This window comes from Schistocerca gregaria, chromosome 8 (assembly GCF_023897955.1).
Source record: "Schistocerca gregaria isolate iqSchGreg1 chromosome 8, iqSchGreg1.2, whole genome shotgun sequence".
In the NCBI taxonomy this organism is placed as follows: Eukaryota; Metazoa; Arthropoda; class Insecta; order Orthoptera; family Acrididae; genus Schistocerca; species Schistocerca gregaria.
The window spans coordinates 386,507,243-386,795,600 of NC_064927.1; the positions used below are offsets into that span (position 1 = coordinate 386,507,243).

The 288,358-nt window shown below is 42.4% G+C and overlaps 1 protein-coding gene across 1 annotated transcript; it reads left to right on the forward strand.

Annotated features, from left to right (window-relative positions):
* Window positions 1-104,511: 104,511 nt before the first annotated feature.
* On the forward strand, window positions 104,512-229,652 carry LOC126284184 (UDP-glycosyltransferase UGT5-like). The gene is made up of 6 exons (XM_049982927.1): window positions 104,512-104,757; window positions 151,092-151,332; window positions 167,496-168,073; window positions 196,204-196,426; window positions 221,929-222,148; window positions 228,206-229,652. The coding sequence occupies exons 2-6, from the start codon at window positions 151,092-151,094 to the stop codon at window positions 228,504-228,506; spliced, it is 1,563 nt and encodes a 520-aa protein (XP_049838884.1). The 5' UTR covers window positions 104,512-104,757; the 3' UTR covers window positions 228,507-229,652.
* The last annotated feature ends 58,706 nt before the right edge of the window (window positions 229,653-288,358 follow it).

Sequence of the window (288,358 nt, forward strand, 5' to 3'; positions counted from 1 at the left end):
GCAAAGCTAAATTGTTGTATCCAATCCAAAGGGTGAATCTGTGTTCTGTCATTATTAAATACCTTAAATTTCCTAACGGACAGAAAGTGCTTGTAATCAAAATGTTCGTCTCTGAATGTCTGAACAGGTTCAGGACTGTATGATAATCTGTTTGTCTGTGACTGTACGGAATCTAAGTCTCGTACTCTCTGTAAATTACCTAAATTGTACTGGCTGTGTGAGTGTGAGAAATGTTCGGAAAGTGCCGTATGCTGTGATGTGTTAAAGGCTGAAATATTTTTCAACTCCGTCAATTCGTGCTGTAAAGATGACAATTTTCTACGTAATGTATTATTGGACGAACCTATCTCACTAATCGTCTGCTGTAAATTTTGGAATTCGGGTGTTTGATTAAACGAAACTGGTGACGTATCGTCTGATTTGGTGTCATTGTTATTTTCGATAACGTCAATACGACTGGCCGATTCATCAAATTATTCAGTCAATGCTTTAACCTGATTATCATTTTTAGTGTCACAAGCATTAATTTGTTTTTGGATTTTACGGGTAGTTTTGTTCAATTTCTTAACGTCTGCTTTAATGGCATCGGGATCCTGTATTAATTCTAATTGTTCAAGTCTGTTGGTCACTGTCTGAAAGTCTACTGTGTGTGAGTCTGTTTTTGTTTTAAGATCGGAGATTTCATCATGCAATTCCGTGTTCAACTGTTTAATAGTATTGATTTCGTCTGATACTGTAGCAATGTTATTGTCTACGTATGTTTTCGCTTTCGTAAATAATTTACGCTTATCTTCCTGTCTCTGTGCAGTAATTGTTTCCATGACTTGTTTCTTTACTTTGTTCTGTTCCTGTATGAATGTACGGTAACGCGTTTCACTGTTTTGTAGACGATGATTAAAACGTTCGTCAATTAGGCTGTTTTGTTGTTCAAATTTCTTGTCAACTTTCGCGTCCAGCGTGTGTGAAAGTTCTGCTGACATTAATTTAAACTCGTCGCGTAACTGTGCTGCGTTTTCAGAACATTGTTTAGCGACTGCACTAATATCATCTCTAAGTAATTTAGTTGTGGCTGCATGTGTATTACTTAATTATTGTGCAACGGATCTAATTTCTTCACTACTATTCCTAGCACAAGCCTTAATTTCCTCACGTAATTGTTCTTTAGTATCATGACATTGCACGGCCAACGGCTGTAATCTGTTCACTAAGTTGTTTGTAATTGCTGTCTTGTTTTTCATTCGACTGTTTGAAACTTTCATTAAGTTGTTTGTTCGATTCATTATTTTGTTGTTTGAGATTTTCATTAAGTTGTAGCAATAATGCCATAACTCGATCCATGCCAAAATTAGCTGCTGTATTCTCTGTGCTGTGTGATAGTGTATCTACATGTGTCACGTTTTGTATAACCATTTGGTCATTGTCTGATTCACAAAAAGGTTTGCTAATCGGCTGTGCTGTGTTGGTCACTACAGCGGAATCAAATAAATCTGACGTGCTTTGTGTATATTGGTCACCTTCGTTAGAAACAATTATCTGTTCACTACGTAAATATTGTAAATCAGGTGTTTCAAACTGGACAGCGTTCATTGTAACGCAACGTGCCGCGTCATCAATTGTCGTTAAATTAACAGAGGACACAATTGAATTTGTTTGCTCATCATTAGCATCAAAATCATTACTAGTGATCGGCACACACTGATTATCTGTAATTAGAGGATTATCACTATTACACTGAGTGTCGCTAGTATTATCAGTCAAATTATTAAAGTCGGCTTTTTCACTCATTACGACTCGCGATGTACTGTTAGCAGTTTTTCGCGGCGTTTTCACAACTCAAAGTTAAGCACAAAATCAAACAAAGACAAAGCAAAAATGGAACAAATACAGTTACAACAAAGAGCAATAAATTGCCGATGATCTGTGAAAGAAAAAGTGACAAATTAGTAAATGCGTTGCGCCAGATGCAAACTACTTTTAATATTAAGTAACTAAAAGCAGATATATTGCTGACCACTTCTCAGAAATTCACAAAAATACGATCCTGGCCGGTTGTCGCCAAATGTAACCTCCCCACAAAATAAAATAATATGAATAATACTCTCATTTAGCGTAACTACCCAACAGTGAAAATATAATACAATGTGACAAACCTATAACCTTTCAATAATTGACAGTCGATTTAACCTGGTAAATTTTCGACGTCAGCAATGCTGCGTCATGGCCCTGATACATCATTTTGAATAAACTGAAAAATCTTACCTTAATTAGGTCGCCGGATAACGCGTATATATCTGCTCCTATAAGAAATTTTCCTGGCGCAGCTAAGTGCAATGCTGGCCGATAGATTTGTCTTATAAAAAAGGAAGGAACTGACTTTTCTTTTTCAATAATCGGGATTGCCAAGGATTGCAGAAATTAGTGAATCCTTTAAATTGAGATAAATGTCAAAAGTTACTTTTTATGAGAAAGATTATTATTAACAGATTTTTTTTAATACATTTACATGGGACTTGATCTAATATTACCACATATGCGCGAGGCTGCTTTTACCTTATCCTACAACGCTCAGGCTCTGCCATCGCTGCACACGACCGGGCCAGCCAACACGATACACCAGACACGACTGCTCGCTAGTAACAACTTACTCCTACTGCCACTCAGTTCCTACTGCAGTCAATACTGCTCTTTGGTCTCAGATTCTCTTCTAGCTTACATATCGCAGGCTGCGTGTGAGCAATACATCGAAATTACATCAGCTCGAGTGCGCTAGCAACAAATTCTTTAATTATGGACCTCTTACAATGTGTAAGTATTTAAGTGAGACTGCAGAATGCGAAACAGGTGACTACCGACGTTTCAGATGGTAAAATAGCGACCTTCGTTGTTCCAGAGTAAGAGAAAAATATTTAGGGCGAAAACAGCAGCCTATGATGTTCCAGAGCAACAGAGAACTATTCGACGGGTAAATTGCAACTCCCGACGTGCAAACAGAATAGAAATTAACGTCCGAGGCGATAATCGTGGACCCCGAAAAGTTTTCTGGAAAGCACAGAACGACCATCTACATCTACATCCATCATCAGCAAGCCACCTGACGGTGTGTGGCGGAGGGTACCTTGAGTACCTCTATCGGTTCTCCTTTCTATCCCAGTCTCGTATTGTTCGTGGAAAGAAGGATTATCGGTATGCTTCTGTGTGGGCTCTAATCTCTCTGATTTTATCCTCATGGTCTCTTCGCGAGATATACGTAGGAGGGAGCAATATACTGCTTGACTCTTCGGTGAAGGTATGTTTTCGAAACTTGAACAAAAGCCTGTACCGAGCTACTGAGCGTCTCTCCTGCAGAGTGTTCCACTGGAGTTTATCTATCATCTTCGTAACGATTTCGCGATTACTAAATGATCCTGTAACGAAGCGCGCTGCTCTCCGTTGGATCTTCTATATCTCTTCTATCTACATCTACATGACTACTCCGCAATTCACATTTAAGTGCTTGGCAGAGGGTTCATCGCACCACAATCATACTATCTCTCTACTATTCCACTCCCTAACAGCACGCGGGAAAAACGAACACCTAAACCTTTCTGTTCGAGCTCTGATTTCTCTTATTTTATTTTGATGTTCGTTCCTACCTATGTAGGTTGGGCTCAACAAAATATTTTCGCATTCGGAAGAGAAAGTTGGTGACTGAAATTTCGTAAAAAGATCTCGCCGCGACGAAAAACGTCGCAGCAATATTCTAACAGAGGACGAACGAGTGTAGTGTAAGCTGTCTCTTTAGTGGACTTGTTGCATCTTCTAAGTGTCCTGCCAATGAAACGCAACCTTTGGCTCGCCTTCCCCACAATATTATCTATGTGGATTTTCCAACTGAAGTTGTTCGTAATTTTAACACCCAGGTACTTAGTTGAATTGACAGCCTTGAGAATTGTACTATTTATCGAGTAATAGAATACCAACGGATTTCTTTTGGAACTCATGTGGATCACCTCACACTTTTCGTTATTTTGCGTCAACTGCCACCTGCCACACCATACAGCAATCTTTTCTAAATCGCTTTGCAACTGATACTGGTCTTCGGATGACATTACTAGACGGTAAATTACAGCATCATCTGCGAAAAACCTAAGAGAATTGCTCAGATTGTCACCCAGGTCATTTATATAGATCAGGAACAGCAGAGGCCCCAGGACACTTCCCTGGGGAACACCTGATATCACTTCAGTTTTACTCGATGATTTGCCGTCTATTACTACGAACTGCGACCTTCCTGACAGGAAATCACGAATCCAGTCGCACAACTGAGACAATACCCCATAGGCCCGCATCTTGATTAGAAGTCGCTTGTGAGAAACGGTGTCAAAAGCTTTCCGGAAATCTAGTAATTCGGAATCAACTTGAGATCCCCTGTCGATAGCGGCCATTACTTCGTGCGAATAAAGAGCTAGCTGCGTTGCACAAGAGCGATGTTTTCTGAAGCCATGCTGATTACGTATCAATAGATCGTTCCCTTCGAGGTGATTCATAACGTTTGAATACAGTATATGCTCCAAAACCCTACTGGAAACAGACGTCAATGATATAGGTCTGTAGGTAGATGGATTACTCCTACTACCCTTCTTAAACACTGGTGCGACCTGCGCAATTTTCAAATCTATCGTTACAGATCTATCGGTGAGCGAGCCGTTGTATATGAGTGCTAAGTAGGGAGCTATTGTATCAGCGTAATCTGAAAGATACCTAATCGGTATAAAATCTGGAGCTGAAGACTTGCCCATATCAAGCGATTTGAGTTGCTTCGCAGCCCCTAAGGTATCTACTTGTAAGAAACTCATGCTAGCAGATGTTCGTGTTTCAAATTCTGCAATATTCCATTCGTCTGCGTTCAATAACTCCGCTTTAGAGGCACAGTCGTCTGTAACAGTATCATCGCCACTGTGCAGCCAAGGTATTGACTGCGTCTTGCCGCTTGTGTACTTTACATACGATCAGAATTTCTTCGGATTTTCTAACAAATTTCGAGACAATGTTTCGTTGTGGAACCTATTAAAGGCATCTCGCATCGCAGTCCGTGCCAAATTTCGCGCGTCTGTAAATTTTAGCCAATCTTCGGGATTTCGCGTTCTTCATGCTTTTCCTGTTGCCTCTGCAACAGCGTTCGGACCTGTTTTGTGTACCACGGGGGATCCGTTCCATCTCTTACCAATTTATGAGGTATGAATCTCTCAATTGCTGTTGTTACGATATCTTTGAATTTGAGCCACATCTCGTCTACATTTGCATAGTCAGTTCGAAAGGAATGGAGATTGTCTTTTAGGAAGGCTTCTAGTGACACTTTATCCGCTTTTTTAAATAAAATTATTTTGCGTTTGTTTCTGATGGATTTGGAAGAAACGGTATTGAACCTAGCTACAACGACCTTGTGATCACTAATCCCTCTATCAGTCATAATGCTCTCTAGCAGCTCTGGATTGTTTGTGGCTAAGAGGTCAAGTGTGTTTTCGCAACCATTTACAATTCGCGTGGGTTCGTGGAATAACTGCTCGAAATAATTTTAGGAGAAAGCATTTAGGACAATCTCGGAAGATGTTTTCTGCCTACCACCGGTTTTGAACAAGTATTTTTGCCAACATATCGAGGGAAGGTTGAAGTCCCCACCAACTATAGCCGTATGAGTGGGGTATTTATTTGCTACGAGACTCAAACTTTCTCTGAACTGTTCCGCAACTGTATCATCGGAGTCTGGGGGTCGGTAGAAGGAGCCAATTATTAACTTAGTTCGGCTGTTCAGTATAACCTCCACCTACACCAATTCGCACGGAGTATCTACTTCGACTTCACTACAAGATAAACCACTATTGACAGACACAAACACTCCACCACCAATTCTGCCTAATCTATCTTTCCTGAACACCGTCTGAGACTTCGTAAAAATTTCTGCAGAACTTATTTCAGGCTTTAGCCAGCGTTCTGTACCTATAACGATATCAGCTTCTGTGCTTTCTATTAGCGCTTGAAGCTCAAGGACTTTTCCAGCACAACTACAACAATTTGCAACTATAATTCCGGCTGTTCCTTGATCCAAGCACGTCCTGTATTTGCCATGCACCCTTTGACATTGCAGCCCACCCAGTACTTTCCCAAGGCCTTCTACCCTAAAAAATCGCCCAGTCCACGCCACACAGCCTCCGCTACCCATGTAGCCGCCAGCTGAGTGTAGTGAACTTCTGACCTATTCAGCGGAACCCGAAACCCCACCACATTATGACGCAAGTAAAGAAATCTGCAGCCAACACGGTCGCAAAACCGCCTGAGCCTCTGATTCAGTCAAAGGTCCGCAGTCGGTTTTGTCGACGATGCTGCAGATGGTGAGCTCTGCCTTCATCTCGTAAGCAAGACCGGCAGCCTTCACCAAATCAGATAGCCGCTGGAATCCAGAGAGAATTTCCTCAGATCCAAAGCGACACACGTCATTAGTGCCGACATGTGCCACCACCTGCAGCTGGCTGCACACTGTGCTCTTCATGACATCCGGAAGGACCCTTTCCACATCAGGAATGACTCCTCCCGGAATGCACACAGAGTGCACACTGGATTTCTTCCCCTCCTTAGCCGCCATATCCCTAAGGGGCCCCATTACGCGCCTAACATTGGAGCTCCAAACTACCAATAAGCCAACCCTCTGCGATTGCCCGGACCTTGAAGGCTGAAAATGATCCTCTGAAACAAGGCAGCCAGCTGCATCTGGCTCAGCCAGAGACAGTGCCTGAAACCTGTTTGTCAGACGCACCGGGGAGCCTTTCTAATCAGCCTCCGGGGACGTCTTTCGCTGCCAGCCACGCTTTGGAACGACCTCCCAATCAACCACAGGCGAGGGCTCAGCCCCACTGCGGGCAGCAACCAGGGCAACCACAGCGGCAGACCGATCTGGGGACAGACGGGACGAGGTTGACATCCCCGTGATACCCAAGTCCGGCTCCCCACAGTGGTGCCCATTGGCAACAGCCTCAAGCTGCGCGACCGAAGTCAGCGCCGCTTGCAGCTGTGAGCGAAGGGATGCCAAGTCAGCCCTCATCCGAACACAGCAATCGCAGTCCCTGTCCATTCTAATCGATGTTGAACAACAGTTACTGAAACACGAGTCCGTGCCTAGATAACGCAAAGAATACATCAACGAACCTGTACAAATGCCTAACAACTGCGCAACAATCTGCCTGAATTTACGATTACAGTAACTAAAATCGAAATTACACCTCCTATACGAAACTCACACGCAAGTTAAGTAAGAATCTACCAAGTAAACACTAAAGCGCGATGCTACAACTCTCGAATACTATAATACGCCCGAAATATATGAATTAAACAATGCAAGTACCCAAAAACACGCAAAGAAATTAATAATTAAACTATGTAACAAATAAGTAAACTAGGGGTATACGACTTGCTGCTGCAGCTGCTTATCCAACGGCGGTAGGGAACACACCTATCTGGTACGGATCCCACACTGCTGAGCAGTATTCAAGCAGTGGGCGAACAAGCGTACTGTAACCTACTTCCTTTGTTTTTCGGATTGCATTTCCTTAGGATTCTTCCAATGACTCTCAGTCTGGCATCTGCTTTACCGACGATCAATTTTATATGACCATTCCATTTTAAATCACTCCTAATGCGTACTCCCAGATAATTTATGGAATTAACTGTCCATCTTCACCCACGACTAGGCGGTTAAAATGAAGTCAACAGCACGCATTAGATGTTTATGCAGGATGTTTCAAAAATGACCGGTATATTTGAAATGGCAATACAAACTAAACGAGCAGCGATAGAAATACACCGTTTGTTGCAATATGCTTGGGACAACAGTACATTTTCAGGCAGACAAACTTTCGAAATTACAGTAGTTACAATTGTCAACAAAAGATTTCTGACGCTGCTCTGATATTTTTCTCATAAGTATATGCTCTTATTGTTTACCAGATGAGCTTCGCCACTTTTTTTTATATCTTGCAACTCCAATGCGTTCCAACAATCCTGTCAGAGCATCTAGAAACTGTAGATTTCCGGTATTATTTATTCTAGTAAGAAGTTATTCGGAAGTTGACAGGGTGTCGATTGCACAGCGTCCTGGAACGTGAGAGATTCCCCTCCCGGTACCAACAGTGTGGTTACAACCAACAACGTAATTTATAGACGAACAGTTAGCAACTTATGCATTCGAATCGCAACCGTCCACCGCTGAAAGCACTACACATATTCATATAGAGGATATGCATGCATACTACCAGTCTTCAACTCTCGATTTCAACATCTTGTACGTTATTTTCGACAGTGCGAGAGCCCTGAAAATACCGGAAACTCTTCGCAAAACCATTCAGTAGGGGACGTAAGCACATTTAAATTCATCCTGGTAAAGAGTATAACATCTTCGGTGCAAGTTATATTACCTAAATTTTGTACTAATATTGTCTAGATTCTCCAGTAATAACAACAAACCAAGGCATCCTTCTGCGCTTATCAGACCTCCTTTTATACTCTCACAATGACGGCACATGATCATACCAATTCCCCTATGTTGTGGGGTAGATGTCTACTGGAAGGAGGGAGATAGTCTTTTATGGGTATTAATCTTATGTACAAGAAGGAACAACACATTGTTTGGAAGGTATAGTGTAACACTCTATTCGATTGCAACCAGTCACCCACAACCAAATTTTGTACAGATGCAGTGCACTTGTCCTGTTTTCTGTATGTCTTTGTACACTGGCGTCCAAAATAAAAGCAACAAAAGGAAATTTTGCAAGATTGCGTTAATTTAGGCACAAAACCGTATAAACAGGTTATAGGAAAGTAGAAACAAGGCAATGAATACAGAACGCAAACAACTGCAACATGCATAACGGTAGAAAAAAAATGATCTTTTTTTTTCAACTTAACGAGTCTGTACACACATTCCGACAACTGGTTCACTAGCCCAGTGTGGGATGTGACCACCTCTGGCACAATATAGGTCTGACAACAAAGGGACACGCTGTGAATGATGTCATCAGTCTCATGTTGAGGTAACAATGCCCTTTCTTCTTGCAGAGCTGCTCGCAGTCTTGGAGAGTGGTTGGTGGATGCTGACGTGATGCAAGCCGTCTCGCTAGTGCATCCCAAACATGCTCTAAGGGATTCAAATCGGGAGAGCAGGCAGGCCACGCCATGGATGCAATACATTCCGTTTCCAAGAAAACTTCAACCACCGGTGCTCTATGAGGTCGAGCATTATCGTCCATCAATACGACATCTGGGCCACAGTACCTCACAACAACCGCAAATGGGGTCTCAAGGTCTCGTCACGATACCTGCCAGCACCTAAACTTTGCAGATTCACCAATACAATCTCATGAAGAGTGGTTCGAGTGGTAAATATACTCCCAGGCCACACCATTAGGGGTCCTCCTCTATTTCGGTCTCTTTTGACAATGGTGTGGTCCCGAAATCGTGTTCCACGTTCCCTCCAGATACGAATCTATCGAGAATTACTCTGCAAAAACAACATTGGCCCACTGTTCGATCGCCCAGGTTGCATGTTAGTGACTCCACTGTAGACGACCCCTTCTGTGAAGATGCGTCAAAGGTAGACATACAGCATATCTCCGACAACAAACGCCATGCTGAAGCATTCTGCACATCTTTTACCTCGATACAACACACGTCCAATAGATGCTGCGATCTCACATGCAAGTTTCCGTGCAGTACTAAGGCAGTAACGCTGCAGTACTAAGACGGTTATGTCGTACCTTTACAGCCAAATAACGGTCCTCTCTTTTGAAGTCACAAGTGGTCGGCCCTGTCCTGGTCTTCAGGATACAGTTTCCGTGTCTGTAAACTGACGCCGCATCCGAGAAACAACAAAACGATTCACGTTAAGCCACTGGGCCAAATCAGTTTAGGACTGTCCTGCTTCCTTTTTCTCTATGACCCTCCACTGCAGAGAGTCTGGAAGGCATCTTCTTTGTGCCATACTGCACCGTCTGGGACTGTGTACACAGCGATTATTGGTGTCTGGCAACCCAGCAAATGCTACCTCGTTTCATCTGTGCCCTGACGTCATCATTGACATGGTTATCCGTTGACTGGAATGTCATCTCTCGTGCAGAAAATAGCGGTTTGTCGCTTTAATTTTGGACACTAGTGTGTGTGTGCGGATCTTGGATGGCTCTAGTCCTCTCGCTGAAGGATCCACCTGCGAACCCTGTCCAAGACGTAGCGCATTGTGGACCCACATCTAGACACCAGACACTATTCTGGATATAAATGGGGTCAATCCACATTCTAACACTAATTCAGGCCTACCATAGGTAATAGTATTATCCATAACGATCTCTGTATGTATGTGTGTATAGAAGTCAGCAGTGGACGGTTGCGGTTCGAATGCATAACTTGCTAACTGTTCGTCTATAAACTACGCTGCCGGGGATGTGCACTCTGTAGGTACGGAACTCTCACGTTCCAGGATGAGAAGTTCTGTAAACACACTGTCAACTAACGAGTAACTTATTTATAGAACAAAAAAAAAAAAAAGGAAATCTACAGTTTGCAGATGTCCTGACATGGTTGTGGGAACGCAACAGAGTTGGAAGATATAAACAAATGTAGCGAAGCTCGCCTGGTAAACTGTAAGAGCATATGCTTATGGGAAAAGTATCAGAGCAGCATCAGAAATCAATTATGTACACATGTCAACCCCCTCTTGCAGATCCCTACAAGACAGAGTGGAAGTCAAATGAACATGTAGAACTGTTTCCAGACTTTGAGTTAACATCAAGTGCATCACTACATGAGTCTGCAGACAAGCTGTCTGGTGTGTCGTAGCAGTACACGGAATTGTTTCCAGACTTCGAGTTTCCAATCTGCACCATTCGTTGAGTCTCATGTATGTATGAGGCGATGTTACCATACATTTCATGATCTTCCTGTCCAAAATACATGCAAGTAGATCATCAATAAGAGGTGAATTCTTAGGATTTTTAGTACGCTTGTTATAGGACATGTATAAAATCAAACAACGCATGGGTATGCCAGCAATGTGATTATATACAAACGGAGAACTATCAAAAAAGTACGAAAAAGACATAAAATCGCTAAAATTGAGGAAAACCTGGTAGAATTACGACAAATTTATGGGAAATACGTACAATAGAGGGAAATACGAAAACCATGAAAAACCTTGCGAAATCAGGTACACTGACTGAGAATACATAAAATTAGAGAAAAAGTACCATGAAATGCGGGGAATTGAGGTACGTTTGGGATATCTGGACATTCAAGACCGATAAAAGCTTAAAAATTATGCTCTGGCTGCATTCACTTTTAACCCTCTTCTCTCTCTATAAACAACTTGAGTTTTCGTAACACATACTTCTACAAAGGCGATGTAAGTATTACACAGAGGCGCTGTATTAAAGCATGCGAAACATATATGGTTGATTCTCACAAGCAATGTTATTCCATAAGTATTAAGGAGAAGAATCAATTTGTTTGACGGACTTAAGCTACTTCCTCGCATTTTCTGTAGGAGAGTAGATTGATGCCACTTAGATCTGCCTTAATGGTATGAGGAGGTTGTAGTCTAGAGACATGGTGTTAGAACGGAATTGCTAAACTACTTTACGTATGATCAAAATTACCTAACTTCAGACCAGAACTTCTGGGTGCAGGGGGAATAATAGCAGAGCTGTGGTGGTGCTACTGTAAACAGCAATAAGACCGTTACATCTCCTTTGGTTACTGATCGTGGTGTTTACTTCCTCGTAAGAAGTTCCTGCTTCTTTGTGTGCATTTTCGTGCAGCAGTGCGTGGGTGGCAACTCCATGTACCAACTATCGAAAATATTCAAGTCGTCCTTTTCGTCGCTCTATTTCCTAGTGAGGCTTAGTAACATCCGTAAAAACCGCTACTACTAATAATAATAATGAGCACGATTGACGTGGGAAATGTACCTGACGGTGCAGACGTTGATGACTTAAAAATCCATTAACTTCCTAAGAGACATAACGGCAGTCTCCCGACTTCATTCTAGTTGGTTTATAAGCAGCTCGAGCTGCAGATGTACATCGACGATGCCTTAGTAGTGAGGCACATCTCTGTCACTTCCTAGAACACCAGAATAGTGCAGAAGGAAGCTTGTGTCCGTAGTGATTGGGGTAGGAAACTTGCAGAGTGGTTGCATGTCTGATGTTGGACAAATATATCCTGCAATGCAGTATTAAGAGCGTTGCATTCTGCGTAACTAATACTTCAGAAACTATATGGCTTTAACAATATAGCATTTGTAAGTGCAGAACCGTGAGACCATAATGTGTGTGTCTATGCACTACGATCAGCTCTCTCATGCCGGTACCTTCTTGGTCCTGACTCCAGACACAGGAACAATACTTCACATTTGACAGTACAGTCGATTTACGTGAAATGTTTCAAATTTCATCTATCTGGAGCTACAACAGTACATACCACATGTTTCTTCTTAACCAGCTGTTGTATCACTGCAACACTCTCATTCTACTATACACCTATAAGAGTTGCTACCCTCCTCGACATGCACCCATCTGGATAAATCTTGTGCATTTGGATAGGTGCCACAGGTCGTTTTGATGCAGAACAGCCTTTGCTGAACAGCAGTTATGGACACAGTTCGCCCTGTTCCTTCATGAGACGTGGAATGTGGTGCACGTAGAACCCTCATACTTCTGGAAAGTTGCAGACCAAATTGATGGCTATGTTGCAGGGAGGATTGGTCAAAGACAATGAGGGGGATCAGTCAATCTCTGACTTTATCCTACAAATGCGAGAATACTCTGTGGCACCCATCTGCACAGGAAAAGATGTCCAGTCGAATCGTAAATTGTGCACTATGATCGATGTGCTAGGAAAATATAGGCAACCTGCCTGCAGCCGTATAGGTCGCTGCCTGCTATATTTTGCTGTATATGAGTAAATGGATGAACTGCACAGCCATCAATTTGCATTCCCAATCTATTATATGGTACTTACGAAGTAGTTGAGGGATGGTTTAGCTATGATACAGAATTTGGGAAGCATTCTGCTATGTCATTGGTTGACGTTAAAATTATTGAACCACTGGTAAAATAGCTAAAATTTACCATGCTATCAACTGCAGTACTTATTACAGTACATCAACCCATATTGACAGTGACTTTCCCATTCCATGATTACCACATAATGATTGACTGATACACTTGTTTGAGATGGAGGGAGCCTTGGCGGAACAGCGGAGCTCTGCTACTTGTCACTGTGGAGCATGGGATTAGGTGTGGAGCCGGCCGGGGTGACCGAGCAGTTCTAGGCGGTACAGTCTGGAACCGCGGGACCGCTACTGTGGCAGGATCGAATCCTGCCTCGCGAATGGATGTGTGTGATGTCCTTAGGTTAGTTGTTTAAGTAGTTCTAAGTTCTAGGGGACTGATGACCTCAGAAGTTAAGTCTCATAGTGCTCAGAGCCGTTTGATTAAGTGTAGAGGTCTTCACCTTCAGACAGTTATCTGGAAGCGTTCCTCAATGCGACAGACTCGTCCTATTTCCATACGCTGAGATGCCATATATATATATATATCATCAATAAGATAACAGTACTTCTTATAATTCCTACTACCCAAAACATGTTGTGAACGGTACCTTCTGGCAGTGGTCAACACTGGAACAGTAACCATGTAATTTATTTGAAAAATGAGGAGACAATGCTCTTCGAAATGAAACACTGAGACATCTGCTACCACGTCACTTTTGAAGATGAGATTAATTGTATAGGTCATCACCTTAAGGTAGCTGCTTGGAAACACTCTACAATCTCGCGAACTCCTCCATTATCTATATGTTGTGATGTCTTCCACATTTCTGTCAATGAGAATCAATTGATTAATTTAATTAATTTTTCTGTCTATTTGATATCAAAGCTGCGCCAGGAGCCCCATCCATCTCCCTACTACTTACACATCTCCACAGCCGTCATCCAGCCCTATCATCTGCGGCAGACAGTGCACCACAGTTGGATGGGCAGCGGTTCTAGGTAACGCCCTCTTGTCCCGCACGGCATACTTTAACCATGGCAGCATGCAAACAGTTTACAAACGTAGGCGTTTCGGTTATTCTTCCACTGTTGGCCAGAAAACAAATGACCATGGCTGTTTGGTCGTCAGATAAATTACTCCAGTTTCGCTTCACGACAATGACTGCACTGTTTCCGCATACCCCCGACACACTTTACATAGCCTCCTCTGCTAACGCTGCCACTTGACATCTGTGAGTGAATGTTGCCTATTGACATAGAACATAGGTTGAGGCGTAGCGCCGTATAACGATCCTGCCTTGGAGGTGGTCAAGTGGGAGATTTGTCTCAGAGCTGAATAGTGACATGGTGACGCGAGACTGGACACGCACTTAGTTTATGTATCAGCCGATAGAGGACAATATTGGATAAGGGGACTATGCTCTTAGTTGCGATTGTGACCACTAGAGTGCACTAAAGTAATAGAATGTTTTTCATGAACAGTTCTAGTATTTTCGTAAAGTGTTATTATGTCTTTTCGTGTATGTAAAAGGTTATAAATGTGTCTTAGCAGTATGAATGATGCATGAGTGTAATTTAAGGTTAACATGAAGATAATTGTTTAACGAGTTATGTAGTAGGATTTAGTGTGGAAGCATGTCGAAGTAGTATGGATATGGACGTAAGGGATTTTTGTAGCATTGATTTGTAAAGTAAGTTTACGGTAAAGGGAAAGTTAATTTAGGTATAAATAACAATAGTAAATAAATTTATGCATAAGCAAAACTTAAACATATTATAAAATAACGTCGGTAAAAAGTGCAGTCGTTAGCTTTATTATTTTGCGACTGGTTGTTAATGAAAAGCGCGGACTGACGCGGGAGAATGTTGTTTCGCTATTGGCTGTTGAGTAAACTGACCAATGGTAAAGCAACATTCTTCGCGCGCCTATCTCTGCTGGAAAATAAGACTTAGAGTGTCCTAGAAAGAGTCGGAGCCTAGCCATGAAACAGTTGGGACGTGTGTAGAAGTAGTTCCGATGGAAATAAGTTGACGGATCTAGCAGTGTTTCATATATCAAAAGTGTTGTAAAGTGACGGCATAATAATTCCGATGGGCGGGTAGAAATTTCGGAATTTTTAAGTGAATTTTGTGACTACAAAAGACACATATTCCGCGTGGCGTATTGAGCAGGTCGGTTGCTAAAAACTGTGACTGCATTTGGTACCGACAGACTTAATATTTGGCAAGCATTATCAATCAAAAACAAGCCGTATTTTGTAGCTATTACGTTGTCGGAAAACACAACACCATAAACTTGCTAACATGAGTGAAAGAAATTGTGAGTGACTGTGTTAAGACTAGCACGGGCTTGGCAGTGATACTTGTTCACCTAAGTTTCGCCGGCCGCGGTGGTCTAGCGGTTCTAGGCGCTCAGTCCGGAACCGCGCGACTGCTACGGTTGCAGGTACGAATCCTGCCTCGGGCATGGGTGTGTGTGATGTCCTTAGGTTAGTTAGGTTTAAGTAGTTCTAAGTTCTAGGGGACTGATGACCACAGATGTTGAGTCCCATAGTGCTCAGAGCCATTTTTGAACCTAAGTTTCAGAATATATTAATTGAGGACAAAATTTCCAACCTCTCATTTCGTGTTTCTCCCGAAACGTAGATTAGTGACTTTAATTGCTGCCTGGTTCACGTCGAAGTACAGTGGCTGTCACTCGGCTTTCCTACTGATGATCTGCTGAGACAATGTTCACAGGTAGGTGCAGGTCCGTCGTTAAGGGACGGAAAGTACCACGCCGCCGCAAGGTGGTGGTCAGATTAATGCCGGTGGACTGTGTATAAATTGTAAACTGAATAATAAAACTAACAAGAGCTGTTCATACGCTCTTTAGGGAAGAAGCTCAATTTACATTTAAAATCAGAGGGTACAGAAAGGAGAACCTCAAGCATTAACTTTCCGCAACTGCTTCTGGTAATTATGATCTTCGCGCCCTGTTATAGCGGGTGTTAACTAAAAAAACCAAGTAAACAGTGGTTACTCTCTATACAAAAATCCAACTGGCAATTTAGTAGCATCCTTAAAACTGTTCTGCCGAATCTCTGGTTTCTCTAAGGCGACCAAAATTTGCTATACCGGAATACATTCCACATCTCTTCCTCTGTCTTCCCCCCCCCCCCCCCCCCCCTAGTATTCAAGAGCTGATAATAAAGTATTTGCCTGAGCAATACCTACACTATTTTCAAACTGAGCGACACCAATTAACTATTCTTCATCCTCATAAAAAATTATAATTGCTACCATCCCTACGGTTTCTTTATTTAAAACATCAAGGAGCTATTTCGCATCATATAGCGCAGTGACTCTCTGTAAATACGAATTTTGTAACTGATAAGAGAAGTTTTTGTGGTTCTGTACTTCAATCGGCAAGAACGGAACGAGTACAGAATCACTATGTTGTCCTTTTGTCTGTGTGTGTGTATCTGTCTGTCTAATAGTTCAAACCCTTTTTCTCAGGAGAAGGCAGACGTATCGAGTTCAAATGTACATCGCGTCCTGAGGACTATGATTCTTTGCTGATGTAAGAATTTTAAGCTTCTAAGTCAGCGCAATCAAAAGATACGACCATTAAGTCACATATTTTGACACCCGCAAACACACTCCTTCAAATCTAAAGGTACTTCTCCTTGACGTAGAATCATGAAATTTGGCACGAAGAAACGTTTGAGGTTACAAGTAAAGGAAAAATCAGAAACCTGTTAATTTGCAATTATATCACGCGAGAACAATAGGTGAAGGTAAAATGAGAGGGATCTGTAAGGGCCGGCAGGAGTGGCCGAGTGGATCTAGGCACTTCAGTCTGGAACCGCGCGACCGCTACGGTAGCAGGTTCGAATCCTGCCTCGGGCATGGATGTGCGTGATGTCGTTAGGTTAGTTATGTTTAAGCCGTTCTGAGTTCTAGGGGACTGATAACCTCAGATGTTGAGTCCCATAGTGCTCAGAGCCATTTTTACCATTTGATCTGTAAGGACAAGACAGCATTTCATGCAAAACACTGCACCGCACACGATTAGGTGGAAGAATGGATGTAGATGTATACGTCGACAGCTGATGTGCGAATCAGTGACGTGAGATGCACTAGAAATCTAAAAGTTACATACGATTTTAGCCAAACCGCTAAGTACGAATTATCCTCAAAATCAGATATCCCAAAAAAATGTAGACTCCTCTTGAACGAAGCTGACATGTGCCACTTCTAATGAAAAAAACAATAACGAATTATTCAGGTACTCGCTCGGCAGTAAATCATATTGACGTGTCAAAGGGCACCTACTAAAGCTGATAAAATTTACTACCTACTGCTTTGATCTTCTGGTACCGATGTTTCTTTTCAGTGATTCAGCTGGGAGCTCCTACTGCATTTACTTTGAAACTTCGTGGCAGATTAAAACTGTGTGCCGGACCGAGACTCGAACTCAGGACTTTTGCCTTCGTGGGCAAGTGCTCTACCAACCAAGTTACCCAAGGTAGAGCGTTTTCCCGCGAAAGACAAAGGTCCCAAGTTCGAGTCTCGGTCCGGCACACAGTTTTAATCTGCCAGCAAGTTTCATATCAGCCCACACTCCGCTGCAGAGTGAAAATCTCATTCTGCATTTACTTTATTCTCATAGTGAGTTCTGAACCTACATCCGCCGCTTCAGTACCTCCCCCCGATATTACATAAATCCTGATTCCTGAATATGAGTGTACTCTCCAGTATTCCAGTTACCATATATAGTCATTGTTTTTTGGTAATTGCCAGCACGTACAGTGTGCTATTCCAGTACCGCAGGAGGCGACCGGCTGTTGAACGTTGCACACATATCTGACAAATTCTCATTTGTTGTGTCGAACTTACATTTTCAGTCGTCACCCCTACTTTGAACCCTTGGTGTGAGCGTAAATCTGCATGCAAACGTTTATTACTAGACGCATTTAGACTTACGTTATGTAAAATAATATCACCTTAACAGATGAGGTTTTCCATCTTAGCGGTCTGCCGAGTGGTGGTTGTGATAGTGGGAACTCAGTGTATAGGAACTGTGGTACGCGATTAATCGATAAATCTGTAGGCTCCGTATCTCTTCTGGGAAAAACGTAAGTATCTGATAATAACAACGTCGTTCTTTTACGCAATGCAGATACGTTGATGCACATGGGGACCCATTCTAGTAGTAAAACTTTTTTGTAAATAATTCTGGTAATTCAGAGCAAACGGCCTGAGAGAGTCGCCCCCTATTATTAAGTAATATTGCTAATTCAAATACTCACTTTCAATATTCTTTCGCTTTGGGGAGGCGGAGCGTGGTCCCCACTGATAGCGCTCCATGGCGTTCTTCTCAATACACAGCACAGAGCTCAAATCGTCCCTAAGGACGAGAGTAAAACTGGGGAAGGATTACATTGACTCCGATTGATGGACCACTGTATACATCCCTCGAATGGCCGACGTTCGCTCTTCCGCCTTCCTGCCCCTCCCATTCCCCGTCCACGGGGGTTACCTTGAAAAGTGTCATCAGTGATCTTGAGTATGACATTTACGTCAGCTGTAATATGACACCCAATGTCATTTGAAGGATATTTCATATACCCACTCACACCCTCTTTAAGTTACATACATTACCTTCGGTTATCTTTCAGTTGACTAATGGTTTCTGCAATAAATGCAGCACCTAGTTCGTATACTAATGCTAAATTGGATTAGCATGCAAACTACTTGTGGTAACAGACGATTATATTTCAGTAATTTACAAACAAAAAGTTCTTTGTATAATGTGGAATCATTGCAGAGCGAAGTTAGTGAAGTGAATAACGACACAAGAATATAAAAGTGAATGGGACAAATTCAGATGGCCCGAAGCCATCTGAGGTCATCAGTCCCCTAGACTTAGAACTACTTAAACCTAACTAACCTAAGGACATCACACACATCCATGCCCGAGGCAGGAGTCGAACCTGCGACCATAGCAGCCACGTGGTTCCAGACTGAAGTATGAATGGAACATAAAATATGGTAGATGTGAACGAATGGTTGTGAGAGTGACGTAAAAGTTCAGAGAATAGAGGTACTGAGCTGTTATCGAGAATATCAAACTCAGACAGGCTACGTTACAATTATATTCTAAGACAGAGAAAGACGCACCGCTAAGGAATTAACAGAATGAGAGAGAAATCGGCACATGTTATCGTATATGTACTGACTTGGCTTCCGTTGAGTCCCTTGTTGACCGGTCGTGTATGGCAGTTGAAGACACCAAAACTAAAGTTGAAGTTTTAAATTTCACGTTCAAGGAATCGTTTACCCATGAGAATCGTACAAACATACCGTCATTTGACCATAGGACAGAATCCCGTTGTGGACGCCATGCTAATAAGCATACCTGGCGTAAAGAAACAACTGAGAGATTTGAAAACAAATAAATTGGCAGGTCCGGATGGAATCCCAGTTAGGTTTTACAAGGAGTACTCTTTCGCACTTTTCCTAACTTGCATTCATCGTGAATCTCTCGCATCGCATAAAGTCCCAAGCGACTGGAAAAAAGCACAGGTGACTCAAATATACACTCCTGGAATTGAAATAAGAACATCGTGATTTCATTGTTCCAGGAAGGGGAAACTTTATTGACACATTCCTGGGGTCAGATACATAACATGATCACACTGACAGAACCACAGGCACATAGACACAGGCAACAGAGCATGCACAATGTCGGCACTAGTACAGTGTATATCCACCTTTCGCAGCAATGCAGGCTGCTATTCTCCCATGGAGACGATCGTACAGATGCTGGATGTAGTCCTGTGGAACGGCTTGCCATGCCATTTCCACCTGGCGCCTCAGATGGACCAACGTTCGTGCTGAACGTGCAGACCGGGTGAGACGACACTTCATCCAGTCCCAAACATGCTCAATGGGGGACAGATCCGGAGAGCTTGCTGGCCAGGGTAGTTGACTTACACCTTCTAGAGCACGTTGGGTGGCACGGGACACGTGCGGACGTGCATTGTCCTGTTGGAACAGCAAGTTCCCTTGCCGGTCTAGGAATGGTAGAACGATGGGTTCGATGACGGTTTGGATGTACCGTGCACTATTCAGTGTCCCCTCGACGATCACCAGAGGTGTACGGCCAGTGTAGGAGATCGCTCCCCACACCATGATGCCGGGTGTTGGCCCTGTGTGCCTCGGTCGTATGCAGTCCTGATTGTGGCACTCACCTGCACGGCGCCAAACACGCATACGCATTCGCACCAAGGCAGAAGCGACTCTCATCGCTGAAGACGACACATCTCCATTCGTCCCTCCATTCACGCCTGTCGGGACACCACTGGAGGCGGGCTGCACGATGTTGGGGCGTGAGCGGAAGACGGCCTAACGGTGTGCGGGACCGTAGCCCAGCTTCATGGAGACGGTTGCGAATGGTCCTCGCCGATACCCCAGGAGCAACAGTGTCCCTAATTTGCTGGGAAGTGGCGGTGCGGTCCCCTACGGCACTGTGTAGGATCCTACGGTCTTGGCGTGCATCCGTGCGTCGCTGCGGTCCGGTCCCAGGTCGATGGGCACGTGCACCTTCCGCCGACCACTGGCGACAACATCGATGCACTGTGGAGACCTCACGCCCCACGTGTTGAGCAATTCGGTGGTACGTCCACCCGGCCTCCCGCATGCCCACTATACGCCCTCGCTCAAAGTCCGTCAACTGCACATACGGTTAACGTCCACGCTGTGTTAAAGACTACGATGGAGCTCCGTATGCCACGGCAAACTGGCTGACACTGACGCCGGCGGTGCACAAATGCTGCGCAGCTAGCGCCATTCGACGGCCAACACCGCGGTTCCTGGTGTGTCCGCTGTGCCGTGCGTGTGATCATTGCTTGTACAGCCCTCTCGCAGTGTCCGCAGCAAGTATGGTGGGTCTGACACACCGGTGTCAATGTGTTCTTTTTTCCATTTCCAGGAGTGTATATTGCAATTTATAAACGATGTTTTGTGAGTAGAATAAAATTTCCAATGGTAAACTTAACTGCTTTTTCGACGTTATTTTACCAGCTAACTAAAAATAGGAAAGCCTTGAACCCTTTCCATTATATTTAGTTAGTATTAAGATTCTTTTACAGTGAGTGCAGTGGAGCTGACGCTGAGATCATTTAGTATTTGGTTATATCATCGCTAGTCTCACTGAACTCTTCTGAATTCTACATGTCATGTGTGGTCTGGCGTCTCCTTACCAGCAACAGGTCCCAGGTTCAAACTAGTCAATTCCCTAAAAAATACGCTCAGAGCGTCGTTGCGCGAAAGTGGTAGGGAGACACGATACAGAACAATCAGACACCACCATGAATGTTTAGAGGATGAGTAGGAAGAAAAAAACTGCAATTTTCGGATACAGTATTACTGGTGTCCTGCTCGACACAGTCACACCATTTAAATATCCATGTGTAACGCTGTAAAATGATATGAGGTGGAACGAGCGTGTGAGAACTGTGGTAGGAAAGGCAAATGCCGACTTCCATTTGTTGGGAGAATTTCAGGAAAGGAGACCGCATATAGGAAGCAAGTGCGACCAATTCTTGAGTACTGCTGGAGCGTTTGGGATCCGTACAAGGTCAAATTAAAGGAAGACATCGAGGCAATTCAGAGGCCGGCGCCTAGATTTGTTACCGGTAGGTTCGAACAACATGCAAGTGATAATGGTGATGCTATGGGAACTCAAATGGGAATCACTAGAAGGAAGGTGACCTACTTTTCGAGAAACGTTATTGAGAAAATTTAGAGAACCGGCTTTTGAAACGATTCTACAGCCGCCAACATACGAGGGTAATCCCAAAAGTAAGGTCTCCTATTTTTATAAGTACGTAGACCTGTTTATTTTACAATGGTTTACATCAGTTTACAGCTTGAACATTTAGCTATTTTTGTAATCACCATTTCTGTCGATGCATTTTTGTAGATGCTGTGGCAGTTTTTGTATGCCCATGTCATACCAGCCTGCCGCCATGTTGCTCAGAAAGTTATGAACCTCTTCTTACACCTCGTCGTCAGAGCTGAATCGCATTCCGGCCAAATGTCCTTTTAACTTAGTAAACAGATGAAAGTCAATGGGCGCCAGATCAGGACAATAGGGTGGGTGCGTGATTATGTTCCAATGAAACCGTTGCAGGAGAGCAACGGTTTGCTGAGAGATGTGTGGGCGAGCGTTGTCATGCAGAATGTGTACGCCCTTGATCAACATTCCTCTTCTCCGGTTCTGAATAGCCCGTTTGTGAGTTTTTTCAGAGTCTCACAGTACCTGTCAGTGTTAATTGTGTTCCCAGTGGGCATAAAGTCAACCAACAATACCCCTCACCGATCCCAAAAAACGGTTGTCATGACTTTACCGGCAGACTGTGTTTGTATGAGTTTCCGCGGCTTTGGCGAAGAAGGATGTCGCCACTGGCGTCATTGTTGCTTCGGCTCAGATGTAAAGTGGTATGCCCAAGTTTCGTCACACGTGACAATTGAGTCCAGAAACTTGTCTTGTTCGGCTGCAAAGCGGTGAAGAAATGTGCGGGAAGCATCATCTCGTTGCCGCATGTGGTCCTCAGTGAGCATGCGTGGCACCCATGTTTCGCACACCTTCTGGTAGTTTAATGTTTCCGTGAGCGGTGCTTCGGGAAACCTCAGGAAGCAACGCGGAGAGATCATCCAGGGTGATCCGCCGATCTTCGCACACGCTTTGCTCAATCTTCAACACTGTCTCCTCAGAAATTGACGGTCTCCCGCTCCTTTGTCCGTCGTGAATATCGGTCCGACCAGCTGCAAACTCTCTGCAACACTTACGAACATTTTTGACATCCATGCACGACTCACCATACACATCCGTCAATTCGCGATAGATTTCAATCGGCGCAGAGCCCTTTGCGTCCAAAAACCGAATAACTGCGCGCAATTCTCACCTGGCGGTAACACCCAACAGGAGCTCCTTTCTCGGCGGCTGCCAAACCAAGACTCAGCTCCTCAGCGCGACATGCCCATGTTTACACATAGCGCGTGAAGCAATCTTCATAACAGTGTGACCAACTGCCACACAAACAGAGTTCTGTACTTACAAAAAAATACGAGACGTTACTTTTGGGATTACCCTCGTATGTTGCGCCTAAGGATCACAGAGGTAAGATAAGAGAAATCAGGGCTCATAAGGAGGCGTACAGACGGTCGTTTCTCCGTAGCTCTATTTGCGAGTGGAACGGGAATGGAACTGACAAATGTTGACACAGGTTACACTCCACCACGCTCCGTGCGGTGGCTTGCGTTGTATCGGTATAGATGTAGATGTAAATGTAGAGTACATTTCCAAAAAAAATTTGGACGATTTATTCAAGAAAAACAGCTTCATGAATTGAACAAGTGAATACCCCGTTGATCCACGTCTGATCATTATGCAAGCAGTTATTCGGCTTGGCATTGATTGCTAGAGTTGTCGGCTGTCCTTCTGAGGAATATCAGGCCAAATCTGTCCAACTGGCGCGATAGATCGTAAAATCCCGAGCTGCTTGAAGGGCACTGCCCATAATGCTCCAATCGTAATCAACTGGGGAAGTATCTAGCGATCCTTGGCATGCATGAACACAAGCATCAAAAATTCTTTTCGTGTGCGGGCGGGCATTATCTTACTGAAATGTTAGCCCAGGATGGCGTGCCATGATGGGTAACAAAACGGGGAGCAGAATATCGTAGACGTATCGCTGTGCAATAGGGATGCCACGGATGACAATCAAAGGCGTCGTGCTGTGAAATGAAGTGGCAGCCCTGACCTTCACACATTATCGTCGCGCCGTTGATCGTTGACCGTCAGGTTGGTATCACTACTATCCGGGGTGTCTCAAGAAACGGCTTCGCTGTTCTTCGAGACTCAGTTCGAAGCGGGACCATCACTGAAGGCAGTTCTACTCCAGTCCATGACATTCCAGATTTTTCTGAAAATGTAATCATTTCTTTGTCTGTACATGTACGTCACATCTACTGATTTCCATCTCCTTCGGATTTTTATTTTTGGAGTCTGTTTACTACAAAGGGCGTTCAAAATGTTTTGCACAGTCGTCTCTAATTTTTTTATTTTTTTGCACGAGGAGAATGAATTTTTGTGCGAACGTACTTGGAGCATTTAGTTATAAGTTGGTATATAAAAGTATTTTCTTTTATTTACAGGTGAGCCATAAAGGAACGTGAAGTAGATGTCAGTTTGCGACTTTTATTAGAAAAAGCGTCAATGGCAACATGATCAAATTTATCCCTTCAAGATGGTGCTTCACCATTAATGAAGCAACTATCATTCTTCCACGATCATACTATGGTCTTATTATTATTAATTACAGTAATTGTAGGTTATGTCCTAAGTTGCATACTATTTATTACCTATACAAACCGAAACATACTTCATGGACATTTAATTGAAACCATCTGAACAGCATTACCTTCAATTACCCTAAGTTTAATTGCTCTCCCTTCACTGCGACAACTTTATTTACTTGATGATTCAGTAGATGATGGAGTTCAAGACCGGCGATGACTCTGCCACGTCGATTCACTGGAAGTTTATGGGGAGCACATAGTGGATCACATCAGTATCCAGCGGTGGATGCAGAGGTTTAAAGACGGTGATTTCTCTCTACTGGACAATCCACGATGCGACAGACCATCGACGGCATGAATAAGGAGACCATTGATCAAATCATCCAAAAAGACAGCCGTGTGACGACACGACAGCCTTCTGAAAGGACTCGTTTGTCAATGTTTAGTGTGCTGTCAATGGTACAGTCACTAGGGTACAGAAAAATCTGTGCACCTTGGGTGCCTAGATTATTGGCAAGAGAAATGAAAACGACAAGGAAGAATGTGTGCGAGGGTCTCATGAAGACCTTTACTAAAGAGTGGCGTCATTACCCAGGATGAAACATGGTTGCTTTTGTCCGAACCTGAGAGCAAAACCCAGTCCATGGAGTGGCGTCGTCCCAGTTCCCCTCGGAAGAAGAAACCAAGACGTTCATGAACAGCAGACCGAAAGGTGATGGCCTCCTTCTTCTGGGATCAGTGTGGTGTCATTTTCATTGACTTTTTGGAACTCGGCTCCACAATTAACCAGAACGGTTACTGTTTATCGCTGGATAAGCTGCGACGTGCCATGAAGACCGACAGACCACAGCTTCAGGGTCAGCTCATCAAACTACACCATGACAATGCCAAACCCCATACAGCCCTTATGACGCAGGAGAAAATCAGGAAAATGGGTTGGAAAATTGTTCCTCGTCCTCCCTACAGTCCGGACTTGGATCCGTTTGAGTTTTACCTCTTTGGTCATCTGAAGGCCCACCTGCGCGGTAAAACAGTTGGTAGTGAGAACGACCATATTTTCTGCGTCGAGCGATGGTGTAAAAGTCAATCCCCGGGATTTTACCACACTGCATTTACATCATGGAAAGAACGTTGGGTGGGTTGCGTCACAGCTGATGGAGGCTACATTGAGTAGGCTCAGTGCATAGCTAAACGTTCAAAGTATGTTCACAAAAAAAATTCATTCTCCTCCTGCAAAAAATAAAAAATTGGAGACTACTATCCAAAACTTTTTGAATACCTTTTGTAGTTGCGGAGCATTGCAACAGGCACGGTTTCACTCACTGTTACACATGAAGAAATGGCAATACGGGTTTTATATGTAACCTTTAGTCCACATGTGTTCAGAAATTGTAGCGTTACATATTTATCATCTTCTCTAGCTACCCTCAAACTGAACCAGTGTAGCATAGATCGTGTCCAAGCTAACAAAGGCTGTTTCACGAGAGATATACTACGAGATGCGAGTTGAGGGACAGGGTATATTCTTACTACCTTGAATTATGAACACCATTTCCGTTGGAAAATCTTCTCATATATTAAGTATTTGCGGCTGAGCTGAAGATTTCTTAAGAGATAAAGCATAGCGCGATAAATTTTTACGGATAGTCTCCGCAAATAAGAATGTGACCTCGACTGCGAGTCGTGATGAAACTCCTGTTGTTTGTACGTACTTGTGAAGAATGAGATAAAGCACTAAATTAACATCAGACTCATTGGGTGTGACATGATAATTACGATAAAGTGACATCACTGTTGAGAAGGCGTTTTCTTTCTTTCTGCGTTGAACTGCAGATTGTTGGTGTGCGCTAAATATAGAATTGAGTTGTAAGTATTGTCTTTCGGAATAGAATCGAGTGATTCAAACCAGGTACATTGAAAAAGAATATGCTATCAACCACCACCACAGATGCGTCTAATAGGCATGAAAAACATAACTTTTTTTGCGTGAGCAGCAATTACTAACAAAGAAGCTGGAACAAAAAACAGTAAATTTTGGTACGATATCCGTTTTTTTGTGCTGCTCTTTACTTTATTCTAGTAAAGATGAATGATGCAATTTATTTTGATGTTCACTTCATATACAGCTGATGTCAAGAGTACAAAGACTCCTCAACTAGAAATGTACCGCAGTATTCGAGCGTCAAAAGTAGCACGAGCATTCGTGCAGAATAGGCCGACGTCATAAGGATATCAGCTGAGGGTGTCGATTTTTGGGGGCACGTTTGGTACGATATGGTGACACTAAATAGTCTTGAGATCGATGGTACTTCAAGTGGAAATCAATACAAATTTGTTGATACAGATGTACGGTGAAATTTAAATTGGTGCTATGGTAAAAAAACATGTGAAGGATACTACTGTGTCCAGTCTCTACGAATCGTGAACCTTGCGTATATGGGGTAGCTTTCGCACCTCTACGATACATACCGAGTTACCGTAGGGGTAACCACATCAAAGTGGCATCTCCGGGGAGGACATGCGAGCATGTTGTTCCTGAAGAGGGCCAGCGGCCTTCTCAATAGTAGGCAGGCTGCTTGGGTGATCTCGCTTTGTGCTGGTACTGTGAACGGCTGAAAGCACGCGAGCACCGCAGGCCTTATACATTATCCAGTCACATTAATGTGACCACCTTCAAACACCTGAATAATCAACAAACTGCTGAGATCACCACCCCTACACCTCCACACAATCTAAACTAACTCATGAAACTTCCTATCAGATTAAAACTGTATGCAGGACCGAGACTCAAACTCGGGTCCTTTGCCTTTCGCGGGCAAGTGCTCCACCAACTGAACTACGCAAGCACGACCCACGTCCCGTCCTCAGCTTCAATTCTGCCACTACCTCGTCTCCTACCTTCCAAACTTCACAGAAGCTCTTCTGCGAAGCCGACCGCTGTGGAAGAGCGGTTCTAGGCGCTTCAGCCCGGAATCGCGCTGCTCTTATGGTCGCAGGTTCGAATCCTGCCTCGGGCATGGATGTGTATGATGTCCTTAGGTTATTTAGGTTTAAGTTGTTCTAAGTTCTAGGGGACTGATGACCTCAATGTTAAGTCCCATATTGCTCAGAGCCATTTGAACCATTTGGCATCTTCTGTGAACCTGCGCAGAAGAGCTTTTGGAAGGTAGGAGGCGAGGTACAGGAAGAATTGAAGCTGTGAGGAAATACTGTACCGGTACTGCTCCATCGTTTGTACTGTACGTCTCTGAGCAGCACTGAGTAATGAATGGGTCTGTCGTTGATTTACAGCACTTTCTGTCGTGGGACAATGTAAATACGATCCAACAGAGCCACCGCCGGCCGCTGTGACCGAGCCATTCTAGGCGCTTCAGTCCGGAACCGTGCGTCTGAAGTTAGTCGGCCGCGGTGGTCATGCGGTTCTAGGCGCTGCAGTTCGGAACCGCGGGACTGCTACGGTCGCAGGTTCGAATCCTGACTCGGGCATCGATGTGTGTGATGTCCTTAGGTTAGTTAGGTTTAAATAGTTCTAAATTCTAGGGGACTGATGACCTCCGATGTTAAGTCCCATAGTGCTCAGAACCATTTGAACCATTTCGAACAGAGCCACCTTATGGGCAAGTAAAGTAAACAAAACCTGATACATGACTTCCTGGTAATCAAGCTCATCTTCCTTGTTTCTTTGCAGGAAATGAAGAATGTACAAGTAAATAAACCGTATAGAACGTGCAACTTGTACGTATGTTAGCTGAAAAACTGTAATGCTAGACAAAGCGGTAGACAAGTTTACTTCCATATATCCTTAAGCTGGCTTCTCCAGCTCCAGGTTCCCTACCTCAAATTGTTCAGAGTAGCATTCTCTATGTCCTGTTACATTTCTGCACGCTCTTACGGAAACGCCCTGCGTACAGGGTGGTCAGAAATAGTGTGAAAAGTTTGTAATGGTATTGCATGGTAGGTTGTGTTGAATGATAATGGTTAAGAAAAAATTCGGTAAGTTACGCCATTTCTGGGTTAATAACATTGAAGTTAGCTAGTCAGGCCGTTGCACACGGAATTTCAGGTGCACCGCCGGACACAGTGTAAGTTGCTCTCACAGCGTATGTGATGGCGCACGAGACTATTCAGCCTTTGGGTCGGATTCGATCGTTATTACCGTCCTATGTCCGATTTTTGTATCGCCCTCTTGTTCGGTTTGAAGAAACCAAACTAAGAACAGGTTTGGCGACATCGTTTCTGTCAGGCCGCTTGAAGTTTCGATGCGCAACGGCCTGGTTGGCTAACTTCAGTAGTAATAGCTTGTAAACGGCACACATAACGATTTTTTTTAAACAATTATTTCTCAGTCCATCTACCCTGCAACACATTTGCAAGTTTTCCATACTGTTTCTGACCACCCTACGTAACCTCCATTGTTAGTACTGCCATCTTTCGTTTGTAATTGGCCACATTAATGTGAGTGAACCATCTATTTGCCTAGGACATGTAGTTCCACTGCATTAGTGTTTAGAACTGCATCATATCAGTCTTCACATGAAGACTACAACACCAAAATTACTGGGTACCTGCTGGAGATTTTCCTACCTACTACGTAATTTTCAAGTATTGAAGTTTAAATACGATAGGCGGACCCAAGATGAAATGAGCTCCATGACGTGTTCAGAAGATACACCGGTAGAAGTCCGGCGTGTTGAGCCACTGCTCTGAGTATCTGAGCAACAACCAGCAAACTACTCGTTCTGGGGCAGGTGTGAGCTGTACAAGCAATATCCCAGCATATATAGTAGGATTAAGGAGAATATTAGATATGTTATGGAGTGTTTTCTCTTGCTCGATTTGTTTTTGGTCACTGAATGATGTTCTGTATCGTAATCAGTGCAACTCTTTCCGCGAATCGTGTCAAGCCTGCTTGAAGATGTCCGATGATCATCTACATCTACATCTCATCTACACGACTATTGTGCAATTTACACTCTGGTGCCTGGCAGAAGATTCATGCAACCACTTTCACACTATTTTTCTGCCTTTCCAACAGCATGCGCTGGAAACGAACACTTAAATTCTTCTGTGCGACCTCAGATTTATCTTCATTTACTACAGTGATCATTTCTGTAAACAAAATATTTTCACATTCCAAGGAGAATGTTGGAGATTCCACGACGAGAAATGCCTTTGTTTTCATGATTACTGTTCCAACTCGTTTATCACATCCGTGACACTCTCTCCTCTATTTTCCGATGGTAAAAACGAGGTATCCTTCCTTGAACTTTTTCATGTTTTCCGTCAGTCTTACCTGGTAAGGATCCTAAACTGCACAGCAGTAATCTAGCAGAGGAAGGGCAAGTGTATTCTAGGCGCTCTCTTCAGTAGATCTGTTGCATTTTCTAAGCGTTTTGTCAGTAAAACAGTCTTTGGTGTGCCTTCCCACAACATTATCTATATGATTGATCAAGCTTAAGTTGTCCGTAATCGTAATTTATAGATATTTAGTTGAATTCACAGCCTTTAGATTTGACTAATTTATCATGTGACAGAAATTTAACGGATTCCTTTCAGCAATATTGTGGATGACTTCACACTTTACATTATTCAGGGTCAATTACCATTTTTCGCACCATTCATATATTTTCTTAAATCATTTTGCAATTCATTTAGATAGTCTGATGACTTTAATAGATAGTAAACGACACTATCACCTGCAAACAATCTAAGATGGCTGCTCAGATTGTCTCCTAAACATTCTAAGTCGTATATATAAATTAGGCATATCAGGGGGTCTTTAACATTTCCTTGAGGAGTGCCAGATATCATTTATGTTTTTCTTGATGAGTTTCTGTCAGTCACTTTGGACTGTGATCCTGCCGACAAGATACCACGAATCCAGTCGCACATCTGAGACAATACTCCATAGCCTAGCAATATGATTCGAAGTCTCTTGTGAGGAACGGTGTCAAAAGCCTTCTGGAAATCTAGAGATATGGAATCAATTTGGGGACACTTGTCGATAGCACTCATTACTTCGTAAGAATTACGAGCTGGTTGTGTTTCATAAGAACTATATTTTCTGAATCGGTACGGCCTGCGACTCAAGAGATCGTTTGTCTGGAGTTAATTCATAATGTTCGAGAACAGTATGTGTTCCAATATCCTACTGCAAATCGACGCCAGTGTTAAGGGGGTATAATTAATCCCCATCTATAATTAATCCCATTCCCTTTCTTATGTAATGGTGTAACCTGGCACAGACAGCAACATCACCAAATACGAACACTGTCTGGCTTTACTTTTTCTGGTGGGGGAATTTAAATGCTTTGACTAAATGTCGTCTATCTTACACCATCAATACCCTGCAGTATCTTCTTGCAATAGCTTGTACTTGGGTTTAAACAGCGTTTTTGAAAATTCACATATATAGTCAAAGCGGACTCCATTCGATTGTGTTAGTAGTGACATTAGAACATTTGCCTTTCTGCAGTACGATGGACCTACAATTATCACTCTTATGTTATTGGGGAGGAGTATTCCCGGCCATGACACCGACTACGTCAGGTTTTGGTGTGCAGCGGGCTTTTATAGAAAATACAAACACTTGTAATAATAATAATAATAATAATAATAATAATAATAATAATAATAATAATAATAATGATATATGTAGCCACTACAGGGTAATCATCTTTACGAGTGAGCTACAGCGGCTACACCTTACATTATATAATGATGGGGTAGTTAAATTAAAAAAAACATAGATTTGTGATTATGTCTATTTTATTTACGTTCCAGCAATAACATATAGGCTGCATTACGTCAATAACAACAAAACCAAGTGACTCATTTTTCACGGTATTACCCGAATAACTGTTTCTTGATTGAAGTAAATTCAGCATGTACTTCTCTCAAACTGATGGTAGCTCATTTATCTTGTTCGTTTGACGCCATATTGATGCACTGTTCCGTATCATCTGCGTGCACACTATATGTACAGAGATACTTCACGATGTCTTTATACATTGTTTGAAACACATGACAGCCCATGGTTCAGTCTTTCCAGCACAAGAGATAGCACTGTCCATAGACCAAACAAGTTTGTAAGGGTGGGGTGTTACAGATAAATGGATCGACCTCCAGATTTCTCCATGAGTGTCACGCCATTCTACAATGGTGTTACAGAAAGCGTCAGTAAATGTCTGAAGATGGAGAATATTCGGAGGTCAGCTGTTGGTTGGTGTAATGTTCTGCATGACACAGTCCATCCCATACTACCTCCGTAAACCACACATTAACACTTCTCATTGCATTTTCAATCTCTAACACAACACGCCAGTCATTGTCATCTGAAGCTTCTAAAAGAATATTTTAGCGCTTTGAACCACTAGCTGTTAAATTGTAAATGAAAGTGAAAAGCAGGAAAGCACTGGGAGGAATCGGCAGCTTCTTATCCCCCACATTAACCCTGTGCCCTGCTTACCCCCCACATTAACCCTGTGCCCTGCTTACCCCCCACATTAACCCTGGTCCTTGCTGTAACACCGGAATTTTCTGGGATGGTGTGTACAACCCAGTACTGACTAACTTCATGGGTGTAGGACCCACAGCACAGTACATCTGAGAGTCAGAGACTTGCTGGGTGTCTACATCAATGAGCAGGATGGAAAACAGCAGCCGGTTGTCCTGATCCAGCGTGCTGGCCACATGTGCTACAGGATCCCACGGTGCTGCAGCCACTGCTGATCTTGACAGCCCAGAGTTCTCTGCAAGTCCCGATGAGTGAATGGTGGCTGTTGCTGCTCTAGAACCACAGAGTCCACTGAACAAAGAAGAAGAAACAATAAGAATCCACAGACAATCACACAGAATTGAACAAAGAAAGGGAATCTGATAAAGAAGAAGAGGAGGAGGAAGAGCTGCTATATGCAATAATAGCAGCAGTGAACGTAATGAGTAAATACATTTATGCTTCCTTTGCGGTAGAGAGGCGGACAAGGATCTCAACTGTTGGCAAGGCTTCATGGTTATCTTTCTTCCAGAGACTGACTGCGACTGGGAGCAGTGAGCTATTGCACCCCTCTCCCCTTCTCCTCTACATTATTATCATATGACCAGAAATTAATTACTCAATCAGTTTATTGACTACAGCAGGATCTCTGGATCAATTCTCAGTCAGACATTTGCCTTGGAAGGAGTTTTCACATGCGTCCATATTCCATAGGGGGGAGGCTCGGGGGTTTACCAGGTAAACGCGACTTTGTTTTGAAACGTCCCCTTTGAAAAATTATTACAAGACTGTGCTTAAACTGACACAGTCTTGTAATAATTTTTCAAAGGGGACGTTTCAGTTTGTGGCTTGGTCCGACTGCGAGTGACGGCGCTCGTGGGTGTGGCAGGGGCACACTACAGTATGATACCACTTGAGAGAAGGAAAGAGAGAGAGAAAGAGTGTACATGTTTCGACAGGAATTTCTTGGGTATCATATATTAAAAAGTTGCAGGATCGATTTGTGGGACCCATATCTTGCAAGTGTGCTTTTTTCTCCTAAAGGTAAGAGGTCAAATGTATGTTTCCTTATGAGCCTAAATGCACGACGAGAGCCAATCCATCTTAATGCAACTGGCAGTGCTCAAGGCACGCCTCTGGTACTATAATGTATAAAGCACAAACTTTCTCTTGTTTGCAAGGCTGAAAGCTATATCCTGCAGAAAGTCTGTAAGAGTGGTCTGAATGAATTTCTTGTAGACAGCAACTGCATGTGAGTTGGGGCATGCGCTTTCTTCAACCTGTTTTATTTTCAGCTAAGACCTTTTTGAACAGACTGAAGAAGTCGCCAATGGTAGTCCCGTTCTCTCCTGTTGGATTTTATGAACGGCTTCGTGGAGAGAGAGTTGGAATCCGTGACCCTTGAGCCAGCTGTATTTTGGAAGTGTGTGGACGATACTTCCATAGTGTGACCTCACAGAAAAGATAAATTAATACAGTTTTTACATGACCTCGTCACCATTCTACTGGCCATGCCATGGATTATAAAGATGATAAGATTTTAACTACTGCTTCATCTTTCTGGGACTTAGTTGTTAAGGAAGCTGTAGAAATACAACTAGCCGACAACCTGCTAAACCGTGACGAAGGATTTCATCTTGACAATGCTTGGAAACCGCTTATTTCACTCTTCAGTTCGGAAAGAATTTCTGCATCTTCACTTCCGACAGATGTCACCACTTTTAAAGATAAATTATTTATTTACTGGCACTGTGGATTCGCAGCAGCACTATTTTGTTTGCACTCTGCGCTTGTATGTTTATCTTTGCTATATACATCTTATCTATGACTAGCGCACTAGTGGCGACTTTGATACACTCCTGGAAATGGAAAAAAGAACACATTGACACCGGTGTGTCAGACCCACCATACTTGCTCCGGACACTGCGAAAGGGCTGTACAAGCAATGATCACACGCACGGCACAGCGGACACACCAGGAACCGCTGTGTTGGCCGTCGAATGGCGCTAGCTGCGCAGCATTTGTGCACCGCCGCCGTCAGTGTCAGCCAGTTTGCCGTGGCATACGGAGCTCCATCGCAGTCTTTAACACTGGTAGCATGCCGCGACAGCGTCGACGTGAACCGTATGTGCAGTTGTCGGACTTTGAGCGAGGGCGTATAGTGGGCATGCGGGAGGCCGGGTGGACGTACCGCCGAATTGCTCAACACGTGGGGCGTGAGGTCTCCACAGTACATCGATGTTGTCACAAGTGGTCGGCGGAAGGTGCACGTGCCCGTCGACCTGGGACCGGACCGCAGCGACGCACGGATGCACGCCAAGACCGTAGGATCCTACGCAGTGCCGTAGGGGACCGCACCGCCACTTCCCAGCAAATTAATGACACTGTTGCTCCTGGGGTATCGGCGAGGACCATTCGCAACCGTCTCCATGAAGCTGGGCTACGGTCCCACACACCGTTAGGCCATCTTCCGCTCACGCCCCAACATCGTGCAGCCCGCCTCCAGTGGTGTCGCGACAGGCGTGAATGGAGGGACGAATGGAGACGTGTCGTCTTCAGCGATGAGAGTCGCTTCTGCCTTGGTGCCAATGATGGTCGTATGCGTGTTTGGTGCCGTGCAAGTGAGCACCACAATCAGGACTGCATACGACCGAGGCACACAGGGCCAACACCCCGCATCATGGTGTGGGGAGCGATCTCCTACACTGGCCGTACACCTCTGGTGATCGTCGAGGGGACACTGAATAGTGCACGGTACATCCAAACCGTCATCGAACCCATCGTTCTATCATTCCTAGACCGGCGAGGGAACTTGCTGTTCCAACAGGACAATGCACGTCCGCATGTATCCCGTGCCACCCAACGTGCTCTAGAAGGTGCAGTCAACTACCCTGGCCAGCAAGATCTCCGGATCTGTCCCCCATTGAGCATGTTTGGGACTGGATGAAGTGTCGTCTCACGCGTTCTGCACGTCCAGCACGAACGCTGGTCCAACTGAGGCGCCAGGTGGAAATGGCATGGCAAGCCGTTCCACAGGAATACATCCAGCATCTCTACGATCGTCTCCATGGGAGAATAGCAGCCTGCATTGCTGCGAAAGGTCGATATACATTGTACTAGTGCCGACATTGTGCATGCTCTGTTGCCTGTGTCTATGTGCCTGTGGTTCTGTGAGTGTGATCATGTGATGTATCTGACCCCAGGAATGTGTCAATAAAGTTTCCCCTTCCTGGGACAATGAATTCACGGTGTTCTTATTTCAATTTCCAGGAGTGTATCTTTGACGCATGCGCTTTCAATCCTCAGCAGCTTTGTATCACGTGACTCTGCGTATAAATAGGCACGCGCAAACGCTATGAACTCAGTCTTCGAGTCGCCTTGAAGATGTCTGGGAGGTTTCTAGCCGAAATATCGCAAGAAGAATTGTCGCTGTCCCGAGTGCACGCCCGAAAGATGATGGAACAGGAAGATGGTTGTTTGCCTTTCCGGACGTTTTGGTTACACGGAAAATTGATGGCTTACTCATTTATATTTGTACTTACAATCGTCAAGCTGTCATCAGTAGTAGCAAATTGTGAGTCTGATTAGAACACATGCACACAGAGTTCACACATTCTCCAATCCACATCGTTTGTCTAAGAGGTCACCCACATAAAGACCAAGCTGAGATAAAATGAATATTCTATCCAGTATATTGATATTGCACTATTAGTTAAAGCAAGAAACCAAAAAGTAGATATAGAACACACCACCAAAATCTCTAGTAGCTTTTCTTCTATTTGTTGGCAATATTTCGTTCAACGTAGCCAGTATCCTCCGGAAATTTCAGATGAAAGTGGTTTTCCGCCCACCGTCTAATAATGCAAACTCTTTGGGATCAGTGACAAACAATTTGTTATTTGTGAAAGGCTGGAATTTAAGAAACATCTTTCCAAAGTGATACTACTAGCGTAGGCCAGAATTCTCGCACCTTGCAAGAAAGCTGCACCGAATATCAACCCTGCACTCGCCAACCCAGTCTGTTGTTGCTGAACATTCTATCTCCATCGAGCATTCAACGGATTATGATACAACAATTTTGAACTACTGAAACATCTTTCTAGAGTTCCATTATTAAATATTGCGGGGAGATAAGCATGGAGGAAAATATTATAGCTGACCGGCCTCTGTGGTCGAGCGGTTCTAGGCGCTTCAGTCCCAAACCGCGCTGCTGCTGCGGTGGCAGGGCTTGGATGTGTGTGATGTCCTTAGGTTAGTTAGGTTTAACTAGTTTTAAGTCTAGGGGACTGATGACGTAATATGTTAAGTCTCATAGTGCTTAGAGCCATTTTTTTTTTCTGATAGCTGTTACCAGATGGTTAATGCTTGCAACTCCATCATTTCCACGATTACCTGCGAATAAAGATGTCACATTACAACTATGGCTAATTGATCCTTGAGGAAAATGTAATGTGGTACAATATGATTTAAATCCAACTGGTCAACATCTATTGCGTCGTGATGCGTTGTAAAACACAATAATTGCATGTGTGACACGTCAAATGACGGAGAAGGTGCGTCGCTGATCACGTGAAAGAACAAAGAAACATGTTTTCTCGTCTCCCACGGACTATTCCGTAAAAGTAAGCGTTGCCTTTCCTGGCCTTTAACTGGATGAAAATTGAAAACAGAAACTACAGTGTAACTGGACACCAGGTTTTTGGCCTCACATCAGTTTTGGGAGTTCATTTTGACAGTTCAGTCTTGGCAGTTAAGTTTGTAAGTTCACTATTGGAAGTTAATTGGGAGTTCACGTTAGAAAGGAGATTTATGATAATGAGGTCACTCTGGTATGTACAGTACGACAGTTCGTTTTCTAATTCGTTTGTAATCTTAGCTTTATGATCATGACGAAGTATAGTGGCTCACATTGCAACATGGCAAAAAATTAGTCTGACATTACAAAGTCATTCAGCAGATTTAGAAAAACCTTGATCCTCATTACAGTCACGAAGGACATAATCAACGGGCCTACGACAGTGCAAGGTCTTATAGGAGAGAAATACAACTACTGCAAGATACGAGGTGAGTGGACAGAACTTCTGCGACGTGTGCTTGAAGTGCACAAGTCCAAGCACAACTCCTACGTGAACTGTTAGTCTGTAGCAAACAGTCCATATGGGCGCGTTTTCAAAAGCAATTTCGAGTGGCCACGGTGAGCAGGAAGACAACTGACAGTTCCACTATTCCACCAGTGGTGGCGCTGTCCAACGGCCAGTGTGGTCAGCCATGACCGCAATCTTAACAAAAAAAAAAAAAATTGATTCAAATGGCTCCAAGCACTATGGGACTTAACATCTGAGGTCATCAGTCCCCTAACTACTAAAACCTAACTAACCTAAGGACTTCACACACATCCATGCCAGAGACAGGATTCGAACCTGCGACCCTAACAGTAGCGCGCTTCCGGATTGAAGCGTCTAGAACCTCTCGGCCACAGCGGCCAGAGTAGTCTTAATGCGTGCGGAATACGCACAGCGCGATTGTCAACTGAAAGACAAGGGGAGTCTTCGTCAGTCTTAGGTGGCTCAGCTGAGGATAACTATCAGGTACCCTGTCGAAGCTTAGTACATGACGACTGGTTGCAAATGCGAAATTTCTTTGAAAAATATTAGACTAATGTTGATATTTAGATTGAATTGCAGCATGAGCATCTGACGCACCCCTAGCTTATCAGTCGTCAGCGTGCGTATGCCAGATTGGTGCCACTCCCCGCCCCCCCCCCCCCCCCCCCCCTCCCTCTTTGCCCAATGTTGAAGTTAAATTCAGCGGTGCGCAAAAAATATGGAAACACCAAAAACGCAACACGTTATCATGCCTAGTATGTAGCAGGAAAACCGTTGACATTCATAACAGCTTCCAGTCATCTCGGAATGTTTAATTACAGGTCCTGTATGGTTTCCAAGGGAATCTTACGCTACTGCACCTGCAAAATAGTGGCAACGTCACGTGAAGATGATGGAGGTGGATAGCGATTACGCACATTTCCCTCCAAATTAGACTAAAAAGGCTTAATAATATTGACGTCTGCTGACTCTGGCGGTCAAGAAAGACGCGAAAACTCACCCTCGTGCTCAGAAAACGTGCCCTGGACCGTGCGAACTGCGTGAGTAAAGGCCCTGTCGTCTTAGGACACAGACTCCCAATTGTATCATGAGATGGACGTGATCAGTCAAAATGGTCATACAGTCCTTGGAAGTAATGTGATCTTGCATAGTAACCATGCGGCACTTGCAATACCAAGCCCGCAGGTAATGTGAATTTGATAATGACAGCAAATCAGTCGCTTGTCCCATGATCATACTGAGTGCAAAAAAGCAGAACATTTGTTTCCAGAATATTTGCGGAGAGAGACAGAGAGAGAGAACGCGAAAGGAACAGGGAGACGGGCAAACTAACGCCGCCTCCTGCTGCTGTAGTTCTTGCTATAAAAGAAACATATCTCTGACTCTCGGGTCGGTGAACCAGAACAGAAAAGAAACAGCTGCTGAACACCTCAGAGCACTTTTTCCTCACCTCCCCCCCCCCCCTCCCCACCCGCTGTTATCCATGACGTGTGTCTTCCAATTCCACATATGCCGCTCTGTACATGTGTGGTGCTTAAAGGCACATTGGCAACGATCCCTGTGTGGTGCTATTATTATTGACATCTGCTGGCTTCCTGCATATACACCACGAGCTTACACACAGTTTAGCTTCTGTAAAAGGTCGAGAGGAAGAAGGATATTGTTTTCTGCATTGTACAGCGGCTCTTCATAAAACATTTTCTTCTTATTTCCTCTTTTGAGGCTAGATGTTAGCACTTTTGCTGCAGCTGGAAGGCTGTGATACAATGAGGAAAAGAAAATGATACTCACTCACATAGAACTCATAAACGAGATGCTTGTCAGAGGATTGCTCTCAGTCTACATTATTCCACCGAGCAGCTTTTCGTTATTGCCATCGGTGCGTAATCAATCTTATTGTGGTACACCGGGTAACAGAAGTTTCTTATCACATACACATACACTATGTGATCAAAAGTATCCGGACACCCCCAAAAACAAACGTTTCTCATATTAGGTGCATTGTGCTGCTACCTACTGCCAGGTACTCCATATCATCGACCTCAGTGGTCATTAGACCTCTTGAGAGAGCAGAAAGGGACGCTCCGCGTAATTCACGGACTACAAATGTGGTTACGTGATTGGATGTCACTTCTATCATCAGTCTGCAAGCGAGATTTCCACACTCCTAAACATCCCTAGGTACACTGTTTCCGATGTGATACTGAAGTGAAAACGTGAAGGGACACGTACAGCACAAAAGCGTACAGGCCGACCTCGTCCGTTGAGTGACAGATACCGCCGACAGGTGAAGAGGGTCGCAATGTGTAATAGGCAGACATCTATTCAGACCATCACATAGGACTTCCGAATTGCATCAGGATCCACTGCAAGTACTATGGGAGTTATGCGGGAAGTGAGAAAACTTGGATTTCATGGTCGAGCGGTTGCTCATATGCCACACATCACGCCGGTAAATGCCAAACGACGTCTTGCTTGTTGCAAGGAGTGTAAACATGGGCAACTGATCAGTGGAAAAACGTTTTGTGGACTGACGAATACGGTACACAACTTGGCGATCCGATGGAAGGGTATGCGAATGGCGAATACCCGGTGAACAGGATCTGGTAGTGCGTGTAGAGCCAACAGTAAAATTCGGAGGCGGTGGTGTTACGGTGTGGTCATGGAGAGGGCTTTCACCTCTTGTTGTTTTGTGTGGCACTACCACGGCACAGGCCTACATTGATGTTTTAAGCACCTACTTGCTTCCCACTGTTGAAGTGCTGAGTGGTACTTAAGATAGGTAAATAAATTAGTGAAATCAATGTGAAGTGAAGTAGAAATTAGAAAATAAATGAAAAACTTAGCTTAGTTTAGAAGAATTACACACTGTCAAACAGCGGGCAGAGCAGTAGTGACAGAAGAGCCAATGACCGTGAAGTCAGCAATTTCAGAAGAAGCCATCGCCCTCTCCACACAAGCGGACGCTGTCCATTCAGACGTCAGGGCATCGCCCGAACGGCTCACGTGTTTCTCAATTGTCACATGTGATCAAAGGCCCTCACCTGCATTTCAAGAACCAATCACCGACGTTAAGAAGATTCTTCGAGAAGCTTTTCAAGAAGAGGCAATGACCGTGAAGTCGTTCACCTCCAGTGAACTGAAGTGAATAAATACGCGACACGAAAAATGGCTCTGAGCACTATGCGACTTAACTTCTGAGGTCATAAGTCGCCTAGAACTTAGAACTTATTAAACCTAACGAATCTAAGGACATCACACACATCCATGCCCACGGCAGGATTCGAACCTGCGACCGTAGCGGTCGGTCGGTTCCAGACTGTAGCGCCTAGAACCGCACGGCCACTACGGCCGGCTACGCGACACGCAGTGGGCCCGACAAGAGTACTTTTCAGTTTAGTTTTGGTGCTGAAGACCGTCATGCATGAAGAGACTACATCGTACACAGAAGCACCAAGTCCGCCGCTGTAATTGAATAGCGAGCAGCAGCCTCGGCGCCAGAAGACAGAAGTTATAAGGTATTTGAAGACTGATTTTTACGTAGCCGGGTGACTCGTGAGGACGGTAAGGTGACGCCCTCACATCAGCAGTCACCTGTGAGCTGGGGATGAAGATCTGACAGCCGAAGACTGGCAAGCTGGAATCCGTTGTTCGAGTCCGGGACGCTGGCCTCCTCCGCTGCGCCGCTCCGCTGGCTGAATCACAACACTGTCACACGCGGCCTCATAGAGAAGAGAAACTCTGGGACGCCACATCCAAGGTATCACCATCCGATTCACGACTTCGTTCTCAATAATTAAACGGGCCAACTCACGATGCGCATCTCCAGTCAACTGGAAGAAACGGCGACAGGAGATACACACCGTCAGGCGTAATCAGACGCCGCCGCTCAAGCAGTATGAAGGCTTCGCAAACGACACAGCTGCCGCTCTCCCAGCCAGGACAATCCAGTAAGAAAACCACTGTACAAAACTTTCAATGAAAGTTATCTTATGCTCAAAAATGGTTCAAATGGCTCTGAGCACTATGGGACTTAACATCTAAGGTCATCAGTCCCCTAGAACTTAGAACTACTTAAACCTAACTAACCTGAGGACATCACACATATCCATGCCCGAGGCAATATTCGAACCTGCGAGCATAGCTTATCTTATGTAAAACTGCTGTTTCATTCTACCTCATACCCGAGCCGAGGAAGAACCCACCCTCCCACATATTGTTAAGAGAGAAAAAGTAATTTATTTAGTGGTTTTCACCCTGACATAATGCTTTAGAATCAAATGCCCTTTGCAGTAATGCTTATCCAGATAACTGACTAGCGTCGAAAGAGAAAACCCAGTTACAGAAGAGCAATTCGGGTATTTCGATTGCATCTTTCAACACGATCGAGCAAGTGTGCATAATGCACGGCCTGTGGCGGAGTGGTTACACGACTATAACATCCGTGAAATGGACTGGCCTGCACCGAGTCCTGACCTGAACCCTATAGAATACCTTTGGGATGTTTTGGAACGCCGACTTCATGCACCGAACGACATCGATACCTCTCCTCAGTGCAGCACTTCATGAAGAATGGGCTGCCATATCCCAAGAAACTTTATAGCAGTTAATTGAACTTGTGCCTGCGAGAGTGGAAGCTGTCACCAAGGCTAAGAGTGGGTCAACACCATACTGAATTGCAGCATGGAGGGTGCCATGAAGTTGTAAGTCATTTTTAGTCAGGTATCCGGGTACTTTTGATCACATAGTGTACAGTATCAAGTGTCTTAATTAGAACTTTACAATGATACCAGCCACAGCAGCAGTAAAAAAAAGGAAGATTTGTTGATGTCACCGCTGACTTTTCTTTCTTTCATTCTTTCCTAGAATGAATATATCATTCGTAGATCCTCAAGGATTCGAAGATGATGCAAAAAATATTGTGCTTAAACAAGCAGCTGTTATACTCCTAGATGGAAGGCTTATTAAGAGGAATATGTCATTATCGCTCAAGTTGTAGCCTTTAGCAGTCTACCAGAAGAAACTAAGCAGATAAACTGATGGCTAACACGTGATCACCATGAGCAGTGAGGAACGGATGGTGTGTCGTACTTACTGCGAGGCATACTTTGAGGAAGTTGTGCAAATGGTGTGATTATATTATAGTAATGGGTCAAGAAAAAGTAGAATGGACTTCTGCTTTACCGGGTGTGGATCGTGGTAGAATAGTAAACATGCGATCTTTCGACTGACCCTCATTGAAAACTTCTGTCAGTATTCCTGAAGATCGACGTTTGGCAAAGACTAACGTAAGACATATTATGAGGTGGAACTTTGAGAACAATAACAATTCCTCTTAGAATATATGTATGTTCTTTCTTTTTCTTCTCCTCCTCTATTTTCCTCTAGCCCTCCAGTACATATAAACAAACGTTTTATCAAAACTCTGTCATTTCAGAGGTATATCGCCTTCCATAATGAACGGGATAAGAAGAGAGCGTGATGAAAGCAGCCATTGCTCATGAGCTTCATCGTCTTACCCGCCGGACATATCCTAGGAGGGCAATTATCACAAAAAGCCTTTAACGCAAACTGGTCCACGGAAACTTTCAAAATACGTGAAGTGCAAGAAACTATTCCTAGAAAATATCTCCTCGAAGATTACAATTCTCAGCCCATAGCTGGAGCTTTCTATGTTGAAGAGCTACAAAAAACAAAATATCCGTCAACATATTCCAGGTGTACCGGTATGAAATGAGCGGTTTTTTGTAAAAATGAAACACTAATTTTGAATTGAAAAGTAAAAACATTTTATTCAAAGTACTGACCATTGCTGTCTATACATTTTGACCACCTTTCTGGCAATTTGTGGACACCACGCCAATATAAATGTTCGTCTTTTGAAGCAAACCAATCAAACACCCAAATCCGTGCGACTGCTACGGTCGCAGGTTCGAATCCTGCCTCGGGCATGGATGTGTGTGATGTCCTTAGGTTAGTTAGGTTTAAGTAGTTCTAAGTTCTAGGGGACTGATGACCACAGCAGTTGAGTCCCATAGTGCTCAGAGCCATTTTTGAAACACCCAAATTTCGACTTCTTCGTGAGAATCGAAGTGTTCCTCAGTCAATGCGTGTCCCTTTGACGAAAACAAATGATAGTCGGAAGGGGCTAAATCTGGTGAATACGGCGGGTGGGGTAGCAGCTTCCAGCCAAGTTTTTTGATTGTATCCTGAACCAGTTTTGCTTTGTGTGCAGGTGCATTGTCGTGTAAAAAAATTACTTTGCCATGTCTTTGGCCCAATATGGTCTTTTTTGATCAATGCATAGTACAAATTGATCATTTGTTGTCTGTAGCGATTAGTATTCACAGTTTCACCGGGTTTTAGAAGCTCATGATACACCACACCTTTCTGATCCCACCGAACACAGAGCATTGTCTTCTTGCCGAATCGATCTGGTTTTGCAGTCGATGTCGATAGTTGTCCCGGATTAACCTAATGATTTTTCCCGTTTAGGATTCTTAAAATAAAACCATTTTTCATCGCCAGTAACAGTTCGATTCAAAATTGATTTTCTTTCATGTCTTTGAAGCAAAATTTGACAAATGGTTTTTCGGTTTTCCATATGTTTTTCATTTAATTGATGTGGCACCCACTTTCCACACTTTTGGATCTTTCCCATAGCTTTCAAACGCTCAGAAACTGTTTGTCGTGAAACATGTAGCATTGCTGCCATTTTCTTCTGACTCAAAGTTATCATCTTCATCCAATATTGCTTGCAATTCCTCGTCTTCGAACTTTTTGGTGGTCTTCCACGTTCTTAATTTCTTACATCAAAATCATTATTTCTGAACCGCTGAAACCGTCTTTTGCATGTTGCTTCTGATAGAGCATGATCACCATAATGCCTCGACAAGCATTCGATTCGACTCTGCAGCACTTTATTTCAAATGAAAACAAAAAATTAATGCTTTCCGCAAATCATCACTTTCTGGTACAAAATTCGACATTGTTAACATGATGAAAACATATGATGATGTTTGTTCCATGAATTGCTGTATACTAAATATCTTTGACAGATATCATACCAATCAAACAAACAAAAATTAAGGCTCGTTCACAACAAATGTTCCCTATCGACACATTTGTATCTTAACGCTCATTTCATACCGGTTCATCTGGTGTTATTGAGAAAATTATACGTAAGAAAGGAAGTAAAGCTCTGGTGAAGTGGCTTGGATTCAGCAATACATACAGCAGCTGGATTAATTTGCAAAAATATGCGTAATTAATGTTGAGTTACATCTTACATACGCTGATTTAGGTGTGTGTGTATGTGTGTGTGTGTGTGTGTGTGTGTGTGTGTGTGTGTTCGCGCGCATCACACGTACGTATCCGTGGTAGACTGCTATCAAGCTTCCGGAAGCTCTGCCAGACTGGACTGTGACGTCATAGGTACGTATATTCGGGACAGTGCTAGCCTCAGGTGCGTATATACGGCTCGAAAAGTGTGCCAGAACTCCCATTACTATACTACCAATGGGGACTACTTACTCGATGTCACCTGACTGACAAATCCTTCAGGGACATCTCTGCACTTCTAAAGATGTCCGAGACCACTGTTGGTGATGTGCTTATGAAGTGAAATGCGAAGGAACAACAGCTAGACTAAGACCAAGTAGACCTCATTCTCTGAAGCACAGAAACCAACGACCATTGAGGAGTATTGTTGTAAAGTATCACATAAAGTCAGCGGAAGATGTGACTAGTGAGTTTCAAGGTGCTATCAGGAGACAGTGTACGTCAGGTTATCTTCCATTCGGAAAGTGGATGCACTCAGTTACTGTATGTGAGTTGTAAATTGTAGAGTGCAGCAATCAGTCGTCCTTTTTACATTTTTTTTACGAAAATCCAGATTTCGACTAGTAGCTATCCATTCTCAATGCGCTGTTTTTTTTAATTCTCAATCCATATTAGTACCTGTTGTCCGGGCAGCTGTCACAATTCATTGAATACTATTCAATTCAAGGAACTGTGACTGACGCCCGAACAACAGGGACTTACATGCATTGAGAATAAAAAAAAACAGCGCATTGAGAATGGATAACCAATAGCCGAAATCTGGATTTGCGTAGTAAAATAAAAAAGAAAAAAACAACTGATTGCTGCACTCTATAATTTATAAGACAGTGTACGTGTTATCTCACCACCACGTCTGCAGATGATTGTTTACCAATTAAACCGATAAGCACAATTGTATCTTTCGATAATGATAAATGGAATTTATACTTCGTTAACGTACTTGTGCTAATATATGAGAAATGTGGCTCCATAGACCAGCTGCATTTTTAAGTATCTGATAAATACTTCCAAACACGACATACACAAACTCAACATTCCTGTCTTTTCATTTTGAATTCAACCATAAATTCACAAAATTACCTTCAGTCGTATTCGAGAGAAATGCGAGCTTCCCGTGCTTCACTGGTTTCAAGAATTCACTGAAAAAATCTCCTATTAGCATTCATTAGCAAGCGGAAGATTATATACTGTACTAAGTGAACTCTGTATGTTGGCATTGCCTGTTATAACTGTGTCATTCGTTACAGTCTCCTTACAACGCACACTTCCCCCTTTCAAACGCGTAAAAGCACTTAAAAGCCCTCTCGAAAGTCAACTTCATGCTTCAAGATGTTAGATTCTGTCCACATGAAAAGTTGTCCTTTTTCGATTAAACAGTGGCGCGACATAATGAAAATACCTCCAGTAAATTCGCTCAGAAAGCAGAACTGATTATCACACAAACTATGAAATGAGAGACTCATTACAATGTGAAATAAAATTCGTCAGACATATACGTTGTGAATAAACAACTTACTAAGTGCTGCGCATTGTTTTACTTTTTAGGCGAATTTTTCGACGTTAATTGTCTCAGAAGTCACCTGTTATGAGGTTTAAATAATGTTCTAGTTATTGAAACACATTTTACAACAATTTAAATGCGGTTATACCTCCCCTATTAGTCTTTTTAATCACAACGAACAGCATACTCGTTATAAATGGTAACTGTCAGACCTGGATATAGTGGGGGGGGGGGGGGGGGGGGAACCGGTGTATCTGCCCCTGGCGGCACTGTCAGGGGGGGGCGCCAAATTTATATTCTTAAAGAAAAAAAAAGTCTTGTTTCACAAAGCGCCTATCATTCAGCATTCTTTGGTCTAGCGATTATTCAAATATTTTGAAGCGCATCACAGTTGGTTTTTCAACATTTTTAACACATTCTAAGTTGATTTCTGAATGAATCGTAAGTTGATTTTTGAATGCGTGCATAGTGTACGTGATGTCTCTGCCAGAGGTATTCCCCGTCGCATCTAGAAATAAAAATTTTCGCAGCAGGCAAAGGAGGATGGGGGTATACGAGCTGAGCTGAATGAACCTGAACGGATCAATGACAATCGCTGCTTGTTTATGTGGGTGACTGGGTGTACGAATGATCACCGTTGATATAATTAGTAAGCAAATCCATAGATTCAGACTACCAAAGTGGAAATAAACGACTAACAGGAATAACAAGTTAGAAAGATTACATAATATATTCCCGATGTATCCAAGAAAATGAAAGTTTGACAGAAAATTATTGCCGGATCCCTTCACTACTAAGACCCAGTTATACACTCCCCAGTTACTACCCATGTAGGTTGTATTCTTAGAATAGCGTGGAAAACGCGATGTACGAACGCGTAATAACGTATAACTGGAGAATAAACGAGAAATAGCTGAACTGGTGAATCTGACACGTTAGTGAAGTTATCCAGAGAATAAGTTTTGACAACGGCACGAATACACTCCTGGAAATTGAAATAAGAACACCGTGAATTCATTGTCCCAGGAAGGGGAAACTTTATTGACACATTCCTGGGGTCAGATACGTCACATGATCACACTGACAGAACCACAGGCACATAGACACAGGCAACAGAGCATGCACAATGTCGGCACTGGTACAGTGTATATCCACCTTTCGCAGCAATGCAGGCTGCTATTCTCCCATGGAGACGATCGTAGAGATGCTGGATGTAGCCCTGTGGAATGGCTTGCCATGCCATTTCCACCTGGCGCCTCAGTTGGACCAGCGTTCCTGCTGGACGTGCAGACCGCGTGAGACGACGCTTCATCCAGTCCCAAACATGCTCAATGGAGGACAGATCCGGAGATCTTGCTGGCCAGGGTAGTTGACTTACACGTTCTAGAGCACGTTGGGTGGCACGGGATACATGCGGACGTGCATTGTCCTGTTGGAACAGCAAGTTCCCTTGTCGGTCTAGGAATGGTAGAACGATGGGTTCGATGACGGTTTGGATGTACCGTGCACTATTCAGTGTCCCCTCGACGATCACCATAGGTGTACGGCCAGTGTAGGAGATCGCTCCCCACAACATGATGCCGGGTGTTGGCCCTGTGTGCCTCGGTCGTATGCAGTCCTGATTGTGGCGCTCACCTGCACGGCGCTAAACACGCATACGACCATCATTGGCACCAAGGCAGAAGCGACTCTCATCGCTGAAGACGACACGTCTCCATTCGTCCCTCCATTCACGCCTGTCGCGACACCACTGGAGGCGGGCTGCACGATGTTGGGGCGTGAGAGGAAGATGGCCTAACGGTGTGCGGGATCGTAGCCCAGCTTCATGGAGACGGTTGCGAATGGTCCTCGCCGATACCCCAGGAGCAACAGTGTCCCTAATTTGCTGGGAAGTGGCGGTGGCGGTGGCACTGCATAGGATCCTACGGTCTTGGCGTGCATCCGTGCATCGCTGCGGTCCGGTCCCAGGTCGACGGGCACGTGCACCTTCCGCCGACCACTGGCGACATCATAGATGTACTGTGGAGACCTCACGCCCCACGTGTTGAGCAATTCGGCGATACGTCCACCTGGCCTCCCGCATGCCCACTATACGCCCTCGCTCAAAGTCCGTCAACTGCACATACGGTTTACGTCCACGCTGTCGCGGCATGCTACCAGTGTTAAAGACTGCGATGGAGCTCCGTATGCCACGGCAAACTGGCTGACACTGACGGCGGCGGTGCACAAATGCTGCGCAGCTAGCGCCATTCGACGGCCAACACCGCGGTTCCTGGTGTGTCCGCTGTGCCGTGCGTGTGATCATTGCTTGTACAGCCCTCTCGCAGTGTCCGGATCAAGTATGGTGGGTCTGACACACCGGTGTCAATGTGTTCTTTTTTCCATTTCCAGGAGTGTAGTTACAGAATTAGTAATGACAAGTTTGTCTGTTAGAACGAGATGAGGCCAGAAACTGAGACATCACACAAATTATATGTAACAATACGACGATTTCAAACTTATATAAAAATTTCGTAGCACTGTTTTCGAACTCATGCTTGAGAAACTGGAGCACATAAATGAAATGTGGAACTATTCACTAACATAAGAATTTCTGCTCTTTGTAGGCCTAATAGGCATATGATATTGGTGTGTGTATTGTGTATTAAACCGGGGACCTAGAAACGACGGAGAGGCTTTGTCGTCCTGTAGCCATCAGTGGTTCACAACAGCCCACAGTAGACCACCCACCCCACCGCCGCCCCACACCGGTTGCGGTTCTGCCCCCACCTCACTCATATCAGACGAGCGTAAACCCAAATGTTAGCGGATAGAGTAATTGTGGTGTACGCGTACGTGGAGACAGTGTTTCCGCATCAGTCGCCGACATAGTGCGACCGAGGCAGAATAAGGGGAACCAGCCCGCATTCGCCGAGGCAGATGGTAAACCGCCTTAAAAACCATCCACATCCACAGGCTGCCCGGCACACCGGACTTCGACACCCGCCAGGCGGATTCGTGTCGGGGACCGGCACGCCTTCCCGCTTGGGAATGAGCGCGTTAGACCAAGCTGCCAGCCGGGCGGGCTATGATATTGGCACTTCGTGAATCATATTCTATCGTGTTATTTATGTAAATCAGATACATGGAAATGACCATTCGTCCGAAAGCAGTCTCGCATATTTGGCATGTGTTAGAACTGCTGCAATATTGGAAAGATCTATTTCATTTTATCTAGCAGACAGCGACGAAACCACACTAGTCTTGGGTACTATTCGTGTTAACAGCTTTATTAGACAACAACATTCTGACTTTTCGTGTAGCAAAACGCTTCACGAACTTTGATGAGGTAATAGATTCTTATACATAAAGGAAATCACTCCTTGTAAAGCTGTAGCAATACTAGAGAGAAAAAAATGCTTCCTAAGGATTGAAGAAATGTGCACTGTCCTGATTGTCTCTTGTCTTGACTGGTTTTATGTTTCCTATATTTAATTTTATGTCACACAAAAGAGAAAGTTGTTAGCTAATCGGCAACAAAAAGTGCAAGTTTTCGGAAGAGTTTTTATTCTCCCAGTCGCAAATAATCGCACCCAGTATTAATTGTGAGGTTTTTTTCTTTTTTTTTTTTTTTTTTTCCTACTCCGAGTGGGAGTAGGAGAGACACCACAGGGAATTTCAATTTCCACTGTCCTGATTGTAGCCTTGATGGCCTCCGTTACAAAATATACTTGCTTGAATTCCACGTAACGTGCGATAGAAGAATGCTTTGTGAAGAGCCGTGGCACTGGGCAACGTTTTATACACTAAACTCTTCAGTAAGATGTGCGCTACAAGATGAACATATTTTTGAAAAATCGGTGGATCAGGGTCTAGTAACTCTACAATATATTTTTCAAAGATTTTTTGGCAAAGTCATTCAAAAGATACCATAAATTACTTAGGATCAGCCGACTACTAATTCTAGTCTGTTGCAGCAACATCGGCCACTGTCACCATTGTTATACTTCACACTTTTTCTCCAGTGAAAGTACAGCTTCAGGGGACCCTCGCATGTATGCAATGTATTCACCCTTTCACATCCGTGGAACATCTCGTATGGAAACCCCCCTGGCAGTCACGTAGGCAACAAGGCGATTGCGTAAACAAAATAAATTCACCACGTACCCCAGGTGTACAGACTAATCTTACCTCTGGCCTAACGTGTTACTGGGCCTTAATCCACATTTACGGTAACCGGTGATAGCTTGAATTCAAGTCTACATAACTGACAACGAGCTAAGCCACAATCTCGAGTCTCACACCTCAAGAGTTGCAGATAAGATTACGTCGCCGTACACGTGTTAAAAGCAGTGTAGGGAATCACTCCTCATCGATATTTTTAAAACCGTGGATCCTGTTTACTGCGAAATCATGTATCTTCCTTTCTCACAGAACAGGAATAGATCTCGCTGCATACTTTTAAAAATAACCTTGATAAAGAAGCACCAATGCTTCCTATCGTACCTAACAAACAGGTTACAAAGGGTGAAACATCAGACTAGGGTAAACTTTTACTGAAACGCTTATCAGAAACAAAATACATTAATGTAGGAATTCCTCGAGGTAGCATGGACCAACAGTGTTCCTTATCTTCATCAGTGACTTTCCCGATAATGCTTGTCATTGAGAAAAAAATTCTACTTGCTGATGTTATTGTCACTGAGAAAACATGAGAACTCCTTGCAGAGAAAACAGAAAATGGGAGAAGGGGAGTTTAGTGTTAAATGTCCCGTCGACATCGAGTTCATTAGAGGTGGAGCACAATCTCAGAGTGTTCCACGGCTGGGTAGGAAGTCGGCAGTGCCCATTGAAAGGAACCGTCTTGGCATTTGCCAGGATCAATTTAGAGAAATCACTGAAAACCTAAATCTGGACGATTTGACGCGGATTTCAACTGTCGTCCTCCCGAATACGACTCCAGTGTGCTGACCACTGAGCCAGCTCGTTCGGTAAGAAGCCGTATGAAAACCTCAAGGAAATTTAGTTTGCCCACTACGCAATAAAGTTACAGGGTGACAATCATTGAACTATATGAAATAAAACCGTCATCACTTGTGAACAGTTTGCTTTAGGACGTTCAACCTGCACGGCTTGGAGCGAGGCGTAATGGGAACTAGTGTGCGCATGTATGGTTTGGTTTAGCGACAAAGCTCACTTTCATTTGGATTGGTTCGCAGTAAGCAAAATTGCCGCATTTATGGGACTGCGAAGCCGCTTTTCGCGGTTGAGAAGTCTCTTCACCCTCAGCGGGTGACTGCGTGGTGTGTAATGTTCAGTCATGGAATAATTAGTGCGATATTCCTTGGTGACACGATGACTACCGAACGGTACGTGAAGCTTTAGGAAGATGATTTCATTCCCATTGTCCAAAATGACCCTGATTTCGACAAGATATGGTTCATGCAAGACGCAGCTTGACCCCATCGAAGTAGGAGAGTGTTTGGTGTCCTGGAAGAGCACTTTTGAGGCCGCGTTCTGGCTCAAGGATACGCAGAGGACACTGGCGTGGGCCTCGATTGGTCGCTATGTTCTCCGGATCTGAACACATTTGACTCCTTTTTTTGGGGTTGTATTAAAGACAAGGGCCGCACAGGATTAGCCGAGGGGTTTAGGGCGCTGAAGTCATTGACTGTGCGGCTGGTCCCGGCGGAGGTTCGAGTCCTCCCTCGGGCATGGGTGTGTGTGTTTGTCCTTAGGATAATTTAGGTTCAGTAGTGTGTAAGCTTAGGGACTGATGACCTTAGCAGTTAAGTCCCATAAGATTTCACACACATTTTTAAAGACAAGGTGTACAACAATAACAAAAAAACGATTGCTGAGCTGAAAACAGACATTCAGGAGGCCATAGACAGCATCAATGTTCCGACACTTCAGCAGAATTTCGCTATTCGTCTGTACAACATCATCGCCAATGATCAGAACACGTAACCTAAATCAGAATATTTGTAGTGACGTTTACATGTTGAATAAAGTATGTGCACGCCGTACTTTGTAACTAATTTACGGGTTTTTTTTTTTTTCATATAGTTCAATGATTGATGTGAGATACCTATATTAAACTGCGAAAAAACACAAAATTTCTACTTATGAATATTGATTCTGAGTTATAGTTGTATGAATGCAAAAAGATACTTGAAATGAGAATGTAATCAGCATTTTATGCCCTTAGAGTGCTGACGTCAGTGTTGTAACATTACAGGACGTATTGGGACATACTGAAGTATTCGATACTGTAGACTTTTAGGGGATGTCGATACAGATATGCAAAATGTAAAGGGAAACTTTTGTGATGTTTAAATATTGTACTCTGTCAATATTAAGACATTTTGCACAGAAAGAACAAAAATAGAATTAATGTAAATATATATTAGTGTTAGTAACCTATTTTCATTCAATTTTGTAATTATATTTCATTTTGTAAAAGAAAGACTCACTGTTTGCTGTAGCTCTGATTAATTGTATAAATTATCAGTTTTGAGCTAAATTATTTCGTATAATATGGACAAGATACTTTTAAAAACTCACCAGCTAAAGAGAAAGTCTGTAAATGAACGTTTAATGCACACTTCTGGAACTTTCTATGGAGAAATTCTATATTATGATCGCAAAAATACGAAAACTTGTGAAAACTGTTTCATAACCTAATTTCGAAAGACGATTTGTATCAAGAAATATTGCTAAAAAGATTTATTTACGTTTTGAAACACGATTTAAATCATTTTACATATAAATAGCTGTTCTAAATCACTCAAGAAATATCCAGAATCAAATGTCAAGATATTTCTGGAAACATCGGTACAAATCTGGTGAAGGTTATCCAGAAGCTGGTAGAAAAATGTTATAAAATCTATTTGGAAATTATGCTTGTAAGAATTTATATGTACTGATCCTTTTACTTACTTTAATCTGTACTAAAATTCTGTAATGTCTAATTTAGTTTCAAGTCGTGAATTGCTATCGTATTGTAAACAAAACATTGTCAAAGACTCTCATTGTTTGGAAAGATAGTAATAGGAGTTGTCAGTTGCCAGTTCGGATATGCAGTGCGGTTAGCTCTGAGAGTCAGTTGTTGAGTCTGTGAAGTCTGTCAGTTCTGTTTGTAAATAAACGTCTGTAATGAAGAATTACTTGTTGTCGTCAATATGAACTCAAGACCTTTTGCACGAAGCAGACACCTCCTAATGCAACGTTTTAATTTGGTGTTGAGGAGCTGATATGTTATAGTGTGTAATAGCCAATGTCTTCCAGTTGCGTATTAGTCATATGTAGATTCCTTTCCTAGCCTTGGAATTATTTTGTGTGGAACAGATGAGAAAAATATGAACACAGTTTAAAAAGTACTGAAAAGAACCATAAGAATAACAAAAAATGGTTCAAATGGCTCTGAGCACTATGGTACTTAACATCTGTGGTCATCAGTCCCCTAGAACTTAGAACTAATTGAACCTAACTACCCTAAGGACATCACACACATCCATGCCCGAGGCAGGATTCGAACCTGCGATCGTAGCAGTCGCGCGGTTCCGGACTGAGCGCCTGAACCGCTAGACCACCGCGGCCGTCTGAGAATAACAACCAGAAATAGTAAGCGAGCTCACTGTAAGATTCTCTTCAGAATCATTGGGATTTTAACTACACCCTGTGAGTACATTAACCACTCAGTTATCTATATCAAAAGTAGTATTCATGATTACAGCACATACAGCTCTCTGTCCACGACCGTGGAACAACGTCTAGACAGAACTTATACTTACCAAGAAAGAAGAATTATAAAGCTGAATACAGCACTTCCTACCAAAGAATAAAATGATACAATAAGCTTCACAACGAGATTAAAGAGATTACCAAAACAAATTTATTTACACAGTCAGTTAAACATTTCTCACTAAGCAACACATTCTATACAGTGAAATATATCATAGCTATCATAGAGTAGGGGTTTAGTAAAAAATATAGCACACGCAAATAACTATACTTCAACATTTCTGTAACTTCACACCAAGTTTTCATTTTACAACGGTTCTTGTTCTTTTCTTTTTTTCTTTTTTAAAAAACCTGTGCTCCAGAGATATTCACTAGACAAAACTAACATCTTCTTCTCTTTGTGACGGGGTGCTGATTCGACTTTTCAGACAAGCAAATGGGAAACTATGGCACTTAAAATGAAAACCGAACATCATTGTCATGGTCCTGAGACGAGATTTTTTTTCTGTCACCACTCCGCTGTTTAACGACTGCTACAAACCCCTCTGGTCTTGGTCACAAAACCTTCCTCCTCTCTGAAGATACCGGCCGCTTTCACTTCCTGGATGCTGCGCTCCGCCACCCTATGGCGTTTTCTGATGCTTCTTGCCCTAGCATCGCTGAGCCAGGGCCACAAGTGTTTGGTAGCGGCATTCTTGCACACTCTGCAACTGAACGCACAAAGCTCCATGCTGCACATGCGAATGTCCAGTCTGTCAGCCCATCTCGACGAGTTCCATGATACATTTCAAGACACATAGATCCACGTAATACTTCTGTTGGACGTCTGACTCAAACCATGTATTCCCATAAGTTCGATAAATCTAGGTGACTACATCTGTCTAAGACATGACAGACATAACGGATGAAGGGGTGGAATATGAGCGTACATACACTCTGATTTATCACAGATATCCAACTGTAATTTAGATCAAATTATTGAACATACGTTCATAAGGATCAAATCCCTTAACAGAAAGTGCCTGTTAAGTGTACCCTACAAAGTTCAGAAAGTGGGCGGGTTTTCCTGCTTTGAGAGTGCTGTTTCAAGTCTCTAATTGACGTATGAACATATAATGATAGCTGTTAAAACTGACATAGATTTTCTGCACAGTTTTCCCAATGTTAAATTTAAGCGAATGCTTTCTTTTTCTTCAAAGGTGTCGCTATTTCAGCTTCTTTCTACCCGTCATACCAAGGGTAGTCTCATAGATACATTACCAACGAAACCCCAAAGAAAGTAATTTGTCCCTCTCAAATATCTGCACGTGGCATGTCTACCCATAGCATAATTTTCATGACGTACTCTCTAGAATGCCGCAGAACGAAACCACAACTGACTATGTACCTAGATTTCAAATTCATTCACGTGTCTTAACTTGCAACTGAGGTGCCAAAAAAGAGTTTGGGGGGCGTCTTCTACTCCCTCCTCGAGCGATAAACATATAACTTCATGGATTTACTAACGAACTTACATATGACAAATCTGTCCCCCTGAAGGCTGGAAAAGTAAAAAGGAAATCTCGTTGTGAAGTTTATTGTATTATTTAATTCCTTGGTAGAAAGTGCTGTATTCAGTTAATGATTTTTCTTTCTAGGTAAGTATAAGTTCTGTCCAACTGAGGAACTACGCTGAAGAGCCAAAGAAAATGGTACACCTGCTTAATTTCGTGTAGGGCCCCCGGGAGCACGCAAAAGTGCAGCAACATGACGTGGCATTGACTCGACTAATGTCTCAAGTAATCTCGGAGTTAACTGACACTATGAATACTGAATGACTGTCCATAAATCCGTAAGAGTACGAGGAGGTAAAGATCTCTTTTGAACAGCACGTTGCGAGGCATCCCAGATATGCTCAATAACGCTCATGTCTGGGGTGTTTGGTGGCCAGTGGAAGTGTTTACACTCAGAAGAGTCTTCCTGCAGCCACTCTGCAGCAAGTCTGGGCGTATGGGAAGTCACATTGTCCTGCTGGAACTGTCCACGTCCGTCGCATTGCACAATGGACATGACTGGATGCAGGTGATCAAATAGGATGATATGTACATGACACCTGTTGTATCTAGAAGTTTCAGGGGTCCCCTATCAATCCAACTGCACACGCCACACACCATTACAGAGCCTCTACCAGCTTGAACAGTCCCCTGCTGACATACAGGAAGTTGTCTCCATGAACGTACACGTCCATCCGGTCTACACAATTTGAAACGAGGCTCGTCCGACCAGGCAATATGTTTCCAGTCATCAACAGTCCAATGTTGGTGTTGACGAGCCCAGACAAGGCGTTAAGCTTTATTTGGTGCAGTCATCAAGGATACACGAGTGGGTCATCGACTCCGAAAGCCCATATCGATGGTGGGTCGTTGAATGGTTCGCACGCTGACACTTGTTGATGGCCATTGACATCTGCAGCAATTTGCGGTAGTGTTGCGCTGCTATCGCGTTGAAAGATTCTCTTCAGTCGCCGTTGGCCCCGTTCTTGCAGGATTTCATTCCCGCCGCAGCGACGTCGAAGACTCGATGTTTTACTGGATTCCTTATATTCACGGTACACTCGTGAAATGGTCGTACGGGAAAATCCCCACTTGATCGCTACCTCGGAGATGCTATGTCCCATCGCTCATGCGCCAACTATAACACCACGTTCAGACTTACTAAAAGTCTTGATAACCTGTCGTTGTAGCAGCAGTAACAGATCTAACAACTGTACCAGACACTTGTCTTATATAGGCGTTACCGACCCCAGTGCCGTATTCTGCCTAATTACATATCTCTGTATTTGAATACGCATGCCTATACCAGTTCATTTGGCGCTTCGATGTAAAACTTCATGAATCTAAGAACGCTGAACATCGGGCATACAAACTGCACTGTATACCTGAAAATCGTATTGCTTACAAGCAGAAGCAGAACACAGTCAGTTCAGCTGTGAGAAATGCTATCTTAGACAAGCCCTTACATTAAATGACAACGGACACAGACCAGCTGCCATGAGAAAAAAATTGCGTGATCTTGGTATAGCTAAAGTAAAAGTTGCTGCTTATACCATTCGCCCACACAAATAACTGAACCGGTACTTCGCATTTTCTGTAGCCACAATTTAACTGCAAACAAAACAGAGACTCGTTCATTAAATCAGGTGGATAAACGACTGTAACCACGAAACACTATCTAAAGCATGTTACTTACAATACCGTCAACAAAACCATCACTCATATCAAATCAACAGCTACCGGACACGGTAGCTCCACAGTCCACATGATGAAGCTTGTTATTGGTTCGACTCTCACCACCATAACAGATACCTTCAACCAATCCTTAACCACAGATGTTTTCAGAGGCCTGGAAACAGGGGCTAGATAAGCCACTGCCTAAAAGGGATGTTGCCATATCATTCTCTGATTACTTAACCTACTTGTGTTCTTCCTGCAATATTCTAAGTTTTAAAATGTACAGGGTGAAGATCGGCACTGGATTCCCCATCCAGATTCAATACAAAAGTATATATAGCAAAATCAGATTGGGTACATTCCGAAAACACCTATATAAAACGAGGAGCTGGCAACACTGTTATGTCGTGCAGCGCATCGTTAAGTACACAGGACCCTGTATCACGCCCCGAAAACTTTACCAGCCGCTGCACACTCATGCTCATAAATTAAGGATAATGCTGATACATGGTGAAACAACGCTCTGGTAGGCGGTTTGCTGGTTTAAATCACCTCTGGGCATGACCATGCGGTTCATTTGAGATGCTGTCGTCGGACGGTGGCGCTGGCAGCAGTCCACATACGCAGAGGTGTGTCGGTGCGTGTCAGAGTACGGTGCAGCGAGTAAGTGTGCAGACGTTTTCAGACATGCTAATGGTGACTGTGTGTTGGAAATGGCTCAAAGAACACATATTGATGACGTTATGACGGGTAGAATACTAGGGCGGCTGGAGGCTGGTCAAACACAGCAGCGCATAACACGGGTCCTCAGTGTGCCACAAAGTGTGATCTCAATATTATGGCAACGATTCCAGCAGAGAGGACACGTGTCCAGACGCTACAGTACGGGACGTCCACAGTGTACAACACCAAAAGAAGGCCGATATCTCAGCAGAGGAATTGTAACAGGTCAGGTGTATCGGGACATCATTTTGCACCAGTATGTCCGACTTTTCAGGGGTGAAGTGGATCCCACCTTCCTCCTGATATATGATAACACACGGCTCCACCGAGCTGCCATTGTGGAGGAGTACCTTGAAACAGAAGATATCAGGCGAATGGAGTGGCCTGCCTGTTCTCCAGACCTAAACCCCATCGAGCACTTCTGGGATCCTCTCGGGACGTATCGCTGCACGTCTTCAAACCCCTACAACACTTCAGGTGCTCAGACAGGCACTGGTGCAAGAATGGGAGGCTATACCCCAGCAGCTGCTCGACCATCTGAACCAGAGTATGCCAACCCGTTGTGCGGCCTGTGTACGTGTGCATGGTGATCATATCCAATATTGATGCCGGGGTACATGCGCAGGAAACAGCGGCGTTTTGTAACACATGTGTTTCGGACGGGTTTCTCAACTTATCACCAATACCGTGGACTTACAGATCTGTGTCGTGTGTGTTCCCTATGTGCCTATGCTATTAGCACCAGTTTTGTGTAGTGCCACTTTCTGTGGCACCACAATTATCCTTAATTTATGAGCACGAGTGTAGTTCAGTATGTAGACTACGGGACCTCGGACTACCTTCCATCATGGAGCTATGGTTCGAATCCATGTCAGCTTCCTATTTTCTAGACGTTCGTCTCCCAGTTCTCGTCGTTTGCTGGTTGCATCCGATAACCATGTTCCTGCCGCTGTTCGTGCTTGTACTGCACGGTATCCACAAAGGAGCCACACCGATAAGAATGTGTTTAGTCGCTTGCAGCAACGCCTTCGGGAGAACGGCAATCTTCATCCACAAGTACTGGGCAAAGACGTCCAGAGACTAGACGCACTCCACAAACAGAGGACGCGATACTTGAAACCGTTCACCAGTCGCCTCGGTAAAGTACCCTACATACTGTAAGCCACTTCCAGATGCCTGGTTGTTGAAGTGCTGCACGATGAACAACAGCATCCATATCGTTACACATTAACCGAACACCAGCGGCCAGAAGACCGCACTTGACGAGTACAGTTTTGTGAATGGCTTCTGCATAAAGTGGAAGAAAACGAACATTTTATAAATAACCTGATGTGGACCGAAAAATCTATCTTTATTCGTGAAGGTTTTTTGAACCTCCAAAACAGCCATTCTTGGCCACAACACAACCTGCATATCATCTATAGACGTGGCTTTCAGAAACAGTTGAGCATAATCCTGTGTTCTGGAATGCTTTTGGGTGATTACCTATTTCAAGTTCCACGAACCTCTTTGTCGAACGTTTCTATTCAATACCATGCCTGACGCATCAGAAAACATTCCACTTGGTGTTCGGTGACAGCTGTAGTTTCAGCATGATGGTGCACCGCCACTTTAGAGTGATTGTGTGTAACTATTTCCAGGGAAATGGACTGGTCGGCTAGATCCACTAATGTGGCCTTCACGTTCCCTGTACGTAATCCACTACAGTTCTTACTTGTGAGGACATTTGAAAGAAGAAGTTTATAGTACTCCACTCATGGATGTACACGACCCAATACCTCGCGTTTATGGCACTTTGGCAATGATAAATGCAGATGTGTTGCGTGGTGTCCAGCAAAAGTATGATCCTGCAAGTGCGAAGTATTTGCAAATGCTATGTGCCCGCTTCAAACATTTTTTTCTAAAGTGTACGTTGTTTGTATGTATACGTGTATGTTCGTATGGCTCTAAGAATAAAAGCCGGCCGCTGTGGCCGAGCGGTTCTAGGCGCTTCCATCTGGAGCCTCGCGGCTGCTACGGTCGCAGGTCCGAATTCTGCCTCCGGCATAGATGTGTGTGGAGTCCTTAGGTTAGTTAGGTTTAAGTAGTTCTAAGTTCTAGAGGACTGATGACCTCAGATGTTAAGTCCCATAGTGCTCAGAGCCATTTGAACCATTTTTTGAGAAGAAAAGCCTGGTGTCAAACATACAGAATGTAATTACTCTACGGAGCATGACGTGCAATCTAATGTAACTTACCTTTTATGCTTTTTGTACTTCATTTGATTCACACGATATTATTGCAACCACTATCTTTTTTATTCGCTTTATTTGTGTCAGGGACGAAACGAGGTTATCGTTTACCACTGTACGAAGTTCAAGTTATGTTTTAATGTTTAGGTAAAGGTAACAGTAACAGAAAAAAGTAGACAAAATACGGCACTGTCGAGATGTAAATTGGATAAAATTTGACCCTTTAACCGAAAAAAAACTTTGACGTGAATTCGACTCGCATAGCCCGTTCCAACGGCACTGCTTCATTTCATAGAACTAATGCGACTGCTATGGCTCAGCACAGAGTTTGTGCTACATGTTCTTGGCCCTGCTGCACGCAGAGCCTCGTTTTTTTATCGCATTTCTACTAAAACTATTGGCGGGACTAGGTTTCTTTCGAGGTACACTTTTGTCCCGAACAGAGATGATGAAACGCATGCCGACCGTCAAGTGCGGCATTTTCTCTTCACCCTGTATAGTTTGCGACCAGATAAACTGCCTAACTACAGGCAACGTAACAGACAAATACCAGTCATGTTTCCGTTAAATATTTGCAGCACAACATCTGCCTAACAGACGATCTGAAGCTTGCCATGGATGCACATGAGGCCACTATAATGTGAGTTTTAGACTTAAGCAACGACTTTGCACTGTCACCTACGAGATTGTACTTGGCAGACAGAGCAGCATACATTTCTCACCATGTACAGTGCGGCGGTTTCGATCATACCTGATGCGTCGCCAGCAAAGGATCATGTCGGGCACTACATAGTGACACAGGATGAAACTACTGAATCTTTAGCTATTTTTTATCATTTAAACACTGACCTACAGAATTTTCCCAGACAAACTTAACCAATTCATTTATTGCTCACAGTATACAAGCCCAACGCAATCTGATTGCTATACCGTGACACTATGACTTTCAACAACTAACATAAAGGAATGGCCCTGAATTGCAAGAAATCCTAACAATAATAAAACATGAAATTAAAGAAATATGAAACTCCAACTCTGTTAACCGACGAAACTCATTTCAGTTCCGAACCCCATTTTTTATTTTATAAGTCACTTACCTCACAGAAAACCATCATAACACGAACTACAGCATTTACAGTAAGCAGCAACTACAGCCAGCTAAATATAAGATTCTAACTACTATAGACTAACTACTATAAAGCATATTGTTAGCCAAAGAAAGATTTTGTGGAGAGCACACAATGTATTTAGAAAACTTTGCCTTATTCATGTGACATCCAGTTCCAAAAACTATATAGTTGCCAATAATTCCACTACCCAAATACTGTCAACAGCATCCTTCCTCACTTTACATTTCCTTGCGTCTCACTTTACAGTGCATTTCCTATCAACAAGAGTCTACACTAAACAAAGCATGTCCATACGCCTCTCTATCCACTCGCTAACTGCGTGTCCGTCCAACCACAGAATCTCTTGCCGAGGGCGTAGAGCGCTGACAGAGATATTAACACTGTCTATAGCTCTGCCAACATACAACATGCTACTTACACAGATCCCCTGCTCCCCTCAAAAAATTTTACAAAGTGTTTTGGACAATGGCCAAGACTAAGTTGTTAAAATTTTTATATTAACTAAATCAAATAGAGCAGATGCACACAAAGTAATACGCTGTTGGTCAATAAAGTAAAAATTCTCCTCACAATCCCTAAAGACAGTCTAATAAATCATCAGGAGAGAAGTCGGTGCCAGTTTTACGCACAAAGGCTGAGCAGTATATGAAAATGCACAAGTAAGTAGTGGACAACCCTGCAGCATTGAAGAAGTATTGTTGTCCTCTCCACGGAAACACAGTGCTAAGTCTTGGCATGAAGATTTCAGTTCGTATCGGAATATTGATAGTGGGCCCCAACAGAGCAGACCCACAATAGTATCACACGAAGTCTTGAATAATATCAGTAGTATTAGTGGGTCACCACAGAGCAGACCCACTACAGTCCTTGTAGAGATGGCCAGCAGCGGGTGCACAATTACAATTGAAGAGTCTTGACGGTAATTGCAGTGGGACGTGAAATTGAAGCGTCACCCATCCACCAGTGTCAGCCCAGTTTGCAGGTGAATGTAAGTTAATTTATTGTTTTGTTTAGGTATTTTGTAATATTTATAATTGTTGTGAATTATCTAAAGTTTTGTATTTATTTTTATGTTTCATGTACGGAGGGCGCAACGAACGGAGACAGCATCTTCGCTGCCGGGACCAGAGAGAAAATTGATGGCCACTATACGTCGTGGGTCGACAGCCAAACCAAGTTGTTGCGTCGTGCTTCTAAAAACTGAAAAAAATTAGAATTTGTAATGTTTCTACAACAATGACATCATAGAAAGTTTAAGCATGTTGTAAATGTTCAGTCCTATCTTGTCAAGGCTCAGGTTCATGTCTATATGTAGTATATAGGAAGATAATAAACTAGTGTATACTACAAAAGTTTAAATACGTGTTCTGAGAATTTATTTATGAAGAATTATTGATTTATTTGACAAGATTATTAATTTTGACAACGTTCATCGCGAGTTTGAGTCTTAAAAGTTTATTCAATGTGGTTTTAATATTTATTAAAGCAGATTCTTGCGTTAATATAATGTCTAAGAAAAAACAAATGACATCTAAACTGATAAAAAATTGCGCAAACCAATTGGACTGATTGACGTAATTCTGCGCATACGACTCAAATGATGATGTTTTAATTACAGTTTCGTTCAAGAACCATTCAGTGACCACTTATAACAAGAGTTTAAATAATTCTGAAGTGTTTTGTAACTGACGTTGGTGACGAAGTCCGCACATGGTCATATGTCAAAAGAAAATCATTTATACAAAACTTACATCGTTACACTACATAATATAGCAAGTCCGTGATCCAGTACTGTGTAGTCACTATTGGTGCATATTGCAAGTCCCTAAACCACCACTTGTGCACTCACTAATTTGTTTTTGCAATATTTTTACAACTTGCAATGCTGTTAACCAGTCGATTGCTGAATTATCAACACATGTGCAAGCACTAACACAGCCATATAGTCTCTAAGATTTGATACATATAGTATGACGAATAGACAGATGTGTGCAGTAAGAAGAATCCCTACTATTTACCTTACTTGAAGAGCTGTTGTCTATACAATTACAATTTTACCACATAAGAATACAATTACAAATGTAATGAAAACATCATTATAGCAAAGAACATGATAATAGAAGTAACATATGTAGTAATACAGGCTTTACAAAAATAGTAGAAATAAGTATGTAGATGAGTATTACAGGAATTATGACGAAACATCAACTTGGAACATAAATATTAAAAGCAAACATAACAGAATAAGTAACGTCTGAACCTCCTCCTAAAGTAAAGAAAACAGTACAAAAACAGAGGTTAGGTTTGAGGATAACAGTATTCCTCATCATAGTGAATGCAGCTTAGTATCACAAGGAAAAAATATACCGAACTTATTCGATTCAGGTAAACACAAGGAGATAGGAAGAACACAGAGACACATGGGTACACATAAACATAGCGGAATAACACAAAAGGAAGGGACAGGATCTGTTTTTCAAGTGCAAATGTTTAACGTATAAGGGTAAATGCAACATTTGATACTGTAGTACTTGTGGTGTGCATTTTATACCTCTGTTTCATTTTTCGTGTTTCAAGAATATCTTTCATGCATATCTCTTTTACCTTCACCCAAAATTATTTCATTTCCAACCAAAACTCCATTTAATTCTCACAGACCTCGCTTACTTCAACATTTGTTTTCACTGAAAATACTATCGAAGGATCCTATCTCTATTTATACTTTCAACCAGCACTTATACTTCAATAGTTTTCTTACCTCATCATTCGTTTCCAAGAAGATCCTACCCAAACATGTTGTCACTATACCTTATTTATACCTGTTCATTTCCTCTTTCAAAATATATTGTTCCTCATTATACAATATTCTTTGACCAAAACTTTTTATTGTAGCTCCTCAATGCATTTCTTCCCAACTCCTCACAACTCGTTATTCATACAGCATACCCTCTGTTAATCTAACTTAAATCTACTGATCTCAGGTACATAAACTAGAGAACGACGCAATGCATCAACACAAAAATTAACACAAACAACAATGACAAAAATGAAAATTGGCAAAACAAACAGCAGCGTATCTGAATTAGCAAGGCAAATGCAACATTACAAATAATATAAAGCAATATACAGCAAACAATGTGTGTTCTTTGAGCCATTTGCAACACACAGTCACCATTAGCATGTCAGTGGTAAAACTGGCTTAGAACAGTAATACAAAGTAAAATTCAGGAGGACATTGCCTGACAAACAGCAGCATCACAAGCAGAAAAAATACTACTGTGAAGACAGAAATGCAGATAAGAGGAATATAAGTGTAAGCTTACAACAGCATGTGTGAATCCGTGATAATCAAAACTATGCAAAGCGCTAACACAACAAATAAATCTGTACTATCTCTCACGTGAAATGCAAGTGATTCTATGTCACATCTTAACACTAATGTGGTGCACCACAACAACTTATTCTACCAAAAAAATTATCAAGTTCTTGAAAAAAAATATCTATGCAGTTCCTGTTAGTAGTCGCTTCTCCTTTTTATTGTTATTTCCTTTCCAAGTATTCTTTCTTAAGAATTTGGATCATAAAATTATTATTTAATGGGTATGTTGAGAGAAAGTGTTCACATTAGCATATGTATTGAATAGGCAATGCTGCAGCGCAGCTAGAAACCAGATATTAAATTAAATAAGCAAATATGTACAAAGCAAAACATAAAAACCATCATTCAGTACAAATTCTCTGAACCCTCATAGAGAGACATTTGTCATAATCAGGCGTGTAAACAAAAGAATATTTCTCATCAATTCATAAGCGTTTCAGTAAGTAGCACAAAGTTGAAACTCAAACAAGTAATAGTGTACGTCGTGTTTATGGTGCGTTCTACAAAGAAATGTCAAAGCCGAGGTCAGTGACCTCTCTTTTCTACAGCTATGCGAGCGCTTGCAGGAGTGTGAAAAGTTTAAAAGTGGCTGAAACAGTACCATTAGAGTTGACAGGCAACGCAACAATGAGTCATTTCAAGGGGGCTAGCAAGCATCCCAGCACAGTAGAGCATTGCGACAAGATCACATATACTCTTTACCAACATATTTATGACAGCAATTGCAGTTACAAACAAAAAAAATTTCACAGGTTGAAAAATTCCAGGAGAAGTGTCGAAACGAAATCTCATCAATAACAGCATCCACAGTTTTCCGTTGGTTTTCTGGTACTCTCATTCACATATACACTCACTTTTCATATTAATCATAACCACATCTCAACATCACAATACACGTTGTCGTCATAATAATACTATCATAACACGTCAATCAAATCTCAGAATCATCGTAGCCCCCTTCACCAATCTCAAAACCTCTAAAAACTGCTCTGTGCTCGTTTCAGTAGTGTCATCTACGTCAAACGTGCATCAAAAATCATGATCACATACAACAGACATAATTCAAAGCTCTTGCAGCATCACAATGGTTCCGAAAATATATGTGAACAGTTCACAAAACGCATACATTTCATAACTGCAAAGTAATCCAACTGTGTAACTACTTAGACATGTGTCAGAGACGTAATAAAAATGCCAATTTCTCTCAGTTAAATAACCAGATAGCTGTGTAATTCTATGTTAGAGAAAAAAGGTACCAATGTGTAAAACTGTATACGCAAATACCATATTAGCTAGGGCCCCTTGAGCTTGCCACATGCATGGCACAGAAAGCAGGTGCAGCCCTATGAGGGATAATGTAATTATACCACAGATTTTACTGATAAAAACAGCAGAATGAAATGTATCACTGAAAACCTTCTCTGTATCAAAAAATGACAATTAATTGAAACCCTCGGCTGCCGACAGGTGTTGCTGATATACCTCGATGGCGACAGCTGAAAATGTGTGCCCCGACCAGGACACGAACCCAGAATCTCCTACTTTCATGGCAGACGCTTTATCCATCCGAGCCACCGAGGACATAGACGAATAGCGCGACTGCAGGGACTTATCCTTGCTGAGTATTTCAATTAATTATCATTTATTCTAGAGAAGCTGCGCGGTCATCAATGGTATCTGTTCTTTGGAGAACAGTTACTATCTTCATATACTTCTCTGTATCATTGTAGTTCAAAAATATTTTAATAATGTTTCAAGTACAAAAAGTAATCACTCAAATGCATATCAAGCATCTGAACTGTACTTCTTGCTGTAAGAACATTTCTGTTATTGTTTAACAGTAAAAATGTGCCAAGCGCCCTAGTTATCGTCGTTCATAAGCAAAGTTTTCCAAAAATCAATGTACTTACCTTGTCATATACAAAAGTAAAGTGCTATGCGTATAAATGTCATAGTTACTACGTTCATTGCCGTGATCTTTAAAGCACTGTACTGTAATATATTGTTGAGTTACGAAAATAACTGTTTCATTGTACCCACGCCACAAAAGTCATTACCAAAACGTGTTTTATATTCCAGAAGAACGTAGAAAAACGGTGCAGACATAAAACAGATACAGCGTAAAAGCAATAATGAAAATTGTGTTACTCATAAGTAGCATCGTAGTATAATCATGTGGCTGTCAAACAAACCAAATACTGTGTCATCTATGATCTCTCAGAAAGAACCTTAAGTGAAAATGTCTTTTCAAGTAAACCAAAATGTTGGAGTAAACCTCATTAGTAATATATCTTCCAAAAACGTGAGCATTATAGTCGTGACGTAATCGTGCAGCTGACAAGCGACAATGTACTCACAATAAGACTGTGTCATCTGCTCCCTATAAAAGCATACTCGTAAAATTACTTTCTTAATACACTCCTGGAAATTGAAATAAGAACACCGTGAATTAATTGTCCCAGGAAGGGGAAACTTTATTGACACATTCCTGGGGTCAGATACATCACATGATCACACTGACAGAACCACAGGCACATAGACACAGGCAACAGAGCATGAACAATGTCGGCACTAGTACAGTGTATATCCACCTTTCGCAGCAATGCAGGCTGCTATTCTCCCATGGAGACGATCGTAGAGATGCTGGATGTAGTCCTGTGGAACGGCTTGCCATGCCATTTCCACCTGGCGCCTCAGCTGCACCAGCGTTCGTGCTGGACGTGCAGACCGCGTGAGACGACGTTTCATCCAGTCCCAAACATGCTCAATGGGGGACAGATCCGGAGATCTTGCTGGCCAGGGTAGTTGACTTACACCTTCTAGAGCACGTTGGGTGGCACGGGATACATGCGGACGTGCATTGTCCTGTTGGAACAGCAAGTTCCCTTGCCGGTCTAGGAATGGTAGAACGATGGGTTCGATGACGGTTTGGATGTACCGTGCACTATTCAGTGTCCCCTCGACGATCACCAGAGGTGTACGGCCAGTGTAGGAGATCGCTCCCCACACCATGATGCCGGGTGTTGGCCCTGTGTGCCTCGGTCGTATGCAATCCTGATTGTGGCGCTCACCTGCATGGCGCCAAACACGCATACGACCGTCATTGGCACCAAGGCAGAAGCGACTCTCATCGCTGAAGACGACACGTCTCCATTCGTCCCTCCATTCACGCCTGTCGCGACACCACTGGAGGCGGGCTGCACGATGTTGGGGCGTGAGCGGAAGACGGCCTAACGGTGTGCGGGTAGCCCAGCTTCATGGAGACGGTTGCGAATGGTCCTCGCCGATACCCCAGGAGCAACAGTGTCCCCAATTTGCTGGGAAGTGGCGGTGCGGTCCCCTACGGCACTGCGTAGGATCCTACGGTCTTGGCGTGCATCCGTGCGTCGCTGCGGTCCGGTCCCAGGTCGACGGGCACGTGCACCTCCCGCCGACCACTGGCGACAACATCGATGTACTGTGGAGACCTCACGCCCCACGTGTTGAGCAATTCGGCGGTACGTCCACCCGGCCTCCCGCATGCCCACTATACGCCCTCGCTCAAAGTCCGTCAACTGCACATACGGTTCATGTCCACGCTGTCGCGGCATGCTACCAGTGTTAAAGACTGCGATGGAGCTCCGTATGCCATGGCAAACTGGCTGACACTGACGGCGGCGGTGCACAAATGCTGGGCAGCTAGCGCCATTCGACGGCCAACACCGCGGTTCCTGGTGTGTCCGCTGTGCCGTGCGTGTGATCATTTCTTGTACAGCCCTCTCGCAGTTTCCGGAGCAAGTATGGTGGGTCTGACACACCGGTGTCAATGTGTTCTTTTTTCCATTTCCTGGAGTGTATGTTCCACAGGTACTTTACTGGATAGTTGACTCAAACATTGCTGCATGCTAACAGTTTCTAAATGTGACAAGGCGTAATACTAATTTGAAGAGAAAAATTTTATATAGCAAAGAGAGAAAGCAAATTATTTTTCAATAAACGATTTTACATGAGAGAAGTAGTGTAATCCTTTACTTTTCTTACTACGCAGAGGTTCATCTTCAAGGCAGTTACCATGCAGTATACGTCGGATCCTGCAAGATTCTGTGCAAGTCAGAAAGAATTTGTGACTCAAATGTTTCTTCTTATGTGACAATGAATGAGCTTTAATGAGAACTTTTTGACCAATGTGTAGTTTCTTTGCATTTGTCTTACCGTGTAGTTTTCGCCTTTTGTCTGCAGCAGAATATACATTTTTAATAGTCAAACCAATTATGTCTTTATGTCGAAGTTTACGTGTTCTCATAAAAGGTAAAAGGTCTCTCATTCTGTTCAGTGGTTCCTCATTCTTCAGTACAAGAAGAAGTGGTGAAGCAGTGGAGTCATGAGGCATTTCATTCAGTAAATTTTGAAATAAGTGTATCTGTCCCAATACTGATGCTTCCAGTGACAATCAAGTCTGCAAAGATTATTAATTTCTTACATCATGCATTCAGACGCGTTACAATGTGGAGAGTACAATGAAATAAAAGCAGGTTTGATTTCACGATTCCGAAGCTTTCGTGACCAAATAGCAGACCTGAATTGTGGTCCGTTATCTGAAATGACCTTGTCAATATGTCCAACTTCACAAAAGAAATTTTTACCAAAGACGTTGGATACAGAACGTCCAGTGGCTTTGCGTAACGTTGTAAAGCAACAAATTTTGAAGTAAGTTCAATTGCGACGAGAACGTAGGAAAATCCATTTAATGTTTTAACAAGGGGTCCCGGAAGATCAACATTAGCTAATTATTTTAATCAAGTAGGAATAATAGTAAATAATGGAGCACGATGTGAGATGGTAGACGGTTTAGCTTTTTGACGAAGTTTGCAATTAGACAAAACTCTCCGAATTCTCTTTTCCATGGTGTTAAAATAACAAGTCGTCTGTAGAATATTATAGCATTTTTGTGGATCAGAATGTGCGTAGCTGAAATGAATGTACCAGATGAGCTTATTAACAAAATCGTCAGGAATACGAAGTACCCATAGCTCATCAACAACGCAACCTTTGAAGAGTACCAAGAACGACGAATCCGAGTGTGTCTTTTCATGCCATTTACTTCTAATATCTTTCCAAATTGGATCTTCGTCTTGCTTATAAGCAATGTCTTTCAAGATGTAGTGATGACGTTTTCTATAGTTACTCTTTGAATTTAAAGAACACTGAATTTTTTTTTTTCAAGGTTAGCTTCTTTGTTTCTTTTCTCAAGGCCAGGAGGTGCACGTGAAAGTGTGTCCACAACAATGTTTTATGTGCCAGGAATGTAAATTATTGCGAAGCGGAATTCTTGCAGAAACAATGCCCAACGTTTCAACCTGTCATGATTTAGTTTTGATGACATAAGAAATTGCAGCCTCGATTATCAATATAAACTTTTACATGTTTGCTGGAAAGAAGGGTACGACTCATTGTCTTATTATCTCTTCGTTGTCACCCGTCGCTAGTGGATTTTGGAGGTTTCTTTTCTACAATTTCAACTTATCGAGGAGGCCCTGCCCAATTTTAATCACGCCAGTTACTATTAAATTCAGGTCTGTTGACATGACTACATCGTCTGTCATCTTGTCGGCCATTTCTGCAATTTCTTTCTCGTCGATTAAGTGGTGGAGAATTTCTCCGGGAATCGTAATTACGAGGTGGACTGGTGCATCGAAGTCTTATTTTCTCCCTCGATAATAATTATTCTGGTTCCCATATTGTCTATTTCTACGGTTGTTTCTGTCAGTCACTACCACTGAAATGTGATCTTTCTCTGTAATTATTGTTATTCTGCCAATGATTGTCATATTGCTATGCAGTCTGATTGCTATACAGTGACAACATGACTTCCAATAATTAACGCTAAAGAATGACCCTGAATTGCAAGAAATCCTCGAAATAATAAAAAATTAAAAAGAAAACGAAAGTAAAGAAATGTGAAACTACCTCCAACTCTGTTAATTGCCTAAACTCATTTCAAAAACGAACCCCATTTGATATTTTATAATCACTTCACAGAAAATTTTCATAACATGAACTACAGGACCTACAGCAAGCAGCAACTACAGCCAGAAAAATAAAAAGATTCTAACTACTACAGACTCTAAGTACTAGGAGGCATATGGTTAGCGAAAGAAAGATTTTGTTGAAGAGAAAACAATATATTTAGAAAATTTTATCTTATTAATGTGACATCCAGCTTTACTATATGGTTAAATGATGATGGCGTCCTCTTGGGTAAAATACTCCGGAGGTAAAATAGTCCCCCAGTCGGATCTCCGGGAGGGGACTACTCAGGAGGGCGTCGTTATCAGGAGAAAGAAAACTGTCGTTCTACGGATCGGAGCGTGGAATGTCAGATCCCTTAATCGGGCAGGTAGGTTCGAAAATTTAAAAAGGAAATGGATAGATTAATGTTGGATATAGTGGGAATTAGTGAAGTTCGGTGGCAGGAGGAACAAGACTTCCGGTCAGATGAATACAGGGTTATAAATACAAAATCAAATAGGGGCAATGCAGGAGTAGGTTTAATAATTAATAAAAAAAATAGGAATGTGGGTAAGCTACTACAAACAGCATAGTGAACGCATTAATGTGGCCAAGATAGACACGAAGCCCACGCCTACCACAGTAGTACAAGTTTATATGCCAACTAGCTCTGCAGATGACGAAGAGATTGATGAAATGTATGATGAAATGAAAGAAAATATTCAGATAGTGAAGGGAGACGAAAATTTAATAGTTATCGGTGACTGGAATTCGATAGTAGGAAAAGGGAGAGAAGGAAACGTAGCAGGTGAATATGGAATGGGGGCAAGGAATGAAAGAGGAAGCTGTCTGGTAGAAATTTGCACATAGGATAACTTAATATAGCTAACACTTGGTTCAAGGATCATAAAAGACGGTTGTATACATGGGAGAAGCCTGGAGATACTGACAGGTTTCAGATAGATTATATAATGGTAAGACAGAGATTTAGGAACCAGGTTTTAAATTATAAGACATTTCCAGGGGCAGATGTGGACTCTGACCACAATATATTGGTTATAAACTGTAGATTAAAACTGAAGAAACTGCAAAAAGGTGGGAATTTAAGAAGATGGAATCTGGATAAACTGACTAAACCTGAGTTTGTACAGAGTCTCAGGTAGAGCATTAGGGAACGACTGACAAGAAGGGGGAAAGAAATACAGTAGAAGAAGAATGGGTAGCTTTGAGAGATGAAATAGTGGAGGATCAAATAGGTAGAAAGACAAGGGCTAATAGAAGTCTTTGGGTAACAGAAGAGATACTGAATTTAATTGATGAAAGGAGAAAATACAAAAATGCGGTAAATGAAGCAGGCAAAAAGGAATACAAACGTCTCAAAAATGAGATCGACAGGAAGCGCAAAATGGCTATGCAGACATGGCTAGAGGACAAATGTAAGGATGTAGAGGCGTATATCACTAGAGGTACGATAGATACTGCCTACAGGAAAACTGAAAAGACCTTTGTAGAAAAAAGAACCACTTGCATTAGTATCAAGAGCTCAGATGGAAACCCAGTTCTAAGCAAAGAACGGATACCAGAAAGGTAGGAGTATATAGAGGGTCTATGCAAGGGCGACGTTCTTGAGGACAATATTATGGAAATGGAAGAGGAGGTAGATGAAGATGAAATGGGAGATATGATACTGCGTGAAGAACTTGACAGAGCACTGAAAGACCTAAGTCGAAACAAGGCCCCAGGAGTAGACAACATTCCATTAGTAGTACTGATAGCCTTAGGAGAACCAGGCCTGACAGAAGTCTACCATCTGGTGAACAAGATATATGAGACAGGTGAAATACCCACAGACTTCAAGACGAATATAATAATTCCAGTCCCAAAGAAAGCAAGTGTTGACGAATGTGAAAATTACCGAACTATGAGGTGAATAATCCACAGCTGCAAAATACTAAGTCGAATTCTTTACACACGAATGGAAAAACTGGTAGATGCCAACCTTGGAGAAGGTTGGACCCCATAGAAATGTTGAAACACCTGAAACAATACTGGCCCTACGACGTATCTTAGAAAATAGATTAAGGAAAGGCAGACCTAGGTTGCTAGCATTTGTAGACTTAGAGAAAGCTTTTTACAATGTTGACTGGAAAACTCTTTTTCAAAATCTGAAGGTGGCAGGGGTGAAATATAGGGAGCGAAAGGCTACTTACAATTTGTACACAAACCAGATGGCAGTTTTAAGAGTCGAGGCCTAAGAAAGAGAAGCTATGGTTTGGGAAGGGAGTGAGACAGGTATGTAACTTATCCTTGGTGTTATTCAATTTGTATAATGAGTAAGCAGTAAAGGAAACAAAAGAAAAATTCGGAGTAGGAAAAAAAAACAAGGAAAAGAAATTAAAATGTTTGAGGTTCCCTGATGACATAATTCTGTCAGAGACAGCAAAGGACCTGCAAGGGCAGTTGAACAGACTGGACAGTGTCTTGAAAGGAGGATATAAGATGAAGATCAACAAAAGCAAAACGAGAATAACGGAACTTAGTCGAATTAAATCGGGTGATGGTGCGGGAATTAGATTAGGAAATGAGACCTAAAGTAGTAAATGAGTTTTGCTATTTGGGGAGCAAAATAACTGATGATGGTCGACGTAGAGAAGATATAAAATGTAGACTGGCAAAGGCAAGGAAAGCATTTCTGAAGAAGAGAAATTTTTTAACATCGTGTATAGATTTAAGGGTGAGGAAGTATTTTCTGAAAAAATTTGTGTGGAGTGTAGTCATGTATGGACGTGAAACTTAGACAATAAATAGTTTAGACAAAAAGAGAATAGAAGTTTTCGAAATGTGGTGCTATAGAAGAATGCTGAAGATTAGATGGATAGATCGTATAACTAATGAGGAGGTGTTGAATAGAATCGGGGAGAAGAGAAATTTGTGGCACAACTTGACTAGAAGAAGAGATCGGTTGGTAGGTCACATTCTGAGGCACAAGGAATCACCAATGTAGTATTGTAGGGCAGCGTGGAGAGTAAAAATCGAAGAGGGAGACCAAGAGATGAATACATAATAGATTCAGAAGGATGTAGGTTGCAGTAGGTACTGGGAGATGAAGAGGCTTGCACAGGATAGAGTAGCATGGAGAGCTGCATCAAACCAGTCGTCAGACTGAAGACCACAACAACAATGTGACATCCAGTTTTAAAAACTATATAGTTTGCAGTAAGTAATAATAAATACCATCAACAATATCCATCCTCATTTTTACAAGTCCTTGCGTCTCACTTTACAATGCATGTCCTACCATCACAGAGTATCCACTAAGAAAAACATGTCCATACGCTTCTCTGTCTACTCGCTAGCTGCTAGTCCATCCAACCACAGAATCTCATAGCGCTGTCAGCGATACTAATTCAGTCTACAGCACTGCCAACATACAAACAGGCTACTTACAAAGAGGCAGACAGTATGAGGCATCCCCTAGGGTTCGATATTAGGTCCTATTCTCTTTTCATGGTTTGTCAATGGTGTGTCACCAGTTTTATCCTCGTGTAAATTTCACTTGTACGCTGATGACACCCACCTGTATCAATTACCTAACGACAGCTATAGAGAATCTCAATACCAGCCTGTGCCCACTATCAAAATGAGCTTAGGATATAACATTCAAGCTCAACTCATTCAAGCAGTACTGGTTGGTCGTTTTAGGCTCATTAGCCTCCAATATCGGGAATCACTGCCAACTTTAACCCTAAATGGGAAAAATATCTTCTCTCACTCAGCAAAGAGTCTAGGAGTAATAACAGATGAAAATCTCAATTGGACTGAGCACATAACTGCAGTGTGCAAAAAGGTTTCAGCATCTCTCCATTCCCTACAAAAATTTAAAATCTATTCCCTCTTGACCTGAAAAAGAAACTCTTAGAAACGTTATATCTCCAGTTATTAATTATGGCGATGTTATCTTGTAAGAACTTTCTCATGAAAACTCACAGCACCTGACACTGATGAAGAATTCCTGAGTTCGTTGTAACTGTGATGTTCGACCCTTTGATCATATATCACCAACATATGCACAGCTATCCCGGCAGCGTGCAGAGATTTCCACCCTGTCTGTCTTCTCTACTGTCTTATCAACGTATACTGTCCCTCACATCTCTCCTCGAACCTAGTGCTATTGTCTGAAAATCACGGTAGTAACACCAGTTCCTTTCAAAGCAAAATCCCTTCTGTTCCACTCCATAATTCAGCCATTTTCACGAAGTTTTTTTCGGGGTCTGAATCCCGATTCTGGGATCTCATCCTGCGTTATGGTAGAGAAGTGAATAACACTCCAACCTGAATGATAGCTAATGACATAGCTACAAATGCAACAATAATGATTACCATTGTCACTGAACGCAGTCGTTACTCCGGTACATGCTTCTTACCAATCAGATATTCCTCATTTCCCAATATCCGTGCTGGTGCAGTCTCCTTAAATTTCCTTTCACAGAATTAGTTATATCAGAAAACATCTATTTTGTACACTTAAAACCTTTATATCTGCCACTATCATTATTCTTATTGTCATTATTATTATTATTATTATTATTATTATTATTATTATTATTATTATTATTATCATCCCTATAGTGAGAGCAGCAGTAGTACTACAACTGCTGCCAGTAGTAACGGTTTTAGTTAAGAGTTATCATTATTAACTCACACAGTCACTATAGAGCATCAAATCATTTTAATACTATCTGTCGTATTCAAATTGTCATTTCTTATTAAAAAGGGTACTGTTTGTGTAAAGTCCTGCTCCGATGTAGAATTATGTAGACTGTGCATTGTGTCGTAACCAGTATAGAGAAATGAATGAATAGTGCAGCATTAGCTTTTCTCAGTAAACAATTCTTTTCAGACAGTACTTTAAACTAAGAATAAATCGATTGAGGTAGCATTGATTTGGACAGAATGGCCTTGTATTCGGGAGGGTGATTGCTCCAGTCTCCATAGAGCCATCCTGATTCATATTTTCCAAGTTTTTCCTAAATTACTTTAGACAAATACTTGGACTGTCCCTACTATAAGTCACTATCCTTGTCAAACTATCGTGTAACTATTTAAATGTCATTTGAATGAATTAAGTTCTTATTTAAACTGTATTACCATGAAATGTCCACTATTCTTACGGAAGTGACACGCTGACGAATGAAACTACTAAGTCCATCACTACATCTGACCGAAATTATACACTCCTGGAAATGGAAAAAAGAACACATTGACACCGGTGTGTCAGACCCACCATACTTGCTCTGGACACTGCGAGAGTGCTGTACAAGCGATGATCACACGCACGGCACAGCGGACACACCAGGAACCGCGGTGTTGGCCGTCGAATGGCGCTAGCTGCCCAGCATTTGTGCACCGCCGCCGTCAGTGTCAGCCAGTTTTCCATGGCATACGGAGCTCCATCGCAGTCTTTAACACTGGTAGCATGCCGCGACAACGTGGACGTGAACCGTATGTGCAGTTGACGGACTTTGAGCGAGGGCGTATAGTGGGCATGCGGGAGGCCGGGTGGACGTACCGCCGAATTGCTCAACACGTGGGGCGTGAGGTCTCCACAGTACATCGATGTTGTCGCCAGTGGTCGGCGGAAGGTGCACGTGCCCGTCGACCTGGGACCGGACCGCAGCGACGCACGGATGCACGGCAAGGCCGTAGGATCCTACGCAGTGCCGTAGGGGACCGCACCGCCACTTCCCAGCAAATTAGGGACACTGTTGCTCCTGGGGTATCGGCGAGGACCATTCGCAACCGTCTCCATGAAGCTGGGCTACGGTCCCGCACACCGTTAGGCCGTCTTCCGCTCACGCCCCAACATCGTACAGCCCGCCTCCAGTGGTGTCGCGACAGGCGAGAATGGAGGGACGAATGGAGACGTGTCGTCTTCAGCGATGAGAGTCGCTTCTGCTTTTGTGCCAATGACGGTCGTATGCGTGTTTGGCGCCATGCAGGTGAGCGCCACAATCAGGATTGCATACGACCGAGGCACACAGGGCCAACACCCGGCATCATGGTGTGGGGAGCGATCTCCTACACTGGCCGTACACCTCTGGTGATCGTCGAGGGGACACTGAATAGTGCACGGTACATCCAAACCGTCATCGAACCCATCGTTCTACCATTCCTAGACCGGCAAGGGAACTTGCTGTTCCAACAGGACAATGCACGTCCGCATGTATCCCGTGCCACCCAACATGCTCTAGAAGGTGTAAGTCAACTACCCTGGCCAGCAAGATCTCCGGATCTGTCCCCCATTGAGCATGTTTGGGACTGGATGAAGCGTCGTCTCACGCGGTCTGCACGTCTAGCACGAACGCTGGTCCAACTGAGGCGCCAGGTGGAAATGGCATGGCAAGCCGTTCCACAGGACTACATCCAGCATCTCTACGATCGTCTCCATGGGAGAATAGCAGCCTGCATTGCTGCGAAAGGTGGATATATACTGTACTAGAGCCGACATTGTGCATGCTCTGTTGCCTGTGTCTATGTGCCTGTGGTTCTGTCAGTGTGATCATGTGATGTATCTGACCCCAGGAATGTGTCAATAAAGTTTCCCCTTCCTGGGACAATGAATTCACGGTGTTCTTATTTCAATTTCCAGGAGTGTATAACATGCAATATGATTCTCATTTGCCTTCATTTTCATCTATATATTTCCATTTCACATTGGTACTGGTTCACGTATATGTGTGCGGAAACAGAGTGGTGCCAACATCTGAAGCAAAGGAAAAATACAATCATCAGCTGTATATTTTGTCCATCAGTTAATTTCCTTCTGAGGGAAACTGACCTCCCTCAAGGTCTACCCTAATCGCCGAGTTCCGAGTTTCACCAATATATGACACTGTTGCCACTTTTCTTTCTCAACATTTGTCAGTCACTCTCCTTTTTGTGTCGATATCTGCTACCGGCGGCCCTCCTTTCTCTTAACAAAGCCATACTTCACTTGTATCCGATGGTGTCTGCTGATTCACTTTACTTTACATGTGGCAAGGTCCTTATCTACCATATGCCTGCTCTATGGGCCTTATCGACCATATGCCTTCTCTATGGGCCTTTCCATTTCTTCTTTCTGTCGAGCGCCTAGTTAATCCATTTGGTGTTGCTGCTCATCCTAGCAGTGCCCTCCCACCAAATGCTAGGTCTGCCTCTAGCTCGCGTTCAATTTACTGTTTTTCAGAATGTAATTCTAGGTAGCCCATTCTCTGTCATTGTTGTTATATCGCCTGCCCAGTTCGACCTCTTCTTCAGAACTTCAACGATGCTATGGTGTTTGTGCAGTTCCTTTAGATCTTCATTTTCTCTTATCCTCCTTCCCATGTTATTTTCATCATATACATATCTTAAAATTTTCATGTACATATACATAACTTAAAATTTTCCTAAGTATTTTCCTTTCGAATATTAACAGTTTACCTACTGTAACGTAACAGCTTAAATTATTAAAATTTTTGAATTAAACTATAACTACAGAAATGGATACTTGAGATATCAATGCATACATGCTGTGCTAAATGTCTTTCACGAACCGTTTGAAAGTAAATGAAGCAATAAATGCTATTCAAAGAAATCAAGAATATAATAACGAATGTTTATTATAGTCATTATGACTAACATTTAGAGATTATTGGAAAATGTATAATACTTTTGATAAAGCTAGTAAGAAAGGCGGGGGTGCTCCCAGGTTTTTCAGCTTGCATTTGTGTGGATGACCTTTCCGCTGAGTGGCACAGAAAGGAAGGAACAAAACGAAAAGGTGGCAGTCGCAGATAGAATAGCATGGTGTGCATACATAACTGTCTCATGGTTGGCGACGTTAATATTGTCCGAGTGCTAGAACTGTACATATTCGAGTGAAAACTGGTGTGGAAGCGGCTCCTGTGTCGTAAAGCCGTCTCAGGAAATCACTGGTTTTGGAAAGAAAGATTATCCAGCAGACAATGGAAACTGGAGCTAATGGAATATCAAGGAAAACGACTACTGCCAGCAACGTGGCAGTAATAAATCACCTCCACCTCAAATGAGACATGAAGAGCATATCCAGTTATCATTCTGAAATTTTCAGCTACAGCACCACAACAACTACAATAAGCAAGCCAAGAAGTTTTATTAAATCAAAGTTTGTAGAACAGTACTGAATAATACAGTCCACACTCTGTACGCAATTAGTGTACAAAACCAGATGTTTAAAAACATTCTCGTAAATTCGTTATCCTGAAGACATAAAAGGAGTCTTGTTTCCTTGTCACTGTTTTTAAATAGTTAATTATAAATCTCAACGGTCAAAGTTTCAACAATCATGACAATAGAAAATTGTCAAGTGCTGCTATAACAAATTTTACTAGAAGAGGCAGTTTCAAATCTATGTTTGTATCAAATTTATTAGCTGGTTTGCTAACTTACTTTCTGGTTTAGATCGTGAGATTAATTTCTCTTATTTTCCAGTTATTTAATTTTCATTAAATCATAACTGCAAAACATGTAGATGGTATCCATTTAGCCATGTAACAGTTCAACATCTTGCACTGTATCCATCTTTATTCCAAGTAAAATACAAAAACAAAAAGCACTAAAGTAAATTCTTTTCACAAACAGTTAAATAGCTTCTGCAAGAATAAAGTTAAATTGCTCCTACTCAGCTGGTGACCGTAAATATCCATATAATTAGTATCTTTATACAGAGACTGTCATGTAGTAAGATTATACCAGCCTACAATCAATTCGCTACAGTGATGATAAAACTTCAAGGCAGGCAGTGAAGCGCTTATTCTTGTGAAATATCACATGTTGAGTGCTGAAATTATTGCACATCAAGCTCTGTCGTCCTCATCATACCTCGGAGAGAGATTCGATGTAAAATTAGCTGCCTAAAAATTAACAACATATTCTATTAGTGTACACATGGACAACAAGTAATTAAATGTCTTTATAGTAATCTGAATAGTAGTAGTTATAAAGTGCAGATCAAATGCCAATAATCTAGTAGGTGAGTAAAGGCGTCTGTTTTCTGGGAGGAGAGAGGGTGTCTTGTTAGACGACTTTTTGTTGACTACATGGAGGAACAGACGCGTTGTACACAACGCTGCCATCTAAAAGAATGAATAACTGCCTGGTCCACGTGGCGCTTTAGTTGTCGAAACACCTGCTTTTCAGTTACTTAAAATAGTATTGTGTATCACAGTAAATAGCTTCAAAAGCAAGTACAGCTGTTTTATTAGTTAATAATTGCTATTTTCGTAGATGAAAAAAAATACTTTCCCTGCTACGAAATGATTAAAAAGCTCGGTTACATGTGATTCATCTAATTTAAAATTGTAGACGAATCAGTCACATGTATTACAAGCAACTTTTTGGTGAAATGGACGTAAGTTCAAGAACAGAATTCCAGAATTTGGTTCTGTACGTGATGACAAGTCGTAAAGCAGTGGATCGAAAGCAGTTCAGGATTATACAACAGTTAGTATTAATTGCATTAGGATACTAGTGAGACAACAAAAATGATTAAGTATTATGACAAGTCCTAACAATAACCAGGGGTGGAAAAATTCACAAGGAGCCAGAGAGCTTTAGAAATAATGACACATTGCAAGTGACATATCAACAGGTGGAGAGAGTTCAAACAATAGCCAACAGGGGACAGCAGTATTGAGTAACGAATTCTGGAGAGGCACGGAGGGGGAGGAGAGGGGGAGGGGGAAATGCCCCCTCAGATATTAAAAAGCCTTATAAAAAATTCATATCTATATAATTAAGAATCAAAATAATGTATTAACTTACAATATTGCCTGAGATGGAGTAATGTAATAACTATTAACCTTGTTTTGAAAAATTTCAGCTGTGTGGCATGCACCTTTTTACAAAGTTTGAAATCAATAATTTGCAAGTCGTGATAGCTCTGCATAGATTGATTGGGCAAAAGAGATTTAAATAAATAGAAAGATTGCTGCCTGTTACACACTATGACAATAGTAATATCTCATTGTTGTAATAAACTTTTACTTCTTGTATGTAGCTATTTTGACAGTTAGTCAATCAACAACTTACCACCATTGAAGAGAGATATGACTGTGCAGTGTGTGTGTGTGTGTGTATGGTCTTCATTAATTCGTCAGTAAAAAGAAATGTTAGTGTCCAAATACAATGTCAAAACCACAGTATTTATTAGCTTTGCATTCTAATAAAAGAAAGAGACATCGATGAATTCTGATAAAAGACGGACAGTGATGAGTATGAGTCTATTGAAAGAAATGCTAGTAAATGTGATCGTGAATTTCCCAATCAATCTTCAATTACTCTTCCTCATTCTTCAAACGAAAAATGTAATATTTCGACCCATCCTTCAGTCGTCATCCTAAACAAAATTTCAAATGGAAGATTAAATACGAGCAAAAATGGGAGTGTAAATACAATTGGTTGTACTTTGGCTGCGATCATGGAGGGGAGTTTTGTAAAATTGTGTGAAACGCATTTAAAAAATGGCATCGAAGCTCTACAAGAAACTGGAAGAGTGTTCCTTTCTGTACATTTCACTAAATTTCGAAAAGCCACTGTAAGCATGAGAAAACTAGAAAAGTGCACCAAGTGAGAAGAACATGAGAAATACGCTGCACTTGAAAATTGTAAATCGTCAGTACGTCAATTGCTGCCGCCAGCTGTAGGAATGAACACCCTGTAATAAAACTGTCCAATTCATAGCCAGATAATTAAAAAAATTAAACTGAAAAAAACGTTAAGCTCCCAAAGTGCGTATTTCCTTAGTTTTTTTGCACCACACAGCAAAACATGAACCTCTAATTCGTAAGCTAATACTAAATGGCGACATTAACATTGAAAAAAATCAGTTAAATTATAAAGTTAACGGTCCACACATGTTAGAAAATACACTGCATCAGGATTATTAAACTTCATTGGTGAGATTTTAGGCAATGAAGATGAAAAAATTCTCCATGAGAAATAATTTTCCTTTGTGGCAGACGAATCCACTAGCGTTTCTTATCAAAGTGAAATATCTTTTCTGGTTTTTGATGTTGCCCTATCTTCACCTTTTGAAGTGAAGGAAAGGATTTTAGTCTGGATGAACTGATTACTACAGCTGAATATATTTTTACAGCAATATTGACAGTGAACTAAAGAAATTAAAATTTTCTTATGGAAAGTTAGTACCATGCTCTTTCAGTGGTGTTCCTAATTTTAGTGGTGCTGTCACTGGGGTCCACACTCAGCTGTTAGGGAAAAGAGGGACACGAGTAGTTATACATTCAATGCAGAGGACATGATTTGCCAGTTGCTGTCACCAACTGTCAGAATGAATATCCTACTCGTATAATAAAATGCACATTGCATATTGTTAAGGGCATTCATAAACTTTTTCATAAACGGATAAACGACTGCGCTTTATAACAACCTCTTTTAAAATTATCTGAAGCCATTGACATCTGCTGATCAGGTAACTTTCGCACGGTTCATGCTGTATTCCTATGGTAGAGGTTCATTATGATAGCATGTACATAAGGATGGTGTGAAGTTAACAAGTTTGGTTGGATGATATTGTTATAAATGATGAGTTACAATATCATTATTTTTTACAGACGAATGGAAAAACTTGTAAAAGCCGACCTCTGGGAAGATCAGCTTGGATTCCGTGGAAATGTTGGATCATGAGAGGCAATACCGACCCTAAGACTTATCTTAGAAGCTAAATTAAGGAAAGGAAAACCTATTTTTCTAGCATCTGTAGACCTGCAGAAAGTTTTTGACAACGTTGACTGGAACACTCTCTTTAAAATTGTGAAGGTGATAAGGGTAAAATACAGATAGCGAAAGGCTATTTACAATTTATACAGTAACCAGGTGGCAGTTATAAGAGTAGAGGGGCATGAAAGGGAAACAGTGATCGAGAAGGGAGCGAGACAGGGTTGTAGCCCATCCAAGACGTTATTCAATCTATATATTGAGCAAGCTGTAAAGGTAACAAATGAAAAATTTGGAGCAGGAATTAAAATCCCCGGAGAAGTAATAAAATCTTTGAGGTTTGCTGATGACATTGTAATTCTGTCAGAGACAGCAAAGGACCTGGAAGAGCAGCTGAACGGAATGGCAGTGTCTTGAAAGGAGGATATAAGATGAACATCAACAAAAGCGAAACGAGGATAATGGAATTTAGTCGAATGAAATCAGATGTTCCTTAGGGGATTAGAATAGGAAATGAGATACTTGAAGTAGTTAAGGAGTTTTCCTATTTGGGGAGCAAAATAACTGATGATGGTCGAAGTAGAGAGGATATAAAATGTAGACTGGCAATGGCTAGGAAAGCGTTTCTGAAGAAGATAAATTTGTTAACATCGAGTATAGATTTAAGTGTCAGGAAGTATTTCCTGAAAGTATTTGTTTGGAATGTAGCCATGTATGGAAGTGAAACATGGACGATAAATAGTTTAGAGAAGAACAGAATAGAAGTTTTCGAAACATGGTGTTACAGAAGAATGCTGAAGATTATCTGGGTAAATCACGTAAGTAATGAGGAGGTACTGAATAGAATTGGGGAGAAGAGGAGATTGTGGCACAACCTGACTAAAAGAAGGGACCACTTGGTAGGACACGTTCTGAGGCATTAAGGAATCACCAATTTAGTATTGGGCGGTAAAAATAATAAAGGCAGACCAAGAGATGAATACACTAAGTAGATTCAGTCATTGTGCCTTTAGTGAATTTGGACAATACATTAAATATTGTGTCAAATTTAAGTGACATTTTACAAAACCATCACTCAAAATTTCAACTACCTTTACTTGTTTCTGAAACTATGGGACATTGAAAATATATCAACTGTCTCTGCGCTCCAATGAAAATAGTGCAGAAAATGAAACTTTAAATAAAATTTAAAGATTGCAACAGAAGTTAAAAGTGGGTATGAGGAACTAGAAACAAACTATGAGAAATGCAAGGAAATTAATGGAAAGTGTGACTAATGAATGTGGGTAATAGCTCAGTGCAAAGCTATAAAAGTGATAGATCTATGTGCATATTTTGAAATCTTTAAGACATTTTAAGAATTTAGTGATGATGTTTCGAAGGACCTGTGCTTGACATTGGGACTTTAGAACGCTGGTGCACTCTTTTGAGTATGTTCTTCATAATAAATTAGATGATTTATCTTTGATGTTGCTTCTTTTATCTTATGAACTGGCATCAGCATGAACCTCTAAGGACACTCACTGAATGGATGCTGTGGATTTTTGTTTCCACTACCAGTGTATCAAGGTCCTGCAGCACAGTGAATAGTTGATGACAAAAGTAAGAAATAGGATGGGGCAGGATACACTTCAAGCTCGTTTGAAGGTGTCAGCAGAAAGGGATGAGGAGCCCACAGAAACTTTCATTGATGATGTCATCAAAAGATATGCTGCGAAAATGCCTCGAAGCATTAGTTGGCTATAAACGTATGTTATTGTACGCAACAACATTTGTTTATTGATGCTCGTAAAGTTTTTTTCTTTAACATGATTAACGTAGGCTACAGATCGTATTGGTCGTTGTTTCTCCGTTGCTAAGTAAAACTGTTCGCTCCATATGACGCGAGATCCACAGATACTCTTTAACAATGTCTTAATTGTCTTCAGTCTTAATATTATGTATGTCCAAACCTTCCTTGTCACAACTAACCGTCCATGAATTTACTTCCAAGTTAAATAGTCACTGTTCATTAACTTTTGATGAGCAGTTACCAAATATTCATTGAATGATGGAGGCGACATGTTGAATTTCCACTTTTGATGAACAATTTTATTGTTCCTTTTCGCTAAATACTTTATAAACATCACGCCACACGCACACACGATTAATTAGCACTGGCAGTCCTGTTAGTTTCAAGTATCGTGATAATTACGATAGCTTTAACCCTCGGCGTAATTATATCTTCTTCTTCATGTATTCGTGTCAATGTCTCCTACTCGAGACTAAACGTGTATTATAGTCTTTTGAAACTTTGTCCATTCCTTTCTATAAGTTCACTTATGTGAATTTTGAGTCCAATATTGCCTACTTCCGTTAATAAAGTCCAACAACTCGGTACACACAGTCAGCACACTATCTCGGTTCAAGTCTCTAGTCTAAATATCAGTTCACAAAATCCGTGCATCTACGTCACGCAACAACGACTCTTGAAAGTAAAACAATCACGTCGCGCTCCGTTCGCTCAACTATGGCAAGAGCTGCTCTCGAATGACGTGATAGCACGATACCTAGCAAGCGACTTACTTTTTCCGTGAATGAGTATTGTTGTTGTTGTTGTGGTGGTCTTCAGTTCTGAGACTGGTTTGATGCAGCTCTCCATACTACTCTATCCTGTGCAAGCCTCTTCATCTCCCAGTACCTACTGCAACCTACATCCTTCTGAATCTGCTTAGTGTATTCATCTCTTGGTCTCCCTCTACGATTTTTACCCTCCACGCTGCCCTCCAATACTAAATTGGTGATTTCTTGAGTATTGCAGACGCATTGAATTTCTTCGTTGCGTTTACAACTCTCTTTAAACGTAAAAGTTATCTCTGGCCGACATTTCTGTTGACTTAACTTTCATGGTATTAATTTGCAATTATTACTTAGATGTTTGGCAAATAACTAAAGATGACCTTTCTTTCTTCTTCTTTACTACCAAAACACACTCTGTAATTCTTAATGTTGATGTTTAGCAAGACTTTCTGGAGTTATATCATCGGTAAAGTTGTCGTACCAGTCAGGATAACTTTTCCCTACTTTACATCATGATGGTCTTTCCTAATTGGGTTTTGAGGTTCATTAGGGTGTTACACCAGCGAAGAGTTAATTCCCAAAAGAAAGAAAATAGAAACTAAAATGATAAACGCTGTTGATGACATCTCAGCGAAGTTCCAGACTCAACTAAAACAAAAAAGGGCGTCAGCCACAATTACATCACAGGTTAGAGACAAAATTTGGGCACTCGAACTAGGTCAAGCAAGGCTTCATGGACAAAATGAAGAGCTCAGGACAGAAAACGCCACACTCAGAAAAGAACAAGCGGTTGAAAACGCACCAGATGCCCAGGAACGCATTCTGCGCATGGAACAAGAAATAGCGGAACTCAGATCAGAAAATCAGGGACTAAAGTCAGAAAATAAACCCCACCCACTTTCATTTGCAGCGGTTGCGGCTGCCGATCCGATTGCAAAACATAAAAGCAAAGTACAGGAACGCATTCAACAAACAAAAGCTAAACAGTCCAAACACTTTTCTTTAAATCAGATACCAACCAAGATGCGAGAACCATTAAAGAAACCAGCACTAAAACAATTAACCCCAAGCAAGACAAATTAAAAATAAAATCAGTCAGGTTAACAGCAAACACCGTTGTAATTGAAACAGAATCACAATTTAACAGCACAGCTTAAGGGCATTAGGTGTGAAGGCCCCAAGAACTTCAGACCCCTGCTGGCAGTCCACCATGTCTCAACATGTTTAACTGATCAGGAATTCTTAAAAGAGCTCTAAAAAATAAACCTGAGTGAACACATTACTGAAGACGAGTTCGATAGCGAAGTTAAAACAAAATTTAAAACAGGGCAAAAGGGTAAAAGGACAGTAAGCAATATTCTAGAAGTGTCGGCAAGAATACATTACTTATGCTTCAAAAAGGAAGAGTTTTTATTCATTTTGTATCTTTGTATATCAACAAGTTTGTTGCTGTACATAAATGTTTTAATTGTTGGGGCTTCGGTCACCCATCGAAACGTTGCGAAAAGGATCCAGTATGCGGGAGATGTGTAAAACCGAGACACAAAAAGTCAGAATGCAGGCAGGAGAATCCCTTAGGGTGTACACCATTCAAACACAGAAACAGAACATACGATAAGACAGGGGGTCAGACTGTCCTACATATAAACAGCTCCACGAAAGGCAAATGCAGCGCACTGAGTACGATTTTCTGGGCAACGACCATTAATAAGGAGTGCTACCGTAACTGTCAGAAACCCACCCCCTTAACACACGCAGGAACAGACGTAACTAATAACACAAACAGGCAAAGATACAAATCGCCGTCGACTAGGATGAGAGGTTGGCGGCGAGCCGTTGCACATGGGGATATTACAAGCCCTAAATCCAGACACTAATACTAATGTAATACCTCAGCTCTGGGAGACAATACAGTTTAGGTACTTCAGCATTACCGACTACATAGACGATATGTGCATGCAAGGTGCAATTGAATACGAAGTTAACAGGTACCTGAAATATCACATTTTTGATTGGGCCATCTTCCAGGCTGGTCTCCTTTTACGTGTTGACGAATTGGAAGACGAAATACTGCGAGACAGTACAGAGAAACATCCTGAGAATGAAGATGCCACTGAGTTCTCAAGAAATCCAGAACCACAGGCAAACACAAAGACAATTGCACACTACCCACGCAACAAGTTGAATATAATACAACCAAATGTAGACCGTATATTACACCAGTTTGTTTTGTCTACGGGGGTAGCTCATACAGTCACTACGAAAAACAAAACAGTAAGGTAGCTGAACAGAAAGATACATCCTGTACCGGCACAACACAAAACACAACCACCCCAGAAACAGCGATACTACAGTCACATTTCACGAACAAGTCTCCGATAGAGATCGAAAACAACAAGTCACTATCAGGGGAAATGCTCAGCGAAAACACATCAAACTCCACACTACCAGAAACCATAAAGCAGGAAAGACATGCTGTGCTACAGAATTGCTCGAAATCGGGGCAACAAACATACAGTCAACAACACCAACAAAACACAGTCAAGGACCCCAAGCTGAATACCGTTAATTACGCAAACTACGAAAACTTAGAAGCTAACCTACGGCTTAGCGGACTACAAAACAAGGATATATTTCAAACAGCTCTTCGCTACGTAACACGAACTAAACATGAAAACGGGGATAAAACCTGCTTTTCAACTACGGAAAAAACAGGATGATCCTAAGAGTTGAAAATCTCCCAACGAACCCCAAAGAAATGTGTAAGCTGTTAGAAGAGGGCCGGCCAATGTCGCCGAGCGGTTGTAGGCGCTTCAATTTGGAACTGCGCGACCGCTACGGCCGCAGGTTCGAATCCTGCCTCGGGCATGGATGTGTGTGATGTCCTGAGGTTAGTTAGGTTGAAGTATTTTTAAGTTCTAGGGGACTGATGACCTCATATGTTAAGTCCCACAGTGCTCAGAGCCATTTGAACCATTTTGTTGGGAGAGGCATGTGTGCGAAAGGGAGAGGGCCTAAACCTAGAGAAAGTATGTAAGGGCTTCGTGGGAGTACATGAACGCGTGTTTCTGGATTTTAAAGAAACCTCACCTAAGTGGTTTTCCTTCACTAGATATCCCTTCTAAAGGTAATACAACTAAATACCCTAGTAAACCCTAGTAAACATGGAACTAGGTAGGCTCTTAAAAGAAACAAAATCAGATATCACCTGCATTCAGGAACCTTTTCTGCGAGGCGGGAAGATTTCAGGGCTCCCCCTTACATTACATCACAATAGAAGGAACTCCAGACGCGAAAGCCTCGCAGTAACACAGGTCACCCAGGTTTGCTCTGAACACATTGCCACAGCAGAAATAACAGACGGACAATGTATGGCTCATGTCGTCTATTTACGCTCAGTACTCGTATGATATAGAACCTTTCTTAGACAAAATAAAAGACATGGCACGACACTCAGAAAGAAAAAGGCTGCTCATTCTAACCGATACCAACGCAGAATCCCCTTGTGGAACTTAGACAGAACTGACGACAGAGGGCAACTAGTGATTGACGTAGTAAAGGAATGCAACCTCTTCATACTGAATAGGGAGAGTCAGCCACCTACCTACCGCGGAGACGCCGTTGGTGTAACATAGACCTTTCTCTAGGGAACGTAAAATCTCTTCCACTAGTCAACACATGGAGGGTATTAAATAGAGTCACACACAGCGACCACAAAGCAGTCGTCATAACCACGGACAGATATGTCAATACGCATAACATGGACCACGAACAGCAGCATTTACTCATAGGAAGAGCCGACTGGCTAAAAGTTCGAGATATTGTTGAGGCGTCGTCGTTACAAAAAATGGTTCAAATGGCACTGAGCACTATGGGACTTAACTTATGAGGTCATCCGTCCCCTAGAACTTAGAACTACTTAAACCTAACTAACCTAAGGGCATCACACATATCCATGCCCGAGGGTGGATTCGAACCTGCGACCGTAGCGGTCGCGCGGTTCCAAACTGTAGCGCCTAGAACCGCTCGGCCACCCCTGCCGGCTTCGTCGTTACACACTGTTCAAGGCAACATAGATTACAAAACGCATGTACCGATAGAGGGCTGACAAAGAGCACAGGAAACAACTATACCACGGGCAAAAACTGGGCGGCGACAGAAACAACCGTGGTCGACAGAACTGGCAAGACTAAGGATGGATTCACGGGGCAAAAGAAAGTACTACCAAGAAACAAAGACAGCTCCTGAAAGACAGATAAGACTTGGTCCGTATCGTGACGCTAAACATAAATACCAAAAACAGCTAAAAACAACAAGGCAAGATTACTAGGCCAATTTTGTCAAAACGCAGCTCCAGAACGACTTCTGGGGACAACCATACAAGATAAAACAGAACGAGTTAAGACACCGACAGTTCCGTCAACACTGAAGCAAGCTGACCAGAGGATGGAGAAGCACAGCAGAATATCTTCTAAACAGGCACCTCCCATATGATGACCCCCATAAGACGAACGACAACACGCTGACCCAGGAGAAAGGATAAGGCAACCATACATCAGTGATAGTGTAACCATGCCATTCGCGCAAGAAGTCGCGACGGCAATCAGCAGGCTTAAAAACCGAAAACTATCCGGCCCAGACGAAATACCTTCAGGAATATTAAAACAAACAGTAACACAGATCACACCTTTGTTACTAATATGTTCAACGAGGCACTACTAATAGGCAGAATTCCAAACCTCTGGAAAACTGCTAATCTAGTAATGATCAGGAAATCACAAACCAAGAGTCAACAGAGCCCAAAAAGTACCGACCTAACTGCCTCTGCCGGCCCGTGTGGCCGAGCGGTTCTAGGCGCTACAGTCTGGAACCGAGCAACCGCTACGGTCGCAGGTTCGAATCCTGCCTCGGGCATGGATGTGTGTGATGTCCTCAGGTTAGTTAGGTTTAATTAGTTCTAAGTTATAGGCGACTGATTACCTCAGAAGTTAAGTCGCATAGTGCTCAGATCCATTTGAACCATCTAACTTCCTCTTAAACTGTAACGTCCCCTTAGAAAAATTATACATGACTGTGCTTAAACTCAATATTCTTCGCTCAACGCAGTCTGACTTCCAATAATCCGTACAAAAAAATGGCCCTGACTAACAATAACCTATACCTTTCATGAATCACTTACCTCACAAAAATCTTCGTTATTCGAACTACTGCAATACAGCGAGCACCACTACTGCCAGCTAAATAAAAGATTCTAACTACTGAAGGGACTAACTACTGATAGGCGTAGTTAGCAAAATGAAAGATTTTGATAAAGAACAAACAATGTCATGACATCCAGTCTTACAAATGTACTGTCTCTGATGGACACACGTCCAGATCATCCGCTCTCGAAACTCAGCCATCTCTCTCCCCACTTCTACCACTGCTGGCGACTCACCTTCAACTGCGCAACGCTATGCGCTGTTAACAGCCAACTGCCCAACACTACAATAGCGACTATTTCAACAATGCCACCCAGCCACGGATTGCACGCAGCACAGCCAGTGATTTTCAAACAGAGCGCTACGTGGCGTTGGCGTTACCAATTTAAGAACCTAAAGAGCCTACTTACTAAACACTCTCGACAAGGTACAGGAAAGGCTCCTGTGTGACCGTTGACAATCGCACAGACGCCTCCTCGGCTTAACGCCCTATCAATTCGGCTCCAGGGAAAGCAGATCAATAGAAGACGCCGACAATCAACTGACAGTTAAGAATAGCATCAGCGACAAATACGTGGCCGCCATAATAATCGACATAGTCGGGGCTTTTGACAACTTGTGATGTCAATCCCTCTTCAACAGGTTAAGGAAAATGAAGCTTTCAACTTCCCTCTGCAATAGCCTCCTCAACTACTGCAGAGGCAGAATGACGGAGTGGAGGGCTGGTACACGAAAGGTTATCAACAGTATAACAAAGGGAAGCAAACAGGGTTCGATCTGAGGACCAATATTCTGGGACATCGCAATCGAGCCCTTGCTGAACACCCTGGACAGTAACGGCAGGGTAAGAGGTATGATGGCTTACGCAGATGACCTACTCGCAGTAGCGTCAGCCAACTCGAGGGCAGTACTGGAGACAAGAGGTACGCAACTGCTTCATAAAATTAACAGTTGGTGCAAAGAAAATAAAAATACCTCCCAACAAAACTGTATATTTACTCCTTAGTGGGACACTACAGAGGAATCAAATTCTGGATTTAGACAATACAAGCATACAGAGGAAGCAAGACACACGTTATCTAGGACTGCATCTTGACGAAAAACAGACGTCCAACCATCATATCAAACTGACAAAGCCTCCAAAACTATGCACAATGTAGCAAGACTCAACACAACTCAGTACAAATTACCTATTAAGACCATAAGGACATACCACACTACGATATTTGAATCCATCGCATGCTTCGCCGCAAGTGCTTGGGCTCACAGACTGGACATACAGACTAACAAGACAGTTGCAAGACGGGGTCAACGTAGTGTACTCCTGAGAATGAGCGGAGCCTTCAACACCACGTCACTAGAGGGACTTGCCGTTGCGATGGGGACCTGCCCTATAGACATAACAAAACGTTACTGAGCTGCACTTTACTGGCTTAAGACGGTCAGGCTCGATGAAGTCTCCGAAATTTCGGGAACCATCATTACGAACAAAACACAAATGAAACAATGGCGGATTCAAACATGGCAGAGAGAGTGGGACGCATCCGACAAGGATCGCCGAATACATTCTTTCTTTCCTGATATACGCGAAAGATTGCAACTGAAACATGTCGACCCAAACCGGGGGATGGTCCATTTCCTGACGGGCCACGGGCCGTATCCGTTACACTTAAACCGCATGGGACTAACTAACGATGAAGTTTGCGTTTGCGGGGAAACTGGGACGCCAGGACATATCACACTGTTATGCAACACCCTAGCACAAGTGAGACCTATACAGAACAATGGCCGACCGAAGTAGCAGAGTGGTTCTAGGCGTTTCAGTTTGGAACCGCGCGACCACTACGGTCGCAGGTTCGAATCCTGCCTCGGAAATTGTGTGTGATGTCCTTAGGTTAGTTAGGTTTAAGTAGTTCTAAGTTCTACGGGACTGATGACCTCAAATGTTAAGTCCCATAGTGCTCAGAACCATTTGAAACAGAACGACAATGACATTGCCAGAAAATATGTAATCTCAATGATTAAAACACAATAAATTGTGTAGCCGATGTTGTACCGAACACTCTGCAGCGCTAAACCCCATATGGAAGGAGGTGTAGACAACCATAAACAAGACAACAAACTACATGGGAGGACACAAGCACGACCACAGTTTCCGAAACCGAGGAAGGAACGCTAAGCGGAAGGATCAGTACGTAAGGGACCAAAACCAACAACGCATGACACTGCAAGCCAGAACACAGACACAAACAACACAACAGGAAGTAACAATAATAAAACAGACAGACACCGACGCCACATTTTAAGACGGCAGCAATAAGGCAACGTCGCTTGGGAGTAGAGGGCTCGAAGTAGTTTTATTCTGAGGCTCTTCCTTCCCAACAACTTACTGCGTAGTGTTTAAAGTATACTGCACACGATCAGTAATGTATTACTCGTCTTACTGTGTTCAGACAGAAGTCTACAATATTGAAAGACACAATCAATGAATTTTATATATCGAATGTATTTTCTGTACAAAGTATGTATAAAAATAAAAATGTTATGCATTAAGTTATTTAAGGAATAATGCATTCAAGTAGCAAGGAACTACATTCTATTTCTACTATACAATTTACAAACATAAGTGTATTTCTCATGTAAAGCTAAAGTTTATGTATTCCAAGTAGAAATGCTCAATCAGTATTTATTCTGTATAATGCCAGGTGTCTGTATCTAAGGTGTCATACAGAATATACCACAACTACCAACAGTAGGCCAAACAGCTGCTGAGTATCATGTCGTGTCCTGATTTGCAGCAGCCCCCATAATGTACCAACCCACACAGACACTGTGAACGTACATAGGCACAAACCATTTCAGATGAGAATAGATCGAGGTTGTACGGAGACCTTATCACCTGCAATAGGCGGAAATAGGCCATTATCAACCAACATGCTACTTAGACTGTATTACACATCAAAAAACAGTATATCACTTCCCTCTACATACTGCAAACTATTTTCACCCCACTCACTGTATTACATTTTAATTTTTTTTCTTTTTCTTTGGCATTTGCATTTTATAAATTATATTCTCATCAACTTGGCAGAAACAAATCATATGGAACCATTTTAACAATTGTTAAGCATTCAATTCGCTGTAACCTTAGATAAATCTTTACATATTATTTTCTTTATATTATATAAAAAAAGAAAAGAGCATTAAGAACTGTTCACCAATAAGACTTAACAATGAGAAGACTTTGCTTTTAGATTTAGAAACATCCGACCTACCTTACATTTCAAGGCGGTGGGTTACTCCATAGTGTTAAATGAAATAAAGAAATAGGAAAGTACGACTACTCGATAACTCCATTCAGTCGAGTCGACTGACGAAAGAAACGAACGAAGAGCTTGCGGGCTCACTGGCCAGTGCGACGCGGGTGGCAATGCGGGAAGTCCCCCCCCCCCCCTCCTCCCCCCCTTCATCATGTATCAAATAGTTCAAATGGCTCTGAGCACTATGGGACTTAACTTCTGAGGTCATCAGTCCCCTGGAAGTAGAACTACTTAAACCTAACTAACCTAAGGGCACCATACACATCCATGCCCGAGGCAGGATTCGAACCTGCGGCCGTAGCGGTGGCGCGGCTCCAGACTGTAGGGCCTAGAACCGCTCGGCCACTCCGGCCGGCCATTATGTATCCGCCACTGGGATCACGGCCGGTGCAATCACAGACCGGTACGTGTGAAATGTCGTTTAATGGAAACTACACCGTAGGCAAAATGTTGTAACCGCAGAAAAGCCAAGTCTAAATGCAGTTGTTCTCAGACGATACACCAGAAATCATACGGGGAGATAGAGTTAACAGGGGACGCCAGGCGTGTCATAGGGGTCACAAAAGATAACGACGCAGCCAGATAGACGAGGCGGCGGTCCAAGCGGCCAGGCAGCTGCGCGTGATAAGCAAGGAAGCAGACTCAGCTATTAAGATAAACAGGGCGCTCTGGGCAGGTCCCTTAATAAGCAATAACTTGCAGTATCAACACTCTTGGCTAGAGGGAGAAGTCTGGGAGCGGAGAGAGAAAGAAAGAGGGCCCTAGGTGGGGACCGCACTACGTCATGAGGAGCCAATGAAGGGCTCAGGACGCAGTGCGTGACCATATAGGGAGAGGCCCCTCTACCCCTCCACCCAGCTTCTGAAGAAAAGTACTGAAGTTAATACTAAAACAATCCCTAATAAGGAAAAGTTGCACTCGACGCTACGTCATGCCAAGCGCTGGCGGGGTCGAAGGGGAAGAGCTAACAAAACTCGGAGGCACGCCGCTCCGGGGATCTCTCTCTCTCTCTCTCTCGGGTTTAGGCAGCGACGGTAGTCAGCGTGAGTAGCAGCCGACTTGGGCTGAGGGCGGGCTGCAGGCAGACAGTTGGAGATAGTCGCCGATGAGCGTTTAGGAAGCGACCGCGGGACTCTGACGTAGGGTGCTAGTGTGGGCAGCAAAGCGCTGGAAAGTTCTATCAGGCAGCCAGAACGGTGGAAGTCAGTCACCGTCTCTGTAATGGGCTTGGCTATTCTGTAGGTACAATCACTACGCAGTTAGGGTGATCTGTATTCTTTATGAATAAATTAGAACTTTTATAACGTCCATACGAGTTTACTTCTACCAACATCCTAGCCTTGTACCTTCACACCAGGGAATTTAACATCTTAGCCAGATCAAAAGTCTCCCTCTCAATTAGGTCAACCGGCTAATTCCCGTTTACGAACCGTGTCGCTCAATCCCTCGCAAAACCCACGCTTGGGACGCGACATAAATAAAAGTTTTGGTGCCAGGTGTGGGGTACCACAAAGGCATATAGGCAAAAAGGAGATAGGAGCCAGTAGATTTTGCTACAGCGACTGTGGCAATTAACAGGAAGTTGTGGCGACTCGCAACTTTCAGCATTAGTAGCCCCACTACGACAGAGTCCAGAGAAGTAGTCCTCGCGGGTGCAGGGCAACGCAGGATAGCGGCAGCACGACGCGGAGCGACGAGGCACAGATGTGCCTAAGCAGCCAGCGTTCGAGACCGGGGATCCGGGCCGAGCAGCGGCAGCAGCCGTAGCAGCGGCAGCCGAGGCGAGCGACGGGGTCGGCACAGCCCAGCAGAGCGGCGGCCGACGCATCGCGGCAGCGCGGAACAGCGCGGGCATAGAGAGCACAGAGACAGCGCGGAGCAGCGCGGCACAACGCGGGACAACGCGGATCAGCGGAACAGACGGCGCACCACAAGAGAAGCGGTACATATAAAATTATATTAAGAATTTTGTATCTTGTATTGTAAAGTGCTAACATAGTTAAGTTGGTAAGATGGCCCAAACTAACGAAGTTCCGTCATCCTCCAGTAGCGGTAAGATATCAGTGAAAGAAGCCTTGTGTATAGTTCCAAAAGTGTTCGAAGGAAATAAGAGAGATCTTAGGGAGTTTATTGAAAATGTAGACGCTGCATTTGAACTTGTGAAACCGGAGGAACACGAAACGTTACTGAAGTTTGTTAAAGCCAAAATAACCGGAGAGGCCAGATCGAGGCTGCAAGTAAGGGAACGCACGGGGACATGGCAGGAAGTAAAACATGTTATAGAGGAAAATTATGCGAGTAAGCGTACCATTGACTACTACGCGTGCAAGATATTTCTATCGAGACAGGGACAAGGAGAGCCAATTGCGACATGGGCAAGCCGAATAGATGAAATGCAAAGGGATTTCAGGGAAGCAGTAAGCAGAGTTACGGCTAGGGAGAACTTAAAGGGCGCAATAGAACTGGTTGATTCACTAGGAAGAGCATGCTTTATACAAGGGTTAAGCAATGATAGAATACAGACGATAGTAAGAAGTAGAGGCGATGAAATCACGCTAGCAGCGGCCGTGGAACTAGCATTGCAAGAAGAAAGTGCAATACTGTCAATGAAAGAGCGGGGACTAGCCCCAAGAGTAACTTTCAACCGGGGAAAGGAAACGGTGAAGAATACCAGAGATATTAGAGATTTGAAATGTTTCAATTGTGGATTGAGAGGGCACATGGCAAGCAAGTGTAGAAAGAATAGGCCAGAGGGAAGAGTACGGATAATGACGGGCAAAGAGTTTACCAATTTTTGTTACGGGTGCGACAAGCCAGGACATACAGACGCGGAATGCCGGGTAAGATTAAGAAAAATTCAGCCGATAGATACAAGAGACTTTAGAGGAAATCGTAGGGAAGCTGATGGAGGGTTACGAGAGTGGAGGTGCCCACAATGTAATCTACCAGGGAACTGTGGAGTTCCGTGTACGAGGGTAAAAGACGTTGCTTGTTTCAAGTGTAAGCGGCCGGGACATTACGCGAAAGATTGTCACGCAGGGCCCTGGCACGCATGGAGAAAAGGCAGGGTGCCAGTATCGAGCAAAACCGGTAAAGTGGTACAGGGAAACTAAGAGGCGGCAAGGCCGCACAGTCGGGCCTTGTTGCGATAGGTAAACCCCCAGTTAGGGTAATCGACTGTGCAACAGAAAATGACGTTTTGGTTTTATACTGCATAGAATTAAAAAGATATTTGAAGTTGCTAATAGACACTGGAGCACAGTTGTGTCTGCTCAAGAGAACGAGTATTCCGATAAATAGTACACTTGCAATTAATGAAGCCGAAAGGCTTCGGCTAAAAGGTGTAACCAGCGAGGCCGTCAGCACAATAGGTACGGTACAGGTACACTTAAGTGTGGACGGTTCTGAGCAAGTAGGGCAAAAATTTCACGTGTACGGGAGAGGATTAGATATTCCGTACGACGGACTGATAGGCAGAAATTTCTTGACAGAGCATAGAGTTAAGTTAGACTATGCAGGTAAAATAGTGAGACTAAAAGGGCGAGATATACCCTTAGTAGTAGAGGAAGAGCCAAAGGGACATGAGAACGAACAAGATTCAGAAGTAGGCGGGGAAATAGGGCTCCGAGAGGAAAAAATAATGTTATTAAAGGTGGAAGGAAATGTAAAAAGGGGAATCGAAAAGGAAATGATTATTCCTAGGCAGGAGATTGCACAAGGGGTACATGTACCTGAAGCGTTAGTAAAAGTGCGAAATGGGAAATGCATAGTAAGTGCATTAAACTTGTCAGAAGACAGAGTGCAGTTAGGAAACGTCAGGTTAATGACGGAAGAATTAGAAAAAGTAGGGAAAATACGCGAAGTAAAATGTTGTACTAATGTCATAGGAAAGACATAAAGTCGTACTAGTGTGTTGCGAAGGCAATTAAGAATGGATCATTTGAACGCTGAAGAGAAAAGCGCTCTAGCAGAGGTTTGCGCGGAATATGGAGATGTATTTCATCTACCAGGGGACAACCTGTCCTATACTTCCGCAGTGAAGCACAGAATACCGATTGCACCGGAACACGCGGGAAAGGTAGTAAACGCTAGACCGTACAGGATCCCGGAAGCGCAAAAGGAAGTGCTAAGGGAGCAAATAGAGCAGATGCTAAGAGATGACATAATTGTCGAGAGTAAGAGCGCTTGGAACGCACCGTTACTGTTAGTTCCAAAGAAGCTAGACGCTAGTGGCAAACAGAAATGGAGAATCGTAGTGGACTACAGACGATTAAATGATATCACTGTAGGCGATGCATTTCCACTACCGAATATCTCCGAGATACTGGATCAGTTAGGGCAAGCTAAGTACTTCTCGACGCTTGACCTCGCAAGCGGGTACCCAAGCGGGTACCATCAAATATTGACGGACGAGAAGGACAGAGAGAAAACGGCATTTAGCTCAAACTATCAGCATTACGAATACAAACGAATGCCGATGGGACTGAAGGGAGCCCCAGGATGTTTTCAGAGACTGATGAATACAGTCTTGGCAGGTTTACAAGGAGTGAAATGCTTTATATATCTAGACGACATAGTATGCTATGGGAAAAACCTGCAGGAGCATAACGAAAAGCTCCGGGAAATATTTGACAGGTTGCGAGAGCACAATTTGAAGCTACAACCAGACAAGTGAGAATTCCTGAGGAAGGAAGTAATCTTCCTAGGTCATTGCATCTCTGACAAAGGAATATCACCAGATATGGCGAAGGTGGAGAAGGTGAAGTTCTTCCCACAGCCAAAGACAACTAAGGAACTAAAAGGGTTTCTCGGATTGATAGGTTACTACCGCCGTTTCATTGCTAACTTCAGCAAGATTGCGAAACCTCTCCATGAGCTCTTAAAAAAGGGAGTGGAGTACCGATGGAGCGAACGTCAGAACAATGCGTTCGAAGAACTAAAAGAGAAATTAATAAACCCTCCGTTACTTCAGTACCCTGACTTTACGAAACCGTTCATCATTACAACGGATGCGAGTAACGCAGCCTTGGGTGCAGTGTTATCGCAAGGTAAGAAAATTGGCGAAGACTTGCCCATCGCATATGCATCTAGAGCATTGAACAAAGCCGAACTAAATTATAGCACAACGGAAAAAGAGTTGTTGGCTATAGTTTACGCAGTAAAACAGTTCAGACCATATGTATATGGCAGAAAGTTCACTGTAGTGACAGACCATAAGCCACTAACGTGGATATTTAGTGTCAAAGATCCGAGTTCGAGACTCCTGAAGTGGAGACTGAAACTCGAGGAGTATGATTATGAAGTAATATACAAGCCAGGAAAGTTAAATAGTAATGCGGATGCGCTGAGTAGAATAAGGCATGAAGGGAAGGAAGAGATAGATGCGAAGCAGAAGGTGGAGACAGAGATCTCGGCAGCAAAAGCAAATGGGGGAGAAAGTTCCGTAAACGTGCGGCAAGCACAAGTGTCGAGTGAAATGGAACAGGAAACGGATAGTGGTTAGGAAATTAGTCCCGAAGAAAAAGAAAATATACTAAAGGAAATGCATGACAATCCCTTGGGAGGTCACCAAGGAATGCACAGGACACTCGAAAGAATTAAAGCATACAAGCAGTGGCGCGGAATGAAGCGTGACATTGAAAATTACATTAGGAAATGCCCATCGTGTCAAAAGAATAAAAACACGCAAATGAAAACTAGGATGCCCTTAGAAATTACAGACACAGCAGAAACAGTATTCGGAAAGTGTGCGATGGATATAGTGGGTCCACTAGATGTATCTAATACAGGAAAAAGGTACATGTTAACATTCCAAGACGATCTGAGTAAATTTACCTTAGCAATCCCAATTGACAAACAAGATGCCGAAACAGTAGCTGAGGCATTTGTGGAAAACGTAGTATTAAGGTATGGAATTCCATCAGTATTATTAACAGATCAAGGGTCTAACTTTCTGAGTGATGTATTTAAAAGTGTATGTAAATTGTTGAAGGTAAAGCGTATAAATACTACAGCGTACCACCGTGAATCAAATGGTGCACTAGAAAGAAGTCATAGAACTATTGTAGAGTATCTCAGACACTTTGTAACAGGAGATCAAAGTTCTTGGGACAAATGGGTACCGTATGCAATTTTTGTGTTCAACACTACACCACACAGCAGCACAGGATACACACCATTTGAATTACTATACGGAAGAAAGGTTAACATACCAGGAGTACTGCAGCAAGAAACACAGCAGGTAAGTCACAATTATGAAATGTATGTAAATAAACTAAGAGCGAGAATGCAGGAAGCCCACAGAGTGGCCAGAGACTCGATTATAAGAAGTAAGAAAATCAGTAAGGAACAGTATGACATGAAACAAAATCCAAAAAACTTCAAGGTAGGAGATAAAGTATTACTGCACAATGAGTCGGTGAGACGGGGTAGATCTCGGAAATTAGATTCACAATGGAGAGGTCCATTTGAAGTAGTAAAAGTGGAAGGTCCTAACGTAGTAATAAAAGTTAAAAGAAATAAGGAAACAAAAGTACATGCCAACAGGCTGAAACAATTCTTTTAAATTTCAGGTATGGCACTCAAGTGGCAGGTGGTGAAATTCGTCATAGTGATAACAGCATACTACATCACTGCATCAGAGCATGCAACAAATGAGTACCAAGTGGCGCCATTTCCGAGTTCATCAGGACTATATTACGATAATAGAGGACAGGTAGAAATATACAGTACCACATGGAGAATAGTCACATACGTAAATCTAGATATAATAACAGAAAGGTTTCAGAATGCAGAGAGGTATGGTAGGGCAGCGGTACAAAGGTGCCGAGAAACACTAACACAATTAAATGTAGGATTAATAGAATGCAGGGTACTAGACCAACAAGTAACCCATCATGTGGAAAAAATCACAGGATTGCAACTTTTAGTACAGCAGCTAACGAAACACGAGACCAGAAGGAAGAGAGGAGTATTCAACTTCGTCGGGCAGGTAAGTAAAATACTGTTCGGGACGTTGGACGAAGCAGATGCAGCATACTATAAGGAAAGAATAGACGCTATGGAGAAAAACTCAGAAGGGTTGTTGAGGCTAACAAAGGAACAGGTGGCAGTGGTAAGAGCCACATTGGCGGGAGTAAACAGGACGGTATATACACTAGAGTCAAATGAGCACGTTCTGAAGACAGGTATGCAAAGACTAGAACGATTCATGAAGGAATACGTGAAGGAAACCGATATAGGGTTTAAACGTGTAGCGTCCTTCGCCACAGTAACAGAGCAAGTATTACAACTATCGGCAGTGTTTGGTCAGATCGAAGAGGAATACGAACAAATGATAAATGCCATTGTAAATGCTCAGAAGGGAATACTACAGCCTCATATAATTAATCCAGTCCAAATTGTAAAATACCTAAGTTTAATACGGGAAGAACTAAAAGATGTGAAGTTTCCTGTTCCTCTTACGGAGTCCTCAGGTTATCTATTGTTAAGAATAATTGATTTAGATGTTTTCATCTCGGGTAGCATACTAGGATATGTAATTAATATTCCATTAATAAATAATAACAATTTCAATTTGAATAGAGTACTCCCACTACCAAAAGAAATTCCAAACATGAAAGGTAAATATGTGTACATACAGCCAGAGAAAGAATTCTTACTAATAGATGAATCCAAAAGGCAGTACGCGAAACTTTCCGCGGAGGAACTAAAATGCAAGGAGCTAAGTAAAAATAGGAGACTGTGCAAACAAGCATTCGCCTTGCTGTCAACATTCGACCACGAAGAGTGCGAAGCCAAATTGTTGCAACCGGTAAGAGAAATTCCGGAAGATTGTGTGCGAAAAATAGTCGCACTGAATCAGAGCCTTTGGACTCATCTAAACAGTAACGAATGGCTATATGTAGCACCGAAGGAAGAAGGCTTAACAGTATTGTGTGGAAGGGAACCACCAAAGGATCTAGTAATAAAAGGGGTAGGAAAAATTAGTTTTTACAGTAAATGTAAGGGGTATGGCACTAGAGTGTTCATACAAACAGAGAGTGATCCAGAGTAATGTGACGAAGAAAGACATAGTTCCGCAGATCAATCTAGAATTCGATTGTTGCGTGGTAAACAAGGAAAAAAGGAATGTCTCAACGTTAGCATTAGATTTGCCATTGGACCAGGTAATAACACAGTTAGACGACTTGAAAGTCGCAGGAAAAAGACTGGATGATGTCCAGAAGATGGTAGAGAGACAAGAGGAGGAAATGATGTACTCCAGGTACTTCACACATTACTCCATAACTACGTATGTAGCCATATCAATAGTTATTTTAATCATAATAACATGCTGTTGTAAAAACTGTAAATGTTGTAAAGGCTGTTTTAAAAGTATATGGAAATATTTTGAAGACAGTGATTGTGGTGGAAAAGTATGTATAAGAAATACCATAGTGAACCAATACCCAGAGACTAGTTCAGCTAGAAGACACAGTAATAAAGAAACTGAAGAGATAGTAATTTATGAAAGATGTGGAAAAGACCAAGGTGATACGGTCGATTTCAGAAACAGACGTTAAATAACTGTATTTGAAATGTGTAATTGAAATGTAACTGTATTTGAAATATATAATTGAAATGTAACTGTATTTGAAATGTAATTCTAATTGAAATGTGAATGTATGTATCAATGATAGTGTCTTTTGATTTTAATGCAAATGCTTTTGACATAACTGAATGTTAGGCATGTATAATGTAATTGTATTATTGTGTGTTTAATGAATTTGACTTTACTAAATGAAAATGAAAAATATAACATATCAGATGCTAATGTAATAAACAAATCTGTAAAGCATGTAATGAAAAAAAAATAAAATAAAAGAGTCACAATTGACGCTACTCTGAGGAGTAACGCCAATTTCCATGGTGGGGGAGGTGTTGTAACCGCAGAAAAGCCAAGTCTAAATGCAGTTGTTCTCAGACGATACACCAGAAATCATACGGGGAGATAGAGTTAACAGGGGACGCCAGGCGTGTCAGAGGGGTCACAAAAGATAACGACGCAGCCAGATAGCCGAGGCGGCGGTCCAAGCGGCCAGGCAGCTGCGCGTGATAAGCAAGGAAGCAGACTCAGCTATTAAGATAAACAGGGCGCTCTGGGCAGGTCCCTTAATAAGCAATAACTTGCAGTATCAACACTCTTGGCTAGAGGGAGAAATCTGGGAGCGGAGAGAGAAAGAAAGAGGGCCCTAGGTGGGGACCGCACTACGTCATGAGGAGCCAATGAAGGGCTCAGGACGCAGTGCGTGACCATATAGGGAGAGGCCCCTCTACCCCTCCACCCAGCTTCTGAAGAAAAGTACTGAAGTTAATACTAAAACAATCCCTAATAAGGAAAAGTTGCACTCGACGCTACGTCATGCCAAGCGCTGGCGGGGTCGAAGGGGAAGAGCTAACAAAACTCGGAGGCACGCCGCTCCGGGGATCTCTCTCTCTCTCTCTCTCTCTCTCTCGGGTTTAGGCAGCGACGGTAGTCAGCGTGAGTAGCAGCCGACTTGGGCTGAGGGCGGGCTGCAGGCAGACAGTTGGAGATAGTCGCCGATGAGCGTTTAGGCAGCGACCGCGGGACTCTGACGTAGGGTGCTAGTGTGGGCAGCAAAGTGCTGGAAAGTTCTATCAGGCAGCCAGAACGGTGGAAGTCAGTCACCGTCTCTGTAATGGGCTTGGCTATTCTGTAGGTACAATCACTACGCAGTTAGGGTGATCTGTATTCTTTATGAATAAATTAGAACTTTTATAACGTCCATACGAGTTTACTTCTACCAACATCCTAGCCTTGTACCTTCACACCAGGGAATTTAACATCTTAGCCAGATCAAAAGTCTCCCTCTCAATTAGGTCAACCGGCTAATTCCCGTTTACGAACCGTGTCGCTCAATCCCTCGCAAAACCCACGCTTGGGACGCGACAAAAATCTTTATCAGAAATTTTAGGCATAAACTATAAGGTTAAAAACTAATTTCTTTAAGTGAAAAAGTTGGTGTATCTTATGCTTAAAGTTGCTCTTGTGGATATTTTTTAGACTGATATGGGTGAGCATTAGCTGTCTAGGAATTATAATTGCTACTTACTGATGTCCTTGTGCCTGTAGTGTGGCGATTCTGTTATTCGAGATATTTTGCAAATGTGACGAATGTGTTTCCCATTTTTTCAGAGTTTTAGGTTTCGGAGTAACTTCTTATAAATTTTACTTTTGTCTTTCACACTATGCTAAAAAGCAGTCAGCGTGTTTCTGGTTCGCTGAATTTGATATTGTGTAGAATGTTTGTAATTTTGCTTTTCACAAGGAGACGGCACGACCCTGGGGTTGGGGATTTGTCCGAAATTTGTTGTGGTGAAAGAGGACCCCTAACACCTCACATGGTTAAAGTATTAGGACGTACTACCCGGAAAATCCCGAGAAAAATCTATCCAAAGTTTCTTAGGTGTCGTATGAGTATAAAATGTTAGTCCATTCCTAAGTCGCCGTTTGGCCTACATGTTTCCCAATCGACTTTGTTATTCTGATTAAAAACCCAATGTTTTTTCTTCATATACTTTACAGTGAAAAATGGAAAACCCACCGGCATGAATTGTGTTGTTGGACATAAAGAAAATAATTTTTATTCAAGAATGTAACTAATTTGTTAAAGATAATGTAAGTTTGGGAAACTTTCTGAATAATTGGTGTAATAACAGAAGAAAATGAAACACAGGAAAAAAAATGTGCCAGAGGAGGAATCGAACCAGAGACCTCTGGCGTAATAGTCTGAGCCCTAAACATCTAAGACAGACGGCGGCTGGGCAATTCACTAACATTTTATACTCATATGTCACCTAAGAAACTTTGGGTCGATTCTTCCAGGGATTTTCCGAGTAGTGCGTCCTAATACTTTAACCACGTGATGTGTTAGGGGTCCTCTTCCATCACACAAAATTTCGGACAAATCCCCGAGGCCACGGTCGTGCCGTCTCCTTGTCAGTATCACCACGAATCATCTCGATTACGTAAAACACCGTTTCTCTCTACAGCTGACATATTCTTAAAACTTGTCTTGTTATTATTCCTGTAATTCAGGAAAGAATGAGCAGTACTAGCCATTTCTTTTCGAGATACATACAGCTCACTCGCATCATTCGGCCCTCTTTTACTAACAAAAATCACAATGCAGCACTTCTCTCCGAGCACGGAGGTGTCGGGGCATTCATCTTCCCCACGGCAGTTAAAATAGATTGTAACCTTCGTCACCCTACCAAAAATTTACGAAGGACATAGGGCGCAGTGTGACCAGGCTGTCGGCCGATGAGGCCACGTACTCTGGCGACTGCGTCTGCCGACCGTTGTCGGTGCGATTCTGAACGCCACGTGCCTGAAGCTCGCACAATCTGGCGTCTCTGGCTGAGTCAGCATACTACGTCACGAAGACCTCGGGCGTTCGTTAGCTCTTGCGCCGTAAGCGCGCAGAACGGCTGCTGGCGGAGTAGCCGCGGAAGCGCAGATATCAGATCGGCAGCCAGTTCCCACAAGTCAGCGCGCGCCGGTATAATATCTGTTCGCGACCAGCCATACAGTGTGTGTGTGCGCGCGCTGTGGTGCAGTCACAAGCAGGCAGCAAGCGCCGCGACGTCGTAGGGCAACTGATCAACAGTCATCCGACGGACACGAGGTAAGACCTGACGTGATTTTACACAAGTGTGTATATACTCATTTCAGAAGTACTAACGCTTGACACACGTTACGCAACAACGTGAACTCGACCAAAGTGACGGCATCGCTATGTTTACGCGCGACGTACAGGAATCAGAACAGGGCGGTGCCACACGCTATTCGTCTACATGCCGATGGTTTACATATGAAAAGAATTAAATATTACCGGCGTCTGCTGAATATTACTTTGACAACATTTATTCACTGTGTAATACGTGAGGCGTTCAGTGCACAAGCGAATAAGAAAGTTCTCAGAAAAACAGGTATGATACGGTTGACAAGATCGTACGAAAAACCTCCATGATAATTACAGGGAAGCGTTTACAGTGTCCTAATGCGTTTGAATCATAAAATATAAGGGCAATTTTAAGTGGTATTACTTGCTGCATTCAAAAGAAAAGTGCAATTTTGGATTTGTTCTTTTGCGCACCGAATGTATTATTCTCGTATCTCCCCTTTGTTCGTCTTCAAGTTTTATTAAAGAAACAGTAATGAAATTCCCTTTTCTGAAAATTATAATTATAATTTTGTGCCTTCTGTTTGCTTGTAGCAAATATTTCCCAACAGGATCTTGTGCAGTTTATTCACTTTCATCTGCTTGCTCTTTCAGAGCTGAGGAAATTCTTGTGCCAGTGTTACACGGTAGGGTATTGAAAACAGGATGATAACCAGATGGAATGTACAGTAGTAAATCCTCCACGTCCTTTTCCTTCGCTTTTGTTGCTGATTGACGAGTAGTATAAAGAGGGTCCTGTTGGATGTTACGAAAGTAATGAGATGCCCCTGCTTCTTTAAGTCAATTTCGTCAAATTACACATCACGGCTCTGAGGCTGCTTAAACGTAAGGGTAAATGGATATTCTATTTCATAATAACCACCTCATAGTCAGCCATTTGATTCTTTTTTTTCTGCTCATTATTGAATTCTCCAAGTTTATGGCAGTTGGAAGCGTGCGAATTTTATTTTGATAAAATGATAAACGAAATCCTCAGCCGCTAACAGGTGTTGATATACCTCATGGGGACAGCTGAAAATGTGTACCCCGGCCGGGACTCGAACCCAGGATCTCCTGCTCTATCTATCTGAGCCACCGAGGGCACAGAAGATAGCGCGGCTGCAGGGACTAATCCCTTGCACGCTTCCCGTGAGACCCACATTCCCAACTGTCCACAACCTACATTCGTAATGTTCCTAAAGGATATTTGCCCATTCACTCATTACTCGCGCCAACTAAGGTGACGATTCGCGTAAGAATTCGGGCAAAGGGTGCGCGTGGTCTCGTTCCTAGGCAACGGCCAAAGACGTGGAATGGAGGGCCGCAACTGTCGACAAAAGACTGGCGTGTTCAAGGCTCACAAATGTAGTTGCTTTATGAACGTGCACAGGTAGTAATCTAGACAAGTGACACCACCTGTTTCTATTATGGTGGCAAGAGAGATGTTTAACCTCGGAAGCGAGGTACTGGGGCGCGTCGGCACTGAAGGAAGCAGGCGTAGCGTGTGGTATTCCACTAACTTGTCGGGTAACAAACAGCCCGACTGGGCATATGAAGCACTAACACGGTCATATCCTCGAATGTTGGAGATCTAATGCACCTTCTTGTTCAGTTCCAACCATCTTGTGTGTTTGCTGCTCATGACTTGTTGAATTACATCATAATAGTGGAGATTACGGCAAGAAAGGAAGAATGAATTGACTGTTGGTGTTAATAACGATCATCCTCCTTTACCTCCTCTGCATTACTGCAGATGGCGTGTCACTGAGCACATTTGTTCTGTGCATGCAGCACATGTCAGGCGCCTAGTTGTTTCCACTACACTGTGTGGAATACGAAGGTTCTGTTATAGTTCACTAACCTGCTGTCTTCAAGTTGATGTCCCCCAGCGCAGAAAACAGCACGCAGGTCGCAGGTTCTGTATCTTGAGGCTGAAACTGACTTCTAGCGAGATTCTGTTGTGAAATAATGTATCACTTCTTTGGGATGCCACTCGCGTATTTTAATATAGCCACACGAGAAGGCTAATTGTTCTTAATACATCACCTTCTGATACAGCAAAGTACATGATCAAACACAATGTTTACGAAAATGTATCCTTAAACTATTTGTTGAACGTGTCTGTGCCTTATGACTACCAGAGTGAATCTTTTAATACTGAATACTAGCAAACACATCCTGCCACAGACAACGTGACTGTACATCTCGACTGCCTAATCCAGAGTAACGAACAGGAGGTACTTAAATAAAAATTGGAAACACATCCTACGACAGACAAGTCTGTTCTTCTCGACTGCCTAATCCAGTGTGACGAACAGCCCGAAACAATTTGCGCGCCATACCAGAAAAGGCGTGACCGGAACGCTGCCGAAGTGCTTAGACTGCAGTTTCGTCAGTCTTTTGATTTTAATTGTTTTTAATAATTCTAAAATGACTGATAGTCAGCTGTTGAGAGATATATATATTAAAAAGTGAAGTCATTGCAATGAGTAGTTTAACTAATAATAATAACTATACTTTAACGTTTTGGTGCCCTTGCTCCGAACACAGCAGCCAATCACAGAGCAGTAGCATTATGCAGGCGGTCTTTCTCACGGGAATGGTACCGAATCTAACATCTGTCACAGGTACCTCACACCACATTTCGTCATCTATACACTTCTTGCATCTCCACTGCTCTGGGAAGAGCTTCTTGGAGCCTAATATGATGGCTAAGCCAGAAATATTGCTAGATTCAGTAGAACGAGTGACTGCATGAGTTTGCATTTCACGTCGTGCGGAAATACGCTCCCAAACTTTCTGGCGGGAGCAAGTCCTCCGGCGGACGTGGCGGCAGAATTCTCTGCCCGGGTTAAATACTCATCCAGTCGCCAACCCCTTGGGACGCTTCTTTGCTCCAGCGACGTACCATAGACTGCAGCTAGAACTGGCGAAAATTTTACCGTAGTGCTTTTAGGAGCAGCAGGTCCAATTGTCTCCTCTGTTGAGTGATTTTAATTGATCTGTTCTTCGAGCACTTATTTCAAACCGTCACGTCGGCGTCACCGCGATGGCTGAAACAATTAGCTGTACTACCAGCTTCCTCAGCGGAGACTGAATCCAGTCTCAGGCTTATCTGTATCATCTTCCTTTCAGTTCTAATATAATCACTGAGCGACAGTAAAGGCAGATTTTGATCTCTCCACTCACTTTACCCGTAACGAAAACTGGTTTGGATTTTTCGTCGGGTCGGTTGCTGCACACACTGAACATTTCTCCACACACTTTTGCTTTTCAGTAAAGCTTTGAATTCGTTAAAACCTAAGAAGCCCTCTTTAATTTCGTAGGGAGTTCGTAGCATTGCTATTGAACCATCAAGAGTCTGTCGCATGTCACACAATCTTTTTCAACACATATATGTGCAAGACACAAGCTTTCGGACTATTCCGGTCATTAAATATGGTTGTTTCAAATGTAAAAAGAAAATTAGACCGTCTTGGACATTTTTTCGTCACTGGCACCAATCACTAGTTTAGCGGAAAGTTTAAGGTTCTTAATTTTAAACTATTAAGATACTAGTCGCAAGTGCTTTTTATCTACTTTATCCTCAAGCAGTTTTGAAATACTCTTCTTTCTACTGTATCCGCCTACACAGTTCTCCTTGGTGTTAACTTTTCTTTCTTCATGATATTATTTTTCTGACGAATCATCATCTAGATCCAAGGTCTGTAACTAGCTGAATTGCATGGTGCTCAGTACTCCTCTCTATAGTGAGAGATTTATTATTCTTAGTGTTATCTTCAGAACTCTTGCTTGGAAAAGGACACAAGGACACAAGAAATCCATGAAAGTTTCTGCAACAATGTAACGGAATCTGACAATACTTGACCACATTTTATTTGCTACTTTTTTTCTGTATCCCCTTTAGAGTGACAGGACGGAATAGGTCTGCGGTTAGCACACAGTCGGAAGGACGACAGTTCAAATCATCGTCTAGGTTTTCCGTGATTTCCCTAAATCTCTCCAGGCAAATGCTGTGATTGTTCCTTTGAAAGAGTGCGGCCGATTTTCTTCCTCAACCTTGAGACATTGCGAGCTTGTGCTCCGTCTCTAATGATCTCTATGTCGACGAGACGTTAAACTCTAATCTTCGTTCGTTCCTTTGTTTGTTCGTTCCTTCCTTCCTTCCTTCATTCTCGAAATAAGCCTATCTTCAACTGACAACTCATCTGATGTTACGACAGATTTCTGTGTGCTAAATTTCTTCATTAGCGGTATTTTTTAATAGTAGTATTATCTACAGTGACTTGTACGATAATCACACCAGTCTCCTTATCTAAGGACCTACTTTCATTGTCCTTCTATTACGAGATCAATGATGAAATACACGCGTGTGTGTATTATTAATCTTTTCATATATGTTTCTTTGACGTGACTGGTATGTAATGTGGGTTATGAAGTAAAATCACTCCAAATTCAGAATTGAAATTTTCGGAGGATACTGTGTATCCCTGTTAGTCTACTGCACTGCAGTTCTAAGTATCTCTACAAAGCACTCACATTTTCCGTGCTACAGTTGTAGACGTTTCATTCTTCTCGGTGCTGTCCTACACTGGTTACAGGGATTTGGGAGAAAACGGTGAATAGGTTTTTAGAGCAGTTTTAAAGCTATTAATTTATACATTTGGTGCCTTTTCCCCAACCCAAGCGAAATATATCTTGCTCTCGAAACATCTTGCCGTCAGCTCACACCATCATTGCTAAGTATTTACTTTGCGTGTGGGTTCAGTTATATCACTGTAATCGCCTAGAACGTCGTCTCACATTTGACTTACTGGCTAATAATTCCATTAAGAGAATGCATCCACACCTCATAACTTCTAATCTTATTAGACTTTAACTAGTTACTTGTGCAAATGAGTTTCAACAAAATGTCTATTTTAGTTATCTGCAGAACAGACATCTCAGTTAATTATTTTTTATGAACGTTTCAGATCTTTACTTCATGCAAACCATGCATTTTTACTGTTATGTTTCAGTCGAAAGATTCAAAGTTTGAAATTATATTTCAGCTAAATATCCTTCTGTCACTTATATAAATAAATTAATACTGAAGAATAATAAGCACAGAAGCGTTGAGTACTAATCGTGTTTGTATACTTTGGGGAACAGATTTGGGTCTGTAAGAACACCTTCACACAAACAATTAGACCGGCTCGCATCATAAAAAGATATGAATAGAATGTTCATATTTTTTTAAAAGTTAATGGCGGGATTCCATTTACTTCCTAAAGAGATCGGTTCAGTAACGGTACATTATAATTTACTCAATGCAATTTTGGAAACTAATGGTCTGGCATATTACGCAGATGACATGGGTAACATGTCCGACTGCTGAAAGCGCTTTATCTTAGGGACGGGTAGGCGCATCGACTTAATAATTTGTTGTTGTTGTGGTCTTCAGTCCTGAGACTAGTTTGATGCAGCTCTCCATGCTACTCTGTCCTGTGCAATCTTCTTCATTTCCCAGTACCTACTGCAACCTACATCCTTCTGAATCTGCTTACTGTACTCATCTCTTGGTCTCCCTCTACGATTTTTACCCTCCACGCTGCCCTCCAATGCTAAATTTGTGATCCCTTGATGCCTCTGAACATGTCCTACCAACCGATCCCTTCTTCTAGTCAAGTTGTGCCACAAACTTCTCTTCTCTCCAATCCTGTTCAATACCTCCTCATTAGTTATGTGATCTACCCATCTAATCCTCAGCATTCTTCTGTAGCACCACATTTCGACAGCTTCTATTCTCTTCTTGCCCAAACTAGTTATCGTCCATGTTTCACTTCCATAAATGGCTACACTCCATACAAATACTTTCAGAAACGACTTCCTGCCACTTCAATCTATACTCGATATTAACAAATTTCTCTTCTTCAGAAACGCTTTCCTTGCCATTGCCAGTCTACATTTTAGATCCTCTCTACTTCGACCATCATCAGTTATTTTACTTCCTAAATAGCGAAACTCCTTTACTACTTTAAGTGTCTCATTTCCTAATCTAATTCCCGCACCATCACCCGATTTAATTTGACTACATTCCATTATCCTCGTTTTGCTTTTGTTGATGTTCGTCTTATATCCTCCTTTCAAGACACTGTCCATTCCGTTCAACTGCTCTTCCAGGTCCTTTGCTGTCTCTGACAGAATTACAATGTCATCGGCGAACCTCAAAGTTATTACTTCTTCTCCATGAATTTTAATACCTACTCGGAATTTTTCTTTTGTTTCCTTTACTGCTTGCTCAATATACAGATTGAATAACATCGGGGAGAGGGTACAACCCTGTCTCACTCCCTTAGCAACCACTGCTTCCCTTTCCTGTCCCTCGACTATTAACTGCCATCTGGTTTCTGTACAAATTGGAATTATTATATTCTTCTTGACGTCTGAGGGTATTTCGCCTGTCTCATACATCTTGCTCACCAGATGGTAGAGGTTTGTCAGGACTGGCTCTCCCAAGGCCGTCAGTAGTTCCAATGGACGTTGTCTACTCCGGGGCCTTGTTTCGAGTCAGGTCTTTCAGTGCTCTGTCAAACTCCTCACGCAGTATCGTATCTCCCATTTCATCTTCATCTACATCCTCTTCCATTTCCATAATATTGTCCCCAAGTACATCGCCCTTGTATAAACCATCTATATACTCCTTCCACCTTTCTGCCTTCCCTTCTTTGCTTATAACTGGGTTGCCATCTGAGCCCTTGATATTCATACAAGTGGTTCCCTTCTCTCCAAAGGTCTCTTTAATTTTCCTGTAGGTCGTATCTATCTTGCCCCTAGTGAGATAAGCCTCTACATCCTTACATTTGTCCTCTAGCCATCCCTGCTTAGCCATTTTGCACTTCCTGTCGACCTCATTTTTGAGACATTTGTATTCCTTTTTGCCTGCTTCATTTACTGCATTTTTATATTTTCTCCTTTCATCAATTAATTTCAATATTTCTTCTGTTACCCAAGGATTTCTAACAGCCCTCGTCTTTTTACCTACTTCATCCTCTGCTGCCTTCGCTACTTCATCCCTCAGAGCTACCCATTCTTCTTCTACTGTGTTTCTTTCCCCCATTCCTGTCAATCGTTCCCTTATGCTCTCCTTGAAACTCTGTACAACCTCTGGTTCTTTCATTTTATCCAGATCCCATGTCCTTAAGTTCCCATCTTTTAGCAGTTTCTTCAGTTTTAATCTACAGTTCACTACCAATAGATTGTGGTCAAAGTCCACATCTGCCCCTGGAAATGTCGTACAATTTAAAACCTGATTCCTAAATCTCATACCATTATATAATCTATCTGATACCTTTTAGTACCTCCAGGATTCTTCCATGTATACAACCTTCTTTTATGATTCTAACTTTAACCTATCCATTTCCCTTTTTAAATTTTCTAAGCTACCTGACCGATTAAGGGATCTGACATTCCACGCTCCGATCCGTAGAACGCCAGTTTTCTTTCTCCTGGTAACGACGTCCTCCTGAGTAGTCCCAGCCCGGAGATCCGAATAGGGGACTATTTTACCTCCGGAATATTTTACCCAAGAGCACGCCATCATCATTTAGTCATACAGTAAAGCTGCATGCCCTCGGGAAAAATTACGGCCGTAGTTTCCCCTTGCTTTCAGCCGTTCGCAGTACCAGCACAGCAAGGCCGTTTTGGTTAATGTTGCAAGGCCAGATCAGTCAATCATCCCGACTGTTGCCCCTGCAACTACTGAAAAGGCTGCTGCCCCTCTTCAGGAACCACATGTTTGTCTGGCCTCTCAACAGATACCCTTCCGTTGTGGTTGCACCTACGGTACGGCCATCTGTATCGCTGAGGCACTCAAGCCTCCCCACCAACGGCAATGTCCATGGTTCATGGGGGGCTTGATAATTACGTCACTGATTAAGGTCTACGATCGGTTGACGATTTGGAAAAAAAGTGAAGTTTCTAATCCAGTGCAATCAAATAATACGGCCATTTGTCACTCTATTTGATACTCGCAAACTCAGAAATCAAACCCTGTATAGTATTTCCCGTTGATCTAAAGTCATAAAATTTGGCAAGATGCAATTTTTCAGACGACAACCAAAGGAAGAGAAATGCGAAAACTGTGTATCTGTAACTACATCACACGTCTTTCTCTCATTTGCTACCGGACTGTCTCTGTCTGTTCGTCTGTTAAGACCCTTTTTTCTCAGGAACGTGTAGACCTATCAGTTTGAAATTTGTCACATACTATGGTATATTCTCCTATGGCGGCATAATAAACATTGGGTCCTAAGTCAATGCAGTCAAAAGATACGGCCATTTACGTTACATTTTGTATGTATGCAAACTCGCTCATCAACAGTTTCTGGGTAATTCCTATTGACCTAGAATCATTTAATTTGCCAAGTAACAAGGTTTCATACTAAAACCAAAAGAAAAGATCCAAAAAACGTGAGTTTGTAATTATAACAGACGAGAAAACTTTGTCTGTTAAGTTCTTCTTTTCTCAGAAACGGGTAGACGTTTCACGTTTGAAGTTCGTCATATACTAAGATCTAAGGTCCCTTGGTGGTGTAATAAAAGTTACCTTTCAAATCAATGCATTCAAAAGATACGGGCATTAATGTCACATAATTTGATACTCGCAAACTTACTCATTAAAACCTATACCGTACTTCCCCTTCACGTGCAATTTGGCAAGAAGAAACTTTTCACAGTACAAGTAAAGGGGAAAAATCGGAAAATTATTAATTTGTAATTATACAATACGAAAAAAGCATTTTCGACATTTGCTATTCGACTTCACACTTGAAATTAAACAACGCTCGAAAGTCTGGGACCGATATGTTGCCAACCTCCATGTCGATGACATGCAAAAATAATTGTGTTTATCGATTCCTGGAATGGATGAACTGTCCACACACATAATTTTGTACGGAACCCTCGGTGCGAGACTCCTACTCACGTAGCTGGGTGAGTCACCGGAGGAGGGCTATGCGAGGGGCGTTCAATGAATTCGAAAGTAAAGTTCTATGTACTGACTTGGCAGAAAGTCCTAAGAAATTTTGGTCTTATGTCAAAGCGGTAGGTGGATCAAAACAAAATGTCCAGACACTCTGTGAGCAAAATGGTACTGAAACTGAGGACGACAGACTAAAGGCCGAAATACTGTCTTTTTCCGAAGCTGTTTCACAGAGGAAGACTGCACTGTAGTTCCTTCTCTAGATTGTCGCACAGATGACAAAATGCTAGATATCGAAATAGACGACAGAGGGATAGAGAAACAATTAAAATCGCTCAAAAGAGGAAAGGCCGCTGGACCAGACGGCATACGAGTTCGATTTCACACAGAGTACGCGAAGGAACTTGCCCCCCTTCTTGCAGCGGTGTACCGTAGGTCTCTAGAAGAGCGTAGCGTTCCAAAGGATTCGAAAAGGGCACAGGTCATCCCGTTTTCAAGAAGGGACGTTGAACAGATGTGCAGAACTAGAGACCTATATCTCTAACGTCGATCAGTTGTAGAATTTTGGAACACGTATTATGTTCGAGTATGACTTTTCTGAACACTACAAATCTACTCTGTAGGAATCAGCATGGGTTTAGAAAAAGACGATCGTGTGAAACCCAGTTCGCGCTATTCGTCCACGACTCAGAGGGCCATAGACACGGGTTCCCAGGTAGATGCCGTGTTTCTTGACTTCCGCAAGGCGTTCGATACAGTTCCCCACAGTCGTTTAATGAACAAAGTAAGAGCATATGGACTATCAGACCAATTGTGTGATTGGATTGAAGAGTTCCTAGATAACAGAACGCAGCATGTCATTCTCGATGGAGAGAAGTCTTCCGAAGTAGGCTGATTTCAGGAGTGCCGCAGGGGAGTGTCGTAGGACCGTTGCTATTCACAGTATACATAAATGACCTTGTGGATAACGTCGGAAGTTCACCGAGGCTTTTTGCGGATGATGCAGTGTAGTATAACGAGAGGTTGTAACAATGGAAAATTGTAGTGAAATGCAGGATGATCTGCAATGAATTGATGCATGTTGCAGGGAACGCCAATTGAATCTCAATGTAGACAAGTGTAATGTGCTAATAATACATAGAAAGACAGATCCTTTATCATTTAGCTACAATATAGCAGGTCAGCAACTGGAAGCAGTTAATTTCATAAATTATCTGGGAGTAGGAATTAGGAGTGATTTAAAATGTAATGACCATATAAAATTAATCGTCGGTAAAGCAGATGCCAGACTGAGATTCATTGGAAGAATCCTAAGGAAATGCCATCCGAAAACAAAGGAAGTGGGTTACAGTACACTTGTTCGCCCATTGCTTGAATATTGCTCACCGGTGTGGGATCCGTACCAGATAGGGTTGATAGAAAAGATAGAAAAGATCCAACGGAGAGCAGAGCGCTTCGCTACAGGATCATTTAGTAATCGCGAAAGCGTTACGGAGATGACAGATAAACTCCAGTTGAAGACTGTGCAAGAGAGACGCTCAGTAGCTCGATACGGGCTTTTGTTAAAGTTTCGAGAACGTACCTTCACCGAGGAGTCAAGCAGTATATTGCTCCCTCCTACGTATATCATTCGGTAGGACGACGGTTCAATCCCGCGTCCGGCCATCCCGATTTAGGTTTTCCGTGATTTCCCTAAATCGCTCCAGGCAAATGCCGGGATGGTTCCTTTCAAAGGGCAGGGCCGACTTCCTTCCCCGTCCTTCCCTAATCCGGTGAGACCGATGACCTCGCTGTCTGGTCTCCTTCCCCGCGCAATGCAACCAACCTACGTATATCTCGCGAAGAGACCATGAGGATAAAATCAGAGAGATTAGAGCCCACACATAGGCATACCGACAATCTTTCTTTCCACGAACAGTACGAGACTAGAATAGAAGGCAGAACCGATAGAGATACTCACAGTACCCTCCGCCACACACTGTCGGGTGGCTTGCGGAGTATGGATGTAGATGTAGATCTTTGTCGGACTATATACTCACACTTGTCAACCCAAAGTTGTGAGACTGAAATGTACACGAATCAGAATATCCGAAGTTTTTCAACGGAGCACTTTCATCTATATCTAGAACTGCACTCCGGAAACCGCGACACCATGTGTTCTTTCACACAGTACTGTTGCTGCGTTCACCGGTATTGCGGTATATGAACTGCTACCATGACATTTTGGTGTAAACCCGAATAACTAATTTTGCCATCAGGTACATTAGGAAAGATAAAACCGTTATTTCAGGTACGGTATTTTTATCTGGAACTCTCAAAATAATAAGTTACTGGAATAATTGCTTAGACGGGTAAACGCACTAAACATTACTCTCCCCCGAGTTATGAACATAGTTTAGTTGTTTACCAGCAAGATATCGTAATTTTTTAAATAAATTTTTTGTTATGAAGTCGTAGTATACAAACCAACAGTGTAGAAATTAATAGAAAACGAATTTCTTCCAATTTTAGTTTAGAAGCTAAAAACGTTTGAAGTTTGGGGTGTGAGTTACTTATTATGGAGCGATAAACTTCTTCGATGCGCTGTTTGAAGTCATTGTCGGTTACTTTGTAAAATGTTTCCTCACACTGCCGTATACAGAGCACAAGCAAACGAGGTTCATTCTGCGTGGAATAAACATGGCACACATAGCCAATTAAATGCCCTAGTCGAAGAGATCCATAAGCCATTGCACACCTACATGATGAATAACGACTTTAAGGAACAAGTACAAATAGAGACGGTGTGGTAGTAAGTTGAACACTAGCAAGAAGAAAGGACAAGAAAGTGCAATACACCTCGATAACTATGCCAGCAAACGAGGAATTTCCTTACGTCTGTGTCGCGAATAGTACACACAGTTTCACAAGTAACAGCTATCATTGACACAGGAGATGAAAAGGAAATATTTCCGTAGGAGAGTTACTTTCTGCGATTTGGCTGCGAATAATTTCATCCTGTGTGCCCCACAAAGCGTTGCGTTCTCTCATGAATCCACGCTTACGAACTATTATGCAATGAATCTTCATAATACGCACTAATGGGCCACAGAAAACCCGTGGTGGGTACGTCGTCTCAAAGATCCAAGGGCATCGTCCATTAATATGTCGTGTGGCATCCTCGAAGATGGAATCATCGATACACATTATTTCGCAGGAGTTCAGACAGGTGAAATAAATGTAACTTTTATCGTTGACAGTTTAGGTCCTTTGCATCGAAATGTCAGTCTGGACTTCAGAGACAGTTCGATGTGGAGGTAGCACAATGTCACGCGGCTCATACTGCTCATGATGATGTGCAAGAGCTGAAACCAATTTCCTGAGAGGAGGTTAGGACGCAATGGTCCTCGGGAATGGCCAGTTTAACGGAATTAGATTTCTTTTTATGGAGATGTGTAAGACTCTTGTTTTTAACCAAACACCCCAGATGACTTCATACAATGCATCGCGGAAGCTTGTCATTGCGTGACGCCAGTAGCTTCATGTTGCATCTGCACCTAAAACTTAGGACGTTTATAGCTCCTTAACTAAAACTGACAGAAATTTGAATTAAAATAATCTGTACATAGTTCATACAAAAACATCAGCTACCATTAGGGAAAAAAATTGACCAGTACTTATGTACGTGTATAGACACTTCATCCATTCTGGGAATCGATAATCTCTTATCGACATCGATACTGGCAAGATAACGGGCTCTAGAATTCCACGATTTTCGAATGTGTTTTAATTTTAAGTTTCAAGTCTGGTAACAAATGACAAAATAAAATTGCTTTTCATGTGATACAATTACAAATTAATAGGTTCCTGGTTTTTCCTTTATTAATACTGTCAGTTCTTTCTTATTATCAAATTTAATGATTATACGTCAAGGGGAAGTGTCCTATAGGTTCTAATGAGTGATTTAGCGAGTATATATGACATAAGTGGTCGTATCTTTTGATTGCGGCGGTTTAAAAGCTTAACTTTTTTACACCACGAAGGCACCATAAACTTCAGTACGTGACATAAATTTCAACTTGATATGTCTATCCATTCCTGAGAAAATTGATTTTTAACTGACGGATAGTCAAAAATACATGTGGACAACAGTGATGCTACAAGGGTTCTGTTTTTACCGATTTTCGCACGGAACTCTATAAATAATGTGTCGTTTAAAAAATTATGCTCGTTGTTGTGATTATTTGGAAGATAACTAAATAAACTGTTTTCACAACTGCTCAGAAAGAGACTGATTCTCACCATTACCTACCGAAATAAATATTTCCTTGACTTATTATTTTGTAAGCTGCATAATAAAACGCCTTATCTAAAACACAATGTATATAGAACGATGCAATAATTTCTTTACTCGCCTTAGAACCTACGCTTCCGGAATTTTTAACGGCAACGATTCACTACGTGCGTAATATATGTGCTATAGCGCCTCCAGCTATCCTTTCGTGAGGATTTGTGTGACACTCTAGCGATGATTTAAAAACTCTATAACGAAATACAAACCTCTTTGCATTTTCTTCGCCTCTGTCATTAGTCCAGCTGACTAACAGTTCGTAAATGTCCAGCTCTAACCTGTCAGAGTATTTTGTGGGTTACGTCTTTCGGCATGGGGTCCACACCTTTCTTCGGATATTCCACATCCAGATGAAGTGCCTCATTCTTGATCAGATCCGTGCCATTGGAGCACCGACCTGTTTGACGCCTTGTATCATTGCAAAAGAGACGAAAGCGCGACTCGTTAGTTCACACCAAACACTTTAAACTTCTAACGTGTCTCCAGAATGAGATTTTCACTCTGCAGCGGAGTGTGCGCTGATATGAAACTTCCTGGCAGATTAAAACTGTGTTAAAGCTTCGGTAGCTCACTTGGTACATCATTTGCCTGCGAGAGGCAAAGGGCCAGAGTTAGTATCGGTCCGGCACACAGTTTTAATTTGCCAGGAAGTTTCATCTAACGTGTTGCCACCAGGGCAAAGAAGGGCTGAGGTTAGCTCGCGTCGGTTAAACGAATCTAGTCAAAAAGTGTAATCGGTGGTTTATCTGTTCCTTGAAATAAATCTGTAAGAGTGTATGTGCGAGGAAAACCGTCCGCGGGGTCTAGGGTCCTTGACACGGTTCGCGCGGCTGCCCCCCATCAATGGTTTGAGTTCTCCCTCGGGCATGGGTGCGTGCGTTGTCCTTAGCGAAAGTTACTTTTTTGGATTAAGTAGTGTGTAAGCCTAGCGACCGATGACCTCAGTAGTTTGGCCCTATAGGAACTTTCCAAATTTTTGCAAGGAAAACCAATAGAGTTAATACATTGATTTTTAAAAACAAACCCTTTTTGGGCCTAGAATATTACTCTAACATGTGAGTGAACAGTACTGCTCCTGGATAAACGCAAGTACAAAGGCGCAGCACCTTAGTTACCACAAGAACGTCCTATAATACGAGAAAATCGAAGGAGTATTCTTCTCAACTGAGGCTTCGTTTAAAAGGGCACTCTTTTTAGGATTCCGTACTTCAGTCTGTAAAAGGGAACCCTTATGTGATATATTTGCCTGCCTGCCAGCCTGTTAAAAGCCCATTTTCTGAGGAACGGGTAGACTTATCAAGCTGAAATTGAATATACCAAGGTGTATGATCCCTTCGCGGTATAATAAATGTGCGCTCCCAAGTCAATGTAATCAAAAGATATGGCCATTTGTCACATACTCTGAATTTCGCAAACGCATTCTTCAGAACCCATAGGGTACTTCCCATTTACCTAGAATCATAAAATCTGGAAAGAAACAAGGTTTCACAGCACAAGTAAAGGGAAAAAAATCCTAAAGTTGCGAATTTGTAGTTTTATCACACAGTTTTTTTGGTCACTTATCGGACTGTCTGTCAGTCCATTGTTATGAGTCCAAAATTAAAATATCCTCGAAAGTCTTGGAATTCCCAGGACTGATATCTTGCCAATATCAATTCCGATAACAGGTAAATCTCATTCAAGTTTTCGATTCCCTGAGTGGATGACATGTCCATAAAGGTAATTAAGTTTTTACGGAACGCCCAGAGCGCGAGTTCCACTCACACCTGGCTGGTTTCTTCATTTATTAAATTAACATCCACAATAGGCCAACTCAGTTTCTTAGCGGTTATCGTCATCGCCAAATAACTGCAAACTTTCAGAATCCTACTCTGTTCGTCAGCCAGATGAAAGAGATTTTCCGCAGACGGCTTTCCATATGCTGGTTGTCAGCTGCCTAGCTGTCGAAACGTTGTAGGACGCGTATGCATCCGCCCAGACTTGATCAGTGCGATAGCGAATCCGAGATGGCGGAAAATAGTGACTTCCTACGAAGGTGTTGCTGCTACGTCCGCGGCTATGGGATGTGTAGGGATGTCAATGACGTCCCCGAATTTCGAGGAATAGTTCTCTTAATGTACAGGCATGTACAGAGAGAAGCTCATGGCACATTGATTACTTCCGCGTACCATCTCATTGTGGATGAGTAAACACCACGACGAAGACATAAGATTCGACACACTCAGTAAAGATGTATTGCAGACCTAAAACAAGATAACGTACTGGATCGGAAGAAGTGGCGAATACTGATCCGAAACGCGAAACCAGTAAGCAGAGAGCACCGCTAACAACAACAAAAATCTGCTTCGACATTTTATTTCTATTTTTTATTTTATCTTGATATTTAGTTTTATGACTGGTGTGATACAACCTGCCTTGACTTTCTCCATTCTCTTCATCTCAGAGTAACATATACCCCCCTTACGTCCTCGTTTATTTATTGTATGTAATGCAGTACTGGTTTTTTCTACAGTCTATACCCCCTACCGCTCCCTCAGGAAACTTGGAACTTATTTCTTGATGTTTAAACACATGCTCTACCATCGTCCTTCTAGTCTATGATTTCTAAGTATTCCTCTCGTCTACATCTACATCTACGTAGATACTCCGCAACCCACTGTACGGTGCATGGCAAAGGGTACCCTGTACCACTAGTATTATTTTCTTTCCTGTTCCACTCGCAAATAGAGAGAGGCGATAACGATTGTCTACAGGGTGATTCATTGAAAGTGACCTGCAAAATATCTTACGAAATAATCATGAAATGAAAAAAAACTACAAAGAATGAAACTCGTCTAGCTTGAAGGGGAAAACCAGATGGCGCTATGATTGGCCCGCTAGATGGTGCTGCCGTAGGTCAAACGGATATCAACTGCGTTTTTTAAATAGAAACCCCCATTTGTATTACATATTCGTGTAGTACGTAAAGAAATATGAATGTTTTAGTTGGACCACTTTTTTCGCTTTGTGATACAGGGCGCTGTAATAGTCACAAACGTATAAGTACGTGGTATCACGTAATATTCCGCCGGTGCGGACGCTATTTGCTTCGTGTTACATTACCCGTGTTAAAACGGACAGTTTACCAATTGCGGAAAAGGTCCATATGGTGTTGATGTATGGTTATTGTGATCAAATTCGCCAACGGGCGTGTGCTATGTATGCTGCTCAGTATCCTGGACGACATCATTCAAGTGTCCGGACCGTCGCCTGATAGTTAAGTCATTTAACGAAACAGGAAGTGTTCAGCCACATGTGAAACGTCAACCATGACTTGCAACAAATGATTATGCCCAAGTAGGTGTTTTAGCTGCTGTCTCGGCTAATCCGCACATCAGTAGCAGACAAATTGCGCGAGAATCGGGAATCTCAAAAACGTCGGTGTTGAGAATGCTACATAAACATCGATTGCACTCGTACCATATTTCTATGCACCAGGAATCGCATGGTGACGACTTTGAACGTCGTGTACAGTTCTGCCACTGGGCACAAGAGAAATTACGGGACGATGACAGATTTATTGCACGCATTCTATTTAGCGACGAAGCGTCATTCACCAACAGCGGTAACGTAAACCGGCATAATATGCACTATTGGGTAACGGAAAATGCACGATGGCTGCAACAAGTGGAACATCAGCGACCTTGGAGGGCTAATGTATGGTGCGGCATTATGGGAGGAAGGATAATTGTCCCCCATTTTATCGATGGCAATCTAAGTGGTGCAATGTATGCTGATTTCCTACGTGATGTTCTACCGATGGTACTACAAGAAGTTTCACTGCATGACAGAATGGCCATGTACTTCCAACATTATGGATGTCAGACACATAGCTCGCGTGCGGTTGAAGCGGTATTGAATAGCATATTTCATGACAGGTGGATTGGTGGATTGGTCGTCGAAGCACCATGGTCCACACTTTCACTGGCTTTGACGTCCCCGGATTTCTTTCTGTGTGGAATGTGGAAGGATATTTGCTATCGTGATCCACCGATAACGCCTGACAACATGCGTCAGTGCATTTCAATTCATGTGCGAACATTATGGAAGGCGAACTACTCGTTGTTGAGAGGAATGTCGTTACACGTATTGCCAAATGCATTAAGGTTGTCGGACATCGTTTTGAGCATTTATTGCACTAATGTGGTATTTACAGGTAATCACGCTGAAACAGCATGCGTTCTCAGAAATAAGTTCACAAAGGTACATGTCTCACATTAAAACAACCGAAATAAAATGTTCAAACGTACCTGTTCTGTATTTAATTTAAAAAACCTACCTGTTACCAACTGTTCGTCTAAAATTGTGAGCCATGTGTTTGTGACTATTACAGTGCCATCTATCATAAAGCGAAAATAGTGGTCCAACTAAAACATTCATACTTCTTTACGTACTACACGAATATGTAATAAAAAATAGGGGTTCCTATTCAAAAAAAGAACGCAGTTGATATCCGTTTGACCTATGGCAGCGCCATCTATAGTTTTTTCATTTGACGCTTATTTCGTGAGATATTTGGCCCTGTCACGATCAATGGACCACCTTGTATATACCTCTGTATGAGCCCCAATTTCCCTTATTTTCGTTGTTACGAAAAATGTACGTTGGCGGCAGTAGAATAATTCTGCAGTCACCTTAAAATGCCGGTTCTCTAAAATTTCTTAACGGTGTTCCTCAAAAAGAACGTCGCATTCCCTTCAGGGATTCTTATTTAAGTTTCCGAAGCATTTCTGTATTACTTGCGTGTAACGAAACTAGCAGCCTGTCTCTGAATTGCTTCAACGTCTTCTATTAATCCTATCTGTTTCGGAACGCAAACAGTCGAACAGATTTCAGGAATATGTCGCAGTACCCCGTCCTACATGCGGTATCCTTTACAGATGAACCACACTTTCTCGAAATTCTCCCAATAAACCGAAGTCGACCATTCACATACCACAATCCTCACGTGCTCGTCCCACTTCATAACGCTTGGCAACGTTACGCCCAGATGTTTGAACGACGTGTTTATGTCAAGCAGGACACTGCTAATTCTGTATTCGAACATTACGCGTTTTTTCCTTAGTCATCCGCATCAACTTAAATTTTTGCTACATTTAGAGCTAGATGCCATTCATCACAGTAGCTAGAAACTTTTACTAAGTCATCTTGTATCCTCCTGCAGTCACTCAACATCATCTTCCTACATACCACATAGTTACAAGCAAACAGCAGATTCCTGCTCAGCCTGTTCGCCAGATCATTTGTGTGTCTACAAAATAACAGCGGTGCTCTCACACTTCGCTGATGCACTCCTGACAATATCCTTGTCTCTGATGAACACTCGTCGTCGAGAACAAAGTACTGTGTTCTATCACTTAAGAAGTCTTCGAGCCATTCACATCTCTGGGAAACTTTCCCACATGTTTATCTAGTCGTTAATTGTCTGCAGTGGTTCACCGTGTCAAATGTTTATACGGAAATCTGTAAATATGGAATCTGCCTGTTACACTTCTAACAACCCTACCACTACAAAGGTCAAAAATTAATTATGGTTGTAGTATTGCTCACGCTACTAAATATTGCAGGCCGGCCGGTGTGGCGGTGCGGTTCAAGCTGCTTCAGTCTGGAACCGCGTGACCGCTACGTCGCAGGTTCGGATCCTGCCTCGGGCATGCATGTTTGTGACGTCCTTAGCTTAGTTAGGTTTAAGTAGTTCTAAGTGCTAGGGGACTGATGACCACAGATGTTACGTCTCACAGTGCTCAGAGCCATTTGAAGCATTTTTTAAATATTGCATGTTCGGGCAACAACAAAGTTATATTATGTGCCAGGTATCATTAGAACACAGTTAATAAAGTCATTTCTTGAAAAAATGGATAAACTAGGCGTTCATCTTTTCGTGTTTCCCACGCTGGTCTCGTTGTGAAGTTAAGGCTCAATCGTCGAAAATCTAGGTGGAGATGATTCCAAGCGCGGATGCAAAGAGGCCTAGGTGTTATTCTGCGGTATTCAAAAGTCTTACAGATGTGTTTCATAAACCATTCTTAAAGATTAAACTTTTGCAAGTTAGCACAATGGTGCTGTGAAAAAGTAATCAGCACTACGAAATTAAGTTATACTTCATTTTTATTACTTTTGTTGCAATATCACTTTACAATATAAAACATTCTTGAAAATATCTTCCTCACTGTTAAAGTTCACATTTCATAAACTGACTACAGTTTGCGTCCTTTCAACATAACGACCAAGACTTGACTCTCTAATAACCGCTTACACCCAAAAATTAGAGTTAAAAGTACGTCAAAGATGATAGTAACAAAAGAAAGAATACACATAAGAAATAATATCATTGCGATATGTACAAATCGATGTATCAAAGTACCTGTACATTAATGAAATCAAATCTCAATGTTGTCACAGAAATATGTTAACAATTCTACAGAAACACAGTAGAATATTGTTGGTATCGAGAGGTTGAGGTGAGGTGCCGTAATGGTTACGTAATTCAAGTAACATTACACACTTCATCCATAGTTCGCAGTGTATCATGTGAGGAAAGGACAAGCTCGAGTTTCGTACGAGCGATGCTTCCTAGAACCATGTTGATTCGTGGACATACGCTTTTCGATCTCAAGGACATTTTATTATCTTCGAACTGAAAATATGTTCAAAAATTCTCCAGCAAACCGATGTTAAGGATATTGGTCTGTAATTTTGCGGGCCCTCTCTTTTACCCTTATTATGTATAGGAGTCAACAATGATATTCTAATGGCCTTAAGCACTCTGGGACTTAACATCTGAGGTCATCAGTCCCCTAGACTTAGAACAACTAAAACCTAACTAACCTAAGGACATCACACACATCCATGCCCGAGGCAGGATTCGAACCTGCGACCGTAGCAGCAGCGCGGTTACGGACTGAAGCGCCTAGAACCGCTCGGTCACAGCGGCCGGCGCACAGGAATCGACTGCACTTTTTTTCAGTCGCTTGGGACTTCCGTTGGACGAGAGCTTCTCGCTAAATGGCAACTAAGTAAGAGGCCAATGCCGTAGAGCATTCGTTGTAAAACAGGACTGGAATTCCATGCAAACATGGTGACTTACTTGTTTTCAAATCTTTGAGTAGTTTCTCTACATCAGGGATGCCTATTATCATGTCGTCCACACGGGAGTTTATGCGATGGTCAAACGATGGTATGTATGTACGATTATCCTGCATGAACGATTTCCGCGCGCGGTAGCCGCGCGGTCTCGGGCGTCTTCTCACGGTCGGAGTGGCTGGCTCCGTCGCGTCGCGTAGTGTGTGCGTGTGCGTGTGCGTGTGCGCGCGTGTTGTCCATAGCGAAAGTTAGTTTAAGATAGATTAAGTAGTTGTGTGAGCTTAGAGACCGATGACCTAAGCAGTTTGGTGCCATAAGATCTTACCACAAATTTACAATTTATTTACATGAACGATTTCTCAAACGCGAAATTCAACATTTCGGCTTTCCTTTTGCTATCTTCTGCTGCCTCACTAGACTGGTCAGCGAGTGACTGGATGGACGCCTTAGACACGCCTTGCGATTTTACATTGGACGATTTCTCGGCCAGATCTTCTTTGCGGAGGAGTGACGAAGAACATTATCATTTCCTATCAGTCCACCTAATTTTCAGAATTCATCTATAGCTTCGCTTTTCAAACGCTTCGATTCTCTTCTTTTCCGATTTTCCCTAGTCCATGATCCCTTCTGCATAATTCTGCGTCTGCAGGTACATTTTCAGAAATTTTCTCCTAAAATTAAGGTCAGTGTTTCATACTAACAGACTTATTTTGGGTAGCAATTCCATCTTTGCTTGTACTACTCTGCTTTTAATGTCCTCCTTGTTTCTTGCGTCATAGGTTATCTTGCCTCCTCGGTAGCAAAATTCTTTCATTAAGCGTACTCGTTCGTCGTCAATTTTAATGTTAAGTTTGTCGCTATTTCATTTTGGCTACGCCTCAATTCCTTCAGTTTACTCTCAATTTCTTAGTGTGTGCACAGTTGACTGTACGCCGCATTCAAAAGGTTTGGCAACACTTACTCACTCTCACTGCGAATAGCAATGTCATGAGCGAATCTCATATTTGATAGTCTTCCGCCCCGAATTTTAAAGCCCTTCCTGATCTTTCCTGTAATTTCCATCATGGCTTTTGTGACGCACTGATAGTGCAGTAGCGGAAAGACACTTCATCACTGTCTCATAGGCTCCATACTTCGTTCTTCTTCTTCCATTCTTACTTTTCTATCTTGCAACTTGTACATGTTGTACACTGCTTGACAACTGCTAAGGATCAACTGACACTTGCTAAGAAACAACTGCCAGTTCCTACGGAAAAACTAAAATCTGCTACGGAACGTCCCACCAATAATAGTAAAAGGAAATGTAGAGGGCCGGAACGTGTTAAGTGCAGCGATGCCTGTGCACGAACGCTCTATATGCCTGCGACAGTTAATGCAGTACCGTGCTTAACCAAGGTGTCGTGAAACTGATTGGTGCGACATAGCGCGTCGTACGCCAGCGTGTATGCAAGACACCTTTGGAGTGCTTACGAACGTGGACGAGCAGTCGGAGGCTCAAATGGTTCAAATGGTTCAAATGGCTCTGATCACAATGCTTCAAATGGCTCTGAGCACTATGGGACTTAACATCTGTGGTCATCAGTCCCCTAGAACTTAGAACTACTTAAACCTAACTAACCTAAGGACATCACACACATCCAAGACCGTAGCGGTCGCGCCGTTCCAGACTGTAGCGCCTAGAACCGCTCGGCCACTCCGGCCGGCAGCAGTCGCAGGCTCGAAGCCAGTCGAGGTATCACTGCTGTAGCCACAGTAGCTCCGTCCGAACAGGCCTCGGAAGGTCCATTGGTAGCGACCCACCGCCGTGTCATCCTCGCCCGATAGGCGTCAATGGATGCAGATATGGAGGGGCATGTTGTCTGCACACTGTTCTCCCAGTCGTTGTCAATTTTCGTGACTGGAGCCGCTACTTGTCAATCTAGTGAATCCTCAGTTGGCCTCAGGGGCTCGGGGCTTAGTGCGCCCCCCCCCCCCTTCCCAACAGCGCTCGGCAGACCTGAATGGACATCCTTCAAGTGCTAGGCAAGTCCAACAGTGGTCAAGTTCGGTGATGTGACTGTAACTGCTGTTACCACTGTGACAAGGCCACAGTACTGGGTGTGTCCAAAAGTGTACTCCCACGATTAAAAAAGGCCGCTGTAACCATTCTGGTAGTCGTATACGATCCACTGCACTAGATGATGACCGATACGTAACACTAGTGGCGAAAAGTAATGGGCATCTCACCCTTACGCAGATAATACACTCCTGGAAATTGAAATAAGAACACCGTGAATTCATTGTCCCAGGAAGGGGAAACTTTATTGACACATTCCTGGGGTCAGATACATCACATGATCACACTGACAGAACCACAGGCACATAGACACAGGCAACAGAGCATACACAATGTCGGCACTAGTACTGTGTATATCCACCTTTCGCAGCAATGCAGGCTGCTATTCTCCCATGGAGACGATCGTAGAGATGCTGGATGTAGTCCTGTGGAACGGCTTGCCATGCCATTTCCACCTGGCGCCTCAGTTGGACCAGCGTTAGTGCTGGACGTGCAGACCGCGTGAGACGACGCTTCATCCAGTCCCAAACATGCTCAATGGGGGACAGATCCGGAAATCTTGCTGGCCAGGGTAGTTGACTTACACCTTCTAGAGCACGTTGGGTGGCACGGGATCACCAGAGGTGTACAGCCAGTGTAGGAGATCGCTCCCCACACCATGATGCCGGGTGTTGGCCTGTGTGCCTCGGTCGTATGCAGTCCTGATTGTGGCGCTCACCTGCACGGCGCCAAACACGCGTACGACCATCATTGGCACCAAGGTAGAAGCGACTCTCATCGCTGAAGACGACACGTCTCCATTCGTTCCTCCATTCACGCCTGTCGCGACACCACTGGAGGCGGGCTGCACGATGTTGGGGCGTGAGCAGAAGACGGCCTAACGGTCTGCGGGACAGTAGCCCAGCTTTATGGAGACTGTTGCGAATGGTCCTCGCCGATACCCCAGGAGCAACAGTGTCCCTAATTTGCTGGGAAGTGGCGGTGCGGTCCCCTACGGCACTGCGTAGGATCCTACGGTCTTGGCGTGCATCCGTGCGTCGCTGCGGTTCGGTCCCAGGTCGACGGGCACGTGCACCTTCCGCCGACCACTGGCGACAACATCGATGTACTGTGGAGACCTCACGCCCCACGTGTTGAGCAATTCGGCGGTACGTCCACCCGGCCTCCCGCATGCCCACTATACGCCCTCGCTCAAAGTCCGTCAACTGCACATACGGTTCACGTCCACGCTGTCGCGGCATGCTACCAGTGTTAAAGACTGCGATGGAGCTCCGTATGCCACGGCAAACTGGCTGACACTGACGGCGGCGGTGCACAAATGCTGCGCAGCTAGCGCCATTCGACGGCCAACACCGCGGTTCCTGGTGTGTCCGCTGTGCCGTGCGTGTGATCATTGCTTGTACAGCCCTTTCGCAGTGTCCGGAGCAAGTATGGTGGGTCTGAAACACCGGTGTCAATGTGTTCTTTTTTCCATTTCCAGGAGTGTATCTCGCGACCGCAACCGATACATGCGTCTATACCAGAACAATTCCGCGGTGGTGAGATCAGGCTGGTTTGCTTGTACGAAAGCCTGTTAAATGCATCCAACTTAAACCATCTTCGAGAAAGCCTTAGTTAGTGTAGTGAGCATTCAGTTTGAAGTTAGCAGCAGTGGTTCAGAGTGATGTTCTCAGACGAACCCAGTTTCACTGTGACAAGTGATTCTGGGCACCAGTTAGTGTGGAGAGAGGGTAGCGCGTTACCCACCACAAAATGTTCATAAAGGCCATCGGTTTGGCCTGTGCTTTATGGTGTGGGCAGGGCACTGTGCGCTAAAACCGAACACCGCTGCATATTTCTGCGCGAGGTACCATTTCAGCACAGCGCTATTGCAGGGCAAATATTGTGGATCACGTCCATCTGTTTAAGGGTATGGTAAGTCCCGACCTTTCATTTACCCGCCCACACAGAAGTGCTGAAGTGTAGGACACACTGGAAAGTGTAGCCAGCCTGAATAACAGGCTCAAAATGTACATTAGTACCCGAGGAGGGCGTATTCTTACTAAGAGCCCGATATCGACCTTTATGTTGGGAGTCTAAAGTCTGTCAAAATTGAGCGTTATTATGTATGATATCCTGCTTTCCCATATGGTAAAATCTGTACCATTTTTTGTTATAAGTGCACCATTCCACTTCTATTACGTACGCACTGGGTTTCATGTCATTCATTGTTGCCTGTGATTATTCCTGTCCAAAAATGTCTGTTCCTTACCAATTACTCAAGCAGTGTACAGTAGGGCCTACATGAATTATCCCGAAAATTTCGTTCGTCTCACACGATTATAGATTATCAAATGCTTGTGTAGGTTGATAGATCCTAAGAATGTTTCTTTCCTTACGTCTTGCTTTCATTTACAACACATCTGAAAGTCTCTCTTGTGCGTTTACCTTTCCTAAAGCCAAACTGCCCATCTAATACATACCAAAAAGTCGTTTCCATTCTTTTGCATCCTATTCTTGTTAGCACCTACATCTACATCATACTCCGGAAGCCACCTAGTGGCGTGTGGCGGATGGTACATTCGGAACGTCTATCTGATCCCACCAACCCTGTTCGACTCGCGAATAGTGCGTGGGAAGAATGATTGTCGGTAAGTCTTTGTATTGACTCTAATTTCTCAAATTTTCTCCTCGTGGCCAATACGCGATATGTATGTGGGGGGAAGTAAAATGTTGTCTGTCTCCCCGTGAAAAGTGCTGTTCCGCAATTTCAATAATAAATCTCTCCGTGAAGCACAACGTCTCTCTTGTAACGTCTGCCAGTGGAGTTTGTTTGGCATCTCAGCAACGCTCTCTCGCCAGCTAAACGATTCCGTGACGAAACGCCCCGCTCTTCATTGGATCTTCTCTATCCCCTCCATTAGTCCTACCTGATAGGGATCCCGGATTGATGAACAACACTCAAGAATCGAGCGAACAAGCGCCTTATAAGCCACTTCTCTCGTGGATGAGTTACAATTCCTTAAGATTCTTCCGACGAATCTGAGTCTTGTCTGCTTTTCCAACTGTCTGTTTCATATGGTCATTCCACTTAATGTCTCTCTGGATAGATACGCCTACATATCTTACAGCAGACCCTGTCTCCAGCTGTTTGTCATCAATAGTGTAGCTGTACAGTAATGGATTCCTTTTCCTATGTATGCGCAATATGTTGCATTTAGCCGGCCGGACTGGCCGTGCGGTTCTAGGCGCTACAGTCTGGATCCGAGCGACGGCTACGGTCGCAAGTTCGAATCCTGCCTCGGGCATGGATGTGTGTTGTCCTTAGGTTAGTTCTAAGTTCTAGGCGACTGATCACCCAAGACGTTAATTCGCATAGTGCTCAGAGCCATTTGAACCATTTGTTACATTTATTTACGTTCAGGGTCGACTGCCAGTCTACACCATTAATCAGTTCTCTGCTGATCGTTCAGCAAGTTGTTGCTATCTTCTGGCATTGCTACTTTCGTATAAACAACTGCATCATCTGCAAATAGCCTTGAAGAGCATCAGACGCTTTCTACTAGATCACGTTGGCTACATGAGACATAAGGCTGATTGAGCGTAAGTCCTCTGCACTTATCTGCGCTTGCTATCATTGGGACTGTGTGGATGATATTTACAGAAGATAGCCGACAAATTACGACTCACCTATAACCGATTATGGCCCTAAAGATTAGACACTGCTGAAGTTTACTTCCGGTGATAAGCGTAGCACGTGGTGCTGGCATCAAGGTCAGATATTGCACAATGGCACCTGTTGATAACTCTCTTTTCATAAAATGTGGGAGTGCCTATAAATTACGAAGAATATTTCAAGTTAAATATTAAAATACGGATACGAGACGTTAAATAATGAAAAAAAATTTCGGACATGTTTGGAAAACGACGTTTGCTATTGTACTATTGATATAGAAGATCTGTTAACTGTATTGAAAGTTAAAAAATCATTTTGGAAAAGTGACCCGCGTAGACACTGTTAATGCACAGATACGTATGGAAGAGAATTTCTTCACAGCCGACAGTTGTTCCATAATATCTTCTGGAAGTATAGAAAGTTCCATATGTAAGATAATACCGCTAAAATCTTGTAGAATATATTTTAGAATATTACACCAGCCTCATATGTGTTTCCATTTATAATGCCAAAATATTCTACCAAGAACCGATGGAACAGCCAGTTAATGCATAGAACATAATACTGACGGAAAATTTGCAACATAAAGCAGGAGCTGTGCAACAAAAACGAAAGCGTTTTAAACGTGTTTCTACATCTGAAAGATGTCTATTCCAAATTCGCTCCAGTCGCATATGAGTGGCGCTTGATGGCGCCACTATGAAGATGCAAATCGGGTTTGCTTTAAATAAAAGATGTAAAGGTTGAGAGTGACTCCCATAGCGGATTTTTCTCCTTCCCCCCCCCCCCCCCCCCGCCCGAGTCCGTGCACCCCCTTCCTCGACTGCTTCCCTCCCCGGCCCTCTTTGGCGCGCCCCCCTCTCTCTCCCCCCCATCTCCACCCCTCCCTCCCTCCCTCCCTCCCTCCCTCCCTCCCTCCCTCCCTCCCTCCCTCCCTCCCTCCCTCCCTCCCTCCCACCCACCCTTCTTCTTTGTATACCCCTGGCAGATCCTCTGTTTGCTCATCATCGTCATTGTACCATATCAGTGTTGTTTGAGTGTTCTCCTGTGCATCAAGAGCTGTGATTTTAATTGTTTGCTGGACTCGTACATAGTGTTACTGTCAGTGATTATGTGCTACGCCGTCCATCGATACTTTTATGATCCGGTGTGTAGTTTTGTTTGGTGTGCGCTCATTTTTTACGGTTTTTATCTCCTTTATACAGTCGCCCCATTTTTTTGTCTGTTCTCTTCCATGATATTTCCCCTTTTTTATATCTATGTACCCCATATTCTCTCCTTTGTTATTTTAAATGTTTTCTATTGTATGATTGTCTTTCGGGTGAAGAGTGGCGCATATGCTGCTGCCAGCCCGCCCCAGATGGGGCATTGAAATAAAATAAAGAAAAAGAACGTCGTGAGCGTTAGTTATCTTTGAGAAGAGTTGATGTTGGTCGAGAATGCCTTTAAGCCGAGAATGACACCTTTGTCAACACCTCACCGAGTTTGAAAGACTTGATGCAACAATTTACCAACAGCCGTATGTATTCTAGAATTTTTTTAATGAACATTTTATGTGCTTCCAGTTTCGGCATTACATTGATGCCATCTTCAGGCCCCACACGTCATAGTCGTAAAATCTATGTCGCCTGGCTACAAAGAACTGTTGCATAGCGATTTGATTCACAGATCCAGTTATATGGCTCCTTCCACGTATAGCGGTTTTACGACTATGACGCGCGTTGCCTGAAGATGGCATCAATGTAATGCCGAATCTGGCAGCACATAAGAAGTTCATAAAATAAATTTCTACAATACATACGGCTGTTGGCAAATTATTGCATCAAGAAATACGTGCCAGCCGTTGTCCCACAGTCCTTAATGGATCAACAAAGGAGTTTGAAAGAGGTCGTATAACAGGGCTACAAGACGCTGGATGTTTCTTCTGCAATATTGCAGAAAGACTTGGCAAAAATGTAACCTCTATGCACGATTGTTAGCAGCGATGGTCACAGGAATCTGGTACGATCGCAAGGTGGCCCTACCGAGAGGGAAGGCCATCGTGTTCAATATATGGCTCTGGCGCATCGTATTGCGTCTGCAACAGCAGTCTGAGCAGGAGTTGCCACCACATTGAGACAAACGGTTGGTTCAAAGACAGGATTGAGCCAGACGCCCTGTAACCTGCATTCCACTGACCCCCAAAACACCGTCATTTGCGACTTCGGTGGTGTCAAGCGAGAGCTAATAAAAGAGCAGGGTGGAGGTCTGTTGTGTTTTCTGATGAAAGCTGGCTCTGCCTCGGTTTCAGTGATGGCTGTGTGTTGGTTAGGAGGAGGCGAGTTGAGGACCTGCAACCAACCTGTCTGTATGCTAGACACACAGGACCTACACCTGCAGCTATTGTCTGGGCTGCGATTTCGTATGACAGCAGGAGCACTGTCGCGGTCATCCCACTCAGCCTCACTGCAAACTTGTACATCAACCTGGCGATAGACTTGTAGTCCTGCCTTTCATGAACAGAACTCCAGGGGGTGTTCTCCACATACCGCCGTCGTAACCCAACCCGTACAGAATGTGTTGCCTTTGCCTGTTAGATCACCAGATCCGTCTCCAGTGGAGAACATATGGGGCCCCTCCCACCGGAGGTTCGAGTCCTCCCTCGGGCATGGGTGCGTGTGTTGTTCTTAGCATAAGTTTGTATAAGTAGTGTATAAGTCTAGAGACCGATGACCTCAGCAGTTTGGTCCCTTAGGAATTCATAAACATTTGAATATATTTTGAGCGCACATGGGACATCATCGGACAACTCCAGCGTCATTCATAAACAGCATTAACCGTCCATTTATTAACCCTGTAAGTGCAGCAGGCATGGAATTCCAAGGCACAAACTGAAGTCTGGGACCTGCACAATACAGTGCATGCAGGTTTGCACGCTCGCATGCAGCATTCTGGTGGCTGCAGCTGTTATTAATGTGCCAGCATTTCACATTTTCAATGGCGTGTCTCGCGCTCACGTTCACCTGTGACTTCCAATGTTAATCACTTAAATGTGTTATAGACAAATTTATTCCCGAAATTTCATTACAGTACTTTATTTTTTGGTGTTGCGTATTTTTTCCTTCAGTGTATTGATCCTACCAAAGATTATCGAGCAACAAAGGGATTTCAGACACGATTCTGAGATCTTGTTTCATAGTTTTATTTCATAGCAGAAGCGCTGTGGACTGTACTACAGAGGGTATCTGTTGTAACTAATAATGTGGATGAAATATACTACAAAGAGAAATATCTGTAGACACTTCACTCAACTCTACCTCTATGACCACGTGCCATTCTATGACTATATATATTACTCCGCTATTCACAATAAAGTGCCTGGCAGAGGGTTCAATGAACCATACCTTCAAGCTGTCTATATGGCGTTCCACTCTCGAACGGTGCGATGGAAAAACGAGCACTTACATTTTTATGTGCGAGCCCATATTGCTCTTATTTTATCGCAATGATCATTTTTCGCAATCGGAGGAGAAAACTGGTGATTGAAATTTCATGAGAAGATCCCGTCGTAACGAAAAAATCCTTTGTTTTAATTATTCCAGCTCGAATTCACGTTTCATGTCTGTGGCACCATATCCCCTATTTCGCGATAATGCAAATCGATCTGCCCTTCTTTTTCGATGTCACCCGTCAATCCTACCTGATGCGGATCCCACACCACACAGCAGTACTCCAGAATAGGGCGGACAAGCGTGATATAAGCAGTTTCTTTAGTAGACCTGTTGCACCTTCTAAGTGTTGTGCCAATGAATAGCAGTCTTTGTTTTGCTCTACCCACAACATTATCTATATGATGGTTCCAATTTAGGTTATTTGTAACTGTGATCCCTAAGTATTTACTTGAATTTACAGCCTTCAGATTTTTGACTTATCGCGTAATATGATCAAAAGTATCCAGACATGTATCAATGAACGTTAATATGGGGAGTGTCCGCCCCATTTTTCCTTCAGCTCTGCTCGAAACGTCCAACTGACTAATTCAAGTGGTAATTTTATTACAGTGGGAGAAGGAATATTTGAATACTAACTGAAATTTCGTGAAATTTTGCTACGTAACGATGCAGGAGATGAATTGAATTCATTTGTCTTATATCAAACACTCAAGTGGCCACAGAAAGTGTTCATATTTAGTGTGATCGGACTGCTCATTCCTGATAGGTACACGCAGCATGTCATCTTGGATGGAGAGTCATCGGCAAATGTTAACGTACACTGTCTGACCAAAAGTAGCGAGAGGGAATAGAAGACGCTCCATCCGAGGAAGCACGAAAAAGTGTTCAACCGTTCCTTCGACAAGACTTGTATCACCGATAAGGAGTCCTGAAGGTTTTGCCTTCATCGGATTGGTAGGTATCACATGTTGAGAAGTGTACAGACATCTTTCAGTTAGCACTAATACGGGGTGTGTCCATTCTTGCCGTTTGTGATGTCCTGAACTATGGTGCGGACAACTTTCAATGGTGTTTCAGCATGTCTGTGGAATAATGACAGTCCATTTTTCCTCAAAAGTTGAAACCATAATGAGTAGCGACGTTAGAGAGAAGTCGACGTTTTAACTATTGGCAACAGAGTACCATTTGGTTCACGTCGTGATTCATGCAAGACCAGTTCTTTCATGGAATATTATTGTCCAGAAACCACTGCGTCGCGGACGTTGCTTTATGACGGCGTACAATGTGATGTTGAAGCAAACAGTCCTCGTTTCCGAATTGTTCCCCTACTGTACACAGTACACAATACTGTGAAATGTGTTCGTCTCCTCCTGCATTTCGCGTTTACTTAAACGCAATAAAAGGACTACACCTCAACCACTAAAAACGCCCCCCACGGCGTAACACCATTTCCTCTGTACGCTGTTGGCCGGCACATGACAGCCCATATATATATATATATATATATATATATATATATATATATACACTTGATCCCAAGTAGTAATGTCTGAAAACTCTGATGCCTCTTCCCTCTAGTTACCCGTTGATTATTGCACAGTCTGATTGCTGACAACGTAAATTAGTGAATGTCTTTTTTCGGGTGAACATGTTTAATTTTAATTTGTTAAAAATAACATAAAACTTCCCGTTTCTCCCCAAGTAGTCAGATGGGGATCTCTCCTACTTTGGCGTTTAGGTTCCACGTGGGTACTATTTGGTGTTCACTGTGTTCATCAAAAATCGCATGGACGGTATCACAAAAATCTGTGGTCTCGTCAATTCTTTCCTCTTCAGGTGCCCAGATTCCAATTACTGCCAATTTCTTCTTTCTTACTGGATGGCCAACACTGTGATTTTGTCGCTAACCTAGTTAGTCTTCTAATTTTTCTCCTGAGCTTTTATGGATGTAATTTGCGAAACCATTACTGGCTCTCTTACAGAGCTGGTCTGAGGGTGCATTTTTATTCCATTTCAATTTCTTCATTTTTCAGTTATAGCAGTGATGTCTATTTAAATATTCAACAATTTAACTCATTTATCCTCTTTGTTTATTTCTTTTCTAACGTTTCAGATGGCTACTTTGTGTGCTCGAAATACTTATTTGCTTGTACTGTTTCGTAGTTTCGTTCGAAATACACTGAAGCGCCACGGAAACGGGTATAGGCATGCGTATTCAGGACAGTGATATGTAAACAGGCAGAATACGGCGCTACGGCCGACAACGCCTATATAAGAGAAAAAGTGTCTGGCGTAGTTGTCAGATCGGTTACACCTTCTACAATGGCAGGTTATCAAGATTTAAGTGAATTTGAACGTGGTGCTAGTCGGCGCACCAGCAATGGGACACACAGTCTCCGAGGTATCGATGATGCGGGGATTTTCCCGTACGACCATTTCACGAGTGTATCGTAAGTATCAGGAATTCGGTAAAACATCAAATCTCCGACATCGCTTCTGCCGGAAAAACATCCTGCAAGAACGGGGCCAACGACGACTGAAGAGAATCGTTCAGCGTGACAGAAGTGCAACTCTTCCGAAAATTGCTGCAGATTTCAATTCCGGGCCATCAACAAGTGTAAACGTGTGAACCATTCAAAGAAATATCTTCGCTAGGGGCTTTCGGAGACGAAGGCCCACACATGTACCCTTGATGACTGCACGACACAAGTCTACGATTTGCGGGGGCCGTCAATACCGCCATTTGACTGTTGACTAGACACATGTTGCCTGGTCGGACGAGTTTTGTTTCAAATTGTATCGAGCGGATGGACGTGTACGGGTATGAAGACAACGTCATGAATCCATGGACCCTGAATGCCAGCAGGAGACTGATCAAGCTGGTGGAGGATCTGTAATGGTGTGGGGCGTGTGCAGTTGGAGTAATATGGGACCTCTGATACATCTAGGTTCGACTCTTGACAGGTGACACGTCGTAAGCATCCTGTCTGATCACATGCATCCATGCATGTGCATTCCAGTAGGACAATGTGACAGCCCACAGGACCAGAACTGCAATTGAGCGGATCTTGAGTTTTAACACTTCCGCTGGCCGCCAAACTCCCCACACATGAACATTATTGAACATATCTGGGGTGCCTTGCAACGTGCTAGTGAAGAGATCTCCAATTCCTCGTTGTCATGGATTTTTGGGCACCCCTCCAGGATTCATGGCATCAGTTACCTCCAGCACTACTTCAGACATTAGTAGAGTCCATGTCACATTGTGTCGCGGCACTTCTGCTGCACATGGGGTCCTGCATGATATTAGCGTGTGCGTGTGTGTGTGCGTGTGCATGCTTTCTCATGCTTTCTTATACAGGGTAAATCACGTAAAACTTGCACCACAAATATTGCGGAAATGGAAAGTGCTACTGACGTGTGGTTTCCACAGAATGGACTGGAAGTCACAGGCTCGTACCCTTAGCCAATAAAGAAATTGTGATAATGCTTACAAAGTCTATTTTTTTGTGCAAACATACTTTTTTAAGCAAAAAATTCCTGTTGACCTTAACAAGCTAAAAGTTAGTTAAATTAAAATGCCGGTGGCTTTTGTTGCAGGATTCTAGTACTAGTCGTTTGGAACCGTATTTCGGAAACTTTCCACGTCAACACCTAGTTGTGCCACTGAGAGCGTAGTTGCTGCATACAATGTTGTTATGTTTGCTTACAGTGTGCCTGTGTGTTCCTTGAGTGCATTGCGACTTGTTAATCAGTTAGCATATGACAGTCCAGGTTGTGAGTATACGATGGGATTTACAGTGCCGACGTGCTAATTGTGTATGGAGGGTGCAGAAAGAATGCAGTTTGTCGTTGTATGGTGTATGTGGCAAGATTTCCCAATAGACCGCAACCATCTCAGCACTCATTTACCAGCTTCTTCAACCAGTTACATGATAGTGGTAGTGTAGCGTGTAAGAACGTGACAGAAGGAAACAATTGTCGACAGAAGAGTGGGAAATTAATGTACTTGCTGCTGTTGTTGATCCACACATTTGCTCCAGCGCAATCGCACAGGGAATTGGTATGGGGCGTTCTCCATTGACATACGTTCCATCTCTATCACATCTCTCTCCATCAGCAACTGTTTGGAAACGATTATGAAAATAGTTCTGGACATTAAAACAAGATACTCCATGTGTCCCATGTATCTTTACCAATCATAGCCAAGTTGTTGTTGTTGCGGTCTTTAGTCCTGAGACTGGCTTGATGTAGCTCTTCATGCTACTCATACAGTAAAGCTGCATGCCCTCGGGAAAACTTATGGCCATAGTTTCCCCTTGCTTTCAGCTGTTCGCAGTACCAGCACAGCAAAGCTGTTTTGGTTATTGTTACAAGGCCAGATCAGTCAATCATCCAGACTGTTGCCCTTGCAACTACTGAAAAGACTGCTGCCCCCTCTTCAGGAACCACACGTTTGTCTGGCCTCTCAACAGATACCCCTCCGTTGTGCTTGCACTTACAGTACGGCTACCTGTATCACTGAGGCACGCAAGCCTCCCCACCAACAGCAAGGTCCATGGTTCATGGAAGGGGGGGGGGGGCATAGCCAGGTAAACCGCCGTAACTTGCATTATTGGTCTGTTGGCAATGCCCATTGACATAACAGGTGGACTTCAGAGTCCAAGGAGTGTAAATGTGTGTTGTAGGATAGTGAACCATCAGTTTGTAGGCCCTTGTTTCATACTAGAACACTAAATGCACACAAGTATTGCAACCTTCTAACAGACCATCTTTCAGAAATGCTATAAGATTTTCCTCTTAGGCTACGAGGAACCTGTGGTACCAATATGATGGCTGTCCAGCCTACAGTGCATGAAGTACTACAGCATGTCTTCACGAATTGGTTCCATACATTGGACTGGACTCAGAAGACTGGTACCTTGGCAAGCCAATTCCCCACATTTGACGCCGGTAGGCTCTTTTTTTGTGGGAAAGCTGAATGATACTGTTTAAAAGACATACCAATTACACCCAATGATATGCAATGATGTATTACTGTAGCCTGTTCGGACATATCCACTGAACTGCAAGTACGTGAGCAGCAGCCGTTCTACACCAAACTAAAATCGTGTATTGCCACTGCCAGCGTCATTTTAAACACAACCTTCGATGCTCAGTTGACTCGTTACTTGTCAGAATCCACACAACTAGTGTCTGCACTTGTGTTGTTCTTTAGTGTGTTCTACCGCAGATATTGTAAAAGTGTCACTATAGGAACTTTCAAAATACAGTATTTCCTAAACGACTCGCACTAGAATGTTGCAACAAACATCACTGGCGTTCTAATTTACCCTTCTCTTTGTTTATCAACATCAATAGACATCGTTTAATTTTAAAAAAATGTATGTCTGCGCAAAAGAGTAGACTTGCTAAGCATTATTACAATCTGTTTATTGACTGACAATACGAGCCTCTGACTACCAATCCATACTGTGAAAACTCCAAACCAAAAGCATTTTCCATTTCCGCAATATTTGCAGTGCACGTTTTAGGTGATTCACGCTGTGTACATGCGCATGCATGTTTTCCTATATTCATGTATATACGCACTAAAATATACACCACTGCCCATTAAAATTGCTACACCAAGAAGAAATGTTGATGATAAACGGATATTCATTGGACAAATATATTATACAAGAACTGACATGTGATTACGTTTCCACGCAATTTGAGTGCACAGATCCTGAGAAATCAGTACCCAGCCGTGAAAACGGCCTTGATACCCCTATGCATTGAGTCAAACAGAGCTTGGATGGCGTGTACAGGTACAGCTGCCCATGCAGCTTCAACACGATACCACAGTTCATCAAGAGTAATGACTGGTGTATTGTAACGAGCCAGTTGCTCGGCCACCATTGACCAGATGATTTCAATTGGTGAGAGATCTGGAGAATGTGCTGGCGTTGGCAGCAATCGAACATTTTCTGTATCCAGAAAGGCCCGTAAACGACCTGCAACATGCTGTCGTGCATTATCCTGCTGAAATGTAGGGTTTCGCAGGGATCGAATGAAGGGTAGAGCCACAGGTCTTAAGACATTTGAAACGTAACGTCCACTGTTCAAAGTGCCGTTAGTGCGAACTAGATGTTGACAGAGACGTGTAACCAATAGCACCCCATAGCATCACGCCGGGTGATACGCCAGTATGGCGATGACGAATACACGCTTGCAATGTGCGTTCACCGCGATGTCGCCAAACACGGATGCGACCATCATGATGCTGTAAACAGAATCTGGATTGATCCGAAAAAATGACGTTTTGCCATTGGTGCACCCAGGTTCATCGTTGAGTACACCATCGCAGGCGCTCCTGTCTGTCTTGCAAACGTCCCCAACTGTTGATTCAGGTATATAGATGTGGCTGCACGATCCGTTACAGCCATGCGGATAAGATGCCTGTCATCTCGACTGATAGTGATATGAGGCCGTTGGGATCCAGCACGGCGTTCCGTATTACCCTCCTGAACCCACCGATTCCATATTCTGCTAACAGTCATTGGATCTCGACCAACGCGAGCAGCAATGTCGCGATACGATAAACCGCAATCGCGATAGGCTACAATCCGACCTTTACCAAAGTCGGAAACGTGATTGTACGCATTCCTCCTCCTTACACGGGGCATCACAACAACGTTTCACCAGGCAACGACGGTCAACTGCTGTTTGTGTATGAGAAATCGGTTGGAAACTTGCCTCATGTCAGCACGTTGTAGGTGTCGTAACCGGAACCAACCTTGTGTGAATGCTCATCTTCGTGGTGTAGCAATTTTAATGGCCAGTAGTGTATACGTAGGTTGGAACTTAAATAATGGCACACTGCTGTGGAGACATCCAGTTGAATCTACTATTGTCGCTGATAACACTCCTGCCATACCTCCGAGCAAAGTGACTTTCCCGTCCCACGTCAACGGCGTGCACACAATCGAGGGAAACAGTCGCTTCTGAGCGAGCGGTCTAACGTAACGGTGCCACTGTTTTCGAAACACGGAGTTGGATAAAGACTGAATGTGTCAGAGGTCGTACAGCACGACAGCGTCATCAAGGTCATAAAGAGGCGTGCGGGGAATCGGCGTTGCCATGCAGAACAGTGGCACGTTGGGTAAAAGCCTTCAACGAAAGTCGGCAAATTGTGTCAGACATGCAGGTCGTCCTAGCGTCTCTCAAGAGGATGTGCATGCTGTTGCCGCAGTTAGTGGACAGTGATCGACGCCGTACGATACGTCAGCTCGGCCACGAAACCGGATAAGCGCATACGGCTGTGCTTCGCATCCTGAAGGAACTCCTGGGCATGCAAAGAATTGCATCACGATGGTTTCCAATGACTTGAGGGAAATGCAGAAATGGATGCGTTACAACGCTGCTCAGACGCACTTGGAGCGCTATGACCGCAAAGGAGAAGCTTTCTTACGCCGTATCGTAACACTGGATGAGACATGGACCACATCGCACGAGCCAAAACTGAAACGCATATCCAACGAATGGCGTCATTATGGGTCGCCGCGAAAGTCGAAAGTGCGTCAGAGCCCCAGTATGATGAAAGTTATGGTGATTCTCGTGTACGGCTGTGATGGTGTTATCCTAACGCATTACATTCCTCCACGGGAGGCCGTCAGTGCACGGTATTATTGTTCGTTTTTGGAGCATCACCTGTAGACCAGATTTGCGAAAGAAGCGGCAGCACTTTCTGCGCAACCACCCACTATTTTGCACGACAATGCGCGGGTGCGTACAGAGCAAGCTGTGGCCGCTCTGTTCGGTCGATGGGACTGGGAAGCACTGTAGCATCTGCAATACTCCCCGGACTTAAGTCCCTGTGACTTTGATTTGATTCCGAAGATGAAGGAACCACTTCGTGGCATTCGCTTCAGAACTTTTCCAGAAATTCGACAGGCAGACCGCTCCATTTGCACCATCAGCAGAACTGGCTCTGCTAACGCTATACTGCGCCTTGCACATCACTGGCTACGGACTCTACACAACACTGGTGACTACTTTGAAGGACAGTAACAGGTAAAAATGGAAATGATCGTATGGCGTCAGTGACCGGGAGTTCCCAGGCGGGAAGTTCGGTCGCCAAGTGTTATTGAGTGCGACGCCATGTTGGGCGACTTGCGCGTCGACAATGGGGATGATGATGATGGGGATGATGATGGGGATGATGATGGGGATGATGATGGGGATGATGATGGGGATGATGATGGGGATGATGATGGGGATGATGATGGGGATGATGATGGGGATGATGATGGGGATGATGATGGGGATGATGATGGGGATGATGATGACAGCACAACACCCAGTCCCTGAGGGGAGGAAATCTCCCAACCCAGCCGGGAGTCGAACCTGCGCCCCCGTGGGTGGCATTCCAACGCACTGACCACTCAGCTAATGGGGCGGAGTACAGGTCCAAACATGCATGTCTTTTGTATCGGTTTTGAATAAATAGTTTCCACTATTGAAGTTCCAACCCTCGAACATGTATGGGACAAACACAATTACGTACAGAGCTGCCGAAAGTAAATTAGGACACAAAGTGTACCGGAAATCAACGCACACTAATCAGTACCTGCATGCGGAGAGCCACCACCACCCAGCTCAAAAGTATTCTGTCCTGCATACGCTAAATGCCCTAGCCTACCGGCTAAGCGATGAAAATAACATTGAAGAAGAATTAAAGGAGTTACAACACACGTTTCGTACCAACGGCTATGATGACAAAATCATAAGCAAGGTAGCTAAAACCAAAGGGAGCAGAACACGAGAAAAAGGCAAAGAAGAGAAGCTTCCACTGGTGCACTTACCATATGTAAAAGGCGTCAGTAAACGGCTAGGCAACGTCCTCCGCCGACGAGGTTTCAAAGCGGTCGTAGGATCCACGAAATGATAGGTGCCACCAAGGATGTAGTCAACAATCTTAACACTGCAGGTGTTTACGAACTACGGTGTCAGTGCGGAGCTGCCTACATAGGAGAAACAGGGAGACCTGTCAGCTAACGAGCAGCAGAACACGAACGTTATGTACGATTACAACAACACAACAAATCGGCGTTAGCGGAACACGACCGTGACTGTGAACAATCTATCAGGTTCCAGGAGGCCCGAGTACTGGCGAAAGAATCGTGGATGCAAGAACGCCAAATACGGGATGCGATCGAAATTATGAAACAGCGTGACAACATCAACAGAGAAGATGGCTACAAACTCCTGGCGTCCTGTCTGCGGCCATCCCAGTCCAACGGGCCACGAGCGGTCGCGGGGCAGAAGCTACACGGGACACGGACGTATCTACACAAACAGCTGCACAGCAACTGTCAGTCCACATGCGCGCACACCAGGAGGAAAACTTGCCAACCAGAAGCGGAACGCTGATTGGCGGACAGCTACCAAGCGTTGATGACATGGACATCCACGAATAGCCTCTCTCCTTCCATCCTGTCTTACGTCATGACTAGCCAATCATATTAGAGGGCCAATTAAAAGTTTTACAACAGTAATGTCAGACATCGATAGTCTGTAATAAATAAAATCAGTCGTGCCCTGAGGAAGGCCGTTGCAATTCGGCCGAAACGTCGGTTTTAGTTTATTATTGTTGTTACTTTTTAGCAATGACGCGGGATAATACGCAGAAGAATTTTAATCACTATAATTACGTGCATACTCCTACATATATGCATACACAACATATGTATAAACAGAACTATATTCACTGCTATCCGATCTGTCGGTGTATTGGTAAATCCTTGACAATTGTGTGTATAGTGACAAAGCTGCGTGTCCACGTACATACTTGGAAACTCGTGTACTGTCTGTCCTTTCGACACTGATATTGTCTTCTTGTACTCGATAAGACTCACTCGACGAGTTTTCAGTTGAATGCGCAGCAGCTGAGACAGGACGAGTCCAATAGTCGAGTGTATGGAGACAGCGACATCGGAGATGGCGTCAGAGGCGACTTTAAAGCGAATATAAAGACCTCATTTCTGACCTCCATTAGCTGTATGTGGTCTGGTCTTTGAGCTGCTTCTGCTGGCTATGACATGCCTCATTCATCTTTCAGTAATAAATATAGAATTTGAACAGAAGTCTGTAGCTGAGGTAGAATTTTCAAAATTTTTAGGTGTGTCCATTGATGAGAGGTTAAACTGGAAGCAACACACTGATGGTCTGCTGAAACGTCTGAGTTCAGCTACGTATGCTATTAGGGTTATTGCAAATTTTGGTGATAAGAATCTCAGTAAATTAGCTTACTATGCCTACTTTCATTCACTGCTTTCGTATGGCATCATATTCTGGGGTAATTCATCGTTGAGTAGAAAAGTATTCATTGCACAAAAACGTGTAATCAAAATAATTGCTGGAGCCCACCCACGGTCATCCTGCAGACATCTATTTAAGGATCTAGCGATCCTCACAGTATATATATTCCCTTATGAAATTTGTTGATAATAATCCAACCCAATTCAAAAGTAATAGCAGTGTGCATACCTATAACACCAGGAGAAAGGATGATCTTCACTATGCAGGGTTAAATCTGACTTTGGCACAGAAAGGGGTAAATTATGCTGCCACAAAAGTCTTTGGGCACCTACCAAACAGCATCAAAAGCCTGACAGATAGCCAACTAACATTTAAAAATAAATTAAACGAATTTCTAGATGACAACTCCTTCTACTCATTGGCTGAATTTTTAGATATAAACTAAGTAAAAAAAAAAAACTTAATCATTAGTGTCATGCAATATTTTGTGTAATGTAATTTCTTGTACAGACATCTTTTATTAACCTGACACGTTCCACGTCATTACGAAGTGTCGTATTCATGATCTATGGAACAAGTATTAATCTAATTTAATCTAATCTTGGGGTCCCTCCCCCTCCTGAGCTAAGGCCATTTTCACGTCCAGAGGCCGTGTTACACGATACGAGCATGATTATTCGTGGCGGTAACGAATTCTTTGCGCGGTGTGCTTGTCACTGAGTGACGAAACTGCGGTATCACGTATCGATACCACCCTATGGGCCTCGTGCAAGTTTCTGACTGGCGCTGACAGCAGCAGTGTAGTATCTGGCGGAGCCAGTCGTGCATGCGTGGTCAGCCGCGGCTCCAGTGCCTCCATGCCTCGAGCGACCCCTGGCGCCGCAATATAGGACGGTCGGTGGCACTGCGTCAGTCCATTCGCGCTCAGAGCCCCTTCCCAATGTAATACCACGCAGAAGCCGCCTGGTCAGGGCCCTGTCATTGTAGTTGGTGCTTTAGTAGAGAGAGACTCTTCCTTGTGGACTTTTTCCCTCGCTCTCGTCTGGCGATGGCTATGCAGTGGTCCCTCCATACTCTGGCTCTGTGGTCTTTGTGTGGTCCCCAGGTAATTTCGGCATCCCAGAAAACGAACGTGTTGGCACGCTGGCCAAACAGGCTGTCGGTGCACCAGCCTTGGAATTGGCCTTTCGGAGAGTGACCTCAGGTCAGTTTTGCGGCAGAAGGTACTTCGCACCTGGGCTGAATGGCGCACCCTTCCTTCACCCAACAAACTTCGGGCTATCAAGCAGGCTACCGGTGCGTGGGGCTCCTCCTTGCGGGTCTCTCGCAAGGACTCTGTTGTTCTCTGCCGGTTGCACAGTGGCCATACCTGGATAAAGTACAGCCATTTATTGCGCCGCGACGCCCTACCTATATGTCGCTGCAGGCCAGCTTTGATAGTGATCCACATCTTGTTGGACTGCCCGCTTTTATCTCCGCTCAGGCGCTGCCTGATACGCTTCATGCAGTTTTATCAGATGACACTGCCATGGCAGACTTAGTTTCGTTTTATTCGTGCAGGGGACTTTTATCGCTTGATCTAAGTGTTTGTCCTTTCTTGTGTTGGTCTGGCCTTTGATCTACGATTTTAGACTGGCGTTTTTAGTGTGTTTCTTGGTGGTTAACTTTTTCCTTTTTTGTTTATATGGTCGGCCAAGCACTGTCACACTCGGTGTGATTTTAATTCCTTTTTTCAGGTCTCTGTCTGTGTCTTTCTTGTCCTGTGTCGTCTTTTGTCATCTCCATTGTGTGTTCGTATTCTTTGTGCGTGTTTAAAGTTCGTGGAAAAAGGGACCGATGGCCCCAGTAGTCTGGTCCCTTGAGTCCCACTATAAAACGTCCCCTTAGAAAAATTGTACACGACTGTGCTTATATGAAACGTCCCCTTTGAACAATTTATACAAGACTGTGCTTAAACTGACCCACAATATTTTTAGCGCAACGCAATCTGACTTTCAAAAATTCCTACGAAAGAATGGCCCTGACTAACAATAACCTATACGTTTCACAAATCACTTACCTCACAAAAATCTTCGTTACTCAAGCTACTGCAATACAGCGAGCGCCACTACTGCCAGCTAAATAAAAGATTCAAACTACTGAAGGCACTAACTACTGATAGGCACAGTTAGCAACTGAAAGGTTTTAATAGAGAACAAACAATGTATTTACCTTAATAGTCATAATATATATATCAGTTCATGACACCAATTCTTACAAATTTCAAAACTCCGCCATCTCTCTCCCCACGTCCACCACTGCTGGCGGCTCACCTCCAACTGCGCAACGCTACGCGCTGTTAGCATCCAGCTGCCGCTGCCCGACACTACAATGGCAGACAACAATGCAAACTAGCCACAGACTGCGCACAGCACAGCCAGTGATTTTTCATACAGAGCGCTACGTGGCGTTACCAATAAGAAAATGTAAACAGCCTACTTACACCACAAACCAACCAACCTTGTTGACTTTGAGCTGGACTCCAGTTCGAATAAAATTGTTCTAAGCACTATAGGACATAACAGCTAACGTCATCAGTCCCCTAGACTTTGAGCTACTTTAACCTAACTAACCTAAGGACACGACAGATCCACGCCAGGGGGCAAGATTCGAACCAGCGACCGTAACAGCAGCTCGGTTCTGGACTTAAGCGCCTAGAACCGCTCGACCACAACGGCCGGCGACTGTAATTCCTGCAACAGTATTTGTAATTAGTCTCGGTGAATTAGAAGTTAGCCGGCCGCGGTGGTCATACGGTTCTAGGCGCTGCAGTTCGGAACCGCGGGACTGCTACGGTCGCAGGTTCGAATCCTGCCTCGGGCATCGATGTGTGTGATGTCCTTAGATTAGTTACGTTTAACTAGTTCTAAGTTCTAGAGGACTGATGACCTAAGATGTTATTAAGTCCCATAGTGCTCAGAGCCATTTGAACCATTTGAATTAGAAGTTAATTAAATGCCCTGTTCGATGCGTTACCTTGTTCAGTAATCATGTCTGCTCCTGTCAAGTTTTTTCTGAGATGACAGTTGCCGCACTATTCTGCAGCCCACCTCTCCAGTTTACTCATTCAATCGCGAATCCCTTGGGACGTTTCTTCGCTCCAGCGACATACCACAGAGTGCAGCTAGAATTGGTGAAAATTTTACCGTAGTGCTTTTAGGAACGGCAGGTCCAATTTTCTTTCCTCTGTTGAGTGATTTTAGTTGATCTGTTCTACGAGCACTTGTTTCAAAACGTCATGTCGGCGTCACCACGATGGCTGAAACAAGTAACTGTACTACCAGCTTCCTCAGCGGAGACTGAATCCAGTCTGAGGCTTATCTGTATCATCTTCCTTTCAGTTCTAATATAATCACTGAGCGACCGTAAAGGCAGATTTTGATCTCTCCACTCACTTTACCTATAACCAAAACTAGCCAGAATTTTTCGTCAGGTCAGTTGCTGAGCACACTGAACACTTCCCCATACGCTAGTTTTGATTCTGTTTGTCAGTAAAGCTTTGAATTCGTTACAATCTGAGATGAAACCCTCTTTACTGTCGTAGGAAGTTCGTAGCATTGCTATTGAACCATCAAGAGTCTGTCGCATGTCACACAATCTTTTTCAGCAAATACATATCCAAGACACATTGTAGCTTTCAGACTGTTCTCGTTGATATAGTTGAGTCACATGTAAAATATTTTAGACAGTCTTGGAGATTTTTTCCTCACTAGTACCAATCACTAGTTTAGCGAAAATTTAAGTTTATGAATTGTAATCTATTAAGACACTTCTTGATGCAATAATTTACCACAGCCGTATAATTTGTAGAAGTTTATTTTATTTTATGAACTTCTGTGTGCTACCAGTTTCGGAATTACATTGATGCCATCTTCAGGCCCCACTCGTTATAATCGTAAAATCGCTATACACGGAAGGAGCCATATAACTGGATCCGTGAATCAATCGCCCTGCAACAGCTCTTCGTGTCGCCTGGCCATTTTACGACTATTACGAATGGGGCCTGAAGATGGCATCAATGTAATGCCGAAACTGGTAGCACACAGAAGTTCATAAAAGAAAATAAACTTCTACAAATCATACGGCTGTTGGTAAATTATTGCATCAAGAAGTTCATAGCAGCCGTCGTCCCACGATCCATAATGGATCAACGAAGATTATTAAGAGACTAGTCGCAAATGCTTCTTATCTACTTTATACTCAAGCAATTTTGAAATGCTCTCCTTTCTATTACATTTGTCGACACAGCTCTCCTTGGAGTTAACTTTTCTTTCCTGCTGATACTATTCTTGTGATGAATCACCATCTAGATCCAAGGTCTGCAAGTAAGTGAATTGCACCTCTCCTTACCGTTGTGAACGAAGACGAACAAAACACAAATTCGTTCTCAGTGCAGAATTCCCCAGATTACAACGTTGTAAGACGTTAGTGAATGAAAATATGAAAAGAAAGTTAGTGTCGTGATGTTATCACTGACGAGCTTTGAACTGGATACTGATAGTGTGTCCTCTTTGGAGGAACCGAGCGAGGTGGCGCAGTTGTTAGCACACTGGACTCGCATTCTGGAGACGACGGTACAATCCCGTCTCCGGCCATCCAGATTTAGGTTTTCCGTGATTTCCCTAAATCGTTTCAGGCAAATGCCGGGATGGTTCCTTTGAAAGGGCACGGCCGATTTCCTTCCCAATCCTTCCCTAACCCGAGCTTGTGCTCCGTCTCTAATGACCTCGTTGTCGACGGGACGTTAAACACTAACCACCAGCACCACCTCCTTGGAGAACGCTGTAAGAAAGTCTAAACATTCATGGTGGTGTCTGTTTGTACTATATCGTGTCTCCCTACCACTTTCGCGCAACGACGCTCTGAGAGTGTTTTTTAGGGAATTAACTAGTTTGAACCTGGGACCTGTTGCTGGTAAGGAGACGCCAGACCACACATGACATGTAGAATTCAGAAGAGTTCAGTGAGACTAGCGATGATATAACCAAATAGTAAATGATCTCAGCGTCAGCTCCATTGCACTCCCTGTAAAAGAATCTTAATACTAACTAAATATAGTGGAAAGGGTTCAAGGCTTTCCTATTTTTAGTTAGCTGGTAAAATAACGTCGAAAAAGCAGTTAAGTTTACCATTGGAAATTTTATTCTACTCACAAAACATCGTTCATAAATTGCACTATTGATAAAAGGAAGTGTTTTAATACAGGATGGTAAAAACCAACTGCGTTCAGCAAAAATGTGAACGAATATTCCCTGAATAGGTTTTCAAGTTCTACAATCGATCCAAAGATGACCTATGCCATATCACATATATAATCTAGGTTTAATTTAAGTTTCACAAAAGAGAAAACTATCAAAATGGTCTACAGTGACCCTCAATTATCTTTAATTACTTATCTAACTTGTAAATTACAGTGGCTGATGTGGCTTCTCAATAACTATATAACAGAAAAATCATCGCGTTCAGATTTTTGCTTCAAGTGGCAAATGTGAATACCATTAGCTTTAATTTACGATCGACACTAGTATTACGCAAATAAGGGGCGTAACAGAAGAGTCTTCTGCAGTTCTGAGTGAAGCCTTATGCGCTCAAAAATGCGGCATCGCGTGCGTTCATTACCTTGTGGTGTTTAGGCAGCGTCAGGGCGGCAGCGGCCGGCGCAGCAGCCATCCAGCTCGCCGTCTCCAACTAACTCTCCCCTAACTTCTCCTTACTACACTTTACCGAAGTAGATTTAAAAAAGCTATCTGGCTGTGTTTTCATCTGACCAACCAGAGTCTCAATGTTAACCTTAAGCTCCGCCTACAAAGATTCTGTCTATCCAATGAGAAACGTTATACTTTTCGTGGTGGGGCAATGTTTTTAAAGTTTGCAACGTAACAGAGACGCTAAAAAGTCTCAAGCTAAAACCTGCAGCTGATGTGGTCCTTTTAGCGTTATCGTGAGATCTATACTGTTCTTCTGGAGGGCTCTATCTTTTAACATGGGCTGGGGGGTGGTCCTTGACATACCTGAAACGCGAAAAAGTCTCACGCTGAAACGTGCGGGTGGTGAGCCCTAGTGGTTAACTGGCGACGTGGGTGTCCAGTCCGTCCCTTATCGTAGGGCCTTCTAGCTTAACACGGTTCTGCTCTCAGCTTCTGTCCTCGTTTCTCCCCCCGGAACTGCGTCGCTCTCTCGGTGGGAAGGTACGACATGCATTTAGGTATTCTTGTGTTAGTCTGTGGCATTCCATTTGCTCACTCGTTACTTGTATTACTTTGGGTAATTTAATGTCACGATTTATTCGGAGCTATGTGACATACTAGTAGATTTGCTTACTATGTCAGGGTTTTCATGGAAGGTGTTGGATTTGCCTGACACCTTACAAAAGAAACATTTGGCCGTCCCTTCTGTTGCAGATGGCCTCGCTGTCGCGGCAGCTGCTGCTGGTGGCCGCGTTGCTGTCTGCGGCTCACGGGGCGCGCATCCTCCACGTCGTTCCGATCCCGGCGTGGAGCCACTGGCACATCTTCAGGGCGCTGATGTGGGAGCTGGCGGACAGGGGCCACCACGTCAGCATCATCACGCCGCTCGCCGAGAAGGAGCCCCACCGCAACTGGACTATGGTGCCTGTCGCGGCCAACCTAGACATCATGCCCAGTAAGTGGTGCACACCTCCCAGCAAGTCCGCTTCAGTCAACTGCTCCATTCTCTTTCCTTCCGCTTTCCTAAAACTTTCTTGCCAACTTCTGGGTACAGCACCACCTTGGCTCCGTCCCCAGACCTGCCTGCTCCGTGACCTTTGTCAGTTTTCCAAGGATGGTACCCCTTCATTTGTTTATCGTCGGGGAATTTCTGCTCTATGCGCACAAATGAAGGATGCCACATTTATTTACACTGATGGCTCAAACACATGAGATTAGATTAGTTTTTCGTTCCATAGATCCGTGTTGAGGAGATCCTCGTGGATGTGGAACATGTCACTTTTTTTTAAGCTGAAATAACAATACTAATAGTATGAATACGTACAACACATCATTTGTTTCTATTAAAAAATTCGTCAATGGAGTGGGAGTTGGCCACTAGTAAGTCTTTCAGGCTCCTTTTAAACTGATCTTTATTTGTAACTATATTTTTTATGTTTGCTGTCAAATTATTGAAGATGAGTGTTCCTGAGTAGTGGACCTCTTTTTTGAACTAAAGCAAGTGCTTTTAAGTCCTTGTGCAGATCATTTTTGTTGCTGGTATTGTATATATGAACTGAGCTGTTTGTTGGAAAAAGAGATATATTATTTAGGACAAATTTCATTAAGGAGTAAATATACTGAGAGGCAGTAGTTAGTATACCCAGTTCTTTGAAGAGGTTTCTACAAGACGTCCGTGAGTTTATTCCACAAATAATACGTATTACACGCTTTTGGACTCTGAAAACTTTTGTTTGACTTAAAGAGTTACCCCAAAATATTGTACCACATGACATTATGAAATGAAAGTAGGCAAAGTATGCAAGCTTTTTCACTTTTATGTCGCCTATGTCTGCTGAAACTCGAATTGCAAATACAGATTTGTTAAGGCGTTTCTGTAGTTCTGTGGTGTGCTCCTCGCAACTGAATTTATTATTAAGACTGAATTTATTATCAATCGTTTGGTGTTGGGAGTGCCTATATTGTTGGCGACACCCGAAATCGATTTCGGCTTCCCGACCAGTGTTCGGTTTATACTGCGGAGCTTTACACTGTTGTCCAGGCTGTCCAATACATCCGTCGCCATCCAGTATGTTATCTGTTCAGATTCTCTCATCTCTCTCCTCAGTCTCCAAGCACTCTACCCTGTCCACCCTCTGGTCCACCGGATTTCAGGACTGCCTCCACTTGGGGGGCGTCTCTGTGGCGTTTCTCTGGATCCCAGGACACGTTGGTATCTGTGGAAATGAGGCGGCCGATATAGCGGCCAAGGCTGCAGTCTCTCTTCAGCCAGCTATTCGCATGATTCCCTTCGCCGGTATACGGAGTGATCTATGTCGTCGTGTTGCTCTTTTATCGCACGCACATTGGTCGCCACTTCTCAATATCAAATTCCCGCGTGTGAAAGCTCTTCCCTGTGCTTGGACCTCTTCCTCCCCAACGCGTCGTCGGGAGGATCTAATTTTAACTAGAATCCGGATAGGGCGCTGTCTTTTTTGCCATCGACGTCTTTTAAGTGGCGATCCTCCCCCACTCTGTCCCCACTGCTCTCAGCTGTGGACGGTGAGACACCTTTTACTTGAGTGCCCCTATTTTACTCCATTATGCGTCCGTCTACAGCTGTCGCCTGATATATCTTCCATTTTAGCAGATGGCACGCGCTCAGCCGATCGCGTTCTCGAGTTTATTAGTGCCAGTGAGATGACGTCAATCTTTTGAAGCTCTTTTTGGGGACAACCAACCCCCTTCTATAGTGGTTTTTTAAGCTTTCCTTCTGCTTCTAGTTTCTCCAATTTTCTGAGTTTCGTTCCCATTGATGCTGGTTTCCAGTTTCGTTTTTTTACCTTTTCCTAAGTCAGGGACCGGGCGCTAATGACCGTAACAGTTTTGCGCCCTAAAACCATAACAAAAAAAAAAACCTCCAAGCAACTTGGATTCCATTTACTACTCCTTCTTATTGTCACACGAAGCAGTAGCCGCTTCGTTTCGGTCTATCGTCTACTTGGTAAGTCAATGCTTCTTCCTGTTCAGGAGGGGGGTGGGGGTGTTACCTGCTTCCTAATACCTGATCAGGTCTCACTGGACTCAAATGCAATGGAAATGCTTTTATCATCTCACGACAGCTAGCTTAGGACATGGCGACAACTGTATGTTCACTGCATTTGCGCGAAATTTTGATAACTGCAAACACTGCAGCAAAACGTGTGTGTGTTTTGCTACATCAGAAATGTAACAATGTAACTTACTTGCAGCCGCCGTCTGACTGCAATCAGAACTGAACTATCTGTTGATCTGAACTTCCATCCATCCTAATGGCCATCACAAGGACTTGCGAACCACTTTGTTCTATTCCCCAAGTCGGTCAGTAGCTGCGACATTTGTCCAACAATATCTTTAAGTTAATTTCTGATTGGTAACAAATATTTTGACTCTTCCGTAAATGATAACGTGAAGAATTAGATACACACTACTGGCCATTAAAATTGCTACACCAAGAAGAAATGCAGATGATTTCTTGGTATTCATTGGACAAATACTGGTTGATCAAAATGCCACTATAAATTTGAAAACTTAATAAACCACGGAATAATGTACACAGAGAGGAAAAGATTGACACACATGCTTGGAATGGCATGAGGTTTTATTAGAACCGCCCCAAATTGTTAGAAGTATAAAAGATATATTTCGCGCGTCGTTTGGTGGTGATCGTGTGCTCAGCCGCCACTTTCATCATGCTTGGCTTCCCAGGTTACCAGACCTCAGTCCGTGTGATTATAAGCTTTGGGGTTACCTGAAGTCGCAAGTGTATCGTGATCGACCGACATCTCTAGGGATGCTGAAAGACAACATCCGACGCCAGTGCCTCACCTTAACTCCGGACATGCTTATAGTGCTGTTCACAACATTACTATTCGACTACAGCTATTGCTCAGGAATGATAGTGGACATATTGAGCATTTCCTGTAAAGAACATCATCTTTGCTTTGTCTTACTTTGTTATGCTAATTGTTGCTATTCTGATCAGATGAAGCGTCATCTGTCGGACACTTTTTGAACTTTTGTATTTTTTTCGGTTCTAATAAAACCCCATGTCATTCCAAACACGTGTGTTAATTTATACCTCTCTATCTACATTATTCCGTGATTTATTCAGTTTTCAAATTTGTACTGACTTTTTGATCAGCCGGTATATTTTACTAGAACTGACATGTGATTACATTTTCACGCAATTTGGGTGCACAGATCCTGAGAAATCAGCACCCAGAACAACCACCTCCGGCCGTAATAACGGCCTCGATACGCCTGGGCATTGAGTCCAACAGAGCTTGGATGGCGTGTACAGGTACAGCTGCCCAAGCAGCTTCAACACGATACCACAGTTCATCAAGAGTAGTGACTGGCGTATTGTGACGAGCCAGTTGCTCGGCCACCACTGAGTAGACGTTTTCAATTGGTGAGAGATCTGGAGAATGTGCTGGCCAGGGCAGCAGTCGAACATATTCTGTATCCGGAAAGGCCCGTACAGGACCTGCAGCATGCGGTCGTGCATTATCCTGCTGAAATGTAGGGTTCCCTAGGGATAGAATGAAGGATAGAGCAACGGGTGGTAACACATCTGAAATGTAGCGTCCACTGTCCAATGTGATGTCAATGCGAACAACAGGTGACCGAGACGTGTAACCAATGGTACCCCGTACCATCACGCCGGGTGATACGCCAGTATGGCAATGACGAATACACGCTTCCGATTTACGTTCACCGCGATGTCGCCAAACACGGATGCGACCATCATGATGTTGTAAACAGAACCTGGGTTCATCCGAAAAAATGAGTTTTGCCATTCGTGCACCCAGGTTCGTCGTTGAGTACACCATCGCAGGCCTTCCTGTCTGTGATGCAGCGTCAAGGGTAGTCGCAGCCATGGTCTCCGAGTTGATAGTCCATACTGCTGCAAATGTCGTCCAACTGTTCGTGCAGATGGTTGTTGTCTTGCAAACGTCCCCATCTGTAGACTCAGGGATCGGGACGTGGCTGCACGATCCGTTACAGCCATGCGGATAAGATGCCTGTCCTCTCGACTGCTAGTGATACGAGGCCGTTGGGATCCAGCACGGCGTTCCGTATTACCCTCCTGAACCCACCGACTGCATATTCTGCTAACAGTCATTGGATTTCGACCAACTCGAACAGTAATGTCGCGATGCGATAAACCACAATAGCGATAGGCTACAATCCGACCTTTATCAAAGTCGGAAACGTGATGGTAAGCATTTCTCCTCCTTACACGAGGCATCACAATGACGTTTCACCAGGAAACGCCGGTCAACTGCTGTTTGTGTAAGAGAAATCGGTTGGAAACTTTCATCATGTCAGCATGTTGTAGGTGTCGCCACCGGCGCCAACCTTGTGTGAATGCTCTGGAGAGCCAATCATTTGCATGTCACATAATCTTCTTCCTGTTGGTTAAATTTCGCGTCTGCAGCACCTCATCTTCGTGGTGTAGCAATTTTAATGGCCAGTAGTGTAGTTACAATAGTAACCCTTGTTTGCATGATCTTATATTAATATGACTGCATATTTCCTTTATGTGTTTGTTGGCTTTAACTTTCAGTTAATACTTTCTTTGCGTCTTAAAACCTAAAGCGAGTTATAAGCACTCAGTACAACAGACGCATTAATTAATACAATATGAATAAAGCGCTAATTCCGAATAGGATATGGCGACTAAACGATAAATAAAATATACTGAGAGATCACTGACAAGACAGATTTCACAGATCTTCGAGGATTGTTTAATTATTTTTCTCATTTCTTATATCGCCTCACAGGCTGAATGAAGTGCACTGCAATTTTTTTCTTCACAATAAATACTGCGGTAGTCGCTGCTACTTTAAACTGGAGGCGCTGCGTCAGTAGCCAGCGACGCTGATCACTACAACCCGACCCATTTCAAGCTTTGTAAGAGCCTTTGTCTACAAAGAGTAATTTACTTCAAATAGAAGATTTTGATCACCTGTTACATCAAGCATTTGCACCTTTAAAATCGTGAGAAATTGCATTAAATATGGTGTTGGAGGCACCATGGCTCCCCAATCGGGGAATGAAAAAGAATGGAATTTCATCATTCGTGGTATTAGCTGGTAGCGTGGTAGTACAGTGTAGGACGAGTAAGCCAAGTGATACCTTAAAGTGTGATTGCAGTGAGTCGTGTGTCCCTACATCTACATTTATACTCCGCAAGCCACCCAACGGTGTGTGGCGGAGGGCACTTTACGTGCCACTGTCATTACCTCCCTTTTCTGTTCCAGTCGCGTATAGGTCGCGGGAAGAACGACTGTCTGAAAGCCTCTGTGCGCGCTCCAATCTCTCTAATTTTACATTCGTGATCTCCTCGGGAGGTACAAGTAGGGGGAAGCAATATATTTGATACCTCATCCAGAAACGCACCCTCTCGAAAACCGGACAGCAAGCTACACCGCGATGCAGAGCGCCTCTCTTGCAGTCTGCCACTTGAGTTTGCTAAACATCTCCGTAACGCTACCACGCTTACCAAATAACCCTGTGACGAAACCCGCCGCTCTTCTTTGGATTTTCTCTTTCTCCTCTGTTAGCCCGACCTGGTACGGATCCCACGCTGATGAGGAATACTCCAGTATAAGTCGAACGAGTGTTTTGTAAGCCACCTCCTTTGTTGATGGAGTATATTTTCTAAGGACTCTCCCAATGAACCTCAACCTGGTACCCGCCTTACCAACAATTAATTTTATATAATCATTCCACTTCAAATCGTTCCTCACGCACACTCCCAGATATTTCACAGAACTAACTGCTACCAGTGTTTGTTCCGCTATCATATAATCATACAATAAAGGATCCTTCTTTCTATGTATTCGCAATACATTACATTAGTTATGTTAAGGGTCAGTTGCCACTCCCTGCACCAACTGCCTATCCGCTGCAGATCTTCCTGCATTTCACTACAATTTTCTAATGCTGCAACTTCTCTGTATACTACAGCATCATCCGCGAAAAGCCTCGTGCAACTTCCGACACTATCTACTAGGTCATTTATTTATATTGTGAAAAGCAATGGTCCCATAACACTCCCCTGTGGCACGCCAGAGGTTACTTCAACGTCTCTCCATTGATAACAACATGCTGTGTTCTGTTTGCTAAAAACTCTTCGATCCAGACACACATGGTCTGATATTCCGTAGTCTCTTACTTTATCAGGCGACAGTGCGGAACTGTATCGAACGCCTTCCGGAAGTCAAGGAAAATAGCATCTACCTGGGAGCCTGTATCTTATATTTTCTGGGTCTCATGAACAAATAAAGTGAGCTGGGTCTCACACGAGCGCTGTTTCCGGGATCCATGTTGATTCCTACAGAGGAGATACTGGGTTTCCAAAAACGACATGATACGCGAGCAAAAAACATGTTTTAAAATTCTACAACAGGTCGACGTCAGAGATATAGGTCTATAGTTTTGCGCATTTGCTCGACGACCCTTTTTGAAGACTGGGACTACCTGTGTTCTTTTCCAATAATTTGGAACCTTCCGTTCCTCTAGAGATTTGCGGTACACGGCTGTTAGAAGTGGGGCAAGTTCTTTCGCGTACTGTGTGTAGAATCGAATTGGTATCCCGTCAGGTCCAGTGGACTTTCCTCTGTTGAGTGATTCCAGTTGCTTTTCTATTCCTTGGACATTTATTTCGATGTCAGCCATATTTTCGTATGTGCGAGGATTTAGAGAAGGAACTACAGTGCGGTCTTCCTCTGTGAAACAGCTTTGGAAAAAGGTGTTTAGTATTTCAGCTTTACGCGTGTCATCCTCTGTTTCGAACCACTTACTGATTTAACGTAAGACCAGAACTTCCTAGGATTTTCTGTCAAGTCGGTACATAGAATTTTGCTTTCGAATTCACTGAACGCTTCACGCATAGCCCTCCTTAGGCTAACTTTGACATCGTTTAGCTTCTGTTTGTCTGAGAGGTTTTGGCTGCGTTTGAACTTGGTGCTTCAATTATCGCAAACGGTACTGTATTTGAAACTTAAGCAATCATTCGCATATTTTCAGTCGTTTATTGATAATCAGTAACTGTCGGTTTTTTTGTGTGCTCAACCTTCAAAGAGAATCAAATCAGAAGTCTTATTTGGATTATGATACCAACTAAGTGTTTAGTCTCCTAATTGCTGTCTTCTCTGTAACATAAACTTACATCAAAATAAAAGTTCATTAAAAAAAGTAAACTATTATCTACTTTTTCTGGGACAGTATACGACAATTTATTCAGTAACGCTGATCATTTCTACTAAACTCAGAAAGAAAGAACAATAATAATCTTTAGTTAAGTATTAATATTTCTCATTTGAACCCACAGGACCCAGAACGTAAGTATTTTTTTTTTTTTTTTTTTTTTGCTAGTCACTTTGTGGAACTCTCAACAGGATAATTTTAATTTACAGAAAGCATCTTTATGATTGTGTCGGTTTGCAATTTATTTGATTCCTTTGTCGACTGAGAGTTTAGGAAACAGAACGCCCCATCCACGAACTGCAAAACAGTAGACTGCCAGTTTCAAAAATTCCGAAGGGAAGTCTCCGTTATATTGTGATTTAAGATAAAATTGCCACTTTTCATACACCAAAACTTTTAAAATCTGGGTCTCTGTTTTTTGCGTGAATTTCGTAACATTCTACCACTGATCAAAGAATTTTCTGTCGTCCAACTTTTTGTCCACTTCCGTAGCGTCTGGCGATTATGTTCTACCTGTTCCGGCCTCTATCGAAACTCTGCGAGAGCTTCCTTGTTTGTCCTCAGTATCGTGTGAGTCGTTGTGGGCGTCACATCATTGTCTCTCAGCGTCTCGTGTTTGTTACTCAATTTTGACATAGCATTGTGTTATACCACGATGTTGTCCATAGCTCCCAGGAACATCTCACGCCCCAGTACAGTCAGGTTTAGTTTTGACAAGTCCACGCGGCAAGAGCATCCCAGTTCATCAGAAATTCATGATTGGCTTGTATATACTATCAAGGTAACTTCAGGACAGGCTCATGTAAAGTTTCTGTACCTGCTTCAGATTGGCAGGCTCCCTTTGAGGACAAGTCCCTTTCGCTCGTTGCAGTTGGCTCTAACAATATGGTTCTCCTGGCGTATACGAATGTTACGGTGTTTAAGCTCCGCCAAAGTTTGACAGTTTCCTCAAGACCGTTCAGCACGATTAACAAGTCTATAATGTATTTCGATCCATGGACATAATGGTCAACCGGAACATCCACTCCCATTTACAGCTGTGTGGATATCAGATACATATATGATAATTTACGCAGGACGAAAGGGAACCTGTTTTGTATGAAATGAAAGTGGACAACTCCGCACAAATTTACCGCGTCGTATCACGGTCTTAAAATCCATTTATGAACATCGTAAAAGCGTCAGGTATTTTCCAAACCTTTTAATGGTATTCAAGCATTTGCCATAGCGAGTGGACAATTTACTCTCCAGATCACCATCCGACGAGGCTTATCACAGGGGAGTCCCCTCCATATCGCTTTTGTCTTGACCCTAGAACCTCTGCTTCGCCATATTGGCAATCATTTATGTGGCTGGAAGATATTAGGAGAGATCTTCTCGGTACACACACATGTGGATGATGTGGTATTGTTACGTCATATCCACGACATATCCTTGGTCAAGGACATACTAAATTCCTTTTGTTCTCTCTCTCTCTCTCTCTCTGACCGCATTAATGAATGTTGGATTTTACTTAAGTTTCTTCTGCCTGGTTCATTGATGAATGAATGAGAAATTATCATGATTCACAAAGTTTATTCACATTAATTGACATCCGAACTGCATACTTCTCATGTAAATAAGACACGGACAGACTTCACTGATCTCTTTGACTTACAAAAGTAACTTTAAAACTGACTCACAAAATAACAACAACTAACTCGCAGCCTGGCTGCACCGATTTATATAGAATTTTAACAATAGTTTTCAAAATAAAGCATTATTAATTTGGTAGAATTTTAATGTTGGAATTAAAATTTACAAAACTTAAACAGATGTTACAGCCGAATAGGGTATAAACTACAATGTTCAATAACAATCTTTTCTAGTAATATCTTTAGTTCTTCCATAAGAAAATCATTCTGAACTTTAATTAGAATAATGTCTCTCGTATTATTTTAGTTACGTAATTAATTACAGTTTGGATTTAACCAATTAAATACATAGAACGTACAAATAACGCCACAAATTCTGGAAATTGAAAAACTGAGATGTGAACAATTGGAGAGTTAATTTGAAATGTAATTACAACGAATATTAATTGAAGAGGAAGACATAAAAACAAATAACAAATGAAAGTACATCGCTTGGTAATAACTTTTAAGCTGTTTTTCAAGATTTTTTTTAGATTCTAATTTTGTTAATTAGAAGCATTGATTCTTCATATTAACATCTCTGCAGTCTCTAGTTATTTATTTCTAAGGACTTATTACTTCAATTTCTCTATTACTTACTTAATTTAGTATATGTACATAATTTTATCAATGACAACAATCCACCGATAATTACAACAACGCACGTCCTTCCAGAACATTCCACACGCCTTCACATGGAATGTAAAGTTTTTTTTATCTAATACAACAGAATGATATAGACACACATGCTAGGCCTTAGGAAGCACTGAATTGTCTGATAACTATCCGCTGTACCGTTATACTGCTACCATTGCGGGGTTTTCATCACGTTTTCTTTTCACGGCCTACGGGCCACAGATTTTTGGGCTGCAATCAATTGGCGGTAGGTGACGAATCGAATTCAAGGATCAGTTCGTGAATTCGACTGCCGTTCCCTTAGTCTTCTTCACGAAATATGGAGATTTCTACATTTTCAGCAAAGTGTAGTATGTAGCACAAATATTCCCGCTCCCCGCGATGATGGCGCGAAAATTGATGGAACTGTCGTCGCTTCCTCAGGAAAAATCATATTTTTCGATTTCGATCTGAAGTGTTTGCGAGGTCGCGTCCCAGTATGAGAGAAGGCTTCAAGGTTGTTTACGCCGTGTAACGTTTCACCATGTAACATTGTATGTAACATTGTTAGATCTCGCTGATTTTCGTGTCTTCGACCGGCAAGTCTGCCTCCCTCTGCTGATGTTGGCCGGATCAAACCTAAATTGTGACACATAGATAAATTTTAAAAGTTTTCTGGAAGTCGACATTTTATCATTAACACGCCTTACAACTAGATCTTTCCTTTTTCGAGGAGTGCAACAATCCCTCTCCCCAGTTCAAATGGCCGCGTCTTGAATATCACGGAAAACAGTATGGTTTCGCGTGTCTTCCTATTCTCCCGATGAAAGTCACTTCACCGTGGTATAGGGTCACTCAAAATCTGATCCCGACTATCGAACGCCTCCAGTCCGACTAGTCTATGCGACGCACATCATCAACCTGATACTTTACCCCAAAAACTTCTCTCTTGTGGACGAGAACGCTGACACTGAATCCGCCGACAACTGACCTTCGCCCGCCGCGGTGGTCTCGCGGTTCTAGGCGTGCAGTCCGGAACCGTGTGACTGCTACGGTCGCAGGTTCGAATCCTGCCTCGGGCATGGATGTGTGTGATGTCCTTAGGTTAGTTAGGTTTAAATAGTTCTAAGTTCTAGGGGACTGATGACCACAGCAGTTGAGTCCCATAGTGCTCAGAGCCATTTGAACCATTTTTTGAACTGACCTTCCTTACCAAATCAGCTGAAGCTGCTTTCTCGGTTGAACTTCTTCAGGGTCCAGACTTCTCCATTTTCCCTCGGACGAAGACTATTTCTATTGTATGACTTCTCGGACACTATGCTCACCATGTCGTCGCGTGTGATAACGATACCAACTCCCGTGTTTTTCGCCAATATATGATGAACGCTCACTGAAAGTGGCAGAGGCTCACATGTTCCGTGCTTTATTTGAAAATCGTCAAGGAAATGGATAGCTTCTTTTCTTATTTTTCTGGAGCCTTCCCAAAGAAAAATTTGTTTTCTTTTGAATCCCAGAATTGTGGAACTTGTCCATGAGTAACTGAATAAAGAAAAAAAAGAAAAATAATCAATGACATAAAAAACCCAACCTACTACCATATCCATGTGATGAACCAGCACAGTGACAGACGCGGGGAAGGGGATCACGTATTTTCTCTGCTGGAGTACTGGGTTATCTCAGTCCTTAAGTTTGAATCGTCATAAACGACATTCCACAGTTGGGATGGCTGTATGGGCGCGTCCCAAAAACCAATAAAAACTACGTTTTTCTAGACAAAATGTCTAAAAAATCTACAATTTCTACTTCCTGTTCCCATTTTGCAACATAAGTCAACGTCGCACACTAAACGTGCTGTAATTTGCTGTTAAATTCATATGTCAAGCGTTTTAAGCAGTCTTTGGAAATCATGTACATGAAATGTATTCGCAGCTGTGACTATAGGCAACCATCGAATGTTCGATTATGAAGGAAACACTACAATGAAAATTTGTGCCCAACCGGGATTCCAATCTAGATTTGCCGCTTGTCACGAGCGGTCACCTTACCATTAGACTATCCGAGCACAGCTCACGGACAAACGTAAACTTCCGTGTCTCTACAACCTGTTCTCGCACATCCATTATGTATACTCCTGGAAATTGAAATAAGAACACCGTGAATTCATTGTCCCAGGAAGGGGAAACATTGACACATTCCTGGGGTCAGATACATCACATGATCACACTGACAGAACCACAGGCACATAGACACAGGCAACAGAGCATGCACAATGTCGGCACTAGTACAGTGTATATCCACCTCTCGCAGCAATGTAAGCTGCTATTCTCCCATGGAGACGATCGTAGAGATGCTGGATGTAGTCCTATGGAACGGCTTGCCATGCCATTTCCACCTGGCGCCTCAGTTGGACCAGCGTTCGTGCTGGACGTGCAGACCGCGTGAGACGACTCTTCATCCAGTCCCAAACAATGGGGGACAGATCCGGAGATCTTGCTGGCCAGGGTAGTTGACTTACACCTTCTAGAGCACGTTGGGTGGCACGGGATACATGCGGACGTGCATTGTCCTGTTGGAACAGCAAGTTCCCTTGCCGGTCTAGGAATGGTAGAACGATGGGTTCGATGACGGTTTGGATGTACTGTGCACTATTCAGTGTCCCCACGACGATCACCAGAGGTGTACGGCCAGTGTAGGAGATCGCTCCCCACACCATGATGCCGGGTGTTGGCCCTGTGTGCCTCGGTCGTATGCAGTCCTGATTGTGGCGCTCACCTGCACGGCGCCAAACACGCATACGACCATCATTGGCACCAAGGCAGAAGCGACTCTCATCGCTGAAGACGACACGTCTCCATTCGTCCCTCCATTCACGCCTGTCGCGACACCACTGGAGGCGGGCTGCACGATGTTTGGGCGTGAGCGAAAGACGGCCTAACGGTGTGCGGGACCGTAGCCCAGCTTCATGGAGACGGTTGCGAATGGTCCTCGCCGATACCCCAGGAGCAACAGTGTCCCTAATTTGCTGGGAAGTGGCGGTGCGGTCCCCTATGGCACTGCGTAGGATCCTACAGTCTTGGCGTGCATCCGTGCGTCGCTGCGGTCCGGTCCCAGGTCGACGGGCACGTGCACCTTCCGCCGACCACTGGCGACAACATCGATGTACTGTGGAGACCTCACGCCCCACGTGTTGAGCAAATCGGCGGTATGTCCACCCGGCCTCCCGCATGCCCACTATACGCCCTCGCTCAAAGTCGGTCAACTGCACATACGGTTCACGTCCACGCTGTCGCGACATGTTACCAGTGTTAAAGACTGCGATGGAGCTCCGTATGCCACGGCAAACTGGCTGACATTGAAGGCGGCGGTGCACAAATGCTGCGCAGCTAGCGCCATTCGACGGCCAACACCGCGGTTCCTGGTGTGTCCGCTGTGCCGTGCGTGTGATCATTGCTTGTACAGCCCTCTCGCAGTGTCCGGAGCAAGTATGGTGGGTCTGACACACCGGTGTCAATGTGTTCTTTTTTCCATTTCCTGGAGTGTATATTCTAGACAAGTACGGGGTGTTCATGAAGTCTCTCCGCAGTGCCGTATGATTGTTAGCCGCGCGTGCTGTATGCCGCAGTGAATATACCGAAATGAGACTCGGTGAAATACAAGTTATTAATTTATTGAATAATAATTTTTACTTACAAATTTTCACATTAAATGTTGATAGTGTCCCCCATGTTGTTGAATACACAATTCAATTCGTCTAATCATGTTTACAAACACAAGCTGTAACATTTCTTCTGTAACGGAAGCAGTGAAAGTGGATATTGCAGTTTTCAATTCATCGATGGAATTTGCACGGTTTTTATAGACAGTTGCTTTCGCTGCACCCCAGAAGAAAGTCAGGTGGTGTTAGGTCAGGCGATCGTGGACGCCAAAGTACCTGTGAAATTATGCGATCACCAAAAACATCAGCAACCAGTGTCATTGAAACGCGAGCTGTATACGCGGCTGCACCATCTTGTTGAAAATAACCGTTCAGTTTTCACTTAACACAAGTTCTCCTATGAATGGGTACAGAATACCACTGCAGTATCGTTGTGCGTTTATTGTTTCATTGAAAAATATGATACCCACAATCTGACGTCTAGAAATTGCAATCCAAACTCCTATTTTCATAGAACGAAGTTCAAATGGCTCTGAGCACTATGGGACTTAACATCTATGGTCATCAGTCCCGTAGAACTTAGAACTACTAACCTAAGGACGTCACACAACACCCAGTCATCACGAGGCAGAGAAAATCCATGACCCCGCCGGGAATCGAACCGGGAACCCGGGGGTGGGAAGCGAGAACGCTACCGCACGACCACGAGCTGCGGACTTAGAACGAAGTGGTTCCTCTTGAATACACAACGGATTTGCAGTACTCCACATACGAGAATATTGAGAGTTCATGTACCCCGATAAATGAAACCACGCCTCATCAGTGAAAAACGTTTCACTAAGAATATCACTTCCATTCTGTTAATCGAAATTTTTGAACCATTGACAATAATACAGTCTCTTGCCATGATCAGTATTTTTCAGTTATTGCACGACTGTCACTTTGTATGGGAAAAGTTCTAATTTTTTTCCCTTACAGCTGTGTGGGCCGTTCCGACAATAACATGGATTTCCTGGGTGAGTTTTCTTACTCACTTGTTCGCACTCGTGGACATTTTATCGGAAATATCGAGTAGTTTATCCTCAGACAAAACGCTAGGACGACCACTTCTTGGTGCATCTTTCACTGAACCAGTACTTCGAAATTTGTTAATCAAATCTCGCTCAATATCGCGATGTGGGAGTCTTGTCTCTTGGAATACTAGATTAAATGTTTGACTAACTGAAACTGTGTATTGACTGCTACGGTCGCAGGTTCGAATCCTGCCTCGAGCATGGATGTGTGTGATGCCCTTCGGTTAGTTAGGTTTAAGTAGTTCTAAGTTCTAGGGGACTAATGACCACAGCAGTTGAGTCCCATAGTGCTCAGAGCCATTGAAACTGTGTATTTACCGCCAGCTTTGAACACTTGTTCTATTAAAAACACACGTTAGGTTAGAATTTTAACAGTGACAATAATGATACAAACGAACAAAGGAACTAAAATGTTCACGTCAACATGTAACGGACACACCAACTATACTACTGACGCTGGCTGAGATAAACGAAACAGAAGAATGTTGGGAGAATCCACTTGAAGGGAAGTGTTGTGTACATAGTTCCACGTAGTCAGCGCATACACAACTTTCCCACCAGAGCGCGCCCCACTAAGCACAACAGCGCAGGCGCAGCGCTCGTCCATCTCCGCACTACGAGATGGCACTGTCTTAGAGACGGACCAAATTCTGCTTCCGCCGATCTGCGTATTAATATGTAACGCAGCCAATGAGATTGCTGCTAACGTAGAACCTTTTCTCCTCGCGGATCACACTCGCGCAGTGATATCTGAACGCGCGAGGTTGGTTAGTGTACAGACCTCCAATTAGTCAGTCTGCATTAGTTCAAATGGTTCAAATGGCTCTGAGCACTATGGGACTTAACATCTATGGTCATCAGTCCCCTAGAACTTAGAACTACTTAAACTTAACTAACCTAAGGACATCACACAACACCCAGCCATCACGAGGCAGAGAAAATCCCTGACCCTGCCGGGAATCGAACCCGGGAACCCGGGCATGGGAAGCAAGAACGCTACTGCACAACCTCTGCATTAGTCTGTACCAGTCTGTAGTCAAGTTTGTCTGCGCCTAATAAGATTACCATATTCCTGTACATAGCCATGAAGATACATGCATAGACACTTTGTCAGGTATCAGAGGTATGTGAGAATAAGATTAACGTACCAAGACCAAAGGAACTTCAAATTGTCAATTGCAAATAGCATCCAGAACCAAGTTAAGTAATGTCTATGCAAATTTATTATTTTAATAAAGGTATCTGAAATAAATCAAGCTCTGTTTAAAGTTGGTCACCGTCAATCTGCTACTCTAAGCATGCAAGTGGCATTTCTATCGTCTGACCTAACGGCAGAAGACAAACACGTCAGGATAAGACCACGAGACATATTGCTTGCTAACACTCGCCTACTACGTTAGAGCGACAAGTCAAATAACCTGATAGTGTGTGTACTGAAGGTCTTACAGTATGCACACCACAGGAACTAACCCAGGCAGGCAAACAATCATAGGGTGTGCGTGGCTAACAATCATACAGCACTATGGAGAGACTTCCTTGAACATCCCTACTACGCTATGCCCCTTTGGACCTGCATGTGTGTTCTGGCTGGTAGGCACACCAGCCCCCATCGTTAACCCAGTGGGCTGATTCGATTTTGGACGAGCGCGTTTCCCTGTGTTCTAGAAGTCGCTCAGCTAATCGGACGAGTTTTCGTTTTTTTTTTGCTTTTGTTGTAGTTAGTTTCACTGTTCTATTATATTTGTCCCATTCATTTCTGTGCGTTACAGTTTCTGTGAGTTGTTGTTGTCTTTATTCCGTTTGAGCTAATATATACCCATTTGTAGAGTTGAAATGTTGATACTTACTGCACTGTTCGCTTTAGGTACCGGGGTGGACATCTTTGACTATGGCAAGGACAAAATCGACATAATGAGCAGACTGTTCCACTACGGAGAACGCGCCTGCGAGCGGCTGATGGAGGAGGAAGCAGTGCAGCGGCTTCTCAAGTCGAAGACCGAGCGCTTCGACTTGCTGATCAACGAGCTGTTCTTCAACGACTGCTTCCTGGTGCTCGCCCACAAGTTCCAGGTGCCCATAGTGGGGCTGTGCCCCTTCGAGGGTGCGCCCTGGATGGACGACATGGTGGGCAACCCGACACCGCTGGCCTACCTGCCCAACATCTTCCTGGACTACGGCCGGCTGGACTCGCTGCTGGACCGCGCTGGCAACGCCGCCTTCAGCCTGCTGACCAAGCTGTACCGGCGCTACGTCTACCTGCCCAGGGTGGACGCCATCGTGCGCCGCCACGTGCCGGACGCTCCCAGCATCGCCCAGCTGGAGCAGACCACGGCGCTCGTGCTGCTCAACTCGCATGTTGCCTTCAACGTGCCGAGACCGATGCTCCCCGGAGTCGTCACTTACGGAGGAATGCAGCTGAAGCCTCCCAAGAAACTACCACAGGTAATGCTCCTTCCACAGCTCATCTGCAGTCAACGATTTTCTCTGCTTTTCTTCAGTTGAAACTTACGGGCTGAGAGGCTGTGGTCGATGTATAAAATTTCCACCTGACGTTTCGTCTCCATCTGCGGGAGACATCTTCAGAGGTCGTCAGACTCCTGCCACTGAGTCTCCAGGTACTCTCGCATTTATGGAGCACATAGAGGGCACCACCACTCGTCACGTGATGCCGACGGTATGCCTGTCTTTGGAAGGCGTCGTCATTCTCGATTAAGAGTAATCGATTCTCATTCTCGTGGCGCAACGTCGACATCCATATTTTCTCCAACTTGAAAACTTCCTCGTTTCTATTAAAATCTTTATCCGCGGATGAAATCAGGACTGAAACAGCCAGAATATTACGCCAAGCTAAACCACCTACCAGCAATTTGTCTCAAGCGGAAAGGAGTGCACTGAGGCAGATCAGTGCGGACAAGAGCATTATTGTACTTGCAGCTGATAAACGAAATGCTACGGTTTTGCTGAACACCGAAGATTATTACAAGAAGATTAGTGACCTTTTGGATCCCACTACATACAAAAAGCTTCAGAAGGATCCAACAACCAAAATACGAATCAACTGGTGAAGCAGTCTTCTCTTTCTTCGGATGATAACAGCTCTGCAAAACGGAAGCTTATCCACCCAGACTTTATGGACTCCCAGAGGTACATAAACCACAGGTCCCGTTGAGACAGATTGTGAGTGCCATAGGATCTCCAACACAAGAGGTGGCCAAATGACTCGCCTGCTTGCTGCGACCACACACAGGCAGAACCGGCAGTTACATTAAAAACTCGGCGCATTTTATTGGAAAAACTGAGGGAGATTAACGTCAGCCCAAGTGATATTCTTGTGAGCTTCGCTGTAGTATCATTGTTTCCCATGGTGCCTGTAAACGAAGTTATTTCACATACAGCAGATATTTTTACGACTGAGATAGTGGCTTTATTTAAACACTGCCTGACGACAACTTATTTCCAGTATAGGAAAGAGTTTTACGAACAGATCGTCGGGTTGGCGATGGGAAGCCCTCTCAGCCCAGCTGTTGCCAATTTATTTATGGAGATCTTCGAACAGCAAGCGCTGCAGTATGCCACTAAAAAGCCTGGTAAATGGTACCGCTATGTTGATGACACATTTGTAGTGTGGACTCATGGTGAAGAAGAGTTGGATGTCTTCTTGGTGCATCTGAACAGTATTAACCCGAAGATACAGTTTACAATGGAGAAAGAGAGCAACGGTCGACTCAATTTCCTGGATGTATCGGTAATTAAACGGGTGGATGGGACGCTCGGCCACAAGGTATATAGAAAGAACACTCACACGGATCGATACCTCCACAAGGAATCTAACCATCAACTTAGGCAAAAATGAGGTGTCATGAAAACCTTGGTGGACAGAGCCAACAAAATCTGCGAGCCGGCTTACTTACAAGATGAACTGAATCACGTACGGTCAGCCTTCATGAAAAACGGATATAGCAGCAAGGAAATTGATCGAGGCCTCCATCAAAGAAGAAAAGAAGCCAGAAGTCCAGAGCAACAATGTTCACCTACTGGAAAAATTTTCCTACCGTTCATTAATAAAGTCACGGACCGTATCGGGAAAGTATGGGATCAAAACAATCTTCAGACTCACCAAGAAGATTAATGAATATTTAAGGACTGCAAAATACGCCCGACATCCCCTAGCAACATCTGGGGGTATACAAAAGTCCATGCAGTTGTGGACAAGTATGTATTGGAACAACGAAAATAAGTGTAAACACCCGCTTAGCCGAACATAAAAGAAACTGTCGCTTAGGACACATCGAAAAATCGGCCGTAGCTGAGCATGTTTTTCGAGATGGAAACCACGAAATTAAATTTAATGAGACAAGCGTTCTAGCACGAACATCCCATTATCATGTGCGCATATATAGAGAAGCAATAGAAATTCACAAACACCATAACGATTTCAATAGAAAAGAGGAAGTTTTAAAGTTGGACAAAATATGGATGTCAACTTTGCATCAGCAGAATGACAATCGATTACTCTTAATCGAGAACGATGACGCCTTCCAAAGGCATACCGTTGGCATCACGTGACGAATGGTGGTGCCCTCTATGCGCTCTATAAATGCTAGAGTACCTGGAGACTCAGTGGCAGTAGCCGAACGACCTCAGATTATGTCTCCCGTGGATGGAGACGAAACGTCAGGTGGAAATTTTATACATCGACCACGGCCTCTCAGCCCGGAAGTTTCAACTGAAGATATCGCCGGCCGTGAAAGCCTACATTTTATAATTCTCTGCTTTTATTACAGCGCTAGAGGCCGAATGTGTTGAACTCAATAAATTCCCAATACCAAGGCACTAAGCTAATCCTGTTATGGGAGTGAAAATAATTACAATGACATATGGAGAACAGACAATAACAAACAAGGACGTCACCGACTGGTAAAACAAGGAAAAATCGCGATCCTAAGCAGAGGTCCATAATCACAGCATGGCCATTTCCAACAAGTAGGTTTGAAGGTAGGATGGACATACAGGCACGACCGAAGGCGGCTGTCAAAGTCTACAGCGGCGACGATCTACGTATAATAGTCGGTTAGTTGCCGGTTACATGCGAGAGGCATGTTGCCGCTTGCAATATCCTGATCATGGCGTTGCGTATACATTCTGCACTGCACTGTTGAGCTGACTATCGATAGTAAGAGTAAGCGCTGGATGCAATTTATACTCATTTCTCTTTAACGTCGTCGTCGTCTTTGTCGTTGTCTTCACTCTAGTTCTGGTCTAATGGAGACTCGCTACTAGTCTCTTCAATTCTGTGTTAACTATGGCAACATATATCCACTTTACATTGTTTACTACATCCAAGCTTTGGTGTCTTTCTGCCTCCCACACTTCTGTTACTAAATTGACGATTGCTAGATGCCTCAGGATGTGTTGACAATTTCACTAAATGAAGGGTTCGTTTGACATCAATTCATTCGATACCTTATATACATATGTAATCTTCCATTTTCTTATATAACTAGAAATTTCAAAAGTTTCTTCTCCCGTTTTGTCTGTGCCACGTTTCATTCTCACAAATGATGGTGGTGATAAGTTCCTATTGGACTAAACTACTGACGTCATCGGTCCCTAGGCTAACGCACAACTTAATCTAACTAAAACTAACTTTAGCCGCGTGGCTATGCCTCGCGGCTTTCCGTACGTAACTACATCCCTGGCACGTACATCAAGGGCAGGCAGGACGACTACCCGAAGGTTTGACGATGTTTTTAGCTAAGTTGGTCTGTCTAGAAATTCCAAAATCATGGTGTGTGCAGCCCGACTATTCTCCTGTCTGGCTTAAGTTTTTCATTCTCGTTGCACAAAATATCAATAATCCAAAAACAACCAAGTTCCCATTGTGCCCAACGGGGTTGAGGCAAAACGACCACATAGCGAAAACGGGTTAAATAAACTGAGAAAACCAGCTGTAACTTTTAAAAAGCATATTCAGTGAAAAAATAACTTCTTTACAATACAAATTACCCTGCTTAGAGTAAAAAATTAATTAAATAATATTAGATTACATAATGAAATAATAAGCATTGTCATGTTTTTAAGAAAAATCATTATTACTACCGAGAAAAAATTGTGATTCAAAACACAGTTCTCACACCCAGACTCAATTTCGTGTTCACTAATAGCAGCAAACTCTTTGTGGGTCCACACTGCACATCCTTCGTACTTGATATCAATGTCAGTGTTGGAAGCCTTTTTCCAGAAACCAGTGATCCATCACTTAACAGCTATTCTTGTCACAGTTCAGATACTGACTATCGCAATACTTAACTGTCAGGCCGAAAAATCTTCTCCCCGATAAAAGGAGATGATAGTAAATTTCCTTTTATTGTTTTGAGGAAAAAATGGACTGAAATCCTCCAAATATCTTCATATTGTCAGTAGAACGTAGCGTTCCCTTCAAAAGTGTTCTCTTCAACGTATCCCTTGGAGCTGTTTTGAAAGCCACGCCGCCTCTTCGTGTCACATGGATTTTATGATCCGCTGTCTACTTTGCACTAATGCTCTGGTGCGCAAAACATCACAACGAAAGTAATTGCCGCATGCGTGTCATTGTAAAGTAACATAGCTCTACTGAAGTTGGACCATACAAAGAAAGAACTGCTACAGTATGGTACGATAGGTAACTAAAAGAAACACGCAATGAGATGAACAGAAATGACACTTCTGTTCAAAGACATGATGGTCCCCAGCACTTAAAATACGACGATCCTGGCAAGCGTCTGAGCTACGTGAACGCTTAGACCCTAGTATATAGGTGTTAAAATGTTCACGTGACCACTGATACTAGCTAGCATCGTTGAATAACTGGCACAGCACGTCAGACTTACGTGGCAGTTCTACGGAAGGACCATCTCGCCACTTACAAGGCTACATTTTGACCGCTTTCAAACTCGCTCTCTTAGCTGTAGGAAACACGAGTGCGTCTCCTTGACGTGTTTACCTGCTTCGATCTCACGTTTGCACCGCACTGAGCCTTCTGGTTGTGAGCGTTCCCTATTAAAGTGTAGACACAGATGGCACTCCGGTACCCATGCAATTACGCGGCCTCTTTGATGAAGACGTTGAAATCATTTACAGTAAATCTAATATACACCAGGTGGCATATGTCATCGGATCAATCGACGTGGTCTTTCTAGGTGTACTAATTTCTTTCCGGTAATTTGGTATTAAATTATACTCTCATATTCGTATTAATGTTCAATATAGGTATATTGACCTTAGTACATTAATCAGTCAGAAAGGTTCGTTAGTTTTTCCTTAGAGCTACGTACTAATTTAAAGGAGAGTACATGCCTTGGCTATTTACGGGGTGGTCCATCGATCGTGACCGGGCCAAATATCTCACGAAATAAGTGTCAAACGAAAAAACTACAAAGAACGAAACTTTTCTAGCTTGAAGGGGGAAACCAGATGACGCTATGATTGGCCCGCTAGATGGCACTGCCATAGGGCAACGGATATCAACTGCGTTTTTTTAAATAGGATCACCCATTTTTATTAGATATTCGTGTAGTACGTAAAGAAATATGAATGTTTTAGTTGGACCACTTTTTTCGATTTGTGATAGATGGCGCGGTAATAGTCAAAAGCACATAGCTCACAATTTTAGAAGAACAGTTGGTAACAGGTAGGGTTTTTAAATTAAAATACAGAACGTAAGTACGTTTGAACATTTTATTTCGGTTGTTCCGTTGTGATACATATACCTTTGTGAACTTTCCATTTCTGGGAACACATGCTGTAACAGCGTGATTACCTGTAAATACCACATTAATGCAATAAATGCTCAAAATGATGTCCGTCGACCCCAGTGCATTTGGCAATGCGTGTAATGACATTCCTCTCAACAGCGAGTAGTTAGCCTTCCGTAATGTTCGCATATGCATTTACAATGCGCTGACGCAAGTTGTCAGGCGTTGTCGGTGGATCTCGATAGCAAATATCCTTCAACTTTCCCCACAGAATGAAATCCGGGGACGTCAGATCCGGTGAACGTGGGGGCCAATGTAACGTAACTATCAGGCGAACGGTCCGAACACTTGGATGATGTCGTCCAGGATACCGAGCAGCATACATAGCACACGCCCGTTGGCTATTTTGATCACAATAGACATACATCAACACCATATCGACCTTTTCCGCAATTGGTAAACGGTCCATTTTAACACGGGTAATGTATCACGAAGCAAATACCGTCCGCACTGGCAGAATGTTACGTGATACCACGTACTAAAACGTTTGTGACTTTTACAGCGCCATCTATTACGAAGAAAAGTGGTCCAACTAAAACATTCATATTTCTTTACGTACTACACGAATATGTAATAAAAAAATGGGGGCTCATATTTTTAAAAAACGCAGTTGATATTCGTTTGACCTATGGCAACGTCATCTAGCGGGCCAACCATAGCGCCATCTGGTTTCTCCCTTCAAGCTAGATGAGTTTCTTTCTTTGTAGTTTTTCCGATTGATGCTTATTTCGTGAGATGTTTTGCCCAGTCACTATCAATGGACCACCCTGTATCTACACTCTAGGCGGTAAAAGGCCGACTAGCTGAGGTTCTTACAATCACTTCTTTCAGTGGTTCGCAGAACTGCTTACCAGTTTATCTTTGAGATAAAACCACTTGAACATTAAAAGGCAGGACGCCGGCTTCCAGGCCGTACTTGACGACATTAACGAGGAGGTAATACGTCAGCGTCTGCACAAACGCAAAAACGTGCAGAAGCAACCGGAACAGCGGTTCGCAGGTATGGACAGATTTAAAGACACTTGGCGTCATGGTTCACATAGATTTTCAAAGCATTTTTTTTGTGTAAGTTGGAAACGTAATTTCACTTTTAATCAACAGCGTATCAAGATCCGCGTGTGGTGCCTTACGTAGGCTATCTGCTTTGCACAGGATGAGATGCCGAAAGTATGGTAGGGGCCAGGTCAATAGGCGTTAATCGTTCTTCCAGGAACGAGGAATAGGTTAGTAGGAATGGACACAGTTTGATAGCTAAATAACTTGCCGGAACGGTGTAGTGGTGGTGCGGAGGTACTGTGCCAACGGTTGTAGTTTTTCAGCGCGCACCTTCGCTAATGCCTCTAGATAAATGAGGTATTTGCAATGCGGAAAGCAGACACACACGCTAGGCAGATGTGTGGCATCATATGATACCAGTGTTAAACCGTTTCGACATTCAACGTGCAAGGACCACAAAACAAGCCAGTGGCTTTAATAATGACGTGATAATCTTGCAGCCCGCATCTCGTGGTCGAGCGGTAGCGTTCTCGCTTCCCACGCCCGCGTTCCCGGGTTCGATTCCCGGCGGGGTCAGGGATTTTCTCTGCCTCGTGATGGCTGGGTGTAGTGTGCTGTCCTTAGGTTAGTTAGGTTTAAGTAGTTCTAAGTTCTAGGGGACTGATGACCATAGATGTTAAGTCCCATAGTGCTCGGAGCCTTTTTTTTATAATCTTGCATAGGATGTACCTTGATGGGTTTTACACTGAGGTAACGAGTCACGATGTACCTCCTAATATCTTGTCGGACCTCATTTTGCCCGGTGTAGTACAGCAGCTCGAGGTAGCATACACCCAACAAGTCGTTAGAGGTATCCTGCAGAAATATTGAGCGATAGAGGAAGCTTTTGACAATGTTACCAGGAATACTCTTTCAAATTCTAAATGTGACAGGGGTAAAATACAGGTAGCGAAAGGCTATTTACAATTGGTACAGAAACCAGATGGCAGTTATGAGTCGGGAGACATGAAAGGGAAGCAGTGGTTGGGAAGGGAGTGAGACAGAGTTGTAGCCTCTCCCCGATATTGTTCAATCTGTATATTGAGCAAGCAGTAAAGGAAACAAATTCGGAGTAGGTATTAAAATTCATGGAGAAGAAATAAAAAAAATTGAGGTTCGCCGATGACATTGTAATTCTGTCAGAGACAGAAAAGGACTTGGAAGAGCAGTTATACGGAATGGACAGTGTCTTGAAAGGAGGATATAAGATGAACATCAACAAAAGCAAAACGAGGATAATGGAAGTACTCGAATTTAATCGGATAATGCTGAGGGAATTAGATTAGGAAATGAGACACTTAAAGTAGTAAAGGAGTTTTGCTATTTGGGGAGCAAAATAACTGATGATGGTCGAAATAGAGAGGATATAAAATATAGACTGGCAATGGCAAGGAAAGCATTTCTGAAGAAGAGAAGTTTGTTAACATCGAGTATATGTTTAAGTGTCAGGAAGTCATTTCTGAAAGAATTTGTATGTAGTGTAGCAATGTATGGAAGTGAAACATGGACGATAAATAGTTTAGACAAGAAGAGAATAGGTTTCGAAATGTGGTGCTACAGGAGAATGTTGAAGATTAGATGGTTAGATCACGTAACTGATTAGGAGGTATTGAATAGGATTGGGGAGAAGAGGAGGTTGTGGCACAACTTGACTAGAAGAAGGGATCGGTTGGTACGACATGTCCTGAGGCATCAATGGATCACCAATTTAGTACTGGAGGGCAGCGTGGAGGGTAAAAATCGTAGAGGGACACCAAGAGATGAATACACTAAGCGATTCAGAAGGATGTGGGTTGCAGTAGGTACTGGGAGATGAAGAACCTTGCACAGGATAGAGTAGCATGGAGAGCTGCATCAAACTAGTCTCAGGACTGAAGACCACAACAACAACAACTGCCTCTTTAGACGGTGCAGGACTTTGTGCATGAACTGGCCCTCGGTTATGTACGATAAATGTTACATGGGATTCATGTCGGGCGATATGGGTGGCCAAATCATTCGTTCGAACTGCTCAGAATGTTCTTCAAACCAATTGCGAACAGTTGCGGCCTGCCGTTACAACACATTGTCATCCACAATAATTCCATCGTTATTTGGAAACATGAAGTCGATGAATGGCTGAAAATGGTCTCCAGGTAGCCAAACATAATCTTTCCCACTCAATGATGTACATCTACATCTACATCCATACTCCGCAAGCCACCTGACGGTGTGTGGCGGAGGGTAACCTGAGTACCTCTATCGGTTCTCCCTTCTATTCCAGTCTCGTATTGTACGTGGAAAGGAGGATTGTCGGTATGCCTCCGTGTGGGCTCCAATCTCTCTGATTTTATCCTCATGGTCTCTTCGCGAGATATACGTAGGAGGGAGCAATATACTGCTTGACTCTTCGGTGAAGGTATGTTCTCGGAGCTTTAACAAAAGCCCGTACCGAGCTACTGAGCGTCTCTCCTGCAGAGTCTTCCACTGGAGTTTATCTATCATCTCCGTAACGCCTTCGCGATTACTAAATAATCCTGTAACGAAGCGCGCTGCTCTCCGTTGGATCTTCTCTATCTCTTCTATCAACCCTATCTGGTACGGATCCCACACTGCTGAGCAGTATTCAAGCAGTGGGCGAACAAGCGTACTGTAACCTACTTGCTTTGTTGTCGGATTGCATTTCCTTAGGATTCTTCCAATGAATCTCAGTCTGGCATCTGATTTACCAACGATCAACTTTATGTGATCATTCCATTTTAAATAACTCCTAATGCGTACTCCCAGATGATTTATGCAATTAACTGCTTACAGTTGCTGGCCTGCTACATTGTAGCTAAATGATATGGGATCTTTCTTTCTATGTATTCGCAGCACATTACACTTGTCTACATTGAGATTCAATTGCCATCGGTTCAGTTGGACCAGATGATCCAGTGCATTTCATATAAACACAGCCCACACGATTAGGGAGCCACCGCCAGCTTGCACAGTGCCTTGTGAACAAATCAGGTGCGTAGCTTCGTGGGGTCTGCTCCGCACTCGAACCCTGCCATCAGCTCTTACTAATTAAAATCGTGGGTCATCTGACCAGGCCACGGTCTCCCAGCCGTCTAGGGTCCAACCAATACGGCCACGAGCCCAGGAGAGGCGCTGCAGGCGATGTCGCGCTGTTAGCGAAAGCACTCGCGTCTGTCGTCTGCTGCCAAGGCGCGTTAATGTCAGGTTTCGACGCACTGTACCAACGGGTACGTTCGTTGTACGTTCTATATTTATTTCTGCGCTTATTTCATACATTGTTGCTTGTCTGTTAGCAAAGACAACTCTACGTAACCAGCGTTGCTCTCGGTTGTCAAGTGAAGACCGTCGGCCACTGCGTTGCCTGTTCAAAAATAGTTCAAATGGCTCTGAGCACTATTGGACTCAACTGCAGTGGTCATTAGTCCCCTAGAACTTAGAATTACTTAAACCTAACTAACCTAAGGACATCACACACATCCATGCCCGAGACAGGATTCGAACCTGCGACCGTAGCAGCCGCACGGTTCCGGACTGCGCGCCTAGAACAGCGAGGCGTTGCCTGTGGTGAGACGTGATCCCTGAAATGTTATATTCTCGGCACACTCTTGACACTGTGAATCTCGGAATATTGAATTCTCTAACGATATCCGAACTGGAATATCGTATTTGTCTAGCTCGAACAATAATTCCGTGATTCTTGAGTTTCTCCCAGCGTATTTGATAATCAAAATATCCACGGGTGTACTGCCGGTCTATAGTGTCCAACGGGCACAATATTTCGGCGATCAAACATGTCGCCATCATCAGGTGAACTGACGGACTGAGCTCCTGTGAACGCGCCGGCACGGAGATCCGTACGCTATGGCTGCTCAGGGGGAACTGGGTTCGGTCGCGGCGGCGGTTGATTTAAATACCCTCCGCCCGCGGCGCGCTCCCTCCGCCGTCCGCGCCCCGCGCCACGGTAGCGCGGTGGAACAGATTGCGACGGCGTCTGAGATGACGTCGGTGTGATGCCTCTGTCCGCCGTGGTCGCGTCACAACTATGCGTTTGATCGATTTACTCTTGATTAACCCCATCGCTGGTTCCCAAGCCTTGCTAAGATTATAGCCACAGTCACGGTTTATGAGGTCGTCATTGGTGCGAATTTCGATGGCCTCTCTAACAACGCTGTCCCAGTATCTCGACGTCTGTACCAGAATCCTCGTGCGGTCATACTCCATAGCGTGATTTTCCGACAAACAATGTTCAGCGACCGCCGACTTGCTTGGATACATCAGTCGAGTGTGCCTCTGGTGTTCACGCCATCGATCCTCGACGGTACGCATCCTCTGACCAATATACGACTTGCCACATTGACACGGAATCTGGTACACGCCGGCCTTCCTCAAACCGAGGTCATCTTTGGCGCTCCCCACCAGTGCACGAGTTTTATTCCTCCTCTCATGAGCGAGGGCATAAAAGCAACTGCCAGAAAAGTATTGGCTTACATGTGATCGTAACAGTGTTAATTCCCGTTTTGTTTTTCTCTGCTCCACCGCATAGCCTGTTATTCTCTCTAATAATGTGTCTAAACTGCTTGTTTGGCTATATGCGGCACTGACTGCGTTCGGAGGACTACAGCCAGTGAGAGGGGCAGACGTGTTGGTCCCGTCCTCCTCAACGGATACTTGAACACTGAAATCTACTTCTACCGGTGTTGTTACCTCACTATCGACATGAGTTTCTTTATCTACTGCTGGAGGGGCAAAGATTTGCTGCTGTCTCCGCTCAAGTTGTTTCTTGAATTCTCTACTCTTTGTTACAGACTCATCTTTCTTTTCTCCAAGTTTTCACTAAAATCTGATTGGCTCTGAGCACTATGGGACTTAACATCTGTCATCAGTCCCTTACTAAAATCTGGCCTTACTGCGGTGGCTTAATAGCCCAGCTGGTCGTTATTAACGGAGAGTTCTTTCTCTTCTTTTATTATTCTCCCTTCCAATCTTTGCTTTTTTGCTAACCGTCTCCCTGCTTGCGTTTGGAAAGCATCAGCTCAGCTTAACCGTGGGCTGTCAGACGAGCTTTGCACTCTGCTTTTTGTTTCCATTTTGGGAGGCACAGTTACACAAAACAGAGACCTAACAATTAACAAATGATTCAGTACAAAAGTAATTGAAACAAGCTCCACGGATGTGAGGCTACGGTAAGTGAAAGACATATCGAGAGTGATTTACGTTTTTATTGTAAATCCCTTGGCTCGAAAGTTTCCTTCCTTCATATCTCCTCTGTGTTACAACAGATGACTTGTCACTGATCTCATTAGTACTAAGATTTCAGTACACTCGAGTTGTCTATTTGCTTCCACCGCCCTGAGTGGGATGTGTAAGTTATGAACAGTCTTCACCAACCTATAGTTTTCTGTAATTGCTGTCCCCTGCGCATAAAACGGCACCTGGGTCGTGAATCCGTTATCTTGAGGTTGTAATAAAGCGTTAGCGAGGAGCTGGTATTGCATGAATAATTAAATTTTGAACTGGTTTGTTTAAATGGGACGCCCCTCGTTTTTTATAAGCAGAGTAAGAGAAACTAAAATTGTAGTCCATTTCATAAACCACAAACAATTTCCGTTCTTTCCACTTTCACAGAGAACAAACAAAATAATGAACTGCATGTTTGTGTAATTATTATCAAATGGTTTTTATGGGACTGAACATCTGAATTCATCAGTCTCCTAGTCTTAGAGCCACTTAAACCTAACGAACCTAAACACATTACAGACATCCATTCCCGAGGCAGGATTCGAACCTGCAACCGTAGCAGCAGCGCGGTTCCGGACTGAAACACCTAAAACCGCTTTTTTTCCATTTTTGTTCGGTATTGCTCGTTGCGTTTGACCTGGGCGGGCGTCACAAGATATCTGCTCAAGTTGATCGTTCATTCCTTTACTCAGCTGTTTTTTATTACAGAGAGCTAGCAGCCCTCTGACCGAACACGCTGAGCTACCGTACGGGACAACCGCTCTGTCACAGCGGCCGGCCGTAATAGTCATCAAAGTAGTTCCCAATCACGTGTCTAAAATAGAGAGACTATTAAGTTCTTAACCAGTACCGACCGCGGCAGACAGTATGTCTGCCGATAGAGTTCTTTCATTTACAAACCAGAGTTTGCTAATTAAGTCTTAACTGAAACCAACCACGTCAGACAATATACTGCTGAGCTAAAAAATGATGACCACCAGCGTAATAGTTTGACTGTCCGTCTCTGAAACGATATACATCACTGATTCTGCGTATCAGTGATCCGATAGTATGTTGGTAGGTTTGTGCAGGTATATGTGGCATTAGATGTCTAAGCACAGGTCGTGTAATTCGCGTAAATAACGAGGCGCGGATCTGCGTACCCGGTGATGGCCCCAATAGCGATCCAGATGGGTTCCACAGGATTTACATCAAGCGAATTTGGTCGCCGAGCCATAAACGAGAGTTCACTATAATACTCCCCAAACCACGGCAGCTCAGTTCTGGCTGCTGAAAGGTGACATCGCCTTCGGGGAAGTCCTCAAGTGGGGTGCGACACAGGTGGTTCACAGCTGTCAGCGTGTCTTCGATTACCACCATAGGTCCCATTCAAGCGCAGGAAAATGTCTCCCATAGCATAATGCTGCTCCCATCAGTTAGCGACCGTGGTGCATTGCACGTTTCGAGTCGTGGTTCACCTCGTTGACAGCCTTTGTGGAGACGACCATGGCCTAGTGTAGCAAAAATGTGTTTCACCCGAATAGCCAACACGTTTCCATTGATCGACGGTCGAATCCCGATGGTTCCGTGCACACTGCAATCGTAATTGACGATGCTGTTGGGTCAACATGTGAACACGTAGTGGTGGTCTGCTGCAGAACTACCTGTTCAACAGCGTACGATGGACGGTGTGCTCCGAAAGACTTGAGCGTGCACCAGCAATCCGCACGTTTATTTACATATAAAAGTCGACTACAGAATTTTCCTTCGCGTGAAACTGCACCTACGAGATTCGTTCAAATGGTTCAAACGGCTCTAAGCATTATGGGACTTAACATCTGAGGCGATCAGTCACCTAGACTTAGAACTCCTTAAACCTAACTAAGGACACCGCACACATCCATGCCCGAGGCAGGATTCGAAGCTGCCACAGTAGCAGCCGCGTAGCTCCGGACTGAAGCGCCTAGAACCGCCCCGCCACAGCCGCCGGCACGAGATTCGTGTGATTATTTGAAGTTCTAGATATGCTGTTTCACTTTTCGTGTTACTTCTGCGTGATCTTTCACTGATTGTATCAATAACCGTTTGTATTGTGATATATTGTGAAATTTCGAAGATTCGCGAATGCCGCGCTAAACTAGTTTTGTTATCGTCAATTGCAGGCTTGAATTTAATTGCACTCTTAAAAGTTTTGGGAACGGCAGACCTATCCTCGTTCAGAACAATCGTTCTCTAATTTCATTGTACAAATATGTGAGAAATGGGTTATGTTTGAGAATTTTTGGACGCATACAAAACTACATTTTCGTAAGTTACTGGTACAGGTGTTTCCGATGCGTAACTTATTTCGTAGCAAATCAGTATTTATGCTTCACAGATACTGCGAAAGAATGTCATTGTATATCAACGCAAAGAATCGTGCATTTCTGAGATTTTTTTCAGAATGTTCCATTTTCCTATCATCTAAATTTTACTAAATCGGTGCTTGTGATTTAGTTGCTGTAGCAGATGTTCCAACTAATATATTGTTACATTTAGCTTCTTCTTAAATGAGAGGATATATTTATCATCAATTAATGCTATTTTCGAGTTTACTATTAACCACAATTAACCTTAATTTTTTAAGGAAATTAGTAATTTTTACCACGTACTTTTCTGTTTCCTTAATAAATATATCGTTTTATGTATTTATTTCAATTCCTACAGGCAATTAGCAACTTTGTAGCTCAAGAGACTGAAAGATAATCAGCAGGCTTAGTTTAAAATTATTTTTTCAGTCCTGTAAAACATTCCAGCAGCCAAAACGGAGCTCCACTGTGAATGCTGTTCCCGAACACAGGATAAGCTGGTTGACAGTCATTCATAAGCACCTGGAAATAACCCTGACTACTGCCAACCGATTGGCAGCTTTTGCGAAATGTGTTGTCAGACCTCCCGAAAGTCGTGTACCTGTGACACCGGTACCACAGGTACCTCCAGCACAATCCTCTCCTGTGGATCCTGTGTCCTCTACAGAATGTACGGGATCTGTCATTATTCGTCCACTTCGCTATCAGTGGCGTTTCAATGGTAAAAATAGACGTACTGTACAGGGAGGTTGTGGACCAGGGAGGACTCAGGGTGTTATACTAACCCCATAACGAACAATTTTGAGGTCCTGTCTTTCACTTAATCTGAAAATGAGCCGGTGGGGCTCACTTCATCTGTTTTGGGAAAACTTGTTTCGTACGGTGTCAAGAGCAGGCTAATGCAAAAGGGGTCAGGATCTATTCATCGTCGGCAGTTCAGATGTATGGCGAATGATGGTATCCCTCCGGGAAAAGGCAGCAAGGGACCTGAGGACCTCATTCAACGTGTTGCGTGTTGTAGAGGCTACTCCAGCAGCTATTGAGGGAACAGGATGAAACCAACTCCAGATGGTGACACATATTGGAACAAATGATGCCTGTCATCTAGTCTCAGAGATCATTCTTGGGTCATTACAGCGATTGGCAGAGAAGGTTGAGGAGACCAGCCTTGCGAATGGAGTTTCAACAAAGCTCAAAATTTGCATTTTCTCCAGAACTGATCCTGGCCCTTTGGCTCTGAGTCAAGTGGAAGGACTGTAACAGAGACTTAGAATGTTCTGTGACAAGTTAGGAGGCAACTTCCTTGACTTGCGACATGGGGTTGAGAACTGTAGGGTCTTCCTAAATGAGTCAGCCGCGCACTAAACATCACAGACTGCTACTAAGGTAACTGACTGTGGAGTGCACGCAGATTTTTTTTTTAGACTAGGCGACGCTCCATCCAATCCAGATAACAATAGCTGTAGGAAACCCAGGAAATCCAAAGAAAAACCTCTCACAGGTAAGAGTATTAAAATCGTTATGGTTAATTTCTCAAGCACCAAAGTAGCAGAGTTTGAAGCGCTCCTGACAAGCAGCGAAGCTCACATAATACTAGATACAGAAAGCTGGTTGATACCTGAAACTGATAGCAGGGAGATTCTTGGGGAAAATTTGAGTGTGTATCGAAGGATAGGCAAATGGGAAATGAAGTGATGTATATGTCGAGGTAGATAAGAAACTCAAATACACAGAGATAGAAACTGAAGCTGCGTGTGAGATTGTTTGGGCAAGACTCAGTATCAGGGGTGGGATAAAATAACTGGGTGCTTCTATCTCCCACCAGACTCACTTCCTGATGTAAAGGGAAACATTAGACAAAACCTCACTTCACCTACACATAAGTTCCCCAATCATACTGTAATCACCAGTGGCGACTTTAATCATCCAGTAATCAGTTGGAGAATCACAGTTTTGTAAGTTTTGAGTGTGATAAGACATGCTGGGAATCGTTAATAAATGCCTTCTCCGAAAACTAAATACAACAGATAGTTCGTCACCCCATTCACCATGGAAATATATTGGATCTAATGGCAACAAACAGACTCGATTTCTTTTATGATGAGGATGTCCACATCGAAATCATGATGCGATTGTGGCAATGATTACCAAAGTACAAAGGGCAAATAAAACAAGTAGAGGGATGTATATGTTCAGCAAAATACACTCCTGGAAATTGAAATAAGAACACCGTTAATTCATTGTCCCAGGAAGGGGAAACTTTGACACATTCCTGGGGTCAGATACATCACATGATCACACTGACAGAACCACAGGCACATAGACACAGGCAACAGAGCATGCACAATGTCGGCACTAGTACAGTGTATATCCACCTTTCGCAGCAATGCAGGCTGCTATTCTCCCATGGAGACGATCGTAGAGATGCTGCATGTAGTCCTGTGGAACGGCTTGCCATGCCATTTCCACCTGGCGCCTCAGTTGGACCAGCGTCCGTGCTGGACGTGCAGACCGCGTGAGACGACGCTTCATCCAGTCCCAAACATGCTCAATGGGGGACAGATCCGGAGATCTTGCTGGCCAGGGTAGTTGATTTACACCTTCTAGAGCACGTTGGGTGGCACGGGATACATGCGGACGTGCATTGTCCTGTTGGAACAGCAAGTTCCCTTGCCGGTCTAGGAATGGTAGAACGATGGGTTCGATGACGGTTTGGATGTACCGTGCACTATTCAGTGTCCCCTCGACGATCACCAGAGGTGTACGGCCAGTGTAAGAGATCGCTCCCCACACCATGATGCCAGGTGTTGGCCCTGTGTGCCTCGGTCGTATGCAGTCCTGATTGTGGCGTTCACCTGCACGGCGCCAAACACGCGTACTATCATCACTGGCACCAAGGCAGAAGCGACTCTCATCGCTGAAGACAAGTCTCCATTCCTCCCTCCATTCACGCCTGTCGCGACACCACTGGAGGCGGGCTGCACGATGTTGGGGCGTGAGCGGAAGACGGCCTAACGGTGTGCGGGACTGTAGCCTAGCTTCATGGAGACGGTTGCGAATGGTCCTCGCCGATACCCCAGGAGCAACAGTGTCCCTAATTTGCTGGGAAGTGGCGGTGCGGTCCCCTACGGCACTGCGTAGGATCCTACGGTCTTGGCGTGCATCCGTGCGTCGCTGCGGTCCGGTCCCAGGTCGACGGGCACGTGCACCTTCCGCCGACCACTGGCGACAACATCGATGTACTGTGGAGACCTCACGCCTCACGTGTTGAGCAATTCGGCGGTACGTCCACCCGGCCTCCCGCATGCCCACTATACGCCCTCGCTCAAAGTCCGTCAACTGCACATACGGTTCACGTCCACGCTGTCGCGACATGCTACCAGTGTTAAAGACTGCGATGGAGCTGCGTATGCCGCGGCAAACTGGCTGACACTGACGGCGGCGGTGCACAAATGCTGCGCAGCTAGCGCCATTCGACGGCCAACACCGCGGTTCCTGGTGTGTCCGCTGTGTCGTGCGTGTGATCATTGCTTGTACAGCCCTCTCGCAGTGTCCGGAGCAAGTATGGTGGGTCTGACACACCGGTGTCAATGTGTTCTTTTTTCCATTTCCAGGAGTATATTTAGACCAGACGTGTGTCTCTCTTTTGAAGCATGTTCAGTGGACAGTATTTTGTCTCCTCCATTGCCAAGTCACCTTTCGTAGTTCTGTGCTGCGGTAACACAATATTCAACGTTTGTGATCAGTGTTTTAGCAAATGTTGTTTCTGTGTGCCACACACAAAAGTTATATTTGACATTGCTCAGAGGACTTCACTGATGGACGGTATATTCAAGTCCTAATGTTTTTGTAACTCCACAGTTTTGTTTAATGTATTTTGTGTACTGACTTTTGATTGACTGAAGTGCTTTAAAATAAAGCCAACCGTGCCCGGTGTAAATAAAATTTTTGTTAGGGTCGCGAAAGATGGAATGTTTCTCAATATTACATACGACACCTATGTGGTACTTAAATTAAATGAGATGTTGCTATACTGTAAATTTTATATGAAATTTAGGTATCTTGTCCACATTTCATTCTCAACACTGTGGCAACTAAAATCGACCATATGGGAAGTATACGCTATGGACTTTTACCTCTGCAAACTCTTCAAAATTTCGTGCAATCGTTTACTATATTTAATGCTGCATAATAACTGCGTTGAACATCGAAACAAAATTATCAGTCAAGAAGACGTGTAAAAAATCAAATTTTTGGGCCAAATAGTTTTTGTGAAATCGAATGATAAGTGTGTCAAAGCAGTGGGAATACCATGTGTCTGTACAGGCGAGCAGTGCAGTGATGACAAAATCGTGCACAACGCGGAATGCAGGGAGCATGTGTCTGCAGCAGTGAAAAGGTTAATGAAGAGACAGAGCACTAGAAATTTCGAAAAATTGCATTCAAACGAATAAAATTCGCTAAGTATGGCACTTGAATATTGTTTTTAAATGAAAAAAATCTTATGCACATCACAAGGGTTGAACTCTCAATCTTTCACATAGAAGCTGAACACCTTCACCATTACTCTAAGGCAGCTAGTCTATGTTTGTAACTCCGTAAGAGGTATAACACGTCATGCAAAATACTGACAAACACCATTGGTATGACTATGAATATTCACGCTTTGTCGAAGTATAATAGGAAATAAACAATTATTGCTGCTCTTTATTGTGAAAAAGCAGTTCGTGAGATTTGGACAAACACCTTTCCTTGCTATCGCCTGAATTGGGAGTGTTATTGCTTGTTTTGTTTAATTAATTAATATAATATGAAGCAATTGGTATAAAGAATGCTTTTCCAAACTTTCTATAAAAGAAAGTCTGCTATCAAGATATTGCTTTTGTTCTATTACTTTATTTATTACTGAAAGTTTCTAAAACTGAAGACACTCGTCCATGCTCCGCACTGCAGTCGAGATCTGGCAACGTCGTTCGCTGTTCATTGGCTGACTGTTTTGTGACGTCAGATGCGCAGAACGAACCTAAACTCGGCCGCCAACATAAATAACGCGCACTTTAGTCGAGGGCCATCAAGCAAGAGAGGGAAGCCACCGGCTCCACTCGCTGCTGCATTTCAGGCAGCATGTGACCCATCTATGCACACCTATTGGCCGAGGATCGTGAACAATGTCCACCTTAAGGCGTCCCTTCTTCAGCAGTCCTCTCGTGGCCACAATGACATCTGAGCAACACATTCTGAAGTCGCAGACCAGCTGTAACTCGTCTCTACAACTTCTTAGCTCTCGGCGAGTACTGTGAACCTCTCAAGGAAATAAACTGGTCTCAATAAAAATCTTTAAAAGTTACACACTGTCCTTTCCAAACAGGTGGTCCCTTGCACACTTGTACACTTCTAGGTATTCTTTCCATCTTCCATCTTCCAGCTTTCTCTTCTTTGCTTTGTGTTGGTTTCCCATCTGAGCTTTTGATATTCATATAGCTGCTTTTCTCTTCTCCAAACGCCTCTTCATTTTTCCTCCAGGCGTTATCTATCTTTCCCCTTGTTAATCCTTCTGCATTCTTACACTTGACCTCTGGCCATTCCTACTTAGCCATTTTGCATTTCCCGTCACTCTCATTTTGCTGCATTTTTATATTTTCTACTGTCATCAGTTAAATTAAGTATATCAAGTGATATCCAAGAATTTCTACCAGGCCTTCTCTTTTTACCTATTTGATACTGTGCTACTTCACTATTTCATCTCTCAAAGCCACCAATTCGTCTTCTGCTGTATTCTTTTATTCGTTGATTATTCTCCCTCTGAAAATCTCAACAACCTAGATTTCTTTCAGTTTATCCGGGTCCCATCTCCTTCATTTCTAACTGTTTTGCAAATATTTTCAGTTTTTATATGCATTTCATAACCAATACATTGTGGTCAGAGATCACATCTGCCGTTGGAAATGTCTTACAATTTAAAATCTAGTTTCGAAATCTCTGTCCTATCATTATATAATCAATCTTTAATCAAAAGTTAGTAATGTTTAAATTATGTTTGTGCAAAATTCTTTCCCCAGTCCATATTCACATATTATTTCTCCTTCTCTTCCTCTTCCTTTTACTACTACAGAATTTGTATCCTCCATCACAATTAAGTTTTACTCTACTTTAAGTGTCTGAATAATTCATTTTTTCTCATCATGCATTTCTTCCGTTCCTCCATCTTCTGTGCAACTGCATCACGTACCATAGTATCTGAATACGGGAGTCCACATTGACACTCCAAAGCCCAATCCCTAGTAAGGCCTTGCAGGGTTGCAACCCACTCCCGATTGGTCTGACCTGCCGTACGTTTTGTACGAAAGAAGGTATACCGTTTCGCAACTACATTGACTGATTCTTTGTAATATGCATCTAATGTAGACAAAATTTCTTCGTAGGACAGAGTTGCTACGTCGCATCGGGGAAATAATTTAACTATCACACGGTACGTGTTCACCCCGACTGATAACAAAAAAGGCTGCCGCTCGTTACCTTGAATTCTGTAGGCGGCGAGATGTATCCAAATTGGCTTGACCACTCCGTCCAGCTTTCCAGTGCAGCATCAAAAGGTCGAAAAGTTGGTGCAACTGCGTGTTGTGGCTGCGTTAGTGGTGGAGCGGCTGCCGACGCATCGTTTTGCATCGCACGTTGACCCTGGACGAGCTGTCAAAGGGCATCCAGTAAGGCCTGCGTCTGCTGATTCAGTAAGCGATAAAATTCGGACAGTACATCTGGAGATTGTGGCGAAGCCATTACACAAGTAAATCAGATCAGTTTAGAGAAGAACGCGGTTTTGCCTCGTCGCCAATGTTGGGGTTGGCAGAAGAGCCAACACCGTGTTACTAGAGGAGGCCGAAAGGCACGCGATTTAGCTCACGCAGGCTGGCGTGAGGTCTGGAACAGGACCAGGAAATTAGAATTTAGAAAAACGGACGTAGCTGGTGGAATACTTCCCTTTAATCCATTAATGATTAACGTCGCTCTTGACGGTACATGATTCACAATATCAATAGTAACTGACTATGGCGCCTCGCTAGGTCGTAGCAAATGACGTAGCAGAAGGCTACGCTAAACTATCGTCTCGGCAAATGAGAGCGTTTTTAGTCAGTGAACCATCGGGTGTACAACTCGGGCGAGTGCTAGGAAGTCTCTCTAGACCTGCCGTGTGGCGGCGCTCGGTCTGCAATCACTGATAATGGCGACACACTGGTCCGACGTATACTACCGAACCGCGGCCGATTTAAAGGCTACCACCTAGCAAGTGTGGTGTCTGGCGGTTGACACCACAATATGCTTGCGCGGAGAAGGCAGACACTTTTCTGGCGAGGGAAAATGGTGCAACTGGTCAAAGCCACAACCAACAGTATCAGTGCATGCATTACAGTGGTATATAAAACTTCTCCGCACACGCTAATACTTCTGTTGCGTGTCCTAACAATCAGTTGCTCTTCCGTTACTGCAAGGTTCAGGTACTACGACGACTTTATGGACTACCATCAGAACAAAGATATAGCAGTGAGATCGGGCTATCACGCTAGCTGTCTGAAAGGACCTGCTCTTCCAATACAACAATGGGAGTGTGTTGTTGTTCACACCTTTCCCGTAGCTTTCTCGATATGAAACAGCTGCTGAAATTTAAAAACAGAAAAGAAGTTGTAGAAATACAAAGACATCGTCTGCAAATTATTTACGTACTGTACATTCATCATCATCATCGTTATCTCCATTAGCATCATCAAGAAGGATCAAATCGCCGCCTCCAAGTGTCTACATTACTAAACAGCTAAAATGGTTACCGAATTTCATTTGCATGGTGCCTATCTAAAGGCTTCCAGGAGCAACGACATTTGGTTTTCGGTATTTCGTATAATCATTGAAGGAATTTAAAAATTTAAAATTCTGCCATAACCTACTCATTGTGAGGCCTAACATTACCTCAGTTACACACAATATGACAATCAGGAACTGTGTTTATGTCCTGAGGCAGTGCAACTCACAGCACGCAAATTACCCATATTACATGAATCCAGTGTTTGAGAATGACAGCACTTAGCGACTTTGAACAAATTTAAAACATAATTTGAAAGCCTGTCTAAAACTGTTTCTCGCTGACAACATCCGCCCCCAATCCTCATCGAAGAATGAAGAGGTAGAAAGGTTTTTGAGTGCTACGTTTTTACTGCTCATACGGTAGAACTTCAGCATCAGCCATTACGTTCTAATTTATTACTTTTTTACTGCTAACTCTATCCGCAACACATTCTGCAGCCAGTATCCAAAAACAACTCTGATCAGTCAGAACATTACGATCACTGCCCATCGCGACGCTGGATGGCGCACGGTGGCGTTGTGGACACATGGCGCGGCAGTCAACGCAGGATTTTAAGATGTGCTTCATTTTAATTGATGTTGTTGTTTTCTACGGTGAGGCAAGTGAAGCTGGCCGCTTACCAGTAAGGACAGACGTAGGGCAAAACGCATTCTTGTACTTAAACACGTGTAAGGTTTTGAGGACAGAACAACTGTGTAAGCTCTAAATATTTTGGTTTAATGTTGCAATCTTATCACAGAAATACACGCATTTACGCAGTTTACAATGTGACAATGTTATGACAGTTACCAAACGAACACATCCCGTCCTCAGAAAGTGAAATAATCGTAAACACAACAATAGTAAATTTTAACTAGAACTTTCTTTACAAAATCATTCTTACGACTACATCATGATGTTGGCCAGTACTATGATAAATTATCCAATTCCGGTTCAAAGTTCGGTACTATTCAGGACGACAATCAAGTCTACAGAGGATGGTTAGTTTCGTGAGAAACTGAGCAAAAGGTTACCCAAGGTCTCTCGAGTTTACAATGGACGCAAGCTAGTGAACCAATAAGTTTATGCCTCTGCTCGCGGTATTTACCTTAGCTGCGTTGAGCTGTCGCCTGCATAGCTGCTCTCGTCCTCTGAAACTCCTATAAAGACTAATTAAGCGTTTGCTGATTTTCCCAGCGGAAACTCTCCCTATGTTTCTTTTTATGCGAGAAAACATGTAGTCATCCCTAGTCTTGGAATATGGCGATATGCACGCTCATGGCTAGAGCAGTGTGCATATTAAAATGCCCTCTCACTCCTCACAAGAACAATTAAATAACTGGCTGGTTTGTTTCTCCACAGTTGGAGCTCAACGACACTACAGCTAATATCTAGCTGAATGTCAGCCGCAGTAAACGCAGTATTGACACAAATTTCTCCTCTGTCATACAGAGCGTTATGCACCCTGCTCTGCACTTGAGTCCAGTTCAGAGAAGAGTCCCCAAAAATTTCGCACTTGTCTTTCTGGTAGCCAAACTGTCTCCCCGCCTGGTTTCTTTAGTTCTCCACGTCATAGCTTTTTTCGACCAATAGGAGCGTTCCTCTTATTTTTGTGGAAAGTCTCTCTGCCGATCGCAAGGGCCCTACCATTAAACTGCGTCAAAATCTTGGCACTTTACTCCTTCCTAGTTCGTTTCCGCCAATCGGACGTTTTGTGCCTGCTCCAGACGCCTAAAAGTTAAATGCGTGCACCACATGTGTACCACTCGCTGTTCACGTGATCAACTGTGTCACTGGTTTTTTGGAAATGCAAAACAGTTTTCTAAAGCTACTTTCTGTCCTACTTGTGGCCTATTACCTGCTCTCCAGAATGCGTCACCTGTCCAGTCGTTGACTCCTGCCGCAGGACGCCCCCTAACATGTATTCATGGTGTCTCCCGTGGTGCGGACTCTACTTCTGCCTGCACCTCCTTCCACGCAAAACGTTTCCTCTCGCTGCTTGCTTCACCTTCTGCTCATTGACAGCCATTATATAGGAGCGGTGTGTTAACACCATCGATTCAGTCTGGAACCACGCGACTGCTACGGTCGCAGGTTCGAATCCTGCCTCGGGCATGGATGTGTGTGATGTCCTTAGGTTAGTTAGGTTTAAGTAGTTCGACGTTCTAGGAGACCGATGACCTAAGATGTTAAGTCCCATAGTGCTCGGAGCCATTTGAACCATTTAACACCATCGATTCAGTTTCATCCCCTTTGCATTACATGCTTATAAGCAAATCTACTCATTACCACCAAAGTAAGTTAGGTGTCATATTCACCTTCCCATTGCGATGTATACAACTCTTATATTAGGTTCGAAATTGACCTTCATTTATTCTGCCACTTTACACATGAATGTCTCCAAAAGCATTACAGCTAAAACAGCAAATTTTGAGACTATTGTATAGAACGAAATGGTTGCTATTCCGTGCAATTTTTGTTTGAAAATGCACATCGACATACATTTAATTAGGATTTGAATTTTTTATTACTATTGTTTCTATAATGTACCTTTTCTCGTAAACTAATCAAGCAATGAAACGAATTTCATAGTATACATCTTCACAAGAAGCTAATTAAACGAGTGGAACAGATTTTTTTTTCAGGTAATTTTCGCTTTGATATTAAGTTTTCGGTTTTGTTTCACCTGGAACAGCTCTATTTTTCTCAAATTTTGAAGGAGAACTTTTCTCATAGTGAAGATAACTGAAAAGTGGTGCATAGGATTATTCAGAAAGTAATTCTTGAGAACTATACCAAATTTCAGGATGTTACCTTTTATTGTTCCCGAGAAAAGGTACATCATAGCTCAAAAAAGTCAGTTTACGGCAATTCACATTTAAAAATTTTTATTTCTATTTTTAAGAACGTTGCTATCCCTCTAGTGGCTTATACTGTCCATAGCCATAATGTTTATTCTCTTCCTCCTCTTCCTGGAGTAATCTCTTCCCCTGCATCCTTTGTATAGCCAATTTTTGCATTTTTTCTTCTGCTGTCTGAGATTTGTTGAGTCGCGGTTCATAGATGCTTCTGAGTACGTCTGGATGGAAGCCTATTCTCTGCATGCACTTAATCCTACCTACATTTCCACTATTGAACACTAGACAGGTATCACATGCAACTGTCTTTACGATAACTGAGGGCACAAATACTTTTTTTTTTTTTTTTTTTTTTTTTTTTTTTTTTTTTTTTTTTTTGATAACGCATCCACTTAAAGTTACTGTAGCTCTCATTTATATTCTGTGTTTTCCATGTACATATTTTTCAATCGTTCCGGATTGACTAGGAACCTGAAAGTTACTTTTATGGCATTTAAGACAGCAAGTATCAAACCATGTTTGTGGGTATATGGCTTTCCGCTGGCTTCTGGCTTAAGATATTGGCACCACAATATGCCATGAAGGGGATGTTGAGAATTATCATCTGTGGAAAGTTTGTGAAAGAACCTTGCCCACACTGCTCGCTGCACTGTTTTCACACTACGTAAGCTATCCCTGATAGATTTCTCATAATATATGTAAAGCATGAATTTCCTTATGTCAGTCTGTTAAAACCTCATAGTCATTTTCCATCTTCTAAAAACCACCTTGTAAACATAGGAACAAGCAAAGATCATCTTTCTCGCAGCCTTCTAGACTCATCTGTAGTTCGTTTCGATTAAGTGAACTAAAAAATTAAGACACAAAAAATTTCTAATTTAGAGAAGGTGTGGATCACAACATAGCAAGTGGGGACGTGGTAGGCTATTTCTAGCCAGCATTCGATTATGAAACTTTACGGTATTATTTTTAAAGAATCGATCTAATAAATTACGCAATAGAAAAAATCGAATTTTTTTCGCAGTTTTGCCGTACAGCCGCCCTTACGGACAGAGGGGTAAGTAGCTCGAACACTGCGGGATTAGAGGACATGACAAAGAGAATGTCTTATAGTTTGTCTTCGAGCACCGGCGAGCGCGATTCGTAGCAGTTAGCTGCTATGGTGCATATCACACTTCGGAATTAAAATGGATTCGTGAATGCGCATTATGGAGACGCTCATTGCCAAATGCAATATATACACTCCTGGAAATTGAAATAAGAACACCGTGAATTCATTGTCCCAGAAAGGGGAAACTTTGACACATTCCTGCGGTCAGATACATCACATGATCACACTGACAGAACCACAGGCACATAGACACAGGCAACAGAGCATGCACAATGTCGGCACTAGTACAGTGTATATCCACCTTTCCCAGCAATGCAGGCTGCTATTCTCCCATGGAGACTATCGTAGAGATGCTGGATGTAGTCCTGTGGAACGGCTTGCCATGCCATTTCCACCTGGCGCCTCAGTTGGACCAGCGTTCGTGCTGGACGTGCAGACCGCGTGAGACGACGCTTCATCCAGTCCCAAACATGCTCAATGGGGGACAGATCCGGAGATCTTGCTGGCCAGGGAAGTTGACTTACACCTTCTAGAGCACGTTGGGTGGCACGGGATACATGCGGACGTGCATTGTCCTGTTGGAACAGCAAGTTCCCTTGCCGGTCTAGGAATGGTAGAACGATGGGTTCGATGATGGTTTGGATGTACCGTGCACTATTCAGTGTCCCCTCGACGATCACCAGAGGTGTACGGCCAGTGTAGGAGATCGCTCCCCACACCATGATGCCGGGTGTTGGCCCTGTGTGCCTCGGTCGTGTGCAGTCCTGATTGTGGCGCTCACCTGCACGGCGCCAAACACGCATACGACCATCATTGGCACCAAGGCAGAAGCGACTCTCATCGCTGAAGACGACACGTCTCCATTCGTCCCTCCATTCACGCCTGTCGCGACACCACTGGAGGCGGGCTGCACGATGTTGGGGCGTGAGCGGAAGACGGCCTAACGGTGTGCGGGACCGTAGCCCAGCTTCATGGAGACGGTTGCGAATGGTCCTCGCCGATACCCCAGGAGCAACAGTGTCCCTAATTTGCTGGGAAGTGGCGGTGCGGTCCCCTACGGCACTGCGTAGGATCCTACGGTCTTGGCGTGCATCCGTGCGTCGCTGCGGTCCGGTCCCAGGTCGACGGGCACGTGCACCTTCCGCCGACCACTGGCGACAACATCGATGTACTGTGGAGACCTCATGCCCCACGTGTTGAGCAATTCGGCGGTACGTCCACCCGGCCTCCCGCTTGCCCATTATACACCCTCGCTCAAAGTCCGTCAACTGCACATACGGTTCACGTCCACACCGTCGCGGCATGCTACCAGTGTTAAAGACTGCGATGGAGCTCCGTATGCCACGGCAAACTGCCTGACACTGACGGCGGCGGTGCACAAATGCTGCTGCAGCTAGCGCCATTCGACGGCCAACACCGCGGTTCCTGGTGTGTCCGCTGTGCCGTGCGTGTGATCATTGCTTGTACAGCCCTCTCGCAGTGTCCGGAGCAAGTATGGTGGGTCTGACTCACCGGTGTCAATGTGTTCTTTTTTCCATTTCCAGGAGTGTATTTCTAGTAAGAAATACCAAATGTAACTAAGGCTGCTGTAACATAACGCGATGAACTAAAGAAAAGTGATATTCAAAACATACAGTGTGAATTCGTGATCGTTTCTCACCTTGCTTAATAGAATTAAATATTAATAGTATTACTATTATCAATCAATCTGGAACAAAGACAGATTTACCATTTTTAAGCATCCTCTAAGAATAGAGCATTTCGGGGTAGACACGCTGCAGATCATTGAGAGGATCCCTGTTGAAATTCTTACAACGAACGTGCAAAGAAGAATCGGGCAACATGTTACTTTCTCCCACATTCGTCTCGCGAAATGACGACGACGACGACGACGAGAAAATGAGAGGAATTAGAGATAATAGAGAAGTTACAGACAAGTATTTCTTTGCATATTTCATTTACGAATCGAGCATGGTAGGAGGAAAATGATAATAGTACGAGAAGTACCTTCCGACACGGATCGTAAGATGGCTTGCAATGTATGGATGTTGATGTGGATGTAGACGTAGACGGACCTCCTATGTTCTGTGTTTCGGCTCATTGTTCAACTGATACTTTATGATCCTGTTCCTTGCATTCTTGTTAAATGCTCTTTTCATTTGTCCCTGTTATTCATTATTCCATAAATAATATAAAATATGTTTAATTTTTTGCCTGATATCTTCATTTCTCTGTCTTGTTCTACATTACAAATTACACCTAACCACTTTCGTTTGTCTTCTATATCACAACGTCTTTTATCGCCCAAAGTATTGAATTAAGAACACATAATGCGATTTTCTAACTACATATTTACCGTATTTTTTTTTCCTACAGGACCTGCAAAAGTTCCTCGATGACGCTCCTGACGGGGTGATATACTTCAGCCTGGGCAGCTACATCAAAGGCACCGACCTGAGGCCGCAGGCCAAAAATGCTTTCATTGAGGTCTTCTCCCGCATTAAGCAGAGGGTTCTTTGGAAGTTCGAAGACGACAATCTGCCTGGAAAGCCGGACAACGTCATGATTTCAAAGTGGCTGCCGCAGGCTGACATACTCGGTAAGTACATTTCGGAAGATTGGCGAGATGCTTGAAAAAGAGGCCCTATAGAGTAGTTGTTGTGGTCTTCAGTCCTGAAATTGGTTTGATGTAGCTCTCCATGCTACTCTATCCTGTGCAAGCTTCTTCATCTCCCAGTACTTACTGCAACCTACATCCTCCTGAATCTGCTAAGTGTTTTCATCTCTTGGTCTCCCTCTACGATTTTTATCCACCATGCTGCCCTCCAATACTAAATTGGTGATCCCTTGATGCCTCAGAACATGTCCTACCAACCGATCCCTTCTTCTAGTCAAGCTGTGCCACAAACTTCTCTTCTCCCCAATCCTATTCAATACCTCCTCATTAGTTGTGTGATCTACCCATCTAATCTGCCGCATTCTTCTGTAGCACCACATTTGGAAAGCTTCTATTCTCTTCTTGTCCAAACTATTGATCGTCCATGTTTCACTTCCATAAATGGCTACACTCCATACAAATACTTTCAGAAACGACTTCCTGACACTTAAATCAATATTCAATGTTAACAAATTTCTCTTTTTCGGAAACACTTTCCTTGCCATTGCCAGTCTACATTTTGTATCCTCTCTACTTCGACCATCATAAATTATTTTGCTTCCCAAATAGCAAAACTCCTTTACTACTTTAAGTGTCTCTTTTCCTAATCTAATTCCCTCAGCATCACCCGACTTAATTCGAATACATCCATCCTCCTCGTTTCGCTTTTGTTGACGTTCACCTTATATTCTCTCTTCAAGACACTATCCATTCCGTTCAACTGCTCTTCCAAGTCCTTTGCTGTCTTTGACAGAATTAAAATGTCATCTGCGAACCTCCGTTTTTATTTCTTCTCCATGAATTTTGATTCCTACTCCGAATTTTTTGTTTCCTTAGAGTATAAAACTAAAAACTTAAACGGAAATGACTGTACAGGTCTGATTTACTTAGGCAGCATTCCTCTGGAATATTGAAAGCTTGTCACATTAAAGCGATTGATTTCGCTTCAAATTTTCCTGTGACTGTAAAATTTGTGAACATTTTCACAGATCACACAAGGATCTGGAGAAAACGACAGATACTGAAAAAAGGAAACAGATTACTAGCACACATATAATCCAGTTTTTCTTCGAGTTAGCAAAGAAAAAGCTGAAAGGAGCCAAACGATCTGGACACACCTTCCTGCAGTCACGATTTGCATCAGTTGGACCTCTTGAGAGGCAGATCACTCGAACTCCTATGAGACAATGAAGTTGTTGCGCAATGAAATTAGGAGATGAAAAGGGTGGCTCCGAAAAATGAGTCCTGGATGTTAATTGTTTAAAAAAGCAATAATGATCACTATAACGGGGGGGGGGGGGTTCCTCAAGGTACTAAAATAAAATATCGGTCCACACTGACTGCATTTCCTTATAAAATGTGTGTCCAATAAATAATACGAAGAATGAGATTATCACTCTGCAGCGAAGTGTGTGCTGATATAAAACTTCCTGATAGATTAAAACTGTGTGCCCGACCTAGACTCGAACTCGGGACCTTTGCCTTTCTCGTCAAGTGCTCTACCATCTGAGCTACCCAAGCACGACTTGCGACTCGTCATCACAGCTTCAATTCTGCCAGTACCTCGTCTCCTACCTTTCAAACTTCACAGAAACTCTTCTGCGAACCTGCAGAACTAGCACTCCTGGAAGATTGCGGAGATATGACTTAGCAATAGCCTCTTCGCAGAAGAGCTTCTGAAAAGTTTTGAAGGTAGGAGACGAGGAACTGGCAGAATTGAAGCTGTGGTGACGGGGCGTGAGTCGTGCTTGGGTAGCTAAGTTGGTAGAGCACTTGCTCACGAAAGGCAAAGGTTCAGAGTTAGATGCTCGGTCCGGCACAGTTTCAATCTGTCAGGAAGTTTCAACAACACGAAGTTTCAGACCGAGCGAGGTGGCGCAGTGGTTAGCACATTCAAAAGGACGACGGATCAATCCCTCTTCCGGCCATCCTGATTTAGGGTTTCCGTGATTTCCGTAAATCGCTCCAGGCAAATGCCGGGATGGTTCCTTTGAAAGGGCACGGCCGACTTCCTCGCTGTCTGGTCTCCTCCCTCACAACCACCCGACGAAGTTTCAGGCAAAATTATACCGAAAGTTATGGTACACACAGCAAATATAACAACCAACCTTTATGGATAATGAGCTATCTAAGCTAATGATGTATTCACTTGACAAAGACCTTAGGAAATATGGAAGAAGGGAATAGTCATCGTCATAGAAATCTTTGGTAAAAAGAAGCCAGCGCAGTGATTGTTTCAACTTTGCCAGAAAAAATAGAACGCCACGCAGCTATCATAACTGAGTCATTATCGAGGCCTGGAACCCGTAATTAAAAATACCAAGAGCCCTGAATCTAGCTTAGTCCAAACTACACGCCTACAAAACGACTGGAAACTTCCCTTACCGGTCACTTGTGCTGCAGATTCTCAACATGTTTTAAGCTGCAGGATGTAGTAGTGTGGACGGCTGCAGACAGGTTGGCTCTTGGATATATCTCCTCAAAAGTAGCCCTGTTACCAACAAGTGTCACAAAAGTCGGTGTAGAACCCCCTTCCCTCCCCCCTGTGTTCCCACAGAGCCGTCCTGGATGCTCTGCCAGAGCTATCAAACCAGAGGGCGCTTGCAGAGCTGTCCACTGTCTGCACTCCTCGAAATTCACCTTAATTATCCTTTCCCAGTGATGAAGCTCCGTTAAAGTGGCCAACGAAAATGTTCCTAAGAACTGTTAAATCGCCTTCCTAAGAAAAGTTTTATCAACCAGCCAGTGGCTTGTGTTTCCTCGAACACTGTTCTTAAAATTTGATGCAAAATTCCCGTTCTTCGAAGATATTTTTATTTCATCCTATACGCAGTTCTTCCGTGTCTGTAATTCTTAAAAAGCATCCTGCTATTTGTTACTTTCGGGTAGTTCTTTAAGGGACAGCCAGTGGAGCTCTTTCCCGCATTTTGTATGACATGAGAAGCTGTTTCCCTACATGGAGAACACCTTGAAACGCCCCCTTAAAAAATTATTGAATTACTGTGCTGATAAATCTCTTACATTATTTGATTTTCAAACAGCTGAGCAAAACTGAACGTACTCAGACATTTCGCTCTTTACCTATTCTTATCAACAGTAAACTGACACACAATATTTTTTAGCGCAACGCAATCTGACTTTCAATAATCCCTACAAAAGAATGGCCCTGACTAACAATAACCTATGCCTTTCACAAATCACTTACCTCACCAAAAATCTTGGTTACTCGAACTACTGCCAGACAGCGAGCGCCACTACTGCCAGTTAATAAAAGATTCAAACTACTGAAGGCACTAACTACTGATAGGCATAGTTAGCAAATGAAAGATTTTGATAGAACAATGTATTTACCTTAATAGTGTTCAAAAATCATAATATATGTATATAGCAGTTCATGACATCCATTCTTACAAATTAACCGTTTCTGATGGACACGCGTCCAGATCATCCGCTCTCAAAAATCCGCCATCTCACTTCCCCACATCCACCACTGCTGGCGGCTCACCTCCAACTGCGCAACGCTACGCGCTGTTAAGTCAACAGCCCAACACTTAAAATAGCGAATATTACAATAATGCCACCCAACCACAGACTGCACACAGCACAGCCAGTGATTTTCATACAGAGTGCTAGGTGATGTTATCAATATAAAAATCTAAACAGCCTACTTACAGCCTATTGTTGGTGGCACCTCCCTGCCACGAGAAAAAATATTCTTAAATGAACTTGGCTATTTCTCTTCCTACTAAAAAGACAGATCTTTATCTGAGAGTTGCACCCCACACTCCTGACTTCTAAGACGGTTGTCGGCAATAACAAACAAAGCTATAGAGCAGTGATCTGATCAGATACAGGGCGATAATGATTGAACTATATTAAAAATAGGTAAATTATTTACAAACTATGGCGTGAACACACTCCATTCAACATGAAAACTTCTACAGATATTCAAATTTAGGTTATGACATGTTTGATACACCTGCCATTGGTGGCGATTATGTGGCACAGACGAATAGCGAAACTCTGCATGACCCGCTGATGTGTCGGAACATCGATACCTCCTGAATGTCAATATCCTGACGACCTACTGAATGGCTGTTTTCAGCTCAGCAATAGTTTTGTGGTTATTGCTGTACATCTTATCTTTACTATAGCCCCACAAAAAGGAGTCGCACGTGTTCAGATCCGGAGAATATGGCGGCCGATCAGGTCCATGTCAGTGACCTCTGGCTACTCCAGAGCCAGAATGCATCCCAAAAGTGCTGCTCCAGGACATCGCTCTCCTTTTTCTACAGGGTCGAGCTCCGTCTTCCATGAACCATATCTTGTCGAAATCAGGGTCACTTTGAATAATGGGGATGAAATAATCTTCCAAAGTCTTCAAATACCATCCAGTAACCACTGAGCCATCAAGGAATATCGCACTGATTACTCTGTGACTGGATATTGGACGTCACACAGTCACCCATTGAGGGTGACAAGACTCCTCGATCACGAAATGCAGATTCCCAGGTCCCCCCACAAACGCGCCAATTTCGCTTACTGATGAACCCATGCAAATTAAAGTGGGGTTCGTCATTAAACTGAACTATACAGCACGTACTAATGCCCAACATGCCCTGCAGCCAACCATGCATTTTAAAAAGCCCTAACACAAAATGTTCAAATTATGAAGATTTTATTTCATACAGTTCAATAACTGTCACCCCATAGCTTTGGCTTGTAAAAATGAGGAGTATTCAGTACTGGACCAAGTTTCCGCCACATCATTGTACCAGCATTTTAAGGTGGAGCCATGGACACTCACGCTGTGGTGTCCACTGTACTCAGAGTAGTAGTTTGTGACCGCCGGCGGTTAGGTGGCTGGCATAAACAAAGCAGACGGTGGGCTGTCTGCACAGCTTGTTGCCCATCGGCACTTGCCAGTACTTTTTTCCTTTATTGTGATTTCATGCCCTTGCCCCATATGGGCAAGGGAGTGCTGTCAGCGGCACAATACGCCGCTCTTCAGCCAAGTGACATGACAACTAATACAAGAATAAAATTTTACATATAAGGCGATAAAAAGGGAGACATAAAACAGAGTAATGGGTGATAATGGAGGTAAAAATACACTGAAATGAAGATGTTCATGGGGGACAATTAAAGACGGCATTAAGTTAAAAAACTCTGTTGACAAGTTGTAGAACACAAAAAAGACACTGAAGTCACACATACATGTTAAAAGTTGGCCACAGTATTAAGAACACTGCAGAACAACACACTTTAAACTCACTTGGAGCACACACAATGAAGAATAAAACTGCCAGGTGTGACCTGCCGAGGGAGAGGCCTGAGAGGATGGAAAAGGAGGAGGAGCAAGGTGCAGCAGGGGAGGGGCGGGATGGAAAGAGTAGGGGCGTCAGTGGGTGCACCAAGAGGCTGGAGACAGTTGGGGCAGGAGATGAAGAGGGAAGACAGGGCAGGAGGTAGTGCAGAGGCACTGAAGGGGAGCACAAGAGAAGGAAGGGGAGTAGGAGGGGAAAACCGCTCAGGAGAAGGGAACGGGGTGCCAGCACTTCTGTTATGGCCCATATATACAGGCAGATGAGTCTGTCCACTGAGCATATCTACTCTGAGCTATTGGTCTGTGTGTGGCTAATGGTTCCATGGTCTTGTACACGGTCAGGGCCGGTCTGTTCGACCGGTGGACTTTAGCCTCCTAGCCTTGTCCGCTACCTGCCAACCCACACTCCCTCAGTTCAGGCAGGTAGGGTCCACCAAGCAGTCACCAGTGGCCACACACAGGTGGACAGGTCGGTGGAACAGTCAGGTTGTGAATGAGCGTCTTTTGAAATGGATGTGGTCTTGCAGTGGCTAGCCTGTCGTTACTGACATTCGCCTGTGCCTCCTTCTGCTCATTAAGGATCCCAGACTTGCAGCTAAAACATGCAACATCTATCCAATGTGGAGAGAATTTTAAAATGGGAATTGACGGCTTAATCATTGCACTCACTGGGGCTGTTCATAATCATCATCGATATATTTACTCGATACAAGGCTGTTTCAGAAGCGAATATTGAATGACAGAAATTGAATAAAAATGGGACGAGTGAGACGAGAATGGATTGAAGCATTTCAAAGAATGCACAGACCAAATCTGCAGAATGGTCCTCAAATCCAATAGTTTTCTCTCTTTAAACTGTAGGTGTGCAAACTATCTCACTGTTCTGGCTAAATAAAACTTTTTTATCCTCATCAAATTCACTCTCATTTCGTAAGAAGTAAAATTTGTCTCATAATCAAACCACAATACCGATTTGTGATTGTCTCTTAGAGGCAGTCAATAAAGATAAGGTTCAGCAATCCTCAACAAATTATTGCCCTGAATTCCATGGTCATAGTTCACTATTCGTCTTTTCAACACGTTCACAAAGGAGGCCCCACTGCTTTATCACATAATTTCAAGCTGGAAGTTTACACAACATGAGTTGGGTGGACCTTGAATATATTCAACAAAGAAGTGCTGGCAACTGTCAGCATGTCGTCGTTTGTTATAACTGAGCAATTGCAGTATTCATCTTGTCGATAGCTTCTTCGCACTGGAAGTGCTGGGTATTTTATTTTATACCGTTGGTTAGAAACAGTGCGAAAAAGTAATGAGATATGACGTAAGAGATGCGAGCAGAGGAAGAAAAGATATAGTACAGTCAGTACAATTTCCGAGAAGAATTGGGCCAGTTTAGCATGATTATGATTTGACTGGCTGTCGACGCAGGAGCGAACACGCCAGATTTGTTAGATGCAGTTATTAATATTTAATAAATTGTAATTCAGATTTTTTCTCAGCCGCATGAATACATCCCCAGTAGCAAGGACATGTTCTGAGACATCGAGGGATCACCAATTTAGTATTGGAGAGCAGCGAGGAGGGTAAAAATCGTAGAGGGAGACAGAGATGAATACACTAAGCAGATTCAGAAGGATGTAGGTTGCAGTAGGTACTGTGAGACGAAGCTTGCACAGGATAGAGTTGCATGGAGAACTGCATCAAACCAGTCTCAGGACTGAAGACAACAACAACAACAGCAAGTTAAAATCCAGTTGATTCACATCTCATTTTTACGGCAATTTTCATTAGCTTTAGTATAATGATATTCAGGCAAAGCACTTCGTGCACCTTCGACTCCCGCCAAATACGCGCTACGAAGCGGAGTGATTCGGGCTGTCTCGTCAGTCTGCTGCGAGGGGTTGAACAGTGACGTTCGCGTTATTGGGTGCACAATTAATATGTAGGATGCACGCCACATACATCGTATTGAAATAACGCGACTCTGTGTGCAAAAAGAGAAGAATATAATAGCGTGCATAATTTCTGTGAACATGTTTTCTACAAGAGTTAATACACCTGAATTGTGATTGATTGTAATAACAAAGCAGACAAATTATAAACAGCTAATAAGACGTTTTGCATATCTTTGATTGCAAAATTGCACGTTTCACAGTTCAGTATAGAATCTTGAAGTGTTAAACGTGTAATTTTGTAATGAAATGTATGCAAAACTTCTTGTTAGCTGTTTATACTTTGTCTGCTTTGTTCGTCATTAATTAAAAAGCTGTTGGTATCCCTAATTTGAAATGTATCAAATCATTTAGTAGAATCGAGAGCTTTAACCACTTCCTCAGTTACATCAGCGCTTCAGTTCAAGACAACAAACTCGCGACGTGAGCACTAAAGCTTCGCCGGTACAACGACATTTATATTTATATCAGGTCAGTAAATGACATGACGCGCTGGGAGTTTCTCAAGGTGGATGTTCAGCAACTGCTTTCAACTGGACCCCACTTACTGCGGGCCCTCTATCTATCCAGACGTCCTACCGGGTGAAGGGGATCTACAGTTTAACGTGAAATCCAAACCACAATCGTTCCTGGCATACCTTCCAGGTGAAGGCTAGCGTAAGGGAAGACTAAAAAATTTTGGCGTTCAAAGGGTTCGATCACGCTACCTTACGGTCTCCAACCCGACACCGAAGGATGAAGCATGAAAATTTAAAAACGGATTACGTGTTTGTTGGGTAACAGAACAGCAGATTGACAATAGCAAGGAAATTATTTCCAAAAAAGTGACTACTTTAATATCTAACAGAAATGTGTTACAAATTCTTTTCTTAAGGTATTAGGCTGGAGTGTAGAGTTGCGTGGGATGGATGAAAAATGGGCGGGAAACGCTTCAGATAGGAAGAAAATGGAAGTTATCGAAATTTGGTGTTGCAGAAAAGGTTGAAGATGAAAGGGTAGATCAGATAACTAACGACGATTCTGAGGCATTGGGGAGAAAAGAAATGTGTAGCACAACTTAACTAAAAGAACGGATCTGTCGATTGCGCAAATCCTGAGACACCGTGGAATAGTCAACTTCGGTAATGGGGAGGAGTGAGGGAGCTTAAAATATTAGCAGGAGACCTAGGTTGACTAACGTAAGTAGAAGAGGCTTGCACACGATACACCAGCATGGAGAGTTCCTTCACAGTTGTGTCCCACCTGAATATAACAACCACAACAACGACAAAAGGTGTTAACTTTGAAAGGGGGACAACAGAGGTCCTTTGATTCCAATCAGCAAATCAATCAGCAGAGTGGCAGAATCGTTGAATATTTCCAGAAAGATACTGTACTGTGTGGCAAATATTGACTTCACTACGTACTATATAGAGCCTGATTGAGGTGCCACTACTTATGGGTTCTATGCATCCCACGAAACTTTCAAATACCACGTGCAAGGTTCAAGGTTTTGAAATTCTCTCGCTCACTACACGCACACTATTACTCCTACAGAAAAAATGAACAGAACATTCTTGTAGAAAAATATAATATAGTTAAAATTTTTTTTACTAGAATACGTTTTCGTCAGAGACCGCAGTTTTCCAATTATTCAAGGCTAACGTCCAAAAGTGGTATTCAAAAGTGTTTTCAGGAAACCAGTCAACTCGAAAGGCCGTAATTTCAACTAAATATCTAATAATTACAATTAGGAACACGTTAAATTGCAAAGAACACACAAAAATGTTGTGGAGAGGACTGTGTTTTATTGGCGGAACATTTAGAAAATGTAGCAGATCTACTAGACTGCCTACACTATACTGGTGCCGTTCGGGGCAGCCGTGCGGTTTACGGCGCCTTGCCACGGTTCCCGCGACTCGCCCTGGCAGAGGTTCGAGTCGTCCTTCGGGCATGGGGGTGTGTGTTGCCCTTAGCGTAAATTAGTTTAAGTTAGATTAAGTAGTGTGTCAGCCGAGGGACCGATGACCTCAGCGGTTTGTCCCATGGAACTTATCACCACCATCATCACCACCACACTACACTACACTTATTCGTCCTGTTTTGGAGCACTGCTGCGAGGTCTGCAAGCCTTACCAGATAGAATTAACGGAGTACATTGAGAAACTTCAAAGAAGAGCAACCCGCTTTGTGTTATCGAGAAATGCGGAAGACAGTGTCAAAGACGTGATACAGGGCTTGGGTGGACATCATTAAAACGAAGACGTTTTTTGTTGCTTCGGAATCTTTTCATGCAATTTCAATCACAAACTATCTTCTCCGAATGCGAAAATATTTTGTTGACACCGACCTACATAGGGAGAAACGATCATCATACACACCGAAGCGCCAAAGAAAGTGGTATAGGCATGCGTGTTCAAACACTGAGACATGCATACAGGCAGTATATGGCGCTGCGGTCATCAACGCCAATATAAAACAAAAAGTGCCTGGTGCAGTCGTTAGATCGGTTACTGCTGCTACAATAGCAGGTTATCAAGATTTTAGTGAGTCTGTGTTGTCGGTGCACGAGCTATGAGACACAGCATCTCCGAGGTAGCGATGAAGAGGGAATTTCCCGTACTACCATTTCACAAGTATTCTGTGAATATCAGGACTCCGGTGAAATATCAAATCTCAGACATCGCTGCGGCCGGAAAAAGTTTCTGCAAGAACGGCACCAATGAAGACTGAAAAGAATCGTTCAGTGCGACAGAAGTGCAACACTTCTGCAAATTGCAGCAAACTACAATGCTGGGCCATTAACAAGAATGGAAACATGTTGCCTGGTAGGAAAAGTCTCGTTTCAGATTGTATCTAGGAAATGGACGTATACTGGTATGGAGACAACCTCATGAATCCATGGATACTGCTTGTCAGCAGGAAACTTCGTGCTGATGGATGCTCTGTAATGGTGTGGAGCGTCTGCAGCTGGAGTGATGTGGGACCCCTGATACGTGTAGATCCGACCCTGACAGCTCACTCATACGTAAGCATCCTGTCTGATCACCTGCATCCATTCATGTTCATTGTGCATTCCGACGGACATGGGCAATTCCAGCAGGACAATACGACACTCCACACGTCCACAATTCCTACAGAGTTTCTCCAAGAACTCTCTTCTGAATTTAAACACTTCCACTGTTCACCAACCTCCCCATACATGAACATTTCTGAGCATATCTGGGACGCCTTACAAAGAGATGTTCAGAAGAGATCTTCACCCCCTCGTACTCTTACGGTTTTATGGACAGCCCTGCAGGATTCATGGTGTCAGTTCCCTCCAGCACTGCTTCAGACAGTCGAGACCATGCCACGTTCGGTTAGGGGACTTCAGCATGCTCTGCTCCTCCATATTAGACAAGTGTACCGGTTTCTTTGGCTCTTCTGTTTAAATACAGTAAGGAAAATTAGAGCTCGCACGGAAAAATATAGGTTTTCGTTTATTCCTCACGCTGTTAAAGATTAGAGAGATAGAGAATTACTCTGAAGGTAGTTCGATGAGCTCTCAGCCAGGCACTTAAGTGTGATTTGCAGAGAATCATTGTGAATGCAGGTGTATGTGTAGAAGTCGAAAACCGTGGCATCAAGCGAAAACGTATTCCAGTACAAAATTTAACTAAACTAAATTACCTACAGAAAGGTCCTCTTCATTTTTTTCTGTAAGGTTAATAGTCTGCGAGTGGTGAACGAGAGAAAATTAAAATAACGCACGTGGTTCTTGAAAGTGTATTGGGTTGCATAAAACCCACATTTAGGGGCAGCTGACTAATCCTGTATAAGCATATCAGAGCAAGTAAGAGTACACAACAGTTCCATAGTTGATTACTTCGATATATTCGTAGGTAGTCAGGACACGGTTTTCAATTGTGTTAAGGATAATTAGCTTACAGATGGAAAATCTTCTCAAAGAGAACGGTATTAATCGAACATGGAAACACTGTAGGGTGGAAATATTTCCTTCGTGACGTACCAGTAGTTAATGGAGAAAATGTAACATAACCATGGGCTAACATCTGTCATTAGTTGCCGTCGAATAGATAGACCATAAGCGCCTCGGAACAACGAATGTGCTTAGAGGGAAAGGGCGGAGAATTTAATTTTGTTCGTGCTGGATGTATGGACCATTTTGAGTATTGGTTATTGCCAGTAGCCGTATACAACTGACGGCTGGAAGCTGCAACAGCGGTGCCAGCCGACAGGGATTTTATCTCATTGAATGGAGTATGGTGCGTGTAACAACGCCTTCCTCTTTAATGACGATTGCATGGAAATGACTGAACGAGACACCGAATGAGTTGGGGAGACGTCCTCGTCCATCATCGCGGAAATGCCGCCCACAGCTCACGGAAACTGTTAATAATTGGATGCATATTATGGTCACGTGACCTGGGAGGCCATAGATGTCTCTATGATCATTCTGTCTGTAATCGAGTGTGATGCGTTGGTGCATTTTGATGGTGGTGCTCTGAGATACAAAGGGCGATCAAAAAGTTTCCGTTTGAGGGTGTTGCTGCAGCGTATACGCAACGAAGTGCGACTCCGATGCGGGTCTCAAAGCACCAACATGCTGGCAAGGGATTAGTGTGGCATTCGCGTCTTTCCGACATGTTTTGATACAGGTGGCCCTTTAGCCTTATTGCATGCCTTGAGATCTTCGCTGTCACTGTACGCAAAAGTCAAAATCATTAGCCGTATATTGGCAGTGTTTCGCATTACATTCTCAGTTGATTCCTGAGACGGGTGTGAGTACCGGTATCTCAGTGTTTTAGTGAGGTACGCAGATGGCAGTTGTCATTTGTGGACGTTGTATTCCACCAAGCACACTGACTGCGAAATCTTAATGCAATGCAAGTTGCAAGGGCTGTCTGTCTGATACAGAAAGTATAGACTTTTGGTCCGTTGTTGCAGATGCCAATGCCTCTCCATGTCATCCATAGGTTGTAGACACGCTATAGCGAGACAGTACATAAGGCGAGCTGGACAAAGCCGCCGGAGCATTACAACAACACGTGAAGACCGACATCTGGACATCTCTGCCGGCCGCGGTGGTCTCGCGGTTCTAGGCGCTCCGTCCGGAGCCGCGCGACTGCTACGGTCGCAGGTTCGAATCCTGCCTCGGGCATGGATGTGTGTGATGTCCTTAGATTAGTTAGGTTTCAGTAGTTCTAAGTTCTAGGGGACTGATGACCACAGATGTTCAGTCCCATAGTGCTCAGAGCCATTTGAACCATTTTGGACATCTCTGCGTTGCAGCGTCGTACGGATAACGTCAGAGCACTGTAGCCGCTTTGTCGTATCTGATTGTAATGCTGTGTGATCCAGACGTCCTGTTACAGTATCCCGCTTGACAAGACATCATCTTGTACCCCGCCTTCAGTTTTGCCGATCCCATGTCAACTGCCAATTTCATAAGTCCAGATGCCCTCTGATGAGAGGTGATGGTCGTGTTCATGTGTGGAAAGCCATGTTGGGCGGTACCTGCCAAATGTCGTCCAGGAAATCGACAGATATCGAAGGTTCTGTGATGCTGTGGAGAGGCTTCAATTGTAGACAGCCATACGAATCTTGTCGTTGTCCATGGTTGCCTTACCGCCTGGCAGTACATCGAACATATCCTGTTGGATCGTGTGGTGGTTGCTGCATAAGATGGTGGCCCTGAATTCCTTCCAGTGCCAGGGCGTTTGCGACAGGCGACAGGCGCCAGCAGCGATGTCTTGCGAAGCCTGGACATTGAAGTAATGGAATGACCGGCGGTGAGTCCCGACCTAAACCCATCGTGCATATGTAATTAAAAGAATTACCAAAGGCTGTCCTCAAGGGTCGATCTGCGGCTCCATCTTCTTGGACATTACAATCGAACCCCTCTTACAACTTCTGGATGGGAATGGCAGGTCAGACGGAATTGTCGCCTACGTAGATGACCTATTAGTTGTAGTCACTGCAAACAGAGCCCGGTTAGAAGAGAGAGCCAGTGGAATACTACAAACAATTACTCAGTGGTGTCACAACAACAAACTCAGGACAGCCGAAAACAAAACAGCATACACTTTACTGAAAGGATCACTCTAAAGGAATCCTTCGGTTAAAACTGGGGACACAAACATCAAATGAGCACACATTACGCTCTATCTTGGGGTACACACAGATGAAAAATTGAATTTCCACGAACACATAAGGCTAACAACAGACAAAGCAGAAAAAATACTACACAAACTGGTGAGGCTAAATTCAAAACAGTACAGACTACCTCTACCAGTCGTAAGTACATACCACTGTGCGCTCTTCGAATCAGTACTGAGCTTCGCAGCTAGCACGTGGGCACATAGACTGAACGTGATCACCAACAAAGTATTGGTCAGACGAGGGCAGAGAAGTGTCCTACTTAGGCTATCTGGAGCCTTCGGTACCACCTCAGCGGATGCACTGTGTGTGGTGCTCGGAATATGCCCCATAGATATCACGATCAAATACAGAGCTGCAAGGTACTGGTTAAAGGTGGGGAGACTAGATAAGCTACACACAATAACCGGTGTGCCCATAGGGACGATACGTCACCTTAAAAGTTGGCGTTTGGATACATGGCATGGCGAGATGAGTGGGATGTAGGTGATAAGGGACGTAGACTGCACGACTTCCTCCCTGACATAATGGAGCGGTTGAGAATGAGACATATCGATCCCAGCCGCGGTATGGTACATGTCCTAACCGGACACGGACCTTACTCCACACACTTAAACCGCATGAGTCTGAGGCAGACACCTACATGCACATGCGGGGAAGAAACTGTCTTTTTCTGCGGGCAATACGCGAACAATATGCATACACTACACTTAGATTACAAAGATACAGCCATAGATACATACACAGCAATAAGAGATGAAGAACAATGGGCACAATTAAACGCACTGACAAACAGTATTTCAAAAACAACACATGAAGAGTACATTCGGACACATCACAGACATGCCTATGTGCAGCGTAACAACAATCTCCAGACGATGGACAGCGATATCCACAGTGACAGCGAAAATAGTGACAACGAGGAGGAACAGTAGGAGGAAGAAAGCTGAGATGTGACAGTAAATAAGCAAAAGTGCTGGCGATCTAGCCAAGGAAACACCATATGGTACATGGATGGGCACCTAATGTAGTTAATACATAGGATTTTTAATAAATAGGATAAACAACATTATTTCTCTACTAATAACCATTAGTGTGTGTGTGTGTGTGTGTGTGTGTGTGTGTGTGTGTGTGTGTGTGTGTGTGTGTGTGTCTGGGGGTCAACGGCTCGAAGAAACCATTCCGAGGTATTCACCGTCAGTCGCATTCGGTAATGATACTAACAAATCTCTCTCCTATCTTCTTTTCATATTCTTCTTAAAAAACCAAAAAAAATTATTTAATTTCAACCTTAAGTTATAGTTATTTTGAAAGATATCATTCTTTGTAAATGTTGTAGATATAACAAAAGAAAACTGTAAAAAGATGAAAAACGAAAATTGTAAGGTGTACGACCTGTTTTAAACATCAGGTAACAGGTCTATAATTTGGCTATAAATTATTAAAAAAAATATGTGCCTCATGCTTAACATACGTGTTCGTGGTCGTCCTGTTCCACCACAGACGCTCAAAGAACTCTCATGGGGTCTCGTTGAAGAATGAGAAAGAATATCATAGCGTGACCCCCGTAGACGTCCATGGAGAAAACTACGTACGCGTCGGGAAGTCGTAAACGCTCACGAAGGGCATACATGTTATTGAAGTTCTCAAATTTCAATGAAAACCGTCCAGTATGGCAGGATGAATGGTTGTTTTCACTTTGTTTTCGACACCAGTTCTTTTTATAAAAACAATCGAGCACGTAATGATGTTTTGTTGTGTACTTAATTTGTAGAAGATGAAGGTATAATTTGGTAACACATTAAGTTCTCAATCATCGCTCAAAGGAGAATGGCAGGCGCCCAAATTCATGTTCAAATGGTTCAAATGGCTCTGAGTACTATGCGACTTAACTTCTGAAGTCATCAGTCGCCTAGAACTTAGAACTCATTAAACCTAACTAACCTAAGGACATCACACACATCCATGCCTGAGGCAGGATTAGAACCTGCGACCGTAGCAGTCGTTCGACTCCAGACTGTAGCGCCTAGAACCACACGGCCACTCCGGGCGGCCAAATTCATGTTCCCCTAATTCTTTCAAGCAGTGTAAATTTGTTCGTATGCTTTTCGAAACCCAAGCTATGTCCACATACGTCACACGTCTGTTGTGTACCGTACAGAGCAAATCTGCAGTCTGCAAAAAAATTAGCTCTTGGGGTGGAAATATCCCTAGGTTCTGTAAAAAATAAAATAAAATAAAATTGAAGTCAACAAATTAGGTGGAAAAACATAACTTCTGTCACTTTAAATAATCTCCAAAAGACGCAGATACGTTGCACACGCAAACAAGACGATCATGTGTGATCGATCTGTGTGCACCTCCAACGTATCTATCTCTTTTAGATATTATGTACTGTAACAGAAGCTATGTTTTTCTACCTACAACGAAGTCATTCATTCCACTTTTGAAGATTATTTATTGTAAAAGAAGCTACATTTTTCTAGCTACATCGCAGTTGTTTACTTCAAATGATGCAGTGACAATATGGTAACACTTCGCTTCGGCACGATAATGGTATGATAATCGAAACTAGTAGCATTGAGCATAAAAATAAACAGCTGATCGTAATCTAAAATGAAGTTTCATAAATAATGTTCATTTGCTTTTGGGCTAGCGGTGCGCACATGTGTGTATTACACACCCGGTCTCTTTAACGTTTTATTCTGGTACAACCTGTCTTGTTGTTTTGGATCTCTCTGCTCTGGATGTCTTTCTGCCATTAGACCCTCCCGTTGGATGCGCTATTGTCCATAGTGTGTTGAGAGGGAAAAAGTGTTCAAAATGGCTCTGAGCACTATGGGACTCAACTGCTGTGGTCATCAGTCCCCTAGAACTTAGAACTACTTAAACCTAACTAACCTAAGGACATAACACACATCCATGCCCGAGGCAGGATTCGAACCTGCGACCGTAGCAGTCGCACGGTTCCGGACTGCGCGCCTAGAACCGCGAGACCACCGCGGCCGGCCGGAAACAGTGCGATGGATTGAGTGTGTATCAGAGAGAAGTAACGGTTCAACACACACCGGCTAAAATGCCACGCATCTACACAAATGAAGACCATGCGTGCATGATGAACGTTTACGGCTTTTGTGATGATACTATTCCAGCTGCTATCGAAGAATATCGTTGGCGCTTACCGACACGTCGAATACCTGATCGTAGTGTTTTCCAGAGTTTTCAGCACACTGCGTGGAATGGGTATCCTTGGAGGCTCTCATTCTCTCCTGAATGTGTAGTTCAACAGCCTGTGCAAGGAACAGCAACACATTGTTGCAATGGTGCAGTGCAGTTGTGCTACAAACACATAGCGACTTTCTCAGTTGATCTTTGTGAAATGTTTGTTATGTTTACTAATTTCAGTTTGTGTACGTGTGTAAACCTGGCAACGTATCGAATAATACAATAATACAGAAAATAAATAACAATTTGCATTAAATGTGTTCTATTCAGAAACAATAAAAATGTGGGCATATATCCAAATTTGTTTCAAATGAGAGTTCCTATCTTGTCCTTGAATATTGACTCTTCCTCCTGGAACACTCTGTGTGTAAAGCAGAACGAGTTTACAGAGCGAAGCGAAAACAAACCAAAAACACGAGAGCAGCGAAGTGTGACGATAGACTGGCCGGTAGCTGACACGGCAACGCTGCAGCGCGGGATGAGGCTTAGCCGCCGACCTTGAAATGTCCGCTTTCGTCACCGCAGAACTTCGAAGACTGAACGAGAGATTGGAACGATCCATTTTCCCAAGCCAAAGAGCAGCTGTGGCATCACGCGCAGTCACATTCGTCGCTGTGGCCAGAATTCCATGTGCTCTTGGCAGTGTATGGCGGACAAGACAAATTACACGACGCACCGCTCTGTCGATTTAATCGGAATCTCTATCGATTTCTTCCTCGTTGATACATTTCCGTTACCTCGATGAGTATAATTTAAGTGGAAATTTATATGTATTGGTCCTCTAAAAGTAAACCTGCCCTCAAGGTTTGTTTGAACTCCTTAGTTCTTTTCTGGACCTACTATATTCCCTTGTTCTGTCCCGACCTTCGAAATAAATTATTCAGCTCGTTATAGTTCAATGAAGACATCGATACACAGTGCTGTTTGCCATATATACAGTTCATTTCCAGAGGTGAAGAAAGCTATAAGTAGCGGAAAAATACTGGGTCCACCTGAATATAGAATCCTGAAGCTTTATTCGCTCTCCACCATGTCCTGTACCTGGAGCGAGATGTTCAACATTTACCAGAGAGATGTCAGAAGTTCAGACGAGGGACGAAGTCTGGGAAAACTCTTATTTAAAGGATAGGCAACAGGGGCAGCAACTATGACAGTCAAAATACATACGGTCTAATCTTCCTTGTATGATGAATTAACTCATTTATTCTGTGGTTGGTTAAGATCTCGCCTATTAGCCAACACTGGTACTCATGTGAATGTCTTTTGTGTGGACCAGGTTAAGGCCGTCAACAGACTCTCATTTATCAGTGCATTCCTGTACTATTGTGTATCAGTGGCATCTGAGTAGCATTTACTCAGTGAAATAAACTTGTGTTAGGAACGACTCGAAACTGCAATTTACATAGTTTACGCCCACATTGAGGCACTAAAATCAAACATAATACAACAGAGTCTACAATGATTAAGTTTAGGTCTTAGGAGTCAGCAATTTCTTCGTTTTCTAAAACTTCACTCGTTGTGATCTGGCTGCTTGTTCTTCTGCAGATATGGCATACTTCTTCCGTTCTGAGGGTTTGAATGTCAGCAGTGTGTATTTGTTCTTCAGAAGCAGTTTCTCTTCTCTATGTTGAATTTGGTGTGTGATGATGATCAGTTCATCCAGATCACTGTGTACTTCTTTAAACCAGATGTTTTTGGTTTTACTGTTCCAGAAATATTAAAAAGTTGCTTCAGGATTCTAGTATTTGGTTGGCGAGATATGTGGCTGAAAAATGCAAATCCTTTTCCGCATTGTATCAACAACAGATTCACTCTTTTTATACACTACTGAATTGGGCAAAAGTCTCCACTGCCCATCAACTTGATGTTTCTTACTGATAATTGTTCGCAGTATTCTTCTATCAACTTCCTGCAATTTGTCAGTTGTTGCTTGAGTAATTAGTCTGAACAGTGTTTCACTTGCATATGTTGTTTCCAGTTTAACGACGGAGGAGTAATGTCGAAATTTAGCATTTATTGACAGAGATACACTCCTGGAAATGGAAAAAAGAACACATTGACACCGGTGTGTCAGACCCACCATACTTGCTCCGGACACTGCGAGAGGGCTGTACAAGCAATGATCACACGCACGGCACAGCGGACACACCAAGAACCGCGGTGTTGGCCGTCGAATGGCGCTAGCTGCGCAGCATTTGTGCACCGCCGCCGTCAGTGTCAGGCAGTTTGCCGTGGCATACAGAGCTCCATCGCAGTCTTTAACACTGGTAGCATGCCGCGACAGCGTGGACGTGAACCGTATGTGCAGTTGACGGACTTTGAGCGAGGGCGTATAGTGGGCATGCGGGAGGCCGGGTGGACGTACCGCCGATTTGCTCAACACGTGGGGCGTGAGGTCTCCACAGTACATCGATGTTGTTGCCAGTGGTCGGCGGAAGGTGCACGTGCCCGTCGACCTGGGACCGGACCGCAGCGACGCACGGATGCACGCCAAGACCGTAGGATCCTATGCAGTGCCGTAGGGGACCGCACCGCCACTTCCGAGCAAATTAGGGACACTGTTGCTCCTGGGGTATCGGCGAGGACCATACGCAACCGTCTCCATGAAGCTGGGCTACGGCCCCGCACACCGTTAGGCCGTCTTCCGCTCACGCCCCAACATCGTGCAGCCCGCCTCCAGTGGTGTCGCGATAGGCGTGAATGGAGGGACGAATGGAGACGTGTCGTCTTCAGCTATGAGAGTCGCTTCTTCATTGGTGCCAATGATGGTCGTATGCGTGTTTGGCGCCGTGCAGGTGAGCGCCACAATCAGGACTGCATACGACCGAGGCACACAGGGCCAACACCCGGCATCATGATGTGAGGAGCGATCTCCTACACTGGCCGTACACCTCTGGTGATCGTCAAAAGGGGACACTGAATAGTGCACCGTACATCCAAACCGTCATCGAACCCATCGTTCTACCATTCCTAGACCGGCAAGGGAACTTGCTGTTCCAACAGGACAATGCACGTCCGCATGTATCCCGTGCCACCCAACGTGCTCTAGAAGGTGTAAGTCAACTACTCTGGCCAGCAAGATCTCCGGATCTGTCCCCCATTGAGCATGTTTGGGACTGGATGAAGCGTCGTCTCACGCGGTCTGCACGTCCAGCACGAACGCTGGTCCAACTGAGGCGCCAGGTGGAAATGGCATGGCAAGCCGTTCCACAGGACTACATCCAGCATCTCTACGATCGTCTCCATGGGAGAATAGCAGCCTGCATTGCTGCGAAAGGTGGATATACACTGTACTAGTGCCGACATTGTGCATGCTCTGTTGCCTGTGTCTATGTGCCTGTGGTTCTGTCAGTGTGATCATGTGATGTATCTGACCCCAGGAATGTGTCAATAAAGTTTCCCCTTCCTGGGACAATGAATTCACGGTGTTCTTATTTCAATTTCCAGGAGTGTTGTTTTTTGTAGGTTGGTCACGTGGTTGTCTGCGCTCGCTGAAGTTTTAATGTTCTACTATCTATTGATGATCTTTCATTAACATTCCAGGTAATAATCTCACCAACATATTTAAACTTTTTTGCTGCTTTATTTTTTTGATCATTATGGTGTATATCGGATGTGTCAACTTGGAAGATGAGCATCATTTCCGTTTTCTCAAACGAAATTTGCAATCCGACCATTGCCGCTAATCATTCTACTTGACCTATCTGAACCTTTGCCTCATCTTTATTTTTCGCTAACAGCGCCAAATCATCTGAAAATGCAAAGAAGTCGAATCTTTCTTCCAATCTTAAACATATGGTGGGCGTATCTTGTTCCATTCACTCACGCTTTTCCCCAACACACAATTGAACAAGAATGGAGACAATCCATCGCCTTGTCGAAGGGCAATGTGAATCTCAGAAGGTTCAGAGAATTCATTTCTGAACCTTACTCTAGCTTTAGTATTTCGAAGGGTGACCGCAACGAGGTTGACAAGTTTCCGATGTAAACCAAATTCTTTAAATATTGACAGTAGATATTCACGATGGACACTATCGTAGGGTTTTTTAAAATCGACAAACGCGATCGCTAGTTTCTTGTCCCTGACCCTTTAATTACAGTTTCCAAAATTGCACCTATAGCTTCACACCAAAGCAATTAATTGCAGTTCTTCATGAAATCGCATGTACGCTAACTGTCCACACCTTCTCCTCCTCTCTTTCCAATAAATACATATTTATTTCTTCATGAAACGTGTTATAAATAATATATCTCTTTCTCAAACCATCAGTTCAGTTCATAGAAATAGTAGTAGAAATAGCAATAATTTACATGAAGATTTAACGCCATTTATGCAGTCCAGTCACATTAATATGACCACTGTCTATGTTCCACGTCAACGTTCAACAACCATTCACAGGCGGCAGGTGGCAACACTGGCAATGGAGGATAAAAGAAGTATCTCAGAGGACACAGAAAACAGTGCAGTCGTTGTCGTAACGTGGGAAAGGACCGCTTTATCTGACGTACAAGTGTGCATGATCATTGGCTTTCAGGCCAATGGAGGAAGCGTTTCCGAATTGGCTAAGTCTGTAAACTGTTTACTTGCCACCGTAGTTAAAGTCCAACGTGCATGGCAAAATGCCATTTCCACAACCGGCACCGAGGCAACTACAGTGAACCACGCACTATAGATGACACGAGTGAACGACAGCTGCAGAGACGTATACGGGCGAACAGATGGGGAGCTGTTGAGCAACTGACCGTTCATATGAACCAAAGTGCTGCTACCAGCTTCTCTTCAACGACCATTCAGTAAACGGTACATGCATCCAAGCGGACTGTTGTTCATCGGCGACGAAGGCTGAAATTTGCATGCCAGTACTGCACTGGACGTCCATTGAGTGCCGACAGGTGGTCTTCTCAGATGAACTTCGTTTTGCGCTCCATGGCCACTGACGTGTACTGCCCTGCAACAGTCGTCGGAAGCGTCCAGATCAGAGATGGTGTCACATACTCAGAGGAGTGCAGGGGACAATGTGGGAGACCTGCACTGCTGTACTAGGCAAGGTCCTAGCGAAGGTGGTTTGCCGTTGCCTTCCTCCGACTGTAATGGGCATGAACGGTGATGATGAAAACGACACAACTCCCAGTCATCACGAGGCAGGGAAAATCCCTGACCCCGCCGGTAATCGAACCCGGGACCCCGTGCGTGGGAAGCGAGAACACTACCGCAAGACCACGAGCAGCGGACCCGGTCAGAGGAGGAAGCGTGGTGATCTGGGGAATGTTTTCATGGCATTCCCTGGGTCATCTCGTCGTTCTGGAAGGCTCAGTGGATCAACAGAAGCATGCGTCTATTCTTGGGGACTATGTCCACCCTTTCATGGAGTCTCTTTTTTTTTTCCGGCACAATGGTATCTACCAGAAGCGAATGCAATGTGTCACATGGCTGGCAGTGTACGTGCCCGATTCTAAAATCACCAGTAGTAGTTTACAGCACTTCCCTGACACCAAACTCTGCAGATTAAAACCCAGTCGAAAGTCTGTGGGACCACGTTGATCAGGCTGCTCATGCCATGGATCCTCTCAACTGTAAATCTAGAGCAGCTGGTTACGGCACTGGGATCAGTATGGCTCCACCTCCCTGTCGGTATTTTCCTGAAACTCATTCACCCTCTTCCTGAATTTCCGCTCTGCAAAAGATGGTTATTCAACCTTTTCACTGGTCAGTGTATTCATTATTCAGGAACACAAGCTTTCAGTAACTTGTAACATAAAAAGTTCAACTGGTGAAAGTTCAGTTCCCTTGAACCTTAAGGGATTTACTGATTTCAAAGTCGTTCTATTCGAAGGATGAATTCCTTGATAGAACAATTTGACGAATATGTTATTAATAGTACGAAATAATGTAAGTGTTCCGTCAAATCTTCAGTATAGAAGTGCTATCTGTTTTAATAAGAGTTGTAAGCAGCTTTCTGTTTCATGATACGTATCTACAATAGCCTAAGAATAGTCTTATGAACTTCAGAGCGTATACCTCTACATGTCTGTTACAAGTTTAGTATTATGGAACAAATGAAAGTTGTTTTTACTTGTTCTACATCTACATGGATACTCCGCAAGTCACATTTAAGTGCCTGGCAGACGGTTCATTGAACCACCTTCACAATTCTCTATTATTCCAATCTCGTACAGCGCGCGGAAAGAACGAACACCTATATCCTTCCGTACGATTTCTGATTGCCCTTGTTTTATCGTGGTGATATTTTCTCCTTATGTAGGTAGGTGTCAACAAAATATTTCGCATTTGGAGGAGAAAGTTGGTGATTGCAGTTTCGTGAGAAGATTCCGTCCCAACGATAAACGCCTTTCTTTTAATGATGTCCAGTCCAAATCCTGTATCATTTCTGTGACACTCTCTCCCACATTTCGCGATAATACAAATCGCGCTGCTTTTCTTTGAACTTTTTCGTTGCACTCCGTCAGTCCTATCTAGTAAGGATCCCACACCGCGCAGCAGTATTCTAAAAGAGAATATTGTAGTAGTGTAGGCAGTCTCCTTAGTAGGTCTTTTACATTTTCTAAGTGTCCTGCCAACAAAACGCTGTCTTTGCTTAGCCTTCCCCACATCATTTTCTTTGTGTTGCTTCCACTTTAAGTTGTTCGTAACTGTAATACTTGAATTTACGGCTTTTATATTTAGACTGATTTATCGTGTAACCGAAGTTTAACGAATTCCTTTTAGCACTCATGTGGATGACCTCACAATTTTCGTTATTTAGGGTCAACTGCCGATTTTCGCACAATTCACATATCTTTTCTAAATCGTTTTGTAATTTGATTTGATCTACTGATGACTTTATTAGCCGATAAACGACAGCGTCATCTGCAAACACCGAGCGAGGTGGCGCAGTGGTTAGCACACTGGACTCGCATTCGGTAGGACGACGGTTCAATCCCGTCTCCGGCCATCCTGATTTAGGTTTTCCGTGATTTCCCTAAATCGTTTCAGGCAAATGCCGGGATGGTTCCTTTGAAAGAGCACGGCCGATTTCCTTCCCAATCCTTCCTTAACGCGAGCTTGTGCTCCGTCTCTAAAGACCTCGTTGTCGACGGGACGTTAAACACTAACCACCACCATCACCACCATCTGCAAACAACCGAAGACGGCTGCTCAGATTGTCGCCCAAATCGTTTATATAGATAAGGAACAGCAAAGGGCCTATAAGACTACCTTGGCGAACGCCAGAAATCACTTCCGTTGTACTCGATGACTTTCCGTCAATTACTACGAACTGTGATCTCTGACTGGAAATGACAAATCCAGTCACATAACTGAGACGATATTTCACAAGCACGCAGTTTCACTATAAGCCGCTTGTTTGGTACAGTGTCAAAAGCATTCCGGAAATCCAGAAATACGGAAACGATCTGAAATTCCTTGTCAATAGCACTCGACACTTCATGTGAATAAAGAGCTAGTTTTGTTTCACAGGAACGATGTTTTCTAAACCCATGTTGACTGTGTGTCAGTTTTCTTCGAGATAATTCATAATGTTTGAACACAATACGTGATCCAAAATCCTGCTGCATATCGACGTTAACGATATAGGCCTGTAATTTAGTGGATTACTCCTGCTAATTTTCTTGAATATTGGTGTGACCTGTGCAACTTTCCAGTCTTTGGGTACGGATCTTTCGTCGAGTGAACGGTTGTATATGATTAGGTATGGAGCATATGCATCAGCATACTCCAAAAGGAACCTAATTGGTATCCATTCTGGACTAGAGGACTTGCTTTTATTAAGTGAGCAAAGTTGCTTCACTACTACGAGGATATTTACTTCTATGTTACACATGTTGGCACCTGTTCTTCATTCGAATTCTGGAATATTTACTTCGTCTTCTTTTGGGAAGGTATTTATTCTAAAACCTAGGAACAATTTCACTCAGGGTTAGAACATTAGCGTTTCCATTTTTGTAAATATGTATTGTAAGTAGGCTGTTGCGGTTTTTTTATTGGTAACGCCGCCGCCACGTAGCGCTCTGTATGAAAATCACTGGCTGTGCCGTGTGCAGGCTGTAGCTGGTTTGCATTGTTGTCTGCCATTGTAGTGTTGGGCAGCGGCAGCTGGATGCTAACAGCGAGTAGCGTTGCGCAGTTGGAGGTGAGCCGCCAGTAGTGGTGGGCGTGGGGGGAGAGATGGCGGAGTTTTGAAATTTGTAAGAACTGGTGTCATGAACTGATATATATATTATGACTATTAAGGTAAATACATTGTTTGTTCTCTATTAAAATATTTTATTTGCTAACTGTGCCTATCAGTAGATAGTGACTTCCATAGTTTGAATCTTTTAGTTAGCTGGCAGTAGTGGCGCTCGCTGTATTGCAGTAGTTCAAGTAAAGAAGATTTTTGTGAGGTAAGTGATTTGTGAAACATATAGGTTAATGTTAGTCAGGGCCATTCTCTTGTAGGGATTATTGAAAGTCAGATTGCGTTGCGCTAAAAACTATTGTGTGTCAGTTTAAGCACAGTCATGTATAATCGTTCCAAGGGGACGTTTCAGTATTACATGTTCCTGTGTTATGAGATGTTCTACATCCTTGACGATTTTCTCACTATGTATCTATGGACAGATATTTCAAATTTAACAAACGTTTTCATGTGTACAACACAACACTATTAAACAACAATAAACGAAAACTCATTTTACTCTCCAGTCATAGCACATAAAAACTGCAACTGATTGTTTTGAACGACTCTCGTTTAGAAACGTTTAGATTCTTGTACTTAATGTATGCTCTTGTCTTGCAGCACACAAGAACGTACGACTGTTCATGACACACGGCGGCATCAACAGCATTCAAGAGGCGCTGTACCACGGCGTTCCACTCATAGGATTCCCTGTGTTTGGAGACCAGAACTGCAACATGAACCGCGTGGAGTGGATCGGACTTGGTATCAAAATACCAATCTCAAACGTGTCCGTCGAATCTCTCACTTGGGCTATAAAAGAAGTCTTGGAAGTGCCAAGGTATGGATGTCGTTCTTTGCAATTTAATTCCACATTCAACATCCGCAGTTTGCATTTTTCTGCGATTAGCATAAAAATGCTTACTTAGTGAAGTATTTTGTGGTTAAATAATTCAGGGTCGTAACGGAGATAACGTAAACTGTAAACACAGAATTTAATTGCCAATGACATCAGATGTAGGAAGCATGTATAGTCTGACCAAATGCAAAAAGGTCCTTAACAGTATTTGAGTGTTGCATTGACAACGTGATATAAACAACAATGTGGTCATCAGCTACCGTCTGGAACGATTCCGATCAGTAGGAAATATTGCACAAGGCAGATATAAGCTGCAAAGTATCTACACTCCCTTGAACGTTGCATTGTGAAGACCACCTATAAATTTTACAAAAATTAAAAAAAATTCAAGAAGTCGTAGATTTATCTCGACCTTTCTTCATTCTTCAGATCTGAAAGTGGCACTTGAAGAGGTTTGTCTCAAAAAAAATTTCAAAAAAATACCTACAACTTCATCCTTACAACTTTTCTACTATGCATGAGTGAAAGCTTCCATACCAACATGCGCGTGTTCATTTCTGAATAAATGGTATCGGCGACATCTCGATCCTCATTTTTTTTCTGATGGATCTGACTCGCCATATCCAGAACGTGTGCCATTATACATCAGGAAACCTTGTCAGTACGGTATATTCAGCAGCCGTAACATATTGGTTGGTTTTTTTGTACCGCATTTGTGGGACTTAATATTAATAATCCTCCTGCTCCTGGGAGCAGACCGTCCACCACTACTATTGTCCTCTCCCATAACACCTCATCTGTGCAGTTAAGAGCCAAGTTACTTCGTGCACAGTCTATGCGTAGTTTACTGGACTATTCACCTGAACGACACCATCGCCTCCTCGTACATGCATATCAACTCATCAGTGGGGATGAGGGCTGCCACCCAGCGTATGGCACAACAAAGGATTGGAATGTCCACCCTAATGGTTTAAAGTCCATTAAGAATCATCTGTAGCGACGCACGCAGTATTTACATAAACGTCGAAATTCGATTTTGCGTGAACCGATTTGCCAATATAACTTCTGATTGGTCATGTTAATACTCAAATATCGATTCTGAAAATGTCAGTTTGCCCGTCCGATATCAGATCACAAAATCTAAACTCTGTCTATGTAAACACCCTACTCCATTCGTTGTTGCTGGATTTTTCTTTATTTTATTTTATTTCATTGTCCTCTGTGTTAGCTTTCCTTAATTGCTGTATGATTTATAGCAGAAGTTTCATAGACAATAACACAACATTTAAGTAAGTGGCTAAATAGTCATCATAGTTTAACAAACTAGAATTATTATTTATATTCACTGTTGTTAAGAATATCAACATGCGAAGGAAGTTTGTTGCATTTTAACGAGCTTTTGTAGTAGACAGTTTGATTCCTTCCTGTGTCCAGGGCAGACTAGGTATATGTGGTTAGCGTCCTGGAATTACCCACAATCACAGAATGGTGATGCTATGACGTGCATTCCTTTGAGCTGTTGGGTAGCAGCTGTAGTTGGATTTCACTTCGACGATGGTCGTCATAAACTGGCTCTTGTTCTATTTGAAAGCGAAGTTACATCTCATATCATACATTTCGGAGTACCACTGTACTTCGGTAAACGTGGGTGGATTAACCTGTACCGAACATTTCTTGAGCAGATCTTCGGTTCCCACAGCTTGTTCCAATCGCTTCTGTTCATGTCTGTGAATACAGTAATCACGGTTGTAGCTCCATCAGCACAGACCTACATTCTACAGTGACGGTATCAACAAAGTTCTCTCTCATCAGGAGAAACGTGTTCGTCGCCAGGGTAACCATGTTGAGAAATAAATATGTATATAAGAAAATGAAGATGTGCAATGTTAATAACGTCCGTTTTATTTTAAAATCTGTAAGAGTTTTCGCATAAAAAATCAGGAGGAATTACTTTTCACCACGTCCTTGTACAACAATGAATCCACTCATATGACCTTTCTGTTGCCATAAATTTCATTTAGTCCTAATTTTTTCAACTGCAATTTAATCTCTAATTGCCATATTTTCTTGCTCTATTGCGTCCCTTGAGAAGTTTGATAATTTTTGCTAATACGTAAAATACGTCGGACTTGCAGAGTAAACTAACAGGGAGTATGCCATTCAATTTTCTCAGCCATTCACGTACCCATTTTTTCCTATGTTGTTGTCGTTCTTCGACATCTTGCCTTCTTGAAATCACGATTCTAAATGAAAGGGTCTAACTGTTGATGGTGTGATAGAGGCTTCAGTATAATGAAGAACTAACAGTTATTATTGTTAGTAAATAACGAAAATGCTGAGGCCACTTATGTAGTGGCTGTGTCAGGAAATATTACACACGAGGGCTTGAAAGTGGAGATTTGCGGACAGAACCAGCTCGAGAAACCCCTTCCCTCGTCCCGAGGGATGAGTTCCCAAAGTACCTTGTGGTGTACGAAAAACTCTGGTAAATCATGCTATCCATATATGCGATCAAGTCATATCAATGTGACCACCACTTACATTCGATGCCAGTACACTATAAACAATGCAGTCTTTGTCGTAACACGATACGGAGTGATTTATCTGACGTCCAAAAGGGCATCATCACTGTCTTTTGGGCCAAGGGTGGAAGCATTTCCGAAACGGCTAAGTTTGTAAACTGTTCGGGTTCCGCCGTGGTCGAAGTATTCGATGCATCGTGCATGGCAAAATGGCACTACCCAAAACCAGCACCGAGGTAGCTGTGGTGCACCAAAGGGTTGAACAACGGCTGCGAAGATGCGTACTGGCGAATAAATGTGCAGGTGTTGAGCAACTGACCACTCAGTTGAACCAAGGAGTACCATCAGTGTTTCCTCAACGACCGTTCAGCGAACTTTGCTGCGTATGGGCCTACACGGCAGGAGTCTGGTTCACGTATCAATGCCGACTACTGTTCATCGGCGACGAAGGCTGGAATTTGCACGTCAATACCGAAACTGGACGTCCGCCGACTGGCGACAGGTGGCCTTTACAGATGAATCACGTTCCGAGCTCCATCGAAAAGATGGCGGTTGGCGTGTACGGCGTGAAACGTGTGAAAGCGAACACCCTGCAACAATCGTCGGGAGAGTCCAGGCCAGAGGAGGGAGCGTTATGGTCTGGGGAATGTTTTCCCGGGGTTCCCCGGGTTATCTCGTCATTCTCGAAGGCACAGTGGATCAACACAAGAACGCATCTATACTTGAGGAACATCCAGTGTGTTTTTCCTCAGCACAACGGCATCTACCAGCAGTACAATGCAACGTGTCACACAATTTGCAGTCTACATGCGTGTTTCGAAGAGCACCAGGATGAGTTCAGCGTACACCCTTGAGCACCAAAGTCACCGGATTTAAACCTAGTCGACAATCTCTGGGGCCACCGGGCTGTAACTGTCATGGATCCTCAACCGAAAACCTACTGTTCGTGACACTGGAGTCGCCATGACTCCACATCCCTGCCGATACCTTCCAGAACCTCGCTGGTTGTCTTTCTGTAAGACTCACAGAGGATCGCGCTGCAGGCTGTGGCTGTTATTCAGGCTTTTGTCGGGTGGTGACACAAATGTGACAGGACAGTACATCTGCAATTCTCCAACATTCGTCTGTTGTAAGGGCCCGTTTCAACGACGTGGTTTATACAGTGTGCTCTGGATGCACCAGCATTGTACGCTATCGTCAGATATGCCGCAAATCGCCGCCTATCCTGCTTTACAGAGCCGGCAAGCCTCTGACCACCACGTTCTATAATGACACGTGGACGTCTAACCTTATCGCCTACTCGTAGATGCATTGCCCTTCAATCATTTTCCATAGTTGTTCATGGCAGCAGAATGCGGACAGCGTAGAAGGTTCGACGTTTCCCAGATGCTTCGTTCCCATGCGACTGGTAATAAGCATGTGCCCATTGTCGCCTATGTCAGTGGATTTCTTCATGTGTGACCTGTATCCTCACTAGAATCATTTGCTGTTCGTCTCTTCTCTATTACGTAGTTCCTCTACCGCGACAGGGGCTCACAACACTACCAGGCGACATCCATCTCACGATGGACAGCGGTCGTTATGTTTGTCTCATCAGGGTATACATCCCTTTCGGACGTACGTCGCTGTTCTCCACCAAACGCATTCCTTCAGTGATGAAGGCCGGCCGCTGTGGCCGACCGGTTCTAGGTGCTTCAGTCTGGAACCGCGCTGCTGCTACGGTCGCAGGTTCGATTCTTGCCTGTGGCATGGATGTGTGCGTGATGTCCTTAAGTTAGTTAGGTTTAAGTAGTTCTAAGTCTAGGGGACTGATGACCATGGATGTTAAGTCCCATAGTGCTCAGAGCCATTTGAACCTTCAGTGCTACTAGTTCCCTAAAATCGTTGTTCCAAAGGATTGGAAAAGAAGGGACGTCGAACAAATGTCCAGAACTATAGACCTATATCTCTAACGTCGATCTGTTTTGGAACACGTATTATGTTCGAGTATGACTTTTCTGGAGACTAGAAATCTACTCTGTAGGAATCAGCATGGGTTTCGAAAAAGACGATCGTGTGAAACCCAGCTCGCGCTATTCGTCCACGACACTCAGAGGGCCATAGACACGGGATCACAGGTAGATGCCGTGTTTCTTGACTTCCGCAAGGCGTTCGATACAGTTCCCCACAGTCGTTTAATGAACACAGTAAGAGCATATGGAGAGAAGTCTTCCGAAGTAAGAGTGATTTCAGGTGTGCCGCAGGGAAGTGTTGTAGGACTGTTGCTATTCACAATATATATAAATGACCTTGTGGATGACATCGGAAGTTCACTGAGGCTTTTTGCGGATGATGCTGTGGTATATAGAGAGATTGTAACAATGGAAAATTGTACTGAAATGCAAGAGGATCTGCAGCGAATTGACGCATGGTGCACGAAATGGCAATTGAATCTCAATGTAGACAAGTGTAATGTGCTGCGAATACACAGAAAGATAGATCCCTTATATTTAGCTACAATACAATATAGCAGGTCAGCAACTGGAAGCAGTTAATTCCGTAAATTATCTGGGAGTACGCATTAGGAGTGATTTAAAATGGAATGATCATATAAAGTTGATCGTCGGTAAAGCAGATGCCAGACTGAGATTCATTGGAAGAATCCTAAGGAAATGTAATCCGAAAACAAAGGAAGTAGGATACAGTACGTTTGTTCGCCCACTGCTTGAATACTGCTCAGCAGTGTGGGATCCGTACCTGATAGGGTTGATAGAAGAGATAGAGAAGATCCAACGTAGAGCAGCGCGCTTCGTTACAGGATCATTTAATAATCGCCAAAGTTACAGAGATGATAGATGAACTCCAGTGGAAGACTTTGCAGGAGAGACACTCAGTAGTTCGGTACGGGCTTTTGTTGAAGTTTCGAGAACATACCTTCATCGAGGAGTCGAGCAGTATATTGCTCCCTCCTACGTATATCTCGCGAAGAGACCATGAGGATAAAATCAGAGTGATTAGAGCCCACACAGAGCATACCGACAATCTTTCTTTCCGCGAACAATACGAGACTGGAATAGAAGGGGAACTGATAGAGGTACTCAAGGTACCCTCTGCCACAGACCGTCAGGTGGCTTACGGAATATGGCTGTAGACGTAGATAGTGAGAGCACAATCGAGAGCAGACAATAGGACAAATGAGGATTTGGTTCTCTCCTGGAAGCATGCTCGGATAGCCAAAGTGATTAAGGCGACCACTCACGACAAACGGGCTATCTGGCTTCGAGCTCCAGTCTGACACAAATTTTCATTTGTTCTGAAATATTTTACAGCTGATGAGGAACCATGAGCTCAGTTTGCGCGTTCATTCTTAATGGATTGAGGCAGTTTGTAGTGTGCAGTGTCTGACACAGTATGCGGTTTACCAATGTGGCTATAGAAACCAGTAAAACTGCTACACTTATACATAGCTCTGAATGCGAGAAACCTACTTGTTACTGCCTTAGCACTGACTAAGCTGACAAAAATTCTTACTTTCCAGCTACCGACAAACGGCACAGCAACGCTCTCGGGTATTCAGAGACAACCCGAGGCCGCTGAAGGAGGAAGCCGCCTACTGGGTAGAGTACGTACTGAGGCACAAAGGAGCCCCCCACCTGCGCTCTGCGGCCCTGGACCTCACCTGGTACCAGTACCTACTGCTCGACGTCATCGCCTTCATTGTGCTCGTTGTTGTCGTCGTGTTGGTAGCACTGCTTCTCGTACTGAGGTATCTCCTCAGGTTATTTCGGAAGCCAGTCCCGAAAAAGACGAAGGCAAAAAGTTCTAAAAAAAGAGACTAATTTCTCACATCCTTCACGTCAAAGGCTCAAGTGATCTCTCAGTCCTTGAAAAGTGATATTCTCTTACATCGTTGAATTTTCTCATTTCATTTCTAATCGTCCCTTGTCTCCTCCTCCTCTCATTTGCTAATTTTCACTGCTTGTTGTTGGTGTTGTTGGAGAAAGTCTCTAATTCTTTCTTGGTCGACCTGTTTTGCTGTTTCCAATGCCTTTATGTTCCTCTTCTTTGGGATTCCTCGGCTTTATGTTCCTCTTCTTTGGGATTCCTCGGCTATTTCTCCTTTTATCTCCATATCTTCTCTCTTTCAGATGTCTCTTTCACTTTTAAAGTTTGTCCTGATAACTGATAAGGACTGAATACACGCCTTATTCCGAGCACTTAGTTATTGGCGTCTTCAGCGAAGTGGTGTCCCATTAAAATTTCTAGATTTACTGACCAGTGAAAGTGCGCACTAACGGCAAATATAAGAATATTTTTTGGTCATAACCAGTGAATTACCCCATTTCATAAAGTATGACGGACGAGCTAAGTTTCCACAGCTAGCGAAGATACCAATTCGTAGTGCCCCTCCCCCCTTCCCCCATCATCATAGTCTACACAAGCCTTGCAACATAGCATTTCATTCCGTCTTTCTGCTATATTGTTTTCAGCTGTACCCCTGTGTGGTTCCCATTTTTCCTCTTTACCCGTTATTTACTCACATTATTTATCGTGCCTTGTTCACATTTTGGGGTCCGTTGTCATGCGTATTTCCAAAGACCGATCATCAAAGTTCTTGTATTACCTTCTCTCCCTTGTCTCCCTGTATCAAAAGTTGCGAAAGCGTTTTGTAATTATTATTATTACACATGAATACTCAACTTGTTTAGTATATTTTGTTACTGCACTATTCAGAGTAGTAGTATGCTACAAAAACTACCATATGTACCGAGCAGTCAGAATGTTTGCTAATGTCAAAGTGGAGTGAGTATTATCGTAATTTATTGTATGTTATGAAGTGCAAATGTTTGAGACTTGAGAAGTGTGAATCATTTTGTGTATCACCACAGTGTGTAAACCAGTTATGACATTTGCTTTCTTATTCATTCTGTACTCAGTTTTGCAGTATGAGTCTGTGTGTGGAAAGAAAGAGATCAAACACTTCATATGTAGTTGTATCATAATAGTGTGCAAGTCACATTCTCAGCCAATCCACAAAATATAAATACGGCATAGTTTATTCCAAGCATCCCTACAGCAAGCGCATAAATGGCGAACAATATTCTTAAAAGTATCATAGACTTGTTTTTTGCGAATGGCCTCAACCTCAATTGTAAAAGACACCACATATTCACTTCTGCACATCTAGGGGTACTACATCAGTCTCAAGAGTAACATGTGATAAGGAAAAAGAAATACGGTAAAACTGCAAAATTCCTAGGTGCTAATATTGATGAAAATTTAAACTAGAAAAAAGCGCATTTTGGAACACTTAAGACAACTTGGTTCAGCCACAGTTGCACTTTTAATTACTGCAAATCTTGCGAAGAGAGAAATCGGTTAGTAGATATATTTTGCATATTTTCATCAAGAATGTCATATGTCTAGTGTAACTCATCATTAAGAAAGAAAATCTTCGTTGCTTAAAAACTTGCTATAAGAATTGGTGCATGAACACGATCATCTTGCAAACACCAGAAGGGAAAATTAAATTTATTACTCCACACTAACCTGTATTTAGCACAAAAAAGGGTACACAATGCTGCAACTAAAATTTTTGGAAATGTAACCAGTGATACAAAACGTCTGATACAGAGCAAGGTAAAATTTGAAAACGAACTGAAAAAGTTTCTCCTCGACAACTCCTCCTGTTCCGTAGAAGAATTTCTGTTATCGTAATGTGAAAAAGGTGGTAGGCAGGAGTTAACTAACATCTGTATATTTTTTTTAATTCAGCATGTAGCCATGTTTACAAATTACTGTGCGATATAAATATAAAATTATTCGTTCCATACCATTACAATATATCATGCAAATTATCCATAAAACATGAAATTAACTAAGTGAACTGTAACTTTGGTTGAAATTCACTAGCTGCGGGTGTTAGTGTCCACCAGAAAAAGTATAAATGCTACTCTTTGGCGGATATTGTTGACGACTGAGAAGCTAACAGACAAATTTCAAGAAATATTTTTATTTTATTGTGCACTCATTGTGACCTAACATTCAGAGATGGCACTCTTCTGCTCTTCAGCTGAACTCTTTTAACGATTTAAATTCTGCATCAGATCGTGATTCCAACTTCGAACCCAGATTTCTGCATTTGGTTAGCTGTGTGCCAATTGAATCGTCTGTACTTCAAAAGTGCAGAGGGGGAACAAGTCACATTGCACTGTTCGTGAAAGGCAGAGAAACAACTCTCCAGCGCATAGCTTTAAACAAGTGATTAGCTATCAATTTATATCTTGTGGTGTAACTGTATTTCCGTAATAACTTCAACGTGGTGCAAAGTTTAAGAATGTGTGTCCCAAAATGTACCTATATAGATGATCAAATGTTATTTTTCCATATGTTTAGAAACTTTTTAATTTGTGGGAGCTTAAAGTATATATGGAGGAAGCCATAAAAAAACTTTTCACAACCGCTTATTAAGTTTACCGTCAAGTAGGTGGGCTCATAAAGAAGGTGCACTATCAATTTGTGTGGTGCTTAAAGAATATTGATAAAACCTGGTATCAACCTTAAACTTTACTTGAAACACACACCACATAATATTTCTTCCACTGTCAGCTCAAGTGGATTACATTTATGATGATGATATGTATGTGTGAGATAAGTTGAAACGTTTTTATATTATTGGATAATTATCTTGACGAAATATCAATAAACGTTATATCGACTGTTTCCTTTTCACGCAGCCATTCATACTTTATGATGAAACAAGCAAAGATCTTCATTCGATTTACACAGTATCATAAAAGTAGTCGTCTTGCGATTCAAAAGATTCACTCTGAAAAGAGCTCTTGGTTGTGCTGAGTCTCAGCACAACCAGGAGCACCTCCGAAGATGTCCAACAAAGCTTTGGACGAAACTTCAGGGATAGAAGAGGTCCATGGACCACGGCCATACAACTCGGAAGAATTCTCGGCATATGAAGGTATTGCCCAACATTCAGGACAATTCCCAAAAAAAAAAAAATGAAGAAAATAAGCACACCAGACAAAAGGAGACATCACACCAATAGGTAAAACCAGAGCACGTTTACACAAGGGGCACGTTTACACACAGCACTTCTCGAGAACCATTCTTGCTAGAGCGCCTTCGACAGCGTAAAATTAGTACTGTCCTCTACTAAGGGCCCTCACAAACTTCATGGCTCCAGTTTAGTGAAAGTCTTAGGGCGAAGGACAGAGTTGTGTTTTTGTGCAAGGTAAGTTTTGTTACTTAAATATCGTAGTTCCTAGAGAGCATAAATTTTGGAACTGAAAACAAACATTTTCCGTTTTATAGGAAATTATTCTATTTTACAAAGTAAATTTATACAATTTTAAAGCCTGAAAGTTATTACTGTAGTTTCGAAAGCACGTAATTCAAACATCGCGATAGAGCACATTTACACACTGTTTTACATTGCCATCGTTTCTGATATCCCAGTTAAGGTGACTTAAGAAAACAATAGTTGGAAAACACCTGAAGCAACGAAGGCGCATGAGAATAAAGGGTACAAATTGCTAAAAAAAAGCTATTTGAACCTAACATCTCAAGCTGAATGAATTAATTTTACGAGAACAAGGACTGGTAAGGATCAGCAACTGCTAAAATCAAGAACAATTTCGTCATTAGTGTTCTGCGTAAAGGCAAGTTTACACATGGTAACACTGTGCTTTTCTGTATTCTGCCATCCTCTTCAGGTCCACGTAATTGCTGTTTCCCTTTGTCGTCTGTCATGTTGTGTATGCTTCCCCACAATTGCGAGGCCTTTGTGTAGAAATCTTGTGCTGGTAGCACGTGTTTATTAGGCCCCGCAATACAGTGCATTGAAAGTGTTTCAGATGAAATGGCGAAATGTGAATGAGTATTCATGTTTGATTCATGGCATGCATACGGAATCGGCACATGCAACAAGCAGATTATTTCAAGAGAAATTTCATGGTGTTCAAATTCCTAATTGAAGTACAATTCGTCGATTGGTAAATAAATTTGAAAAATTCTGATAAATGTAGTTCTTGACAGGAAACACAGTATTCACAGGAGAAACTCCGGATAACAGGCATTGTCTGGAAAGGCCTCCGAAAAAATCAGTTCGGTGATTTTGTCAGCTAGTGGGAATTTTCTATGGCTCTTTTCGAACGGCTACAATGTAATGAAGTTGCAGCCCTGTAAAATAACTGCAGTGCAAGAACTTAAACGTGGTAACCCTAAAAATACGTTGTGGTTTGTGACAGTGGCGTAGCGTGGTTGTAAAGGTTGGGGAGACTCTGCAGTTATTACAGAGAGACAAAATAGTACAATAAACAATAATTTAAACTACTGAAACAAAATGCTTCAAATAAAACTACTACTACAACAACAACTACTACTACTACTACTACCACCACCACCACTACCACCACTCTACACACATTAGATGAACTTAAAACTAGTATTCATTAAGAAATTGCTGCTATTTCTCGGAGGGAACGGCAGAGTGTAAAGTGGAATATCCTAGCATCTGTCAGAAATGCTTGAGCAACAGAGGGAGGCAGTTCCAGCATCTTCTTGCTCAATATATATGCGTAATTTACTTACCTTTTTAAGTGCTTATGTATGTTGGAGATAACTTACACGAAAACCAGACTATATTCGGGTATAGGTATGAGTAGTACTTGTTCTGTCGGACCCACTCGTGATGTGGATGTTGTACATACTGTATATGAAACGGGGAAATGGGAAAGAAAGGGAGACAGTGGGTGGAAAACTAGTTATTTGAAGGTATGCAGGGCATTGCGGAAATTCAATGGCGAAAGTTGAAAATTTTTACTGGACTGGGACACACACTCAGATGTAAGAGACAGGAACTGCTGATGACATGACTCGCTCAGGCCACCCAAGGTCTACTACTGCAGTGGATGACCACTACCTATGGATTATGGCTCGGAGGAACCCTGACAGCAACGCCACCGTGTTGAATAATGCTTTTTGCGCAGCCACAGAACGTCGTGTTATGGCTCAAATTGTGTGCAATAGGCTGCATGATGCACAACTTCACTCCCTACGTCCATGGCGAGGTCACCTTTGCAACCACGACACCATGCAGCGCGGTACAGATGAGCCTAACAATATGCCAAATCGACCACTGAGTATTGGCATCACTTTCTCTTCACCGATGAGTGTCGCGTATGCCTTCAACCGGACAATCGTCAGAGATGTGTTTGGAGGCAACAAGGTCAGACTGAACCCCTTAGACACACTGTCCAGCGAGCGCAGCAAGGTGGAGGTTCCCTGATGTTTTGGGGTGGCATTATGTAAGGCCGACATACGCTGCTGGTGGTCATGGAAGGCGCCGTAACGGCTGTACGATACGTGAATGCCATCCTCCGACCAATAGTGCGACCATATCGGCAGTATACTGGCGAAGCATTCGTCTTCATGGACGACAGTTCGCGCCCCCATCGTACACATCTTGTGCATGACTTCCTTCAGGATTAACGATATCGTTTGACTACAGTGGCCAACATGTTCCCCTGACATGAATCCTATCGACCATGCCTGGGATAGATTGAAGAGGGCTGTTTATGGACGACGTGACACACCAACCACTCTGAGGGATATACGCCGAATCGCCGTTGAGGAGTGGGACAATCTGGACCAACAGTGCCTTGATGAACTTGTGGATAGTAGGCTACGACGAATACAGGCATGCATCAATGCAAGAGGACGTACTACTGGGTATCAGAGGTACCGGTGTGTACAGCAATCTGGACCACCACCTCTGAAGGTCTCACTGTATGGCGTTACAACATGCAATGTGTGGTTGTCACGAGCAACAAAAAGGACCGAAATGATGTTCAAGTTGATCTCCATTCCAATTTTCTCTACAGGTTCTGGAACTCTCTGAACCGAAGTTTTGCCAAAACATTTTTTTTTATGTGTATAGATATCCGAGTAAGGGTTTAATCGGGAAGGGACACTGCTTTGCAGCAAGCGATAAGTTGGAACTTTGGGTCAGTGAGGGACTTTGTCCGGATGGCCAGAGCAGTTAAGGCAACCGCTCATGAGAAGCGGTTAATCTGGGTTCTAGTCCCAGTCTGACACAAATTATCAACTTTCACCATTGCATTTTCGAAATTCCCTGTGCTGCTGGAAGTTTCCTTCCCATTCTTTCCCTTTCCTTCCCATTCTTTCCCTTTCCTTCCCACTCTTTCCCTTTCCTTCCCACTCTTTCCCTTTCCTTCCCACTCTTTCCCTTTCCTTCCCACACTTTCCCTTTCCTTCCCACACTTTCCCTTTCCTTCCCACACTTTCCCTTTCCTTCCCACACTTTCCCTTTCCTTCCAGTCTTTTATTTCATATATATCTACTGCAGACTTCCTGTTATCCGCAACATGGGACAGTAGCTGAACTCACTGGCGTTAATGATTGATCACCCTGAATGCAAAGTAATACTTTAATAACCATGTAATAGAACTGAACAATTTTAAACACAATAACTAACAAATTTAAAAATTAAAAAAATCCATGTAAATGTGCTGCGGCCTCCCTTACTGCGCAACACTGCCTCCTGCTTCGATAATGGCATCGTTTAAGAGAGCAACAGAGTCCACAAGTTTCTCCAGGTAAGTCATATCCAGCTGAAGCTACTCAGTGATAATTAGTTAGCGCATAGCTACTAAATTGTAGAGATGATGATTGCACCCACAGTTCCAAATAGTCCCACACATTTTCCATGGTATTAAAATCAGGCGATTAAACAGGTGCGATATAATGCCTGAGTGTTCGTCAAACTACAAGTGTAGGCATGTAGTCATGTGAACGTGGCTGTTATCATTTTGGAACATGAGATTTTCCTCAGCATACTCATCAGGAATGATGCAGAAAGAAGGGAGCAATCTTGTCAAGATAATGTTGAATTACACATTCCACTTCACGTTCATGGTGATTTGAACGTATGGCCACACCACATTCTGTTAACTAAAACAATCCCAAAATCTCATAGAACCAGCTCTGGCCTGAACTAAGACAGTTGTGCACGTTTGCACCAGCGAAATATCAGGGATGTGCGGTGTACGTCACACTATGTGGCACTACAGGTCTTAAGAGTTGCGGCAACCATCTCCAGCAGAAGTGAGTTTGCTATTTGAGACCACTTTCGTACTTTGTAACTGCACATATAAATACACTCCTGCTGTCAATAATATATGATAGTGTTTTTATGCTTCTTTTCATTTACATACTGATATCCCTCCTGGTCCTGGATGTAGCCGATCTTTTGTGATGTATGTCAAGCAAGGCGACTAGTGTGACATCAATATTCGTTCTCCTGTGGAGCCAGTTTGGAGCTTTGCATCATTTGACAAGAGGCAAAATCACTTACTCATCAGTCCACACTACTCGCTTCCAATCAGATACTGCCCTCTTTCTGTGTTTTTGGGCCATCGGAGATGTGCAAATTTATGTTCCTCTGTTGACCAATAGCCTTTTGCGAGGTACCTGACTACGAATACCTGTTGCATGCAGTTCCCATCTTACTGTTTGCTCGCAACCTGGCTGAGATGTACAAACATTTACTAACACCAGCAATTCCCATCAGGTTTGAAACTGATTGTCACCAACAGGTCGTGACACCTGCCCATTGTCTCTTTTCAGTTAAGATCTTCTTAAGACCACTATTCATATGCCATGTGAGGGTACACCATTCCTTGCTCTTAAAGACACATTCGACAATCCAAGGTGGTACCCAAAGAAATTGGTCAACTTCATTCACAGTATGGTCATGGGTTCGCCCAAACATTATAGTTCCTATGTGTCATTCTATCCAGTCTCCAAATCGACCCATCTTCCTGCTCTGATACCAGACAACCGACTGTCACATATAGACTATATCACTGCTGTTAAGTACGTCGGTCTTTGGAGGGTTGTCTGAGACCTTGGTTCCATTTATACACCATTTACAGCACTCCACAGTGCCTTGTGTTCTGTTTCAAGAAAGTGATTAATATTTTATCAAGGTAGCTCCTGTTATGACAGGTGCGCCAAAAGAAAGTTTTGTCGTTTGTGTTTCACATTGAAACTTTATTGCTGAAAACAAGTACACCATGAACTCATGAATTCTACACATTCGACTATTTTTTGAAATAGTCGCCACCAACACTGAGATATATGTCATAGTATGCAGTTAGTTTGAAGAAATCAGTCTAGTGAAACTATGATGTAAGGAACTGTCACATGACCTGCTCCACCTCAGCATTAGTTCGAAAGTGATGTCCCGAGACAGTGGCTTTTAATGTAGGGAATAGATGAAAGTCCAATGAGGCAAGATAGGGGCTGTAGAATTGATGATCCACACTCTGTCATCCGAAGTGATGAATCTGATCCTGTGTGAGCCTTCCTGTGTGTGGTTTTGCGTTTTCGTCCAAGAGTACACCACCTTCACTCAAGAGCCCATGTCCCTTTCATCGAATGGCAGATCTCAGTTTGGTGAGGGTGTCACAGTAGTGTGCTGCATTGATGGTCCCTTGCTGGAGGACATCAAGAAGAATCACACCTTTCGCCTCCTAGAACACTGTGGTCATAATCCTTCTTGCGGAGGATGATACATTTAGTTTTTTCCTCACTGATAAACTGGTATGCTGCCACATCATTGTTTTGGCCTTGGATTCTAGGGTAAAGTGATGCATCCATGTCTCCTTGCCATGTTTTCCTCTCATATACACCACATTAATTGATCAAGGCTGGTTTCCATTCTCAGTCAGGTCAGTTTTATCAGTGCCCACCTTGCAGATGCTCTACAGTAACCCAGCACATCATGAAACATATGACAGGACCAAGCACAGCTAATATGCAGTGTGGGCATCATGTCTGACGCCATTATATGGCTTTCCACTAACACTACATCCTCTACTCAGTAGTGGATATGGAGAGAAGCCCATTTTGACCTTCATCCATCACACTTCACCTTTCTTCTCTGAAAATGCAACATCAGTGACCAACCATCTGACGAGACATGACCTCCTCACCATATATGATCTGCAGGCATTCTTGGATGACACACACTAGTCTCTCATGGTCATTCACAACAGCATGCACTTGGATAGGCAACCACCTTGTCAGCACACATCATCATGATCTGTACTTGGGCACTCCACTCTACTACTCTTCTCCACTGATACCCCTCCTGTCACTGAACCAGCAATGGTTGTGGATTCATATTGTGTTTGTTTCTGTCATCCAGTGTACATGAAACTTGCTTTCAGAACATCCCCACTGTACTGAACTGGCCCCAGAAGAACAAAGTGTACTGACATGCCAAGTGGAACTATTTTACACACAAAATGTTCATAACACATTCTTTGCTACAGCTTAAGACTCCTTGGCCTCTAGACAATACATACCGTGTTGTCGATAGGAAGAGGTGGACTCATTTCCTGGTGTCTGCTTTCAACAGATGGAAGCCCACAATACCTTTATTTGTTGTGGCATTTAAAAGATCTTTTCTATCAAATCCTTCTACTCATACAGACCTTGTGCTCATTTTGTAGTAGGTTTTGAAACTATTCATGATACTCCAAGATACATCAGTGAATCCAGGACTTATTGCAACACTGAGTCATGTATATGAGGTGATTCTGTGGTGTTGTTACAGACTTTTGGGGATAATGGAGAAGGGTAAAATGCACAAATGTGAGGTGAGGTCTGGAAATGACAAAGTCAAAACTAACAAGTGCATATTTTTCTGATATCTCTAACACTGGAATATATATACCAGTACCATTGTTGCTAAGATTGATGGTATACAACTTTTAGAGGTCATAGCATGGACTAAAACAAGAAATATATCCAGTAAATACAGGATCTAAAATGCATTCCTTAAGAGCTATGGGCACTTTTTCATCTTCACTACAGTGAAACACAAATATTCTGCTGAACAAATGTCTGCACTAGAGAGTCACAGGCAGAAAGACAAGACTCAATAGGCATTGTTTACACCAAATATTGAATTTAACTAATGAAAGGAGTTGATGTAAATTGCTGCAAATTAAGCATGCAAAAGGGAAGCAGGACATTTAAAACATAAGAGCAATAGGTAATTCAAAATGGCAAAGCATGGATGGCTACAGGAGAAATGCATACAAGAAAGACAGGAAAATCAGAAAAACCTTCGGGTGGAGAAAAGAGAAGTGCCTCTATGGATATCAAGAGTTCAGATGACCTGCCAGTGCTGAGCAAAGGAGGAATGGCTGAAATATGGAAGCAACATACAGGGAGTAAACTACACATGCAAAATTTTAGAGTGTTTAGAGGAGACAAAAAGAAAAACTTCTTTATGTGACAAAAATATCTCAGGTATATCATTTTCCTGCTAGTGTTCTAAAAGGGTTTTGATCCTACTGATGTGGAAAGGTTTTGTTCAAATTGCTGTGTTATGAATACTACATTATAATTACATTATAAATGTTGCTGAGTGTGTGTGAGAGAGAGACTCCTTGCCCTCTCCCTTAAAACCCACATCCTTTCGTCTTTCCCTCTCCTTCCCTCTTTTCTGGAGAAGCAACCGTTGGTAGCGAAAGCTTGAATTTTGTGTGTATGTTTGTGTTTGTTTGAGTATCTATCAACCTGCCAGAGCTTTTGTTTGGTAAGTCACATCAACTTTGTTTTTAGATATATTTTCCCCCACATGGAATGTTTCCCTCTATTATTTTCATCATAAGTTATTTTGGTTGATTGGATGGCTGTGTGCAGTGCAGAATTTCAATTTAAAGAATTTTGTGTGTTAAATCAAAGAATTTGGTTATTTTTTTGTGGTAGAAAAACACAATGGATGAGAAGAATCTACATGCTCTGTCACATAACCTCCACAATGGGTTATATGGACAGATATTGCAAAATGCTGACTTTGTAATACAAAGTCTAGACAGCAAAATTTAACATAAGTCACAAACAAAAGGAGGATGTATAATCTTCATTCCCCTAGAAGAAAAAAAACAACACTTCTACAACTTTTCCACCAACTCGTTTTCAGATGCACAAACGAAGTCTATTGACACACTTATCAGTAAATGGGCCCATGCCTTTCATATGTCCAACTGTCTGCCCCATGTCTCATCACTTACACCAGTTACAGGGATAGAAACTGTTTCAGATCACTAAATTACTTCATTCAAATCAGATTACTAGCTTCAATAATGCAAAAATTAAATTCTAATGACATTTAAAAAATGTAACTTACTATTCACTCTTGTCAGAATATTCATATTACATTTGAGTTATGGTTATCAGTCAATTAGCAACATTATTTTTTTCATGTATCATCATCAGTACCAAAATACACAATTAACAAATTTCAATGCACGCAAAATTACTACGAGAAATAGTCAAGCTGTAAATCATGCTCAGAATTCAATGCTGAATCCTAACAGAAATCGTGTGTTGTCTAGCGCCACGTGTGATCATAGCCCTGTACAATTTGCATGCAAACACACTGCCACAGAAAACAAAGCTAATATGATGGTAGGCCTACATGAAATGGATCCAGAATGTGATTATAGAATTGTAACTTTTGGTAACCACCTGGTGTAAGATGCTAGCAAGGTCAATTTACAGTCTAATGTTGCACAAAATCTTATGCAAAAATTTACCCAAACTGAACAATCCACCACACAGTGTATGAGTAATCCACCAGTGAACATAATTGCTCAAGCACCAGTATATTTGCAGAACAAAAACGAAAGAATTTTGCAGAATGTTACATAAGAAAATCTAAGAAAAAATGAAATTACTAATATTAAGTGACAGTCATGGAAGAGACAGTGCTCAAATACTGCAAGACTAACTAGGGCCCTCATACCAGGTAAAAAGCTTAGTAAACCTGACACTCAACTAAAAGAGGTGGTTAAAAACGCAGAAAATTTGACACGAAGTTTCAGTACACATGATACTTTGATTGTAATGGGAGGGGGGATTCTAGTGACACATACAAAACTCTTGATCCAATGATGAAACATGTGGTAGAACCATTGGAACCAATACTTGCTCTAAGTCACAAAATGAATATACTCGGGACACATGATGTTCATAATTTAAATAGTAACATTAGTACTGCAAACATCCACCTGATAAAAGCACTGAATTTAGCAAAATATGCATACAAAAAAGAATTGCCAGCCGTGAACTTTGAAATAGAGAGACTAGCTAAAAACCTCTTCACCAAACATGGTTTCCACCTAAACTAATGTGGCAAGGAGATTATCTGCAGTAGACTGGCCTTCCTAACAACTATGGGAGACAATATGAAACCAAAAGTCAAGAACCAGAAACAGATGCTTATAAGCAAATGGATCAAGACAAACAAGATGGGAAATAAAAAGAATAATATTGGCCATACAATGCAGATAGGTCACAGAGACGAAACACAAACCCCTGACCCCTCACATAAAGAGGTAAGGAACCTGGAAGGATCAGAAATGTGATGATGAACATTATTGAGACAGCCCTCCAAAAAGACAATGTGATGCCTCAGCAGTGCGATGTGCATGTGGATAGTTTTCAGGACCACGTGGAAGATGAGTCAGCTGCCAAGGACAACCAACAGAACCACCACAACTGCTAGGAAATCAACACGTATGGAATACAGCACAATTTAAGCTAAAGATCAGTGACACAGAAAATATGACTTTGAGCCCCCTTCGTAAACCCCACTCAGACCTGAAAATCTATTATCACAATGTCCAATACTTAAGCAACAAAACTGATGACTTAAGCATTTTGCTGACCAGTGAACTCAGTGATATCTCAGTAGTATGCCTAGCAGAGCACTGGCCCTGCACTGATGTAGTTAAGTAGATTTCATCACCAACAAATTTCAAATCATGTGAACACTACTCCAGATCAAATGATGGATGTGGTGGTGTTGCCATCTTCATAAAACAGCACATTGAATATAGCCCACTTCCTACCCTAAAGGAAATAGGAACAGACAAGATCTTTAAATGTGCAGCCATAAAGCTTACAGATTTAAATCTAATTGTAGCTGCAATTTACCATCCCCCCTCCAGTAGTATTAATGATTTTCCATTACACATGGACTTGTTTCTATCTTAAATAAGTCAGTAGAAACAGGATGTAATTATATGTGGTGACTTTAATATAGACTTTCTCACCCACAACAGAAACAGGGAGACTTTGATTAACATTACAAAAACTTATAATCTGCATGGCCTTGTAAACGAGCCCACTAGAATAACACCCACAAGCAAGACAGCTCTAGATCAAATTTTTGCAAATAGAAATAAACTTAAATCTAACACTAGAAGTATACAATGCAGGATTTAATGACCACCAAGCTGTCATTCTAAAGGTTGATGTTAGGAAAGATACCTCAAATCCAGTCCCACCTTAAACTTTACAAAGGTTTTTCACTCAAGATAACTTGAACAAGATAAGGGTCCTCCTTAGTAACGAAAAGTAAACAGAGATTTATACAGCCAATGATGTCAACATGAAATTCAACATATTTCTTGACACAATGATCCACCACTTTGAAGAGGCTTTCCCACAAAAATCAGTAAGAATAAATAATAATAATAAGAGAGACAAGACTCGGATTACACCAGGCTATAAAAATCTCTTGCAAACATAAAAGAGCACTCCACATGTTATGTATAAAATATAGAATACTATAAAAACTGCAGATGTATCCTAAGAAGAGAGATAAGACAGTCAAAAAGGATCAAAAATGATGAGTACATTCACAAGTCCAGCAATAAAGTAAAAACAATGTGGAATATTATAAAACAGGATAGAGGGGAAAGCAAAGCTACACATAGAAATCAAACTCAACAATGAATCTATATGTAATCCTGAAGTTGTGGTGAACTGTTTCAACAAATTCTGTATGATTATAGCTGAAAAATTGGTCAAAAATTATCCTAACACAAACTACCAACCAGCAAACCAAAAATATCACACAAGTGCAGAGCCAATTTTCATTACCAAAGCCACTGAAAATGATGTTGCAAAAGCCCTCAGAGTTAAAAATTCATATTCAGCTGGAATTGATGGTATCCCAGCAACTGTCATAAAAATTGTGTACACACAATTTCTGAACAATTAACTCACATCTGTGATGTTCTTTCCAGGCAGGTACTTTCCTTGGCATTCTGAAACTTTCTAAAGTAATTCCTGTCGTCAAAAAAGGTGATAAGAAAGGTATGAATAACTACAGGCCTATCTCAATCTCATCCTGATTTTCTAAAGTTTTTGAAAAAACAATGTACAAAAAACTGATGGACTTAGTTGAAAAAAAAAATTACTAAGTTTATCTCAACATAGGTACAGAAGCAACCAAGTTACTAAGTTTATCTCAACATAGGTTCAGAAGCAACAGATCTACTGAAACTGCATAAATATGCTGTTAGATCTGTTACATAAAAAACAACCCATAACAGGCATATTTCTGAATCTGTCAAATGCTACTGACACTGTTGACCACAAAACATTGCTGGAAAAAATAGAACACTATGGTATCAGAGGAACTGCAAACAATTGGATTGCTTCATTCCTAACCAATTGGATGCAGAGAGTCAGCATGAAATACAGTAATAGACAAACCAACTCAATATCCGAAATCCTAACAAGTAACGAAACTGTAAAGCAAGGTGTAGTACAGGGCAGTGTATTGGGACCTCTACTTTTCCTCCTGTATATTAATGACTTCAGCCTGAATGTAGATGGACACAAAACAATAATATCTGTGATGACACAATTATACTCCTCAAAGAGGAGAATACAGAGGCTGTGCAAAAAGCTGTGAACATGGCCACTGAACATCTCAGTAACTGGGTTAAAATCCACAAATTAACTACCAACACCAAAAAGACAGCTTCCGTGAACTTTCACACAACACAAAACGCAAATTCCTCTCAGCCACTTGTCACTGTAAATAACCAGCCAATAGATACTGACAATGTTTGCAAATTCCTGGGTCTGTGGGTTCAAGATAACCTGTAATGGAATACACATACAGGAAAGTTAAATGCCAGAATTAGTACTGGCTGTTATGCATTCAGTGAACTGAAATTATGTGCTAGCCTGAAAATAGTAACCAGCGCATACTACACTTACATACAAACCCACCTAAAATATGGTGTGATATTCTGGGGAAATTCTCCAACTGCCCTGAGCACATTCAAAATCCAGAAGAGAGCAATGAGACTCCTGCAAACCCATCTTCAGAAACTTCCTGGCAGATTAAAACTGTGTGCCCGACCAAGACTCGAACTCGGGACCTTTGCCTTTCGCGGGCAAGTGCTCTACCATCTGAGCTACCGAAGCACGACTCACGCCCGGTACTCACAGCTTCACTTCTGCCAGTACCTCGACTCCTACCTTCCAAACTTTACAGAAGCTCTTCTGTGAACCTTGCAGAACTAGCACTCCTGAAAGAAAGGATCAGAGACATGGCTTAGCCACAGCCTGGGGGATGTTTCCAGAATGAGATTTCACTCTGCAGCGGAGTGTGCACTGATATAAAACTGTGTCGGGCACACAGTTTTAATCTGCCAGGAAGTTTCACATCAGCGCACACTCCGCTGCAGAGTGAAAATCTCATTCTGGAACCATCTTCAGAAATTTATAAATCCTTACACTGCCTTGCCTATACATTTTCAACATTCTAAACCACATAGTTCTGACTGACTCCAGAGTAGTAAAAAATAATGAAATGCATAAACACAACACCAGGAAAAACGCAAATCTGCATGTTTTACAAACAAGCACTCAACTGTGTAAAAACGAAGCTTGCCACATGGGCCTCCAACTGTTCAACAATCTTCCCACTAGAATTAAGTCCATCAAAGAAAACGTAAAATTTAGCAAAGCTGTGAAGTCATATTTGTTGTGTCACTGTTTTTACTCCATAAACGAATACCTAAAACAGTAATCTTGCTATTTATGTTAAATTGAAAATATTGAGCAATGGAGTGAAGTAAACTTAATGAATCTTTGCAATATAATACATTAGAATACTATATGTTAACAATGTTAACTGATACTTTCTGACATCTGTAACACACTTTGTACCATCAGATCACATGGAATAAATAAATATGCAGCAGTATATATTGCAATTAGTTATTACTTTTCTCAAAGTATTACTCTTTCAGTCAGCTTTTCATTGTCAGTGTCATACACTGCATGCAAACCACCAGCGCATTACCGAACACAAACATATTCTATCACATAAAAACTATATGCATTTGTACACGGTTAACATTTCATACTTACTTGTGTCTGTTATTTCCACCAAATCCGTGCAGTTCCAGTTGTGTTATCTAGAAGAGTGTACTCTCAGTAAACAGTTACCCTAATGCAAAGTCATTCTCCCCAACCAATGGTACTCCACCTAATATATTTGTCATGACTTGCCGTTATTGTTTTGACACATCATTACTACCGTATGTCCTTGCTTCATTGTTTACTTCATCATCCATTACCCAAGAGATAAACAGCTTCTTTGCTACTCATACACAAAAAATTAATCTAAGTTTACGACTTCCACTGTAACAAATCCTAGTATCAAATGTAAACTTTACTTCTATATATATATATTCCTTCCAAAATTTAATTATTAATATGGTCACCGGTATGGGGAAGTATTCAATTGTGGCACATGGCAAACAGTTCTCATTAATGTGAAATCATAAGAGTTCATATTTAACACACTCCTACAATAGTCCATTAAAGATTATTACTCTTCATTATTTTGTTTAAATGAGTGTGCAGGTATTCATTCCTATACTCAGCAGAGATAGGAGAAGTAATCCAACTGTAAGAAAGAACATGAATTTTATTGTCTAAATAAACTCCATACATGAGATCACCAGCATATATCACAGCTGCGTAGCACAAACTGAAGTCCAAAGATCTGAGAGTTCATCATTGTAGGGGGTTGCTGGATCAACAGTAGTCACCACAGAGGTCGCCCCCCCCCCCCCCCCTGCCCCCTGCCCCTGCCCCCTCCAGCCCCACAGTACAGAGCTAGGGGAAGGACACAAAGTATCAGTGTTAGGTCCCATAGGGTTGAGCAGTGATTAGATAGGATCAGTAGAGACAGTTCACAATATTGTGCAATTAGCCATGTCGTAGTAGGTCCCCAAGGTAGACGTGACTGAACTATTTCTCAATGAATGGGGAAGGTTGGAAGTGCAGATGTCAGAGACCATGTATTCTCATAACTAGCTGGGTGGCCACAGGTGTCGGCCCACACAGGGAAGAGGGAACACCGGTGCATGCACATTGTTGTATAGATGCACTGGTACTCGAACAGTAACAGTGTGACTACCACATCTTTCGATGGCCATCAAGATGTTGGCGTCACCGTCTCATTCAATAACTGGAACAAGTGCAGGAGGTGATGTGAGTGGTGGGTGTGTCATCAAGAGAATGAGGAGAAGTGACAAACACTAAGCTCGCTGCATCACAAGATTGAAGAGACAGATCCTCTACGCAGAAATCAGGTAATTGACAGGGAAGAACTCAGCACTGACAAGGGAGCAGAGTGACAAATGCACAAAACACTGGCATAACCTAACCACTTCTTTGGAAGGGGGTGTGTCACACTAGGCCCTAGTGTCAGGGGCACACTGGGTGGAATAGAACACTGGGAGTAGGAATCATTATCCACAGCAAGGATATCATCTGCCAGTACCACATCTGCCTCTGTGGACACTGAAGCTTCCTCAACCCATTTCCAAGGAAGTTTAACTCTGTTTAAGAAAACGATTTGATATTTCCCATCAAGAAGAATATCCATTGTGTTATCTGCATGGTTAAGGGTCCTATGCAGACCAGAATACAGTGGTTGGAGGGATGCATGAATAGTCTTATCAGAAAGCACCACAAACTTACAGTGTATCAGACTGCTATGTATGAATACTCATGGCAGGGGGTGATAATGTGGTTCAGGTGTACATATATCTATGATGTGCAAGTGGACATTCTTCACTAGAGCAGGAAGCTGTCTGAGATGGAAGTTTGATGTCTCTGACAAACTGGTTAGGTAGAGCTAAAGGATCACCAGAAAGGATATCAGCAAGGGAAGATTTCAGATCATTGTGAGCTGAACGAATGCCGAGTAAGACCCACAATAGGGTCACTGACCAGTAATCACTATGACACATGAGGGCCACTTTAAGGTTATGGTGCCAATGTATGACCATTCCGTTGCTCTGCAGGAGGTATGCTGTTATGGAATCTTTTGACACCACATAGAGAGTATATATTGGCAAAGAGTAGGGACGCAAACTGGCAACCCTGGTCAGTGGTGGCGATTGTGGGACATCCAAAATGCAAATCCATGCAGGAGCAAAAACATGTGCAACATAATTGGCCATGATGCCCAAAAGAGGTCTGGCCTCAAATCATCATGTTACCCAGTCAACGGCTGAAAGGATATATCTGAATCCCTTGGAATGGGGTAGGGGCCCCATGATATCGAGGAGCACAGGAAAGAAGTATCTATTCGGTACATCAAAGTTTGGCAGCAAAGGCTGAGTATGGGTTCTGACCTTGCTCCATTGACATGGTGTACACGTGGATGTCTGAGAGTGGCAGTCATTCTTGAAGCCAATCCAAACAATGCACTCTTATGTATGAATGCAGAGTCTCGTGGCTATAACATTGAATAAAATGTTCTCGGGTTTCTAACCGCATCAATTGGTTAAAACTACATGAGCTTTCGGCCAAGCACTACTTGGCCATTGTCAAGTGTTATGACTGCCAGTGGGCTGTTGGTGCGCCCTTATATACGCTAGCTGCCGGCTGTGATGTCACTGGTGCCCGTGACATTGCCATATATGGGCATGTTTTGAGTCGGCGTTCGATGTGCCTTCTTCGACTGCTTGATCGCTGGATCCCACGCAGCGCTGAGCTGTAAGCCACCGTCTCTATTCAGGGTGTTTGTGGTAATTTTTATTTTAATAGCTTCCTGTATTAAACTGTCCCAGAAGCCATTTGTGTGAGCCACGACAGAGGTATCGTCAAATTTTATGTGGTGACCGTTTTCTAATGCATGCTCAGCTAACGCAGATTTCTCTGGATAGCATAGGCGATAATACCTCCTAATGATGGGCCTCCACAGCCAATGACTCATGCATGTTCCAATATTTACAACACAACATCAGCAACTACAACTGAAATGAGTATATAACCATCAACACTGGACATCGGCTCAGTGGCAGAGAGTTGCATGGTCTGATGAATCCCAATGTCTTCTTCATCATGCAGATGGGAGGGCACTAAACTGTTGTCTTACAGGGGAAAAGCTCCTTTACACCTTGGCAGTAGCTCCATTATGGTATGGGGAACATTCATGAGGGCATCAAGGTGTCTAGTGGAACCCATCAAAGCTACTATGGCAGGCAAGGAATATCATACACTGGTCGCAGACCACATACAACCCTTCATGATGATCATGTTTCCTGATAGCAGTGACTTTTTCAACAAGGTAATGCACCATATCACATGGCCAGGAGTGTGATGGAGTGGTTAGTGGAGCACAGTGGTTAGTTCCAATTGATATGCTGACAGTCCAACTCACCATATCTGAACACAATCAAAAACATCTGGGATGTGACTGAATGTGGCATCAGAACTGATCAGCCCCCTCCCTGGAATTTATGGGTACGGTGTGACTTGTATGTGCAGGTATGATGCCAGCTCCCTCACTGTTTCCACATCACAATGTATTGCTACTGTTATCTGTATCTCAACATACCGGCTATTAGCTCAGTGGTCATAACATTCTGGCTGATCAGTGTGGCAGCAGGTGCATTAGTGTGGCAGCATTCAAAAGTGCAGTACCTTACATGTCCCAGAGGAATTTTTGGCTGCCAAAGCATGTGTCAGAGGCCCTGGAGAGTGGTGACATGTATCAAATTCTTGGGAAAAAATTCACCATTCCCATAAAACAGCATAAATTGCATTAGGTTGTGGCTAATGGGAGGTCACAGGTGACTGTGACATGACAGCAACAGCATGACCAAGCAAACTAATACTCAAGCGATTCAGTTGTGACTTATCATGGTTAATATTGATTCTGTTATTGATAAGAGCAGAAAGAACTTGAGCTAGGTGTTTTTCATGTTCTCAGTGAAGGGGGAATAGATTATGATATCCTCGAGGAAAGTGTAGGAATAAGGTACGTTTAACAAAAAAACGTCAGTAACCCTTTTCCAATTTTGAGACACGTTCTTGAAGCCATAATGCATAGAGCAGTACACAAATAATCTGACCCTGATCTGACAGCATCCCTTGAGGCAGGGGATAATACTGAACACTTGCACTCCATTAAGTAGCTGGGCAAAGTCCAAAATGTGGCAGACAGGAAATTTTCCATAATGGTATGGGTGTTGAGTTTCTATTATTCACCACACAACTGGAATGAACTATCCTTCTTAGCATCGAGGTGTATGGGGAAAAACCAGTTGCTGTCTGTAGCTTGTGCAATGCTCACATTAAAAAGTTCATTACTAATTGCTTTCACATGGTGCAGTTTATTAGGTGTGAGGTGGGATGCCATACAGCCCACAGGAGAATCCTCCGTCTCTGTTTTCCTATGGCTGGTACCATTTGTAATCACCCCTACATGTACTGCCTGAAGATGCAGAGTAGACTAATGCAGGTCATCCCACGCAGAGGTGACAGAGGCAGGAGAGGCAACATGATAAGAAAAAACACTAGTAGGAGGAACGTCAGTGACCCCAGTTTGTGGATGCTGAGACCTTGATAGGGTTGGGTCTGCTGTGGTGGGTACATGCACGATTTGAGTTAGTTGCAAACCACTGAGGCTGCTGACAGTGTGGTGAGCAAGTGCCAAGCTCGACCATAGAGTTGGCGGTGTGAGTAGGTGACAAGGAGTACTCAGAGACAGCAACTATTAGTAGATCACTTTCCACCAAAGGAAAGAGTCAAAGGGCCAAAGAAGCCTGGAATACATATACTCATCATGCGGTGCAACAGTGATTCTGAATGCAGGTCTGGAGAGAGACCAAAGCTCTTTCAAAAGTCAATCCTGAGGAATAGGCTATCCACATCAGCTACATGAAAAGTCCAGGAAAACTATAAACCTGGTGTATGTTGGAACTGGAGATCAAGCATATCATGGATGTTGAAGTGAGAACTGTTGGTGGCCCTAAAGGTGAGTTTTAATAGAGAATATATGTGGGAGAACAAGGGTGGGAATGACATTGGAATCTGCCTTGGTGTCTATGAGTAAATGAAGGTTTTCAGCTTTAACTAAGACATAGAGCCTTCTACTAGGAGAGTCTATCATGTTTGATGACTGTTGTATGCCTCATATGCTGTTGTGAGCCATGGCCTCTAGACTGACCTGTTATCAGAGTTTGGGGACCATGCACAGGGAGGCTGACAGTTTCTTGCTGCATCACCCAACTTGGCTCGAAACCAACAGAGTTGATAGATAGGATGCAAAGTAAACATTTGTGACCCATACCATCTGTTGTACTACATTGATTATCAGCCATATGGTTGGGTACAGGGTTGGCAGATGGTGTTGGTGGAGGGGAGAACTGGTGCAGGTAGTGTTAGTGGCTGGACACCCATGTGGCAGTGGGTATTCTAATACATCTTGTGAGCTCTCATGCGACCGCTGTCAACAGAGACATTTTGGGGGAAGGGAAGGGTGTAAACACTACTACCAATCTTATCATCTGGTGAAGGGCTTGCAGTTGGAAGTAAGCTGATAACAGATGATCTGCCAGCCAGAGTTTAGTCCATAAGGGCTATGCTGAGTGCAAGAGCAGCTGAAGTTGAAGATCATGTAGTAGCTTGACATGCCATAATGTCCAAAGGATAATGTCTGCCGTGACCTCAGGGCCAACCTGGGTCTGGAGATGTCACCACAGCTGTGAAGTCAATCTGTCATTGAGTTGCTTCACATGGATGATATGATGAATTGTTCCAGTGAGGGGACGCAACAGGCATTCAGTGATAATTGAATTCATGGTAGCATATTTTGGTTGTGTAGGATGACTCAAAATTGGATCTGTGATGAGGCTGGTATGATCATGAATTGAACATAATTGTTTATGATGCTGTGTATATCAAAAGTGTTTTCCACTAGGGTTAATTACATCTTTGAATTTTCCTTCTGGAGCTGCAGTAGCTTGAGGAATTTTCCCACTGAGATATGCTGCATAGAAGTTGGCTGGCTCAGTGTACAACGGAAGAGGGGTGGCAATATAGCTGGTTGCATGGTCTCTCCATAGCAACATGTTTGAAATCTTGGTAGAGAACTTAATGTGAGGGAGGAGGCCAGTGTAGTGTGTTGCCCAAGGCCCCATGAGGTGGTGGGGAAGGGGGGGGGGGGGGGGGCAGCAGACAAAGCACTGACCACGTGCAGTAAATAGAATGGCTGGTATTGAAGTGAAACTGAGAGACATGGATGGGACAACTATGGTCATCAGAAGGCGAGACAGAAATTCATGAGAAACTGCTCAGGCAGCCGAACAGAGCACTTGTGCACTTGCATGTTGGTGATAAACTGGTGAAGGTGGTAGACGCTTAGAAGGGAGAGGCTGTGAGGTGACTTCTTACCTCAAGTGATGTACACCTGGATCAGGATTGGCGAACAGAGCTTGGCAGCCCATGTATATTTTACTGTGCAGTTCCAGCATTTTGTGAAGTTTCTGCTATAATGTTGCAGTCTTCGTTAGGTTACTCGCATATGGACTGATATCAAAGGAATGTACATGAGTGCACAAAACTAATACTTGCACTGATGATGGTGCATAGGCAGGAAGTGTGGAATCCCATGTTTTCTTTGTTACCTTCATAGGCTGACAATGAATACCATTAACACATGGAAATGGTTAGTCACGAACAAAAAAAGTCCATGCTCACCAGTGTGGGTATTTGTCCCTTTATTCATCAGAGGTAAGAGAAGTAATCCAATTATAAAACCAACATGAACGTTATTGTCAGAATAAACTCTATACATGAGAGCACAAGAGCACGCCACAACAGAATATCACAGAGTAAAGTATAAAAGATCTTAGTGTTTGTCATCTTAGATGGTTGATGGACTATCGATAGTCACCACAAGTCCTTCACATAAATTACTAAGTTTAACAATAGCTCCCACTGATGACAATAACTGTTAAAGATCTTATTGATCACAACAGAGTTCAGTCAGAATATTCATTAATTTGATGTTCTGAAGACTCTCAGAATTAATTAAAGTTCATGAGTTTTGTAGTGACCAGAATGTGTATTCACATGTGTAAAATATGCATAAGAGAAATGTGAGTGAAGCAACAAGGGCACATCGAGCATTGGTGTTACTTGTTAGCTCTCAAATACAGATTGACTATTTTGGGTGATGTCCAACTACTTGCAGACAGATATAAGAATAAATTGTTATTTTGGAAACTAAATTATACTTTGAAATTTGGCTAGTTTGTAATTTATTATTTTTGATGGACTATAGGAATCAATAGGGTTTATGATTATAGAAAATGTTGCTGGCTACAAATTTTGAAAAATTCGTGGAACTATTATCTTTACACAAATGTGAATCCTCCTGTTTATGTAAATAAGCACCATATTGTAAATAATGGTAAATTACATGGAAATTATTTATTAGTGAGTTACTTAATTAATGTTGATATATCAGATGGCAATGTCACACAAGTATGTAGTCAAAGTCCAGAGTCCAACAGTGGTTACTGCAAAATTTGCAGTGGTAGTGGCTGTGAGCTTCAAGTTTAATTATTGCAGAACAAAATTAGTTTTTGGTAATTTAAAATAAATTACAGGAAAGTTGGAATGCCTGACTTTCAAATGGTAATGTATCATCTTCAAAAAACAGTCATGAGCTGTAAATAGAGTAAATGTCTTCATAGCACAGCACTGATAATTAATTATTGTTTTTCTTGGTACTGATTCATTGAAAACATGGCAGGGAGTTGCATGTTATGAACCATAAACTGTCTACCAATAGTGTCTAGCACATGCTGTTCATTTGAGAATCCCTACCGCTTCAAATATTTAGTGTGAACTACTGTTTTCTTATCCAAAAATACCAAATTTAGGACCTACCATCCATATAATTTTGACCCTGAAGTTTTGACATAAGCTGTATGAAGGATACTGATGGGTAGTGAGTGTTTTCATTTTCCTTGACACACATGGAGGGTATGTAGTAGGAACCAAGTATGAATCATCTTCAACACAAATTCATATTTGTAAATATATTGCTCTCCTGCCACATGAATAAAAATCTAAATAATTCAGTCGACTCTCCTATATATGCTGGAAGAAAGAATGGTAGTACTTTGAACTTGGTACAACTGTTAATTTTTAACCAAAAAACTGATTTTGCAACAATGCCTGATACTAGGATATAAATTAACTGTACTGTATTTATATACCACATGTAAAATAACTGTACTGTATTTATATGCCACATTGTTTATTGCAGTATCTTTTCTTCCATATATAGTCCGCATCCTACATCACTATAGCAATAAGCTTTGAGCATTGTTTACACATTAGAGGTACAAGAGTAAACCTTGAAAGGGTGCTAGCTCTCACATTCTTTAATGCCAACAAAAGACATTCTGAGTCATTATACAGTTGACAGCATTGATAGACTTTTTAATATATTTGACAACTCATTTAAGTTAGGTACTAAGAGTATGAGACTGAGTGCTAACTCTAAGGAGATGGTACATTTGGTGTTACCCCATTCTGTGGTCTACCATACATGTTGAGCATATAAGCAAGAGAAAGTTTAGAAAAGTATTGAAATTAAACTTAATGTTTGGTGAAAATTGCGAAGTACTCTTATTATAAAACGGTGAATGAGTATAGTCTGGGTACTTTGCTCTAGATTTTAACAAATCTACTTTTTCACATATCTCAATATTAATGACATCCCATCACCTGATGATGATATACTTTTGCAGGTACCTTCAGTGGTATTTGTGGATACATGACTGTAAAATATGTTGTGGAAATAATAGTAAAGAAGTAATAAATTAAAATGTTATGCCTGATGCAGCAGTTTTACTGCATGAACAGCAAAAATGATAAACTTTTATCCTTTCATCATTTTGCAGGAGGACCCAACAAGAAAAAGTTTTGTAAATGTTTGAAATTATGTATAAAGTTTGTTGGAAGTCACTAAGTGCTCTCATTCTCAAATAATTAGTGAATGTAGTCTGAGTTATAGTGCCTAAAGGCATATACCATATGCAGTTTGTAGTACTTGTCTCACTTGTTAAACCTTTAACATAAGATTATACCTCTTGATAAGCAGATTATGACAGCATTTTAACTTTGGTCAATAATTATATTAAATATTGAAAACAAACTTTTGTTGCCCTGAAAGCTGTTAGCTAGGCACCCCACAACAGGGACTGAGCTCCATGAACTGTGTACCAGGTTAGTCATTTAGTAATACAGATGAAGTAAGTACATGCATTCTGTAACTCAGTGAATACTCTCTGCAGTACCAGTGCTTTTAATCCCATAATAATTAATAGGCTTTGTTTTGATCACTAGATACAGTACTGATTACCAGTTTCAACTGAAAAATAAACATACTTACAGCTTGTGTCTGTGTATGTGCAGATGGATATGTGTGTGTGTGTGCGAGTGTACACCTGTCCTTTTTTTCCCCTAAGGGAAGTCTTTCCGCTCCCGGGATTGGAATGACTCCTTACCCTCTCCCTTAAAACACACACCCTTTCATTTTTCCCTCTCCTTCCTTCCTTCCTGACGAAGCAACTGCCAGTTGCGAAAGCTCATAATTCTGTGTGTGTGTTTGTGTGTTTTGTTCATGTGCCTGTCTGTCGGCGCTTTCCCGCTTGGTAAGTCTTGGAATCTTTGTTTTTAATATACTTACAGCATGTAACATATGCCAATCAGCTGTTGTTCATATAAGTTTTCACCCACATGAATCCCCAGCAATTTTGTGGATGTCACTCTGTCCAAGGCTTTTGTCACCCCACACCAGATTGAGATTTACATTTTGACATCTTTTCCCAAACTGCAAATAATTTGTTTTATTTACATTCAATGTCAACCTGTTTGCATTGAATCAAGAGTGGGTGTAATTTAATACTTTATCAGCAGTTGTTCACAGCAATTGCTTTGGTGCACTTATTATCACACTAGTATCATCTGCAAATATTATTGCTTTGGCTGCATCATCTGATGTGTGAAAATTATTTATATAGACAAGAAACAATATGGGCCTTAGGATGCTGCCTTGTGGTACTCCTATTTCTACATTTTTTTCCTCTGATACTGAATTTATTTTGTGGTTGGAGTAAGTTGATGTCAGTCCTACTACCTGTGTTCTGTTTTTTAGGTATGATTCAAACCACTTTTTTCTTATCCCATGTATACCCAATGCTTCCAATTTTTCTAAAAGAATGTCCTGGTTCACAGTGTCAAAAGCTTTGGAGAGGTCTAAATTTACTCCTACTACACTATAATCTTTTTCTAGATTTTTGATTATTTGTTCAGTGTAGCACATTACAGCTGTTTCATTATTTTTATGTGCTTGGAAGCCATGTTGATTTCTGTTTAGTAAATTATGGTCATTTAGAGATTTGTTGATTCGGTGCTTCATCAGTTTTTCTAATATTTTTGAAAATGCTGGGAGGAGAGATATTGGGCAATAGTTTTTTACCTTATGCTTGTCGCCGTTTTTAAATAATGGCTTCATTTTTGAAATTTTCAGCCTTTCTGGAAAAGCTCCTTCACTTAATGATAAATTGGCTATGTGTGCAAAGGGCTTTGTGATTTGTGGTGCTGTCCTTGTTTTGATTGACACAGGCATCTCATCTATGCCATCTGACATTTTGGGTTTCAAGCTTTGTATCACTTTCAACACTTCACCCTCATTTGTTAGCTCTACCCTCATTCTGCAAGCTGTTTATGGATATTCAGGTTTTTCTTCATTTGTAAATTTTAATCTTAATGAAGTAGTTGCATTTATGAAATAATTATTAACATGATTTGGCAAATCTTGTTTATTAATATTGACATTTTTTTAAATTTTTGAGGCTACTGTCCTGGTTTTCAGAACTCTTCCCCATTTCAGTCTTCACAATACCGCATATGGCTTTTGATTTGTTTTCAGAATGTCTTATCAAACTATCATTACTCATGAATTTTGCTTTAGCAATTACTTTTCTATATATCCTCTTGTAATTCCTGACATATTTTATGAATTGTGGGTCTGTGGATGTTTTCATTTTAGAAATTAGTCTCTTTTAGAGTTCCACAGGAAGTTTTGATGCCAGCTGTGATCCAAGAACTTGGCTTTGTATTGCCATGTGACCTGATTTTTGACAGCTTTTTTGGTAAACACATTTCAAAATATCCCATGAAGATGTAAAAAAATGTGTTATATGCGTCATTTGTATTTGTTAGGGATAGTACTTCTGCCCAAGCCTCATTAGTTAGCGTATTTATGAATTCTACACAGTTTTCTGTAGAAAAATTTCTTTTGTACATGAAGTGTGGTTTTTTTCTCTTTCAGTGGCCTTGAATGAATTTTGAGGACAAGAGCATTGTGGTCTGATAATTCTGAATCAGTATTTGTTACTTCAACTTCTGTGTGTCTTACATTTGAAAATATATTATCAATAGGACTGGCTGTATTATTTGTTAGTCTTGTGCGTGGGTGTATGTGTGGAAGCAGGTTGAAACTACATAACAGATTTAGGAACTGGTCTTTTAGCCTACTTTCACTCATAAGATTAATATTGAAATCATCACACACGACTACAGGGGCTCTATCTGTGAACAGAGTGTTAAGCAATATTTCTAATTGGTTAAAGAATATGTCTGCATCACCAGTAGGTGGTTTGTATATTGCTATGACTATGACTTTTCCCTGTATTTCATTCAACTGCACAGCTGCTGCTCCAAAATGATTTTCCACACTCAATGATTCAGCTTCACACCTTCTTTTATAGCTGATACTTGGTTTAGTAAATATACATACACCTCCATTTTTGCTATTTTTTCTACAATATTGGCTTGCCAACTTAAATGGATGAATATTAATCCTACTTAGTTCAAAACTTCTGCACCAATGCTCCACAATGCACATGCAGTCAATATTTGCACTGTTCATAGCTACCTCAAGTTATAATGATTTATTTCTAAGACACTGAATGTTTAAGCTTAGAATCTGCAGGTGATGAGGATGAGAACTGGTTACATTTGTATTTACATTTTGTGGTGTCATACTCCGTTCCTTGCCCTGGCAAGGTACCAAAAATCCTCCAGAAGGACAGGTTTTCTGTGTCTTGTAGGTCGTTCACTGGGGTATGGTGAGTTGCTTGCTGCTGCTGCTGGTGTACCTCCCTGTGTCATTGATGCTGTCATTTCTATTGTTGTTGTTGTTGTTGTTGTTGTTGATGATGATGATGATGATGATGATGATGATGATGGTGTAGCTGTTTCTGACACTTCAGGTGTTGGTTCTGTTGTTATTGATATGCTTCCTTGTGAACTGCTAGCACTTGGGGTGTTTTCTTGCGATGTCAGAACATCACACTTGTCTTGTAGTGGTGCTGTTTCATTTTCAGATTCACCAAGTAGTTTGTGGGTCTTGCCCTTGAAGGGAATTACGTTTGAAGTGTCACAACTTACTTTCATTTTGGCATTTACTATTTCTATTATTTTTGCAATTACAATTTTTTTTTCCTAATGTATTTAGGTGGAAATCGTGTCTAGTATGGAATCTCCTTCCTAGTTTGCTTATATCAATGAAAGTCACATTTTCAAATCGTCTGCATATCTGTTTCATCTCACTATTTGCACTTTCCACTTCTTTGTTAACACAGGACCATTCCACTACGTCATGACGATGTGGTACTGAAAATACAATGACATTAGTACATCTTAGTTCATAGAGTCACTTTTTTAGTGAAAGCAACAGATCTTGTTTTTTGTGTCTTGCGACGTCGTTTGTTTCCATGAGGATAATGGCACAGCCTTTGTTGCTTAATGTGGGAATTTTTTCGTGGCTTATTGCAGTTGCTGTGCAGAATTTCACACCTGGTTTCACCATGGAAGTTAACTTCACATTGCTTTTATTACTAAAGTTAGTAGCTATGTTTCGCCCTTGGCTGTCTGAATATATTTCGATTTTTGTAATTGTTTTGGAGCTACAAAATGTAGCACTAACTGCACTGTTTATTTCCTTTCTTTTTCACACAAGCCGATAATCCATCGGAACTACATAAGGTCGTCAGATGTTTGTTTGCTAAATTTACGTCGGATTTCTTATTTTTCTGCATCAACGAAGTTTTTTGTTCTTGCTTATGTACAAGATCCTTTTGCTTTTCACATGGTTCGTGAGGACTATCACTAAACACTGCACTGCCCCAATCTGTTGTGGAAAGTACTTGAAATACGTTGTCGTGCAAGAAGGTTACATTTATTTCACAATTTTCTTGATCTTGTACTTTTTGTTTACAGCTGTTGCACTTCACCTTTGTCCACTTTTCGGAAACTGTCGAACTATCTTGCAGAATAATGTAAGTCTTTTCTCGAAGTATTCACTACGAATGTAGCCCTGTGTGGAAGTGAAATGTGAATGGTAGACAGTACAGACAAGATGAGAAGTTTTTGAAATGTTGTGGAACATAGGTATGCTACAGATTAAAAGAGTACATCAGATGTATAATGAATAGGTACCAAATTAAACCAGGTAAAAGTAACTCATGGCACAACATGACTAAAAGAAGTAATAAATTGATATGACACATTCTGAGGTATCGAGGAATAGTTAATTGGTAATGAAGGGTGGAGTGGTGGATGGGCAAAGGATAAAAATTGTAGAGAGAGACCAAGGCATCTACATCTTGTAACCTGCCATAGCTTCTTTGTCTTTGGAATGTGGTTGTTGGCACGAGATTTTCCTGTATGAAGAAATATGAAAATTCTCAGGATTGTAAAGGTACGGTGTACCAAAAACTATGATATTAAAAATGTTCACATTTTTAATTTTTTTGTATTTTAATCACTTCCTTCATCTGGTTGGCAATATTGTAGCATCCACTCTCTTCCCAGGGCTACACCGAGTGAGGTTGCACAGTGGTTAGACACTGGACTCGCATTCGGGAGGAAGACAATTCAATCCCGTGTCCGGCCAACCTGATTTAGGTTTTCCGTGATTTCCCTAAATCGCTCCAGGCAAATACCAGGATGGTTCCTTTCAAAGGGCACGGCCGACTTCCTTCCCTGTCCTTCCCTAATCCGATGAGACCGATTACCTCGCTGTCTGGTCTCCTTCCCCAAAACAACCAACCAACCCAGGGCTACAAATTCCAATTAAACATGCCCACTCTTTACAATGGCAGATAGAAAACTGATACCTATGACAATAGGAATGCAACTGCTTCTTAAAAGTCCTCCTGCCCAATGTGAAAGAACAGTCAAAAAGCTAAAATCACGTCACAGACATAGAAACTATTTTATAAAGCTTAGTGCAAAATAGATTTACATGTCTTCATGTTAAAACTTCAAAATTATCTTAAGCATATAAAATATAAACAGCAATGCCCACGAAATATAGAATTTGATCTACAAAGTTTTTGATGAGCTTCTTATGGTAAACATGAAAGTATCAATACCCAGCAGTACCAGAGTGTTTATTGTATATATTAGGCTTTATTACATTGCAGTCTACATCTAAATTTACAACCACATCCATACTTCCCTTTGCACCACTTACTAGGGCTTTGTCCCATTCTATTCACATATAGAGAGCAGGAAGAGTGATTATGTAAATACCTCTATGCATGCTGTAAATAGTCTCAATACTTGTGGGAGTAATATGTAGGGAAGTTATGGTATATTGCTAGATTCATTATTTAATTCTGCTTCTTCAAATGTACTAGGTAGCTTACTTAGGATAGTTTGTATTTGTTGTCAAGTATCTGCTACTTCAGTTCCTTCATTATCTCTGTGTCACTCTCCCATGGGTCAAGCAAAACTGTGAACATTTATGGTTCCCTTCCCTGTATTTGTTTAATTTCCACTGTTAGTCCTTTTTGGTATGGGTCCCACACACTTGAGCCCTATTCCACTATAAATCACATGACTGTTTTCTAAACAGTCTCTCTTGAAGACTGACTGCATTTTCATAGTATTCTAGCAATCAACTTAAGTCTGCCATTCATTTTACCTACAACTGAGCTTGTGTGATTATTGCATTTCATATTCCTGCAAATTGTTACACTCAGGTATTTGAATAAGTATGAAACTTCCTGGAAGATTAAAACTGTTTGCCGGACCGAGATTCGAACTCGGGACCTTTGCTTTTCGTGGGTAAGTTACCCAAGTTACCCAAGCACAACACACGCCCTGTCCTCACAGTTTTACTTCTGCCAGTACCTCATCTCCTACCTTCCAAACTTTACATTAACGTGAAGATACAGTTCATGACGGAGAAAGAGAGCAACGGCCAACTCATTTCCTGGATGTGTAGGTAATTAAGCGGGTGGATGGGATGCTGGGCCACAAGGTGTATAGAAAGAACACTCACACGGATTGATACCTCCACAAGGAATCTAACCATCATCCTAGGCAAAAAAGATGTGTCATTAAAACCTCAGTGGACAGAGCCAACAAAATCTGTGAGCCGGCTTACTTACAAGATGAACTGAATCACCCACTGTCAGCCTTCATCAAAAACGGATATACAAGCAAGGTAATTGATCGAGCCCTCCATCAAAGAAGAAAAGAAGCCAGAAGTCCAGAGCAACAACGGTCACCTACTGGAAAAGTTTTCCTACCGTTTATTAATAAGGTTGAGGACCGTGTCGGGAAATTTCTGGCCAAGTATGGGATCCAAACAATCTTCAGACCCACCAAGAAGATTAAGGAATATTTAACAACTGCAAAAGGCGCCAGACATTCCCTAGCAACACTTGTGGACAAGTATATATTGGAACAATGAAACGAAGTGTAAACACCCACTTAGCTGAACATAAAAGAAACTGTCGCTTAGGAGACAGAAAAATCAGCCGTAGCTGAGCATGTTTTTCGAGCCGGGAATCATGAAATTAAATTTAACAAGACAAGCTTACTAGCGCGAACATCCCATTATCATGCGTGCATGTATAGAGAAGCAATAGAAATTCACAAACACCATAACAATTTTAATAGGAAACAGGAAGTTTTAGATTTGGACAAAATATGAATGTCGACATTGTGCCAGCAGAATGACAATTGATTACTCTTAAACGAGGATGATGATGCCTTCCAAAGATAGGCATGCCATCAGCATCACGTGATGAACGGTGGTGCCCTCTATGTGCTCTATAAATGCGAGAGTACCTGGAGCCCCAGTGGCAGTAGCCGGACGACCTCAGAAGATGTCTCCCGCAGATGGAGACGAAACGTCAGGTGAAAATTTTGTACATCGACCATGGCCTCTCAGCTGTGAATTGTGCAAGTAGGAACCTTCCCTGCAGAACATCCTATGTTCCCATAACCCTCTTGGCCTCAACCTTTGTTAGTTACTGTCCTCACCCATCAAGCCCTTTCCCTGTTTCCAATCCAGTGCTACACAGTTGTCATTCCACCAACCCTCTCCAGTTTTTCGCTACTCCCCCCACCCCCCTCCCCACCTCTCCCCTGCCCTCCATCTAACCTGCAGCACTTCACTATCTGCCACCCCTCCCCAGACTATCCCTCCCCTCCCCACTCCAGCCTCCTCAGCCTCCTTCTTACTCCCACCCAGTCACCACTCCCATCATGCCTGGTGCTGCTGTTCGCAGTCTGGTTTCAGTTGCCTGAAACATCAGTTGTGTGTATGTGTTGCGTTTGTGTGTGTGTGTGTGTGTGTGTGTGTGTGTGTGTGTGTGTTTGTGTGTGTGTGTGTGTGTGTCTATTGTTGATGAAAGCCCATGGCCAAAAGCTTTAATTGTGAAAGTGTTTTCGTTGTGCCTATCTACGACTGAGCATTTCCACTACATGGAGAGTAGCAACTTTCCTTCTCATAATATTGTTACACTCCCTCCTGGATTTTTGATTTTTTGATATGTTCTGTAAGCTAGATAAAATAAACCAGTAGCGTGATATCTCAATGAGGAAGTTGAAACTTTCAGCACAGGGCAGGAGCATGTATTGGAACTATGGCTCAAGTTGGAAAGAATAATTGACCAATAGTTGGATAGATATGTACCCAGTAGAACAGTTCATAATGGAAGGGGTGGTCACTGTAAAGAAACTTCTAAAAAAACAGAGATTACTACAAAGTATGTGTAAAACGAACCAAATGGCAATTGATAGGGATATACTGAATGAAATGCATTTGGCTGCCAAGAGAGTAATGTGAGAAGCTTTCAATGATTACCATAGCAGAATATTGTCAAATGATCTTTCACAAAACCCAGAGAAATTCTGGTCATATGTTAGGCTGTTAGTTGTACCAAAGTTAGTGTTCAGTCCCTAGCTAATGGGATAGGAACTGAAATTGAGAATAGCAAAACAAAAGCTGAAATGCTTAACTTTGTTTTCAAATGATCTTTTATAATGGAAAATCCTAGAGAAATGCTCCAATACAATCCATGGATCACTGAAAAGATGAGAAGAATAAGTATTAGTGTCAGTGGTGTTGAGAAACAGCTGAAATCACTAAAATTGAACAAAGCCCCAGGACCAGATGGGATCACTATAAGATTCTATACTGAATTTGCAGCTGAGTTGGCCCCTCTTCTAATTGTAATCTGTCATAGATTCCTCAAACAAAAAATTCTGGCTCATGTTTAAAAGAATAGACTTGAATGGATAGACAGATATGCACCCAGAAGAACAGTTCATAATGGGAGGGAACCTACATGGTATACAGTCACTGTTATAAAACTTTTAAATAAATAGGGATTACTGCATAATAGGTGTAAAAGAGAGCATAGGGCTACAGATAGAGAGATGCTGAATGAAACATGTTTGGCTGTCAAGAGAGCAAAGCATAATGCCTTCAGTCATTACCGTATCAGAATATTGTCAAGTGATCTTTTGCAAAATCCAAGGAAATTCTAGTTGTATATAAAAGCAGTTAGTAGCACCTAAGTTTGTGTCCAAACCCTAGCGAATGAGACAGGAACTGAAATTGAAGATGGCAAAGCAAAAGCTAAAATGCTAACTCCACTTTAAATTGTTCCTTTTAGAAAGGAAAACTCAGGGTAATTGCCTTAATTTAATCCTCGTAGAACTGAAAAGATGATTGAAATAAGTATTAGTGTCAGTAGTGTTAAGAAACAGCTGAAATTGTTAAAATTGAACAGAGCTCCGGGCCTGTCAGATTCTATACTGAATATACAGCTGAGTTGGCCCCTCTTCTAACAATAATCTATTGTAGATCCCTCAAACATTGACAGTTCTTGGAAAAAGGCACAGGTCACACCCATCTACAAGGAGGGTAGTAGAAGTAATCCATACAAATACTGTCCAGTATCCTTGACATCGATTTGTTGTTGGACCTTAAAACATATTCTGAGCTCAAACATAATGAGGTATCTTGAACAGAATGACCTCCTTGATGCCAACCACCATGGATTTCGAAAACACCAATCATGTGAAACACATTTCGCACTTTTATCACATGTTGTCCTAAAAGCTTTGGACCAAGGCAACCAGGTAGATGCAGTGTTCCTTGGTTTCTGAAAAGCAGTTGACTCAGTAGCATGCCTAAGTTTCTTGTCAAAAGTACAATCATGAAGGATATCAAGTGAAATTTGTGACTGAATTGAGGAGTTTTTTGTAGGAAAGGTCACAGCATGTTTCCTTGGATGAAAAGCCATCATTAGGTGTAGAAATAACTACAGATGTGTGACAGGAAGGTGTGTTGTGACCATTGTTGTTCATGTTGTATATTAACAACCTTGCAGACAATGTTAATAGTAAAATCAGGCTTTCTGCAGATGATGCAGTTATCTATAATGAAGTACTATCTGAGAGAAGCAGCATAAATATTCAATCAGATCTTGATAAAATTTCAATGTGGTGCAGAGTTTGGCAACTTGCTCTGCATGTTCAGCAATGTAAAATTTTGCACTTCATAAAATGAATAAATGTAGTATCCTATGATTATAATGTCAGTGAGTCACTGTTGGAATTGGCAACTCATACAAATACCTGAGCAGTAGTGAGATGGATGGAGCTCCCAGGACACTTTTGATATCAAATTAATATGAAAATTTAATTCAATTGTTCAACTAATTATTCCCACCCCCAGATGACGTGCTGTGTTTTCCCCAGATGACAGATGAGTCACAGCCCCCTACCCCCTTCCCTGCTTACCATATTGGCGAGAATTCCAAATTTTGATGGGAATTTTGAATTTTTGTGGGAATTTTGAATTTTGGTGGTTATTTTGAATTTTGGTGGTAAATTAAAATAATGGTGGGAATTTCAAAAATGGCAGGAATTTCTTTGTCCTAGGGCTCTGCTGACATCCCACCCACACTTCCACTCACAGTTAATGGCAGGAGATCCAAAATTATGGTGCCATTTTGGTGATTTTCTACCAGGTTTCAAGACAAAGTTGCATTGTGGGAACTAGTATAAGCATCTCAGATTGAAGTCCACACTATACTTTGAGCGTCTGTAAAGGATCCTCAGTGTTGGAAGTTTTGAATTCATTTGAATATAGCAATTTTATTTATTTATTTTTCTTTTATTTATTTATTTATTTTTCTTGCAATAGCATTCTGATCCATATTATGTACCAAGTGGAATCAGCTCCACATTTATTAATTTATTTGGTATAAATCAGTCAATTGCTTAGAAAGATGTATGAAATGCACCAATGTCCCAAGAGACAGTACACCAGTCTCTCATCTTCATTCTAGCTGCTTTATAAGCAAGTCAAGGGACGGATATATATTGACGATACCTTCATAGTGAGGAACAGCTCAGTCTTTTAATAGGACACAAGAACAGTGTAAAAGGCAGCAGTTTTATTGTTTAAAGTTTGTTACCATACTGATTGGTGTAGAAAATTTGCAGGATGGTTGTACGTCTGATGTTGGACATATAGGCCCTGCATTAGAGTATTAAAGAATGTTGCATTCCTCCACTTTAGTTGTTTTATAAGCAGGACAAAGGGCAGATATGCATCAATGATAAGTTCATAGTGAGTAACACCTTGGTCATTTCCTAGGACACCATAATAATGTAGGAGCATTTGATGTGGGACTGGCTGGCATTGAAATTACGAAACAATTGTTAAAATTGCTAAATTTGATCTCACTACCAACAGCAATGCTTATTACAGTACATTGTTCCATATCAATGTTGTTTTTTCCATCCCATCAGTCCACAGTACACTGTTGATTACCACATAATGATTAGCTGACACCACTTGTTTGACATTGAAACAGCCTTGGTGGAACACTGGACATCTGCTACTTGTCACTGTAGATTTTAGAATTATAGACAATAGCATACATCCTCCTGCCTTGTTGGACCAATTTTATTATTGTCTCTCTCTAACTTAGTCAGATAACTTTAAATTTGAGTTCATGTGTGGACACCTGTAGGATGAAACTGCAGTGTGAATTCGTACATTAATTGGCACTTCTACAGCCTAATAAGAGTTTAGGCGAGTATTCCTATCAGTTTCCTGATCAGCAAGAGCACAAGATAGAGTTAAAGATGATATATCAACAATGCAAAGGTTTCAACATTTCTTGGTTTTACAGCCCACCCCAATTTTCTGAAGTGATGTTGCAAAGGAATCAATTCCTACACAACCCTTTCTGTCCTGGTGAGTTTATCCACATCTTCTTGATGAAACTACTCAGTCACTTATGCCAGATCATTCTGGTTGATTGAGTGAAAGATGACATAGAAGCTATTTAATCCATTTTGCAAGAGTTGGAATAGGACATAGGGGAGCAAGACTAACATAATTTACAAATGTCTTATAATGTCCACCCCTGGTAGCTGAGTGGTCAACATGACAGAATGTCATACATAACAGCCCGGATTCGATTCCTGGCTGGTTCAGAAATTTTCTGCACTCAGGGACTGGGTGTTGTGTTGTCCTTATCATCATCATCATTTCATCCCCATCGACACGCAAGTCACCAAAGTGGTGTCAACTCAAAAGACTTGCACCAGGTGAACGGTGTACCCGACAGGAGGCCCTAGCCACACGTCATTTCCATTTCAGATGTCTTATAATAATAATTTAAATCCATGGCCCTACAAAAGGAAGAATAGAGATAAAACAGAAATTGATACACAGAATCATAGTTCTGTGAATGAGAGCAGGAGATCAGTGGGTAATGGATCTAGTGGGAATAAAGAAGCTGAAGATAAAACTGGAATCCAAAGTTTCAGTTGGAACACATTAATAGGAGACATGAAACTTATTTGGAAATGCCAGTTACAGAAATGATTTTTGGGAGCTGGAGAGAAATCAACGTGTAAGGAATCAGGCTGATTAAGGTTAAGGGAAAGGAATAATTTGGACAGGAGGCATCCTTGCAACCCAGGTTAAGCCATTGAAAATAGATCAGGACCCTTGAGACACCCCCCCCCCCCCCCCCTCAGAATCAGGTATCATCATAGAAGTTAGATCTCCTGATCCCAGGAATAATAATGAGATAAGAAATCCCACTCCACAAGACTGACACTTAAAATCCTGCAGCTGCATTGAGTGCTGCCAATCCTGTGAGGGATCCTTATGTTGTAGTTAAGGTGATATGTTATGAAGACATGAGAGAGATTTTACTTTGTGAAAGCATTAACATAGTGATTATGTCCATAAGCCCTGTGCTTCACTTAGAAGTAAGTGGTTTATTACAACATGTGTACTTGATACTGGAAGAAAAGTGTCAGTAATGTATGAAACAGTGCATAGCAAGTACAGTAGAGGAGGTTCATAGCCAACTCCATCTTTGAAATGAACAAAAAACAGGGCAGCTCTTCCAGGAATAAATGACAATGTAAGAAAACAAAGAGGCATTAATTCTGATGTCAGGGTAAACAGTTGTTGGCAAGCATTGTGATAATTCTGAACTTGTTAGTAGATTCCATCTTAGGAGTGTGCTTCTTATCTAAGCAACAAGAAATTATGGGCTTTGGTAGTGACGTAATTTTGGCTTATAAAGGGTCAGTTTCCAAGTTGTAATCTGATGAACATGGAGAACACAGGAGAAAATAATATATCTGATTGTCTTAAACCTCTAGCTATCACTTAAGTGTACGTACATGGTAGAAGAGCAGCTGTTGACTTCCATTCTGTTAAGTGACAGTTGTAAGGACTATATCATTAAAGAAGAAATTTTGAATAAGACCAGTTCTGCAGAACATACTGATGCTATAAAAAGAAATTTATAAGAGATTTTATGTCACCATTTGATAGCATTTTATGACTGCCCTGCAACTATTTGTATCAATTCAAGATTAACTAATTTAAAAGGTCTGTGGAATCAATTCGTTAGTATTTGAAGTGGTTTACGAAATATATCCAGCGGTAATGTTAGGTGACTCACCCTGTATATGCTTCAAAGTGGCATTCGTAATGACGGGTACATTCCAAGCAAAAAGCTGTTATTCAGTTCCTTTTGGTAGAAAAACGGGGCACCACAGATATTCACAGGTGCTGGCAGTAAAGAAAAGCACTGGGAGGCACCGGGCAAGGCATCTGTCATCATCACAACAAGGTTGCACAAACTTGTCTGATCTCCCTTGTGCCAGCCAGCTGCACACAGCTGTGACTCTGGCAAAGTTGGAACATGCAGTCAGTCTCAACTGATGTGATCAACAGATGATAATCAGACACTTCACAGCTCAGCTGGTCATCTCTGTCAGTAGTGCTGACACACACTTTCACCAGTTTGGGGTACTCAAAGGTGTTTGCCCACTGGGCTTCTCACCGCCTAACAGAAAACCATAAAGAGTGACAATGGACCATCTGTGCACAATTGCTTGCATGTTACAACAATGATGAAACATGGATTTATTGTACGGAACCAGCAAAAAAAAAAAAAAAAAAAAAAAAAAAAAACGCAATCCATGGAGTGGTGCCACACCACCTCTCCTCCGAAGAAAAAGTTCAAAGCCACATCCTGAACCAGTAAAGTTATGATGATGGTCATCTGGGACTCTGAGGGGCTCACTCTGTTTGACATATTCCATAATGGTACAACAATCATTGTGCTACCCTCTGGAAATTAAAGAAATTTCTTCAGTGTGTTTGTCATCACAAAAATGCAAATGAACTTCTCCTTTTCCATGGCAACACAAGACTTCACATGAAGCTGTATATCTGGAAGCAGCTCACAAAACTTTATTGCACTGCTCTTCCTCATTCACCCTACATGTCATCACATCTTCTGACTTCCATCTGTTTGGTCTAATGAAGGATACACTCCATGGAAAGCAAAACACAGATGATGGAGAGGTTGTTGATGCAGCAGTATGATGGCTCCAGCATTGGCCAGTAGAATTGTACACATGCGGGCAAGTAAGCCCTTTCAGTAAGGTGACATAAGTATGTCATTTGAACAGAGATTACATTGAAAAATAGGATTTTGTAGCCAAAAAAAATGGTGTACTGGAATCCTGAAGAAAACCAATCTGCTCTCAGAAAGAAATATGTTGCATTAATTATTGAATGCCCCTCATATGTTGGTAATGTTCCAATTATGGAAGAAGGTTTTGAATATCACAACAAAGTTCTGAATGGACTTTTCAGTATTATTAGGAATGTGGAGTAAGAATTAGCCTAACCAAGCCAGAACCTGAGAGAAACCAAGTCAAATTTCTTAAGCATATAATTACAGCAAATGGGATTTTGAACAATCCAGCGAGGATTCAAGCTATTCAAGGTTTCCTGTTAATCAAAACAAAAAAAAAGCCAATGTGTTTCTGGTGCCAGTAGACTTTTTATGAAAGGTTTATAAATTTACCTGTTATAGCCACTACATACTTGTGTGTACCTACAGCTAAAAAAAGAAGAAAAAACCAGTTGAATCTGGAATGAACATGCTCAATCTGAATTGTTGTTGTTGTTGTTGTGGTCTTCAGTCCTGAGACTGGTTTGATGCAGCTCTCCATGCTACTCTATCCTGTGCAAGCTTCTTCATCTCCCAGTACCAACTGCAACCTACATCCTTCTGAATCTGCTTAGTGTACTCATCTCTCGGTCTCCCTCTACGATTTTTACCCTCCACACTGCCCTCCAATGCTAAATTTGTGATCCCTTGATGCCTCAAAACATGTCCTACCAACCGATCCCTTCTTCTAGTCAAGTTGTGCCACAAACTTCTCTTCTCCCCAATCCTATTCAATACCTCCTCATTAGTTACGTGATCTATCCACCTTATCTTCAGTATTCTTCTGTAGCACCACATTTCGAAAGCTTCTATTCTCTTCTTGTCCAAACTAGTTATCGTCCATGTTTCACTTCCATACATGGCTACACTCCAAACAAATATTTTCAGAAATGACTTCCTGACACTTAAATCTATATTCGATGTTAACAAATTTCTCTTCTTCAGAAACGCTTTCCTTGCCATTGCCAGTCTACATTTTATATCCTCTCTACTTCGACCATCATCAGTTATTTTACTTCCTAAATAGCAAAACTCCTTTACTACTTTAAGTGTCTCATTTCCTAATCTAATTCCCTCAGCATCACCCGATTTAATTGGACTACATTCCATTATCCTCGTTTTGCTTTTGTTGATGTTCATCTTATATCCTGCTTTCAAGACACTGTCCATTCCGTTCAACTGCTCTTCCAAGTCCTTTGCCGTCTCTGACAGAATTACAATGTCATCGGCGAACCTCAAAGTTTTTACTTCGTCTCCATGAATTTTAATACCTACTCCAAATTTTTCTTTTGTTTCCTTTACTGCTTGCTCAATATACAGATTGAATAACATCGGGGAGAGGCTACAACCCTGTCTCACTCCTTTCCCAACCACTGCTTCCCTTTCATGCCCCTCGACTCTTATGACTGCCATCTGGTTTCTGTACAAATTGTAAATAGCCTTTCGATCCCTGTATTTTACCCCTGCCACCTTTAGAATTTGAAAAAGAGTATTCCAGTCAACATTGTCAAAAGCTTTCTCTAAGTCTACAAATGCTAGAAACGTAGGTTTGCCTTTTCTTAATCTTTCTTCTAAGATAAGTCGTAAGGTCAGTATTGCCTCACGTGTTCCAACATTTCAACAGAATCCAAACTGATCCTCCCCGAGGTTCCGCATCTACCAGTTTTTCCATTCGTCTGTAAAGAATTCGCGTTAGTATTTTGCAGCTGTGACTTATTAAACTGATAGTTCGGTAATTTTCACATCTGTCAGCACCTGCTTTCTTTGGAATTGGAATTATTATATTCTTCTTGAAGTCTGAGGGTATTTGGCCTGTCTCATACATCTTGCTCACCAGCTGGTAGAGTTTTGTCATGACTGGCTCTCCCAAGGCCGTCAGTAGTTCTAATAGAATGTTGTCTACTCCGGGGGCCTTGTTCCGACTCAGGTCTTTCAGTGCTCTGTCAAACTCTTCACGCAATATCGTATCACCCATTTCGTCTTCATCTACATCCTCTTCCATTTCCATAATATTGTCCTCAAGTACATCACCCTTGTATAAACCTTCTATATACTCCTTCCACCTTTCTGCCTTCCCTTCTTTGCTTAGAACTGGGTTGCCATCTGAGCTCTTGATATTCATACACGTGGTTCTCTTCTCTCCAAAGGTCTCTTTAATTTTCCTGTAGGCAGTATCTATCTTACCCCTAGTGAGATAAGCCTCTACATCCTTACATTTATCCTCTAGCCATCCCTGTTTAGCCATTTTGCACTTCCTCTCGATCTCATTTTTGAGACGTTTGTATTCCTTTTTGCCTGCTTCATTTACTGCATTTTTATATTTTCTCCTTTCATCAATTAAATTCAATATTTCTTCTGTTACCCAAGGATTTCTAGCAGCCCTCGTCTTTTTACCTAATTGATCCTCTGCTGCCTTCACTACTTCATCCCTCAGAGCTACCCATTCTTCTTCTACTGTATTTCTTTCCCCTATTCCTGTCAATTGTTCCCTTATGCTCTCCCTGAAACTCTGTACAACCTCTGGTTCTTTCAGTTTATCCAGGTCCCATCTCCTTAATTTCCCACATTTTTGCAGTTTCTTCAGTTTTAATCTACAGGTCATAACCAATAGATTGTGGTCAGAGTCCACATCTGCCCCTGGAAATGTCTTACAGCTTAAAACCTGGTTCCTAAATCTCTGTCTTACCATTATATAATCTATCTGATACCTTTTAGTATCTCCAGGGTTCTTCCACGTATACAACCTTCTTTCATGATTCTTAAACCAAGTGTTACCTATGACTAAGTTGTGCTCTGTACAAAATTCTACTAGGCGGCTTCCTCTTTCATTTCTTAGCCCCAATCCATATTCACCTACTATGTTTCCTTCTCTCCCTTTTCCTACACTCGAATTCCAGTCACCCATTACTATTAAATTTTCGTCTCCCTTCACTATCTGAATAATTTCTTTTATTTCATCGTACATTTCTTCAATTTCTTCGTCATCTGCAGAGCTAGTTGGCATATAAAATTGTACTACTGTAGTAGGTGTGGGCTTCGTATCTATCTTGGCAACAATAATGCGTTCACTATGCTGTTTGTAGTAGCTTACCCGCATTCCTATTTTCCTATTCATTATTAAACCTACTCCTGCATTACCCCTATTTGATTTTGTGTTTATAACCCTGTAATCACCTGACCAGAAGTCTTGTTCCTCCTGCCACCGAACTTCACTAATTCCCACTATATCTAACTTTAACCTATCCATTTCCCGTTTTAAATTTTCTAACCTACCTGCCCGATTAAGGGATCTGACATTCCACGCTCCGATCCGTAGAACGCCAGTTTTCTTTCTCCTGATAACGACATCCTCCTGAGTAGTCCCCGCCCGGAGATCCGAATGGGGGACTATTTTACCTCCGGAATATTTTACCCAAGAGGATGCCATCATCATTTAATCATACAGTAAAGCTGCATGTCCTCGGGAAAAATTACGGCTGTAGTTTCCCCTTGCTTTCAGCCGTTCGCAGTACCAGCACAGCAACGCCGTTTTGGTTAATGTTGCAAGGCCAGATCAGTCAATCATCCAGACTGTTGCCCCTGCAACTACTGAAAAGGCTGCTGCCCCTCTTCAGGAACCACACGTTTGTCTGGCCTCTCAACAGATACCCCTCCGTTGTGGTTGCACCTACGGTACGGCCATCTGTATCGCTGAGGCACGCAAGCCTCCCCACCAACGGCCAGGTCCATGGTTCATGGGGGAAGCAATAAAAAAGACTCTAGTAGACACTCATCTACCACCACATTTGGACATAACTCAGGACCACTACTTGTGCATGGACAGTTGTCAAGTAGGCTTAGGGGCAGAGTTATTTCAGGAAGTTGAAGAAAACAGAATAGAGAAACACTGTATGATTGTATTAGCAAACTGATTTCAAGTAGGAACATAACTATTCACTACAGAGTTAGAAACATTGGCAATTGTACAGAGTACGGTCATCCTGCAGACATCTATTTAAGGATCTAGGGATCCTCACTATATATATATATATATATATATATATATATATATATATATATATATATATATATATATATATATATATAAAGATTCCAAGACTTACCAAGCGGGAAAGCGCCGGCAGACAGGCACATGAACAAAACACACAAACACACACACAGAATTACGAGCTTTCGCAACTGGCAGTTGCTTCGTCAGGAAAGAGGGAAGGAGAGGGAAAAATGAAAGGATGTGGGTCTCCCTTAAAACCCACATCCTTTCATTTTTCCCTCTCCTTCCCTCTTTCCTGACGAAGCAACTGCCAGTTGCGAAAGCTCGTAATTCTGTGTGTGTGTTTGTGTGTTTTGTTCATGTGCCTGTCTGCCGGCGCTTTCCCGCTTGGTAAGTCTTGGAATCTTTGTTTTCAATATATTTTTCCCATTTATATATATATATATATATATATATATATATATATATATATATATATATATATATATATATTAAAAACAAAGATTACAAGACTTACCAAGTGGGAAAGCACCGGCAGACAGGCACAATGAACAAAACACACAAACACACACACAGAATTACTAGCTTTCGCAACCGATGGTTGCTTCTTCAGGAAGGAGAGGGAAAGACGAAAGGATGTGGGTTTTAAGGGAGAGGGTAAGGAGTCATTCCAATCCCGGGAGCGGAAAGACTTCCCTTAGGGGGAAAAAAGGACAGGTGTACACATATTTCAATATGTCTGCTTGTGTCTGTGTATGTGCGGATGGATATATGTGTGTGTGTGAGTGTACACCTGTCCTTTTTTTCCCCTAAGGGAAGTCTTTCCGCTCCCGGGATTGGAATGACTCCTTACACTCTCCCTTAAAACCCACATCCTTTCGTCTTTCCCTCTCCTTCCTGAAGAAGCAACCATCGGTTGCGAAAGCTAGTAATTCTGTGTGTGTGTTTGTGTGTTTTGTTCATTGTGCCTGTCTGCCGGCGCTTTCCCGCTTGGTAAGTCTTGGAATCTTTGTTTTTAATATATTTTTCCCATGTGGAAGTTCCTTTCTATTTTATTTACATATATTCACTTATGAAATTTGTTGTTAATAATCCAACCCAGTTCAAAAGTAATAGCAGTGTGCATAGCTATGACACCAGGAGAAAGGATGATCTTCACTATGCAGGGTTAAATCTGACTTTGGCACAGAAAGGTGTAAATTATGCTGCCACGAAAGTCTTTGGTCACCTACCAAACAGCAACAAAAGCCTGACAAATAGCCAACTAACATTTAAAAATAAATTAAAAGAATTTCTAGATGACAACTCCTTCTACTCATTGGCTGAATATTTAGATATAAATTAAGGGGGGAAAAAAACTTAAACATTAGTGTCATGCAATATTTTGTGTAATGTAGTATCTTGTACAGACATCTTATTAACCTCACACATTCCACATCATTCCGAAGTGTCGTATTCATGATCTATGGAACAAGTAGTAATCTAATCTTTGAGAAATTTGGCTGTTATTTGTCTGGGCAAATGACCAAGTCAGAACATAATTACTCAGTAACAGAGATGGAAACCTTTCCAATCGTATGGAGTTTCCAAATTTGTGATTTATTTATTTCACCAAATGGCCAAAATTTTTATTGATCATAGAGCATTATAGTTCCTAATGAATGTGAAAGTAACACACAGTCAATTGGCCGAGCAGGCATTGAGCTTGCAAAAGTCTGATTACAAAATAATTTCCCTTCCTATTTAGGTAACATAGTTAATGCTCTTTCAAGATCTCATATAGAACTCCATATTCAGGCTAAGGAGAATTTAAAGACCAACAGCTTCAGTATTATATATTTTATCACATCCTCACTAGAAAATATAACAAAGGAACAGGACAAAGACCCACAATGCAAGGAAATCAAAGAGAAATGGAGAAATCCAAGTAATGTTGCTATTCATTTATATTATCTTGTTAAAGACAGTATTTTGTTCAAAACAAAAGGTGGAGATTGTGATCAGTGGATTGTATGCACTCCATATGAATTATTTAACAAATTAATTTGGTGTATTCATTTAAGGTAGGGCCATTATTGGCCAAGGATGAGTTTCCACAAACTACATGAGACGTCCTATTTCTTTCAATATGAACAAACGTATTCATAATATTTTGAGGACATGTAAACTTTGTCATAAACCTAAACCATCAACAGTTTTGCTGTTTTGCTTCTCTGTTTTCCATTAAATTCTCTCAATTAAAAGAACTTGCAACAGTTCATTTATTTGACCTGTTACCAAAAACCAATACAGGTAATAGTTTTTGGTGCAATAGAGTTATTATCTAAATTTCTTCTACTCATTCTGCACAGGAAAGCCACTAGTAATGTCATAAAATATGCTTTGTTTATCATTTTATACTTTAGGCTGAACACGTAGATGAGGTGTTGTCAGATAATGACCCTTAATTTTGGTCAGTTACATAGAAGTATGCTCTGACATAACATAAAATTAAACCAGACTCCGTTTCACTTTATTATCCAGCAACTAATTAATGAGTTATGATTAAACATCCTTACCATCAATACTACTATCCCAAAATCAACCTTTTGGGTGGTAAGATTAGGAAAACAATACTATTTCCTCCCATTAATAAAATTTGACTTAGTGAAATGGTGCAATTAGCACTTGGCAAATACTATGAATACCACAGAATGACATAAGAAGTATGGCAAATGCAGGTGGACTGAGAAGGCAGTTGCAGTTGGACGAAAAGTATTAATGAAATCTCAGAAGTTATCCAGTAAATAACATATTTTAAATTTTTTTTTGTCAGTGCACCTTGGTCCATATAGAGTAAAGTGTCTACAACACCAAAATGCATTAACAGTTTAAACCTTAAAATGCAAAGAGAGTTATAGGATTCAACACACAGGTAATATAGAATTGTTCAAGCACAAGACAGTACTTCCCTTTGGGAAACTGATAATTGGATAATGACACAGAATTGATCTAAAGGATGGTGACATGACATGATGTTGACCTGATGTGAGATGATTTTTTGATTAGATTAGTAGATTAGATTAGTTTTTTGTTCCATAGATCCATGCTGAGGAGATCCTCGTGGCCACGTGGATGTGGAACAAGTCAATTTAAAAAAAAAAAAAAAAAAGAAAAAAAGAAAACTGTAATAACAATACTAATAGTATGAATATATACAATACATACATCATTTGTTTCTATTAAAAAATTCGTCAATGGAATAGAAGGAGTTGGCCACTGGTAAGCATTTCAGGCTCCTTTTAAAATGATCTTTATTTGTAACTAAATTTTTTATGTTTGCTGGCAAATTATTGAAGTTGAGTGTTCCTGAGTAGTGGACCCCTTTTTGAACTAAAGTAAGTGCTTTTAAGTCCTTGTGCAGATCAGTTTTGTTCCTGGTATTGTATGTACGAAATGAGCTGTTTGTTGGAAAATGAGATATATTATTTAGGACAAATTTCATTAAGGAGTAAGTATACTGAGTGGCAGTAGTTAGTATACCTAGTTCTTTGAAGAGGTTTGTACAGGATATCCATGAATTTACTCCACAAATAATACATATACACGCTTTTGGACTGTGAAAACTTTTGTTTGACTTAAAGAGTTACCCCAAAATATTGTACCACATGACATTATGAAATGAAAGTAGGCAAAGAATGCAAGCTTTTTCATTTTTATGTCACCTATGTCTGCTAGCACTCGAATTGCAAATACAGATTTGTTAAGGCATTTGTGCAGTTCTGTGGTGTGTTCCTCCAACTGAATTTATTATCAAGTTTTAATCCCAGGAATTTAAGACAGTCAACCTCTTCTATCTGCTCTTCTTCATACTTTATGCATATGCTGGGTGGAAACCTATTACAGGTTCTGAATTGCATATAGTGAGTCTTTTTGAAGTTTAATGTCAGTGAGTTGGCTTTAAACCATTTATTAATATCCATGAAAACATCATTAGCAGATCTTTCTAGAACTACACTCAACATACTATTTATTGCAATACTTGTGACATCTGCAAACAAAACGAATTCTGCTTCTGGCAGTGTGACTGATGAGAGATCATTAATGTACACAAGAAAAAGCAATGGCCCCTAAGATGGATCCTTGCAGGACACCACATGTAATTTCTTCCCATTCTGATGATGACTGATGACTTAATTCACTAGTCCCTTGCACTGACTCCCTTTGTTTCCTGTTAGTGGGGTATGACTTGAACTATTTTGCAGCACTGCCCGTGACACCGTAGAACTCTAATTTATTTAAAAGGATGTTGTGGTTCACACAATCAAATGCCTTTGACAAATCACAGAAAATACCTGCTGCTTGTAATTTGTTATTTAATGAATTAAGTACATTTTTAATGTAGGTGTAAATAGCCTTCTTGATATCAGAACCCTTCAGAAATACAAACTGTGTTCTTCATAGTATGTTATTTGTGGTCAGATGGTTGAGACGCTGCCTGTACATTACTTTTTCTAAAAATTTTGAGAATGCTGGCAAAAGTGAAATAGGTCTGTAGTTTGATGGTATCTCTTTATTCCCTTTCTTCCATAGAGGCTTAACATCTGCATATTTTAGCCAGTCAGGAAACGTCCACATTTATAATTGACTGGTTACACAAGTAACTTAGAATTGTACTAAACTCACAAGAACATGCCTCAATTAACTTTGTTAATATTTCACCATAAATACTAGAATGCTTTGTTTTTTAAAGATTTTATTATGGACGTTATTTCTTTTGGTGAAGTGAGTGACTTATTAATGTATCTGAAGCTACTTGTAAAGGCTAGTTTCAGATATTCAAGGGCATTATTTACTGATCCTGACAATCCCATTCTATCAGTAATGGATATAAAGTACTTGTTAAATAGATTTGCCACACTATGCCCATCGGTTGCTAATGTGTCATCTACCCTTAATGTTATTTGCTCCTGTTCCTTTCTGGTTCTACCAGACTCCTCTTTCACTATATCCCACATTGTTCTTATTTTGTTCCCTGAATTGCTATCCTCTTCTCATAGTGCATTTGTTTAGATGTCTGAATTACTTTTTTTAATATTTTACAGTATTCCTTGTATTTAGCTAAATCATCAGCATTGGAGCTATTCTTGGTCAACAGATACATTTTCCTTTTTGTCTTACTGGAAATCTTTATTCCTTGTGTAATCCATGGTTTTATTATAGACTTCTGTTTAATTTGAGTAACTTTTAGAGGAAAACAGTTTTCAAACATGGTTGACATTGTTCATGAATGTGTTATATTTTTCAGTCATGTCATCAGCACTATAAACATCTTTCCAGTTCATATCTTTGAGCAGTTTTCTAAAACACTCAATTTTTGGTTGATTGACTACTCTCCTGTACTCAGATTTAGCAGCCTTGATAATCTGATTAGAATTTATATCTAAAACAAGGAGCTGCATGTCATGATCTGATAGTCTATTTATTACAGGTTTTATGATATGATTTTGTTCCTTTGATTTGTCTATAAAAATGTTATCAATGTCTGTCCTTGGGGATTTAATGATCCTAGTTGGAAAGTTTACAGTGTGAGTTAGATTGCTATACAACATTAGTAACTGCAGTAAATGTTTACTGGAAGATTGCATTAGCAAATCTGTATTAAAGTCACCAGCAATCATAAAGTCTTTGTTTTTTCCTGTTAAATAACCCAAGAGAGCTTCTAGATTATTTATGAATAGATTTCTGTTTCTTGCAGGTGTTCAGTAAATAATTAATATTATATAGGATCTGTTATGGAACTCTACTTCTGTTGCACATGCTTCTAGATGCTGCTCTAAACAGAATTTATTAATGTCAATTTTCTTGAATTTATGGCAGTTTTAAATAAATGTGGCAACTCCTCCTCCATCCATATCTACTCTGCAGAAGTAGGAAGCTAGCTTAAATCCTGAAATGTCTAAAATATCTATACCAGTGGTCACTTGATGTTCAGAGAGGCAGATTATGTCAATTTGGTTAGATGAATTCATTTCATCAATACAAATGAGTAGTTCATCAACTTTATTTCTGAGTCCCAGAATGTTCTAGTGTAATAAAGATAACTGATACTACATACTAATGGGATGTAATGATTATCTGAAATAACGGTATTACAATAAAATGAGAAGATGTGATAATGAAATCAAATGATATGATGATAGATTACTACAGACAGAATAATTAACTGGAAATAAAACAGATGATGAGTTGATGATATTTTTAATTAGTGAATACTTTTAAATTAATAGTTATTTATTTCAGCTCTAGGTATAGGTTCAGCAGAGATTTTTTATACATGATTTGGAAGCAAGGGAAGAGAAAATCATAAAAAGGATAAAATAAAAGATGGCCACCATTTATAGTGTGGTGAAGAAGACACATGCAACACCTGTGCAAAGATGAAATTTTTCCTTTCCAGAATTAAAAGAGCTTCAGCCAACTACAGCTTATTTCTGTCCACTAAAGAGATTCAATGAAGTAGTTAGGCAATAGCTTTTCATTTTTAAGCTCAAACACCCTGAACTGAAAAATCTAAGTCAGTATAAAGAATTGTAATGAAATTCAAAGAGTAAAAAAGATTGTCCATTAGCTCATCACCACAAATAGTACTGCACTTCACTGAGCATTCACAGATGTTCTTCTGGTGGCGTCCACAGTGTGAATTTATAGTTTTAAGTAATGTTTTACAGGTTACAAGCACTGCTTATGAATTGGGGAATCAAACTCACATGAAAAATTGTATAATTACGATTACCGCAACAAAAAATTAAAAATTATGGATTGTCCTTCACTGCTGTTTGTCTGTTAACAGCAAATCATGTATTGTTACACACTAAATCAATTAGACACTGAGCCACCTTAAATGATGCTCTATTTTTGATTAATGACATCTGATGTGAATAGTATTGTGAATATAGAAAGCAGTAGTAAATCTTGTACGGATAATAGAATCAGTTGTAGACAGAAGGATATGACTTTAGAAACAGTGGAGCAGGTAGATATTAGTCATAAGCGATGTGATTACTGGCCAGAAGAATAACCTGTAGATGTAAAGAAAAGAGTGCACTCAACCCAAATTAATTATTTTTTGAGTCTATTAATTAAAAATGCCTAGGATGCTGTACTGATCGGTACAATATCATGAACATAAATGAGTGATAATCAGTTTCTGATTTACTATTTTTATTGTTCTAGAGTATGTAGTTAGATAAGCTTTGATTATACTACTAAGTAATTTTTGATGAATAAATCTCTGAATAATAATAACTAAATAATGAAAGGCTATGGTATCTTAACCAATTAATGTATTCTGTAATGGTAATGGATAAAAGTGTAAATTTTGACTATGTTATATCCAGTAAGATTGTGTTGTATCTTGACTAGGTACAAAGTGAATTCTTGTTTCTTACCAGCCTTAAAGTTCCAGCCCTATTATTTAAAGATGAATTTATAACTGAATGTGTTCTATGGAACATATTTTCCTGCTAATTACTCTTTTGTTAATTTCTGAGGATATGTACATAAGAATAAATGTCATTGCAGCAACTAAATTCACTAAAAGGTATATTTAACATATGAAGAGAGATATATTTAACAATCTTGAAATGTATATTTTTGTGTGGTGTGAGTAAGGCTGTAGTGGTAAACATGATGGAGTGATCAGTATTAGATATGCCTAGCAGCATATTACATGTATGTTGGTGTCAGTTGCTTGGTGTCGAGTGTGTTGACCTGGAAGAAGCAGAAAGTAAGGTTATTTGATAACAGGCATGTAATGGCCACAAAATAAGAAGCTGCTGATGATTTTGAAGCTGGTGTTCTGAATGGCCATTTACGAATTCTCAGAAGCAGTTCTGATTTACAGAATATTTATTCAGGAGGCTTCTTTGCTATAGCTGCAGCACAATGGTGCAAGATGAGCTGACTGTTTCATTCTTGTTCTATGTGTACACCTTCCTCAGTGCCTTATAACTAACTGGTACTGTTTGTTATATGAAGCCTAATCATGGAGTAAGCAAATTTCATGCTGTGTCTTCACTGTCAAATGCAGTTTCTTAATGAGAGTTTCTTATGGAGTTCTTTCATTCAGCAGTTCAACTGAGAGAATCGTAGTCATTAATATATAAACTAAATATGACTTATTATCTGTGTCAGAAGGTTGTCACCTTATTTCAAGGGATTAGTGGATGGTACAAAATCTTTCTTCTAAGGCCATTATATGGGAAGCAGATTGCAAAGCTCGGTTCAACTGAAGCTTGATTTAAATCATGTGAGGTACTTTGCAACATTTTTTTATGTTTAACAAACAGACTGTATTCGAATTCTTTATTTATGGCTCAATATGCCCTCCTTACTCATGTATTGGATTAAGTAGAATAAGGGCTTCTGCATAAATTCAGTACCCTAATCCTGGGCTGATATATATGTTTTGAACTGGCTAAGGTAAGCAACAAATTAACTAAGCACACAAATATATGTACACTTTGGATTATTAGTCCTATTGTATCCATTCCATGTTTTTTAATTGCTCACTATATTTTTGTGTAATGTCCTTAGTGGCTATTTAGTTTTATATGATAGTTGGTCCCTTCAGAAATTTGGAGTTGCAGGAAGTGTGGTCTAGCTACCTGAAATAAAATGAAATGCTGAAATTGTCATCATATGAACAGTCAGTAATGATACAGACAAAAGTCACAGTTGTGAAACCAATAATGAAGTGGCTGAGCTCCTGTCAAAGAAGAGAATTTATAACGAGTTATATCTCAATATTAAGCTCCCACAAAAAGAATTTGCATCTAAATGGAATCAAGAATAATGACTGAAGGGTAAGAACAGATGGATCACATCAAAACTCATTCAGCAAAGGCACTACATGGAGATACAACCTACCACCTTGTCCCACACCTGGTTTATAGTTTCCAATTGTCCAAGACATATCACCTCAACAATTTTCAGGTTGGTATTTAGACATGTGTGCTTTCCGTTCATCTACATACAAACAACATCTGTACAACACTGCTTTGTGACACTGATAATGAAGCGATGTAGATAAAAACAATTTGTTGTTCTTTCACAGCAAACATGAAGTTATGAGGAAAACATTTATGCAGCAGTTAAGTTCATCATACGTCCAGTTACCAAAGAACATTATTTCAGTATTCACTGACAAGAAGAATGTGCATGTTCTTATTTTAAACACTGAATTAATATTGAAAAGCAGTTTCAATATTTGAATTTGAGAGTAATTTTATTTATACCTATGATATCTTTGCCATATTATTCAGTACTGTTTAAATCTCTGTTTAATATGATTTGTGTTTTAATGTCTATATTGAACATTCTAGTTGCTTCTGAAGACTTGTTCTTAAAAATTTAATATAATTAATTTTAAATGCAAGAGTGATTATTGTAGCTATCAAAAATAAAATAGGATGATTGTCAGATATGGATGAAATGATGAAAAACTGAAATTAACTACATGATTAACAATGATCAATGCCTGGGTTAATTTTACATCCCATTCGTGGGTTCCTTGGTGCAGTGTGTTCATGGAGCCCCCATAAATCCCCCACACAAAGAATAGCAGCTTATCAGTGTCAACTAATATTTCCAATTTGACAGAGTGTTGTTGAGCACTGCATCCCATACTACCCCTGGTGCAATATAACAGTGTATGGCATGCTGAGTGTATGTTTCCTATCATTCATTTTGGAATTGTTCAGAAACATCCACAGGGATGTGTAAGTCTGTGTTCATTTCTTATTAAATTCCAGTCACATTCACTACTTGTGTTCATACTTTTATGGCATCATCTGTGAGCTTAACGGAAAACAAAGGCAGGCAGTCGGTTACTGGAGAGATTCCCCTGGAAATCCAGATAGTTTTGGGGAAAACCCCTTTAGGTGTTATTAATTGGAATTTTCAGCTCAAGAGAGATGAATATCCTCTTGGTGCAAAATATCAAGCAGTTTCCTAGTGGTTGCTGCATGGGTCTAGAACCAGAGTGTAATATTTTTCTAACCTTTATTTGGAAAACATATGTTCCATCTGTGCTCCAACTAGGTCACTAAGTTTGGAAAATCTTTAATTATGCAGTTGGCATCAAACCAAACCAGGCTGTCGAGTAATACAGATTTGTGTGAGGGGCAGCTATATGGACTGGTTACATATAGAGCCCCCCCATGAACCATGGATTTTGCTGTTGGTGGGGAGGCTTGCGTGCCTCAACGATACAGATAGAAGTACCGTAGGTGCAACCACAATGCAGGGGTATCTGTTGAGAGGCCAGACAAATGTGTGGTTCCTGAAGAGGGGCAGCAGCCTTTTCAGTAGTTGCAGCGGCCACAGTCTGGATGATTGACTGATCTGTCCCTGTAACACTAAACAAAACGGCGTTGCTGTTGTGTTGCGAACGGCTGAAAGCAAGGGGAAACTACAGCTGTAATTTTTCCCGATGACATGCAACTTTACTGTATGATTAACTGATGATGGCGTCCTCTTGGGTAAAATATTCCAGAGCTAAAATAGTTCCCCATTTGGATCTCCAGGCAGGGACTACTCAAGAGGACTTCATTATCAGGAAAAAGAAAACTGGATCAGACCGGAGTGTGGAATGTCAGATCCCTTAATCGGCCAGGTCGCTTAGAAAATTGGAAAGGGAAATGGATAGGTTAAAGTTAGATATAGTGGGAACTAGTGACGTTTGATAGCAGGAGGAACAAGACTTTTGGTCAGGTGAATACAGGGATTTAAATACAAAATCAAATAGGGGTAATGTAGAAGAAGGTTTAATAATGAATAGGAAAATAGGAGTGTGGGTAAGCTACTACAAACAGCATAGTGAATGCATTATTGTGACCACGATAGACATGAAGCCCATGCCACCACAGTAGTACAAGTTTATATGCCAACTAGCTCTGCAGATGACAAAGAGAGTGATGAAATGGATGATGAGATAAAAGAAATTATTCTGGTAGTGAAGGGAGATGATAATTTAATAGTCATGGGTGACTGGAATTCGACAGTAGGAAAAGGAAGAGAAGAAACGCAGTAGGTGAATATGGATTGGAGCTAAGAAATGAAAGAGGAAGCCGCCTGGTAGACTTTTGCACAGAGCATAACTTAATCATAGCTAACACTTGGTTCAAGAATAATGAAAGAAGGTTGTATACATGGAAGAATCCTGGAGATACTAGAAGGTTTCAGATAGATTATTTAATGGTAAGACAGAGATTTATGAACCAGATTTTAAATTGTAAGACACTTCCAGGGGCAGATGTAGACTCTGACCACAATCTATTGGTTATGAAATGTAGATTAAAACTGAAGAAGCTGCAAAAAGGTGGGAATTCAAGGAGATGGGACCTGGATAAACTGAAAGAACCAGAGGTTGTACAGAGTTTCAGGGAAAGCATAAGGGAACAATTGACAGGGATGGGGGAGAAAAATGCAGTAGAACAAGAACAGGTAGCTTAGAGGAATGAAATAGTGAAGGCAGCAGAGGATCAATTAGGTAAAAAGATGAGGGCTAGTAGAAATCCTTGGGTAACAGAAGAGATACTAATACTGAATTTAATTGATGAAAGGAGAAAATATAAAAATGCAGTAACTGAAGTGGGCAAAAAGGAATACAAACATCTCAAAAATGAGATCGACAGAAAGTGCAAAATGGCTAAGCAGGGATTACTAGAGGACAAATGTAAGGATGTAGAGACTTATCTCATGAGGGGTAAGATAGATACTGCCTACAGGAAAATTAAAGAGACCTTTGGAGAAAAGAGAACCACTTGCATGGATATCAAGAGTTCAGATGGAAACCCAGTTCTAAGCAAAGAAGGAAAAGTAGAAAGGTGGAAGGAGTATATAGAGGGTCTATACAGGGGCTATGTTCTTGAGGACAATATTATAGAAATGGAAGAGGATGTAGATGAAGATGAAATGGGAGATACAATACTGGGTGAAGAGTTCGACAGAGCACTGAAAGACCTAAGTCGAAATAAGGCCCCGGAAGTAGACAACATTCCATTAGAACCACTGACAGCCTTGGGAGAGCCAGTCCTGACAAAACTCTATCATCTCGTGAACAAGATCTATGAGACAGGCGACCCTCCCTCAGAAGAATATAATAATTCCAATTCCAAAGAAAGCAGGTGTTGACAGATGTGAAAATTACTGAACAATCAGTTTAATAAGTCACAGTTGCAAAATACTAATGTGAATTCTTTACAGAAAAATGGAAAAACAGGTAGAAGCCAACCTCGGGAAGATCAGTTTGGATTCTGTAGAAATTTTGGAACACATGAGGCAATACTGACCCTATGACTTATCTTAGAAGAAAGATTAAGGAAAGGCAAACCTACATTTCTAGCATTTGTGAACTTAGAGAAAGCTTTTGACAATGTTGACTGGAATACTCTCTTTCAAATTCTGAAGGTGGCAGGGGTAAAATACAGGGAGCGAAAGGCTATTTACAATTTGTACAGAAACCAGATGGCAGTTATAAGAGTCGAGGGGCATGAAAGGGAGGCTGTGGTTGGGAAGGGAGTGAGATGGGGTTGTAGCCTCTCCCTGATGCTATTCAATCTGTATATTAAGCAAGCAGTAAAGGAAACAAAGGAAAAGTTTGGAGTAGGTATTAAAATCCATGGAGAAGAAATACAAACTTTGAGGTTCGCTGATGACATTGTAATTCTGTCAGAGACAGCAAAGGACTTGGAAGAGCAGCTTAACGGAATGGACAGTGTCTTGAAAGAAGGGTGGAAGATGAACATCAACAAAAGCAAAACGAGGATAATGGAATGTAGTCGAATTAAGTCGGGTGATGCTGAGGGAATTAGATTAGGAAAAGAGACACTTAAAGTAGCAAAGGAGTTTTGCTATTTGGGAAGCAAAATAATTGATGATGGTCAAAGTAGAGAGGATACAAAATGTAGACTGGCAATGGCAAGGAAAGTGTTTCTGAAGAAGTGAAATTTGTTAACATTGAGTATTGATTTAAGTGTCAGGAAGTCGTTTCTGAAAGTATTTGTATGGAGTGTAGCCATGTATGGAAGTGAAACATGGACGATCAATAGTTTGGACAAGAAGAGAATAGAAGCTTTCGAAATGTGGTGCTACAGAAGAATACTAAAGATTAGATGGATAGATCACATAACTAATGAGGAGGTATTGAATAGAATTGGGGAGAAGAGGAGTTTGTGGCACAACTTGACTAGAAGAAGGTATTGGTTGGTAGGACATGTTCTGAGGCATCAAGAGATCACCAATTCGGCTATCAATTCTTCATTTCAAGGAAATCTTCATTCACCAAGAAAAATCTTCAGTTTTGGGAAAAGATGGAAGTTTGACAGAGCCATATCACGTAAATAAGGTGGATGTGGGAACAATTCCTACCTTAGTTCGAGTAATTTTGACATGGTGACGGCATGCCTTTTTGATCCATTGTCAAGAGCCACAACACCCATCTTGCAGATAATTTTTTCATTTCTAATTCTTCAGTTACAATATGATATACCCTTTCAGATGACATCTGGCAAGCATGAGCAATTTCATGCACATTCAATCCGTGATCCTTCATGAGCATTTTGTGCACCTTTGCAATGATTTCTGGAGTGGTGAACATCTTGGCCGACCACCTCACAGATCATCATCTAAGCTCTCATGGTGAAATTTAAATTCAGTTGTGCAGTTGACAACAGTTGAGTATCAAGGAGCAGAGTCCCCCAGTGTATTCAGGAAATTGGCATGAATGTCCTTTGCTTTCATACCTTCTTTACGAAGTTCATAATCACTGCTCAAATATCGATTTTTCCATCTTTGCAAACTGCTATGTGGGAACAACAACAGAGCCACATTACTGCCACATCTCTCTTCCAAGAGCACCAACGTGGCATCTGTCCAATAAAAATCACATGAACAACTTGTTGTGCTAGTGCTGACCTTTCTTAGTGATTCCGAGAAGTTTTCAAACCACCCTCATAGTAACATACATAGCATCTCTCTATCAAAAAAAGGAAAAAAATAAGGGATGCCACATGAATCTGTTTTTAGTGTATTTATGTTAAGATTTTTTCTGCTGCAGCAACTGATCATGATTCACTTTTTACTTTTCATGGGTTTCTGTCTGTTTGATTAGACAATGGTGATGAATCTGCAATGGTAGTTGTGTGTAGGTGCATATATACACAATTGTGGATGTGAGGGGAAAAATTACTGACAAGACTAACCATATTTTTATGAAGGACTAATAACGATGGCAATGATGGTGATGCTGAAAGAATGTGTTGTTTAAAATACAATGTGTTGATTAAAATGTCATTTTTCTGCACTTGTGATTGTATAACCTAAACACTGATGATGGAAAACGAGTACCTTCTACAAAATATCAACTGTCTGCAACATGTGAGTGTATAAATATACAAAAAGACTAACAGTTACCCTGGCCCCAGCACATCCTTCATTTCTTTCTTTCTTTCTTTCTTTCTTTCTCATAGCTCTTGCAACCTTCACTCCCAGGTATCTGTTGGTGGTTTTCCAATCTCTGTTTTCCCCCATAATTTTTACCATCCACTGTTCACAGAAGGCCTATGTACATCTCAACCTGATGTATTAACATGTATCTTATCATCATGTTCCTTCTTCTTGGCAGTGTTTTCCATATGTTCTTTTCTTCACTGATTCTGCAGATGAGTTCCTTATCTTATGATTCCACCTTACTTTCAACATTCTCCTATAGTATTACATCTAAAATGCTTTGGTTCTCTTCTTTCATGGTTTTTCCGCAAACCCTGATTCACTTTCATGCAGTGCTATGCTCCAAACGTAAATTCTCAGGAAGTTCTTCCTTAAATGAAGGTTGATGTTTGATACTAACAGGCTTCTTTTTGGCCTGGAATGTCCTCTTTACCTGTTCTAATCTGTTTATTATGTCATCGTTGCTTTGTCCATCATGTGTTATTTTTACTTCCAAAGAAACAGAATTCCTTTCATGTCATCTACTTTGTGGTCTCTAATTTTGATGTTAAATTTTATCAGTAATCTCATTTCTGATGCTCCTCATTACTTACATCTTACTTCACTTTATTCTCAGTCCATACTATCAACTCATTACACTGTTCATTCCATTCCGCATCTCATTTAACCTTCTTCACTTGCACTGTGAATACCAGTGCCATCAGTGTATCTTATTATTGATAATGGACTAAGCAAATCAAAATATTTTTTACCCTTTTTCTGTGTTCTTATTTGCGAACATTGCCCCAACTGGAGTTTACAGGTTCAGTCATTTAATATATATAAACAAAGTACGAAAGGCAGCTTTCACTGTGAAGTGAACTTCATAGTGTATGAAGGAGGTGGACATTACAATGATTGTTTCTTCTATCTTTTGAAAGTTATTAGTACTGAAGCTGCTGCTGTACACCGTTTCTCTCTCTCTCTCTCTCTCTCTCTCTCTCTCTCTCTCTCTCTCTTTCCCCCTCTCACTCTCCTTGTTCATCAGTCCCTAAGGATAATCCAATTGCTTGAGTCACAAAATACGACAATATTGCATGATGTCATTGTGTCTGAGAAAGGGGCAGGTAGGAAATCTGGCAACAGTGTTGACTGTGCAAAAACTGCCATTGGGGACCTACTACTTGTGCCTTCTGGGTCTTGTAGATGAACAGAGTGAGCTGGATTTCACAGTATCATTGTTTATGCAATCTGTAATGATTGCTACAAAGGAGGTTTTTGGTGCCCAGGAAGTAAGTAATATGCCATCACAAAATATCTTATAAAATTCTACGGCAGACTGACTACAGCGTTATGGGTTTATGGCTCCATGCATCTGTTCAATAACCCTTCTCGAAAATAGGACTGACCTGCACAATTTTCCAGTCACTTGAAACACTATGTTCCTTCAGCGACTTCAGACAGACTGCTGCCAAAAGAGTAGCAACTTCCTTTGTTTATGTATTCCCTCTGTTGAATAATTTTCGTTGATTTTCAGTGCCACAGCCACTTACTTTGGTATTCATGGATGCACAGGATGGCGCTGAAT

Bases quoted from the DNA above. Each gene is read 5' to 3' on its own strand.
- LOC126284184 (XM_049982927.1), top strand. From the start codon at position 151,092: ATGGCCTCGCTGTCGCGGCAGCTGCTGCTGGTGGCCGCGTTGCTGTCT. The intron at 168,074-196,203 runs GTAATGCTCCTT...TTTTTCCTACAG, and splicing joins CTCCCAAGAAACTACCACAG to GACCTGCAAAAGTTCCTCGA. The intron at 222,149-228,205 runs GTATGGATGTCG...CTTACTTTCCAG, and splicing joins GAAGTCTTGGAAGTGCCAAG to CTACCGACAAACGGCACAGC.